A 282,977-nucleotide genomic window follows, 5' to 3' on the forward strand; every position below is an offset into this window, starting at 1 on the left:
GGCACATGCCAGGGCTGTGGTGGGCTTGGTCTGCAGGAGGGGGTGTGCTAGAGGCAGCTGATCAATGTTGCTTTCACATCAATGTTTCCCTCTCCTTCTCTCCTCCTCTCTCTCTAAACATCAATTTAAAAATCTTTTTTTAAAAAGTGGCTTGGCATGGTTAAAATGGAAATTTCTTAAAAGCAAGATAAAAGAGACTAGACTAACCAGCAATTGTGACGGTCTTGAACGCCTTCCTAAGAAGTCCGTCCTGGGGAGATATTATCTTTGTGTTTAAAAAAAAACAACATATTGGCAAAAGAATGAAAGATGGACGGAATCAAAAAAGGGCCAGAGATAGGGAGACTAGTGGAGTGGAAAGATAGTAAATTTTAAAAAAAAATAAACGAACAACCTCAAAGACAAAGAGCACTTCTTGGGCCTTAAATAAGGCAGTGATCTTTAGAAGGTAGAATGAGAAATAATGGGATGTGGGGGTGAAGGGAAGCAGGGTGGGCAAACTACTGTCCACGGGCCATTGCCAGCCTGCCATCAACTTTGTGTTCAGCCGAAGGCGAAGAATGGGTTTCATATTTTTAAATGGCTGAAAAAGAACAAGAATATTTTGTGATACATAAAAATTATCTGAAATTCAAATGTCAGCGTCCATAACTAAAGTTTTGTTGGAATGCAACCACGCTATGGTCCATGGCAACGAGGGCAGAGCTGAGTAGAGGACAGAGGGCCGGCAAGGCCTTAAATACCTACTCATTATCTGCCCTTTAAGAAACAGCCGCTGAGCTCTGAAATAGAGGATGCCCACAACACTGCAACCTTGGGCGGCTGGTGGGGAGGAGGAGGAGAAGCAGACTTGGGCCAGTGGGGCAAACAGTTCCACTGAGGGCGTGCTGAGTTTGAGGACCCTCCGACACACCCAGGAGACGGTGGAAAGATGCAGCCGGACTACAGGTGAAGATCTGGATTTCAGAATCCTCAGTGGGTCGATGGAGAGCAGATGAGATAATCCACAGGAGACCAAGACACAGCAAAACGGGTGAAGTCAGAACCCCAGAAAGTGCTGCTGAGGGGCGAACAGAGAAGAAAAGCCTGAGAACAAGTCTGAGCAAGAGGCACGGAGACACAGGGACCCAATGCAGGTGGATACGGTCAAGGGACACGATCATTGACAAAGTTGAAAAACGTCAAATGCCACCAAGAACGCAAGTGGAATCATGTTGAAAAGAGACTGACTTTGGAGACCTCGGCCAGAGCCACCTAAGGAGAGGGAACAGAACGGACTCTCCAGCTGCCTCCAGGACCCGCACTCTCCTTTTTCCGCATCTCACACTGGCCACTCCTTTGCAATCTCTCTTGCTGGTTCTGTCTCGTCTCCCAACTTATAAAAGTTGGAGAACTGTTGGGCTCAGTCCTTGGACCTCTAGGTTCCCCTCCTGGAGGGTCCCATTCAGTCTCAGGCTTTAAATGCACCCACACCCCGATGTGTCTCCGGCCCAGACCTCTCCCCTGAACTAGACTCCGAGAACCAAATGCGAACTCAGCATCAACACTGGGAAGTGCAGAGGCACCTCTGACTCAACAGCGGCCCAAACTGAGCTGCTCCTCTTGCTCCCCAAGCCTGCTCCTCTGCAGAATTCTCCACCGCAGTTCAGGTCAGTTCCATCTTGCCAGCTGTTCAAACCCAAACCCTGGAGTCCTCTTGATTCTACTCTCCTCTTCCATCCAATCTTTCAGTCAGTCCTATCCGCTATGTCTTCAAACTCTATCCAGAACCCTATGCTCACCCGCCTACTGCTACCACAGCTCTAGGCCACCACTGTCCCTCACCTGGATCATTTCAGCAGCCTCCCAACTCTCCTCCCTGCTTCCACCCCGCCCCCTCCATCACTTAGCACCAGTGATCCTGTTAAAATAGAAGGGCGCTCATGTCATTCCTGGGAAAACCCTTCCCAAACCTCCCCATCTCACTCTGACTAAAGGCCCCTGTCTTACAATGGCCTCCAGGATCCTACATATCCTGCTCCACCCTCACTAATTACCCCTGAAACCACACCTACTTCCAAAGTTGTGTTCACTTTCTCCTCTGGCTACAGTGACTTCCGTGTTGGCTCTCAACACGCCAGGTACACCCCAGCCCCAGGGCCTTTGAATTTGCCAATTGCTCAACCTGCAATGCTCTTCTCCAAGATACACCTATGGCTCTCTCATCACTTCCTTCAGGTCTTGACTCAAATATACCCTTCTCAATGAGGCCTTCTCTAGCCATCCTATTTAAAGTTACCAACCACCTCCTCATCCCATACCACTCCATTTTCCCTTTTCCTGCCTTATTTCACTCTACAGCACTTATCATCACTCATACAAAATACACATATTTTATGATTCTCTCTATTATCTGTCTCCTCTACTAGGATATAAGCTTCGTGATGGCAGGGATCTTTGTCTGTTTCCTGCTCCCCCCGCCATATCCTAGCACCCAGCACAGTGCCTGGCACATGTTTGTCTCTCAAATAACTACTGAAAGACTGGGAATAGTGAATGGGGAAGTGACTAGGAACTAAGAAAAAGAAAGCCAGTACATACAATGCTTTCAAGACCTCTGGGGAGTAGCTGAAGAGGAAACCAGTATCAGGATATTTTCTTCAAATGGGAAAGACTCGGGCATATTTACAGAATGTGAGGAGAACAGGGCAGCATGAAAAGGACTGAGGCTATGAGAAAAGGGTGTCTAGCTATGCCAAGTCTGGGAGAAAGGGGAAGGAGACAGCCATGGCAGGGATAGGGCAGGAAGGGAGCGTGAAAGGAGAGGTACAGACAAGGGGGGGGGGTGGGCGGGGGGTGCTGAAGGAAAATTGAATAAGCTCACACCTGGTACTCGGTTTTCTATCTCAAAGTCTGGGGAAGGCTTGTGTGGTGAGGGTACGAGGAGGCACTTCAGAAAATGAGAACGCAAGCTGATTCGGAGAGAAGGATGGCTCAGCCCTGCCGAGGGTCCTGCTCACTCCAGAAACCATAAATCTGTGGCAGAGTTTGGGAACTTCCCCAGTCTTACTGGACAGCCAACAAGAACCAGAGTGGTAAGTCCTAGGATTGTTAGAAAAATTATTTAATTAAAGCCCTTATAAACACTTCAGACTCTAGACAAAATGAAAACTCTGAGAAATAATAACTGGGCAAATGATAGGAATAACCATAACTGCTGACCCAATGTAGGGCACCTTCAGCTGGCAAATACATTCAAGATGGTGTTCATGGGAAGAGCAAGTCTTGGGGACAGAGCTGGAAGAAGCAAGGTGAAAAGTAGCCCCTTGGCAAGTGGACTCTGAAAGGCTAGTCTAAGAACCTCCACACGAGGGCATGTCTGGCATCAACGGGGACTGGGAACCCCAAAGAGAAGATCCACAGGGAAAACCAAAAGCCTCTGTTCCCTTAAACCAGCAGTCGCCAACCTTTCGGACCTCACAGACCACCAGTGGCTCGAGGACCACCGGTTGGCGACAGCTGCTCTAGTGAGCTACAACTCACTGGAAGTGCTGAAATGTGACATTTTGGAAATAGAAGGATCTGACTTGCAAGAAAAGATCCCTAATTTCCAAAGGAACCCAAACAATTCTTACGTGGGCTTCACACAGTCATGGGCTACCAGGCTATTTGCAGAACCTATGAAATCGTCTACAGTCCATAATGAAAAGACTATTTCAACATGTAAAGACTGTAAAATTGAGCTGTAAATTTTAATAGCTATTACTTGTGCCATGTTATGCATAGTTATCTCATTTAACCTCACAACCTCCTTGTAAGGAAGGAATTTTCATTCTCATTTTATAGATGAGGAAACAAAGGCTCTGAGGGAGTAAGACACTTGTCCTACGTTATAGCAATAAATAAGGAGTAAGAGCAGAAATCAAACCCAAAATTGTCTAATCCCAGAGGCCATGCTTTTAACTTCTATTATCTCTTGCCTCTCGAATGCTATTTTTTTTCCTTATGAAAACACTGGAGTGATGACTAGTTTCAATGTATTCTTATGAGACTTATAATCATTCTATGATTATGCTAGAAAGTACTTTTAGGAAGGCACATCTATATATATGAAAGGCTAATATGCCAAGTGTCCCTCCTACCATCTGGCTATGACACACACTGACCACCAGGGGGCAGACGCTCAACGCAGGAGCTGCCAAGCTGCAGTGACTTGGCAGCAGCGGTTCTTGGTTCTCCGGTGATGCATCCCAAAACCAGCGAGTAGGGAGCCCAATTCCTCATGTGGCCTCGTGATTCCACCTTCAGCTGTGGGTTATGCTGTTGCCGGAGCACTGTCGCCCTGAATCTGGTTTACTACACACTTGCTTTTGCGATCCACACCCTGTACAACAGCAACTTCCCAGAGTGCCCTCTCACACTCTGGGACCCCTCAGGAGATATCAGAGAGCCGGTTTTGGCCTGATCCCCGCAGGCCAGGCTGAGGGACCCCCCCCCCCGCCTGCTGGAGGGACCCCACTTACTCCGCAGACACCCGGGGAGGGACCGTGGGAGGTTGGCTCCAGGGTGTGTCTGGCCCATCTCAGCCAGTCCCGCCCCACCAGCCACCTTCTAATTAATTTCCTTTCAATGTGCAGGAATCGGCGCACTGGGTCACTAGTTTTTATATAAAACTATTGACTTTAATTGCTAACTAACATGTATTATGTCCTTCCAGCCTTTGTGTACTACAGTGGGGCACAACAGATATCGAATGAATGATAGTCCTTGGGCCAGGAAAATTCTATGCCAAAGCATTGAAATAATTTGTGGCTAGACCGACATCATGATCTTGAGGAATAGTCAAGGAAGGGAGGCTTTAGAACACTAGAGGTTAAGTGGAAGAAGGCAGTTTCTGCACAGCGCAGAGCTGTGAGATTAGGCATGATCCAGAGCAGGATCTGACTGTGCTGTTACGGGAGAGAAGGCTATGGGCGCCTAGCAAGGTCAAGCACTGATCACCGAGACCAGCACACCCTCACCAAGTGCAGGTCATTTCAAACCCACCCCACTGCCTTCTTTGGCTGGGCTCCTGGGCTCGTGGTGGCGTGCAACAGCAAGCAGCTGGAGCTGGTGCGGGCTGGCCCTTTTAGGAAAAGCATGCGCTCTTCAACGTACCCATTTACACCGCCTGGATTAGCTAACAGGCTGGATGACAGAATCGGGACTTAACAGTTACGTGTAACAAGGATTAAAAGGACCTCGCACTTGGTTTAACAAAACCCAATGGAGTAAACCTGAGATGGGGAAAGGAATGACTTAGGAGCAACAAACATAAAAATGTCTTTCAGCTGATAATCTCCGTGAGCGATTAACAGTGTGATGTAGGTGGCCAAGTGAATAACAGCAGCCTTGGCTGCCTTCATAGAACGCGATGTCCACACTAGAACCAAGGAGGTGACAGCCACGGCAGGCTGCACCGGTCTACATACTGTACTACGTTGACTTCTGGGCAGCTCACTTTGAGAGGGTCTGTTATTCTCCATTCCCCCCCCCCCCCCATGATCTGTTGTCCACACTGCTCTGACCCCTACATCACCCAGAATCCCTTGTGCCGGTGACTTCCCACTGGGCCCAGCCAATCCAAAGGACCAGCGAGAGATTCAGGGCGAGAAAAGAAAGAACGTGCAGAGCTCGCTTGTGCCCGTCTCCCTGCTCCATCCCCTCCACGTTTCTGACAGGGGCTGTGTCCCTCTGCAGCTGCAGTTCCTGGCAGGCAGCCCCCCTTCCAGAGCTCCAGCTCTCCGTGGGTTCTGGTGTGCTCCCCTCAGCCCTTCGGGGCTGGGGGTGGTCACAGTCCCCCGTCCCCATCTGCTGCTAGTCCCTGGTTTCCTCATCATCCCTCTGGGTTCCCTTAACCCTGCCCACACCTCTGTAAATGGTCCCTCTCTACATTATTTTCGAAGTCTCAACTAAGTTGACCTTCTGTTTCCTGCGGGGACCCTGAGTGAAATAAAAGAGGTAGGATGGCAGCAAGCCATAAAATCTTGTTGGGAGGATCACCTATAGCAGTGGTCGGCAAACTGCGGCTCACGAGCCACATGCGGCTCTTTGGCCCCTTGAGTGTGGCTCTTCCTAAGGCTTAGGAGTACCCAAATTAAGTTAATAACAATGTACCTACCTATATAGTTTAAGTTTAAAACATTTGGCTCTCAAAAGAAATTTCAGTCGTTGTACTGTTGATATTTGGCTCTGTTGACTAATGAGTTTGCCGACCACTGACCTATAGGAACAGAAATGTTTGGCTTAGTGAGGGGAAATAGGTTAGTCCACCTGATAAAGGGAAGGGCCACCATCAGACTCATTCTCCTGGCTCCATGAATACAGAGACCAAGTTGTTACTTTTACTGCGAAGTAAACTCTTCTGAAGAGTTGGTTGGCAGCCGAAACCGGTTTGGCTCAGTGGATAGAGCGTCGGCTTGCGGACTGAAAGGTCCCAGGTTCGATTCCGGTCAAGGGCATGTGCCTGGGTTGCGGGCATGTCCCCAGTAGGAGATGTGCAGGAGGCAGCTGATCGATGTTTCTCTCTCATCGATGTTTCTAACTCTCTCTCTCCCTTCCTCTCTGTAAAAAATCAATAAAATATATTTAAAAAAAAAAAAAAAAGAGTTGGTTGGCAGAGGTGGGGCGAGCCCTCCTGGGAGGACATGAGCTCTAGAAATTCTGACTTGCCCAGTCTTAAGCTAGAGTCCCTATCAGGAATACTGCAGGAAAAAGAAGGGAAGTCTAGAAAAAGACTTACCAAGTCAGGAATTCATGATTTGCTACCAAGTGCACACTATACTCAATGGTTTACCAAAATAACCAAATAGGGGAGAACATTTGGGGGGATGTTTTGCAGTTTCTCACTTCAAGGTAAAGAATGGAAGTCCAGCCCTCAGTGTCAACTTAGATAATTCTCAACAGTGAAGTTCTTTTTTACGCTTTATTTTTTAAAAAAAATATTTTTATTGATTTCAGAGAGGAAGGGAGAGGGAGAGAGAGATAGAAACATCAATGATGAGAATCATTGATTGGCTGCCTCCTGCTCGTCCCCTACTGGGGATCCAGCCCACAACCCAGGCATGTGCCCTTGGTCAAATTCGAACCTGGGACCTTTCAGTCCGCAGGCTGACGCTCTATTCACTGAGCCAAACCGGCCAGGGCTCTTTTTTACGCTTTAAAGTAACTTAGGATCATGAAACTTACTTTACATCTTAGTAGGACAGCCTTCAAAGGGGTTATTCCCACACCACTGAGCAGCCTATGAAAAAAAAAAAAACTTAACCAAGGAACTTCTACCTGCACATCTATCACTAGCTTCTTCAGAACTGTCACTTCATCTTTCAAATCAAAAGCGAGGATGCGAGTTCTGCCCATGAGACAAAATATTTTACAGGCAAAGGCAAATTGTCCCGGAAAAAAAAATAAGCGCTTCAGTTCACCCGGGTGGGAAAAGGAAATGGTTTTTGCAAGAGCTCTCAACTCCTAAGGTCACAGAAGGGTCATGGCCATGATGCTAAGTGTGTGCGCCTCCCCCTGGGGGACCGCCTGGAACGCCAGCGCTTCACTCATTCATTCAACAAACATTTGATCTTGACCCCCTCATTAACAGAGCCCCACCGGGCCCTTGGGGATGGGCAAGATCCAGAGAGACCACCGCTGCATCTGGACTTCAACAAACAACCCGATTTCAAAGACCAACGAAAGGCAAAAAGTGAGAGCAAACGCGCCCAGAAAAGTTTCAGCAGAAACTTGAGAAATGCCAGCATTCGGGCGCCTAGAAGGCGGGGACCTGGGGCCTACATGTAGGCGGACACCGCCTCCTGGCTGGCGGGCCGGCCATCCTGGGCCCTCCGGCCACGCGGCCCCGGCCCTGGCCCTGGCCCAGAGCCGGCGTTGCCTGGGCTCAGGCCCGGCTGCTCCACCCGGCGCCTCCGGGGCCTGGAGCGCAGCGCCCGGGCGACCACCCGCAGGACGACGGCGCAGACCGCGGGGCGCGCCCGGCCCGCCACCACGAGCCCGGGAAGCGCGCGCACGCGTCGCCGCGCCCCTCTCTCCGCCGGGCACACGCGGCGCGCCCCCGCCCGGCCGGAGCCCCAACCCCGCGGACCCCAGCCCCCGCCGCTCCTGCGGCCGCGCCCCACTCACCCTCTTTGGCTTTCTTCCTCCGGGCCAGAGTCCCGCCGAGTTTCCCCAAGAAGGAGTCATCTTTCTTCCGGGATGGGGGCGACTTGGGAGTGGGGGACTTGGGGACCGAGGGCGACTTTTGCGGGGAGGAGGCCATGGCGGTGGAGCGGACAGCCGCGGGCCGGTCGGGACGCGGAGCTGGCGCTGGGCGGGCGCGGCGGGACTGAGGCTGCGGCTTTCCAAACGGAAGCGGAATTATTCCAAGCATTTAAGGCAGCTCACGCTCGCCTTTCCCTTCCCTCTCTCCCTCCCTCGCGCCGCCCTCCGCCCTGCGAGGAGCTGTGCGCTCGGGCCCTCGCTCCAGGCAGGCCTGCTCTCTGCGCCCTTTGGCTGCCCAAAGCTGGGAGGATGCCCCAAATCTGCTCCTTGGAGGATGTGCAGCCTTATCTATGGATGTGTTAGTGACCCTCCGGCCTGGGAGCGCTGGAGCCTGAAAGCCTCATTTCCCCTGGCTCTGCACCCAGCACAGATCCTTGCACAAATGCACGGTTCACTGATTGCTGAACTGAACCCACCTGTTACTCTGTCTCCCCGGGTCTTGACTCAGCTGCTTGGTGAGGTGCTTGCTTTACCCCAGCATTTCTACCTCTGCAGTTAATAGGCCCATGTCTTGTGCCCAAAAGGGGGTGTGGAAAGAAATAGAGCGAACCAAAATGTGTTTAGGCCCCACCAACTGGGCACATCTGACTGTTCCTGCACTTAGCCACAGCTGTGCCATAAGTGGGCACATCCTACCTCCTCTCCACTCCACATCCCAAACAGAGAGGTTTGACGTTCATAAGCACAGGGCCCAGACTTCTTATTCTTAGAGACATCCCTGCTTCTAGCAGTTGAATGGCTTGTGCAAAGGAGGATCCCAAATGTTGGTGTAAACATGAATGGGAAGGTACAATCATGGCATCATGTGAGACAACAAGCCCCCCCCCCCAAAGCCCCCAACTTATCCCACCTAAGTAAAATCAACAGAATGACAACCAGGCTCATTTGGGATAACAGGGTGTCCTTGACAGAATGTTTCAAGGACTCATGCGGGAAATGATTAAAAGGCACATTTTATTGAGCTTGCCGCTTTAAGTTCTCACTTGGGCTCTTCTGTCTCTTTCACACACACACTCACACTCACACTCACAGCCCCTTAGCAACTATATTTCCTCCAAATAGCTACAGCTGAGTGACCTGACCCAAAGAGCTGCTAATGCTTGACTGGAAAGCAGCCAATAAGATGGTCTCAATCAAGAATCTGAATTAATTCAGACGTGTCAGAAGTTGAGAAGTTAGTGATGATCCTGCAGACTTAAGATTGGGTGTCCATTTTTAGCCACATGCTGATGAGCAGAAACCAAAAGAATGGAGCAAAGTAGTGGTCTCAAGAAGACAAGTGGTCTGAATAAAGAAAGACCGGGGGGAGAAGCTGCCTGGAGCTTGAACCCCTTCCCCGTGCCCACTTGCCCTCAGCCGGCCAGCGGTGTGTCCCTCTGAGGACATGTTCTTAAACTTTTTTACTAGCTCAGCTGCCTTTAACCTGAGCTAATGAGATAACTAATAAGCAGCAATTTCTGAGAACAAAAATGTAACAAACAAGATGATCAATAGATTAAGCAAAATATGTGTTCATTTGATCTTTGCTGAAAAGTCCAATTTTTTGAAAATTATACTTTAGCTTGTGCCTCTTACCTAACAGGAAACAGAGAAGTCATGAGGACTGCTAGAACTTTCACGCAGGAGCAGGGGAAGATTACGCACCCTCCCACCCCCCACCCATCACCCTGAAATATTGCAAAAAGATGTTGAGAAGCAACATAGAATTGTTTTGATTACATCATTATCCTACTTGTTCAGGATATTAGATGCATGAGGACATCTCCAAAATCTGGTCTCCAGCCCTGGGAACTTTGTCAAGGAATCATGAGAAGCACAGCTCAATAGCTATGTGATCTTGGGCACGTTTACTCCCTTCCTGAGTCTCTATTTCTTCATCTACAAAATGGAAGAAAAGAGAGGCTCTCCGACCTGATTGTGCATCACAGTCCCTTAGGGAGTTTGTTGCAAACATTCTCAGGCCCCATCTCTAGAAATTCTGGTTGAGTACATCTGAGATAAAACCAAGAGATGGGCATTTTTTGACAGGAATTACACCAGGTGATTTGGATCCACGTGCTCATGTTTGGGCACCTAAAACCACTTTTAGCTCTAACATTCCCTGGTGCTCTATTCTCTACCGATTGCTGATATCTTGTGCAGGGCTTAGGTCCTAAATATGGCAGTCAGAATTACACATGTAGATCTCTCAAATTGCACACGCGTGCTTTGGCGTACACAGCCCTCTTTGGCAATTTTTATGCACATTAAAGTTTGGAAGTCACTGGGCAAGACTAAAAGGCAGAACAAACAAAGGAAAGTCCTGATTGTTGAATGCTGGCTCCCAGAAAATACCAGCAAAACAAGCTGTGGAGAAGGCAAACCTGAGTTTATTGTACACGACGGTAAGGAGGGCCTGCCTTCGCAGCTTAGTAACATCTTGGACTGAGAAGAGCGGGGCAAAGTAGGGATCATCGCAAGGTTTTGGAATCTGGTTTAAGGCAGGTCTTTCCTGAGGTGGTGCTTAGTTCATTTTCACTAAGGATCGTGATAAAATAGTTCAGGATTAGTGGTCACAAGCCAGGACTTTCAAAGAGTCTTCGAGATTAAATAGTATTTTCAATGCTATCTATTGAAAAGTTTAAGGGTTTTCTGTTTGTTTCCATGAGATTTGAAGGTAAGTTCTTGAAAATAACAATATGGTTATGTAGTTATGTGTAACTTTTATCTTTTATGTATTCTGTGGAATAAAGTCATGTTGGTAAAGACGGGATGGTGAAGTCTCATTAATGTAGACAGGGGATGGTTTCCAGGGCCCAGTGTTATGCAGGTGCCTTGTTATTCAAACCTTTCTGCCTCTGAGTAAGGTAATTATTAATCCCTCTTGAGAGGCCCAGGTGGAATGGGTGGTAAATTATGAATCAGTGCTACTCAAAGTGTAGTCTGAAAACCAGTATTTTTCTGCAAACTGTGTTATTGGTCCTCAATGGTATAAATGTAGAAACCGAGAGTGTTTAGAAACTTTTAGCCTGGCCAGTGTGGCTCAGTGGTTGAACATCGACCTATGAACCAGAAGGTCAAGGTTCAATTCCTGGTCAGGGCACATGCCCAGGTTGTGGGCTCAATTCCCAGTGTGGGGCGTGCAGGAGGCAGCCCATCAATGATTCTCTCTCATCATTGATGTTTTTACCTCTCCCTTTTCCTTCCTCTCTGAAACTAATAAAATTATATTTTTTAAAATAAAAACTTTCATAATTTAACAATATAATTTTATATTAGCTTAATTTAATAATAAAAATTGGAAGCTTATATTTTGCATGTCTTATTTTGCTTTTCTTATAATTCATTTTTTATTATATTTTACAAAAATAGTGGTCTATGATGGATTGGTCCTTAACCATAGATTATTTGAAAAGCAATGTTCTAAACTGCTCCAGTTTGCTTACAGTTTAGATACTCTCTTTTGATAGTATGCTTTTTAGAGTCCTTATGGATGTGAGGCGATCTGTTTTTTTATTCAGGAGATTAAGTGAGATAGTATATGGGAGAAGTGCTTGCGCAGGGCCTGGCCCTGAAGTAGGCTAAGTTGAAACCTACAGTGGGGTCTTGACTGATGAGTTTAATTCGTTCTGAGACTGAGCTCATTAAGGAGCTCATTAAGGAGCTCGTTAACTCAAATTACTCTATCAACTCAATGCAAAAAATCGGCTGAGAGACAGCTGGTATCTCAAAAAACTCGTTAGTCAGGACACTCGTAAGTCAAGGCCCCACTGTATTTTAATCAGGGACACACATCGCACACTGTTCTTCGGTAAGATGTAGAGGAGCCCGCACCAGCTTTCTCCCGTGTGAATTGGTATGTACAGTGATGGCACCAATGATCAGCTGCCTTTCTCGTGCTCATCTTAGTCTCATCTTACCCAAGGCTTAGCTCAGGGGTCCTCAAACTTTTTAAACACGGGGCCAGTTCACTGTCCCTCAGACCATTGGAGGGCCAGACTATAGTTTAAAAAAAAACTATGAACAAATTCCTATGCACACTGCACATATCTTATTTTAAAGTAAAAAACAAAATGGAAACAAATACAATATTTGTATTTGCATGTGGCCCGCGGGCCGTCGTTTGAGGACCACTGGTAAGCTGATAAGGACAACTCCTAAGTTAATGTGCGTTGTGTGAGGCTCTGCTGAGTCTCTAGGTTACTCTGTTTTTGAAATCTAGGCCCAGGCGTATATCAGGAGATACTAATCCCAGGTTCCAGTCCTGGCTCGGGACAAATCTCTGCCCTTTCTGTACTTTCATTTTCATCATCAGTGAAGGGAACACAGGCAGTTCCATATGATCAACAATTACAATCCAGGTTACACTCAACAAAAACGAGTACATTTGTGCACCCAGATACACATTCTAGAAAGTTCACAGCACCACTATTAACAGTTAAATGATAAATAAATTGTGATAGTCACACAATGGAGTATTACAGTGACGAGAACAAACAATTGGCAACTACAAGCAACAATAGGAATGTATCTCACAAGATAATGTTGAGTGGGAAAAAAGCAGACACAAAGGACATATACTCTATCATTCTCTTTGTAGAAAGTTCACAAAGACAGGCTAGTAAGAAGTCAGGATAATGATCAGCCCTGGGACGGTAGTGATGAGAATGGGTGGAGGGGTGGGAGGCATGAGGGAGGTTACAGGAGCTGCTCATGTTCTGTATCTTGATGGACAGGTACTGGTTCCATGGGAAGATCCACTTTGAAAATTCATTGAGTGTGCATGTAATAATTAGAGCAATTTTCTGTATGTATATTGTACTTCAATAAAAATTTATAAATGTATCACAAAACAGATGTTTAAGCCTGGCCAGTGTTGCTCAGTGGTTGAGTGTTGACCCATGAACCAAGAGGTCACTGGTTCGATTCCTGGGGGCATCTGCCACTTTCAGAAGAGGAAGGTTAAAATAGCGGGTTAGGTCATACTGGCGTAGGATGGGCACCGAATCCAGTAAGACCAGTGTCCTTAGAAGAAGAAAGTTGGGACCCAGCCAAGCATAGAGAAAGATGGTGGCCACTGAAGTGACAGGAATGCCCGGGGCTACCAGAAGCTGGAGGATGCAAGCGACTATCCTCCCCTAGAGGCTGGGGAAGAAGCAGTGCCCAGCAGACACCTTCGTTTTGGACTTCTAGCCTCCAGAACTGTGAGATAATAAATGTCTGTTGTTTTCAGCCACCTAGTTTGTGTACTTTGTGACAGCCACCCTGGAAATGAATACACCATCTAAGGAAGAAAACAGGAGCCCCTGCAGATCATGAAGGGGGTTTTACAAAGGGTCTGGATCCCAATCAATAATTGGAGGTTGTTTAACCACATCAAAGCAGCGGGGGTTGGCCAGGGGGTGGAGAGAAGCCAGCCAGAGCCTCTTGGGCACCCCTTTGATCACTGAAAGCAAGGTGTGCTCCTCGGGATGAAAAGGATGCACGAGAGATAAGATGGCTCTGAAGTGAGAGTCTTAAGTAAGAATTCTTTTTGCACATCCCCCGCCACCCCACCTTGGGAACTCTGGGATATTAGCAGTGGCCTTTGAAAGCCAGGCTACCAGTCAGCGTGTCCTTCAGAAGTCCTGCTTGCCTGGACTAAGGCACCCAGAAGGCAGCGGGAAGGGGGCAAGGGCTTCTCTTGGTGGGCAGAGAAGGCAGGGGGCAGGGGAAGTTGAACCACCTCAGCCTATGACATAGTGGCCTGAAGGTGGGGTTGTTTTTGAAGATCACACAGGATGATGCCATTCAAATGGCCTCTGAATCAGCCCTGGGGGCACATGTCTCAAGTTCTTTGAGATGGGGTGACCTGCTTACCTATCCTCAGACGTCCTGTAATGAACTGTAGACGTTAGTAGGAGGTTTTCCTGAACTGGGCGTGAGAGTTGAGTGCGTAAAGCAAGGAGGTGAAACTCTGAGATCAGGGGTTCCTACTGGAGTGGTCTAGCAGAGGAATGAAGATGCTCCGGAGGCAGAGCGGCAGGACAAAGCTTTTCAGGATAGAAAGGAGTTGTCAGCCGCTTCAGATGCAGCCAGGCAGGAGTGCCTGGGGTCCCCGATGCTGTTGGTGTGAGGCCCATGTCATAGGCCACTGAGATTACTTCCAAGGTCTCCCTTTTCCCTCCCCAGACCAGTGTGAAAGGTCTTTGTTGTCACGGTTGTAACCCACCTTCCATCCACACCCACCTCCAGATTTGTGCGGCCTGGAGGGGCAAGAGTCTTGCTCCATCTTGGCTGGGGAGACATCAAGCGGATTTCTCCCTCCTGTGTGTTCTCTTAGGGAGGAAGGCCAGAAGTAGTACATCTAACAAGAAGCAACCAGATCACCAGGGCCAGATGGTGTCTTCAGGGTGAATCTGAGAACCACTGGCCAAAGGTGTCTGCAAGACACTGGGCATTGGGTTCACAGAAGCCGGTTCAGAGAGAGAGAGAGAGAGAGAGAGAGAGAGAGAGAGAGCGAGAGCGAGCCCAAAAGGGAGGTGACACTGCCCTGGGAAGCCGTATTTCCTGGCCCAGTGTCCTGCTTCTATCTCCTCATGTAGAAGCTGCCCATTCTTACTCATTCTGCTGAGATTTGAAGTTTTTTTGTTTGTTTCTGCTGTTGGAATTGGAATAGTTTGAGGTTCACCATGGTCATTTCAATCACAAAGTTATGTTCTAGTCATTCCCGTTCTAAAATCGGAACCTGTGTACAGCAGAGTGACTCTTTCGAGGAACCTGGGAGGGAGGGGGTAGGAGGACCAGCCCCACTTCACAGACGAAGACCCTGGGGCACAACTGAGCTGCTCAGATCATCCAGTGAGCGGTGGAGCTGGAGTTAAAGCCCTGAACTAGTGACTCTTAGAATGATTAACTAGTTGATTTTTTTTTTCTTAAGCTATTGATTAGTTCCAAATCACATACTTACATGTTGGGGACTACTCTATGCACATACTCACTTCCCCCAAATTCTTATGGAAACACCTTCCATTATACTGGGAAGGGAGGGAACTGAATTCCTGTGCCCCAGTGCATTTGGAGCTGCGGCCCCAGGACCAGATTCACAGGGGACCGTGAATGCTGTTTCCTAGTTATTACCATCCTGCTCCCCACCCTCGCTGCTCACCCCTCCCTCCACCTCTAAGGGCCTGCAGAAGCTACCTCACTGTCAGCTGGTCCCCAACACACTCTCTCAGTCCTTTCTCTCCCATCCCCTCGGTCCTGTGCTCTTGGTTCCCTACCCTTGGGTCTGGGGACTTGGCTATATGTTGCCATGCTTCTAATTTGAGGCAAAAAAAAGTGTCCTGAGGGGGTGCATGGCAGTGTGTCAGGGGTACCTGGTCATCTGGATGCATAGGGTGCACCTTCCTGGAGTGTCATGTTTCTGGAAAGGTTTTTGTGAGGGGTTCCGGAGGGTAGGTAATTTACCTGTTCCAAACAATCTTTTCCACGTGAGAGTGTATAAGAGGCAGTACAGAAGGTAACATAAAATGCTGCAAAGCTGCAGCTTTGGCTTCTATTCCCAGGTTTCCTCTGAGCAGGGCTTTGCACTGGGGTGTTGGGGAGGGTGGCAGTGGGAACCGATCTAGGACAGGAAGAGAGGAACAGGTCAGCAGAAGGCCCAAGTCCAGGCAGGGACACAGAGGGAGCCATACAGCCTGGTGGCCTGGAGGCCACCACCTGGGCCCAGACTCAGTTTCACTTCTCAAAGTGGGGGAATGTTGATCTGAAGGATTTTCCTTTCAGGATTAAAGGGAATAATCCATGCAGCGGGCAGCACTTGGCCGGGAGGTGAGCTGCATTCCCAGGCCCCGTTACCAGCATCAGGGGCAGAGGGCTCCCCAAGGAGCCAGGGCAGCATCGGTTTTCCTTTTTGTATTTCCAGAAACTCCAGAAAGGAGCTGCGAGAGGGAGTGAGCATGAAATACCAAGTGTGCCCTGAGGGCTGAGGGATGGTGAGTTGCAGCTAAGGGTCAGCGAAAGGCCAAGAGCTTGTAGCTGGTGAGCAGGAGGAGGGCACATGCGCCCCAGCAGGGGCCCAAGGAAAACTCACAAAGCGCCATCAGAGGTGGCTGGCCCTTCCTTGGCGCTTTCCCTGGGCATGTTAGCACTTGCAGAACAAGAGCTCTCATCTCAGTTATGTTTACTTTTGGTGGATATTCAATAGGAAAAAAAATGAATCATTTCACATATTCTATCAGCAGACAAAAGCTTTCAAACAACGGGGAACATAGAGTGAAATGATGGGACTGACCACTTCCTTAAGCTGATGTGGCCATCCTGGTGTATTACACACTCACATTTCCTGACTTTGCATGCACTGGGATTAAAAACAAAAACAAAAACAAAACACAGCCCGACCAGCATGGCTCAGTGGTTGAGTGTGGACCTATGAACCAGAGATCACAGTTCAATTCCCAGTCAGGGCACAGGATTCCGGGGCTGTGGGCTCGATCCCCAGTGTGGGGCATGCAGGAGGCAGCCAACCAGTGATTTTCTCTCATCATTGATGTTTCTCTCTCTCTCTTCCTCTCCTTCCCAGTCTGAAATCAATAAAGAAATACATTTTTTTAAAAAAAAGAACAAAATAACAACACAACAGAATCTCAGTCCTAAAAGAGTGAGTTGAAGGCCAGTGCTGTGCAGGAGGGAGCGTTCCTGTTGAGTGAATGCAATGCAAAACCAGGCTCCCCAGGTAAGGAGGGAGGAGCAGCAGGAGGTGGAGCTAGTCTAGGTGCCCTTCCCCCACCTCCTGGGCTCTGAGAATAGCTCTCTTTGTTGAGCGAATACACCTGAGATGAGCCTTCTCTCCCTCCATTCCACTCCAATTTGCTGGCCAGGTAAGTCTTCCCAGGTGCCCCAGTGGGAATCAAACATCCAGCGTTAACTCACCGACCCCCACACGAAATCAGAGCTTAGCCCGGGTCCTTTCACTGAGAAGAAAGAAGGGAAATGGACACTGCCCTCTGAGGTGCCAGACCGAGCCCGCATGGAAATGTTTCTATGCCTCAGACACAAAACCATTTATTTTTGGTCCGTTTCAGTATTTACAGCAGTCAGTGCATATGTAATACATTTCAATCCACACGAATAGTTCCCAATTGTGGGAGCAAATTAATCTTTTACAAGCACCTCAGCAGCGAGGCTAGAAGATAAACAGTAGGTGAAACAGCACGCGCTCCCCTGTGCGTGAGCCTTCCTATTACAATAAACTCCCACACTGCAGCTCCCCACATCCAGTCGCCGCCGCTCTCTCTGCTCATGAGGCAGCCCAAGCTGCCCCCTGCCACCGCTGCCCTGCTGGGGGAGTTCTCTGATCAGCCACCCGGGTGGGGACATGCTGCCATTTTCAGTTTGCAAGGAAGAGCCTGCAGATCTGCTTCCTGGAAGACAGACATTGCTGATTGTCGTAGGCCGCCAGAACGCAGGAAACATCCATTTCAGCGCCGCACCTCAGCGGTGGAAACACCTGCCACTTCCTTTCTCAGCTGCAATTAACATGCTGCATCTCAGCATTGATGGACTCTGAGCCGCCTAACACAGCCAAATCAAGGTTTAATCGAGAGAGTATAACCTGATCTTATTGTTCACAGTTTTAGAAACACGAACTTATTTGTGTTTTTATTGCCAAAGCAGCACTACCAGAGATGGGGCTGCAAGTCTTTATGCTTAAGATGAATGTAAGTAGAATAGGTTGACGCTTATAATAAAAATACTAGTTCTGCATCTTTGTATTTATTTGGGAATGGTACTTGTTTATGTTTGTATTATTTTGTGTGTGGGCAGAGTGGAGGAAAAATATTCTTTCTGTATCCCAGCACCTGGCACAAGGCAGCAGAACCCCGATGGGTATTTGGAGAATGTTTCTTAAATAGATAAATAAACAAGTGGTTTGGGAGAGCAAGCTTAAGAACCGTCCTCTTGGTCCAACTTATGAAAAATTCTGAACTTAAGACTATCATGAGTTCAGCCAGTATGGCTCAGTTCAGCATAGACCTATGAACCAGGAGGTCATGGTTCGATTCCCAGTCGGGGTACATGCCTGGTTTGCAGGCTCAATGTCCGGTAGGAAGCAGCTGATCAATGATTCTCTCATCATTGATGTTTCTATCTCTCCCTTCCTCTCTGAAATCAATAAAAAATATACATATATTTTTGAAAAAAAGACTATCATGAGCCTTTGGTTTAGCTTAGAAGCTGTGTGAGACTATGAAATTGGACCTGAGACTGGCTGGGGCTTTACGTCTCACTCAGAGTCCTACATTGCTTAGCTTTGATCACAAGTGATCTTTCAGGGGACAGTGAGGGCCGTGTCTGTTTTCATCATAACCTTACTCATACCGCATACAAAGAAACTGTCTTCAAAATGTACAATATTATACATTTTGAGGGTCTAAGAACGGTCTCTATTGTGAATAAGAAATGGAATCACTTAAAATACTTTAACAGCCACAATGTTTGCGTCCTTTTGGGAATGATCACTGAAATAGTTTCTCTGTACTGGTGAAATGGAAGGCCAGTGCAAGGATGAGATTTATGTTTTAACTTGGCCAGATAAGACAAAGTCTTAAACCACAGAGTACAGTCTTTGGAAGAAAAAGTGAACAAATTGCTTCTCTCATCTATTAACAGAATACGAGAGCCAAGAACTACCTTCTTTCTTGGCCTTCTTAGGAGAATCTTTCTTTTAGATGGAAATAGATCAAATTTAAATAAGTGGCAGTTAATTCTTTTGTACAATGACAACCCAGACACTACACATTTGAGCATCATCTGTCAAATGTATGCAAGTATCCAAAGTGCACTTGTATATAACTGACAGAAAAGTCTGGGCTTGAATAGGTCTACACATTCTAGAATGAAAACTGAAGTTATATATCTCCTTCTTAAAATAGTTAATATTCCTGCACATCCATAGTCTTACCTCCAAATGCCTGGTGGCTGGAAATATTAGTTTGACTAGCTCCATAAATCTTTAATACTACATAACTCTCTGCCCCAAACATCTGAGTTATTTGTACTAGTATATTAAATAGCTTATGTACCAACATCTTAGTGAAAATAGGTCTTCTCCAAATTATAACATAGGAAAACCAGAATTATGAGGAAATCATATTAGCAATTTCCACCAAATAAATAAAATAGATAAATAGCCATAAGAGACACAGTTTTCATAGATAACTAGATAGGTAGATAGATGCCTATACATGTTTCCTAATATTAGAATTCAGGCACTAAAAGACTTGATTCTGAAAGAAAGGAGAAGGGGGAAAAAACCCTACAACGTTAGGAGCTTCATATACATGGAAACGATGTGTTTTAATATGACCCAAAACATTGGCTGACTCGGGAAATCCAGTTATACTTCCTATTTCTGGCTTGTCGGTTGGCCAGGTCCATGTATATAGACAGCATCTCAAACAGAAGTGGTTCATGGCTCAACTCAAATTGAGGGAAGTTAGGTCTCCAGTCAGAGCTGACTGTTGCAAAGCACCTTTTGTCCAATGACACATTTAAACACTTGCAGAAACGAGAAAGGCCAAACATACAGCAACAAAGGGTTCTCCAGTCCACCTCTTGTCAATGACAGAGCGAATCTTCAAAGAATCCCATCGAGGGAGAACAATCAAATACTTTATGACAACAGATCACCATTTGAAATCTTTTCTTTGGTTTCACATGAACCATCAAAACATCCCAGGAATTCTACATCAGTGCACAAACTCCATCTCTCAGCTTTCCTTGTACAGTACATTGAAAATGTCATTACGGAATCCATGACCCAGCTTGGGATTCGGTAAATGGGGTCACCTCACTCAGCTGCACCTTGAAGTCAGAAGTGGTTCTGTCCTTGTCCCGTGGGTTCCTGGGCAACCCCGGCGGCGTCTCAGAGCCACTTCTCTGTTTCGGACCCAAGAAGACCACCACTGTGACAGGTTCCTTGCCTTGGATCACCAGCGTGTGCATTTTTATGGCAGCACCAATCTCAGCCATAATTTTATCAACAAATGAAGGCGTTTCCCTTTGCTATTCCCAACAGTTTTTTTTAAAAAATATCCATTTTCTAAAAATGCTTTCCAGTATGTCCCAGGGACCATAAGGACAGCGCTCTGAGAATAAAAAGCCTGTCTAAGCCAATAGCACTTGGTGAAAACTAGTGATCCTGTTAGTACAAAGTTAAAGTTTTATTTCCTCTCTTTTTAAATAAAAGTAAGGTTCAAATGTTCTATTAAACTCTCATTGCTTATGTGTATTATATTAAGGCTTATAAATACACCTGGTAAATTAAATCCACCCTGGATTGAATCAACACCTGCTATGTGAGTTATTTGCTTTATGTAATCAGTAATCTCAAGGTTTCTCCTCTGTCGCTGGAAACAAAATTTAAATATTAACCTAATCTTTAAACTACTGCTGCTTCCTTCTGACATTTGGGAACCAGTCATCCATGCAAAAAAAAAAAAAAAAAGGCAAATATGGATATATTCATGAAAAGGCAGCTTCTTAAAAAATCTTAAGATGTGCAACTCAATGCACTGGGCAGATACATGGTAAGAAGCAGAAGGAAAGTCCATCTGTGTCACCTTCTAGGGTAAACAATGCTGGTCACCTGCCAAGGTCACCTCCAGTCAGAGAGATCTGCTGAGGTTGACTGCCCATTTCAAAAGCGTCTTTGTATTTTCTTCACTATAATCTCTGGAAGGATCTGGGGCAGCTGTAGCACGTGAGAGAATTTCAATTTTTGAAAACATATTGCCGTATGGTATAACTCCAGTCGCAGGTCTGACAAATGCTGCCACAGGAAGTAGGAGTGTGTGAGGTGTGCGGGGCAGGATCCGGTCCTTGGCTGGCTCCGAGGGGGAGGGCCCTGCTCACGTCCTGCTCAGCTGACAGCCCCTGGAGAATATGAAGCTTTCAAAGCGCTGGTCTTCAGCCTTTTCTCTGATGCGCTGTTCCTCTAAGGAATCCACAAGTCGGTCCCTCTGCTCAATCACTTGCATCATCTCAGCGAATATTTCTCGCTCCTCATTTAGATCGTTCTCATCTTTCTGGCTCTCTAAAGAAAGAGAAAAGACAAACAAACATCGGACTCAGGTAAGATTTGGCCACAGGAGAGCTTCTGGCCTCTGCGTTCTTGATTGTCCCGGACTTGTGCTGCCCTTTAATTTCCATGGAGAAAACAAGGAAAAGAATTGAACACCAGGGAACTGCCCTCGAAGCCACAGATTAGAATGGTGGGTGCTTTGTGCTGCGGGCAGCTCACTTTCCAACTGGAGACTATATATAAAGTGATGGGGAGTACCCCTTTGTGAGAAAAAGAAGGTAATACCAGCCAAGCCCTACCAAGGCCTCCCCCTCCCCTCCTCTGCACAAAAAAATATCCACAAACAACAAAATGTCTGTTCTCCCTAAACACGTCTGAGCTGCAGCAAGCAGAGTTTCTAAGCAGACTGTCTGCACCCGTGGCCAGTGCTTCAATTATGGGAATCCTTTTTCAATTTGTAGCTAATGACGAACCGTAGCCCTTTGGGTAGAGACCAGGCGGAAGCACAGTGAGGCACAGCTGGCCAATAGGAGGATGTGACTGCTCTTCCCCTTAGCCTTTCGGAGCATGTGACCCGCTTCCTACATAGCCTGAAATAGCCACTTGCCTGGGGGAGATAATATTGTTACAGGGAAAGGGTAAGAGACAGGTACTGCAGTCATGCCTTTCTGATATTCAAAGCAGGACTTTAAAGCCAAATTTAAGTCTTGTCAGCCAGATCATTGCCTAGGGAGACTTCATACATTCCTGTAGCCCCTTCCGTTTAATACATCAGGAGCCAGGTGAGCCCCATCCCAGAGTGGAGAAGGGCCGCCTTCCCTCACATCAGGCTTGGTTCTGGGTGGGGCCAGGATGAAGGTATAGATGACAACAGGGAGATAAAGAAGCAGCAGTCCCTTCTCAGTCCATGTTTTATGGGCCGGTGAGAACTCTGCCTGTGTTCCAGTCTCTCCATTCTGCACCTCAGAACCCCCAAGGGGGCAGGAAATGTATCATTTGATGGGAACACTGGAGGCCCAAGGACTTTGCCTCATGTCTTGTTTGGAACGCTGGGAAGAAGCCGGCCAGAGAGCACCCTATGTATACACAGGCAGTGCTTTGTGGTTGGGCAGAGAAATAGGGAATGAGTGTGACTCCCCCAATCTTGATCTCATGTGTGTGGCATGTGTGGAGCCTAGAAGTGCTCACTTGTCCCAGAGCTGCCAAAGGGAGCTGGCCCCTGGGGCTCCCCCAGGATGAGGAGTGAAGTGGCCCCACAGTGGAGACCGGTGGTGAACCTTGGCCAAGCTGAATGGAGGCTGCTCTGAGGGTCGGGTGAGCCAGGGAACACCCTGAGGCTCCAAGCTCACCCAGACCAGGGCAGGCTGTGGATTAGCCAGCCACACACCTTAGCTGCAAATGCCGGCAGAGAGAGTGGCAGCCCGATGACAGCGGGCAGCTGTGAGGGGACTCCGTGACTCCGCGCAACCCACCCAGGTTCCTAACGCCCCAAACTCACTCAAACCTGCCTCTCCCATTACCTGGCAGTCACCTTGGGGAGAAAAGCAGAAGGAAGGGGTGGCCATCTGCAAGATCGACCATTTTCATCCCAAAGAGACTGAGCATTTCCTACAGGAACTGTTTAAAATATTGCATCAGACTAAGTTTACCAGAGAAGGGGATATAAAGTTCTTTTTTCTTCTTCTTGCTAGTTAGTGGGATGAAGCTTCAGTGGGAGATGAGCTCAGGTACAGACAAAATGAAGAAGCTGCATTTTTTTTTTTTTTTTGAATACCCGAGACGGGTGAGAAAATGTATGACCATCAGTCCTCAGTAAGAATTGTTTTAAAAAAGAATTGAAGGTTGGCTAATGGAGTCTTTGGTGGTATTTATTTGACCACCCCTGAAACAGAGTGAATTAAAATCGGTATCAGATGTGTGAATCAGACCTCAGTTTTACACGATGGTTTGTTAATTAAGTATATTCCAGTTCAGTGCTCCTTATCAGATAACCAACTCAGTAAAAACTTTAAATTTCTCTCAATTTTGGCTTGTCATTTAAGCCCTTTCTGACAATCCAAGGTGATGCATACCACTTTCATCTGTCCCACAGAGTGCAGCTCTGTAAAGATATTGTTAGAAATAGAACTCTTGCTATAAAGAAACAGTCTATAAGTCAATACCAACAGGAGACCCCGAGTCTGTCGTGATCTGTTCTTTAATTTCAGCCCTATCATTTATCTTGAGCATGCTTGTTAAGTTCTCAGACTCAGTTTTCTAATCTGTAAAATGGGGGTGAAATGCTGAAATAAAAATATTCATGATGATGATGTCTAATAGTTACTAAGTGTTTGCCCTGTACCCACAGGTAGGCGCAATGTTCTGTCCATGAGGTATAAAGGAATTATTTGACTTGTTCTTAAGACCTATGGTAAGAAAGCCATGCATGGGTCTGGCCCCACAAGCACACAGTGCAAAAGAGAGTGAACGTGCCCAGCTGCCTGGAGCCAATGAATGTATAAATCAGTATATCGTGTCACTTGCGTTTACTTCAATTCTCTGTCCTTCATGGTGAAAATAATTTCCTCACATACAATGCTCTGGACCAGCCATGCTGGGAAGGATGTTTCCTTTACTGCCCCCTAAGTGGTCCCCAAACCCCTGTGTCGTGGCGCTCATCTCACTGTACCATAATTCCTGGACGGGGTGTTGGTCTCCACAGAGAGACCACAGGTCACAGTGGATCTCCTCCATATGCCAGTCACACACTGGATCCTCCATAAATATTTGCTAAAGGAATGAATGGATAAGGGAACATATGTGTGAATAAATGACTTTGTTCCTATTCACACTTGGGATGGAGCAAAGTGCTGCTCTCCCAGCCAGAGTGAATGAAGCCGGATGGGGACTGCAGTGCTGTGGGCAGTGGGCAGAGGGAAGGCTGGCTTTGTGCTCCCCTCTGGCTCCCTGGCAGGAGACCCTCCCCTCTGAGATTTGCAGCATGCTCTGCTCAGGTGTCTTTCGGAGGGGAATTGTCTTTAACAAAGACCCAAAACACATCACCATACTCACCCTCCTTGAGCATTTTCTCTCTTAATTTCTGCTCCAGTCTGCTTTGATGATCTTCTAATTCTAGCTCTTGGGCCCTGCGGATGAGAAAGCATTCAAACCTTACAAATACTAGAGATTTGTGTAGACGCACTGACAAATAAGCCCACTGACAGTAGCTACTGCATTCTTCTTCCCTCTTAAAGCTGGAATATCTCTAAACTGGATGTTTTGCTGCTGCCGGTCACTGAAGGTGCCGAGAGGGTTGCTGAGATGTGCTGGGCTCAGGAGATGGTGAGAGGAACTGAAGGGTGAATGTGACCTCAGTAGGCTTTAGGAAGGCCATGCAGGCCACCCTTTACTGAAGGGTCATGAGGAAAGGACTAGAATAGTCCAGGGGGAAGCAAGGACAATCTGAACCTCTTCTCTCTTTTGAGGGTAACATGACTTCAAGTATCACCTATAACCAATCCCAACTCTGATTGTGGTGGACAGGAAAAGGAGAAAGCAGAAACAGGAGACATTTTGTCCAGGTGGAGGCAACAAAACTCAGCCATCTGGTTGTAGGAGCTGGGGAAAGAAGAGTCAGTGGGCCCTGGCCAGGTAGCTCAGTTGGTTAGAGCGTTGTCCGGATACACCAAGGTTGTGGGTTCAACCCCCAGTCAGGGCACATACATGAATCAACCAATGAATGCACAGATAAGTGGAACAACAAATTGATGTTTCCCTCTCACCCTCATCGATGTTTCTATTTCTCTATCCCATTCCCTTCCTCTCTCTCTCTCAAACCAATAAAATAAAAAGTATACATTAAAAAAAAAGAGGTGGGTCCATCATATTTTTGTGACTATATAGATAAGCATGTCTAATTCTGGAGTTTGGTTCATGTCATGGGTTGAATAATGACCCCAAAAAGATATGTCCACATCCTAATCCCTGGAACTAGTGAATGTGACCTTATTTGAAAAATGTTTTGGCAGATGTAATATATGTAGTTAAGTTAAGGACCTTGAGATGAGAACATTCTGGATTATCCCAGTTGACCCTAAGTCCACTGACAAGTATCCTTACAAATGAAGAGGACGACACAGACACCCAGAGAAGGCCATGTGAAGACGGAGGCAGAGAGTGGAGTGATGCAGCCACAAGCCAAGGGATGCCTGAAGCCACCAGGGGCTAGACAGGCAGAGGGAGCATGGCCCTGCTAACATCTTGAGTCAGACTTTCCTCTTCCAGAGCAGTGAGGGAATACATTGCTGTTGTCATAAGGCACACAGTTTGTGGTAGTTAATTATTCTGGCCCTAGGACAGTAATACAGACAGCAAGCTCACCTGGGCTCTCATATTTGGCCAAGCCATTATCGGTAATAAAGGTGATCTTTTGATGTTTCATCTAGTGGCTTGGTAGTCTTATTTCTCACCTGGTCCAGAACCCAGCCAAGGGAGAGGAACAGAATGTATTAGGAATCTTAAAAGATAGCTCCCCACTCCCCCAATTACCTCTCAGGATTGGGGTTAAGATAAAAGGAGACAGCATAAGTGAAAGCACCCAGTACAACATGTGGCACTTAATTGCTTTACATTAATGTTACTTTCTCTCCAGAATGGTGACAGGTATAGACCTTCAACTTTGTCAGAGTGTGTTGATATCCATCTCTACTTTCTTTTTTTAAAAAGCTGTTTAAGAATATTTTTTATTGATTTCTGGGAGGAAGGAAGGGAGAGAGAGAGAGAGAGAGAGAGAGAGAGAGAGAGAGAGAGAGAGAGAAACATCAATAATGATAGAGAATCATTGATTGGCTGCCTCCTTCATGCTCTACACTGGGGGTGGAGCCTGCAACCTGGGCACGTGACCTGACTGGGACTCAAACTGGTACCTCCTGGTTCATAGATCAACGCTCAACCCCTGAGCCAGGGGTCCTCAAACTACGGCCCCGCAGGCCACATGCGGCCCGCCGAAAACATTTATCCGGCCCGCCGGTGTTTTTGCCGCCGCTGCCTGTTGCTTAGCAGCCGACTAGTTTTTCTTTTAAACTATAGTCCGGCCCTCCAACGGTCTGAGGGACAGTGAACTGGCCCCGTTTAAAAAGTTTGAGGACCCTGCGAGCCATACTGGCCTGGCCCATCTCTATTTTCTGATCCTCAAACCAGGCTGCTGCCTCTTATTTAGAGAAGACAGCCAGACATCTCAGTCCTTCAACGCGCTAAAGCCATAGGAAGCTCCCAGGCTGCTCCCACCAAGCCTCTCCTGCGGTTCACGCTCAGAGGCCAGAGACATGCTTCCCTGTTGCAGGTGTGTGTTTGCAGGTGGGTCCCTTTGGCCTGGGCCACAGAGATGGGTTGAAAATACTTTTTCCAAATGTCCCCCAGCTCCAGCCCCATTACCTGAAATCTATTTTAGCTACAGGACTTCACAGACAGAATAGATAACTGAAGATTCTCTGCACTAATGCCAGCATGATATGCAAGGCATCAAGTATCAATTTGCCTCAATCACAATTCTGTATGCACAAGAAGAAAAAAACCCCGGGATGGCCACCTAGGAGGGTGAGCCACCCCACTCCCGCCCCGCATTGCGTTTAGGCCTCACTGCTATCCGTGTGGCCTTACTTACATGATCAGCAGCTCCGACTCATATCGCATTAATTTATTCTTCTCCAGAACTAGCTTAAACCATTCCTGCAAAAGCTGGGCTTCATCCTGTGTGCCTGAATCTGCTTAAGAAATCAACGACAAATGGGTTAGATTGGCGCTTCTCTCCACCTGATCAAACTGTTTTGGAGCTACTTTAGTGGACCATGTTTGTAGCAAAAAGAGCTCAGCAGGCAGCAGTCCCCCGATGGCCTGTTGATGCCTCCAGGTCAGGGACATGAAAAATAAAACCCACCTGTGAATGCTCTAGGTGCGGTCCCCTTTCACATTTAGGACATGAATACTTCAGTTCCAAGGTCATATACCCTTGATAATGTCCTGTCACAAATGACCCTTCTGCCTACTTATATGTTCTCAGTACAACTTCTATAGTTTGTGCATCACATCCTTCTCCGTTGAAAACCCAAATAACCCTGCTGGTTGGTGGGGCGCGACTACAGCGTTTTGGACAGGTTCAAGCCTTGGACTGAGAGGGCACAGTCCTCTCATTGCCACATGCAAGTCCCAGCTTGGAGGGCAGAGCCCACCCAGCACAATTATAGCCAAGAGCTATAGTTGTAAGCTTGAATCTATGGTCCGAACACGTGGCCCCATGTGCCTGAGTGATGTGGGCTTGATAAAGTTCAGGTGCATTTAATTAAGTAGGATTGAAACCCACGAGAATGGCCGTAACCGGTTTGGCTCAGTGAATAGAGTGTCGGCCTGCGGACTGAAAGTTCCCAGTTTTGATTCCGGTCAAGGGCGTGTACCTTGGTTGTGGGCACATCCCCAGTAGGAGGTGTGCAGGAGGCAGCTGATGGATGTTTCTCTCTCGTCGATGTTTCTAACTCTCTATCCCTCTCCCTTCCTCTCTGTAAAAAATCAATAAAATATATTAAAAAAAAAGAAACCCACGAGAATGTTGTAAACATCTTGATCACGCCCTTACTTTGCCTCGTGGCATCTGCTATAAAATAAAGACACGGCTTGTGGGCGCAGGCGCTGTCCATCAGAGGGGCAGTGTCCCATCGAGACCCAGCTTTCATTCTCTTGTCTGTCTTTTCTAAGCCTTTCACCACCCCCACTCACTGAACCAGGCTGAGCTGGCATGGCACATAAGGCACCCTAGGATTGAGTATGCCATGGCTGTGCCAGCTCGCCACACTGGTTACTATCTCCTTCTCCTCCAATATCAAATGCCCACTGAGTGCCCAGGTGGGCTGTGGCTTCCTTCATGGGGCAGAGAAGCTCATACCACATTTGGTCATAAAGGAGTAGTGATTGGCATTTAGATTTTTGGCAAAAAGAAAAGGCAAATGAATAATGTTATTAGCTTTGAGATTCATAGAGAAAAGTTATATCCATATAATCTTATAACTTAGATTACAATCTTTATAGCCATATATTCTTATAACTTAGATTATGGTTAAGCATCTCTGAACCAGGAGGTCACAGTTTGATTCCTGGTCAGGGTGCATGCCTGGGTTGCAGGTTCCATCCCCAGTGTGGGGTGTTCAGGAGGCAGCTGATCAATTATTCTCTCTCATAATTGATGTTTCTGTCTCTCTCTCTCCCTCTCCCTCTCTGAAATCAATAAAAACATATTTTTAAAGATGAATTCCCTTATCTCCCTGTCTCCTTTTGTTAATAAGGAAAATGGGGTCCAGAGAGATGTATATGCAATGCTCTAAACTATATATTTAGTTAATGTGCAAACTGGTGCTACAATGCAGCTCTTAACTTCTGCTGAATTCATTCATTCATTCATTCATTCATTCATTCATTCATTCATGAAATAGGTGTTGGGTAGTGCCTTACGTACTTGGGATACAGTGATAGGTAACCCATCTAGGGACCGTTCTCAACCTTCTATAGACCCTTAATGCATCCAATTGGTATCATCCAGCCCACATTTCTATGTCTTGTCTGATAGGAAACTTTGGTAACAAAGTCATTTCCTGAAATCAAGCTTTCCAATGTGGGCCATGTCCATCGGCACCTTGCAACTCCACTCAGAAAAGGACATGACATTTGTTTTTCATGGCTTCTTAGTAAACACCAGTGGTTCCTTAGTAATCTCTAAATGTCTTTCTAAATAGTCACAATTTTAAAAATAATCCTACCTAGAATTTTGACAGGGATCAGAATTCATGTTTCTTTCCCAGGTGGAAAGTAGAAAATGTGCTCGTCTCTAGGTCTTTGGGCTCTGCAAAGCTTCCTGAGTTTTCAAAGACTGAGGTTACATCTGCAAGTGTTTTCAACACCAGAGGGTTAATACGGTTCATTCAATAAATTCTGATTGAATAATGCCACATCCAAGCCTCTATGTATATATCATCTTACACCAGGACTTAGAAATCTGAGTTCATTGTTCTCCCTTTTTTTCTCACCTTTCCAGGTTCAATTTCCTCTTCTAGATGGTTGTTTAACATTTCTAGATTGAGGACCATTTGCCTCGATAAAGAAAACAGAAAAGCTGAGAGTTGAGAATCCTGCTTTTCCCCATCGTGTGACATGATACCATCTGCCTCAGCACAGGGTCTGTTCTCTCCTTGTTTCCAATCCAAAAGAAACAGCACTATTTTGCCGTCTTCAGAGTATTTTTTGTTGTTGTTTTTCAGATTCAGCCTCTTTGCTGCATTATACCCTCAGGCTCCAGCCAGACTTTTATCCTGGATTTCATGTCCCTTTTCCAATCTTCCTTATGTGTCCTTCTAAAATCTGGCCCACTAGAGAGTCCCCTGTGCAGTCCCATTAACTTTTCTTTGGTTTTATATATATATATATATATAATATATTTGTTAATCCTCACCCGAGGGTATTTTTCAATTGATTTTTAGAGAGAGTGGAAGGAAGAGGGAGAGACAGAGAGAAACATCGATGTGAGAGAGACACATTGATTGGTTGCCTCCTGCACGCACCGTGACCAGGTTCGGGGGAACCTGCAATCAAGGTACATGCCCTTGACCAGAATTGAACCCAGGACTCTTCAGTCCACAGGCAGATGCTCTATCCACTGAGCCAAACCGGCTAGGGTCCCACTGATTTCCATTGTTGCTGTTCTCCACAAACACAGGTTGAACTGAATCGATTTAATTTTTTTTCCATTGGAGTACTTTGTAATTTTATAGCCTCCAGTTCACTTTTTTTTAGAGGCTTCCTTTCCTCAGTAGTCAAAAATCCCTTTAAGAGATCTTCTAATGTGGACTCATGTGCAGATTCCCAGGAAATCTGCCTTTCCAAAGACTTGGATCCAGGGGATTGTGCCTTCCCCATACTGGCCTTGCTCTCAACTCTAAGGATGCACCGAGACTTTAGTCCATGATCTCCAAGACTCACTGCCTCCCATCAGAAAACGTCCTACGGGTCCTAGTGAAGCCTGGACCAGCGTTGCCCTCACTGCAGAAGTGGCCGAGCGCCTGGGCTTGGAGATCCAGCGCACCTGGCTCAGCCACTTACCCAATGTGTGACCTTGGGCAAGCAGCCTCACATCTCTCCACCGCCGTGTCTTCCGGTGAAAAACAGGGATGATCGTAGTACCTGCCTCCTAATTAGTTATGGGGATTAGGTGAGATGATGCATGTAAAGTGCTTATCACGGGGGTTGGCACATAGTAAACAGCCAATAAACTGCCCCTTTGCTGTTAGTACCTGCTGTTTCTTCCAGCGTCGACTTCTATATAGTTTCCTGTGGGTTATTTTTGGTTCACCTTTAAAAGTCAGCTAGAGTGCAATCCCTGACTTGGTTATACATGCCTAAATTTTGCCTTGTGACTTCACTTGAGGTTAATAAAAACTCTTAACAAATTATTATTATTTTTGGCCCCATGTAAATGAGGTCAGAAGGCTGCTGGCTCATCAGCACCTGCTCGGGAGGACGCCAGTGCTCTGCCTGCAGGGATCATTGGCTCAGGCACGTCTCCATCTGTGGCTGCTGTGGGACTGGAGGCCTCTCTAAGGCAGGGGTGCGAGGCCTGTGTCTGGGAACCAGGGCGCAGCTAGAATGGTGCTGCTGGAGGGCGCGCAGCCCTGGCTCTGTCTAGATAGCTCGGCCACCTACCCCTGACTGCCTCCTCTGCCAGTGTTGCCACCGGCTGGTCTTCATTCGCTCACGTGTACTGTACTCATAGCATGCCTTTTCCTAGACAGACTGCAAGGTTTCCACTTGCTCGGTGGAGCAAAGTAATCAAAACTCAACACAACTTTTTTTAATGGAGTTATATTTTGTGCTTTCAAAATATATTTTTATTGATTTCAGAGAGGAAGGGAGAGGGAGAGAGAGATAGGAACATCAATGATGAGAGAGAATCACTGATCAGCTGCCTCCTGCACACCCCACAATGGGGATCAAGCCCGCAACCCAGACATGTGCTTTTGACAATCGAACCTGAGGCCCTTCAGTCCATAGGCCAACGCTCTATCCACTGAGCCAAACCAGCTAGATCTGGAGTTATTTAAATTGACCCAATTTTCCCCAAGTGAGCTCTAAAAACTACAAAGCAAGTTTGGTTACTCCCTACTGAAGTTGTCCGATTACCCTCCACATTCAAGTTCAAGTCACCTAGCTGGACAACACTTCGTCCCTGCTTCCAGTAGAGGGACTGGCACTTATGGTCAGTAACTTTTTCCCCAGCGAATAATAACAATACACGAACAATCTACTCTTTAAAGTCATGGGTTTTTAACCATTTTCTTTTGTTGGTAATGCTGAATACTTCTCTGACTGTGTGCTGGTGTGTGATTTTTTCCAGGTTGGGTCTTGTTTAAACACTGTCTGATTTTCAACTCTCTGATTCTTCAGACATGATTTCCTGCCTCCATAGAATCTGTGAGAATCCTCGTCTGGTGTTTGCTGCACTTCTGTGTCGTCTACATCCTCACGATGACCTGGGCATGAAGGGCAGTAGAGTAATTGCAGCCAGAACCCTCTGTCACTGTGCAGGCGTCTACCCCGGAACGGCGGGGGTGCAGCCTCTGCCTCTCCTTGCTGGCCTCTGGTCGGCTCTTAGCTCCTGTGCTCATCCCCAGCCTATTTCATTTAAATCTCTAGCCAGGCCTTCTGTACCCAGCGCTCCGGGTACCCTGACCTCCCACAGGCGCCTTACACATATTGGTGACGATCCAGAACACCCCACTGTGGGTGTGGCCTGGTTCAGTCTTGACCAAGCCAGGATGCTGGAAGGAAGCCCTCAATTCCATTCCGGGAGCCAGAAGCTGTAGTTGAAAAACAGAAGATCTAGTGTCCTTCCTTTTTAAACACTTTTTTTTGTTTGTTTTGTTTTGCTTTTGGCTACATATCTATTCATTATAAAGTTTTTCTTGCTTTAGAATTTTATTGGAATATTATACTCGTATATGTAGTCTTTTAAAAAGTGCTTGTTTTAAAATTCCATATTATGTTTCTAAAATGCATCCATGTTGCCATTCATTTTCCCTGTTGTGTATACAGCCTTCAGTTGTATATGCCACGGTTGGCTATGCCACAATTGGCCCATTTCCCTATTAATGGATGTCAAGGTCATTCTTACTGTTTTGCTGTTGTAAATGATGCTGCAGTGAAGGTTCTTGTTCGAGTTTTCTGGCTCATGTAGGCAAGTGTGTCTCTGAAATACACACTCAGGAATGAAATTCTTAGTAAGGTATGCAAATGTTCAGCTCCACAGCACGAGGCCAAATTGTTTTCCAAAGAGTTGTGACTCTTCATTTCCACCAACATTGAATAAAAGGTCCTTTTGTTCCGTCCTTACCAAATACTTAGTATTGTCACATTTTTACACGTGTTGATAATTCAATAGTTTAAAAGTTTCTCATTGTAGTCTTAATTTGCATATTCCTAATTATTCATGAATATTTTACTGTGAAATGTATATTTATATAATTTGCTTATCTTTACATTGAGTTGTTCGCCTATTTCTTACTGATTTATAAAAGTTCTTTACATATTCTAGAATATTGATTTTTTTTGGTTATATTTGTTGCCAATATATTTTCCAAATTAGTGGATTGTCTTTTCCTTTATAATGTTATATTCCAACTTGATTCTTATTAACTTTTCAGTTTAATTATTCATAGTAAAGTCTTTAACTTGTATGAAACGTTTGCTTGTATGATGTAAGGTAAGACTCAATTTCATTTTTCCTGTACGTGGAGCCAGTGGTCCCCGATTCACCTCTTTCCTGTGACCTGCAATGCTACCGCAGGCTCACGTTGGGTTTTCACGGATGTTCAGGCCTCCGGGTGGCTTTCAGAAAAGTACTAACATTGGCTTCATAAAGGTGGTGCACATTTTTTGTTGGATTGAATCCTAGGTATTTTTTTTGGCTAATATTAGTGATATCTTCTTTGCTATTGCATTTTCTAACTGCTTGATGCTGAGATATAGAAATGCAATTCCTTTTTACATTTTGATCTTATATTTAATCACCATCATATAGAATCTTATTTTTAATAATTTATTTGTACATTCTTTTGGGTTTTCCATGTGAGTGCTTTTATCATCTGAAAAATAAAAACAGAAAAAAATGTTTCTTCCTTTCCAAGCCATGTGACATTTCCACTTGTCTTCCTGTGCTGGCTAGGGTCTCCTGTACAATGTGGAATAGAAGAGATGATGGTGGGCACCCTTCTCTTATTGCCGATTTTTAAAGAAGTATTTCTAATATTTTACCATTCAACAATGATGCTTGCTTTATGGTTTTGGATGGTATCTTTCAAATTAAGAATGTTCTATCTTGTTGTATGCCTTTTTGCTAAAAGTTTTTATCCCAAATGAGTATTAGTTTTTGTCAAATGATATTTTCTTCTTCTATTAAAAAGACCATGTGGTTTTCCTCTTTAATTGTTAATATGGTGATTGTTGAATCACCCTTAGATTGCAAATTTTGAAATTAGATTACATGTTCATTTGTTCATTCTATTCTTTTATCTTTTTAAATCTTTACTATACTGGGGTTAAGTCTGCCCTTTTCATTCCTAATTTATTTATTTCTGTCTTCTTATTTTGTAAATCAATTTAAGAGATTGCCTGTAGTCTTTTTAAAGAACCAATATTTGGCTTGCTTGATCCTCTAGATTTTATCTTTATTCTCTATATCATTTACTTTTGCTCATATATATATAATTTTCTTTCTTTAGGTTTATTTTGTTTTCCTTTTTCTAAATTAAGTTGAACACTTGGCTCATTACTTCTCAGCCTTTCTTCTTTTTTAATAAAAGTATTTAAGGCTGTACTTCTAAGAACCACATTCACTGATCTATTGCTTTCTTTTTCTTATTTAGTATATTTAAATTTCCAAGTATTTTTTAAATATCCATTTTTTATTTGATTGATGAGAAATGTATATTTTTGCTTTCTAAATGTGTGGTTTAAAAAATATCTTTTGGCTATTGATTTCCAAGTTAATTACATTGTAGTACAGAACAGAGTCTGTATAATATAGATTCCCTGAGACTAACTTTGTGAACTAATGGTCAATATTTGTAAATCATCATGTGAAATTGCAAAGAATATACATTCTGTAATTTGGAAGTGCAGGGTTTTATAAGTGACCATTAAACCAAGGTTATTATTGCATTATTCAAATTTATACTAATGTTTTGTCTGCTTGACTATCATTACTTGAGAGATGTACTAAATTCTCCTGCCATGAGAGTAGAACACTTTCCCTGTGGTTTCGTCATTGTTTGGCTTTATATATTTTGAGCCTATTACAGTCAAGTCAATATACACAGTCAAGTCAATACATAGAGCAGTGGTTAGAGCATCGGCTTGTGGAATGAAGAGTTGTGGGTTCGATTCTAGTCAAGGGCATGTACCTTGGTTGCAGGCTCGATCTTTGGCCCCGGCCACAGCATATGGGAGGAAAGCTCTATCAATGTGTGTGTCTCTCTCTCTCTTTCTCTCCTCTTCCCTCCCACTCTCTCTAAAAATCAATGAAAAATATCCTCAGGTGGAGATTAACAACAACAAAAAAACCACAACAAAACACACACACACACACACACACACACACACACACCCCAAAAACAAAAAACATAACTGTCATATCTTCTTGGGGAGTTGATTATTTTTAAATTATGTGGTGATTCTGTTTATTCCTAATCATGGTTTTGGCACTAAAGGCTGTTTTACTGCTTCTAATATAATTACTCCAGCTTTATTAAGTTAGTATATATTTTGCCATCCTTTTGCTTTAAAACTTTGTGCTTTATACGTGTCTGCTAAACAGAATATAATTGGGTGTTGTTTTGTTCATTATTGTCATTAATATGACTATTTGGGCTTGTTTCTTCCATCTTCCTTGATGCTATCTTGTCATCTTTTTTTCTATGCTTTTTTATTGCTATTTAGAACTGAATTAGAATTTTTGTTTGATTACTTTTTTTCTCCTCTGTTTCCCCCAACTGATTTGGAAGTTACTCCATTTTATTTCTCTTCTTTCAGTGATTATACTTAAAATTTAAATAGGCATTTCTAATACCTTAGCAAAGTCTAAATTTAACACCTTAACCTCCTTTTAAACAATATAAGGAGCCTGGAACACTTTACTTCTAGTCACTCAACTCCCAACTTAGAGCTATTTTAGCAACAAGATATATCTTTCTTATATATCATAGCAGGAATGTTAAGTTTGATTATGGTTATGGCTGGTGAAGGTTAAGGTGGTGTTGCCTGTTTACTTTTACAGTGTTTTTCTGCTTGCTCATTTTTGAATGCAATTTACTAATTCTTTAAATATTTTACACATAGAGATAGTATAGCCCATGTTTAATAATTAATGTAGTGAAGTTCTTGGCCATTGAAATTGTATTGTTTTTGCTGACTCTCATTCTCAGTGACTCACTTCTTTGTGTTTTGGGTGATTCTAAGAATTATTATTATTATAAGCTCATAGTTTATTGAACTTAATCGGTCAGATGGGATCCTGAGAGCCTAAACTGAGGCATGGTTTCTTTAGAGGATCTATACTTGGTCTGGCAGAGCTAGAGACTTGGCTTAGTGTGGGAACCTCAAGGTCAGCTCCTTACCTTCTTGTTAGTTCCAAGGCTTAGACTCTAAGCCAGGGATATTTCCCCCCAAGACCACCCCGGGTTTCTGTTTTTGTGCTTGCTTCTTTCCTGGCACATGTAAGCTTCAGCAATACCTTCTTCTTTCTTCTTCTTGGCCCTGAGAGATTTATCTCACTTACTCGAGAGCATTGCAATGTTTTTAAAAGGATGCTTGTAGTGAATGGGCTTTTTTAGGATCTCGTCCACCATTCTGCTGCTTTATGGCTCTTAGGAACTCCCTTCTGTATCTGCGGCTCAGGCAGCCATCTGGTTATTGGCTTTAAAATATTTTTCCAGGTAAAATCATTATGACGGTGCTTTTCAAACCTGAGGGTTGCAAAATTCATTCTATGGATCATAGCAGCAGAGCTGTGGCAACCCACCCAGACGCCTTGCTTGCTTCCCCATCAGCTTTGGAGTCTTGTTATTCCTGGCCATTCTCGATGCGGTTGGAGTTCTTTCCTGACCACACTCCACTGCATTATGTGATGTTACCTGAGCCTCAGGCAACCCCGTCCACCCTGTCTCCATACAGACCCCTCCAGGATCACAGAAGGATCTTGGCCCCCACGCCCCCTGCTGTGCTGGCCTTGGAGAGCACAGCAGCCAGGCACCGGCGATGGCAGGCAGGCCTTGGACTCACTGCCTTTCCGTACAGGTCGGGAACGAGTCGCTGTGGAAGGTTACCTGAAGGATGTCCATCCCCTGAAATCGATCCCCAAACTATGGCACGCGGCCGGAGAGGCGCGCCTTCGAACCTCGGCGTTTGCTTCTCTTGGCTGAGCTGCGTTTACTGAATTGGTCTTCTGGGGGTAATAGCATGAGTCTACATTGAGATCCTATATGGACCAGGCATGGGAAAGTCATGTATTATATATTTTTAAAGAAACTAGTTTAAATGTCTTCTAGGGAGTGTAGTTTTAAAGGAATGTGAACAATTGAACAAATAACTAAATACAATATGAGAAATTGTTGACCATCCAGCTATGTTTTATAATGATATGAATATGAAAGGAAAGCGGAGGTATGTTCATTGCAGTGATATTTGGAAGCAGCCCCTGTGCCCATCAGTAGATGAGTGGGTAAAAAAGCTGTGGTACCTTTGCCCAAGGGAGTACCACTCAGCCATGGAAAAGAAGGAGCCTTACCTTTTGCGACAGCATGGCTGGACCTGGAGAGTATTACGCTAAGTGAAATACGCCAGCCAGAGAAAGACAAGTACCATAGGATTTCACTCATATGTGGACCCTAATGAACAAAATAAACTAACAAACAAAATAGAAAACAGACTTGCAGGTACGGAGCATAGACTGAGAGCGGTCAGAGGGAGAGGGGTTAGATGAAAGAGGTGAAGGTGTGAAGGGGAAAAAAGAGAAAGGAAAGAAAGAAAAGAAAAAGTAGGACTTAGCTTTTTTGAATACCTATTATCTACCAGGCAGTTCTTTTAGGTGCTTTACTAACATGATTTCATTTAGTCTTTTCTGCATACCAACCCTACAAGGTTGGTATCATTAGTCCATTTTACAGATAAGAAAGTCTCGCAAACAGGTAATTGTCATATGATGATCACTTTGGGATCCAAACTCAGGAGTGCCCTACTTTAACTGAATCATAGAGTTGTGGCAAACCAACCCAAATTCCTTTCTTCTTTAGCCATCTACTTTGGAGTCCTATTATTCCTTGCCACTCTCTATGAATGGCATCAGGATTCAAACACAGCGGCAACTGACTCTAGTATTTCTGTTCTTTTCAGGACACCTCACCCTTACATTATCCAAGAAATTATTATTCTTTCTGTTCCTCAGCCACAGTCAAGAAAAAAAACCACAGAGTATACGCCAAACTACTTCCCTCTTCCTGGCTAGGTTTTCATGCCATTTTCTCATCATAATGTGTGTGCCTACTGCCACCTGCTGGCAGCCTGGCAATCCTGATGTTCCTTTGCAAACCCCTCTATATCATGGAAAAGCCATCTGACAAAAATAAATAAATAAATAAAAAATAAAAAAAGCAAGAAGCTTCATGCAGACAACCAGCTGCTAGACCTTCCCAGAAGCTGGTAAGCTTAACAGGGAGGACTAATTCCCATCCACCTCTCTTGGGGATACATCCTTTCTTCTTCCAAGTCACTTGCGGTTTTCACCAGATTTCACCTGTCCCTAGGCACCGAAAGAAAGAACAAATTCTGTCATCCAGACCATCTAAATGTGAATGATGGTCTCTTGCTAAATTGGGGTAGTCCACGACCCCAGCACATAACACTGACCACTGTGCTGACAACCAACATGCCCGTAGGTAGCAGGGCCTTGATCAAGAAGAACCTGAGGGGCTGGCAAAGCTGAGGTTGGCCTCAGAAGGTGGGGCCCAGGGCAGTCAGGACACGAGTATCCTGGTTCTTTACTCTGGGCAGCCAGGACCACCAGGGGAATCCATCCCCTTTGTCAAGGACACCCATCTATAACACACACACACACACACACACACACACACACACATTCTACAGAACATAATGACTTGTGTTCTGGGTGGATTCTTAGATTTTTGTTTCTCGTTGTTTTCCCCTCCTTGACAAAGTGGGGAAAACCCCTTCCCGGGGGTGGGGAAGCGTATTTCTGACTGTTGGGAAAAAGAGAAAGCAGGAATTGTTGTCACGACAATTAGGAGCTCATCAAAGCCTCATTTTGCTCTTCAGCCATCATTGCCCTCCGTCCTGCACCCCCGCATGTTCCTCTAATTCAATGCCTGCCTAATGAATAACTCCTAGGAACAAAAGACCCTTTCAGGCGGGAGCACATAATCATTAGAGGAGACTTGCGTAACTGTCGCAGACTACTCATGTTTTCAAGCCTGTCTCTAAATTTGGTTATTCACAACCTTTATAGCTCAATATTATTGCCTAACTGTGATCATTTTCTAATTATCCTAATAATACCTATTAAATAATTCCCATTACATTACTTAAACCAGACCAACACAGGCCAGCTCAAATACAACTTAACCTAATAAGCATCGGCCATTCATTAAGCACCAGGGCAATCTCTTAAAGGGGCTGAATAGAATATTAAACTGTAAAGAAACATTATTATTGCACAAATGTTATTACAAGTTAAGGGTGTATTAATTTTGATGCCTGGTCTGCAAATCTCCCATATGGCATCCTGTGGGGCTGCGCTCCCTGCCTTAACTCTTTTAGTCTTTAGCTCCTGGTTGGTTTGCATCTGTCACCCACACAAAGACAATCAAGGCGGAAAAGGCCCATAAACTTAACATGGGGATTAAATTACCAAAGATATCAAGAGAAGGAATGGAATCCATCTTCTGGCCAGGTTAGCATAGCTTGGACAACACCACAAGCATCAGGGCTTCTTTAGCTGATAACTCGAAACGGGGAGATGTTCAGAAGTGTGAAAATACTGGTTTCTAGATTATAAATCTCAAGCAGTGACAAATAGAGACTGAGTTCTTTAAAAGTGTATGCACGTGGCCCTAACAGGTTTGGCTCAGTGGATAGAGCGTCGGCCTGCGGACTCAAGGGTCCCAGGTTCGATTCCAGTCAAGGGCATGTACCTGGGTTGCGGGCACATCCCCAGTGGGGCGTGTGCAGGAGGCGGCTGGTTGATGTTTCTCCCTCGTCGATGTTTCTAACTCTCTATCCCTCTCCCTTCCCCTCTGTAAAAAATCAATAAAATATATATTTTAAAAAGTGTATGTATGTGGATACCAATATTTTGTAAAGTAATGTCAAGTAGCATGTGTTGCCCACACTCTGGGAGACACTTTGCCCACCAAGGCCCTTAATTCTCAAAACGACCTGGTACTGTGGAGACTATTAGCTCCGTTTTTCAGATAAGCCGTATGGGACCAGAGGGGTTAAGTGATTTTCCTAGGACTACACAGCCTAAATGCAATGGAACAGAATTTGAACCGTGTGCTCTCTGATGCCTATAATTCTCCCTGCCCCGCCATGCCACAGTGCCTCCCCAGCAAACGGAAGCATGCCCTAGCTTTGCTGGCTTGTCTTGTTTATTTCTAAGGCTCTCACTGAAATCAGTGGATTCCTAAAGAAAAGCACCGGACAGGCAGTGACTCTCACTCCAAGCAGCAGGAAATGGGTATCATTTGGGTAATGAAACTTACTTCTGATGAGTGGATTCGGGTTTTCTTTACAAGGACATGCATAGTGTATTTTAGTAAGAACAGGGACAAATATTTATTAATCAATTATGCCATCCATCCCATAGTCAGGCCCTGTGCTAGGGCTTCCACATTAATTGTTTTAGCCGATCCTCACCACAAATCCAAGAAACAGATAAAAGTATCACTCTTACTTTACAAACAAGGAAACTGAGGCACAGAGGGGTTAAACTCTGACTCCAGCGTTTCCCTGTTAACCAAAGACATGTGAACCATACAGCTAATACTAAAGCTGGAACCCAGGGCCCCTCACTTGGATGGGGGAGCAGCCCTCACAATTTTGCAGGTATGACTTTGTATGAGCTTTAGGCATCACAAAATCTGGGTCTGCCCTTGCTAGTATCATCACTCTCAAATAACTGAAGTTTTAAGAGAATTGAAACCCTAACCTTTCACTATGTTGTTTAACCAGTAACACATTTTCATGGTTACACACAGAGAGATGTGCTTCCAACGTTTGGTTTTCACACTTTATATCCAAAATATAAAAGGCTAAAGACATCATGTCACAAAGCTAGAGAGACAATACTTCCCACAAACCCTAAAGCACCCCCCCCCCCCCACCCAATTCACTACCCACACAGATGCTGGGTGGTTTTGAAAAACAAGTGGATTTCTTTAAGTCATCCCTCACCCCAGAACCCTTCCCGGCCCCTCTTTCATTAAGGCATTTCACGTTTTTGCACATCTGGCCTTTGCAGGTGCTGCTCCCTCTGCCAGAACAATCTCCTCGCCTCACTGGTTAACTCCTTCCTCCTCTGGCTCTCATCTTGACAGTCCACCCCTCCCGGGAAGCCTAGCCTGACCGTCCCTCTCCCAGGACCAGTTAGGAACCTCCTGCTCCTGTGCCCACGCACCCTGATGCTTGTCCCTGACACAGCACTGGTCCTCCTGTATTGTGGTTTATTTCTCTACAGGTCTGTGTTCCTCAGTGGACTGTGAAGCTCTCAAAGGCAGAAACTGTGTCATAGTCATCATTATAGACCCACGGTCCTCATGTCCAGCAATAACAGGGCTTCACCAGATGAATTCTGTTCGGATCTGAGAGAGTGAAGCTATTGGGAGAATAGTTACCATTTAGTGCTTTACCTGTGCCAGGCAGTGTGCTAATTTTTATATATACATACATACATACACATTTACATATATATGTAAATGTGTATGTATGTATGTATATGTGTGTATAAATGTAAATGTATGTGTCTATACATATATAAATGTATATATGTGTGTGTATAAATGTAAACGTATGTGTCTATACATATATAAATGTATATATACACATATATACAGAGAGATATTTATACATATCCATATACATGAATATATGTAAAATTCCTTCTTTAATGCTTACATCAGCTCTATCAGGTTGGAAACCACTATTATCTCCATTTTAGAGGTGAGATTTAAATTGTAAAGATTTAAAATGTGGCTGGTCTAAGGTCATATAGTGAGTAAAGGAAGAAACCAGGATTTTTACTAAAGTCCAGGCTTTGAATCACTACCAATATTGCTTGAATGCCCAAACAGTTCTCCTGAATCTATGCTAACCCCTGAATTGCAAAGAACATTCACAGTAGCAGATAACTGGGTAGAGCAGAAACCCAGGGACAAGGCCCACAGGCCTACCAGTGCCCCTAGGAATTTCCAACGGTCAGGTTGACGATGAAAGTGTGAAGCCGCTGTAGATTTCGCATTGTGTCAATATTGGCAGATCCAGAGGATGACAAGTCTCCCTGTCTTCCCCAGACGGTGAGACCAGCACTGTTCTCAGACCACAGCCACGATGGGGCTGCTGCTGTGGATCTGATGGGATGCCTACCTGCTTCTCCTCTCAGTGCCTTCTCCAGCCGCACGCCCTGGATCTCGGAGGCCCTCTGCCGCTCCTCCACCTCCTCCAGCTGCCTCTGGATGGCCTGCAATGCCAGGGGTTTACGTCACAGGCGGCCCTCGCACAGAGTCACAAGAGGGGCCCATCCTGCCACTGCCTTTCCAAGAGGAAGAAGCCCTTCCCTATGCGATGTCACCTCCTTGATGAACTGGGAATTCCCAAACAACTAGAACTTGGCATTTCCCTTCTGTAGCATGAAGACATAAAGCGAGGAGTCTGTGTGTCAGCTCACTTTGCCCCCAAGCAGATGCTAAAATAGTCCCCCTTGACCAGCTAATCACACAAACGAGTGCTCAGGCAGAGGCTGCTGGGCCAGGTGGGCGGTCCTCCCGGCTCCTGGACTCCTTGGAGCCTCAGCCTCTGACTATGGCCACTAAGAACCACGACTCTGAGTAGGACAGGGGCTCTGGGGGCAATCACAGAGCACGCTCACATTCCATTGTCCCGAGAAGAACCGGCAGGTCCCTCCAAGAAATTGATCTGGAGCGGGAGACCTGGGCCAGCTCCCTGGACTGGGTGTTCCTTCCTCCGTGCACCTGGCGCCAGTCCTCAGCTACAGACTGTGCCTACTCCTTCACTGCCCCGCGGGGCCGGGCCTATGCCCAGCGCCTTTACTGTGGGAGTGTATGGTAGCTTTGTTACCGGCAGGTTATGGAGACACCAGATGTTTATCCTGCTAAGGCAGTGGTTGGCAAACTGTGGCTCGCGAGCCACATGCGGCTCTTTGGCCCCTTGAGTGTGGCTCTTCCACAAAATACCGACTTCTGTGCATGGGCCACGAAGTTTTAATCGCACTGTACATGTGCGCCCGCACGTGGAATTTTGTGGAAGAGCCACACTCAAGGGGCCAAAGAGCCGCATGTGGCTTGCGAGCCGCAGTTTGCTGACCACTCTTAAGGGACATTGGCTTAGCCTCAGCATTGGCACCTTGTAAGGTTTGGGGTCATAGTAGGTTTGCATTTTCATGTTTACTTTCCCTACTAGGTCTTTCTCTCCTGTGTACTATTAGGAAGGAAAATGAGGGGAGAGCCTGCCCTATGTCCATTTTGCTCACCCCTTCGTTTTCTCTGTTTTCAGATACCATGCTGCCAAAGGCACAGCTCCTGGTAGAACAGATTTGGCACCTGGCAGACCAGGTATGTTTAAGGACCCAGCAGCTGTTGGGGCAGGTAGTATGTGTGTGTTCTTTCTCCTGTATCTCACTCCAACATTGTCTCATCCCCTTTCCTCCTTAACTTCGAGTCTTTCTAAGTCTCCCCTAGATTTAGGGGTACAATTTCCAAAGCACCTCCAATCCCCTGAAGAGGCCTGAGCAGCCACCTGGCTCCTCTTGTGCCAACGAAGAGTGTTTAAGCCCCAAACTTAAAATCTGAAATAGATGGGAATTATATCTTAAACAACTTGTAATTTCATGCCCCCTTCCTCTCTGTCTCTCTTTTAAAGATAATTACATCTTTATAAATCAGTCTCTTGCTGGCATGGTGGAGAATTGCAAAAGGAAAGAAAACATTTAAATAACTTTATTACTGATTACTTTGTGATTATGGCTATGTGGTTATTATGGAGTAAGTGGAGGCCCCCTAACCCCCCATTCATATGTCGAAGTTCTAACTCCCAAAGTGACTATATTTGGAGACAGGGCCTTAAAGGAGACAAATGAGATTAAATGAGGTCAAGAAGGTGGGGCCCTAATCTGATGGATCTGGCATCCTTATCAGAAGAAGAGATACCAGAGATTGATCTCTTTCTCTACATGTGCACAGAAAATAAAGACCATGTGAGGCTACAGCAAGGCAGCTGTCTACAAGCCAGGAAGAGAGTCCTCACCAGAAAGCCACCCTGAAGGCACCTTGAGCTTGGACTTCCAGCCTTGAGAACTGTGTGAGATGAATTTCTGTTGTTTAAGCCACCCACTCTGGCTAATATAGTGGTCATTCTTTAGACACTAAGGATGAAAATCTCAAAGATTAAAAAGGAAAGCAAATTAAGACTCTAAGGGCCATTGTAATTCTTCTCCTATCGCCACCTATTGCCTGGAGTGAAAATATAAGAAGGGGAAACTGCTGAGCTTGCCAGTCCATATCATAAAGATGTATCTTGTTCTCAAGAGGGAAAGTTGGTATGTTTCAAAGAAACCTGTTTTAGAAGCTGAGAGTGGACAGAAGAAGCTGATGGGAATTTTCCCTGTCCACCGGGTGACAGGGGCAGCTCTCAAGTCAGTGACCGTGAAGGGTAAAAGAGGTTGGACTAAATGATCTCCTTGTAAGACACAACTTCCAGGACTACATGGCCAGATAAAGGGAATAATTGGAGAGAGGAATGTAAGGGTACAGTGGATTAATATGAGAGGCCATTCGAAGTTCTTTTGTCCTAAAACCTAACTGTTCTTGAAGGCTGGCTTTGAGGGCCTCAGGGAGAGGGAGGATGCCCTGCCGGTCTGCTTCATTTTGCTGCTCTGTGACAGAGGTGGGCAGATCACTTTGGGAAGAAATGTTTGCAGTGGGCCGGGAAGCCTATATCAGAATGCTGGGTGCTTATGTTGTTCAACTGATTTTGCAACAGAGACAGCTCCTAATAGCTGTCAGTTCAGCAGAGACACTGGCAGCAAATTGAGGGAAGGTGTGTCTGCACAGACTGCTATGTGGCAGTCAAGGCCGGGGATGGGCCCCCAGCCATGTGTTGGCTGTCATTTCAGGCTCCCTTTGCTGGAAATGTGTCTGCAGATGGAAAGGCTGCTGGGGGTGGGCCAGGTTAACACCAGGGCTCTCCAGGCCCCAGAGTCCCACCAGGGTTTGAGCCAGCGCCTTTAGAAGGGCCAGGAACCTGGTCGCTCTGAGAAGAGGAACGGACCTTTATCCAGCCCACCTCCCCACTGCAATCCCGACTTCCGAGGGTTTTCCGGTTCCCAGGGCCCCAGGCCCACTCACTCATATCAAGTTTTCCTGACCTGAGCTTTATGAAGTCTTTTTAATTCTTCCTGCTTAACCAGTTGTTTTGTTGCTTTCTCCAACTTCCTTCTTCTTCTAAGTGTCTTCCTCTCCTATAAAAACCAACAGAGAAGAAAAAATATATGTCCGAGAAAATGGGTTGAAACTGACAAAACACTGCAACCAAACCACCGATTAGCTTCTGGAACAATGATGTCCAAGAACCTCTGCAATGATGGGAATGCCCTGTACCTGTGCTGCCTAAATGTGGAAGCCACCAGCCACATGTGGCTTTTGGATGCTTGAAATGAGGCTGGTGGGATTAAGAAACTGAATTTTGAATTTTATTTCATTTTAATGAGTTTGGATGTAAATATAAATAGCCACATGTGGCTAGTAGGTGCTGGGTTGGGAAATGTGTGTGTGTGTGTGTGTGTGTGTGTCTTTGCTTGTGTGTTTGTGTGTGTGTATTTGTGTGTGTGTGTATTTGGAAGTGGCTTTATAGAGCACTGACTTGGTTCAGTTGAAGGAAGAAATCATACAAGAATTACACTCTTTTTTAAAAATATGTTTTGTTGATTTTTTACAGAGAGGAAGGGAGAGGGATAGAGAGTTAGAAACATTGATGAGAGAGAAACATCGATCAGCTGCCTCCTGCACACTCCCTACTGGGGATGTGTCCGCAACCTTGACCAGAATCGAACCTGGGACCCTTCAGTCCGCAGGCCGGCGCTCTATCCACTGAGCCAAACCGGTTAGGGCAAGAATTACACTCTTTATAGGCGCTACCCTAAGGCACAGGGATGATGAATCTGGGACACACACACACACACACACACACTCACTCACACACAAAGTATACTACCTGAAAACCAGTTAACAATTTCAAATAGTCCTGAGGTCGGGTCTACATTGCCCAATTAAACACGGGAATAGAGGAGCATATCTAAATGAAATGAAAAGTTTTCGTGGCTGGAGAGAGGCATAAGATTGCTTCTCTTCCCTGCTTCATTTAGCGACACAAATGTATCATGAATGTCACTGGGTTCTTTGTGTGCCTGGGCTTGAAAAATACAGAACATTCAAAACTGATGCATTTTAATTAGATGTCTGGCTCATGACGGTGCTATTTCCAGGTTTCAGACAGCAGAGGAAGGGGAAGTAGTGGTGTGGCCAGTTCCACACATGGAAAGTTCAGGAGACATTCTGGTTGGAGAAACAGCAGAGTATGATGGGGGGCCTCGGGCTGGGGAGCCTGCAGAGCTGGCATCAGTTCCTGACGAGCTGTGTGAGTGTAGCATGTCATACACTCTGCACGTCAGCATCCTCTTCAGTGATAAGAACAATTTAATACCTACCTTGTAGGGCTGTAATAAGGAATAAGTGAGATAAGGCAGGTCAAGCCCTTTGCAGAATACTTGAAAAGATATAGGATAGAAATTCAGTACCTACTATGATTTGTTTTATTATTAGCATATTATTATATTATACATTAGCATGATTAAAACATTTTACTAAAATATGATTTTTCAGCTATTATATGTGTATATGCATGTTGGAAGGAAACTTTGGCTCTGAGAACTCAAACTTATTCCATATCATATAATCTCTATTTCTAGGGGGGAACTTCCTGATGGACTGTCAATCTCTCTGAACAGAGGTTCTGGGACATTGGGGTGGGGGAACCGCTCTTTTAGGCAGCCAGGACCTTACTGGAAAGGCTGGGGAGGAGATCACTGGTAATTGTTATCCAGAGACTTTCCCACTCATTCTATGCAGAGTTGGTGCATTTACTCAACAAACATCTCTTGAGCTTACAACCTACTAACCTACATAACAAATCCCACCATTGATTGACTGTTATGTGCCAGACACTGTATTAATTACTTCACATGTATCATCTTAATTATCCCTCAAATTAGACTTATTTTATAGATTAAAAAAATCAAAACTCACAGACATTAAATAACTTGCCCAAGATGACACACAATTAGTAATTGGTAGAGCCAGGAGGCAAGCCCGGGTCACCTGAGTCCAGTATCCATATTTTCATATAGTCTGTTCTGCCTTTCCTGTGCCAAATACTGTGTAGGCACATCAAGGACTCCTGCTTTATAGAAATGGCAAAGTCTTCCCCTGAATTAAGACCATTTCATACAATTTCAAGGGAAGAAGCTTCGGCAGCATCACACCGTCTTAGCCCTTCCCAGCAGCAGAGCTGCCAAACCCCAGGGCTTTACCAAGAATCTGCAAAGTATAACCTAGAAGAGGAAAGGAGGTCCTTTATTGATATTTATGGAAAGATATTGACATAGAAATGAGGATGATTCGTTAACAGCCAGGGAGTCTCACGATAAGCCAGGCACAGTTCTTACAGCCTCGGTGATGGTGATGAGGATGCGGAGAGGAAAAGGAAGAGACTAAGAGCTAAAGAAGATAAAGGACAGAGAAAGGAGAGCTCTGGCAGGACGAGGACAGCTGCCGGTCCCAGTCTCTGGGACCCAGGCATTGGTTTCAGGGCAGAGCAAAGGGAAGAGGTGGAGTGTGCATAGCCTGCCTCCAGTTTCCTATGCAAAGCTTCATTTGAGCTGATAGACTCTGTGCCACATATCCGGGGACACACCTGTATGGGACAGAAGACATAAAACACCAGGGGGGAGTGCCTGGCCAGTGTGGCTCAATGACTGAGTGTCGACCTATGCACCAGGAGGTCACAGTTCAATTCCTGGTCGGGGTACATGCCTGGGCTGTGGGCTCAATCCCCAGGAGGAGGTGTGCAAGAGGCAGCCGATCAATGATTCTCATCATTGATGTTTCTATCTCTCTCTCCCTCTCCCTTCTACTCTGAAATCAATAAAAATATATTGGGGGGGAACAGAGGGGGAGGAATTCTCTTGTTCCCTCACTGTGAGCCCTTGGGGAGTCCTTGGCCAGCTTTCCTTCCTGTAAGAGCAGCCACATCAGAAGCAGGTGAAGCAGGCAGGTGAGGACTGGCGCTGTTCTGGAGCAGCAGGAGGACCAGGAGCTACCTGCAAGGCTTGCCCTACATATCATGGTCTCGCTGTTTTGATGTGTTGGGGCCACTCCATTCTTTTCCCCTACGCAAGCGTGTCAGGATGGCTGACGCTGGGGCCTCTGCCTCATTTGAATACAGAAGTACACTCCGGATCACTCAAAAAGAGGAAAAGGAAACCCCAGAAATCAAAACACACATAGAATTCATTTGTGTTGAGTGACAAACTAATCAGAGATGCCCCAAGTTACAAAATTAAGAGTCTATACATATTCGCTCATATTCGCTCATATTCTCTCTCTCTCTCTCTCTTTCTCTCTCTCTCTCTCTCTCTCTCTCTCTCTCTCTCTCTCTCTCTCTCTCTCTCATCTCTCACACTATGCCATGTCCCAGCCCCCTCCTGACTTGCTCCAGCCGGGGCCTTGTGGAGCTGGATCCTCTGAGTGACTTGAGATGATGCCAAAGTGCCTAGTGCCAGATATGGAAAAGTTGAGTTAAATAAATAAATCTGGTTCTCTCCCTTTCTCCTCAGATCCTCTCTCTCCCAAAAGTAAACATGAACAGAGCACTGCACTGCGCCTCTGTCTGCCTGGGAAGCATTTTAGGTCCACCCGTTCAGCACCCCAACCCTGTGAAACTGCTCTGGCCCCGTGGATAGCAAACAACAGCGAGCCGTGGTCATGGGTGCGTGTGTCTGTGCGGTGACATACGGGGACATTTGGGGAGATAGGACAGTGTTTGTACTTTTTAAATCTGTGGGGATGGGAGTTGTTTAAAAGTATTCTCTAGGAATATTAACGTTCATTAAGCAAGGAGGACTGCCATCTCCCCAGCCGGCCAGCGACGGGTCCCTTCCACAGCGGGGGCCCTCAGAGCATCCATACTTCCCTGCAACCATGTGGTTCCTTTCTTTCCACATGTCTAATTAGAATAAACATAACATTTCCTACGCAGTCTGCCTTGGGTGCTGCTTAAATGAAGCTGTGCTCCCCCCGGGGAAATACGCATCCTCTTGCTGTAATTTTTCCAATAGTTAGTTTCTTGGACCACAAATTAAACCCACTTTTAAGAGCTGTAGTCACCAAATGGTTTCAAGGAAATACGCCTGTTTTCTTTCCCTCCCCAGTTTTACATCTCTGAGAAAGGCAAGCCTATAAAAGTTAACAACAGAAAATAGAGATGATTCTTGGGGTACCCCAGGTAGAAAGAGCCGTGTGCTGTCAGATGCAAGGAAATGTGATCCTTCTAATGAGCCCGCTGCAGCTGGAGCCCACATTGGGCCTGACGTCTGCAGGGTAAGCAGCCCCTCCAGCCAAGGCCCCCTTCGGTTTGCCAAGTGTGGTTACCTTTGACCGCAAGGAAAGCTGGGGATCAAATTCTTCATCTGCCGAGGAGGAGGTGGTAGAAGAGGCAGCCCCTGTCACCTGCGCCCTGATGGGGACGGGCCTGGGACCTGAAAGGGGAACACAAGAACTCACTGAGCTCCCAGCGTCTCCTCTTACTTCGTGACCCAAAGCTGCCTCTCCCCCCTCCCCTCTGCCCCGCTTCCCTCCCTCCCTGCCCTCCCCTCACGGCACCTGCCATGAGCAGGCGGAGGCAGTACCTAAGGGCAACTGAAAAGTTGGCCCTCCACGTTAATTACACTTCTGGGTCCCTGCCAAGAGCTTTGCAGCTCTTTCTTCGCGTCGAAAATAAAGGTATTATGCAGAAATCAATTAATTCCTTAAGCACCATTTATACCGTGGGTTGCCTGAATGCGTTCAGAGATGAAATCTATTATTAAAATACTTGCCCGAAGTTAGCTGAGTTACCTAAATGCTTGTGTGTAAGGTTTGTTCTGCGGAGTAATTGCATGCAACGAAAGTCAGAGCCAGCCCTTAAACAAATCGCCTTTCTGCGGCTCACAGCATCTGGTACCCATTTTTACTACATGACATCTGCTCAGTGTAAAAGAGCTGGCGTCAGAATGTCTGGTCACAGAAAAAAAAAATCCCAAATGTAATCAGAAGCAAAAGGACTCTAAGCCGAAGGTTTTATCACATAGTCTCATGCAACATAAATATTTCATTAATTATGGCTAAACAAATGCCACTTCTATTTTCCTAACGTGCAGATATTATCACATCACCGAAGTGATGATTCAAATGCCAGGAAAGGCCTTGTAAGATAGGGAGGGCTCAGCAGCACAAGGCCCATGGGAGAGCCAAAGTCGGGGTGAGGGGGGGTATGGCCAACTCTGAGCCAGAGGTAGATGGTTAGAGGCAGCCAGTGCCTGTGTCCACCAGAGTCTCTTTGGGATCTGGCTGGGAACCTGTGCGATCAAGTCTTCCAGGTGCCACGGGAGGCATTTATTCTTCTCAGCAAGAACATCTGCCCCTCCTCATCCACCTGAGGCAGAGTTCATGATTAATATCTGGATGGACGCACTCTGGACACTGAATAGCAGGGCCCGCTAGGACTCCGTGATAGGAAATGTACTAATTTTTACTCTGCCATGGCAGCTTCCATCTGAATGGAAATACGGGCTGGGCAGAATGGAAGGTGGAGAGGCAATCCCAAGCCGACTAAACATTCCCTCCAAACTGCCTTTTCCTCTCCATAATGTTCAACTATTTCCCCGGGTGGGAGTGGCCAAGTTTTAAAAAATAAAAATAAGTTTAACGTCCAGGAGCACATTTACATATGCTGTTATGCAAAGCAAAATAGTGCAGAACATGTATATAATAACAGCCTCTCTGGGGAGGGCGTTAACTGCGTTCACTTTCATTGGCCAGCTGGGAAAGCTCAGGTGAAGATGACTCGGGAGCAGTGTACCAATGGGAGGAGGCAGTGGCAGTGGTGAGCTGAGACCGGTCCCCAGCCGCAGCCATAAATCACCCCTGGGTAATTCGGTCTGAGCGCGTGCGCCTGAGGAATTCTCCTTTACCTCCCTGCCTGCTGGGGGATCGGGATTTTCTAACTTGCAGATTTGAATTACAAGGTTAGAAATGATCAACGTGAAGAGTCTAACACAGTGCCTGGTTCACTGGAGGCACTTCAGTAAATGTTATTGGCATCGGCAATAGCTGCTGCTTCACCATTCATTGATCAAAATGAACAATACTGCAATATTAGTAAAACTGCCCAATTCGCCTTCACTTAGTGGAAAACGTATAGTAACCTAAGGATGCAACGTTTTCTAACTCTCGAAAACAAATTTAATATTCCCATTGAATTGCATTTTGAAATCGAGGAGGAAATGTTCCCAAATAGAATGCATTTCTTAAACTTCTGGCAAAGTTACATAAAGTTATACAGGTGCCTCTGCATCTCTTCCCCTTTATGCTCTTCCATCATAGAACCATCATTCTAGGCATTCACTTGTCATTTGCAGAGTTTTACTCTGGCTATAACGGGACAACTCATTCCGGGATTGATCCCCCACCCTGAAGCCCTAGAAGTCAAAGTATATGAAGCAGCTGTTTCCAGATGCTGGACAGTGGGATGTGCAGAACTGTGATAAAGGTGAGAACAGAAGCAAATGAGTTAAGCTCTAGATCACAAATGCTTCCTCTGCCCTGGGGCACTTTTTTCCAGATCACAGCGAAGGTAGGAAAAACCTTAGCTGAGCACAGGTGATTCATTGGTTTGAAAAGACAGAGATGAGCTTTTGAGAGGGCTGGGCAGCTGGAATGTGTGAGGGAGAGTCCTGGAGAGGCGGGAACTGTGCAGAAAAAGAGCTTCAGAGATAAGCACAGGGGGCCCTTTAGTATATTGCTTAATATGTAGATGCACAGAGAGAGATTGCATGAGGCTGGGCAAAAAGCCGCTGGGGAGTTATAGGCTAAATAATATCAAAAGCTTTTGCAGGACTGGGAAATGTTCACACCCCCCCACCCCCAGCCAGGGGCATTAGTAAAGATTATTACAGACTCACCTGAAGACTCTTAAAAACAAGACTTGGGAGAAATAAATTGATATGCAAGTACTTTACTGCCTTTCCATACATTCTTTACTGCCTACTTAATATTCTTCAAATGAAGAAACAAAACCTAGACTCTCTGTGCACTGTAATAGTCACAAAATATAGCAGCCTAATCCTAACCCTCACCCTCACCCTCGCCCATCCTCATGCTTACAGGACGTGGCACCCAATTTCACAGGGATCTTTCCAGACTGCACCCTCTGTAATTCTTCATCGGGCTGTTCATTGGTAACCTTTACTATATAATTTATAATAAACTGGTAAGGGTAAGTGTTGTTTTTTTTAAAAATATACTTTTATTGATTTCAGAGAGGAAGGGAGAGGGAGAGATGAGATAGAAACATCAATGATGAGAGAGAATCATTGATTGCTACCTCTTGCAAGCCCCCTATTAAGGATTGAACCTGCAAGCCGGACATGTGCCCTTGACCAGAATCAAACCTGGGACCCTTCAGTCCGCAGGTTGATGCCCTATCCACTGGGCCAAACCAGCCAGGGCAAGTATTAGTGTTTCTGAGTTCTGTGCCATTCCAGCAAATTATTTTACCAAAGGAGGAGTGTGTGGTGAACCCCTGTTTATAACCAGTTGGTTAGAAATATAGTTGACAACCTGTAAGGATACAGAAGATTTGAGCAAACACTACTAATACATTTGTAGAACAACAACCCCCCAAGAACTGGAGAATACAGATTTTTCTTTTCTAGAGCCCATGGAACATTTACTAAGTTGGTGCTATGCCAAGCCATAAAGTAAGAATCAACAAAATTCAAAGGCCTGAAATCATACATAGTATGTATTCTGACAGCAGTGAGATTAAGCTAGGAATCAGTAATAGAAAATAACACCAGGAATTTTCAAAATGAGATCGCCAGGCGGGAAAGCTCAGGTGAAGCAATGCTTTTCTAGCAACCTATAGATCAAAGAAGAACTAAAAGTAAATTTAAACTGATGATTAAAAATGGCATAACAAAAGAACTAGATGCAGCTAACACAGTGATTAGAATTAATCACTTGAGAATTAATGCTCTAAGTTCTATTTCAAGAAGCTAGAAACAGAACTACCAATTGAGCCTAAAGAAACTAAAAGGAAAAAAATCAAGAAGAGATTATGAAAGACAATATAGACAAAGCAGAAATAAAATGGAAAAATTGTTTCTTTAAAAAGACAAATAAAATTGATAACCACCTAAGAAGAATGGCTAAGAAAAAAGTGAAAGAAAACACAAGTGACCAATATTTGAAATTAAAAAAATCCTACAGTAACTATTTTATGACAATAAATTTCAAAATTTAGATAAAATGGACAAATTTATTGAAAAACATGATTTACCAAAACTGACATAAGAAGGAAGACAATCTGAGTAATTATACCTATTAGAGAAACCGAATCCGTACTGAGAAACCACCCTCCAAAAAATTCTAGGCTAGATGACTTCATTTATGTCCAAATGTTTAAAGAAGAAATAATACCAGTGTTAAAAAAGAAAAACTCTTTGAGAGAATAGAGAAAAACAGAACACTTCGAAACTTGTGTTATGAAGCTAGCCTAAGTTTGATTAAAGAACTTGACAAGAAGCCTTAGCTGGTTTGGCTCAGTGGATAAAGAACTTGACAAAATATTGCAAGAAGGAAAAAATTCAGACCAATATCTCTCATGAGCATATGTGTAAAACTACAAAAAACAATTAGCAAATCTGACACAGTGATACATAAAGGATTATAAATGATGACCAAGTTGGGTTTACCCCAACAACTCAGTAATGATTTAACATTTCCAAATCTATATAAAAATGTAATCAATATAATTCAACACATTATTGACTAAAGTAAAATAATATGATTATCTCAATAGAGGTAGAAAAAGCATTTGATCAAATTTATCATTACTATATATATAAAAAGCCAGGGTCATGACAGGAATGACAAGAGACCAGAACACCGCGAGGGGCTGGCCTCACCCCCCAGTGGGGACCCCCACCGGCTGGCCTGCAAACTGCCTGGGGCCCTTTGCCCAGGCTGGCCCCTCCCCCAGTGGGGATCCCCACCCCAACAGGGGATGTGGCTGGCCTGCAAAACACACCCGCTCCCAGCTGACCTCTCAGTTCCTCCCCCTCTGTCAGGCACCGACATCTGATGGTGAAAAGGGAACCGGGGGTGGGTGGCGGCAGGGGGCAGGGCTGGCTGTGGGCAGCCGGGGAAGATGGCCCTGATCACAGGCCAGGCCTAGGGATCGTATCCGCGCATGAATTTCATGCGCTGGGCCTCTAGTTCATAATAAAAGCTCATAGTAAGCTAGGTTAAAGTGAAACATAATTCTATCAAAAGGAAAAGTTGCGTTTAATACATTTAGTAGAAAACATTTTATACTGCTTCAGTTTTTAAATTTAAATTCATTAGCCCTGGGTGGGTGGCTCTGTTGGTTGGAGCATTGTCCCATACACCAAAAAAGATTGTGGGTTTGATTCCTGGTTGGGCACATACCTAGGTTACGGGTTTGATTCCTGGTCAGGATGCGAATGAGAGGCAACCATTTGATATTTCTCACATCAAAGCTTTTTTCCTCTCTCTCTCAAATCAGTAAACATATTCTCAGGTGAGGATAAAAACAAGCAAAAGAGAGCACACAAAATACACAGAGTTCTGGTTTCCTGCTGGAGGGGATATACATAGGTACAGTCACTGGAAAACGATCTGAGAGTGTCTTCTACAGCAAACCACACATGCCTACTCCATGACCTACTCATTCCTCTCCCAGGTAGATACAGGGCAGGCAAAGTAGGTTTGCAGTTGTGAGTATGCAAAACACAGAGTTGATTCTTGTATTATTATTTTCCATGAGAACAACAGTAACCCTACTTTTGCCCATCCCTGTACTAACAAAGCATCTGTCTTTGAACAAACTTTAGGCAAGCTCCTCTGAGTGCCTTTCTTGACTCAACCTTCACCTTGGCTTATAAAAACTACAGACCCTCAATATAAATTATTTGGCCCACTCACTCCTTCCTACATTAAAAGACTTAAACACTGACATAGTTTCTGACAGCTCAAGGCTGCATCCCTAGGATGAGCCCAGCCCTGCTGAAAGTACTTGAGAAAACTCAAGGCTGACAAAAGAATTTACTGTTCTAGCCAACACCTCTGGACAGGCCCCTGGCGACCCACACTTTCTTAGCGTTTACTAAAAAGGGCTTATGCTTGAAAATCCTCGCTCTGTCCCTTTGAGATAATATATGTCTCCTACCACTCAGGAGTGTCTTTCTCAAGAACCTGAAAGCCATTCCTTTAAAATGCAATCACCAGGAAGCATAGGGCCTCTGTCTCCCAGTCTCTGTGGGAGGACAGAATCCCAACTTCAGTAATAAGCTGCTAACAGACACAGCCAGCACAGTCAGCATTTATACTGACCCACCCTTTGTAACTTTTTTAACTTCCCTGACTCTGCTGAGTCCCTGCTTGGCCTCTCTCCCTATTCCCTCATTCTCCCTATAAAAAACCATGCCTTCTCTGTGAAAATCAAAGCTGAGCCCGGGCAGTGTGGCTCAGTGGCTGAGCATCGACCCATGAACCATGAGATCACCAGTTCATTTTTCTGGTCAGGGCACATGCTTGGGGGTTGCAGCTTGATCCCTGGTGGGGGGCATGCAGGAGGCAGCCAATCCATGTTTCTCTCTCATTGATGCTTCATTCTCTCTCTTCCTCTCTTTTTCTCTCTTTGAAATCAATAAAAACATATATTTAAAAATAATAATGAAATAAAATCCTCCTTTAAAAAAAATCAAAGCTGAGTTCAGTTCATGCTAGATTCTCTTCCCATTGCAATAGTATATTACTAATTAACATCTACTTCTACTACTTTAACTAGTATCTGGCTTTGTTTGTCTTTGGCAATAGCTCACAGAAAGGATATGTATGAGGGCTCAAAGCTGTATTACTCGAAATAAAAAGAAGTGAAAAGAGCCTAATTAAGTACCCACCAACAGAATGCACAAATAAATTGTGGCATATTCATACAAGAAAATAAAAACGTAGCAATGGAAAAGAATGAACCACTGCTTTATATAACTATATGGATAAATCACTCACACACACACACACACACACACACACACACACACACACGCACACACACACACACATGACGCACACATAATGTTTAATGAAAGAAGTCATGTACAAAAGAGTGGATACTTGTCTTAGTTTTCTAGTGTTGCAGAAGCAATAAACACACTGTTAGCAGCTTACAACAGCACGCATTCATTATCGCACAGTTGTGCAGGTCACAAGCGCAGGCACAGCTCAACGGGGTCATCTGTCAGCCTCTCACAGCGCTGCCATCAGGTGTCTGCTGGGCTGGCTTCTCCTCTGCAGCTCAGGGTTCTCTTCCAGCTCCTTCCAGCTGTTACAGAATTCAGCTCCTCCTGGAGCAGCACACAGACCCTGCTTTCTTGCTGGCTGTCAGCTGGGGTCGGGCTGAGCTCCTGGAGGCCTCCCGTTCACAACATGACAGTTTACTTCTGTGAAGCCAGCAGGATCATGTCTTCCTCACGCTTCGAACATCTGACTTCAGGAATGGTTCAGTCCTTGTTAACAGCTCACCAGATTAGGTTAGGCCTACCCACAGTAATCTCCCTTTTGATTAGCTCAAATTCAATTGGTTTGGAACTCCTATTACATTTGCAAAATCCCATAACCTAATCAGGGGAGTGAAATCTATCAGATTTACATTCCCATCATACTCAAGAGGACAAGGTTATACTGGGCAAGTCCACCAGGGTGGGAAGAATTTTGCCTACCCCGACACTGACTGATTCGATTTTTATCAAGTCAAAAAACTACGGAAGTGATCTGCGATCATATAAGTCAGATGGTAAGTGCTTTTGTTTGGTGGCATCTGTATTTGGGAAGAAGCATGAGTAAGGCTTCTGAGTGCTGGCAATATTCTGTATCTTGATCTCTGAGGTGATTAGGCAAATGTACACTTTGTAAAAATTCATCATTTGTGTATGTAATGTTTGTGTACTTTATTGTATGTATGTTATACTGCATTAAAAAAGTTTATGCAAAAATAAAAAAGGGCCGGAACCGGTTTGGCTCAGTGGATAGAGCGTCGGCCTGCGGACTGAAAGGTCCCGGGTTCGATTCCGGTCAAGGGCATGTACCTGGGTTGCGGGCACATCCCCAGTAGGAGATGTGCAGGAGGCAGCTGATCGATGTTTCTCTCTCATCGATGTTTCTAACTCTCTATCTCTCTCCCTTCCTCTCTGTAAAAAATCAATAAAATATATTTAAAAAAAAAAAAAAAAAAAAAAAAAAAAAAAAAAAACAAAAATAAAAAAGGGAGTTTCTCAGCATGCCTACTTTTAATTATACACAAGAATAATAATTAGCATTAAAATTGTTTGTATAAAATAGGCACTGGTAAGTACTTGAAATCAGTTTATATCCTTAAATCATTTAAATACTCTGAGTTTATGTATAACTAGAGGCCCGGTGCACGAAATTTGTGCATTCGGTGGGCTCCCTCAGCCAGGCCTGCACCATCTTGCTGTCCAGGAGCCCTAGGGGATGTCCCACAGGGAGTGGGCCTAAGCCAGGGGTGGGCAAACTTTTTGACTCGAGGGCCACAATGGGTTCTTAAACAGGACTGGAGGGCCGGAACAAAAGCATGGATGGAGTGTTTGTGTGAACTAATATAAATTCAAAGTAAACATCCTATCTAATAAAAGAGAAACATGGTAATTGGCGTACGACTGCTACCCTTCCCATTGGCTAATCAGCGAGATATGCAAATTAACTGTCAGCCAAGATGGCGGCCGGCAGCCAGGCAGCTTGAAACTAACATGAGGCTTGCTTGCTTCAGTGACGGAGGACTCCAACATTCCCCACCTGCTGCTGCAGGCCTCTGAGCTGGCAGTTTGAAACATAGTTACAAAAATAGAAGCTAAACAAAACCCCAGAAACCAGCTTTCAGCTAGTCGGGATCTCAGACCTGGAGTTGATACAGTGTTTCGAGATTATAGAACCTAAACAAACCAGATACCCACTTTCAGGAGCAGAGGCCTAAGAGCTGGAGTCTCAGAGCTAAAGCTGGCCCAGAAAAAAAAAAAAAAGAAAAACCCGCCAGCCTGAAAACAGCCCTCAGCCCCTCACCCAGACTGGCCAGGCACCCCAGTGGGGACCCCCACCCTGAAGGGTGTGTGACCAGCTGCAAACAGCCATCATCCCCTCACCCAGGCTGGCGAGGCACCCCAGTGGGGACCCCCACCCTGATCCAGGACACCCTTCAGGGCAAACCAGCCAGCCCCCACCCATACACCAGGCCTCTGTCCTATATAGTAAAAGGGTAATATACCTCCCAGCACCGGGACCAGCTTGACAGGGGGCAGCGCCCAAACCCCCTGATCGCCCTGCGGCTCTGTGTATGACAGGGGGCGGGGCCACAACCTCCCTATCCGCCCTGCTCTGTTCGTGACAGGGGAAGGTGCCCCAACCCCCTGATTAGCCCTGCTCTGTGCCTGATAGGGGGGAGCTCCCCAACCCCCTGATCGCCCTGCGGCTCTGTGTGTGACAGGGTGCGGCGCCCCAACCCCTTGATCAGCCCTGCTCTTTGTGTGACAGGGTGCGGTGCCCCAACCCCCCCCCTCCCACCCTCCTGCCACAGGCCCTGCTCTGTGTGTGACAGGGTAGAGCCATAACCTCCCCATCGGCCCTGCCCTGATTGTGACAGTGGCGGCGCCCCAACCCCCTGATCGGCCCTGCTCTGTGGGTGATAGAGGGTGGCGCCCCAACCCCCTGATCTGCCTTGCTGTGTGTGTGACAGGGGGCAGTGCCCCAACTCCCCTATCGGCCCTACTCTGTGAGTGACAGGGGGGAGCTCCTCAACCCCCTGATGGGCCCTGCTCTGTGTGTGACAGGGGGCAACGCCCCAACCCGCTGATGGGCCCTGCTCTGTGCGTGACAGGGGATGGCGCTGCAACCTCCCGATCCGCCCTGCTCTGTGCATGACAGGGGGCAGCGCCCCAACTCCCCAATCGGCCCTGCTTTGAGCCCAACCAGGGGCTGCACCTAGGGATTGGGCCTGCCCTCTGCCACCTGGGAGCAGGCCTAAGCCAGCAGGTCATTATCTCCCGAGGGGTCCCAGACTGCGAGAGGGCACAGGCCAGGCTGAGAGACGCCCCCCCCCCCCCCCCCCCCACCGAGTGCACAAATTTATGTGCACTGGGCCTCTAGTCATTACATAAAAGGGTATGGTCTTTTTTTTTTTTTTTTTTTTTTTTTAGTTTTATTCATTTCAAATGGGCCGGATCCGGCCCACGGGCCATAGTTTGCCCATGGCTGCCCTAAGCCATCAGTTGGACATCCTTAGCGCTGCTGTGGAGGCGGGAGAGGCCGTGAGCCCAGCTTCTGGCTGAGCAGTGCTCCCCTTATGGGAGCACATTGACCACCAGGGGGCAGCTCTTGAATCGAGCGTCTGACTCCTGGTGGTCAGTGTGCGTCATAGTAACGGGTCATTCCGCCGTTTGGTCGAATTGCATATTAGCCTTCTATTATATAGGATATTAATAGAAAGTTGTGTTGTAAAAATACAAAAAAAATAAATTTCAGCTGGCTCTTAGTCAAGGGATCATAATTCAAGGTACTTCAATTTGAATGACTTTTAATAGTTTCTCACTTTCTATTTGAGTACTATTTTTTCTCTCCATTGCATGGAAGTATACAAGTTTAATGTGGAGAGAGCCAAGTCTGTGTGTGTGTGTTGGTTAGGGGTGGAGAAAAAGAAGAAAACTAATGAGTTTAATCTAATAGGGTAGATAAAATCTTAATATTATTATGATACTGACCTAAAATCATCTGAGAGAAACACAAAGATTTCTTATAAGATGGGCCCAGGCACCATTTCTAGAGCTGGTCAGCCTTAGGTTAATTCCATTCTCTATATTCCCATTCTGTTCCAAGCCAAAAAAGTGACACGATTTCCTGGTGAATATAAACAAATGTGGCTGTCCATAAATAAATCAGGAAAACACATTTACCCCAACTTATTATAATCAGCATATACAGAAATTATAGAGCAGTGGTTCTCTACCTATAGGTCGCCTAAGACCATTGGAAAACACATATATAATTATATATTGTTTTTGTGATTAATCACTATGCTTTAATTATGTTCAATTTGTAACAATGAAAATACATCCTGCATATCAGATATTTACATTATGATTCATAACAGTAGCAAAATTACAGTTATGAAGAAGCAATGAAAATAATTTTATGGTTGGGGGTCACCACAACATGAGGAACTGTATTAAAGGGTCTCAGCATTAGGAAGGTTGAGAACCACTGTTATAGAGGTATGAACTAAAGGCTAATCTTACCTATGAATTTGATGCAAAATCTTAAATATTAGGAAACAGAACAAAAAATATATTAAAATAATAAAACATCATGACTAAGTGGTATTTATTTCAGCAATTTAATGTATTATATAATTCATAGTAATCCAACTAAAAAGAACAAATTTACACAATCATTTCAAAAGGTACTAAAATAATATTTGCTAAAATTCAACATCCATTTGAGATGAAAACTAGAGTTGACCCTGTTAGAGGCACCCACCACCTACCTATGCTGTGGAAATTTGGCACATAACTTAAGTAGGTCCTCCAAATTTTTGAATTCCCATTCACCAGTTGACTCTTGAACAACACAGGTTTGAACTGCTTGGGTCAATTAACAAAAAATCTGCATATAAGTGAACCTATGCAGTTCAAACATTATTCAAGGGTCAACCATACTTTTAATAAAATATGATTAGTTGATTATTTCCTTGAAATGATTAAATATATCTGGGTCAATCCAGGAGCCAGCATAATGCTTAAATGGGAAAACATTATTTCCATTAATGAGATGCCTTCTCATTAAAGTTAGGAATGTAATAAGGAAACCATTATCACTTTTTAAAAAAATATGTTTTTATTCATTTCAGAGAAAGGGAGAGGGAGATAGAAACATCAATGGTGAGAGAGAATCATCAATTGGCTGCCTCCTATATGCCCCTTAGTGGGGGTAGAGCCCACAACCCGGGCATGTGTCCTGACTGGGAATTGAACTGTGACCTCCTGGTTCATGGGACGACGCTCAACCACTGAGCAACACTGGCTGGGCCATTATCACAATTTTTATTTAATATTGTTTCTGGAGATTCTGGGAACCAAAGAAACTAAGGAAACAATAAATTAGAGGCACAGAACTTCTAAAACAAGCAGTAAAATTATCATTATTTGCACAGGCTATGATTCTATATTTTGGGGAGGGCCCAGAACTCACTGTAAGATTTCTACAAGCAAAGATAATTCAGTAAAATGGATAGGTACAAAATAACTATACAGAAATCAACAACTTTCATATACACAACCAAGAGTAGCAAGATAAAATGGAAATATCCTATTTACAATAGCAACAAAAACTAAACATCTAATATCTAAATATGTAATAATAAACTTAACAATAAATATCCAAAAGCTATTCGACATAAAGTTCAGAATGTCCCTGAGAATCACAATAAAAGATATGAACAAATAAAAAAATGACAGTTCATATCATAAGGTTGTAAATTCTTTCAAGTTAGTTTGTAAACTTAACTCAATCCATACAAATACTTGTAGGATTTTTTTGGTGGAAAACATAGACAAACTGATGCTAAATTCATATAGAATACAGAACAAGCAAGAAGAACCAGACAATGTTTAAAAGAGAAGATCAATAATGGAATACTCTTTCTACCTGATAGTATAATACACAGATATATATATATATATATATATATATATATATATATATATATATATACATTAAATTAATTAAAACAGTGTGGTACTGACACATAACAGACAACTCAATAAAATATAATAAATAGCGTGGAAATCAGTCCAAGTACAGGGATTTGATATATGATAAAGATGTCATCTCACAGAAGAGAGGAAAAAGATGAATTATTCACTAAATTATTTTAAGATAACCAGGGAGACATATAAAAAAATAAGGTTGGATCTTTTGTCTCATATTTTACGGGTATACTAGGAAGAAAATGTAAATATTTAAATGTAAAAAAATTTAAAAACAGGAGACTAAAAGAAACGGTAAGAAAATTCCTCTGTAAACTTGGATGAAGCTTTTTCTGAACTATTATATATAGCCCAGAAGCCAGAAAGTGAGAAATTGCTTACAACTACTAGATAAAAATAAAAATTTTATATGACAAAACCACCATAAACCAAGTTAAACACTAACAAGAAACTGGGAAAAGTATTTATAATTCAAAAGGCTAAATTTTCTATCTACCAGAGTCCCTACATATCCTTAAGAAAAATACCAACAACCCAACAGAAAACTAGATAAAGAACAGAAACAATAGTTCACAGAAAAGGAAATATAAATGACTATGAAAAGATGCTCAATCAGATTGGTAAAGATTAAAAAAAAAAAGGGCGGGGGATTGGGTAATAACCCGTTTAGTGTCAGTATAGAAACAGCACTCTCACACTCCAGCACCCCTTTGATGGAGGACAATTTGGCAAGATCAAAATTCTCAATTCACATGTCCTTGTTCCAACATTCCCATTTCTAGGAATTTATCCTGCAGATAAACTCACGCATGTGCCAAATGACCTAAGTTCTTAATTATTGTGCACTGTTTGCAATAGCAAAAGTCTTGAAATGACTTAAACTTTCCATCATGGGGGACTGGCTCCATCAATTATGGTGCATGTGCACAATGGAATACCGTGTTGCTATAAAACAAAGCTCTTTATGTACTAATATGGAATGGCCTCCACAATAAAACCAAAAGTATAAAAAAAGTGTGTCCAATATGCCAGTATGCTACCATTTGTGGGGGGAAAGAATATAATATGCACATTTGCTTGTGTGTTTATCAATTCTACCTGAAAGGAAGCCCAAGAGCCTGACAATAACATCTGTCACCAGTGGTAGGATCTCATGGCCCCAGGACAGGGAAGGGAGAAAGGACATCTTGTGCCTGCTATTTCGAGCCATGTGGATTTTGTGTATTATCTACACAGAAATGCACAACACATTAAAGTTTATGATGGGATAAAAGGGTGCAGTTATATTTCAGTCTGTCCATGCTTACATCTGAGCTTGGCTGAAAATGCACTCTCTTGTTAATCTACAGGGCGTCTCAAAAAATGTGCACACACTTTAATAGCTGCTAGCTCAATTTTGAAAATGAAATGCCTTTATGATTATTCAAAGTGCATTGGGGGGGGCACTCTATGTATAGCTTTTTGACTAAGGCATCACACAGAGAAATAATTTTTTGCTTGAAAACCTAAGTTCCCAAATAAGAGTTAAATAAGAAAATAAAACATAAAAAAAGAAAAGAAAAACAAAGTTGCTCAACAATAGGAATAGTAGAATCAGTTTGGTTTAACCCAGGGGTCCTCAAACTTTTTAAACAGGGGGCCAGTTCACTGTCCCTCAGACCGCTGGAGGGCCGGACTATAGTTTAAAAAAAAAACTATGAACAAATTCCTATGCACACAGCGGCGGCAAAAACACCCGGCGGGCCGGATAAATGTTTGCGGCGGGCCGCATGTGGCCCGCGGGCCATAGTTTGAGGACCCCTGGTTTAAAGCAATCAAACAAGTATCAACAACAAAAACAGAAACCATGTGAATGTTTAAACTGTCTCAAAGACATATACCAAAACTTCGTTGAGGAGGAGGGGATGAGAGAATACATTACTGTTTTTGTTTTTAAGATATTTCTATATTGTTGAATTACTCAGATTATTTAATGTATTAATTTTATAATTTGAAAAATTATAGATTTAAATCTAAAAAGCCTAAGGTTCAGTTGGTAACCAAATATAAATAAACATGTTTAAGCTAGTAATAAGAAGAAATACAAGTTTAAAAGGCACCATTAAGAAAAAACTTTTTTCAGTTAGAGTTTACATCCAATAGTATTTTGAAGCACCATTTTTGGACCAGTAAAATAGCAATATTTAAAATATGTAATACTCGATGCAGAGTGTGGTGAAAAGGTACTTTCATACATTAATGGGGGAATATAAATTGGTACCTTTCCCATGTTTTAATTGAAATTTACAACCCACAGTTGTAAGAAATAACACAGAGAGATCCCATGCATCCTTGACCCATAGGTCCTCTTTTAAAGAGCAATTTGTCAGAGTAAGTGGAGAATCTTAAAAGTATTCACATTTTCATTCCACTTCTTGGAACCTACCCTAAAAAAATAATTCAAAGGAAAGAAAAAGCTATATGCATAAAAATGTCCACCCAAGACCATATAAAAATATAAATATGTTCATATATATAATTTATACATACATATATATCTATAAGTTAAACCATAAAGAATCAGTTCATTAAATAACATAACCACTAGATAGAATATTTTATAGCCATTAAATCACATTTATGTAGACGATGAGGCAATTGGCTTAATACCTATGATATAATGTTTAATTTAAAAAGGCACAAAATTTTATGCCCAACTTAGTAAAAAATATGCATAGATGGACAATAAGGGGAACGCGGTGAATTTCTGGTTAACTCTCTCTTTCAAAACTTCCTATCACATAATTTCAAATCTAATTGTTTCATATTTTTTCAAATTTTTCAAATTCCAGTTTCCTACTTTTGTCAGACTTTAATTTGAGGAGCAAGACGAGGTGAAAGATGCTGTGTATGAACCCAATAATGTTAACTAACTGCCGGGCATGGGCTGTGGACCTGTGTCACTTACTTGCATCTGGCTCTGGAGGAGGCGGGGCCCTCTGCCCCAGCCGCGCGCTGTCCACAGGCTGCACCTTCCCCTTGGGGATGCTAAAGAGGTCACGGAAGTCCTTTCTTTGCCTGGATTCTTGGAGGGAACCCTCAGAAGATTTGTCTCTGAGTCTGAGGGAGGAAAAGAGTGCGATTTTCCTCTTTGGAGTCCTAGGAGCATCCGGAAAGGTCTCTTGCAAACTCACTTTCTCCAGGAGTTTGGGGACATCTTCCATCTTGCTGCAGGGTGGGGACGCCAATCCAGGAAACATCTTGGAGGGCCGGTTGGGCAGACTGTGGGTGCGGAGGGCAGGGTCGGGAAGGCCAGGGGTGGAGGGCTGGGCAGCCCTGACAGGCGGGGGGCCCAGGGAGAAGAAGGCTGAGGCTCTGCTGGCCATGTCTCTCCCGGGGGACTGCTGGTCCCAGTCTTTATTGCCGCTGGGCTTCCGAAGGCCGAAGGAGCGTGCGCAAGCTTGCGGCGGGCTGGTGGGCAAAGCCCTGGATTCTGGCTTGGCCCAGGCCTTCCTCCCGCCTTCGGAGTTGGAGAGGAGGGGCTCCAGGAGGGCCCTTCGGAGGGCATTGGTAATGAGTCTCAGCGGGGACCTGGGTGGAGCCACGCTTCGCTCCTCTGGAGTCCTTCCAGCGGGGGTCCCCCTCTTCTCCGGAGCCTCTGCCTGAGCTGGCAGGGTCTCCCTCTCCGCCCGAGGGAGCACCAAGGGGCAGACTGGCTTCAGCACTCGGCCTCCTCTACCATTCTCGGCACTTTTCTGGGAGAGTTGTGGCCCGGGTTCCAGGCGCGAGCTCTGGGGGTTGAAGTCACTCCAATCCAGCAACTTGCTCTTCTGCTCCTGGGTGAGGGCCAGCTTCTTCAAGCCCAGCTTCTTCCCCTCTGCCAGCTCGGACCCACCCTCCTCTCCCATCTGGGTCTGGGAGCCCATATGCCCTTCTCCGGAGCCCCCAGCAACCCTAGGAGATAGCTCTTGGTCTGGCGAGCACCCGCCCTTCCCTCCAATGGGGTGTGGGCCTCTGTGGGTGCCGCTGGTGTCCTGACAGCCATTGGGAGCCATCGCTGCAGGGCTGGGGGTCCCGGGGCTGGCGAGGCCCTCTCCACCCGGCCTCACCAGGCAGAACTCTGTCCGCTCCAGCACCTGGCCGTGCGGCAGGTAGAGAGGGATTTCGCTGGGTGCTCCGTGGGCCCTGGCTCGCCTCAGGAAGATTGGGGTGGAAGGAGTGAAATGACCTCTTGAGACCTGCAGGGCAAAACATAGCCATGATTTCAAAATTGCCAGCGTGTATCTAGATGGGGAAGGCACACCTCAGTCTATAGCCCCCTCCCTCCCTGTCTCCAGTCGAAAAGAATTCTGCCTGGAATGACTGATTTCTGAGGGCAGCTCTTCCCTCAGATGGCTACCCTGGGGCCTGCTGGGGTCTGCCTGGAGCCCCCGTGTCAGCATGGGCCGAAGGCTTTTCTGGGTCTTGGGTCAGGTGGGCAGGAAGCCAAAAGTGAGGCACAGGCATTGGCCAGCTCCTGGGCCCGTGACGGTAGGGCGGTCAGGCACAGAGGGGCAGGGTGCCCCAGGGCTTGCTCAGTCATGTCCCTACTAATGGGCACCTCCATCCACAGGTGTGTTCCTCTAACTACCCGAAACCAAGGCTTCTTCCTCCGCATGGCGCCTCCTGAAGGAAAGGGAGAGCTACCCTTCGGGGGGTGGGGGTCGGGGGGAGGCCTGTGGGGCAGGATGGCCATGAGGACTGTCCAGTGCTTTTTCTAAGCCTGACTCCTGCCTGCGCAGCTGCTAAAGGGCTGTTGCCAGCAGGCAGGGCAGGGCCCGTGGCAAAGGGAGCCCACGGGGGTCCCAGGAGGGCAGGGCCCAGAGAGCAGCTCCGCAAGCGCATGGGCCTGGCTGTCCCGTGCTCTCTGGTCCCCCGGGCCTGGAGCAGGGTCTGCAGGTCAAGAGGCCTGACACACGGACTCCTGGTGAAGGAATGAGTCCAAACCTGTGTTTTCGGTGACGTCATGTTCGAGTCCAGGGAAATGTTGCCTCCAAGGTTCTCAGCTCCTCCCCAAGGCACCCCAGGGTCTGCGCCTGCTCCTCGGCCCCTGGGGGGACCTCCAGGGCCCAGCATGTGTCCTAGCATCTCTGCGCCCCACAGCCCAGCCCAGGAGCCACACCCCGTAAAGTCTGCTGAGTGAGCAAGCCAGTGGCTGTGTGTGTGTGTGTGGGGGGGGGGATGGCTGAGAAGTAGCAGGTGAGCTTCTACGGAAGGGACTCGGGAGGGGCCGGGTGGGCTCTTGGCAGAGCGTCTCTGGGCCCTGGCTCTGCGCGGGGTGCCTGGTGGTGCTGAGTGTGGAAGTGGGAGGAGTAGAGGCAGCTCACTCTCCCACTGGGGGGGCGCTGAGGGGTGCTTACCTGAGGTGGGGGGGAACCCCCCAGAGCACTGCCTGGGACACTGCCTGAGGAGGACGCGGGGGAGGATGAGGCAGAAGACAGGGAGGAAGGGGACACGGAAGGGGACGCTTCCCTGGGCGGCGACACAGTTCTCGCGCTGTTCACCGGCATGGAACCTGCCAGGGAAAGATGCGCTCTGCATTACAGAGGGGCCACGGCCTCACGTCCTCAGGGACAGAGGAGGCTGTCAGTGACGCCCCGACCCTGTAAATGCAGAGGGAGGAAGACCTCAGAGGTGGATTTGGGCCCGATGCCACGGACGGGGGAGGAGGGACGGTGTAGACGAGGCAGCGCCTGTGGGGGAAGGGGTCCCAGGGAGGGGAGCCTGAGAACCATGTGCTTCCCACCCACGTGAGGATGCTCCCCGTGGTGAGACAGGAAGCCCGGTGTTTCTTAGAAACGGACACAGCCGCCCAGGTTCCCCTAAAGCCACGTGGCTGGAGGCTGGGGCTCAGTCAACAACCTGCCCGAGGCCTCTGCCCACGCGCTGCGGACCGTCAGCCGGCACAGACGGGGCAGGCGCCACGGCTAACGCAGCCGCTCTTCCGCTCCCTGTGCGCCAGCGGCCCGCGGAGGCCACGGTCGGCCCGAGGTTTTAAGAGAACACGGGGAGGGAGGTTATCGTGAGCATCAGCTCATTGGAAGCACATGGAGTGAGGCTCGTGCCAAGCTCCTGCTGGTCAGGGACGATCCTTGCAGGGGACGCGCTCCGAGCAACATGAGGAAGGTGCGGCCGAGGCCCAGCCCCACTCTGACTGTGGGAGCTGAAGTCAATTAGGACAGTGACAGCAGAATCTTGACAGTTGTGGTCTGTGAGGTCAATCCCGTTCTCTCTCGCCATCTCTCATGAGTGCACACATGCTCACACGCACACACACACACACACCCACATACTCACACACACACCCTCACACACACGTGCACACACACTCACACTCACACATACGCACACGCACTCACACACGCATGCACTCACCCACACACGCACATACACTCACACCCACACTCACACGCACTCACACGCACACAATCACACACACACGCACACACCCAAACTCACACGCGCGCACACACACACACACACACGCCCTAGGAACCTGAAATCTAAAACGACGAGCATTTTGTTTCCATATTGAGCCATCTCAGTAATATGCCCTCAAAGGGGCTCAGGAAATCCGTTCTGTTTCTGACTTGCCCACTTAGCGTCTGACCTGTGGGCCGGGCCAGCTCCCCCTCAGACCCTCCGAGGACCGCTGTCTCACTCCCCACTCCTGCCGGCTCCTGCTGACCCTCCGGTGTCCAGCCTTAGATTTCAGCTCACTTCCTAACTCACACAATCCTCCGGCCTCGGCTTCTCCAAAGTTTTGGGGAAGAGGCTCCTCCTTTGGGACCCACCCAGACCCGGCCGAACCCAAGCCCTGAGCGAGGCAGCATTCCTTTGAGACCGTTTCCACAGCGGCCCACACGGGGTCCAGCGTTCCCTCCTGCTCTCCCCACACGCAACTGCAAGTCCGTCAGCCGCATCCCAGGCCGGGTGAGGAGAAGGTAGCCCGCACACACGCATGGGCAGCGAGTTCCCAGAGGGAAGCCTCCAGAACGCGTCAGGGGGAAGGTAACCCAGGGGAACAGAGCGGAGGTGGCGGGAAGGAGCTGCCAGGAGCTGCCGCGGGGAGGCCGCTGGCCTCTTACCCAACCCCCATCTCAGCCCGCGGACCTCCATCCCAGCCCACAGTTAGATGGTTCGAGCCTAAAAAGGCAAAAGTTGTGAGTCAGTTGTTGCCTTGTTTCCTGGGCCCAGCTTGCCAAATTCCTGCCAAATTCCTTCTCCTCCTCTTCCTCGCCCCCTCATTCTCCTCTCTCTGCCACCTTCTGACTCAAAGTCCCCTGGGCTAACACACTGCCTTTGTGTGCCCCCGGGGAGCTCTCCTGGGACCTTCTGACACAGAGCCAGCGGCACCTGGGCTTGGTGGCCAGGAAGGCCTTGGGGTTCACAAGGTCATGACCTGGGAGCTGCTTCCTCTCTTTTTCCTTCCTCTAATCCCCACCCTCATCCCCGCTAGTGGGGACTCTCGCTGCACACACGTCCCTCACGCTCTGTCTGCAGGAGAACGTGGGGAGGGCTGGACGAGGTGGGGTGAACAGAGCACCCGCCATTCCAGCTGCTGCTTGGGGGGTGGGGGTTGCTGTGCGGGAGAGGAAGGTGAGGCCAGAGCAGAGCTGAAGGTGACAGGGAATACACCGCCCCAGGTGGCTGATGTCTTTGGGTTCCCTCAGACAATGGTAAAGGGGAGCCTGGAACCCCACCTCCTTTACATCCACACCAGCTGCTGGACATTGAGCAAGTCTCTTAACCCCCAGTTTCCTCAAGAAATCTACTGCTGCGTCAGGGGAGGCTGAAGGAATAAAACGAGATAAAAAGAGATGCCTAGTGCAGGATGCAAAAATCACACAGAACTAGGAATTCCATCCCTCTCCCCATGCACATGGGTGGTGTCCAATAAAAACACCACCGAACGCTAACCCTTCCCAGAGGGGGCTGCACACCCTCATGGACCCCACAACTCCTCCTCCTCAACTCATTAACACCTGGCATGGCCCAGGCCGGGCTGCCCTGCCCTGTGCAGGCCCCTTGCAAAGGGGGTCGATGAGCCTGTGTTACAGCCCCACATCCCATCTGGACCAGGGCCTCTCCTCTGGGCCCTCTGGCATTGGTGACCTTTCCCCTTGATCCCAGTGGTCATTCTTGTGAGCATGGCCAGCAGGGGGTGGGGGGCGGTGCTGAGGGCAATCACACAGAACCAGCCTTTTCGGGGCAGTGAGTGGACAGAGGAGGTGGTGCCCCATATTCTGCTCCTACTATAGCACCAGCCTTGCCCATTGGTGTTTCCTCTTGGGCAAAATGAAAATGACCAAAAAGATAGCTCGAGTGGCTTTTAGCTCTGGGGATTTTTAAAAAGACTGGGACCGCAGGGGGCAGCTTCCCAGAATGTTGAACTCAGGCGTGGCTCAAATCCTCCCAAAGCCTTGGAGCGCCCTCTAGGCGTGGCAGCCTGAACAGGCCTAAACCATGTGCTTCATCTGTTCCTGCCCTGGGCCCAGCCTGCTTGTTCCCTGGTTTGGTCATTCATTTGTTCACTCTTCATTCATAAGTTTGTCCAGAAGTTGGTTGGTTGGTTCGTTCGTTCATTCATTCAGCAAGGAAGGACTTGGTGCCTTCTTTGGGCCAGGTTCATGATAGGCACCCATAGAAATGGTTTGAACTCCAGGCCTGCTCTCAAATCAGCTACCTATACCTGTTATTTCTGGGATCACTAAAGACAGGACTGGGGTCTCCAGGCTGTGTCTCCTCCAGCAGCCTGGCCCTGCTGGGAGGGCCCCCACCAGACTCCCAGCTCTCAGGCCAGACTGGGAACTTCTTGAGGGCAAGGATAATCCCCTTCACTGGAGGCACTCAGTACAGCTGATGGGATGACTGGGATGGAATCTTCACCCAAAGGGACCCGGCCATGGAAGCAGAAGTCCCACGACAGAGACGGGTTGTGGTGGGGGAGTAAATGCCATGACTTGTGGGAAAGGCCTGGCCCAGGTCTTCCGTAAACATTAACTGGCTCCTTCCCCTTGTTCTCACTGCCTGGGGCTGTGGGTTGATTCAAGAGTTATTTTGGGTTGTCCCAGGTGAAGTGCCCTGCCCAGGTGTGCAGCCCTGACCCAGCTCCAGTGGCACCCATGTCCCAGCCTGACCCGAGGGAGAGGCTGCAGGGCCGGGGGCTGCCGGGAGAATGACTCACTGGCCAGGAGTCGCCACTGACTCAAAAGGAAGGAGTCAACAAAACGAGCACTGTGTTCCAACTACAATGACGTTTCTTTTTTTTTTTTGAAAATCTTGTCTTGCCGAAACCGGTTTGACTCAGTGGATAGAGCGTTGGCCTGCGGACTGAAGGGTCCCAGGTTCGATTCCGGTCAAGGGCATGTACCTGGGTTGCGGGCACATCCCCAGTGGGAGATGTGCAGGAGGCAGCTGATCGATGTTTCTCTCTCATCGATGTTTCTAACTTTCTATCTCTCTCCCTTCCTCTCTGTGAAAAATCAATAAAATATATTTAAAAAAGAAAAAAAAGAAAACCTTGTCTTACCCAAGGCTTTCCAGGGTCCATCTCTCCTAGAGCAAGACCCAGAGAGGGTGTGTCGGGGCAGGAAGAGGTGGAAAGCGGCGATGAACTTGGAATCAGAAGAGTTCCTGCCCCTCTCTCAGTCTAGGAGAGGGAATCCCAGTTCTGTAATAGCTGCAGCCCTGGGATGCCCTGCAATTGTGTGTGGTCCCTGCGCCCCCTAGTGGGAGCCCGCTGCCTTGGCATCCACCACAGGCCCTGGTCCTCACCCACCCTGCTCTTCCCTGGGATGTGAGGCCCACAGGCTGCTCAGAAAAAGGACAGGGCATGTGTGCACGCCTGGCTTCCCTCACTGCGTTGCCCCTGACTGCAAGAACTTCAGCTGATGCCCCCAGCCCAACTCCAGGGCCCCAGTATCCTCGTCGCTGTTTCAAAAAGTTTGGAGCTGAGGCGATAAGGCCCCTTCCACGTGTCACTGAGTCCTCAGGCTCGATGACTCTGGACTGGGGAGCCAAGGGGAAAGGGGGTCCCAAATCCCTCAGGGAATGCTTCCTCGGGTCAGCAGTGGAAATAGGGTCAACCTTCTATTTCTTTCCTTGCCGCTCACATCCAGGAGGCCAGGTCAGAGGTTGTGCAAGGAATGAGGACAGCTGCCCCTGAGAATTAGTCAGAGAATTCTCGCCCCCACCCCACCCCCACCCAGCCCCAGAGAGCCTGTGACTCACTTGGCTGGCACTTTCTTCTCCAGCTCTGGTATCTGCTGAGAGTTGGGGACTGGAGGCTGTTGGCCCGCTGCAGAGCTGTAATGGAACAAAGAAAGGCAGGGAAGGTGGGAAGGGAGGAAGAGTCTGTTAAACATGTTCATAAAGGGGGGGGGTTCTCCTATGGTCCATTTACCGAAAGTGAATTGGCTGATGACCATAACTGACTGAGCCCCTTCCTTCCCTCTGACTGCGCCCTCCTGTCCCAGCACACGCCTCCGGTTTCTCATTCATTCATTCACCAGATACTTATGGAGACTCTGCCATGGGACAGGTCCTGCCGCCTTTTAGAAAATGCCTCCGATTGTGAGCCATCATTCCAAATGGCCCTCGTTAATGAGCATACCTATGTGTACATGTTTACATGCCTACATGTATGCACAGATACATGCATGCCCGTATACACACACACGTGCGCATTTGTTTTTAGCAGAGCAGCTCGTCAGAGCCGAAGTCTCACATCAGTGGCCCGCGCGCGCGCTGCGATGCAGCCTGGAAGCTGCAGGAGCTCTGTCCGCTCCCCTGCCCCGCAGAGCCCTGCGGACCCTCTGGGAGCCAGTTCTAACTGATCCTCTGGCAACCCACCGCCCTGAACACCCTCTTGGCCTGGGTTCCAACGGAAACGCTTCGGGAGGCTGTGGACTGTGCCCTGAGGACCCTCTGCCCAGTGGGCCTTGAGGATTAGCTGAGCTCAGTGAACGTCACCTGCGGAAGAGAAATCGCACATGGGCCACAGATGTGGCCTCCAGTCCCTGAGGCGGTTCCATCACAGCCTTGACAGAAAGAATGGGGTGATGCCTGCCGAATGCACACACAGCTGGGACCAGGAGGCATGGAAGAAGGGCCGTGGGAGTGATGGGGGTATGTGAGGAGTGTGACTGAGCGTGAGGAAGGCTTGAATGCGGGCCTCCCTGAGCCCAAGGCCCGGCGGGCACGGCCCTCTCTGTGTAGGAAGTCCTGGGTTCCACCCTCACTTCCTGCCAGTGCTGAGCTGGGTGTGGACGCGCACCAGCCGGGCTGCACAGGTGTCAGCCGCTGCCTGGGGGCTTCCTTCCCTCGGAACAGCCCTCCGATCCTGGGCACCCTCCCGCCCTCACTCCACGTGGAGACCCTGTGAGCCTGCTCCCCTGAATGGCGGGCCCCCATCCCACAGGCCTGTTTTCACACCCTGCCCGTGGGTTTGAGGGGGGCTGTGTGGACAGGCGCGGGGTGCAGTCTCCCCACCTCCCGGTTGTAGGATGAGCAGCCTGCCTGCAGCCTGGGCCCACTTCCTCGCACCAAGTGCAGGTCAGCGTTTCCCAGGCTGGGAGTCTCGCACAAGGAGCGAGCAGGCCTCTGGCACAGCCACGTCCTGCTGGCCACCGTCAACCTCAGTCAGCTCACGGAGAAACCGCTCAAGAAACAGAGGCGTCGGGCCGGCTGGCTCAGTGGCTCTGTGTCGGGCTCGGCCCTCCCGCGCGGGAGCATCTGGGGCGCTGACATAAAACGCAGACACTGGGCCCCACTCTAGACCCACTGAACCTCAGCCTCTGGAGGTGGGAGGCCAGAAAGGTGCCTTTGAAACCAGGTTTGTGAGAACGACGACGCCCGGTGCATGAGGGGAAGGGCACTGAGCGTTTTCCGCAGCCTCAGTAACGCGGGGCTCAAGCTCCCTTTCAAACCGTCCTCTGGCGCGTGCACCAGGCCAGAGCCCCGAGGAGGCAGCAGGTTCCCAGGGGAGCTGAGGGCGTCCAGATGTGAGGTAAAGCGTCTACCACATAAAACAACCATGTTTGCCACTTTTCATCCTTCATATTTTAATACTTTTCCTCTTTTAAATACTGATCTTAATTTTGTGACAGTAACATGGAACATCCAACTTTATCTTTTTAAAAAATCATCAGGATCATCAAGCTATTACAGAATAGTTACCCTCCATACCCTGCCAAGGTACTTTAAAAGGATTATGTTTTGCGTTTGTAGATGAACAATGACAATCATCTGGATACACTGTCTGCCGTTTTTGTCATTTTTAAGGGTAGAGTTCAGTGGCATTAGGGACATGCATACTGTTGTGCCGCCGTCCCCACCATCCACCTCCAGAACTTGTTCCTCGTCCCAAACTGCAGCCTTTTAGCATTAAAAACAACAGTTCCCCCCCAGCCGCTTCCCGGCCCCTGGCAGGCACCATTCTCCTTTCTGTCTATGAATTTGGCTTGTCTTGGCACCTGATAGAAGTATAACTCGTGCAATGCTTGTCTTTCTGTGTCTGGCTTATTTCACTGAGTGTAATGACTTCAATATTCCTTCATGTTGTCGCATGGTACTCAGGCTGAGTGACATTTCATGGTGTGGCTATAGCACACTTGGTTTCTCCATTCACCTGCGGATGGGCAGTGGGCCCGCGTCTCCCTTTTGGCGGCTGTGAATAATGCCGCCATGAGCAGTGTGGCATATACCCCGGGGTTCTTTTTAAAGCTCCGCCTGGTCTTGTCCAGCGTTTCCCTGGCTCACCTCCGAACCATATGTCCAGGTGAGAGTGGGATTAATAAAGCTCCTTCAACACCCACCACACGATGTCAACGCTGCAATATCTGGAAACGCGATGGGCTCACCACAACCAGCAACACAAATCACATGCCAATGTGGTTTGCCCAGCGACGATCAAAACCAGGATGGATGAAGACGAAATCGACAGAAGATTGCTCGCAAGTCATGCAGTCTGGCCACGTCTCTGTCTGTTCTACACTTTCTCCTGGAATTAAACTGGACTGTCAGAAACAAAATGCTTCGGCCACACTACCTTGTTCTCAACGACTCCCCTGGGAGAACCGCCCCTGCGAGCCCTGCCCTCGCCTGCCAGCCAGGGAGGCGGAGGGAAACAGCCTCGGGAAAACTGGCTGCATGTTTTGCAGAGCCATTGCTCCAGGCGTGACCTGATGCATCTCCCGGTAGCATCTATTTGACATGAGCTGGACAATGTCTGAAGGGTGAAGCATTAGAGAAAGCGGGACCTGCTCCGAGACCCGCTGCTGCTGCAAACCAATATATTTTTTCCCCTCATGAACAATGAGAACAAAAATTATCTATTTCCTTCTTAACTCAGGCAGCCAGGAAATTCAGAATCAAATTTATGATTCCACGAGAGCAACTGTTTAGGACCATGACCTTCCTCTCTGGGGTCTTGACCCCCTCATCTGGTTCTGTTAACCCTGATCTTGCGGCTTTATCTCGCGTGTATATAAACAGACAATCTTGTGTCACATCTTTCCGGTAAGTTGCCTAAAATCCCCTGGTAACTGAGGAGAGAGAGAACTGGAGGGAAAGAGGGAGAAGCAAGCAGGCTTCATTTTTTTTTTTTTTTTTAAGGAAGAGGGAAATTCTTGTAGTTCCCATGTCCATGTAAATTTTTTCTTAATATATATTTTTTAGTTGATTTCAGAGAGGAAGGGAGAGGGAGAGAGAGATAGAAACATCAGTGATGAGAGGTCATCATGGATCGACTGCCTCCTGCACGCTCCCTACTGGGGATTGAGCCCGCAACCCGGGCATGTACCCTTGGCAGGAATCGAACCTGGGACCTTTCAGTCTGCAGGCCGATGCTCTACCCACTGAGCAAAACCAGCTAGGGCAGGCTTTGTATTTATTGATGAGGAGGCTGGAGCCCAGGGAGACCAGGGGCCGACCTAGGCCAGGCAGTACCCAGACAGAGGCAGGCTGCACCCAGCTGGGCAGAGCGCAGCACTCGTTGCTCAGCAGGGGCTAAGCCTTTCTGGACAGCACCACAACTGGTTCTTAGCACATGTGTCTTTTTTAGAAACAGGCTCACATGGGAGGGAAACCTCAGAGCTTCCGGGATTGTGGCCTCGGCCTGGGTCTTTCTGATCCATCACTTTCATGGTGGTTCCCGGGAAACCATCCCCTAGGAGAGTATTTCTAGGTTCCGGTGCAATTCCGCTCGCAGCCACCAGAGAGCAGGGCAAGGCAAATGGAGCTCCTGCTCTCCCAGGGCCGCCAAGGCCATTGGTCCCGGGTAGCAAGTTTCTATTCGCCTGTTCTTTCCACCCAGAGGATTCCCTTTGCTGTTGGCGGAATCAAACCACTCATTCCAGGCCACCTTTACTGCAACAAGCTGGGCGTCTAAGGACACCTTCTTCTTAGGGTGTAGAGGCGCCCAACGTTGGGCTGCACCGCTCACTAGCTGAAGTCCAGGAGGCAGTCAGGCCCTCTACTCACCTGTTCACTGGGCTTCATATCACCTCCAGGGCCATCTGAGGATGAGTGGGGCTGTGTATGGGGAACCCCTGCCTTCCAGGCACTCGGGGGAAGTGCCTCTATTCTTATGTAGGCTGTTTTGCTACATGCCACAAGCCCCAGCATGGCCCTGGCCCTGTGCTGCCAAGTAGCCGAGGGAGGCCGTGCTACCTGGGACTGCATGGGGTCCAACAGCAGCGGGGCCACCCCTCTTCCTCGGCGGAGCCCCCTGAGGAGAGGCACAGGAGGCAGAAGGAGACTACTGCAGGCAGGAGGGCCCGGGGCCTCCCATCTCTGCCTGCCTGTGACACACAAAGACAGCTGGGCCCCTGCCCCTTCCTATTGAGATTCCCACGACGAAGGAGGTGGGCCTGGGTCACCTGCACGTGCACCCAGCCCCCCTCAAGTCCCAGCCCCACTGCCTCTGAGCCTGCGGGTCGCATCTCCTGTCACAGGGTCCTCCGCAGGTGAAACTGGCATGGGGCTCTCTGCTCCTTCCCCCTGTCCCAGGACCCAGCAAACCTGTCCCGGGCAGGCAGGCTCTCTGCTCACCGTGCAGAGCTCTGGGCTCCTCGGGGTCCTGTGCAGAGGCCGCCCTGCTCAGGCGCTCCCTCAGGGAGCTGTGGTGGCTGAGGGGCTCCCGCAGGGGTGCGCGGTCCGGCTGCTGGGGTCTCTCCTCACAGGGCTCCGTGCTGGAGGCCTCGCTGCTGCGGCTGCTGCAGTTCAACTCCGCATCAGAGCTGGGGGAGAGGAGAGAGAGCGGGTGATCGGGGAGCCTGCCAGTCACCCCCAAACCCACACTGCATCCTGCCCACCACTGCCTCCAGCCTCAGACTTTGTTATGGGCTAAACTGTGCTCCCCAAAATTCATATTACGTCCTAACCCCTAGCACCTCAGAACGTGACTGCATTCAGAGGAAGGGTCTTTAAACAGGTAATTAAGTTAAAATGAGGCCATTAGGCTGGGTCTTAATTCAATGGGACTGGTGTCCTTTACAAGAGGAGGACATTAGGACCCAGACAGGCACAGTAGGAAAATGTCCCCAGAGCAGGATCATCATCCGCATATAAACTAAGGAGAGGAGCCTGGATCCTTCCCACACCCTCAGAAGGAGCAACCCTGCCAACACCTGGACCTCAGACCCCCAGCCTCTGGGACGGAGAGAGTAAATCTCGGTCATTTGAGCTACCCAGGCTGTGCTGCTCCATGGCAGCCTTAGCAGTGAACACAGGCACAGGTGTGGGTCCCAGCAAGAGAATTAGCCCAGCCAACGTGCAATGACGTACTGGCTTGGAAGCTGGTCCCCTCACCCTCACCCATCCTGGGCATGGCTGCTAAGCTCTCTGGGCAAAATGAGTTTATCCTAAACCTTCAGACTTGAACTGCTTGCTCCCCTGGGAATGGTTGGGTGATGAGAAAGACTGCCTGGGGTGGGGAGTGGCAGTATTGAACCTGGTTCTCACAGGACCAGCAGGAAGTCACATGGCAGAGGAGGGGAACCAGGTGTCCTCAGATGGAGGATAGCCCAGGCAGGTCTCAGGGTGAGAAAGTGCAACCCCTTGGGCAGGGACATGTTAGTAAATATATGCATTTACTGTCTATAGAGACACCCAGTGGCTTCTTCTCATTGGGGCACTGCCCCTCGTCCATCTGCGGGCTTTGGTAGACTGTCTACCCGCCAGGCTGCACAAGCCCACCGGTCATGGCCTCCCAGTCCTGTTCACCAGTTAGCCCAGAGGTGGGCATGTGATGTGGGTGGTGCCCCCTGGAGGCCTGCCTAGCCAGGAGGCCCACCCGGGGAGATGGCCTCTCTGTGGATGCTGTAATCCAATGTACAGAGCAGCTCTTGGAGTCCCTGGCTCCAACCGTGCCTGCTCCAGCAGATGAACCAACGTAGTTGCCTTTGTCACTTAAGCTAGCTTGAGCTGTTCTACGTAATTTACCTATTAATTCTTTGATCTGACAACTCCCTATGAGACAGGTGCTATGATTGTCCCCATTTTACAGATGAAAACATGCAGGCACAGAGAGGTCAAACTGCATGTAAACAGAGAGGAGACCAGCTTCTGAATACGTTCCAACTCCCGACCCATCCTGCCCTCATCCTGCAGCCGCCTGAGCATACCTGCTGTCGTCGTCGCTGGTGACCAGGACACGCACAGCCAGCACGTCCTGCCCAGCCACGCCCTCCCCGGGGCTGATCCTCACGGAGGTCCACTCGGAGGGCAGGGCACAGGTGGCTTCGCCTTCCACATCAGCAGGCTCCGGCTCCGGGACACTCTTGGGCTTCTTGGGGGAGGTTGGCTCATCTGCGGAGAGAAGAGGGTCTAGAGAGACAGAGGCACGGACAGCCCTGCAGGCACCTGCTCCCCCTGCAGAGGCTGGGCAGGCCGCTGGCAGGGCTGATGTGTGCCTGGTTCTCCCCTCCCTCCCTGCAACAGAGCTGTGCTTTGTCCTGTGACCTTGCAGTGTGTCTCACTAGAGTAGGTGGGTGGGCCTCCCTGCCCGGTTGACCAGGAGGCTTGCTTTGACCAGTGGAAGTTAGGCGATGCAATGTGACTGGTGGCTTTAAACAGCCTTGTGTTTTAAATACTGCCTGCTTACACCTCACTCCTGCTCATCTGCCATAAGAAGAGCTTGTTCCAGGTAACCACTGGCCCGGACACCTTGGTCTCCAATTGCAGGCACACGACACAGACCTGGAGCCAACCTGTGGCCTGGAGCCTGGCCAATTCCAGGCCACCCCTAGACCTGCAGCCTGAAGCAGAGCCACGCAGCCAGCCCCCGCCCCCCCCCCGCCCCCCCCCCCCACCCCCACCCAGCCCCCAGGCCCACGGGCAAGAGAAAGAGATGCTACAGGCACTGGGAGTGTGGAAGCTTGTGACGCAGAATTACTGCAGCAGAGACCCGACGCTGTGCCTGGCTTACATCCGCGTGCAGGCACGTGTGCCTGTGAGCTGCAGGTACAGATACTTCTAGAGCCAGGCCCACGGTGGAGAGCTGGAGATAAAGCAGCCATGGCCTCTGCCTTCCAGGCTCTCTTCCTGTTTCACGGGGGAGAGAGGCATGTTCGCAACGCTCTGTGCTCACATTGTCAGTAGACCGCCTAAGCGTGGAGCCGAGACAAGGCGGGAGGGCAGGGAGACCTGGCTTCCATGCAGGGGAGCCTGTGTGGGAGGCACCCTTTCCTCAAGGCTGGGGGCTGGAAGGGCTCGGCACATACAGGGGGAGAGAGGGGCGCTGCAGGGGCGGGCTTCTGTGAGCAAAGCTACTACCTGGGAAGCACTGCCTTCCCAGGGGACAGACCGTGAGTCCATGCGGCTGGAGGGCAGGCTGCCAGAGAAGCCAGTGGGAAACAATGGCACTGCCATCAACCAAAGCAGGCCTTGAATGGCAGGGCGAGGAGCCTGTGACTCTAAGGGCAGCCACTGCAGACCCGGAGGATGGGACTGACCGGGTCAGGTTTGCATCATAGAAAGATGCGAAGTTGGGCTGCAGACCCCTGAGGAGGAGAGAGACCAGCAAGGGGTCCTCCAGGCTGAGAATGTGCAGCTGGAGAGGAGGAGAGTGAGGGGTGGAGAACAGCCTGGCGGGGTGGGCGGCGGCAGGCAGAGGCACCCTGGCCAGGCTGCAGAGGCACCAGACCCATGGCCCCAGCCAACCCTGAGCGGAGCAGCCCACGCATCTGCTTCTCTCCTTCCTGCTCCAGGGTGCTTTGACTTTGCCAGCAGGGCTGAAGGTCCAACAGAGTGAGGACTCACAGTGGCTTCCTGGGCTGCTGGACGGATGGGGACATGGACAGCCTCTCTCACAGCAGAGCCCGGACGCCAGTGGAGGGTTGGGGGTGGGCGCTGGGAGGCGGAGACTGTGGACAAGAAGCTGGTGCCTCCTCTAAGCACCACCTTGCCCAGGCAAAAGGCCCCAAAGGGGGACACACCCTTCCCCTCCTTCTGCCCCTCCCCCAGCCTGGTCCCCAGCGGGTCTCTGGGGTTCAGTGCCGCTCCTCAAGCATTACTTCCAGACCCCTCTTTTCACTCCTGGGGCCCTGTCCACACGCACACAGCAGGAGTGCAGGTTCCGGGGCACTGGTGCTGGGACAGAGGTCACCTAACGGCAATGACACAGCAACGCGAGTCATCACCCGGAGCCCATGTGCCTGTCAACGCTCTACGCCCATCACCCCCACATCCTGGCAACCTGAAAGAACAGGACTGTCACCTTCATCCCGTGAGTGGAAGAACGCCCAGTCCAGAGAGTAACTCAGCCAGGACCACTGCTGGGACACGGAGTAGCCCCAGGTGAGGGATGGGGGACTGGAGTCTGCTCCCCTGTGCCGCCTGCCCCAGGCCTGGCTGCTCTTTGTCACAGTCACAGGGAGAATCCAGGGCTACTGTAGGGCGGGGGGCTGCCAGGGAAGGAGGCAGGTGGGGTGGAGGCTGAGAACAACCCAGCAGCTCCCGGGCCTCCCCGAGGAAGCAGGCCTGCTCAGAGCCGAGCACCTCCGTCTCCGCTCAGTGCTCTGGCCGGACGCCTGCTCCTGGTGAAAGAGAGACTGCAGAGGCAGAGCCGGGCGGTGTCCCGGGGAACATCTGTCTGCGCACATCACTCCCAGCTGGGTCCCGGGGCCCAGCTGCAGAGTCAGGGTGAGGGCCCTTGTCCCAGTTCTGCTGGTGAAATTGTTCCTGTTTCTACCCAACTACAGGACCCTGCCACTCTCCCTGAGCCCAGGAAGGCATGTTCTCCTGTGTATCGCTATTTCCCCATTTTACAGATTAGGAAACAAGCTCATGCCCCTTAGAAGGCGAAATAGAAGCAAAATCAAAGCCCCCTTCTCCCAATCAATCAAAGACACTCCCCAGAGGTGGCAGACAGGCAATGTCACGATTATCTCCAGGCCCTTCCTCCCGAGCTGTGAACCAGCGCCAACAAGACCTCCCGCTGCAGGTGCCCAGTCTGAGGTCCAGGCCAGGAGGCAGGCCTGCCATTCCTTTATTAACCCTACAAATATCCATCGGGGGCCCCTATGTGCCAAGCACTGTGCCACCTGTCGGGGTTATGAGTGGCTCAAAGAAACAAAAATCCCAGCCCTTACGGAGCTTACGTTCTAGCAAGGGGGAAAAATAAACAAACAATACACACAATCAATAAGTGAATTACATAATGGGTCGGAGGTGATAGAGCTATGGAAAAGCTGCCTCATCAGGAAAGGCGGGCCAGGAGCCCAGGGTGCGGGGAGCCGTGTTAAAGGCAGCTTTCACTGGGAGGGAGATATGGGAACAAAGATTTGACTAATGGGCAGGACCCGCCATATGGATGCTGGGAAGGGCGTTCCTGGCAGAGGGAACAGACAGTACAGAGGCTCTAAGACAGAGAGGAGTCCAGTGGGACTACACGTGTGAGAGAGCAGGAGGAGAGCTGGTCCGAGGTACAGGGGCCAGACCATATCGAGCTGAGGCCATCGCAAAACTAAAACTCCTGCTGGCAGCTGGCGGGAGGGATGGGGCTCCGGAGCTGAGGCTGGGTGTCTGAAGGGAGGTTGGGAGACCAGAAAACTAGAGAAAAGCGGATGCTGTCTCCAGTGTGTGTTGGGACCTCTATTTAGTCCCCCCACCCGATGCCCCGTCGGGTGCTTCCAGCCCCTGCTGATTACAACACCTGCAGAAAGCCTCCCTCAGGACATTGCCTGCTGCACAAAACCAGGGAAATGCGATCTGGAACTCAGCACGAGGAGTTGTGCTGCCCTGCACGCCCCATCAGGCTGCTCACCGCTGCTGCCTTCACAAAACCCCATGTCACTGAGTCAGCACAAGGGCTGAAGTCAAAGTCCAGGCTGTTCCCGTGAGCCAGGCTGCCCTGGAGCAGCACCTGGCTCCTGGCTCCTGGCCGGGGCCCCCGGGACGCTCTGTTCCCTTACAGTTGAAGATCCTGCTCTAGTTCACCTCCCTGGCATCAGCGAACTTCGTGAATATTAGCACCAGCCTGGAGGTTGCCAGGAGGAGGGAGCGTTTACGAGATGCTGCACATGAAGTGCTTGGCCCCGTGCCTGGCAGCGAGGGAACGCTGTCAATCACAGCTGGCCCGGGGCGGGAAGAGAAGCAGCTGCTTCCTTTACTAATGTCAGGGATTAAAGGAAAAGTGGGAAACGCAAATGAGTTCACAGAAACCAAGGAGAACAGCCCACCCACTCTGCTTGGCCCACTTGCGCTACTTACTATGCTGGTTGCATGGAAGTCTGTTTCTTCGGCTGGGTTATTCCTTTAGGACCAGTCCCCTGGGGTAGGTTCCTGGGCCGAGAGGTCAGGGCCCTTTTATGGATCTTAATAATTGTTGCCATGTTGCTTTCCAGAAAAGACTGCCCCATGGATTTGTACTCAATGCTAGTTACTAAGTCCATACATTTTTTTCTTTTACAATCTATTTTACTTTTTTTTTTACCAATTCTGTGAGTACAGCATAATTTGTTCACATTCTTTTAAATGCCCTTTTCTTTCTAGCATTAGCTTTTTAACCTGCTTGTGTGTGAGTGGTCTCTGCATGGCCATTGCCCATTTATCATGGGGTTTTTAATCAGCAAATATTAACTGATCAGTGACAACTGTGCCGGGTGCCTGGTTTGCATGAACTTTGTTAAGTGCCGTAGCAATGTGCTTCTTTGTCATCACATCTAACTCAGAATGCTTTCTCCTTCTGACTGCCTATTAAAGATTTTCATTTTTATTGTTATACTAGAGGCTCGGTGCACGAAAATTCGTGCACTTGGGGGGGGGGTCCCTCAGCCTCTAGCACTCCAGGACCCCTCAGGGGATGTCCACCTGTCAGCTTAGGCCTGTGCCCCAGGGGATTGGGCCTAAGCTGGCAGTCAGACATCCCTCTGGCAGCCCTGGAGCTCTCGGGGGATGTCTGATTAATGGCTTAGGCCTGCTCCCCATTAGTGTGACATCCTTAGCGCTGCTGTGGAGGCGGGAGAGGTTCCCACCACCTCCGCTGTGCTGGCCAGGCATGGGCCGGCTTCTGGCTGAGTGGTGCTCCCCCTGTGGAAGCTCACTGACTGCCAGGGGGCCACTCCTGCATTGAGCGTCTGCCCCCTGGTGGTCAGTGCGTGTCATAGTGACCTGTCATTCATGGTCAGTCCACTGTTAGGGTCAATTTGCATATTACCCTTTTATTATATAGGATGTTGAGTTTTAAAAGTGGATATCGCCAGATTTGTGTCATGTTTTTCCTATGTAATTTTTTCTGTCTATGGTTTTAAAGCTTAGAGAGTCACCGCCCCAAGATCTAATCAATACTCAAGTCTATTTAATTCTCTTATTTTACTTATTTTGATGTCAAGTCTTTAATCTAATGTCTCAGGAAGAACGAATACTCTACTAAACACTTATGTAAAGTGTAATATGCAAAACAAAAACGCCCCCAAACGAAAACACTCCTTAAGTAGGCATGGGAGAGCCCACCTGAACGAAGTGAAGTGAACTTCTTCACCAGAGAGCTCCTCAGAGGCCTGAACGTGCTAATAAACCTGTGGATCTCTAAGGTGAGGGAGGACTGGCACGACCAGTATAAAACATTTTTCAAACTTGGTGCCTGTGGAGCCCTTTATTCACAAAGCACCTCTTGGAGCTAGTATTCCATTGCCACCTTTTGGAAAACGTTGCTTTAACCCAACATCAAATAATAATAAAAAATTAAAAAAAATCAAAGGCAAACTCTCTGCTCCACGAGAGTGAGGCCCTCTGTCTGTGTCATGCCCTGCTGTGTTCCCAGCACGGCAAAGATGCTCGGTGTCAGTGGAGTAAACATGCGCGTGCAGGTACAAATGAACCAAACAAATCAAGTCCAGTACACAATCCAGGGAGAGGCAGGGGCTTTGTGTGGCTCACTGCCACGGTGCTAGGACCTCGCCTATGCCGAGACAAACACTCGAACAGACACATGACTAAAGGAATGAGGTACTTCCCGACCCAGCTCCTGACTTCAGTCCCTAACATCTTTCTTTCCAGAGAAGGGCAGAGGATCTCACCTGGGTAAGAGGATCTCACCTCGGTCACGACCCCAGGCCGCTCTGAAGGCAGCTTCAGGCATCTGCCGCTGGGCTAGACGCCCAGGGCCCCAGAAATGCCCCTTGGGAGGTACGCAGGCCATGGATTCACAGATGAGTTTCACGCCAGTGTCAGAAGCTCAGCTCCCTGCAGCCTGGCAATGGCAGGCCTCCCACCCTGAGGAGGCTGGGGACCAGGCGTATGAGGGCAGGTGGGACTCGAAGCCCTTCCTTTAAGGACAGCCTAGAGTCGGACCAGCGCCTGTCGTGGTGCTGTCCTCAGAGTGGCCCTGTGAGCAGAGCTTGCAGCCTGAGTCACTGAGTCACTGAGCCTCGGGGGCAGGACAGGTGTCTTAGGATCACAGGTGGCGCTTCACCTGGATGAGCACACCTGCCATGCTCACCGCCATCCTTAAACCAGCGTCTGCTCCTTCCTTCTGACCTTTCACCCATTGCTGAGCTGACTCAGCGTAAAACTGCCGAGAGCAGCCTCTGTTCTATAGGAACCTACGTGGGCACACGGGCCCTGAGTAAAGCGCTCCGTCAGGTCTGAGGCTCAGATGTGTGGGGAAGTGGGTGCCCACAGCTGCTAAGCCAGTCTGCTCCCAACAGCTGAGGTGACACGGACCCTTACCAGCTACGTCTGGCATCTAGAGCAGAAAAGTGCTATGAGTTTTCAAGAAGGAGATCCCAAAGCCGGGCCCAGGAGCATGGGTGACTTTTTCCAAATATTACCCACGGGTAATATTTACGTTCAGAGTGCCCAGCACAGCCCCAGAGAGTCCCACGTCACCACACGAGCAAGTCCCACCAGCAGTTTAGGGAAGACCGGCCCCCTAAATTAATGCCTGTGTTCCAGGTTTGAGCAGCTTCCATGGCAAAGAAGAGAGGAAACAAGGAGCTTTATAAAGAACCATATTTATTTTCATTTACAGCATCATATACCATAAATAAAGCTAAACATTGTTCGCTGTGTGCAAAATACAGGGTTCGGTGTGGCACTGGAAATGACCACGGAGGGTCACAAACATGCGCTGGGGGGAGGGGGGAGGCTAGCTGACGAGGGGGCTGGGAGGGGAGGGGAGGGCAGTCTTTGGTTGACATTCTATAAAGGGAGGGAGACTCTGCAAGAGAAGATAAGAAAGAGCAATGACTTCGCACTGGCTGGGATCTGCACAGGTGCAGTGAGGAATGCAGCATGCAGGGCAGGGCAGCCAGGCCCGGGGTTAGCGTGTCTGGGCCGCGTGCAGAACAGACGCCGCATGCAGCCTGAGACCTGAGGCCTGGCCTACGGTTCCTGGCACTTTGCCTGCTGCTCCAGGTAATGAGTCAGCAGAGAGAGCAGCTTTGAGCAGGCCTGGGGGGCACTGAACCTGGCTGCTGCAGGCCTGGGGCTGGACTGAGTCCTTTCTCAAGGCCATCCCTGGCCTGGGACATGATGGCTCTCGGGGCAGCTTCCGCCTCCTCTGCGGCTTTGTGAGCCACGGGAGGTAAGGAGAGCCACGGCAAAACTTAACATCTGTGGGGTAGGCTACGGCCGGGAAGGGGCGTGCTAGGAAAACGGTGATGTGTGGTCCCAGTGCAGAGCCTGGATGGAGGTGGTGAGGAAGCTGGGAGTACTGCTCTAATCCCTCCAGAAAGAGTCGCCTCTGGTTTTGATCAATGGCATCCATGATCTTCATATTAGAACCAGTTTCTGTACAAGCTTTTTCAGAGGCTCCTAGACAGAGGTGTTCTTTTCACAGGTGACAGAGCCCCCCTACAGCACTGTCTCCCAGTCAGAGCTAACCCTCCCAGGAAGGTAAGCGGCCTGGCTTTGTCAGTGCAACCGGCAAAGCATGCGCGCAAGCCACAGAGGGATGGCGGCAGGCGGGCATGCACCTGGCGGGGCCGGGCGGCCGGGTCCCCGGTCAGTGGAATGGGAACCAGCTTTGGCGCTGAACACCACCCCACGCCGTTGGCCCGCCATGCCACCCGAGGCGTCGTTAGTACGCAAGACACTTGCAGTGAGCACTACCAGGACCGCAGCGGGAGGACGGGTGCGGAAAGCGGCGTAGGGGTTAGTCAGTCCCACTCTCGGAAAATCCGCAAGGAAACCAGTCACCTCAGAGCAGAAGTGGGTCAGCCAAGAAGTGGGTGCAGCACTGGAAGGCTGAAAGGAACTGACGGCCACAGTGCAAGGTGGGAAAGAGAGAGACAGAAACGAGAATTTAGTTTTGGGGGGGAAATGAAAACAACCGACAACAAGAGGAGACGTGGGAATTGAAAACAAGGCCATCATTTAAAACGGGACACATCCCCACACGCGTCGCGGCTCGCTCCGGACAGGGGAACCTTCCTGGTGGTGAGCTGCCCCTTTGCGGCCGCCGTGGGCACGTGTGGTTTGCATCTGCATCCCCGGCCCCGATGTCCTCTGGGCCCTGGTTTTACTCCAGTGTCTCAAAGTCGCTCTTGAACCCATTGTGGAGGTTTAGAGCCCCCCCCCCCGCCCCCTCCCCGCACCCGCCTGGGATCCACTGTGTGTTTGGTGCTGCCCACCAGGAAGGTTCAAAGTCGCAGAGCATACAAACATTTCAGGCTTCTGACAGGCACACCCTGTCTCACCAGAGGAATTCAAACCCATCCCTTTAGGGCCATTCGTGACCTTCTCAGAGATGCTAACTGGCTCTTGGAGCCTGCACAGAGCTCCTCAGCCTGCCCTGTGCTGACGGGGACAGTGACACAGCTGAGCCTGTGTTCACACCAGGACCTGGACAGCCTACTTTCTGGAATCAAACATACAATGGCTCGAGGGCTCCTCCCGCCATGCTGAACAGTACAATCCCAGCACAATTTGGGGAAAACACAATGCAAGTCATTGGACTGAGAACAGGCCCAACAAGGACTGAGGTGTCGATCCCCACGGGCGTGGCCACTGCCATCCCCTGTTTAACCCAAGGACTTCAGGGAAGTGTTTGTAGGAATGCCTTCCCCCTCCTCACCCTGCAGAAACGTGCCATCTCCAAGTGCTCAGGAGCTCCGGCTCCAAACCCTCACCAGGCTCCAAACCCATGTGGCCTAGAGGAGATCTCTAGGGTGACAAGTGCGTGGAGATGTGTCCAGCTCAGCAACTCTAGCTACACTGAGCAGGGCCGAGGCCTCTTTCTGTCAGCCTCTCCATTGTTCCACCAGACCCAGCAGCTGTGCATGTCCAGGCAGAGTGGGGTGGGGGCAGCTTAGGCCTCCTCCGGATGCCCAGAGGGAAGAATGCAGGTAGCCCAGTGCTTGGTTTTGCCCCTAATAGGACATATTTCTTTGCATCAGTCAATGAACAGCTTCCACTCCCAGCCTTCCCTGCCAGTCAAGACACAGGGACCTTTCCTCTGGAGGTCTTATGCGTTCCTTTCCTAGGACAGTGTGAAGAATAAATGGTTTCGGATTGCTTTGACCAAATATGCACATGGCTGGGCTGCCAGCTCAGGTGGTTAAGCTGCCAGCATGGCTGCGAGCAGTGCTCACTGGGTAGGCCACGCTGCCCAGAAATATTGCCCTCAGGTGCTAACAGATGCCCTCAGTCCCAAAGGACGTGACAGGAGAGGGCAGATTCTCTCTCAGCCTGACCACGAAGGACCCTGAGAGGCCTTGGCTCAGATGGCAGCCTGGGCTGGGGACCTGATAGGGAGCCCCGGGGGTCGGGGGCGGGGGGCCCCCGGTCCAGGCCCTTCAGCAGCGGCGTTGGCTGGCTCGTGGGGCTCTGCGGGGTCAGGTGCCAATGGGCTTCGCTGCAGTGCTCGGCAGTGGGAGGGGAAAATGCTTGTTTGTAGCAATCTGCGCTAAACCCCACGGTTCTCTCTCACTTGGCTGTAGTTTGGGATGGGAGGTGGGGGAAACTTTAAGCTACCATTTTACATCAAAACAAGGGAGCAACACAGTCTCAGAGGGAGGACATCTAACAGCCAGCTACACACTGCCATGCGCTTTGTACGCGTAATTCTACTCTGTTCTCCTACTCTTTCCTTCTAAAATGAGTATGCTTCCACATTGCAAAAAATTGCCCTCCCCCTTCTTCCCCCTTGACAAGTGGCACCCGGGTACATAAATCGAGAGGCCCTGGTCAGGAGATGGCACACTCACTTTTGTTGACATAAAAGTCCAGATCTTTCACGTGGCAGGCAGTGACTCTGACTACAACTGACGGTGTGGAAGGGGTTTGTCATACCAGTTATAAACTTCAAACCCGTGTTTCGAAATCTCAACACACATTGTAAAAAAAAAAAAAAAAAGCTTGTTCTTGGATTATTAAAAGGTAAATATTGAAATGTAAACCTAGAAATACAGCTCGCTTTGGTATAAAAGAAATGCAGATCTATAAAAAACATCCTTCATGTCGCGCTGGCCCCAGCACCCTGACAAGGCCGGCGCAGGCGGCCAGCTCTTTGGCTTTTGCAAACACGTGGCCATCTACCCTGGAAACGGGGAGGCCCTTGGGGCAGCGCCGTCAGGAGAGCTTGCCAGGGAAGTGCCCGAGCACCCAGTCGCGGATGCTCTCCAGGGACTCCTCGGACTCCCGGTACATGGAAGCCAGGACCTCGGAGAACACCCACAGGAGGGGCAGCCCGAGGCTCAGGAGCTCATAGGTGAAGCAGTAGTTGTAAGCATTGTCCCTGAAATGCTGGCCGAGGGCGCGCAGGAGTCCCCGAATCCAGTTAAGCAGGCTCCAGGGCAGCCTGAGAGGCCAGCTTAGTGCCTTCCTAAAGGAGGAAGTGGTGATACCTGGGGGGCTGCCTGTTGGGGAGCCCAGGGCAGCGGCTGCACAAGAGCTTTCCGTGGGAGGTTCTTGCCGAGGGGCTTCGTGCTCCGGCCACATTCCCTCCTCCTGAGAAAGATCAAAGGGAGGCAGTGAGTTCATGATGCTCACAGAGGACCCCTCTGGCAAAGCAGACCAAGAGACCAATAAAAATAGAACTTGAGCTTCGACCTATGAACCAGGAGGTCATAGCAGACCAAGAGAGCCAATAAAAACAGAACTTGAGCTTCGACCTATGAAGTAGGAGGTCACGGTTGGATTCCGGCCAAGGGCACATGCCTGGGTAGCGGGCTCCATCTTTGGTGTGGGACGTGCAGGAGGCAGCTGATCAATGATCTCTTATCTATCTCTCTCCCTCTCCTTTCCTCTCTGAAATCAATAAAAATATATTTTAAAAAATTTGAGTTTACTATAGCAACCAAGTCTAACCGATTCCGGTGCTCTCTTCTTTACGAGACAAACAGTTTTATAGACTTAGACAGTGTAATATATCTATATCTTATAGTAGAACTTGGCAGAACCAGCCTCAAATCTCATTGTCCATGCACTACCCAGGGGGGCTGAACATGGGCACATCTTTCCTGGGGGACAATTGATCACGGGGCTCACGATCCTTTACAACACACATTTCTCCAATCACATTTCTAATGATCTGCCCTAAGTGAATAATTTGAAATATGGATAAGTATGCACGTACGAAGATGCTCACTATAAAAATATTTATAAGGTAAAGATATTAAACAACATGAACATTCAACAATATGGGAGTCATTAAATAAATTATTGACCATGTTTTATAGGCACCCAATTTTATGCTCTTAAAGGAGTTGTAATGTCATGGGAAACTGTTCTTGATACAGTGTTAGCGAGAAAAGAAAGATAAAACTGTTGAGGTAGGATTCTGACCAGTTACCATCCATTCACAGAGGAAGAAGTCTGGGAGGAAATGCTTGTCACAAAATCAGGGTTTTCTCAGGATAGAGTGGCAATGGGCGCTTTAACCTTCCTTCTTTATGTGTCTAATCTATTTGTCCATGTTTTCTATATTGAGCCTAGATTAACATGTAATCAGAAAACAGCTGTCAATGGTGGCTCTGGGCTGGCGGTGGTATGACTCAAGCCATGGAGGTATTTGCTAAGAGCTGCCAGAGGGAGCACTAGAACAAGCTCATCACCTTGCTGAAATCCCAGGGCCAAGGGAAAGGACTTGGAAACCTAGCAAAGACTGGCCCCCTACTAGGCACCCCTACAAACCGCACCCTGTGGTCCTGTGGGGGAGGGGGGGGGAGAAGACAGGGCCCGCGACCATGGGGAGACAACGGGAAAGTTTTGCATGGCTGAGCAGATAGCCCCATCCCTGGCACACGGGAAAGCTCTCTGGGCTTCTCCCGAGAGGCCAGCACAGCCGCGCACCTGGGAGTTGGCACGGGGTGTGTGTGTGGGGGGGGGGGGGCGGGGGGGGGGGTAGGAGGACGGGGGGATACACCTCAGAGGTCTTCTGAACAGACTGAGGCAAAGGGACCTTCACAGCAGGGCGCAGAGCGCTCTTCCTCATCTATGAGTCTCAGTCCTTCTAGGGCCAGAGATGTTGGCCTAACGCGGCAGAACCCCTGAAACCCCCTCCTATCCAGAGCCCTTCCCTGTTTCAGGGCAAAACGTACCTCTCTTTGTTGCTTCAGATCTGCCCGTCTCTTCCGCTGCTGACTATTGGCTTTACAGTGAATGAAATGAGGCTTGCAGAAAAACTTGCCTGTAGAAAGAAACGCACACACACAGGTTTTTGTGTGCTTTCCCCTGTAAGCCAGAGCCACAGTGGACCTGAGCCAAGTGCACACCACTGTCCAGATCAGACAACGCCAGTCATGGGAACAAACCCAGGGCAGCTCCCTCTCGGGAAGGGGTTTCTGTGTCCGGTCTTAAAATGGCACTGATTCGAGGCCCAGGAAGAGGGATGAGGCTGAACCCCTCAGCTAATCCCCAAACCAAACGAAGGCCAAGTCTCTTTCCAGGACCGGTGGTGAGGCAGCAAAATGGACAGCAACGCTCCTTCTAGCTCCTCCTCCTTTCTGGGACCCCAGGGTGGGAAAGGCTGGGAACAGATGGCAGCGGAGATGAGGACGAAAAGCCCGGGTGAGACACACACTGGGCCCCCGGCCGCTGCCTAGGACCTGGGGCGCTTTCCAGAAAAGCCGTCTTTGCTCACTGTTACATCAGTGACAACAGTGACGGGAATAATGATAACGACAGGGAAAATTTTGGTAGGACTCACAGTATAGCAGGCACTATTCTCAATGCTCCCCGAGGATTAATTCACTAACCCTTACAACAACCTCATGTGCTAGGTACTATTATTATCCTGATTTTACAGAGGAGGAAACTGAGGGACCAGGAGGTCAGGGAACGGGCCCAAGGTTACAGGGCTAGTACGTGCCACAGTCTAGACTTGAACCTGGCGCTTGAGTTTGAGGGTCTAAAGTCACAGCATTGGTGCTACGCTGCCTCTCATCCTACCTGACAGCGCAAATACCCCAGGCTGAAAATTAGAAAATGACCCCTCGTCCCAATGAGTGCAATTCCTTCCTCCGTGACCTCTGACCAGCTCCTCATCAGAACGGATGTTACTATTGTGATTATTTTCCTAATGCATACTTTACAAATACTACTCCCACCCATGTGCCGTCATCTCTTGAACCCTTACATGGGCGGTGTGCTGCTGAGCACCTGTCTCCCCCACACAGGGGAGATGGAAGGTGGTGAGACCCAACGAGAAAACGCCACAGAGCTGGCGGCACTCGGCAGGTGCCCTCAGGGCCAGTGCCCACCAGGTGTGGGCGCTGCCTCTCCCCCAGGAGCCCCTGCCCCCTGCCGGTGGCCTCTCTGTCCAGAGGACCCCCAGGCTCCCTGAACAGCTTTCCCGATGACACTGAGCCCCCTGGAGTTGCTGGGTGTCCCAGAGCCTCCGGAGGGACAGGAGCCCGCAGTGCTGTCCCTGGGGGAAGGCGGTCGGTTACCTTCGTCGCCGTCGAAGGCGTAGGCGGCCAGGCGCAGGGTGGTGGCGCAGACGCTGCAGCGGAAACACTCTCTGTGGAAGAAGTGGCCCTCGGCGCTCAGCCGCTCCATCACGTACACGCGCTTCTTGCAGAAGTAACAGGTGTCGCTGCCGCCCAGGTTCAGGGGAAAGGCCTTTCGTGTCGTTTCCTGGGGGGCACAGGGCATCAGAGAGAAGAGCAGGGTGTTAGGAGCTGTGGAATGCGAGGCCCCGGCTGTTAGAAACTCCAGCATGATCGTGGGGACGTCGTGGCTCCTATCTGCTGCTCACGTCACTGCAGATGCTGCAGCAAAGAGTGAGTGGGAAGAAACGCTCCCCACACAGCCCCCAAAACTGCAGGGGCTGCTGTCCATTGTATACCAGGCTGGCCGGCCACAGGCAGGCCTGGGGATGGGGTGGCCTGTCCCCCAGCCCGGCGGCCCGGGTTTCGGGAGGGGGTGATGTCTCCTGGTCTAGGTGTGGGCATCTTCCACAGATATGCCTGCCCAGTGACACCCTCTCCAGGAGCCTGCCCCAGGGTTAAGCACTGTCGGGTGTAGAGTGTGGTCACTGAAGGAACGTTTTCTACATCTTTTGTCCCCTGCAGCGACTTAAGTCAGGCAGGGAAAGTTGTGGCATCAAAACTGTTCAAGAAAAAAACACACAAACTGTTCAAGAGAACTGCAGAAAAGGGAGAGGCTGTGCCCCACAGCCAGCAGGCTCCAGCAGGACTCCTAAATGCAAGGGGGTGGGGGAGGGGAGCGCAGGGGTGCCCCTGGGCGATTCTAGGGAATGTGCCGAAAGGAAGCAAAAGGGACTGTCAACTCAAATCTCTGGTGATGGTGTGAGTGGCCATCCTTTGGAGAAAGGGAGAATTAAAAGGGATGTTTTTCCACCACTGAATTCTCAACCTAACGCAAAAGGGCTACTTGGACACTAAACATTGACAGAAAGGGATGTCCGACCATGTGGAGGCCTCGCCGGGCCTTCTGCTGAGCTCCCCGGCAGCAGGGAAGGTGCTCGGCCTTGGGAAACGACCCCCAAGGTGGTTTGTCTTCAAGGATACGCAGCCTCCCTCTACCTCTGCTCTGATCCGGCCATTCCCGGCCCCTCTGTCCACAAGAAGGGGCCCCTTGGAGAGGGCTGCCCTCCTCTCTGGGTCCTGGGTGCCCTCCCCGGGAGGCCAGGGCCGGAGTCTGTGGGGGAAGCTGGGGAGGGTGTGAGTTCTTACCAGGTCTGGAGAGGTGGCCTGGGCCTTAGGTCTGTGATCATTCATGTACAGATTGACCAGGACTTCGGCTGCAGCCCCTATTCCGCTGGACACTTTCCCTACCGTCAGCTACCCGCGAGCAGAGGTAGAGGAGACAGAGACAAGGCAAGGCCGGTTAGCACCGAGAAGGAAACAGGAACAGGCTGGAAGTGGGAAAGGGCGCCACATGCAAACAGCACCCGGTGTCCTGCGACAGGCAGGCCGGGCCGGGGCGGGCCGCAGGCACGCTGCAGATGGAGCAAAGGACAGAAACGGAACCCTGTGACCCCCGGGGAGCCTGGCGACTCGTAGAACTACACCCACTGGGGGTGCAGGGCCTTCAGGAGTTACTACTCAGTGCACAGATGGGGTGAACAAGTCCAGAGAGAGGAGGGATCTATCCAAGGTCACTTAGCAAATAAACGGAAGATCCAGGACGCTGCTCCCGTCGCCTGACTCCCACCCCCACCCAGGTTCCTCTCCACGCCTGTCTCCTCAGCGGCTGGGACGACTCGGGCTGCTTGGCCTGCTTTCCACCCAAAGGCATGTTTGCACCTGTGTCACCGGAGCCTCCAAAAGCCTGCGAGGCACAGAAGCTGAGCAAGGGAGACCAAGAGCTCCGGAACTGAGACCTCACAGACAGACAGCTGAGCCGCAGCAGCCCTCCTACGTACGGAAACCCTGCCCCTTGGAGGGCTGTCCGCTGTTGCTCAGTGAGCACGGAGCCCCCGCCTGGAGGAAGGGTAGGGCCCCGCGTCACCACTGCTGAGCTCAGGTTTCAAGTTGAATGAAATGGGGAGGATCGTGCCTGCCTTGGATCTGCGGTAAGAACCGAGAGACATGGGGCAAAGTGCCTGGTGCTTAGCCGGGGCTGGGCCAATAGGAGCCTGACTCCTCCCTCCCGCCTTCCTCTGACTCCGGAGGCTGGCGGCAGCCAGCCCTGCAGCTCCATGTCCCCAGGGAGCGATGGCTGTGCCTGACCAGAGCCCCTCCAGGCCAGGACCACAGTCCACCCTGACAGTCAAAGCAGGGGCTGGCCTGGGAGTGGAGCCGGCTCCTGGGGCAGGTGGAGGGCTCAGGATGAGGACCTTCACTGTGGGCTCCAGGCAGCATGCCCAGAGGCCCCAGGGCCAGGGCCGGGCAAGACCAGCCCAGAGTAGGGGAGGCAGCCGTTCCATGTGGGCCCCAGGGATCACTGCCTGAAGGGTGGTGAGTGCCTGGGCTCCTGTGGGCATGATGGCCCATGGCTGCCTGCGAGCGCCTGGACCACCCCAGTGTGTGGAGGAGCCAGGAAGGGTGGGAGTTGGCAGCACAAGCACACAGGGCACACTCATCCACACACCCAGGACACGCAGCTGGTCCCCTCTCCCCACCAGCTCAGAAAGGCCGCCCAGGAACGCTGCAGTCTCCTCTGCAGGGCGGCGAATGTGCGCAGTCTGAGATTCCTGACCCCGTGACCCTGCAGGGAGGGGGCTCAGACCCTCACCATCCTCCGAATCCAGCTTTCTGGCAGATGTGGCCAGAGAGAGCTGTGATTTAGGCTGAAGGCCTTCGGGCACAGGCTGATGGCCATTGGGGGAGCACATAGCAGGGACCTGTGTGTGGGTGATGGATGCCCTCAATCTATATCCAGACTGCTCTGGGCAACAGCAAAGCACAGGGCGGCAGGCTCCCCCGGCTCCCCACCTTCTGGCAGCGATGCCCATGCTCAGAACCTGAGACCTACTCCTCGGGTTCCAGCCAAAGCACAGGCGTTGCAAGGGAATGAGCGGGAGGGGCTGCCGAACCAGCTGGAGGAGTGACACTCACCCTCCTTCTCACCAAGGGAACCCCAACCTAACAGCAACGTTGGACCCATTGCCCCAGACCATGTTTGTGGTTGTGGGGGATTGTGGGGAATGTGGCTGCGGGCGACTGGTCCCTCGACTTGACAAAGCCTGCCCCTCTCAGGAGCAGCAGCTGCCAGGCCGGTCTGCCCATTCCCCGCTGGCCCAGCCTGGGAGAGATTAGTCAGGATTCTGCTTTCTAGCGCATGCTCTGCAGTTGTCACGAATGCCAAGACCCTTGGCTCCTGCTTTCAAGAAACGCTCAGGTGCACTGGCTGAGGACAACATGCTACTGTTTGCCTGAGGCTCCATCCCCTGACAGGTCCCCAACACGGGCCCCTCAGCTAGGGACTGCAGAATATGAAGAACTTTCTGGTTTTGTATCAAAATAAAGAGGAAAGGCCAGATTTACCTCCCTGTCCATCCACACTGCCCTGGCGTGGCCATGTCCACTGGCCCAGCGTGGGGACTGGCTCCGTGTGCTTCTCCAGAACGGCACCATGGTGATGCCGGGATACCCACGTGCAGTCACTGACTCCCCTGAGTTAGCAGAGACCGAGGCTGTACTTTCTGGGGCTTTAGCTACACGTCCCTAATGAGGCCTCATTAACCACTTAGCTAATAAGCACTTGGTATCGCTGAGCTTCCGTGTAATCCTGACTTAGGGAGCAATTAAGGAAGCACGCAGAGGGCTGTGCGGTTGCTGGGGGTGTCGCCCAAACACATCTGTGCAGCGTGAGCCTGCTCAGTGGTTCTACCAGCATAGGGCACCGTCCAGTCCCCTGGCCAGGGGCTGTCAGGGTGAATGAGGGCCGACCTGACCAGAGGCCCCTTCCTCCCAGTTGCATCCACTTCCCACTCGGTGACAGTGGCTGTGCCTCGTGTGGCACTGGGCTCCCAAGAGCACTTGGCATCTGCCAAGTTAGTGAGTCTAAAGCACCACCATTGGTGCAGCTTCACATGTCTGCGCTCTGGGACGTTTCTCCTCCTTGGACAGCCTGCACAGGGCTCTGCACGAGTGAGAACAAAGGGGCTCACCAAGGATGAGCGGCTGGCTTTTCTCAGCACAGATTCTAACGGTGATGTAATTACTGCCGCAGGCACCATCGCCCGAGGCTGCAGACGATGGCTAGATCTCCACAAGGAGACATTCCTAAAGCAGTCCCATCACTCCCAGCTCGGAATAGGGTGGTCGCTGCTGGCTGTTGGAGCCTTTCTCACCTGCTCCCAGCCGGCCTATCTCCCCTCTGGTTTGCATTCCCTGACGTCATGGCCCCATCTTATTCACCTCTACACCCCTGGCACGGAGCGGAAGCGCTGAACGAAGGAGGAAGCAGGCTCCTGGGCCCTTTTGTCTCCAAACAATGGTAATGTCCCCCCCACCACCACCACCTTGGACCTGGAACTCAGCCACGAATACCAGGTGTCCAGGCTGTGCTCCTCCGCAGAGCTGGGCCACCTGTGGCCACCGGGCCTGCGGTGAGCCTCAGAGAGCCCACACGGGTCAGGCTGGGTGAGAGGGACGCTCCCAGGGCCTCGGAGCGGGGGGCCCACGAGAGGAGAGGTTTCCGCAGGCAGGGCCCGAGGACCTCTCCTGGGCCTGCTGGGCAAGGACGTTCCTCACTGAGGAGTTCCTGCCTGGAAGCAGCAGGGAACAGGCTGGAGGACCCGAGTCCTCAGCCACATGCCAGGGGAAGGGAAGGGGAAGGGAGGGCAAGGTGAGACCCCCTTGCCTGAAGGGGTCTGGATATCACATGCTCAGAGCTGAGACACAGGCAGGCCTTTGGGGCTATGACAGTGCCCCCCCCCCCCTCCAACCACCACCACCTACTCCCCTAGTGGGAGCCAATATCTGCGCCTTTGACTCTGGTACCCGGCACCATGCTCTTCATCACATGCATTTAACACTCATGGCCTGCGAGGTGGGTCTTACAGTCATGGGCAGCTGGGGCTCTGGGAGTTCCAACTCCCTACGGCCGCACTGCTCCCAAGTGGCTAGGATGGAAACGGAAACCCGAAGGTGACTTCTTTGCCTTCAGAGAGGACTCAGCATGCATTTTAGGTAAGTGAGCTTTCTTCTAGAATTCTCCTCCACTCGGGAAAGAGCACATTTACTGCTTCAGGCATTTTTACCGCAGGCAAGTTCACTGCATTATTCCAGTCACCCTGAGGAGCAGCCGCTGTCATCTCCGCTCTACAGGTTAGGGAACTGAGGCGCTGAGCGGTCCGCTGGCTTGTCCCAGGCCACGCAGGAATCGGTGCTCTGACTCCAAGCCCATATCCTTCTCCCTACAGCATCCTGCCTCCCTGCCACCAGCACGCCACACAGTAAAACCGCCCCGGCTGGGTTATACGTAGGACACATCCAACAAGCTGCCTAGTGTGTCCCTGGGACAGAGAGAAGGACAGTGAGGTTGGAGGCAGCCTTGAGATCTACCCTGTGTCAGATGAGACCAAGGCAGGTTGCTTCCCACGACTGCCCCGTTTCCCTCGAACATGCAAAGCTCTAGAGTAAACCCTGCAAATCCAGTTTTAAAGCAAACACCCAGGAGGGGAGAGAAAGCTACCTTTGCAATGCACACTGCTCTCAGACCCAGGAGGACTAACCACAGTCTCCAGCCCCGAGAGGCCGTCCCTCTTGCTCAGCTGAGCAAACACTCAGCTGCTACCTTGTTCGTAACAATAGCTCAGCAGAGGGCACATGGCTAGCAGCCGGGGCAGAAGCCTGATGGGCGGTGGCCGCCCTTCTGAAATGAAGAAGTTAACTAATGGATGAGGGGGGCTGACCCGCTGCAGGTGGGCTGGTTTGATGGGATGGATGAGTCTGGTGGTGCTGAGGGCGTAAGACTGGATGTGATTCCATAGTCTAGGTCTAGAACAGCGGTTCTCAACCTGTGGGTCACGACCCCTTTGGCGGTTGAATGACCCTTTCACAGGGGTCGCCTAAGACCATCCTGCATATCAGATATTTATATTACGATTCATAACAGTAGCAGCATTACAGTTATGAAGTAGCAACGGAAATAATTTTATGGTTGGGTCACAACATGAGGAACTGTATTTAAAGGGCCAGAAGGTTGAGAAACACTGGTCTAGAAAGACAAGATTCTGGGGTAAGAATCTGGGCCCTAAATGAGAAGCCCTCAAGATTCTCTGAAACTCTTCAGGCCAAAACTAAACAAATAAAAAAAAAAAACCCCAGCAGTATTACTCTGAAATTTAAGGCAGAACATTAGTCTGAGAGGGTGGGTTTGTGTAGTCTGAAGGCAGTCGGTGGCCCAGGTTTCTGTCCCCGTGAGTAACATGTGCTCCTCATGGCAAGTCCAGCTAAGTCTGCTCCCATGAGGAGGTGATATTCCCGGATCCACAGAGTTGCAGTGTGGGGCCTTGGGTAGGAGCAGGGACAGGCGGCCGGCCAGGAGTGGCCAAGGACTAGCGTCCGTTCCCACGTGCACTTCCCTTACCCCAGCTCCCCTGAATGGAGACAGACTTGGGTCACTGGGCCGCGAGAGAAGCCCGCAATCTGTTGGAAAAAGATACAAGGCCCCCGGCTCTCAGGAGGGAGGTTCCCTGAGCCCCACCAACTGAATGACGTTGTTTGTCCCCGAATTGTCACTTACTGTAAGGGGCAGGCATTTCTTCTACGAGGAGACCTCACTCTGCTGGATTTTGCATGTGCACAGCCCATTGCCAAGTCAATGGTGGGGCGTGGTAAGAGAGGGAGGGAAGTTGAGGGGGGAAGTTGGCCATACAGCTGGCAACATTCTCTCCTACGTGCCTACAATGGCTTTACGGTGGGAGCTGGAGGGCTCTGTGGGTGTCAGGTGCAAACTTGGGTGCTTTTTGCAAATGGAGAAACTAAAGCACAGAGAGGGCAAGTGACTTGCCAGGGGTCCCAGGGTGGCCCTTCCTGAGAGCTCCCCAATCATTCCCAGCCACACTTCTGTGAAAGGCACATAAGATGAATGCTATTAAAATAGCCCAGTTATACCATCGTTTGATGGCCAAGGCTGGCTTAGGAGATGGGGTAAGAAAAAAGAAAAACCAGGGAGAAACATGGAACAAAGGAACAAAGAACGAAAACTCTAGAGGTGGTAGCCAGGGGACTGGGGGTTGGCCATCCCAAAGTCCACCCCGTTTGCAGCCCTCCCTCCATTCGCACTGGGCCTGCATGGCGCAGAGGAGAGAACCTCCGGCTGAGGCCAGGACCCCAGGCACTCGTCTCCTCCCCGTTTTCTGTTCCGTGGCTTCTGCTCGGTTCCCACTTTCTCAGGAAGAACCTCCTGCTACCCCATTGAAATTGCTACCCTCCCCTTCCACGCCAAGTCCCTGCTATCTGCTAATTTTCCATAGGAAGTATCATCTTATCTTCTGACATATGGCATAACTTACTTCTGTATCATATTGTTGTTGGTTACTCCCCCTACTAGGCGGCAAGTCCCATCAGGGCAGGGACATAACTCCTGCTCGCTGATGCGCATCCCAAGAGCCTGAGATGCTCACACCAGGCTGTCACTCAACAAATACTTGTCTAATGAGTGAACGCTTCCTCACTGACTCGCTGAGTGCCATCGGTGTGACGCTGTTTAAAGAGCCATTGGGGAAGCGGCGGCCGGGCCTCCTGCGATGCTGTGAGGATGCTGAGACAGGAGACAGCGTCTGTCGCACCCAGACGCCCCACATGCACCCAGGCAGCTGCCTTTTGCCGCCACCTAGAGAACTAATACCTACGGGAAACCACGCCAGGGAAAGCTGGGAAGTGTGGTGGCTCTGCCCTCAGCCCTGACAGGGCAGTGAGCAAGCCAGGCCATCCTGAGGTCAAAAGAAAAGCAGGGGCAACAGAGGGCCTTGACCAGGACCAGCCAGAGAGGGGCTGGGCCAGAGACAAGCAAGGCGTGGGCCGACCGCCCAGCCCCGAGCATGAGCCACTGCCTGTCTATGCACAAGTGCCCGTCTATGCACAAGTGCCCTCACCTTTATCCTCCTGTCAAGGGTGACGGTGACCTTTTTCCACAGCAGGAAGCACTGCCCAGGGAAGGGCAAAAAGGCTGCTCTGAAGCCTTTTGGTGAGGCTGGTGACAAAAATGCCAGTCTCCACCCATGCAGCTCACCATCATGTGAGCCAGGAATCATGCTCTTGCTGATGAGAGGATGGAGGCCCAGACAGGTGAGGAGACTTAAGGTCAAACAGCTGATCAAAGGCTGACCTGGGACAAAGGTGGGCATCTCAGCCTTGGCTATTTTCTTCTTCTTCTTTTTTAAAATATATTTGTATTGATTTCAGGGAGGAAAGGAGAGGGAGAGAGAGAGACAGAAACATCAATGATAAGAGAGAATCATTGATCGGCTGCCTCCTGCACACCCCACACTGGGGATCGAGCCCGCAACCCCGGCATGAACCCTGACTGGGAATTGAACTGTGACCTCTGGTTCATAGGTTGACGCTCAACCACTGAGCCACACTGGCCGGGCAGCCTTGGCTGTTTTCAGTGGACTTGAAGACAGAAAGTGTGTTTCTCCATTCCAGGGATGTGTCACACCATGATGGGGACCTTGGGGCGGGGAGGTGAGGGGGGGGCTGATAAAATTCCTTGCTCGTTCCTTTCTTAGAGAGGGTATCAACACCCTTCTTCCCACAGTGGTGGAGGGAAAGGAGACCTAGTTCCATCTACACTATGAGGCAATTCCTAATTTCCCACTAATGCAGCAGCAGGGGGATGGTTTGTGCATCACCTAACAGCTAGAGGCAAATGAGTAGTAACTCTGATGGGGACAGTTAGCCCCGCCGGCCAAGCTCAGCCCAGGCGACTGCTAGACACACTGGATGTGTTCAGAGGAGCAGAGACTGTGGGGAAGAGACTCCAAAGCCACTGCCACACGCTATGGCTAAAGGAGTGGCCTCATGCCCGTTTCCAGGCTCATCCATTCCACGGCCACGCTTCTCCGGAGGCTGCCCTCTCCCTCCCAGCCTGGGCGTGTTCTCGGCGTATTAGGTATCAGGAGGACAAAGGGAAACACGAAAAGTGCCCAGAGCCCACATTTAACAGTTGCTCACGGTGCTTTTCATGATCAATTTAAACGGAGGTAGCTCCCCACCTCCTTCTCCCTCCCTCCAAGCCAACCTCTGCATGCTACCTTCTAGATTCTAGAACATGGAGAAGAGCCTTCCGTGGCTCTCTGGAAGAGGACCCAATGCAATTCCTTAACGCGAGAAGAATGGGCTCGCTTTCATACTCACTCTCCGCACCCCTAAGAATACTTTTATCCCCAAGTCCAAGTCTCACCAGAATCCTGACCCTCCATCCATGAAGCCCTGTCTGCCTGCCGTGGCACATGTCCGGCCCTTCCTCAAACACCCTCCCCTCGCTTCTCTCAGCAAATCCTCCTTATAGCCCTCAACACTCAGCCCCAAGCTCCCGCCTGCGAGTCCTGCCAGGCCTCTCCCCTCTGAGCTCCTGCAACCTTGCCCTTTCTGCCTCTCACAGAATTAATGGTTAGTATTATATTAGGTTCACCACATAAAACTGCCATTTTGTTAGGTCAAAAACAGCCAAATAAGAGCGATTTCATATGGCAAAGAGTTACTTATTTCTAGGCTGATGTGCTGTTTTGCCATCTACTGTAGTAAGAGAAACCTCCTGTTCATTTCCTCAGCACCTGACCCAGTGGCTGGCATACGGTGTGCGTCCGGCTAAAGCTCGCTGGACGAATACGCGGTGCTAGACGAGCTTTTGAGGGCTGCCTGTTTCTGCTCTGTTGCTGGGTCCAACACAAAACCAGAACCAAACCCGGGACCGTTGGAAAGTACCTTGCAGGTTTCCACCTCAGCCAGGCCGAGCTCAGCTGGCTGCGCGGGCCGAGCAGAGCAGGCACCTTGGAACATGCAGGGAGTGGGGGAGCTAATTGTTCGGGGCAACTACCTTTCTGGCAGGAGAAACAGAGTCAACAGCCGGTGGAGAGGAAGCGGCAGCTGGGTCAGGAGACGGAGGGCAGGAGGGAGGAGACGGAGGCTGAGTGGGAGACAGGCCTTTCGAGAGTAGTTTGTTCTGCACAGAACAGAAACAGAGGAAAGTGATTATCCCCGGAGAAGGCCCAGTATGCGCGCCTGGGTGCAGCCCCTGCCTGCGCATGCGAGGAGGGGAAGGGACACGCAGGCCCGCCTCTCGGGACCCAGCGGAGGCCTCTGTCTTTGGAGCCCGCAGGGCTGTCTGGCTCCTGGCTACATTTCTGCTCCAACTGCTCCAACTCCCTTGTCACACTGGAACAGCTGGAGCAGGTCCATCCTGCTCCTGCCTGTGTCTGCCACAGACACCAGCGAAGTCCTGAGGCCCTCATTTCAGAGCTTGGTATAAAGTGGCAGGTGCAAGCTTAGGAAAGGAGAATCCTGGGCTACTTCGGGGCAGATGGCCTCTGCAGCTGCAGACACCTGTGCCACCTAAACATGAGCTAAATCAGCGGTCCTCAACCTGTGGGTCGCGACCCCTTTGGTGGTCGAACGACCCTTTCACAGGGGTCGCCTAAGACCATCCTGCAGATCAGCTATTTACATGACGATTCATAATAGTAGCAACATTACAGTTATGAAGTAGCAACGAAAATAATTTTATGGTTGGGCCACAACATGAGGAACTGCATTTAAAGGGCCAGAAGGTTGAGAACCACTGAGCTAAATAAATGCAAAGCCTCCTTCCCAGGCCAGTGACTCTGCCGAATAGCAGAGGACTCAGGTCTGGAGGAGACTGAGTGAGAGCAGCAGACAGGAATGTTCTAGAGACCAGGTTTGCTGCAAGAGAGCGCCTCACACATACAGGCGCTGTGGGACCTCATATCAATTCTTTCATCTCCTTGCCTGCACACGCTCTTCTTTTCTGCAAGTTTCTAAATAAGTTCCTGGCTCGCGGGGGCTGTGCTTTGTATTCTAAGGCAAAGCCATTCTCCTTGGCTCCGCGCTGCCTTTTGGGGGAGCAGAGTACAGGTTACGGCAGGGGTGGGCAAACTTTTTGACTCGAGGGCCACAATGGGTTCTTAAACTGGACCGGAGGGCCGGAACAAAAGCATGGATGGAGTGTTTGTGTGAACTAATATAAATTCAAAGTAAACATCATTACATAAAAAGGGTACGGTCTTTTTTTTTTTTAGTTTTATTCATTTCAAACGGGCCGGATCCGGCCCGCGGGCCATAGTTTGCCCACGGCTGGGTTACGGCATGGGGCTGACCCCTTCCTCAGTGTTTCCCCGATCAAGGCCACGGGGAGATTCTCATCAGGCCCCCAAACATCATGAGCAACTGGGCTGCTTTCACCTTAAAGGCGCTGTCATATAATTCTTGCAACTGAGCAGCTTTTCCTCTTTGTGTCTAACAGCCCGTGTTTCTGTTCAGTAACGTTTGCCTTTGATCTGAGCTCACTTTCCTCTCTCGGTTTCCCCTTTGTTCTGACTTATCTACCTATGTTGAGTGTTCTTATTTGCATCTGTTTTAGACAGCACCTTGAACTCCTTAGTGGCGTGACAGATGAATCGTGCCTCCTGCTATAAAAGCAGCGGGACGGAGGGCACGGCGCTCCAGAGGCTGAGTCGCGGCCGCCTCACGGGCTCCTGGGGCTCTGAACCCCGTTTACCTGCGGGAAGTCCCCATGGCCAAACATGGAGGCCAGGTGAGCCGCCTTCTCCTTAATGTTCTTTTGGTGAAATTCCCTGTTGGCCAAGTTCTGAGCCCTCTTCTGCAGCCAAGGCGAGAAAGGAGAAAGAAAAAGAGAGAGTGACAGAGCCTGGGATTGTGGGGTGTGGGGGGCAGTCAGGCAGGCTTGTCTCACTCCCCACACACAGGACGGGGGACAGGGCACGAACAGGCAGAGAAGGAACCCACCCTGGGCAGGCGGAGGAAGAAGGGGAACAGAGGGCACCCCGGACTCGGGAAGAGGCAGGGCCCAGGGCGAGGCTTTCACCTGGAGAATCTTCTCCTCCACTAGCTGCAGCCGCCGCAGCACCCCCGACAGGGCCAGCGCCCCCTGGCAGGCAGGGTTTTCTTCGCGCCCCCCCAGCTGCAGGTCAGACTGGGCTCGGGTTCTGCGGGGCCGGCTCGGGCACTCGCCACCGGGGGACACTTGGTTTATCTCTCGGAGCACATGCCCCGTCACAACCACGGAGGGGAGCTGGAGAGAAGACAAATCAAGCTTCCTTCCCTACTAGGGCCCTTGCATCGCCCCCAACATGAGGACCCCCAACATGAGGACCCCCAGGAGGACCAGGGGCCCAGGGCGCACCAGGTGTCACCTTGAGTAAGATTCCAAACTAACCTCAGGTGCTGATGGTCTACCATCTGCATCAGAATCACCTGATCTCTCCTTTTCTTTCTTTATTGTTATTTTTTTACATTTCCTTTTTAACTTAACTTATTGAGGTAACATTGGTTAATAACATTATATAAATCTGACATCCTCCTTAACATGATTATTGGGCCTCCTTCCAGACCCACTGAATCAAAACCTGTACAACCCGTGTTCTCAATCCTAGACGCACACCACAGCCACCGGGGCCCTTTAACAAACTAGCCAAGGCTGGGCCTGACTTCCGGAGGTTCTAATTTAATTGGTCTTGGGATGGGCACCAGATATTGCTATTTTTTTAAATACCCATTTTTTTAATTGAAAAAATGGTTCTTTAGGTAATTCTTATACACTAAGACGACATCTCTGCTTCATACCCCCACTGACCTCATTCAGCCTCCACTGCCCAGAAGCAACACACATGTCTCATGCTGACCAGCCATCTCTGAATGCTGTGGTCAAAACAGTGAGTCTGTGCAAATTCCAAACCCAGAGATGCTGGCCGGGGAAAGCCACAGTGCCGGGCTGCCGCTGCGCCTGCACACCACACGGGGCCTTGTCTCCTTGGGCGCCAGGAGGCCTGAGCCACACCCCAGCCTTCCCCCTTCAAGGCGTGCAGCCAAGCGGCCACCTACGCCCATTCCACCATCACTGCCACTTTCTCATCCCTTTACACGTCAGCCTATGTACGTGGTCTGCAGCTAACGCTGTGTTCCGGGGCATCCGACAAAACAGACAGCAGACCAGGTGGTGCGGTCTGTGTCCCCAATCAGAGCACCAGGAGCACCGTGGTTGGTCAGCCGATACCCCCGACTGGCTGAAGGACCGCATGTTGTGCCTGCCTTCCCAGAGAACCTATGATCAGCCCTACTTGGGCACGCAGAGGCCGACTGAGCCCACCCCTCTGCACCAGGGGCCCCTCTGGCTTCACCAAGACCCCATCCACTGGAAGGAGCCCTACCTGCCTTTTCAGAGGAGGCGGTGGGCTGGCCGTGAGCTCTTCCGGCTGGAGACAGCAAGAGTGAGCAGGAGGGTCAGAGGACGAGCGAAGGACAGGCTTACCTACCCCCGAGACATGGCGTTCCTGGGAGGAGGACGGGGAGTCCAAGATAGCAGCCGCAGGAAACACGAAAGAAAAGGCCGAGTCAGACTGAGAGGACAGGAAGGGAGGAAGGGAGGAAGGGAGGAAGGGAGCGAGAGTTTTCAGGTACAGAGAGAGCGAGTGTGCCCTGGGCTGAGGTCCGGCGAGTCCCCCCCCCCCCCCCTCCAGGAAACCAGAGCCCTGGCTCTCTGCGCAGGTGGACAGCAAGTCCCAGAGTCCCCTCCTCAGGGACAAGGTGGGAATTCAGGGAGGCCTTGCTGTTGGCTCAGACCCGGACACTGGACAGGCCCTGCCAGAGCCCATGCCAGGCTGGGGTGGCCGGCCCCGGAGTCTCCTGGAAATGGAAGAGCTTCCCGCCTACCAGGGGACGGGAGCTGATGGGAGAAGCTCCAGCAACACTGGGGGCTGCAAGGGACCCAGCCTGCAGAGGGGCAACTGAGACAAAACGTTAGAGTAGGAAGTCTCAGGACATGACCCCCTTCTATGAAAGCCTGGCTTCCTGGGAAGGTCTGTTTGTCTGGAGGAGCAGGGTCCACCTCAAAGCCAGGGGGACCTCTATGATCACCTAAAAGCTGAATTAACCTAGCGTCTGCCCTCCTCCTGAGAGGAGCCTCATCTGTCATGGGACAGGTATTCTCCAAAGAAAGACCAACCCCCAAGCTTTGGTAATGTGGCAGTGGCCTCCCAGAGGCCTTTGGGGGAGCGAACTAAGCCATGCAGCGCAGACCCCAAGCCAGAGTCCCTGGTCAGACACTCAGCCTTGCCAACCTGACCCGAGGGAGTAGGGAGAGGCACCACAACACTTGGGAAGTCAGTCCCCATTGCTGCAGGCCCACAGGGAGCTAAGACCCGTGACTCAGTTTCCCCTTGGTTGTGTGGGTCTTCTCACCAAGGACTTGGTGCTCTCCCAGGCAGCCAACACTCTAAAGCAGTGGTTCTCAACCTTCCTAATGCCGCGACCCTTTAATACAGTTCTTCATGTTGTGGTGACCCCCAACCATAAAATTATTTTCGTTGCTACTTCATAACTGTAATTTTGCTACTGTTATGAATCGTAATGTAAATATCTGATATGCAGGATGTATTTTCATTGTTACAAATTGAACATAATTAAAGCATAGTGATTCATCACAAAAACAATATGTAATTATATATGTGTTTTCCGATGGTCTTAGGCGACCTCTGTGAAAGGGTCGTTCGACCCCCAAAGGGGTTGCGACCCACAGGTTGAGAACTGCTGCTCTAAAGCTTCCTCCTACTGTACATCTCATCAATGGCTGCAAACCAAGTCATGGTTGCAAAGTGTAAAACCAAACTAGGGAAAGGATTCTTCTCTCATGCACAACAGGCATGGCAAACTGCGGGCCTCTGGCCAAATCGGGCCTGCAGCCTGTTTTGTAAATAAAGTTTTATTGGAACACATGCATGCACATTTGTTGAGGTATTGTCTACGGCTGCTTCCATGCGACAATGGCAGAGTTGAGTAGCTGCAGAGAGATCAGATGGCCCCTGAAGCCTAAAGTACTGGCTACCTGGCCCCTTTTAGAAAATTCTGCTGACTCCTGGTCTAGAAGAAGGCTCGCTTGAGCCAGGCGTGGCTGGCACACCTGAAACCCATCCCTAGCCAGAACATTTCTGCCGGCTTCTCAGTTCTGGTCACCGAGAAGGCCGGTCCAGTGAGCATGTGATGGGGCTCACCTGCTTCAGGAGCGAAGGGTTCCGAGAGCTCTCCTCGAACTTGGCCAGCAGCTGACTTGCCATGGACTTGACTTTGTTTTGATTTCCACCTTCTTTACTGACGCTGCCCTCGTGACTGGAGCCCAAACTCCGGCTGGAAAAGGCTGGCCGCTGCAAAGTCCAAATCAGCGCATTGGTGGTGGGGTCCCAGAACCCAGATATCAGGGAGGGGGCCTGGGGGCTGAGGACAGGGGACTAATTTCCGGAAGAAGGAGACCCTCCGTGGGCTCAGGAAGTGAGGCACAAGCAGCAGGCGATGCCCAGGGACGGGCACAGCCAGGCTTGGGAGCCCGAGAGTTAGGGTTTGCATCCTGACTCTTCCACTTCCCAGCCCAGTGACCTTGGCAATGAACTTCCCTAAAGTTTCTGCATCTGTAAAATGGGAGCATTACCCATTTCACATGGTTGTCACACACACACACACACACAAATCAAATATAATAATGAAGCGGCGAGCAAAATCATTTTCAAAATACATCCTGTGGCTCCCAAGAGGTGAACAGCAGGTGTGTGTGTGTGTGTGTGTGTGTGTGTGTGTGTGTGTGTGTGAAGGGAGCAAGAAGGGTGTCTGTCAGGCACAGGCTCTGGGCATCTTCCTCCTTCCTCCTCAGCACCCATTCCCAACTCCAACCTGCCCTGCTCTCTTGGTGCTACCATTTAAAAACAACGTTTAATTGTGAAATAATTTTGGATTTATGGAAAAATGACAAAGATATAGCACAGACGGTTCCTGCAGAGCCTTCACCCAGCTGCTCATAGTGGCAGCATCGGGAGCAATCCCGATACTGTCACCGGAACGAAGGAATCCACCCCAGCGTGCTGCCATGAACTGCAGACTCGATTTGGACGACGCCAGTTTTTCCACACGCTTCCTTGTTTGGTTCCAGGATACAACCCAGGACCCTACATTGAAGTAAGCCATGATTTCGCCTTAGTTCTCTCCCCTCTGTACAGTTTCTCCATCTGTCTTTGTCTTTTACGACTTTGGCAGTTTCAAAGGGGATGGGTCAGCTCTGTGTGCAAAGTCCCTTAATCCGGGTGCTCTGATCTTCCTCGTGGTTAGGCCGGGTTATGGATTTTGGAGAAGGATGCCGGAGGTGAAGGGCTCCTCTCGGTGCTTTATGCCAGGGTACATGATACCAACGTGACTAATGACGGGTGAGACGTGGGCTGTGACCTTTTGATTACGCTATTTTATGAAATGGAGTTCCAGCCCAATAGGCGTGGCTCAGTGGTTGAGCATCAACCTATGAACCAGGAGGTCATGGTTTGATTCCTGGTCAGGGCACATGCCCGGGTTTCAGGCTCGGTCCCCAGTGGGGGGCTTGCAGGAGGCAGCCGATCAGTGATCCTCTCTCATCATTGATGTTTCTCTTTCTCTCCCTCTCCCTTCCTCTCTGAAATCAATAAAAATACACATATTTTTAAAATGGAGTTCCATGTAAGGCTTCTTTAGCTCATCTGCTACAAATGAAACTTGGAAAATTACCAGTGTTCACGGAATGTCCGCCTCCCCTTCCCATAGGCTCTGCTCCCACAGGCCTTGGGGTGAAAATGGCACTGGTGTGTCCAGTGGGCAGTCTGCTTCCCCAGGAGACAACAAATCTCTGGGGCAGACATTCTCAGGACAATAAAGAGATTCCGGGGAAGCAGCAAGCCACAGTCCGTTGTTTTTCTAACAGACCCCTAAGAGCCGCAGCCCCGTGGGAAACCTTGTCTGTGTAGCCACCCTGAAGTGCTGGACAAACACCAACCGGAGTCACTGCCCACTTCAAAGTGGGAAGTGTGGCTGCACAGCCACCCAGCCTGGAGTGCAGAGCGGGCGAGTTCACTGGGGAGGTCACTGTTTGTACAAGGCCAACGTCACCGGGACAGTGGGTCCTGCCGACAGCACTCCCCAGACGTGAATCACCAGGGGCTCCTTCAAAAGCAGGTTTGGGCTCAGTTGGTCCGGGGTGGGCCCTGAGACTCTGCATTTGTAACCAGTTGCCAGCTGATGCTGACGCTGCCGGTTCTGGGCCCACGCTTAGTGAGAACTGAGAAAGAATTATGGTTTGGGTAAATTTGACTTGGAAGCAAAAAAAGTTGGCTCAGAAAACAGCCCAGAGCCATCTCAGAAGGGACAGGTGCAACCGATTTCTTTCCACTCTCCCCTCCTGTGCTGCCACCAACAGAGAGAGCACAAACGGCCCCTCAAATAAGGCCTGCGTGGGAGGCAGGAGCAGACTCCCACCCGAGACAGAGTGCGTGCAAGGGACGCTCCTTAGGTGGAGGCCAGAGCAAACCCAGGCACACAGGCGAGAGCCAGCACCGTGACCGGGGAAACGGACATCTCTCCTCCAGTCACTCAGCCTCTGCTTCCTCCTCTCCATCATCTCCCGGTTCGCTGGCTCTGGCTCACAGCAGCACCGAGAGACGAGGAAGCCGTTCTTGAAGGGATTCCCCCAAAGAAATCCTATAAGGGTTCGGACAAGGGTGATTTCGAACTCAGTGGATAATACGCGTTTGAGCACATTTTAAGACATGAATGGAACTGCAGGCCTTATCAGCGCTTCCCTTCGAGCGTCCCAGAAAACGGGCTGAGCCATAGGCAGCGCCCTCTTCCCCATGGCGGGCCTGGTGGCTCTATTCGTTACAAAGTTCAGCTGTGAGGACCAGGGTGCTGATCCCGGTCAAGGCTTCCCCATGAAGCAAGTCACAGACATGAACACAATGTCGTAAAAATACACATTTCAGATGGAAGTCTTTTCTAAGCCCTATAACCCGGGTATAATGTGTTATACAAACGACCCCACGTGCCTCTGTGTCATAATCATGGCATCAGCCGTCAGGCTAGCTAGCGCTGGCCTCCCACAGTTCACTGACAGCACCTGGGCTTGCTTTCGGGGACTGGAACGGCCTTTTCAAGTGAAGGCATATCTCAGGTCTCTTTAAAGAGCTGCCTGGGGAAGCGGAACTGATACCCTCTTTCTCTGCTGATCAATTTTTCAGTAGCAGGAGAGCGACTGGCGCCTGGTTTTGACAAAGTAGCCTGTAATGTTCTCCTGTCACCAGAAGGTGGCACTTGCGGGCACTGGGACAGTGGCCTTTAAGACTCAAAGTGCAGAAAACACAAAACACAAAAGGTACAAACAATGACGGGGAGAAAAGCCGGACAGCTGGTGCCTCTTCACTGCTCACTATTGATAGTGATTACATATTGATCAGCCTAGGTGCCATAGATCAGGCCCCGCATGTTGCATAACATCTTATATCATCTTTAAAAATCCTGCCAGGTTTCATACATTTCAAATGTATCATTTGTATTTTACAGACGTGAGCCCCACCCTGGCTGGCTCTGTTTCTCAAGGTCACATTGCTAGTAAGCAGTGGAGCGAGGACCAGAACCCGACTGTTTTTCCACCAAGTCAAGCCTGGGACTGAGCAGCTCCAGAGAGAGGAGAGCAAGGAGGGCCAGGGCGGCCGGGCCTGTGGCCATGGGCTGTCAGGCCACGGGCCTCTGTTAAAACGGATGCTGTGCACACGAACCTCGTGCAGGCTGTTGAAGCCTCTCCGCCTCCGTTTGTTCATGTCGTTATTCTCTTCCGTTTGGTTGTCCACCTGCAAAGGCCAAGAGACCACCATGAGCTCAGGACCACCAAGGACCTCGAATCCACTGACAGCCCTGAGCCAGCACTGGGCCCGCCGCCCTGCCTGCCCAGGAGACAGATGGACATATCCCACCCTGCACCCAGAGCTCTGTTCGGGCGCAGGGGACAGGGTCTTCCTCCATCTGGGGAGCCAGTTTCTGACAGAAGGGGTGGGAATCACATCCCCAAATCCAGCTGAAACATCCCAAAACACAGACTCCCTGTGACAGGGCAGGGATCGTCCCCACGGTGAATGTGACCTCGGTCTCAGGCAGTGGCCTCCAGGCCTGCTGAAAACCTCCAGTGCTGCCTATGAGACACTGGCTCACCTCAAGGGCAGGATTCTCGGGCTCAGAGCAGCTGCCCAGGGATGTGACGGCCACTCGGACACCACCCCAGCTACCAGTGCAAGATAGTTTAACTTCAAAGGAGCACCAGACTTTGAACCCTACGGTGAGTGTACAGCCAGTGTGCCCAGGACCATGCGATTCATCGCTTTTTGTCCCTGGCATCATTATAATGCCTCCTTTCACCCTCAAAAGCATCCTGGTTTAGACAATAAATTACGTGGCTTCCCTACCAATAGTCTTTTACAGCCTACTTTCTGCTGCCTGAATCTGGACATTTACACCCAGAGACACCCAGAGAAATGTGCACTACCCGAGCCCATCACATCACCTCCGCGAGGACCACCCATGGGCACCCGCTGTCAGGCTGGAGCCTCAAAGGAATGAGTGGAACTGGACAGGTTGTGCTGCTGCGATGGGCTGGGCTGGGCTGGGTGTGAGGGCTGACTTAGTTCTTCCCCTGCACACTGCAGGATGAGTCCATTCTTGACAATGAAGTTAAGCCTACCTCTCTACCACAGTCTCTAGCTGGGGCCTTCTCCAAATGGCCAGCCCCCTGAGGACCATGGAATCACCCCACAAGTATGTCTCCCTCCTACGGGGAGCCTCCTCGGCCTCAGAGGGCCCTCCACAGCAGGCCCCAATCAAATCCTGGCTTTGGTCCCACTTGGGATGCAGCAGCCAGGGCGGCTGGCCACTCTCTCCGCTCCAACCCAGGGGTACCACCCCATCAGCCCTACACACCCTAAACTGGCCCAATCACAAGAGGATTCTTTTGCCTCCCAGTTGTTCTCGAACAACACTAATACTTTCGGTTGTTATTACAATAGATGCTAATATACCACACAATAGCAACAGCACTAATCCTACCACTGGAGTCCCTAGCACGGTCTGCTGTGTGCTCACTGGCTTCCAACAGAAAGCACCTGCTTCCCGAGTTCTTACACTCCCCCGACCCCTGACCCCTCCCCGTATTTACCAGGACCTTTAATATTTTCAAAGACGAGATCAACCAGAGCTTAGTCATTAATATTTGTTTAAAAATTTGACCCAGGCATCAAAAAAACAAAAACAGAAAACAAAAACCCCGACAGATCAAAGGGCCCGGCCGTCCCTCCCACATTCTCCTCAGCTCCCAGTAACTCATTATTCTGTGACTGGAAATTATTTCAGGCCCAACGCTTGGGCAAACACCAAGAGAAACAGATGACCTATTTGCAACAGCGTTGGGTCTTAGCGGCACAGGCTGTCTGGCCCGAGCTCCGCAGTCCGTGAAGGCCTCGCTGGCCTCGGACTGCAGCCTGTGGAAGCACAAGATGTCCTGCCCACCCGGCAGGAACACGCGGTGCAGCATCTTCGGGTTTTCCATTGTTTCTTGTTTGTTTGTTTGTTTCCACCTTAAATGAAGACTTGGCTTTTCCCTCAAGAACAACACATGTTATTCTCTCTTTTGCATTCAACAGCCGTGGGTGTGACTGTTCCAACAACCAGAGCCTGTCTAGGTCCAAGGCCAGGCTTAGCCGCAGGCCCACAGAAAGCACCTCTAGGGGAAGTGTGTGCAGCAGCAGCCACAGCTCCTCTGCTTCAGCCTGAGCCACGGGACAGTAAACCGTGGTCTGTGTGGAGAGGTGAGCAGTGAAGAGCTAGGTTAAAACTAAATGGTGGAGAAAACGCAAACCTAGACGTTTATGTATTTTTTTTTCTTAACTGTATATCTCTATTTGGGAACTAAAGTTGCCCCAGCACCCCCATCTCCTTGGGCTCTATTTTATTCTACAAAGAATTGGGTTGCAAGGAGAAAGAACATACTTATTGTGCCAGTCAGACAGAATGTGAGAATAAACCAGTAACTCACTTTCTTTTTCTATTAATATTTTCCATCCCTTTCACCTGAACTTTTTTTTTTTAAGTCATGATGTCCTAGTGACTTGTAAGATTCTGCACACCAAAAATCATTTATTAAACTAATTGGTATCTCCACTAAAAAAAAAAAAAAATTAGGCATATATCTCCCAATCTGATCATTTATTTGATCAGCACAAAATCACACTGTTCCCATATTGCCTGACTTAATATGAATTTAGCCCAAAGTAAACAAGCTTTGTATTTAGTTAGCCAGTATAACCTAATTGTGGAGAAATTAAGATCTGGGCCACAGGAAGAGAGACTGGCCAGCGTAGGCAGATGACCTGGTTGAGAAGGGTGGTTGCCATGAGATTTAGAAAGATGGCCAGTGACACTGCCAAGAGAGTCTGTTCTTCTTCAACGGCAGCGTAGAAAGGAAACATGGGTTCGAGTTCTGACATGAATTACTTCCTGGCTGTGTGACCTTAGAGGAATCACCTAACCTCTCTGATTTCAGTTTCCTCACTATAGGATATTACACTGTCATAACTGGTGTAAGGATCAATAAAGTCATTTATGTAAAACATTTCTTATAACATGAAGTGCTGTGTGTTAGACGCTGTCACTGAGGTTAATGCTAGTTAGCAGACATTAGAATTCTAGTTCTGACTTTGACATCCACCACCTACATGGCTTTGCAATTTAACCTCCCTACATCCAAGTTTCCGCATCTCGCTGGGATGAGGACACATTCCCCGCCTCCCTTAGAAGGGACGCGAGGGGCGAATGCGATACACAGGAAACTGTTCCCGATGCTCTAAGTGCTACATCGCCCATGGTTGCAGTACCGAACCCACAATTCAATCCAACTAGTGTCACTCATCTGTTCAGAAGACGAGCATCTTTACTTAATCAGTACTTGCAAAGGGCATGGCCTGTCACTTACGGAGCCCCTTCCATGTGCCAAAGACTGTGTCAGACCTGCAGCGCGCATTTGTTGACAGTGTCTTCACAGCAATGCAATGCTCGTTATTATGACCATCTTGCGGACAAGCCCAGGAACTTCCTGAGAGGTTTAAGCACATGAATCCCCAGCAGACCTAAAGCCGTGTCTGCCTGGCCTCAACGTGCACTGCCATGCTGCAAACCAGCTCAGAATCTCTGGCTGTGGGTGCACAGAGGGCAGGAGAGATCAGCCTGCAAACCACAGGTGCTGGAGGAGGTGGTGGTGGGGGCGGGCAGCATCGGGACCTGGTCCTCTGGACTCTCCCGAACCTTCTTCAATCTCTCAACTGAGAACTACTAGGCAGCTCGCCGGGAGCTTTGGCTGCTGGGCGGGAGGTTCTGGGAGAGGAGTTGGAGCAGGAGAGTGAGAGGAACTGCAGAAGCCCCTCTAGAAGGCGAGCTCCCCTGGTCAGGGTCCCGCTTGTGTTGTTCACTGCTCTACCCCAGCTCCACAGGGAGAACTCAACATAAACTAGGCATCAGTAAAGTGTGTTGAATAGATGGAAGGAGGAAGCACATTTAAAAAAATATATTTGTTAATCCTCACCAGAGGATATTTTTTCCATTGATTCTTTAGAGAGAGTGGAAGGAAGGGGGGTGGGGGGGGAGACAGAGAGAAACGTTGATGTGAGACAGACACATCAATTGGTTGCCTCCCACATTTACCCCAACCAGGGCCAGGGATTGAGCCTGCAACTGAGGTACGTGCCCTTGACTGGAATCGAACCTGCGGCTCTTCAGTCTTCGGGCCAACGCTCTAACCACTGAGTAAACCGGCCAGGGCAGGAAGCACTTTCTTCCCTAGCAACCCCTGGCTCTTTGCAGAGTATTTGTGCAGAAGACTCATGGAGAGGAGCGCTGGGAGGCTGACTCAGGCCCCCCGCAGGTCATGTGCACGCCACTCTACCGGGGCCAGTGCTGGAGGAGGACCTGGGTCCGAATCAGCCAGCTGAGCAGGATCTGCATCCCGGGGCCACTAATCCGGCTTCTGGGATGGGCTTTTCATGGACAAGTGACAGCCTCTGTGCTGTGCTGTCCTCCAAAGAGTGGGCTCAGAATGGGGAAAAGATCAGGCCCCCTGCATGCATATGTCACATGTGACGCATGTAATGGCTGAAGTGGCCGTCAATGCAGGCATTACCCACATGTGGCAGGCCTAGGAGAGCACTGACTGAGACCACATATGTTCAGATGTCATCTGCGGTGTGTGGTGACAAGAGCCCTGGAGTCCCCCGGAACTGTCGCTTGCCCTGAGGCTTTCGATGCTTACGGGATGAGAGGCAGATCTGCAGAAGCAGACCCCGGGGGTAGTAAAAGGAAAAGAGAATCTCAGGCTCTTCTTCCCACAGGCCTGGACCCGCCGGTCCTCAAAGCTCATCGAGCAGCCCCATAGCTCCCACTCACCGAGGGACCACCTCGTGGCGGGTAGATGGAAAGTTACAAGGTCCTCGGGGAGGAAAAGTCTTATTTTGCCTAATGTTGGTCTGTCTTGCTGGGATTGTGACATTAGCAGATTTGGGGATGAGAAAAAAAATGTAACACCAACAGTGAAAACCGGAGGGAGAGAGGCTTTTAAGACTGGCTCAACAGAGAAACAATGAACTCTCTTCAGATTAAGATGCCACGTTGTGAATGCCCGTGAGCTGCTGCAGCCCATATCTCAGTGCTCCTCTGGCAGCTGGCGAGGGGTGGGGAGGGGCCTTACTAACTTGCCCTCCCATGGGCAGCCCACGGCACATGCTGGAGGAGCCCAGCCATGGTTCACACCTGCTCCCCTGCATTTCCTAGCAGAGCCAGCAGAACATGGAGCGAGGGCCCAGCAGCCGTCAGGGGCCTGGCGGGCCTTGCTGGACTGCTGACTTTTGACCATTCCCACCTCCTGGCCAGGCCCTTTCCATTCAGTCACTCTGTCAACAGAGGTGTGGTGAGTGAAGGTTTAAACTCCACTCCAGCCCCTTCTGCTGTTTCAGTTGTGGGCTATGTGGTGGGAGAAACCGGTGAACGGAGAAAGGGGGTGAACGCTTGGCCCAGAGGGCTTGTGGAAAGGCTGCGTGGGCTGCCTGGATGGGGCAGCCCAGAGTGGGGTCCTTGGGCTTCAGAGGACACATGACTGGCCTGGCGGGAGCACGCCTATGGCTGGTATCCAGAGGACAGCTTTCACTCTCGGGACATGTGGTGGCGATGCAGCCCTCACACTGAGCTTCTGAATGGGGCGCCCTGGGGTGCAGAGCAGACAGAGCTCTGCTGAAAACCCTGGCAGACCTGCGCACCTTCCTCCCCAGCCCTCACTCGGCTCACCCACCCTCCCAGCAGACAGGGCGTGCGGGAGCGCCGAGTATCCTATGCAGCTAGCCCAACAACTGCTTGCGACATTCCAGGGAGCGCGGGTCTCAGTGGAAAAAGTGACCGCTGTTCCAGCAGCTGAGAGAAAGGAGGGAGGCCACACCCTGGGTGGAGGGGAGGCAGGACATGGCATGACTGTCAGCAACTGCGAGAGGCTGAGACAGGCAGAGGCCTGCACCCTCTGCCAAGCGAGGGAGGCTCCCCGTGCGCTCAGAGCCAGGGCGAGCCCTGGGCCAGGACTTGCCACCTAACACCTCTGGGCCCCCTTTTTAAAATCTGTACAATGAGCACGATAAGCAAGACGACTTGTATTATCCCTTTCCCAGAGATGCCATCACTCAGATACAATTATTTCTCATTAGGCCCATCATTCCCAAACCAGGTACCAAGGCACCCTGTGGCACCACAGTCAACTCGTAGAGGAGCTGCAGGGTATTTAGATTTCCTAGGGAAGCATGGTGAAGTCTGTCGTAGACCTTGCAAAATGCCCTTATAAGATATTTGAACTTAACTACTGAATAAATGGAACTTCTTTAGATCGAGGGGCACCGTGAAAAAAGTACTGAGACAGGCAGGGTGCCGTAGGTCAGGGAAGCTCGGGAACCTCTTTGTTGGGCGCTGAGCTCTTCAAAGGCAAGGAGCCTATCGTAGTCATTTCTGTCCATGTCCTCCCCTCGTCAAAAACTAACCAAAGTTCAGCCCTAATGTGGGCATACTGTAGGGCCCAACGGACATTTGTTGAATGAATAAAAAAAAAAGAATAGAACAGGATGTGTAACTGTAGCCTCACCGCCCTGCCTCTCAATGGCCCCTGTGCTCCTGATCGAAATAAACTGCTCAACAAAGCGAGAAGCTGCCTCTCCTCCCCACCGAGGAGGCCACGCTGATCCACCCGGGACTTCCTGTAACCCAGTGGTTCTCAACCTTCTGGCCCTTTAAATACAGTTGCTCATGTTGTGACCCAACCATAAAATTATTTTCGTTGCTACTTCATAACTGTAATGTTGCTACTGTTATGAATCGTCATGTAAATATCTGATATGCAGGATGGTCTTAGGCGACCCCTGTGAAAGGGTCGTTTGACCGCCAAAGGGGTCGCGACCCACAGGTTGAGAACCACTACTGTAACTGCTTCTAAGTCAGCGAAGTGCCGGGGGAACTTCCAAAACACTCAGTTACTAAACTGAGTTTTACTCATGTCTCCTGTGTGATTTATCAGCAGACACAGACCAAGAGCAGGACATTCTCCAACCCCCCAGCCCCATCCATGCGCAAAAAGCAGTTAAAGGAAAGCCAAGCCTCGACTTACTCGTGGAGTCCTCTTCCTGGGAAACGTGAGGTTGAGATAGTTGTGAGGAAGGGATGATTTGGCCACGCCCAAGTCATCATTTTCTCCGTAGTTTTTGCCCCAAGAGTCTGTTAGGAAGTAAAAGTATGGCTGAGATTTGGGTCCTGCCACAGCTACCCAAGGGTTTAAGGGTGTCACTGCTATAAGGTCCCTCCAAAATAATTTTCTCTCCCCAACTAAAGATGTGAATGGCCTGGGCAGGGGGCTGTGCAGCCCCACCAGAGACCACCAACGCCAGGGGCAGACCAGAACCCTGGCGTCATGCATCACCTACACACAGACCCACTTACACACACGGGTCTGTGGGACCCATCCCTGTTTGGCCTTAAGGGAAGGCATGGGTCAGCCCAGAACAGAAGACACCAGGGTGAAGAGCAGCCGGAGATGGCCCAAGGCAGAGCTGGCTCAAGGGCAGAGCAAAGCGTGGTCCAAAGCAGGTGCTTACCCACAGGCCTCAGCGGGGTGCCCCGGAAGAGCTCGTAGAACTTGGACAGGTACATGACCATGCTGAGCTTGTCGGGCTCCTGCGCTGACGCCATCTCTTTGCCCGTGGTCACTGGGGGGATGCCAAACTCTCGCTCGGCCACGTCAAACGCCAGCTGGTTGTTCTCCACGGCGTCATCTTCGTTCAGAGAGTCAAAGTTGCTGGAGAATCAAAACGAGGTGAAACTCAGGGAGAGGAAGCAGAGGTGGGGGGAGTGCAGGAGCGGTGACCCCAGCCCCGGGTCCCGAATCACACCCCGACCCCGCTCCCTAGGAAGCTCAGTCACAAGAAGCTAACACTGTCCAGATCTGGGCCACGAGAATGTCACGGCTGTCAGTGACGTTCGCCACTTTGGGAAATGCATGAGCTACTTTGCCTTTAGATAGTTCCCTTATGTTTGTTTTCTTTTCGCTACGAAACTAACATGGGCTTCTTGTCAAAAAAGAATCAAGTGATGTATAACCTGTAAAGTGCTAAGTGAGAGCCACCCCCTTCTCAAGGCAACCTCACGTCCTAAAGGTACCAATTGATAACACCTTGGCAGGTTTCCTTTCAGCCCTTTGGATGCCTTTGCTCGTGGGCGTGAGGTTACACCGCACACAGTGGTTTAAACACAACCTCAGTCGATGCATTGTGCTTTCAACATCACGAGGCGCTCACATAATTCAACCTCCCTAATGAACCTGACATGTTTCCCAACTTATAAATGAAGAAACAAACTCAGAGAAGGCACGTGCCTTGCCCAATGGTACACAGCTAGTCAATTCGGGTCTCAGCTCTAATTATTTGGGCTGTAAACCGTCACATTTCCCCCCAGAATTAGGTCTTGCCCATCATTCCTGCCTAAGGGTAGAGCTCCATGGTGGGAATGCTCAACTTTCCCACGTGTGGAAATGGAGGGGCGGGAGACGGGAAACCACTGAGCCTGAGTCACATATTAGGGACACAGATCAAAGGAGCTGTGGGCAGATTCATCAGTGCAAAGGGGAAACAAAACAAGCTTAAGGAAACTCAAATCAAAAATATGCAAAGAGAAATTTTGAACCAAGTTCTGAAGATTCTGCCTCTAGCAGAACAGTCCCGGTTCCCCTCGTCTCCAGGGTCCCCGTGGGCAGTGAGGAGCTTGGCAGGCCCAGCCGGGCCCCAGACTCACATCAGCTCAGGCCGGAAGCGGTGGATGATGGCACACAGGGCCAGGCCACTCCGCCAGGACGTGGTCAGGTCGGTGACGTTGACGTGCTGGTAGCCCTCGGTCTGCTGCTGGCACCAGGTTAAGAGCTTGCTGGGCCGGATGTCTGACTCTGCAGTAACGGGAGACAGACAGTGAGGTGGTCTGGGGAAATCTCAGGGACCCCTGGGGACCGCTCTCTGACTGCCACCATGTCTGGGAACATGGGGAATGGCACGAAGGCAAGGGGCCCTGTGGAGAGCATGGCGGGAGGGCAGGCTGCTGGGGCAGGAAGCATGCTCTCCTACAGCAGGTCCCCAAGACCCTCTGGAACACAGTGGCGGGACAATGCGGACTCGGCCAGCATCTCGTCCAGTGGGGAAGACAGACACGGATGCGGGTGACAATGACACGGTGCTGTAATGATGGAGAAGCAGGGTGCCGGGGAGCATGTGAGCGGGGTTGCCCGGCGTCTGCCAGGCCGGGACTCGCCACAGAGAGGCACAAAGAGGGTACATGTGAGCTGCTTCTTAAAAAGTGTCTAGCAATTCATCAGACAGAAGAAGGAGCTGCAGGAAGGCAGAAAGGACTGCGCCGTGGAAAGACCAGGAAAACCCGTCCCCATGTCTAACATGGCTGATGACGGGCGGCAGCAGCGGGGCACGTGGTGCTGGAGGGAAGGGGCTGGCTGGTAAGGCTGAGTGAGCCCAAAAGCTGGGAGGACACAAGGTCTGGGCGGGTGACCGGAGGCCAGAGGGGCCTTTAAGCAGGACTGTGACCTGAGCAAAGCCTGATGGGTACTGGGAGTTATTCCTGTATCATCCCTGGCCCCCAGCACTGTGCCAGGCCCTAGACGACCAAGACAAGAATGGAGCACATGGACCCTGCTGTCCAGCTGGGGAGGCAGACCCCAGGCTGGAAATGAAGGGAGAAGAAGAGCAGGTCCCAGGGAAGTGATTCCACAGTTCACTGTGCCAAGCGTGCAGCCTTGATGGTGGTTATAACGTAGGGCGTCACTGTCCCGGTGTCACAGAAGGGGAAATTGAAGAGCAGAGGAGAGGAGCCTGGCCAAGGTCACCCAGGTCCTCTGTGCCCCCGGGCAGCCTCCTCCCTGCAAAGCCCCTCCCAGGGGACCCGGGAGGGCGGCTTACCCCGCCTGGAGAGGCCCACGGATCTCCTCATGGAGCCCAGCCTCTTGAGGGGGGAGTGGTGCAGCTCCTTAGTGATGTACAAATGCTTCACCTACAAGCAAGAGAGAACACGCAGCTGCCCACCAGTCTTCCCCCACATTCCAGTCTCAGGGCCTGGGCACCTGACCTTCTCGACTCAGTATCTATCGGCCACTCCTTTCCTCTCCCGCTGGACCCTCAGCGAGGGGACGCAGGCCACCTGAGATACAGAGCGACGGGCCGCAATCATCCACCCAGATGTGGAAGCACTCAGTGTAAATATAGGTCACGGCTAACTTTTAAAATGCACGCCACTCCTGGAGCTATTGACTGAGAGGCTCTGAGTCAATGGGAGAGAATAAGAGGACTCTAGGATGATGCTGAAAAGGACTCAAATTCACCAAGTAGATTGAGGGATTATGCTTAGCAACATGGTGTGCATGGTGACAAACGGGTGTAAATATATGTACAAATGTGGACGTCCACTTACAAATGTTCTACTTCTCTCCTGTGGGCCAGAGGTGCTGACTCCGCGTTACTCTTGTGACTCCCCGAGAGTCACCGTAGGGCCCAGGGGCTTGGTGGCCTTGGTCCCGGGGATGTGCCGAGATGTCAGGTGACCCCTCCTTCCCACCGCTCAGTGCAGGGGGCTCAGACAAGATCCCCGGGAAGGACTCACCTGATGGGGCCGCACACAGTGGGAGTTGAGGTTTGGGTACCGCGTGCCCGGGTCCAGCGTGTACTGCTCAAAGTTCTTGTTGATGTTCTCTGGGGTCGTTTGAGGTAACAGCCGGTAAAGACTTTCTCTGGAGGGAGGCAGGGCATGGGGTCGGGATTGCTCTTGAAGCCTGAGGCTTTGGTCGCCACCCCCACCCTCTCCGGCTCTCAAGGGCTTCTTAGACGTGTTTGTATAACCCTTCCCTGCAAAGCCTGACCCTCGTGGTTCTTGAGACCTGCAAAGTGGGGGAGGTCCAAGGGGTGCAGAGGAGGCAGGAAGGAGCCCGGGAGGTGGGAAAGCTGGCACCTCCCCCAGGCAGAGCTGGCAGCACAGGGACCTGTGGTTTTGCTATAACCGCCACTCAGCCACACGGCCTCTGGGGCCTATCCCCCATGACCACAGGCTGCCACACCCAAGACCAGCCAAGGCCGGTCCCCACCCACCAGTCCTTACTGCTCCCAGGCCACCAGCTGTCACAGCCACGTGGCCAACAGCAGGGGTCTGGGAGGAAGCCCAGGCTCTCCTGGGGGATCAGAGAACCAGCCCCCAACAGGGTCGGGCACTCAGCACTTCCATGGCAACTTCCCCCAAACCTCTTCCGGGTCCCGGGCAACTGAGCAGTGCTGGAACCTCAACTTCAGGGCTACCCCGGATGAAAATTTCTCTTGGGCATCGAGGACCTATGGTCCTGGCCCCCAGAGAAAGTCACTGAAGGAGGTAGATTGTGATGGAGAACATTTCCTTGGGGCCCCCGATGATCAAGCTACACGTGGGAAGGCAGATGGGAGGAGACCAAGGCTTCATCCAGGTGCCACCTAGCAGCCAGCTGTGCTCCCTTCCTGCCCCAGCTGGGAGCCCGGCCCACACACTCACCTCTCAGCCAGCAGCTCCAGCGGAGGAGCGCCCTGGTCCCAGCTCTTCACCATCCAGGCCGTGTCAAAGGCCGCCAGGAAGCCTCGGGCACAGCCTGTGCCCATGGGCCAAAAGGGCTGCAAAGAAAAAAATGGAAATTTAGGGTGATTCTAACAACTCTCAGCCTGCTCTCCAGTTCCATCCAGCACTCTCCTATTGCCAGGCCCAGGTGAGGCTCTGGGGGTGCAGGGTGTAGAGAGTGTGTGTGTGTGTGTGTGTGTGTGGGGGGTGTGAGGTGACTGGACAGCCGCTAAGATTCACCAAAAATACAAATATCTGCAACCCAAGCCCTAGGTAAAGGGGCCTAGGACACAGGAACAGCAAAACCGCTTTGGGGCTCAAAAAAGGCAGAGGCAAACTCCCACGCTGGGGGAGGGAAATGTTTCATAGAAGATGCCTTTATGCTGACTGAAAAGATGCATAGGATTCAGATTTAATCCATTCAGGAGCAGCGGGGATGGGGGGAGATAGCGAGCAAAGTCTCGGTGGCTGGAAATGGCAGAGCCTGACGGGCGAAGGGTCCGTGTGGTGTGGGTTCAGCGGTGATTATGGAGCAGAGTAATCACTGAGAAGTGGGTGTGGGGTGAGGTGCTGAGTGCGTAACCAAGGAGCTTAGGTTGTAGTCCACACACCATGGTGAGCAAGGGGTGAGTCATCAAACTCCCTTCTAACCGGACTGTCCCGCGCACACCCACAGCACAGTTGGGAATTTGATGCTCACCTTGGGTTAAATACATAAACACATTTTGGGTAGTGGTTCCCTTACAGATGGAAACAGAGCCTTTCTGAAAGCATTTATGTAACCTGAGGATCCTAGCATTTGCAGATTTTCTGGGAAGCCTTCTGAGCAGGGAGGTCATGGACAGAACCGGGGCTTTGGGCCCACATGCCTCTCTTGCATCCTACATGACCTCAATGTTGCAAGGCCACCAAGGCCCACCCACATGAGGAAGGGATCTTGGCCCAGCTGAGGGGCCACATGCTCTGAGAAGGACGCCCTGAAGTCCGGACCAGGCCCCCTGAGTTTGTACTTCAGCAAAGAGGCCAGCCCAGAAACACTCCGAGAAGGAGAAGAAAGCTCTCTGGCCGATACAGACACATGGGCTCCCCTGGATTTAGTGGAAGGGCTGGCTCTGAGGCCACACTGGGCTTGGTGGAGTCCTGCCGACGGGCCGAGGGCCTGCCCTCCCCGGCTGTGTGACAGCAGAGGCTGCCGGGCAAACATAAACGGGGGATCTCTCTTCAGGCAGGAGTGAGGGGGCCCCCCATGCCGGCAGTACCTCAAGCAAGCTGTCGCCCACCAGGGCCACGAGCAGCTGGTGGGACTGCCGCTCGCGCACCAGGGCCGCGTTCTCCGAGGCGTACATGCAGGTGAAGTCGAACATCGCCACATCGGGCTGCTCATAGTGGTTCATGGCGAAGTCTAAGGACGGCAGCTGGTAGTTGGTGGCGAAGTCCGCAGCCTCGCGGGCGTAGGAGAGCAGGTGGTCCTGGTTCACGTTCTCGGCGCACAGCAGCATCTCCGTGTCGATGTAGTCCTGCGGGGAGAGCGGGAGCACAGTGCGGCCGCCTGCGCCTCCAAGGGCCAGGCCTGGCACCCCCTCCCTCGCAGAAGGACTTGGAAGGGGTCTGCACAGGGAGACTAGTCCAAGCAGACAAAGAAAATCAGGGCCAAGGGAAGAAAGAGGAACCAAATCGGCCAGCTGTGAGGGTTAACAGAGTTGTGATTACGCATCCAACGCAAAAGGGAAATGAGATATATCACAGTTCTCCCCTTATCAGAAAGAAAACAGCACTGAAATTCCTCGGGGAGGTAATTTTTTCCTGGCACTAAGTTCCAAAAGAACAGTCTCACGTAGGGGTTCCAACAGAGAACACGGTGTCGTAATGGACACTGTACATACTAATGGTCTTGCAGCAAACACAGCAGCATCTTTCATATGGCTGGCTCTCCTGATTACTTCAGTGAAATTAAAAGAGAGAAGAGTGAGAAAGAGTGAGTGTACAATGAACTAAGCTAAGCTGATGTGGTCCAGATGTGTCTAGGGGTCAAACGAGACCAGAAAAGAAATGGGTGTTTGCCATCACTCAGAGTTGCTCTCCAAAATTCGTTTCCCCTTTTCTGGACAGGCTGAAGGCTGCTCAGGGCCCTGCTCTCACAGTATTAACTGCTATGCTTCCTGCCAGCGGGTGGAGAATCTGAGCCTAGAGGACCAGGATACCCATTCTGGAGGGACTTGCAGGACAGCCGTCTCCCAAGTCTAATCTGCTCATCCTGTGGCTAAAGAAACTAAAAGACCATCTTTCCCAAAAGGTGACACAGAAGGTGCACATCCCTGGGGAAGGCGGGGCAGGGACTAGGGTGTATAAGACCGACACAGGCCTTGGGTTATTGAAAGCAACAGGTTAAGTCCCACCTCTGCTGTGTACCGACGGAGTAAATGTGGGTAAGTTAGTAAACTCTTCTGACTTTCCATTTTCTTACTTATAAAATGGGGATAACAAACTCAGCTCACAGAGCCGTGTGAGGACTGAATGAGACCGTGTAGAACCCCCAGCCTGATGCAGGCGTGTGGGAAGGGCTCAATGAGTGGGAATTCCTTTCCTTAGTAACCATGACACAGAATGCAGCCTGTAGGGAGTACAGCCTGGACCCACCCAAGGCACCAGCAAGAGCATTTACAAAGAAGGCACAGTCTCATCTACAAACAGAGTGACCTACAGGGCTCATTCTCCCCAAAGCCACGCCTTCAAATATCTTGTCCCGGGAATTCTACTATTTTCACAGTCACACCACGTCCCCCCAGCTGGCCTTGGCCCAAGAGCGCTTTGTTAGGTCACGGTGTCCAGGCTGGAGCTCCAGCTATTTGATTTCCCTTCTCAGACCTGTTCCTACACTTACATGGTCACTTCCTTCCCTTGCAGGAGTGGAGAGGAGACAGGGAAACATCAACAAACAGGTCTTAGAAAGCCCCCTCTTCAAGGCATGCTGCAAGCACCTGGGGGTGGACCGGGCAACGGGTGGGTGTGACAACATGCAATGTCTGGGCCAATGCCTCAAGCAGGAGGACCTGGCAAAGGATGGGCCCCCAGGAGGCACTGGGATGACAGACCCCCTGGCCCGGGGCTGCTGGGAGGAGCCAGGGGCCTTGCAGGGCAGGAGGTCGCAGGTGAGTGAGTGGGTGGCAGAAGGAGAACTTTAGGGAGTGGGTAGAAACAAGGACAAGAAAGAAAAAAGTGGGACTGAGTTCTCTGGGTAAAGTGGGCAGGCACAGGGAAGTAGTTCTAAATTCCGATAAAAGCAGGGGGATGAAATTGGGCCCCGTTTTCCACAGGCCTAGGGAACTGAAGCGAGGCTGAATGCTAGATAGATAGGTGGGGCAGCAGAGGGAAGCAGCAAAAACGAGCAAAGGTGGGTAATACAAATGGAAGAATGGTCACCCTAAATGGTGAGCTAGAAAGAGGCTGGAGGCCAGAAGAGAAGGCCGAGCAAGGCCTGTCCAGTGCTTCAAATGAGGGTGGACTCAGGCTCGGGAGACCAGCTGTGATGGGCATCCACCTCGCACACCTGGCCACCACGCTCCCGTCATGGTGAGACCAAGCCCGCTGCATCCCGGAATCCTCGCCTGCGTGTGGGAGGGCCAGCAGAGGCAGGGTCCGGGGGCAGGGGGGGGGGCCTCCCTGTGTGGGAGAGCCAGGTGGGCACAGCTGGGAGCCAGGAGGCATGGTTTCTCGAGGAGAAACGTTCCTCTCCCTTCAGTAGCTGTAGAAAGCAGCCCAGAGATGAGCAGGAAGAGAGGGGGACGCAGGTCAATCAGTCATTCAGTGAGCCTGTTCTCGGCACCTCCTGTGAGCCTGTAGGAGAATGCTGACCCACATGGGGAGAGGGACGCAGGGAGGACTTGCCATTCCTTCAGGAGCAAGAGATGAATGTTAATTCAAGTGGCTCAGGACACAAGGCTTGGCTCCCAGCTTATGCAAATACTGTAGAGCTTAGCTAAACCCTGGAGACTGGGGCCAGCGCTCCTGAACCGAATGGGTGCCCAGTTCTCCCATGTCCAGACAATTTCTAGGTAAGAGTCCGTGGCTTATACCTACAGGCCCTTAAGATGCTCCCAGAGTCTCTGCGGGGGAGGAAAGGCCTGGGTGAGCACAAGCACGGGCTTGGGTCTGCTCCCAGCTCCTCCATAGTTACGATATGTGGGACCAGAGTGAGCCACGATGGAGAACCTGAGATGGGAGGTGGAGGGGCTCAGATGCCAAGGAATCGAGTCGCCATGAACAACATGCTGTGGCCTGGAACAGTGCCCTGGGGTGACCTGAGCGAAGCTCAGCGTCCAGAGGCTGGAGTGCTCAGCCAGGGACCCAGGAAACGCAAGTCACACTTTGCCTAATGCCCCAGGGATGGACTGACACAGGCACCCCTCCCTCCCTCCCAAAGGTACCCATTGCACCTGCACCCCTGGCCCAAATAGTCCTTCACTATCTGATACAGGCATCCCGACAGAGGTGGCAACTTTGGGAGCAGAGGAAAGAAGGGGAGACCGCCTTGCCTCCCCCCAGGGCAGCAGGGGACACCCCATGTTGAGCCATTGCTCCCACCAGAGGTGCTCAGCTGATTTCATTCAACCTCGCCCTCATTCACACCTCCTTTCCGGCAACTTAGGTTCTCATCCAACCACTGAGCAATGTGACCTCCTGCCCTGCAAGGCCCCTGGCTCCTCCCAGCAGCTGGGCCAGGCAGACTGTCATCCCAGTGCCTCCTGGGGGTCGTCCCTTTGCCAGGTCCCCACCCTCCTGCTCGGGGCATTGGCCCCAGGGGAGGGCTGGGTTATGAGTGCCATCTGGCCGCTGCCAGCTCAGGCTGGCGAGAAGATAGGGACATTCTTCCCTGACAAGCAGCAGTGAATGGTCACCATGCTGCTCAGCTGCAGGCCGGCGCGGAAAGCAGGCTGACCCTGGACTGAGATCCTTATCTCCAGGCTGTGGCAGGAGCGGCAGGATCAGGGGCTCAGGAGAGATTGAACACCTGACCAAAGCCGCGTCCAGCCCAGGGCCTGTCGCTCTATGCTCCTTCCTCCCAGCCCTGCCCTCTGTTTAGGCAGGAAAACATGGAGGTGGGAAGCAGACGCCAGGAAGCCAGCAGGACAAAAAAGCAGGTGCCAAAGCAGGGGGAGAAGGTGTGGAGGGAACCTGCAATCCACTGCGTGCTATGCACGGTGCCTGGTGCTCTGCATACATCTTTAAAGGTGCTCTTCCAAACCACCCTTTCAGACAGAAACTATTACTCCTCCTCTGCACACGAGGAGACTGAGGTCCAGAAAGGTTAGGCAGCCTAGTCGCTGCCCTGAGTTAACAGGTGGCAGAGCCAAGACTCAACTCAATGTTTTAATCCTTATCTGCAGAGTGAGGATATTTTTCCCATTGATTTTAGAGAGAGTGGAAGGGAGGAGGGAGAGAGAGAAACATCAATGTGAGAGAGACACATCGACTGGTTGCCTTCCGCATGAGGGCGGGGATTGAACCTGCAGTCAGCTATGTGCCCTTAACCGGGAATCGAACTGGTGACCCTCCATATGCAGGCTGACACTCTAACCACTTAACCACACCAGGCAGGGCTCAACTTTTTTACTACAAGAGCTTTTCCCCTTCATGACAAGGAGGCTACAGCATGAAATTCACAGTGAAAGTATCTCTGTGTCGCACTTGGACAAGAAGCCCCCATCTGCCTCCAATGACAGTGCCCTCCCAGAAAAGAGGGCAGGGCTGAAGGAGATGTGGGGGAGAAGACGACTCAGGTGATCTCTTGGGGGCAAAGACCCACACTAACACCTGGGTTAAGGACTCAGCCCCCCTGCCAACCTCCCCCCGCCCCCACCCCAGTTCTCTGCAGAAACGCCTCTGCATGCATTGGTGTGGGCTGTTCACGCAACACCAAGGAGAAGGAAAGTGGTGGTGGGGGTCCCTCCCCCTTCCCCCTTGTTCAGTTCCTGGCAGGACCATGGCTGCTCCTACACTGGCCGATGCTGCCAGCCCGGGCGCAAAGGGAAAGGCAGGACATAACAGCCCAGAGAGACGTACATTGATGATGACCCCTTTGTCGAGCAGGCTCTGCTTCTTGGCGGTCATGACAAAATAGTGGGTGCAGTCCTTGTAGTAAACAATGTTCTCCAGATCGATCCCTGAAAAGAGAAGCGAGTGTGGGCTCAGTTCCGCGTGCTCGGTGTCCAGCGCGCCAGGAGCTCCGTGTTGCCTGCGTATTTACCTGCCGCCTGTTCACACTAGATACATCTTAAAGACATGGCAAGTGCCAGAATTTACCCAAGCGAACACAGCTAAGTGAGGCTTCCACCATTTCCTGGCTCTGTGTGAAAACCAGGTGCCTGGTAGGAGCAACTCAGGTGAGAGGGCCGGGTTGTATCTTTTTTTCACTTTCCACCATTGCATAGACGCTTTATAGCAGTGGTTCTCAACCTTCTGGCCCTTTAAATACAGTTGCTCATGTTGTGACCCAACCATAAAATTATTTTCGTTGCTACTTCATAACTGTAATGTTGCTACTGTTATGAATCCTAATGTAAATATCTGATATGCAGGATGGTCTTAGGCGACCCCTGTGAAAGGGTCATTTGACTGTCAAAGGGGTCGCGACCCACAGGTTGAGAACCGCTGCTTTATAGACTAGGTTTCTGCGTTTAAGGCAAATGAGGGGATAGCTTAGCTCAGTGCTTCTCAAAGTGGGGACCCCAGTCAGGAGCCTCCAAGAACGTATTAGAAACGCCAATGACCAGGGCACCGCCGGGCCTGCAGAATCAGAAGCCCTGGGGGCGGCTGGATTCACCTTTGAGAAGCACTGGTGTGGCTTCCTCCAAGGGACAGAGGGGAGCAGACGCATGGCAATTATCCGCAGTTGACACAGAGGCGTGCTGGGTAACCATAGGAACCCCGTTATTACTGCTAAATAGGAAACAGCCGTGAAGGCAGAGGGCCCCCGGAGAATCAGAGGAAGCTCAGCGCTATCAGTGTGCGAGGGGCAGAGATGTGAAACAATGGCCAAAGGTGACGACCACAGCAGAGTTTAAAGGAAGCTCGTTCAGACCTGAGGAAAAACACACCCCATGTCCTGTCAGAATTCATAGTTGGTGGTTTATTTAAGTATTTATTTTCCTGGGTTTTGAGGGGAAGGGAGGGTTGGAGAATTCTTAAATCATTCAAAGGGACATAATCTGCGGGAAGGAAATCCTTTTTTTTTTTTTTTTTTAAATAAAATAATGCAACCGTGCTAAACTTCAGAGGGTCATGCAGTAGGCACACATCACGGGGTCAGGGGAGGTTGAGTCTGGCTCAGTAACAAACCCCGTTCCTAGAAAACTAGCTTAACAAAACAATCCCGCAGAAGCAGTTGTAGCTGCGACAGTGAGTCACTGAAAGGTCTAACTCAGAAGTCAGCAGGCTTTTTCTGTGAAAAGCCAGAGAGTAAACACTTTGGACCTTGTGGGCCCTCCGGTCTGTGCCCAGCCCCTCCTGGTGGAGCAGCATGGCAACGAGGTAACCACATGGGGTGGGGGGCTGGGTCCCATAGACCTTTATTTTTAGACATTGAAACTTGAATTTCATATAACTTTCAATTTTTCTCAAAAATAGTTTTCCTTTGATTTTTCTTCAGCCATTGAAAGATATTTAAATGATGCCTTGCTCAAAGGCAAGACAGAAACATGTGGCCGGCCAGCTTGCCACCCCATGGAGTAAACAATTAAGCAGTGACAATACATCCACTGAATGAGCTATTCTGCCAAAGCTGCCATCAGGACGACTAGGCGGCCACAGGGACAGTATTTATCGTGTGAGGCTGAATGAGAAAAGCAGAATAACAAAGAGTATTGGCACTATCAGGGGAGCTAGGTCCATGGAAAAGGTAGGGATGCAGGTGAAAAGTCACTGAGAAGCATTGAAAATGAGCATCCCGGGCCAGGGGTGCTGGGTGTGGATGATTTACTAGTATTTTTAGTGTAAAGATTTACCATTGTTGTCACACTCCCTTTTCAAGGAGAGAGAGATCTTTAAATTAGGTTAATAAGGAAAAAAAAATCTGGAAATGTCTTAATTGGGGGCGGGCGTTTTGTGCCTCACTTCCCCCCCCCCATACAGACCACCTGCGGCGTCATTTGTTTACTGAGTCTCCCGCGATGCTCCAGGAGTGGGTTTGGTTTGGCCCACTTCTCTGTCTCACACCCTTGAACACCGTCTGGCACCTCGTGGGCATTCAATGCATATTTGTCAAGTAAATAAACGAATACGTTCCTCAAGGACCTGGTTGAGTGTCCAGCTCCCTAAGCATCCCTGGACCCCTGGGAGGAAGGGCAGCTGGCACACTGCACAAAAGCACCTGGGCTTCTGCAGGGACCACCCCCAGGTGACTGGCTCCCCACTCAGAGCGCTCCCTGAATCTCACGCTGATCTCCACACAGCCCGACCGGGCTGCATTAGGAGGGGTAACGCGGGGTCCCTCCCTGGACAGGAGCTGCGTCCGGTGGGGACTGTGTCAGCCTTGGCTTTATATCCCACAATATTCAATCCCAGGACATAATGGGCATTCCGTAAATGTTTCCTGAGTAAATAAGTAGGTATCTATAGTCACATACAACATCTAGAACTTTCCCTCAAGAATCCCTCTTGTCCTGGAAGGAATCCTGCCCGTTATTAAGGAGAAATCCCTGCTTCCACTCAATCGGAGTGAGTATCCCAGTCCCCAGAGCTGAGGAAGGCAGCAGCTCCTCGGGGAAGTGACGGTGGCCTGGTCTGGAGAAAGGTGACAGTCTCACCTGTTTCTTCCTTAAGGTCCTGGAAGAACTTCTGATTGAAGATGAAGGCCACGCCACTGATCTCCTCCACCTTGGCCTCGGCGGTGCTGTTTCTGTTTATGAAGTTGGCGGTGATTGCGATAGCCAACTTCCCACGGAACTCTTTCCTCCTGAAGCCTGCGGAGGGAACGGGAAGGAGTGGGTCTTTCTTCTGGACTTGGTGTGAAAGCTGGAGAAGATGACTGAGAAAGCTGCTCTCCGACGTCCATCGGTCAGCGAAACTCACGGTCCCAGCAGACTCACTGGACAGGACCTTTGTCTCCAGCCAGCTGTGGGAACGCCCCCACATCCCCTCACCATATCATCAAGCCTCATGCTGATTCCCAAACTTCTCTGTCAAAAATCCCTTTGACTAAAACTCTTGGGTTTCTACTGTATACCCACTCCTTTGAGTCATTCTTCATTAGAACTTTGTCAAAAATGGTCAGAAATGGCCATGTTTCTCTAGTCTAATATTTCTTAATGGGGGGTGATTTTGTGTCCCCGCCAGAAGGCATTTGGCAAAGTGTTGAGACATTTCTGGTTGCCACAACTGGGGGTACCACTTGGTGTCAAGTGGGTAGAGGCCAGGGATGTCCCCATGATGAAGAATTATCTGCCCAAAATGTTAATAGTGCTGATTCAGAGACTCTGCACTGGCCTACCTTCTTGGTCCCAAGTTGCTCAAATGGCTCGTCCTCCCCAGCCCACCAGTCATGTTCACGAAATACCAAACTACACACAAGCTGAGCATGGATCCCGAATTTTCAAATATTCAAACTGAGTTTCCTCACACCATCATAAACTCCAACAGCACAATATCCAGGTTGGCAGCTTAAAAATTCTTTGTCAGATATTGGTTACTGATTGCAGGGGAACAGGTGTGAGGTGGAGAGAGAGGGACCGCACTGTTCCCACAGCAGGTGGGAAGGGCCTCGGCGGGCCAACCTCACATCCTGAATTCTCTCGGATGAGCCCTATGTCGGGGAGTGTGTTCCATCCTCAGAGAAGGTGCCTCCGCAGTCAGACGTCTCTGTCTGCAGCCCTTGAGCCGGGCAAGCTCGAAAAGCAGACCTGTGCTCATCAAAGAGATGCCACATGGGAAGATTCACCCACAACCCCTGGTCTCAGACTAGTACAGTTAGTGCCAGTGAGTACAACCTGCGCACCAATTAGTCTTGGGGCCGGGGTGGAGGTGCCTGAAGGCATTCCCTGGCAATGCGACTCCTCTCTCACCCTAACCAGGTCCTAACCCAAGAAAACATGTGCTCCCCAGTTTACAACTCAGAGAAGCAGTTTTGCACCCTGACAGTTTGGGCAAAACTCATCTTCCTGCCCAGCACTGAATGTGCTTAAAAGTCATGAGAATAGCAGGGCTCCTCCTCTAGAGCATTATCCTCCGCAGCAAACAGATGCCATTAATGATATACAAATGCTTTTCTGAGATGAAGTAAGTAGGAAAGTGCTTAGCACCACGGCTTGAACGTTGGCAGGTGCTCAATAAAGGGGGGTTGATTTTTTTCTTTTAATTTTCATGGCATTTAACCTTCACAAAGCATTTGTATATAGGAGTCCTTCCCCAGCCCTTATAACGATGCTCTAACGGGGTTTGGTTTTCCACATTTTACAGTTGGAAAAACCAAGGTTCAGAGAGAATTAAATGGCTGCTATCTAGACACTCACCTCAGGCAAGACAGGGTGGCCTGCCCTTCCATCAAGACCCTCTCCAGCTTTGGCACCTGTCACCTCACCCCCTCTTCTCCACCCTCTTCTGGATACACCCCCTCCCACTTGTCTCCCCATCCTTGGTGCCAAAAAGAAGAGTCTTCACCTTCCAGTGTGTTCCTGCGCCCATCGGCACCGATGATGACATCGAACTCGAACTCCGACAGGGAGTGGTCAGCAGGGAGAAATTCTGCCCGCCAGCCAATTTCTACCAGGACAGAAAAAGGAGATGAGTTGGCACAGAGAGTGGTGGGAAGAGAGAGTGATTATACCCCCTCTGTGTTGGCCATGAGAAAGGGACAATGCCACCTGGTGTAGGCGCCCCAGACAGAGCCTCCAGAGGAAAGACCCAGCGCTGTCCAGATTCACACTGGAATCTGGAGTCCTTCTGGCTTTAGTGTCAGTTCAGTCCAAGATGAAGTTAACCAGCAGCGCCAACTCCATGCCTGGTTTTACTGGTTTCTATAGGTAAAGGCTGGGAGTCTATCCTCAATGATTCTCAAACCAGTCTCACTTAGACCTTATATTTTTCAACAGATTCTCCCATGTTCTCTTCATAGTCCCCAGGTTCCTCAGGGCCCTTCCATTGCAAAAGAGACCCAAAAGGATGTGCAGGGTGTAATGAAACCAGTTTGACTTCCTACTTCATTATGCTCAAAATGTTCCATTGTGCAGCACACAGTCTTTTATGAAACCATATTCAAGTGAAACATTGATGGCTACCCATAATCAGAATTTAATATCCATGGGAGGTCTGGGGAAGATGAACAGCACATGGGTCTCAGAGTTTAATGGATGCCCAGCGACAAAAGCCAAATAACACCTCCCCTAAGTTCTCAATATTCTGGCTAAGACAGGAGAAGTCAGAGTTGTAGCCGTGTGTGAAACTGTGAGGTCTCTGACACGATCTGGCTCAAAACTGAAAGCCCTGCCCAGGCAGGAGAAGATTTTGATAATAAGGACGATGCAAAGGCGTCATGAACAAACTCTCTGATCTAGTGTACATACAGCATCAGAATTTACATACAAATCCTAAAAAAGGAGGGGTTGCTAAACAAGACATAACTACAATGGGTGAATTTTATGATTTGTAAATTATACTTCAATAAAGCTTAAAAATATTATATACCAAATAATATTTTGAACATGTATTTCATACTTGCTCTAGAAACTTCACATTCTTTACTGGACTTTAATACTACCATGCAGGGACATCAAGTGTATCCTCATATCTGTGTGTACACAAACAGCTTGAAGAGCATGTGAATGAACTTGATCAGACAACCAAATCTATCTTCTAGCCTACTCCTGATTGGACTTCCTTTGTCAAAGTGGCACCTCCTAGTGGCAGGATAATCAAATTACAGGTTTTGTGGCTTAATACTATATCCCCTGTGAGCTGAAGAGCAAACCTAAAGTGATAGCAATGGTCAAAAAGGTAAAATAGCCACTGATGAAATTATGTCAAACAGCTCCAAATAAGAATAACTGTCAAATTATCAAGAGCGGCAAATGTAATTTCCACTTGCAATGCCTCATTTCCAGGCAGAAGAGGAAAGTTATACTGTACTGTGGTTTTCTTGATCTTCAGGAGGCTCCAGAACCTTCACAAACTCCACATTCACATGGATTTCAACTCCCAAGATCAGGGCCACCTTGAATAGGATGAGCTGTAACTGACGAATACCTGTTAGAAAGGAAGGGAAAGAGAGACCAGCTGTCAGAAGCAATGCCTGGATGCCTCTTGTATATAGAACATTATATAATCACTGCTCAGTGATCTCTGAGTATAGCAATATATCAATAATGATCATTACTGGGCACTAATTATGTGTCAAGTACTCTGTGTCTTCTGATCTAACCCTTACAGTGCCCCTTTGGGATAATTACTCTCATCTTATCAATGAGAAATTGAGGGTTAACGAGGCTAAGTGACTTGCTCACTCAGGGTCACATGGAAGCCAAACTAGAATGTGGACCCAGCTCTGTCGGATTCTAAGACTGTGCTCTAGCTGTCAGATCATGCTGTAATGATGGAGGCTCTCTTTCCTGCCTCCGTCCTCAGCTGGGCTCTGGGTTTAGTAAGATAAAGATGAAAAAACAGTAGAGAGAGAGAGGGAGAGAGAGAGAGGGAATAAAAGGCCAGAAGTAAAATCAGTCATCAACTGGCTCATTCTTTGGGAACCTAAACCTAAGCTCCTAGCCATCCAGGGTAAGGAGTGAGGTGGGGAATTCTCTCCACAAAGCTGGGCTCATACCCTGGCCAGTGTGCTCAGTGGTTAGATTATCGGCCTGTGCATCAAAGGGTCACAAGTTCGATTCCTGGTCAAGGGCATGTTCGTGGATTGCAGGTTTAATCCCTAGCTCCAGTCAGGGTGTGTGCAAGAGGCAACCAATCAATGTGTCTCTCTCACCAACGATGTTTCTCTCTTGCTCGCTCTCTCTCCCCCTCCTCTCTTCCACTCTCTCTGAAAAATCAATGGGAAAAATATCCTAGGGAGCGAATTAACAAACAAACAAACAAACAAAGCTGGACCTATGTTCTCGACTTCTTACCTGAAACCCCCAATATGTGGCACCCTGTTTCTCTACTTTGTCCCCTACTATTCAGCACAAACATGGTTGCTTCCAATATGTTTCTGTAGAGTGCAGTTTTAAACTCTCTGTGGGTCCCTCTCTATTTCGTGGGCTTTGCTCATTTAGCATTTACTGAGCATCTACAAGGAGCCAGGTGCCATGCTAGGCCCAGGAGATAGGACACACCCGCTCTAATGGGGGAAACACAGGTACACAGAATGGGGCAGGGCATGGTGGTTGGGGGCAGAGCTGCAGTCCTGAAAGCCTAGAGAGGGGGAGGGACCGAGAATACCACATCCCACGGAGAGATGAAGGAATACTGAGACTATGGGAGGCCAGGGCACTTGGGAGATAGGAAGCTTCTGGAGACCTTGGTGAAAATCTCATGAGCTCAGTGGTTGGGAAGAAATCAGACTAGAATGCAAGGAGGCATGAATGGAAAGTATAGACAAAGTCTACATCTCTTTCTAGAATAAATACTTGGAAGTAAAGAAAAGTAACGGGCAGTAACAAAGGACCGAGGAGGGGCAGTGTGAGGTGAGAAGCGGGAAGACTAAGTGATGGGGCAGGTGAAAAGGGGAGAAGGAATCAAGAGGGACCAGTGTGGAGAGGAGGTGGTCAGCTCTGCCTCTGACATTGGGTTGAAAAGAAGGAGTAGGTACACGGGTAGAGGAGGAAGGAGAGGGAGCTGGAATGGGAAGTGCCTGCTGGTGGCTTCTCTTCCCCAAAGCATGGGAGGGAGGCCAGCTGCTAAGAACGAGGAGGCTGCGGTGGAGGTTTGGAACAGCCACTGTGGGAACTGGAGGAAGATGCTGACACAGGACAAGTTGAGAACAGCTGTGCAGAACACAGCTGGGGCTGGAGATCATGGTCCGTCTGCAAGGAAGCCGATCGGCTGGGCCTGGAAACAGGCCTGGCCTCTCCTTATGGTAGGCTATATGTTTCCAGCACACAGTAGGTGCTCAATAAATTATACCTGCCTCTCTTCTCACAGGCACTGGGGCTGCCCTTGACAATGATCACGCTGAGTCTCAGTTCCACGGTCCTGCCAGTGCTCCTGCACACTGGGATATTCCCAGGGCCTAGGAGTTAACTGGGAGCAGAGGGGGGCCGCTGGCCCAGAAGGCAGCCCAACAGCCCGGGGCCCTCCCAGGCCTGCCGGTGGCCAGGTCTGCCTCTCGGGAAGGTCTGATGAGAAAGCGGTGCTCAATGCTGTTGTTGTAAAGTGGAAACCAACATACATTCTTTCAGTGGGTGGTAGGGAATACCCTGAAAGCTGACACTGCAACTTTCTGGGCAAATCCAAATTACTTTCCAATGGACTCATGGAACTTTCTCATCTCAGAGTGGGAATAAACTCCGGGGCCGCGTCTGGTAAGTTCTCCTGCATCTGACTAAATTATACCCCATGTAGCTGATAATTCTCTCCAGGCATTCCCGCTTGAATCCCATAGCCATTTCCCATCAGTTCTTGTCCTCATAAAAACATAGATTTCAGGATTCTCCTCCCACCCATGTTTTGAATTCTGAATTTTGAAACGTGGGGACCCTGGCTGCTTCTTGCTCCCTGTACATCCTTAGATGTTAAGCATTTCCTGAATACCTACTATGCACCAGGTACAATGATAAGCACATTACAAACTTGACCTTATTTAGTCCTCAGCAATCCTGGTAGGCAGGCACTAATCACATTTATGGGAGACAAAACTGGGGCTTGAAGAAGGTAAGGAATTTGACCCAAGTCACACAGGAAAACTGGGCAAGGCAGATTTTGGAGCCAAATCTGTTCAAACCTTGAACTCTCCCCATAGTATGAATCCCCTAACGTTTATGAGTGACTAGATATAAAATGGCCAAAGACTTCCTTCCTTTATGGGAGGAGCGAGGCTGCTCTCCCAACGTGCGTCTGCACAGATCTTGCCCCACGAGACCCAGGCATGAGTAACATCTGGGCAGAAGGGCCTCAGCTCCCATCTCGCCCTACCTAAGCATTCAGGGATGGCCCAGGCCCCGAAACCCATGCCCTCTCTTCCCCCTCCTTTTCTGAATGAACATCATCATGATGTCCTCTCGTTAAAGTGCAATAAAACTTGGTATGAGGAGTGGTGACATTCCTTTCTTCTAAAAGCTGCCAGGGTTCCCCAGAACCGGCAATGCTTCTTGCCCAAAAGGCCCTCGACAACCTGGCCCATTTAATGGCTTTGTGTGGCTCCCTCTTCCGAACTCCTCTAGCAAGTCTGACTCCTCTATTAAAGCACATTTCATTACTGACAAAACCTCGGTGAGCTCTCTTGGTGCAGAGTATGCTAAGTACCTCTGCCTCGGTTTTCCATATTCCATTCATTCACTCAGCAGACGTTTACTGAGCACCTACTATGTGCAAGCACTCTTTTATGCTCTGGAGATACTCTGGTGAACAAGACATGCCATAGTCCTTGACCTCATGGTGCTCAGAGCCTAGGTGGCCAAGCATAGGGCCTGGCCCACGGCACAGAGCAGGTCCTTCACTAAATATCTGCCTGTTGGATGTGTGGAGCTCCCAGGGACTTGCACGATGGAACATTCTGGGGACTCCTCAATGCGCAGAGATGTGTCCCCAGGTCAGCCCCCTCTCCTCCTGGGGTGCCACCACTGGCGCCACTCACTGATGTGGTCGATGGAGCCAGCACAGAACTTCCCATAGAACTTCTTGGCTCCCAGGCCCCGCAGGTCATGGATGGTGAAAGGCCAGAGGTGCAGTACGTTGTTCCGGGAGAAGGTGTCCCTCTTCTCCACCACGACCACTTTGGCCCCCAGGTAGGCAAGTTCAATGGCCGTGCGCAAACCACATGGTCCTCCCCCAACGATGAGACACTGCAGAGGTGAGAGCGGAGAGAGACACTCAGTGACTCTAGCATCGTAGACACAAACCGACGGTCAGCAGCAAACCCCATCCACCCAACTCGACCAGCAAGCGCAGACAAAACAAGCGCCTGTCAGGACCTGCCATTCATCCATCCAGTGTTCACCACCCGTGGGCCTGCTGTGCACCAGGCACTGTGCCAAGCCCAGTGAGGGACACAGAGGTAAAGGGACTTGCGGGGAGGCACGGTTAGATATACGTGAGGTTCAGAGTCAGACTGAACTGGGCTTTCGTCCCAGCTCTGGCATTTGACCTCTTAGTTTCTTCTTCGGTGACATGGGTCTGCTACCCTCTCCTTGTAGGGTTGTTAAAACTAAGATTGCTTTTTAAAAGCTGACGGCACATCTTTGTGACCTTGCTTAGGCAATGGTTTCTTAGATGTGATACCAGGAGCATAAACAACAATGGAAGAAAGACATAAATTGAACTTCATCAAAATTAAAAACGTCTGTGCTTTAAAGGCTACTATGAAGAAAGTGAAAAGATGACCCACAGGTGGGAAAAAGTATCTGCAAATCATATATCTGATAAGGAATTATTATCATAAAGAATTTTACAGCTCAACAATAAAAAGACCAATAACCCAGTTAACCAACGGGAAGACAATCTGAATAGACATTTCTTTAAGAAGATATACGAATGGCCGGTAAGCACAGGAAAAGATGCTCCACATCATTAGCCATCAAGGAAATGCAAGTGAAAGCCACTCTGAGATGTCCCTTTAGACCCGCTGGGATGGCTGTAACCAAGAAGTCAGACAACAACAAGTGTTGGCAAGGAGCTGGGGGGACGGGAGCCCTCGCACTGCTGGCGGGAACGTACAAAGGTGCGGGTGCTTTGGAACAGTTAGGCCTTTGCTCACAGAGTTAGACACAGAGTTACCACATGAGCCGACCACTCTGCTTCTAGGTTCGTACTGAAGAGAATGAAAACATATGCCCACACAAAGACTTGTACATGAATGTTCATAGCAGCATTAGTCATAACAGCCCAAATAACCCAAGTGTCCATTTGCTGATGCATAACAAAATGTGGGATAGCCTCACCATAGAGTACTATTCAGCTATGAAAAAGAATGAAGTGCTGATATATGAATGAGCCTTGAAAACATGATATTAAGTGGGGGGAGAAACAGACACAAAAGGACACATCCTGTAGGAGTCCATTTGGAAAGGGGGGAGATTGGGAAGTGGCTGCTGAAGGGTATAGGATTTCTTTTTATGGGGATTAGATCGCAATGATGGTCGAACATATTTGTGAATATACTAAAACCATTGGCCTGTATGCTTTGAATTATACATGTTATGGCAAGTGAATTATATCTTAGCAAAATAATTATATGAGAAAAAAAGCATATGGTGTCAAGTGTGACACACACTGGTAGAAATCAATAACTAGTTCTATCTGGAGCCCAGAAGGGGAAAAGCTAATCCTACCTGGTGAGCTGGAAAAGACTTCACAGAGAAGGTCTTTGAAATCACACCACCCCCACTATCATCTCCTCCTCTTTATCCTCCTCTTCCTTCATCTTCATCATCATCATCATCATCATCATCATCATCATCATCATCATCATCATCCCACCACCACCACAGCCTATGTTTGTCGAGCACTTGCTATGTGCAGGTGCTGGTTTCAGTGCTTTATGTGTTTTTGCTCTCAATCCTCACAACACATCTAAGAGGAACTATTGTCATCCCCATTTCACAGCTGGAAGAACTGAGGCACAAAGCAGCTAAGTCTTTGGCCCACGGTATCATAGACGGAAAGGGGCAGAGCCAGGATTCAAACCCAGGTGGTCTCACTCCAGAGCACGCCATGCTGTTCTGATTCTGGTTTGCCAGGAATAAAAAGAAGATTCAAAGGGAAAGAAAGAGAAGTTCTAGATGGATGGAGAGAAGGATACGTTGGGGAAGGGAGGAGAAGGAGAAGTTTGTCTGGAGCCAGATGCTGAAGGTCTTAAATAACAGGAGTAGGGGTATGGCTTTGGTGCTGTAGGCCTGGTCACGGTGGACAGAGGCGACAAAGAGGATTCTGTGCAAGTCCCATGCTAGGTCTTAATGGACACAGTGATGTTGAATAAGACTTCCCCAAGGAAGCTGCAGCCATTTTGGAGAGAAGGGTAGACACAGTGACCTTGCTAGTTATGTGGGACACAAGCCCTTTGTTCAAACAAAATCTTATCAGGAGCACCAATACTGTTAAAAACAAAAGAAAACAAAAACAAAAACAAAACAAAAACAGCAAAAAAGGGCAGTATTCTGACAGAGAGGATCAGAGACACCCCTACACAGCACCCTGCCCTACTCCCAGGCAGCCCTGGGGCAACTTCCCGAGGTAAGAGTTCACCTGGGGGTGGGGGGGGGGGCGGTGTTAAATAACTCAGGATACCACAGCACAGTGACAGGGAAGGAGAGCTGCACCCACTCCTCGCAGCTGGACATTGCAGAGGCATTCAGAAACTTCCCTTCTGCCGGGAATCCAACCTTATCTTACAAAAACGCATTCCCCTTCCCCTGGCAAATACTCCATCATCCAGTTATCACTCATCGGGGCCGGCAGCGTCCCGAAGGGAAAGCACAAACAGGCCTATCAAAGCTCCCACACCACGATCCGATCCGTGGGGCTTAGGGTCTGTGGAAGCCCCACCGGGGGGAATGAAGTCACTGCTGAGATAGGACTCCCTCCAGCGCGCCTGCAGCTCCCTGGGCTTCCTTTCTGGTGGGAGCTGGCTGGCGAGGGCCAACTCCTCTGAGGCCAGCTCCGCGGCTTATCTCATGCCCCCAGCGCCTCGGGCTCCGCTCGGACATAGCCAGACCATGACAGGCTTCCGAAAGCCAGACTCCAAACCTCAGCGCTTGTGAGGTTGGCTTTGGGGTTAGGTTTGAATTCACTGCATTTCTTTGCAGTTAGTGCATCTTTTCCTGTTTGCCGAGTTCTGTCACTCCAGGGCCAGAGATGGAGAGGGGGCGGGAGGATGTGGGGTGAGGAAGGGCAGGAGGAGAAGGAGGGGAGCCCGCCTATCCAGGATGCCTGACCCAATACTGCTCCCAGGACAAGGCAGGACAGCCCCTCCCGCAAGTTGGGGAGCTGCTGTGCATTTTTCGTGCACACAGTCGCTGGTGGACTGCTTCTGGCCCCGCCCTCCCCCGCTAGACCTGGATCCCATGCGTGAAAGCTCCGTTTTCCCAACACCCTGGGCCCCGGCATATACTTCAGGCCTGAAATTGCAGAGACATCACTCATACCACAATCTAAAGTCAAAATAAATACCAATGGGCCTACTCATCTGCAGGGGGGAAATTTGGTGCAGATGTACCAAGGCAGGAGCGAGGGCTGGCTGCAGGGGCCAGGCCAGTTCCTCTTGGAACACGCTTGTTATGATTAACACGGGAACTCAGAATTCTGACGAGAGGCCAAATGCCCCCGCTGGTACACACCTGGGCAGAGGAGCAGGAGAGAAGAGGGCATCCCCGGGGTGCCCACAGTGGGTGCTCTGGATGTTGGGCTGGTCCAAACACCATGGATGCAAAGGTTCTGATACTTTCAACCCCCAAGGAGCTCACCCCCTTTCCCGGGCCCAGCCGGGCTATCCCTGCTGAGGACGACTGCCAGGAAAGAAAACATTTCATTAAAACTCAACCCCGCAGCCCCAAATTAGGCTGTGCGTTCCTCGCACCGGCTCTGTCCTTAGAGCTACCCCAGAAGGAAGCTGCCCGTGGTATAATTATCTGCATCTGATTCCCAGGTCAGCGTGAGTGTCCTCTGTCTGCTCAGAGCCCAGCACAGGGGTGGGCACACAGGAGCCTCAATAAACAGTTGATGGATGAATGGCCTTCCCACATCCTCACCACCCAGCCAGTTCTGGCTCTCCAGGCCTAACCGGGACGCTCAGTACACGTCAGCCAGGGTTTATGCCTGCAGATTCCCACCCAGGCTGGGGGAGCTGGGGTCTGCCAAGGCCACCAGCATCACAGACGTCAGCAGATATGTGCGCTCGGGCGACATAAATTTATTACCCAACGGGGACCAGGGCCGATCCAACACCAGCAGGAAATCCATTGTACCGATAAGCTTGGCGGTGCTTAGGCCTCCACATTCGCAGGGAGAGACAAACACCACATGGAAAAGTCGGCCTCCTATTATCAAGGGGTGGGAAGAGGGCACGAGGGGACTGGCCCACAGTCAAGGCCCAGGGCCGGGGTGGCCCCAGCGCACACAGATGCCTGTGCCATCCCAGAGGAACCCTGCAAACACTACCCACTTCCTGGTGACACGTGCATCTCCCAACCCACCAGTGGGTGGGTGTGCTGGGACTGCACCAGGAATGCTAACAGGATCCAGTCCCCAGAAGGAGTCACAGGGGAGCCAGGGGCGAAGCCAGGGGTTAGCTATCCAGCTGCCTGGAGACTTGGTTTCCGGTTCTGAATTCTGCCTCTGATTTCCTGGGGAGCTCTGTGTGCGGACCCTCCGAGGAGGGGGTGCAGAAAGCCAGCATGTGGAGGCAGCAGGCAGATGCGGGCTGCGTTCACCAGCTGGCTTCCCCAGGCTCTGCACCTCACGGAAAAGGAAGCTTATCGTGTCTAAACGTACTGCGCCCGCCCAGCACTTTCCACTGCCCCGGCACCGTCCTGACCCCTTTATGCATTTCATCTTTCCAACTGCCTCTGCCCTGTCGCAATCACCTCCACTTTGCAAATGAGGACACTGAGGCACGGGGACGTTAAGCAACTGGCTCCAGGTCCCCACTTCACCCCCATTTTTGAGTTAAACAAAGAGACAAAAGAGTGTCAGAAACTTCTCCACGATCACAGAACCAGTGAGTGGTCCAGTTTGGATGCCGACCCAGGCAGTGTGGGTCCAAGGCGTGTGCTCAAACCGCTCAGTAAGCCTGACCTCGGGCGTGTGGTCAGTGACGTGAGGCCTTTTCCAGTCCTTCCCTGCCCCCAGTGCAGAGCGGCCTCCACTCCACACGAAGCTCTAAGCGCGCGTCCGCATCGGGGCTGAGCCTGCTCTGCATCCCCGGGTGGCAGCTTACAGGCGGATGGAGCTAGAGCCCATCTAGGTCCTGGGAAGCCGCTCGGGCAGGTGCCACAGCAGTCGTGGATTTGGGCATGGTCAGTGCAAGCCTTTTCCAGTGCCCAGGCTGCAAGATGAGCCAAGAGACACAGGGTCAGGCATGTGCTGTATCCCTGGTAGCAGTGGCCCTCCCAGCCTGCTGACCCACAGGCCACCTCCCGGCATCGCTCTGGTTCCAGGGACGTGCCACCACGCTTCCTGGTGTGGTTTCCAGCCTCGCTGGCTTTCAGGGCATGCTGCTTATCTAACTCAGGCAGGGGGGCCCTGACTGCTACTGGGTTACCACGAGTCAAAACAGCCCAGTGCAGAATCACAGGACTGAGCTTTCATATCCAAGGGGCCAGCCACATGAGGGGCTTGCCCTGGGGCCTGGCCTCACAGCCCTACTCTGCAGGATGCTGCTAATGGGGGGCAAAGGGGGGGCGGGCAGGGGCGGAGGAGAGGATCTCAGAGAGGGGATCAGGAGAGACGCAGTCACCTTAGGTTTAGCCATCTAGCCATGGAGGAGTCTCTGCCAGGGGGTGGCCAGGCAGGGCCTCTTTGTGGTACTTCAAGGGCTGTTCCAATCCGATTTGACATGTCTGCCCCCGTGTGACTCCCTGCATCTCAGTCACGCCCAGTTATTCCTGAGTAACATTACACACCCCTCACTAACCTCAGACAGTTACAGGAAGGAAATGGGAAAAGGTATCCTGCTTTCTCTGCCTGCTCTCCAGTAACACTCCTCAGAGGCGCTTCTCCTCAGTGGAGAATTAAAGCTGGGATTTGGAGAGACAGAGGAAACGGCACACTGAGGTCCAGGCTGAGAAGGAGGGGGTGGTTTGGAGGGAATGGGGAGATTGGTGAGTTGAGGTGAGTGTGGTGCTGAGCAATGGTGGGAGGACAAAACCTCTCTGGGAGGGAGCCAGATGATGGAGGGCCGGAATGTCAGACAGGGTCTGAACTCCCCCCCTCCCTTTGGCTACTATGGATTTGGAGTAGAATGAAACTAGTTTAGGAGAGCTGCTTCCAGAGCAATAACAAAGGTGGTAAGAAGAGAGAAGAGACACAGAGGTGAAGACACCAGCTCCCCAGCACTGGAAACAGGCGATCCACTCTCTTGGATCTCCTCCCTCTGCCTTGACCAGAGATGCTCAGGTGCCTTTGCTGGTCCCCCCTCTTCCTGACCTCTGTACTAGGGAAAGCCTGGGCTCAATCTCCGTCCTCTTCTCTTCTTGACCTGTACTTTACATCACTTACTTCCATGGCTTGAAGGTCATCTGCAGGCAGGTTATCCCCAGCCCCCAAACTCCCAGACTCATAACCAACAGCTCACTGTCATTCCTTGCAGCTCCAACAAGAGATCCACAAACTTTGATCACCCCACCCTCACTGCACCCCCCAAAACCCTGCTCCCCTCCTCAGAGGCGCTTGCCAGTCATTGCTATCTCAGTCAATGCACATCCACTTTCTGGAATCAACCTCGAGTCCTTTCCCCTCACCTCACAACGGATTCACCAAAAAATCCTGTTGACTCTACTTTCAGAAGGGATCCAAAATCCAATCAGTGTTACTTCCTCCGCGCTGCCACCCTAATTCAAGACATGTCATCCCTCTCCTGTCCTGATTTGAGGGCTCCTACCTGGTCTCTCTGCTTCCACCCTTGTGCCCTCACAGTCCACCCCCACAGCAACCAGAGCGGTCCTTCTAAATTCAGATCTGGTCACCCCCTTGTCACATGGGACTCAAAATCAGTCCTTATCACGGCCTTGAGGCCCTACGTGACCTTGCCCTCCAATTTCCCTATGTCTTCAGCTCCCCTCCCTCTCCCCTCCCTTTCTGCACACCAGCCTAATGCCCTCACTAAGCTCTCGCAGGGCCTTTCACTTGCTTGGTCCTCTGCCTAAAACATTCTTTCCCTAAATATACATATTCAGATACAAGAAAGAAATCTACTGTAAAAAATTCTACAGGCTTCGTTTTATATTTCTTCCTATTAACATCCAGCTACAACAACATTTTGAATGTTTATAAATATTTCTAGCAGCTACTTGCATATTTTTTTCACCGTGGGCTTTTTATTTCATTTTCAATCTAGTAGCCTCACAATATTTCCCCCAATATTTTATTTATTTTTAATTATTTTTTAAATATTGAATCTTTTTAAAAATATATATTTTATTGATTTTTTACAGAGGAAGGGAGAGGAAGAGGGATAGAGAGTTAGAAACATCGATCAGAGAAACATTGATCAGCTGCCTCCTGCACACTCCCTACTGGGGATGTGCCCACAACCAAGGTACATTCCCTTGACCAGAATCAAACCTAGGACCCTTCAGTCTGCAGGCTGATGCTCTATCCACTGAGCCAAACCGGTTAGGGCCCCCCAATATTTTATTATAAAACTTTTCAAATACTATACTGAAAAGCTGAAAGAATTTTAGTGACCACCCAAATACCGGCCACCTAGATTCTATAACTAGATTTTACTCTTCTTGCTTTATCACATACCTATCTGTTCATCCACCCATCCCTCTACCCATTCATCAATTTATCTAAATTTTTGGTACATTTCAACTAAATTGAAGAATTAGTACATTTCTTCTCAAATACTTTAGGATGCCTATCATTAACTAGAGTTCAATACTTGTTCAAGTTATTTTTTAAGGTAAAATGTACATACAATGAATGCACATATCTTAAACAAATTATTTGATGTGAAATTTACATATATTTTGCTTCTTAAAGCGTTAGTTTTCCTCCCTAGCAGTGCTCTTTCTTCCAGTCGACCCTGTGAGCTCCTGCTCTCTGGGCTCTGGTGCGGGCATCTCGGTGCACTCTTATCGGTAAGACGCTTCTAGTCCAGAGTGCTGTAGCGGGGCTCTGCCGACCAGCCAGCTGCCTTCCCTTCCTTCCCTCCCTTTGGGAGAGCAGAAGTCACATGTCCTCCCAAGACCCCAAAAAGGGCATGAAGGAACCTCACATTCCTTTAGGAGGAACAAGAGAAAGAGACCCCAAAATGCACTGAATCCAGATATATTCAAAGCTAAAAACCCTGGGGCTATGATCCATATGTGGGGGGAAAAGTAGCACTAAGATACACAAACAATCCAGCATCCAGAAACAGATACACTAGTTCATTTTTATCACTTTCTCTTTTTCTTTTTAGTCACTTAGCAAGCGTTGGCTTTTATAAGCTGAGAGTTCAGTCGGGGAGGGGTCCCCACATAGCCAGCACTCACAGTCCTTTATCCACAACAACCCATTCCCACTGTGCCATTTTCACAGCTCTAACTATTAAGAGATGGAGCTGGATTCAAACCCAGGTGCCTGGCTCCAGAGACCATGCTTTTAACCACTGTGCCATAGAGGCCACGGCAGGTAATTATGGAGAGGGAGATTGTAGACTGGGAACCCACACAGCCCTCCATTGATCCATATACCAGTGAATTTAAATTATTTTTCAAGTCTGTCTCTCTGACTTGCTATGACCTCCTCAAAAGTAACGGCTTATCTGGCTTGCCTTTGCATCCCAAACAACTCACCTGGCACAGGCAAGTACTCAGGGGTAATTAGAAAAAAGAGGCAGGAGTACTTGGCAGGCCCTGGGTGGGCCAGCACCTTTGGGGACCAAACTGGTGTGGTGGCTGGGAGAGCAGCAGGTATGACAGGACCTAGTAGGAAAACCACAGCCATGCCAAGATGCCCTTCCTGGCCAGGACTCAGTGACTTTTGGAAAGGGTCACATCATGGGCAACTTAATCCAAAGATAAAGGCAGCATCCACGCACCTACACTTTCCCAAACAGAGAACCCAGCCAGGGCTGCCACCAGCAGCCATCAACCTACCCGATGACAAACATTTCCACTCAACAGGTGCCACGACTGAGGCCAGGAGAAGCATCGCTGAGTATCTTACAAATGCCAGCCCTGCAGCAGAGGCTTAAAGGACACTCACTCATGTCCACTGCGAAAGCGGCCTGGCCTTTCCCAGTCACAGTGGAGACACTGAGACTCAGGGCTGGCAGGACTTGGCAGAGCTGGCAGTTACTGAGCTCTTCCTCTGGGTCAAGCACCGATCGATGTGTTTCACAGGCATCGATTCATTCAAACCTCACAGCATCCCACAGTTAGGAAACAAGGCACGGAAGGGTTAAGGAGAGACCCAAGCTAATGTCACAGTTAGGAAGAAGGAAATGGCATTTGGACGCAGACATCTACCGCCAAAGCACAAACTCGGATCTGCCGGGTTACACTTGCCTAAGACCACACAGCTAATCAAGGGCAGAGGAGGAGTCGCTCCCCGTCCTTGTGACTCTGGCATACGGCTCTTTCTTCTACGTTGCCCTCTGTGCCACCCTCCTCCCAACTGTTAGGGCCTTTCTGGCCCCTATCCTCTCCCTCATGGGTACTGTGACTCCTCTCCTGGTGCCAACTCACCCCATAGCCACTCATGGCCACAGGCAAGGCTGACCTCGTCCTGGGCTGGCCTTTACAGAAAGGCCACGATGGGCCTAGGAACAGATCTGGGGAAAGGCCAGCATTCCTTCCACGTTCACCTACTCCTATTGCTCTGAGGTCAGCAAAGGAGAGACTATTTACCTGAGCCCAGCAGCTGTTTCTGCAGCCAGCCCAGGGCTGGGCGGAGGGCCCACGGAGCACAAGGACACAGCTGCCGCTCCACAGCCATATCTGGTCCACCCTGCCAAGAGCCCCGGAATATTCCCTACGGAGGAGGTGGTGGGTAAGAATGCATGCTAAGAATTCACTGTAAGAATACGCAGGCCTCTTTCATCTTCTACTTCTAGTGGGTCTCTAGCCCCATATGGGAGGTGCTGAATAAATATGGCTTAGGGGTCTAAACTGCTTAATCCAGGCATGCAAACAGGTAAAGACACACCAGCCCTCAGAACACCACTGAGGAACCGCACAGATGCTGGTGAAGTGACGGGCGGGGTTCTGAGGTCCGAAGGCCATTTGCCAGCTGTGTGCCTTTGAGCACAGCAGCCTAGTACACTCAAGTTAGAGACCTCACGTTCCCCTAGGGTTGCTATGGAGATGGCATCAATAAACTGCAGAATTGTTCATAAAAGAGCCTGTGGGGGGCATTCGGTAAATGGTAGCAATGATCGGTGCCTCTTCTCCTCCTTCCCTTCTTCCTGAGAAGGAGTCCCAGGAGTGGAATCAGCACTTTGACCTCAAATAGCTCGTGGTCCAGTCCATCCAGGGATGTGGATGGTGTGATCCCACCAGTTCAAAGGCTGTGGTTGGCATTCCTTGGGGAAGATACACTCCTTTTATGAGGATATCCTTAATCATGGTGGAGGAGCCCAACTGGAGCCTGGGCCCCAGGAGATGGCCAGGCTGCTGTGCCCTGCACCAGCTCTGTGCCGGAGCTCATGGGTACACACGCTGACCGACCTGGAAGGGACTTTAGATCAGGGGTTGGCATGCATTTTCTGTGAAGGGTCGGACAGTAAATATTTTAGACTTTTCCCCAACTATTGGCTTGGATCATCCTGCCTGACCCTTGTAACCTCTGTCCTTAAGGGGTCCAGGAAGGTATTCATGGGAGCCCAGAGGCCATTTTCAATGTCTCCCAAAGTCTGATGGTTGCCTTGCTGTTCCTGCTGCCTGAGACGTACTTCCCCCAGATCTTTGCACTCAACTCCTTCTCACCATTCAGTTCTCGGCTCGAACATCACGTTACTCAGAGATACTTTCCCAGCTCCACCCTGTTTATTCTATCATAACCCCCTGTTCATTTTGTGCACAGCCTTTGTTGCGACCCTAAATCTGTTTCATTTGTTAACTAGTTCACGTGGGTCTTTTCCTCCAGAATGTGAGTTCCACCAGGAGGGGCCTTGCCTCCCTTATTCATGCTGTACCCCAGGAACCAGAACAGTCCCTGACCACAGGAGTGGGCTGCCAAATGAATACATGAATTCAATCAACTCCTACTTTACCCCAGATCAGGATGCACTCAGAGGTTCTGCAATATCACAGCCACTATTTAAAAGATGCACTGTCTTGTGGTCTTACACATATCACCTTATTAAATGAGGCAGAAACTAACTTACAAGATAGTGACTTTTATCTCCCTATTTCTGATGAAGACACTGAAGTTAAGGTCTCACTGTCCAAAGACTGGCATCTGGTAAGAGGCAGAGCTAAGTTTCACACCCAGATCTGTCCAACTCTGGGCCCCAAGCTATTAACCACCACTCTTACTTCATTTTACCTGGCATTGTGTCAATTTAGTGTGAATACAGGTTGTCTGGGTCTGCTTAGCAATGCTGATGGGCAGTGAAGTAACTAAAGACTTGTGAAAAGTAGAGGGAAGATATTATCTAATATACAGGGATGGGCAAAAGTAGGTTAAATTACCAGCCATCATTACCTGAAAGATAACTCATAAGTAAGGATACTAAATAATAACAATAACAAGAAGACAAACAATATAAATAAATAATGCAATAACTAATAAATAATACAAAAATAAACTCTGTCTTGTGTACTCACACCTGTAGGGCCACTTTTGCCCACCCCTATATGCAAGCTTGTTTGTTAAACAATTTGCTTTGAAGCACAGGTTTTGAGGGAGAAGGAAGGGAATCCAAGTTGCATAAAGGCGGGGGTTTTCTCATCTTTCACCAATGAAACAGCTGGGCTCAGGTTGAGGAAACAACCTCAGATGTCACAAAGCCAGGGGAAACTCCATTTCATCATAGCGCCTCAATGCGGGATACACATCTGGTACCCAACCCATAGAAGACAGCTGTACAGGAGAGCCTCAAATCCAGGTGTGGACCACCCGCTCCAGAAGACTGACCCCAGTGCATTTACATATGGACGGTCTGTAGCAGAGGAGCTTGAAGGCCTCACAGGTAACAGGAGAAAAGGGAGTCCCTTCTAGCATCTCACACATGCCTTCCAGGCCAGGGAGCCCGTTCTCATCAGTGCATTCATTACAGTTCTGACTCCATTTGCAGCTGCTGCAAAAGAAGTGAGCACTCTTGCCGATAAGCCCTTGGTAACTTCCAAGTGGGTCACCTTACACTATGAAGTGGCTTGTAATTAAAATATGTCAAAGCTGTGCCTAGATCACAGTTGTCTAGACATTGGGAGACTCAGTCCTACGCCATCCTGCCCAACCGTGATTACAACCTGCCAAAGAACATGTCTGTTTTCCTTATCAGAGCATCTTCAAGGGCAAGTTTCTGGAAAGCCTCCCCTCGCGGCTGCTGGGAGCTGCATGGGAATTCTTTCTGCCGCTGAGAGGAAGACATGCCTGGGCGTCTCGGGGCCTGCTCTCGGGGGGCAGGCCTGGGCCTGCGGAACGCGGCTGCGCATCACCCCTTGGGCCCATACATGGACGGTGGGACTTCCGGGATCCAGGTGTGTTGCATCATGGCTGTAATCCTCCAGGCAGGGCAAACAAACTGCTTGCCCAGCTCAAACACGGGGTGGTAGTGGCAGTAAGGGGCATGGGGGAAGAGGTAGGTGAGGACATGGTTTAAGCTCTGCTGAACTATTAAAGGGAAAATAAAGCATTTGGAAACCACTATCCCAGCTCCCTGTAGTACCTGATCCTATCCATGAGCCAAGGAGAAAAGGCTATCGATCATTCATTTGTTCATTCATTCATTCATAAAGCACTCACCAGGCATCATGTTGGGTGCTAGGGAAATAGAGTACATGTCACGTTTCCTGCCTACAGGTGCTCCCACTTTAGCTAAAAGAGAGAGGGAGAGAGGGAGAAGATTCCTGAGCAAGCTCAGCTCACCCACCAGACACATAGAGGGATCAGGAAAGAAAAGAGGGAGGCGGGACCTGGAAGGAGGCCGCTCTCAGGTTGGATGAAGAGGTCCCACTCCCTGGGAACGGAAAGGAGGGTTGGAGGGAGGAAACACACAAGGAATTACAAATTTGAGTGAGCGGGGTAAAAGCAGGAAGTGAAACTGACTCTGATTCTTGAGTGGAAGGGTGTTGCCACTGTGTACTAAGACTGAAAGTCAGAAAAAAGAATAAATTTAGGGAGTGGGAGGGGAGAGGAAGAATGAAATTATAAATTTAGTTTACAATACATTGAGTGTTGGATTATCAGAGAAAATCTGGAAATATGTGTAGAAATCCTAAGAGTTGATCCAGAGAGCCAACAGAATAAAAGGCAGAGGGTTGTTTTTTTTTTTCACAATAATAGTAATTTCTATTTAGTAGAGGTATCTGTGTATCACATCTATATGTCAATCTCATTTAATCCTAACTAGAAATCTATAGAGTAGGGATTATTGTGCCCATTTTACAGATGAGGAAACAGAGATTCTGACATGTGAAATAACCTGCATCTGGGCATTTATGCCATGCCCTAGGGCAGTGATGGTGAACTTTTGAGCTTGGCGTGTCAGCATTTTGAAAAACCCTAACTTAACTCTGGTGCCGTGTCACATATAGAAATTTTTTGATATTTGCAACCATAGTAAAACAAAGACTTATATTTTTGATATTTATTTTATATATTTAAATGCCATTTAACAAAGAAAAATCAACCAAAAAAATGAGTTCGCGTGTCACCTCTGACACGCGTGTCATAGGTTCGCCATCACTGCCCTAGGGCAAGCATGTTAAACTCACTGCCGGCGGGCCGCATGCCTCCTTTATTTGAACCATGTTAGCCTTTGAGTTTGACATGCTTGCCCTAGGGCCTCCAATTTTGGAGTCATTGCCTATAAGAGAGAACAGAGTCCAAAGTGAGAGTGTAAAATAGAACCTGGGTTCTCAGCGTTGGCACTGTGGACATTTTGGGCAGGGCCACTTTTGTTGTCCTGTGAATTACAGGATGTTTAGCAGCATCCCTGGCCTCCCCTAAGTAGATATTAATAGTACTCCTTTCTCCCCTGAGCATAACAATAAAAAAAAACCCTCTCTATATATTGCCAAAGGTCCCAGAGAGGGAGGGAGGCAAAACTGCCCCCGGTTAAGAACCACCACAATAGCTCTGGCCGGTGTGACTCAGTTGGTTGAGCATCTTCCGTCCCAGGCGCCAAAAGGTTGCCAGTTCAGTTCCTGGTCAGGGGACATGGCGGGGTTGTGGGCTCAAACCCTAGTAGGGGATGTGCAGGAGACAGCAAATCGATGTTTCTCTGTCTCTCTCTGCCTCTCCCTTCCTTTCTCTCTAAAATCAATAAAAATATATTTTTAAAAAGAACCACTATAACAGAATAATAATGTGAGCCACACATACAATTTTAAATTTTCTGGTAGCCACATTTTTTTTTAAAGTGAAAGAACAACAACAACAAAAGTAAAATTAACTTTAATAACATATGTTATTTAATTCAGTCTATCCAAAATACTATCCTTTCAACATGTAATCATTATAAAAAGTATGAATGAGTAGGTATGCTATTATTTTCTCATACTGAATCTCCAAAACCAGGCATGTAATTTACACTTACAGGTCATCTCGGTGTGGCTAGTGGCTCCCATACTGGACAGCACAGATGTCCAGGATGGAGCAAGGGCTCACCCACATTTATGAACCGTGAAGACGGAGGAGCAAAAGGCAACACTGAACCGTGGTCAGAAGGTGTCAGACAACTTCTGGGGCTGCTGGCAGTTGAAGCTTTTCCTTTCCCCTCTGAAAACTGCCCCTCCCTACCGGTAAAGAAAGGCATCTGGTAAGGAGGGTGGAGGGGAAACCAGAGAGAGCAAGCAGGGCAGGGGCCCTGGGCAGCCCACCCACGCAGGCAGTGGGGAGTTACAGGGCTTTCAGGAAAGCAGCCGCCGGGCTCCAGCAAGGGAGGCGCAGAGGGGAGAGCCCCACAGATACAGACAACGCATCCACAATGAGGAAACACTCAGTCACTCCGACCAGCAGCTGCTGACGCAGGGCTGATCCCAGGCCCGGTAACCGCTGAAACAAAGCCCTCGGAACCACAGCGTCTGAGTCAATCTCGAGTCATTTCCAGAAAAATCAAGGCCCCTGCCTGGGACCACTCAGCAGCAATCTACACATCTCTGGATAGTTGAAATGGAAGCGCTGGGGTCTAGTCGCTGCCTGGACTTCATTTATTCACTCATCTGGCCCTGCGAGGAGCATTACTGTCCACAGATGGAGACACAGGACCACATCGCTAGGCAGGGTTAGGGCCAGGATGCATTACTCCTCTAAAAAAAACTTAACTGAGGCACTTACTGCAAAAATCAACTGTAGAGATGGTGCCCCCTTTAATATGAAATCAGTTAACTAATCAATGTTTATGTAAGAAACAAAGAACAGAAAACCCTTTACAATTAAAAAGCAAACAGCTCTACGGGATTAAGAGGAAGAAGATACAGGGGAATGCAACGGGGCCGGAAGAGGAGGCAATGGAGACAGAGGAGCAGGGCTCTCGCGGAAGGCAGGGAAGTGCTGCCCACCTCTGCTCTCCGAGCCTGGCTCAGTGCTCTCGCAGATCCTCAGAGATGAAACGCTGCTCGCCACTCACAGGTCCACGTGGTCAACCAGGGGCCCGCCATATGGCCTGGAGGACCAGGCTTAGAGGGCAGCCTGGGGGCACAGCTCACCTGCCCATGGCCTTGGGGCCTCATCTCTCCTGCCAGGTCCAGGAAGAGGCAAGTCCCGCCCTCTGAGCCGAGCCAGCAGCTCCGGGAGGGAACCTCCTTAAGCCAATGCTAAGGGTTCCCATCACCTGTGCTGGGCCCCCCTGAACTGCCCACTGCTCAGAGGCAGTCAGCTCCCACTCACCACACTCCCACTGGGCACCTGAGCGGGAGAGAGGTGCATGCCCTGGCAGCATTTCCCCTGAAAGGAGCTGTCAACCTCCAGTGGGTAAACTGAGGCCCAGAGACTGAAAGCCAACCTGTGTTCTTCCCTAGAGAGGAAGGAACAGGTGAAGCAAGAGGGGAGTGTGTGTGCGGTGTGTGTAATATAATAACCCTAAAGGGGAAGGTTCCCCACAGTATTTATACACACACACACACACACACACACACACACAATGCGGGTGGCAGGGGCTTTCTAAATCATAGAGCCTTTTTACAAATGATAGTTGCCATTATTAGATTTACTCTCACTGCAGAGAGTATACTGTCCTCCAGACAAGCTTATGGACCTATTTTCAAAGGGACTAAGGCTCACTTACCAAGTTCCTGTAGTTTGTTAATCAACTAAGTCCCTCCTCCACCCCCCAAAAGCCATGAGAAACCTCTGCTTCATCCCTGCCAGGCAAGGTCTTGTTTTTCAAAACCACCTTAAGGCTGGAGAGCTCTCTGCCTCTCTGCACAGTTTCCAGTTAACCTGCCCCACGCACTCCCATGAAGAAAGCCTCCTCCGCAGCTTCCACTTCCCACACAAGTGGGGACCGGGAGCCCCAGCTCAGCCAGCGCCAGGAACTGGGCCCCTGTCAGGGCAACTGGACCCACTCCCAGCTCCAGTACTCCTCTGCTAAGCACCTACTATGTGCCTGGGAGGTGTTCCCTATATGCTGAAGAAGGTATAGGATTTCAAAGGCCCCGGCAGGATTTTGGAAATATGATTGCAGACAGTGGGTGGGGTTCAATTTGAGGCAGTTTAGAGGAAGCATGGCAGGGTAGAGGGGTGTCACCCGGTCTCCTCCCAGCCTCGGAGACCTTAGAGCTTCTCCTTTTTCACACCCTATACATGGGCCTGGCCATCCTTCCTGCCTGCCCTGGGAGAGCTGAGCAGTGCAGTCAGGCCTAGCCTCCCCCAGCCTCAGTTTGCTCATCTGTGGAATGTACATGGATGAGCAGTAATATCTACACACATCAGATTGCTGCCAGGAGGCTCTGACCCCAGCCCCCAGCAACATAGCAGGAACCAGTCAGAGCTGTCCTCTGGAAGGAACAGGGGCAGCTTAGAACAGAGGGGGAGGATGCGGGCAAGGCAGGTCTTCTGGGTGGGGAAGTGCTTGGAACTGGTAAAGTGTGAACAGTTCTTCACTATTCCCTCCGGCACTAACAACAGCCATGGGTTTTATTCTAGCAGCCACCCATTACTGAGTGCTCGCTGCTTTATCGCCAGCATCTGGAACACTAGGACACGGCCATCATGACTGTGCGCGAGTGCATGCATGTGTGTGTATGTGGGTGCATGTGTGTGTGCGCGTGTGTGCATTTGATGAAAGTGAGTCAGTGCTCTAAGCCAGGGGTGGGCAAACTTTTTGACTCGAGGGCCACAATGTGTTCTTAAACTGGACTGGAGGGCCGGAACAAAAGCATGGATGGAGTGTTTCTGTGAACTAATACATGTTAACACTGCTGCTGGTGAAGGAGCGGAGGGGAGAGCAAGAGAACCCTCCGCTCTTTCGGCTCTGCGGGCCGGATAGAACAGCCGAATGGGCCGGATCTGGCCCGCGGGCCGTAGTTTGCCCACGGCTGCTCTAAGCCCTTTATCAAGAACACGGCATACAAGCAGGAGGACTCTTGAGGGAGGCAGGTGAGGAGCACTCCTTTGGCCTTCAGCCTTCAGATAACTCTCTGGGCCACAGGACGCCTGCCTTCCTCTCCTCCAGCCATGTGAAGGCCTATGGCAGAGAGATTGGGGGGCCCACCTACCTGGGAGGCTGAGAGATGGGAATAACTGCACCAACCCCTGAAAAGACCCCGGGGCCCAGTGTGGGCAAGCTACCAATGTTATCAACGCCCAAGTTAAACTCCACCCAGTGCCCCTCCCCCAGCACATGGAAGTGGGGGGTTCCTAAATTCATTCCCCCACCAAGCTCATTCTTGTGTCAAGACAAATACGGAAGGCCCAGGAGTGGGCTTGGTTTAATACAATGTCTGGAATGTATTTGTGAAACTTCTCAGAGAGCCCAGACATTTCATCACAAAATCCAAATGTCAGACATTCTCTGGGACAGACGACAGGGCAGGACACCAGGAGCTAGGTATCCCGAAGACAGACGGAGACCAGCCCTTACCCCAGGCAACCTCTCCCGGCTGGAATCTGAGAGAAGCAGCCGAGCACCAAGGCTGCAGCCTCCGTGGGCAGGTATGCCCAGTGGCTCGGGCCTGCCGGGAGCCCTCCCCTGGGACGCAGATCCCATACTTAATCGCTAGAGGGGAAGACTAGCAAGGAGCAGCTCATGGGGCAGGAGACAGGCAAGGGATAAAGAGCCATACTGTTCAGATTCCTTTTCCCCTGACAAATAGTAATAATGATCCACATGTGTCAGGCACCGTTCTAAGTGCTTTAGAATATTAATTTATTCAGGTCTCACACTCACCTAATTAGTTGGGCATCATTATCTTCCCCATTTTACAACTGAGGGAATTGAGGCACAAGAAGGTTAAGTAACATTCCAAAGGTCATACAGCATTAAGTGAGATGCAAACCCAGGGTGGTCTGACTTCAAAGACTATGCTCTCAGGCACTGCCCCACACCCATACCATCACCCACTTCTTGGCATGAAAAAGTGAGAGCCTTAAGGGCAGTCTATCTTAGTGGAACCCGTGGAACATCTAACTCTCCTTTATTTTGGGGCAAGAGGGTCCCTCTCACCTCAACTGCTCCCTGCCAGCATCCTACCAGTGGTATTGAAAACACAAGACATGCCATCAAACCCTCTTGGCTCATCTCAGTCTGAGAAACATTTGCTTCCTCCCACTCCATTCCTGCGCAGGCCTGTGCAGAGCAGAGGGGAGGTCTGTGCTGGGCTCGGAGCTGGAGTGGAGGATCTATGTCAGGACTGCGACAGGGAGGAGGACATGGTGAGTATGAACAACGGTCCTCCCCTGCTATCCTCCAAACGGATGCCCACGGGGTGAGCCTCTAGCTCTCATTTTAACAAATAGTGTAGCCATCAGTTGAACATACCATATGTGTTCACCTACTCTGAGAATTGAGTTGGGATAGAATATGGTTCCAAGGACAGTCAAACAATGAAAAACAAAACTACAATATATGTCATCTGAACCCAGTGACCACAAAGCCCTTTTGATTCACAGCTTAATTAAGAAAAACAATAAAGGAGCAGGATATGGTTTCATGATGGCATCCAGCCACGTCCCCCCTACTCCTCACTTCCTGTACAAGAAGCCTGCCGTCACTTTAGCACCTTCCCACCAAGACAATAGGCTCCATGTTTCCATCCATGAAACAACAGATGGAGAAGCAGCGAGAGTGGGTGCCGGCCTGCAGGGCCACTGAGGACGTGATGAATGGGTTTCCCAGGTCTGCTATCAGCTGCTCCAGACGCCAAGGGTAGGGACTGTTCTTAGAACATGTTCCACCACAGACCCTCTCACCGGCACTCCGGGGAGCGGGAGATGGGCCTACGCATTCCTAACCCGTGAGCTCAGCCTGGAGGTGAGCCAGGGAAAGCCACGGTGGACAGTGAAGGCCAGAGGGTCTGAGCCCCTGGTTCTCACTGCTGCTCCAGGGAGGGGCCCTGGCAGTCCCAGGGGCATTAAACACCAGCTCGGACTGGAACAATGGACTGTCTGATTTGGCCTTAATTAAATGAGAGACACAGATACAACACAGACGACAGACCTCAGAGAGGCCATCGACTAAAACCTCTCATGTCACACCAGAGCAGGGAGGAAGGGAGAGCGGAATTCACGCTTTTGAGGACTTCCTATGAGATAGGAATGATTCTTTGGGTGTTAAAGCTGAAAGGTACGCTGTAATTTTGCTGTGTTACCACTGAGGAAATGGGACTTGAGCCACTGAAGTGATTGGCCTGGAGTTACAAACTAGGATGTGCAGGAGCAGAGATTTGACCCAAGTCCTTCTCAGGCTCTTCCCAGCATGCCCCACGGCCACACACAGGCAGATCTCTGATGGCTCCCGACCCTTAGCTCCCAATCATTTCGTCAGACCAAGGATCCTTGACCCTTTCTATGTCATGGTCACTTTGAAAACCAGGTGAAGCCTATGGATGCCTTCTCAGAATAATATATTTAAATGCATAAAACAAAATGGTAAAACATTTACCGTATCTAAGAATATATTAGATAATAGGTCTAACTGCAGGTTTAATACCTTATATAATTTCCAAATAGTAATGAGTGTATACCAGAGCTATATCTCTAACAACTGTCCGGATAAATGAAAATATCGTTGACTCCCATTGGTGACAAACCACAGGCACTCCTCATGTCGGTTTGTTGCTTACGTTCATGATTGGGGGAAATCCTACATGTCAGTTAGAGTCTAGTGAGAGTAAAGATTCCCTGCTCCCCCACCTGAGTTCACAGACTCCTGAAAATTAATAAAAACAAACACCAAAACCAAACAAAAAACCCTGTAACAATGAGATACAGCTACAGAATGGCCAACATCCAGATCACTGACAACACCAAACGCTGGCCCGATGTGGAGCAACAGGACGGCTCACTCACGGCTGGAAGCAAACTGGTAGAGCCCCTTCGGAAGACAATTTGGTGGTTTCTTACAAAACTAAACATACTCTTACCACACATTCTAGCAATCAGGCTCTTGGGCATTTGCCCCCCAAAGTTGAAATCTTATGTCCACACAAAAACCCACGTGAGCAGCTTTTTTCATAATTGCCAAAACTTGGAAGCAACCAAATGTCCTTCAGTAGGTGAGTGGATAAATAAATTGTGGTACATTCAGGCAATGGAATATCATTCCGCCATCAGCAGAAATGAACTACCACGCCATGAAAAGGCATGGAGGAATCTTAAATGCATATTACTAAGTGAAAGAAGTAAGTCTGAAAAGGCTATTTACTATATGACTTCAACTATATGACATTCTAGAAAATAATGTAAAAAGACTATGGAGAGAATAAGAAAAGATCAGTGGTTTGGGGAAGGGAGGAGAGGGATGACTAGGCAGAGCACAGAGGATCTTTAGGGCAGTGAACATACTCTGTATGGCATTATGATGATGGATGCATGTCATTATACATGTGTCCAAACCCACAGAATGTTCACCACCAAGAGCGAATCCTAAGGTAAACTACAGATTTGGGGGATTCTGATGTCCATGTAGGTTCATCAGTTGTAATTGATGTACTTCTCTGGTGTGGGATGTTGAGAATGGGGGAGGCTATGCATGTGTGGGGTCAGTAGCATATGGGAAATCTCTGTACCTTCCCCTCAATTTTGCTGTGAATCTAAAACTGCTCTAAAAAAATATGCAATCACCAAAAAACCCCCCAAAAAACAAAAAACCCTCAAAACATACCAGACCAACATTGCCCTGAATTCCCAACAAGGAGAATTTACTTAAACCTTTAGGAAAGTGGGTGCCCTCAATTTGCAGATCTGAACATTTTGGTTTCAAAGTTGAATCTTAAAGCAAGTTAGACACATCTACCAAGCACATATTTGAGTTTCTGGATTATTGTAATTGGAGAGATGGCAAAACAAGCTGTGAACTATTTTATTTGAAACTCCCTATTTTAAATCTGTGTAAACAAAACAAAATAAATGAGATGCTGACACTGATATAAGGCTGAAAATGCCAGGCTTCACCCCAAATTTCAAACTGCCACATCCATTCATGGCACCAGGACATTAACTGAGAATCTCTCACTGGCAAATACTGAAATATGAAGTTCTAAAATCATAAATACGAAGTAATGTTGTTGTCCACCTTAAATATTTCAGGCATCGTTTCTTTTGAAAATAAAGGTAAGAATAATGTCTGAGCCTCCCTGTATCCTTAACACCCAATACTAAGTATTGAAAACATCGTGTGGTTGGAGGTACAATGGATTTCAAATCTTTCTGAGAGCCGCTGTCTACACCGAAGTCCTCAAACAAAAGTCAAACACCTGGGCACTAAAACCTCAGACCCCTGGTTTTAAACATTCTTGCATTCTTCCCTTTATGTCGTGGAATTCCTGAGTTTATTGCCCGACGTTCCAGGCAAGTCCTGATATTTATTGAAACTTCTGAAATTATTGCCTTGAAATTCCAGGCAAGTCCTTTATCCCAGTTAAGCCTGTTTCCTCATCCGTGAAGTGGGAATGATAATGCCAGCCCTTTCACCTCACAGTTATGGTGAGAAGCAAATGAGATGCTGAATGCAAAACTGCTTTGTGAGCAGAGAAGCTTTCTGCCATTGTGATGCAGACTCCAGTGAACCATAAAGCCATCCAGAGTGATCTGGAGCTCCAGAGTAAATCTGAAGGGAAAAATACCAGAGGCTCCTGCAGCACGAGGAGGGATCATAAATCCACGCCACCCACACCTGTCGCTCAGCTCAGCAGCATCAGCAGAGAGGCCATGACCTGCTCTTCACGGAAAACCTTCCTGCCAAGAAAATGTGAAAACATTTCCACGTTTCACTGGGAGAGGTCAGACCTGTGAAGCCTCAGGTTTACAATTCCTTGCAAAGGAGCATAACCCACATGCTCCCCTCCTGCAAGGACCAGGGCTCATGCCGACCCCCAGGAGCCTCTCTAGGGAGAATGATTTCAAGGAGATGGTGACTCTCCATGTCCAGCGTCTGAAAACGAGCACATGGACGAGGATGCAAAGGTAGACATGGGCTGGGTTCACGCCACGGCCCCAGAGACCCCCAAGAAAGCATTTCTGCTGGCGCTGTGAGAATGTAGCCAGGTTACAGTGGTTGGGAACAAGAGGAGAGGAAGCCATGGGAGCAAGAAGGATAGAGATGATCATCCCCGAGAATTTGGTAGAGAAGGAAAAGAAGAAACAGTGGTGATGATATTGGTTTTCGTGAGAAGTAGGGTGGCTCCTTAAAGGAACAGGCTGAAGGGCAGAGAAGCAGACAAAGGATGGCAACAACTTAAGACAGAAAACAGGCTGGGCTTTCTAAAGAGGCTGTTCTGGTAGCACTAAGAGGCGCAGACGGCTTTTAAAAATGGGTCAAAAACCTTATGTCACAAATCTAAGAGGATTGTTTCAAGAAGGAGAAAGGGGTCATTAACAGCTGCCAGGACTTTAAGTGCTTTATGGGCATTTCACATATAACCTTCATCCCAGCCCTATGAGATAATAACTGTTAGTATTAGTATTATTCCCATGTCATAGATGAATAAACAGAGGCTCCAAGCGGCCAGGTCACACTACTTAGTAAACAGTGATGCTGCTAATCAAGGAGAGTTCTTAAAATAAAGCCTAATCTTGTTACAGCGAACGCCATGAAAGGCCCATCGATGCTCTGCCTCCTGTCCCGCCACCACCCCCACCTCCTCCTGGACCGCTTCCCCCTTTGCTCACTTCACTCCAGCTCCCTCTGGGCTGCCTGACTGCTTCTTCCAACTAACTGAGAGCTTTCCCACCCCAGGCCCTTTGCACCTGCTGTCCTCTCTGAACAACCAGCTGTTTGCTGTCTGGCTGCTTCTCATCTGTAGATCTCAGTGTAAATGTCAGCTCCTTGGCACCCTGTCTGGAGCCAACGCCCCTCCTCCAGGTCCCGGTATCACCACATCTACAACACAATGTCTCTCTTGGGATATCATAAAAAAATTATCTCTGTGTGTTTTTGTTCTGTCCCAACTAGAGAGGAAGAAAGCTCCATGATTATAGGTGTCTTCCCTGCTGCCTTCATCCTTCTCTCTCGTGCCCAGCGAACTGGCACTTAGCAGTCACTAAATGAGTGGGTGAATGAGTAAACTAGTAAACAATACTCCTTGTAGTGTTAAGGGCTACGGACATTCTGGAGGATTTTTCCTTCCAGATCAGAATGCCCAGGTCTGCCCTAACCTGGGCAGCAGGGCTGGTCTCTGGGGAAAGAGTGGGCAGCTCGTCTAAGCCGTGACAAGCACAGGATGCAATAAATTCCTTTGGCCTGAGAAGGCTGTTATTCACAGACGGGAGAGACTCCGGTCTACCTTGACTTTTTTCACCTCTGAGGTTGCACAATTCTTTCCATGAGGAAGTCCTATCATGAGCCTCTCCACTCAAAAGCCGCCTGGGACTTGACATCTCATTCAGAGTAACCGTCCTTCCAGGGCTCTCAAGGCCCACAGACCTGCCCCTCCCCACCACTCCCTTCCTAGACCCTTCTCTTCCCACCACACCTGGCTCCTGCCAGTCCCATTGAACGCCTTGCTGTTTCGAGAACACGCTGAGCACACTTGCTTGTCAGCATCTCCGAGCCTGTGTTGTTGCCTTTGTTTAGGCCAGGGGTGGGCAAACTTTTTGACTCGAGGGCCACAATGGGTTCTTAAACTGGACCGGAACAAAAGCATGGATGGAGTGTTTGTGTGAACTAATATAAATTCAAAGTAAACATCATTACATAAAAGGGTACGGTCTTTTTTTTCAATAGTTTTATTCATTTCAAACGGGCCGGATCCAGCCCGCGGGCTGTAGTTTGCCCACGGCTGGTTTAGGCTCTTCTTCCCTCAGAGCCACACGCTCACATCCTCACTTCCTTTAGGCCTCTGCTCACATGTCACCGCCTTCCCAGCACGTGCAACATAAAACAGCAACCACCTCTGCTCAGGGCACCCACGTCTCCCGCACCTTGCCTTATCTTCTCCCTAGCACTTTCCACTACACACACACACACACACACACACACACACACACACACACACACACCTGTGCGCACCTGCATGCTCACACATACTCAATGCCACACATCTTTGTTTACGCTGTCTCTCACTGAGAGAAACATGAACTCCAAGAAGGCAGAATTTTTGTCCGTTTTTTTATTTTCTTTTTATTGCTATATCCCTAGTGCCCGGCATGTAGTAGATAATCAATGATTTAGAGATAGCAATTTAAAAGAGTGAGTGGACCCATCGATTCCACTTCTGGAAATATACCCAAAGAAACCTGAAACACTAATTTGTAAGAATATTATGTACCCTTATGTTCATTGCAGCGTTATTTACAATAGCCAAGATTTGGAGGCAGCCCAAGGGCCCATTGGTAGATGAGTGGACAAAAAGCTATGGTACATTTACATGATGGAATACTACTTGGCCATAATAAGGAAAGAAATCTTACTTTTTGTGACAGCATGGATGGACCTGGAGAGTATTATGCTAAATGAAATAAGCCAGTCGGAGAAAGACAAATACCATATAATTTCACTTATATGTGGAATCTAACAAACAAAATAAACTAACAAACATAATAGAAATGGACTCACAGATACAGAACAGACTGACAGCTGTCAGAGGGAGTGGGGTTTGGGGGCTGGATGAAAAAGGTGAAGGGATTAAGTAAAAAAGCAAACAAACTCATAGACACATACAACAGTATGGTGATTACCAGAGGGAAAGGGGGCTGGGGGAGGAAGACTAGGGTAAAGGAATAAATGGTGATGGAAGGAGACTTGACTTGGGGTGGTGAACACACAATACAACATACAGATGATGTATTATAGAATTGTATACCTGAAACCTATATAATTTTATTAATCAATGCCACCACAATAAATTCAATAAAATAAAAAATAAGAGTAAGTGGAAACAGCACGGTGGTTCCTCAAAAAGTTACACACAGAATTACCATATGGCTCAGCAATTCTACTCCTAGGTATATACCCAAAATAACTGAAAACAGGAACCCAAACTGATATATATTCGACAGTGGTCACTGGAGCATTACTCAAAATAGTCAAGAGATGGAAACAACCCATATCCAACAAATGAATGGATAAACAAAATGTGAAACATACATAATTATTATTCAGCCTTAAAGAGGAAGGGAATACTGACACATGCTACAACGTGGATGAACTTTGAAGACATTATGCTAAGTGATAAGCTAATCACAAAAGGAGAAATACATCTGATTCCACTTAGATAAGCCACATACACTTGTCAAATTCCAGACGCAGAAAGTAGAACAGTGATTGCCAGGCACTGGGGAGAAAGGAGAGTGGGGAATTATTGTTTAATGGATACAGTTTGGGATGATGACAACTGTTTGAGAGATGGATGGGGTAAAAGTTGCACAACAATGTGGATGTATTTGATGCCACTGAACTATGCACTTAAAAATCATTAAAATAATAAATTTTATGGTATGTATATTTCACCATAATTTAAAAAACCTATATTCAATTGGTCATTGGAAAACTTTTAAGTATGATTGGAACAACTTGGATATGTGAATCTACTTTTTCAACTGTAAATTTTATGAAATATAAATGCACAGTAAGTATTTTTGATTAAAATTTAGCATCCAAATTAAGATGTGCTAATAGAGTAAAATACACACCACAGTTCAAAGGCCTAGTACAAATATGTAAAATATCCTATTGATAATTTTAGTGATTACATGTTGAAATGATGATATTTTTATGTATTTTTAAATAATCAAAAATATAATTAAAACTTTTTTAAAGAAAGGAATGAGGTTCTGATACATGCTGCCACAAGGGTGAATCTTGACAACATCTTACTAAGTGATTCCGCTTATATGAAATATCTGCAATAGGAAAATTTATAAAAACAGAAAGTAGATTAGAGGTCACAGGTGCTGGGGAGAGGAAAGAATGGAAAAGTATTGCTTATAGGTACAGAGGTTTGGTTTGAGGGAATGAAATATTTTAGAAATAGAAAATGGTGATGGTTGCACAACACTGTGAATGTAATTAATGTCCCTGAATTATACAATAAAAATGGAAAATTTTTGACTTGGGGAGGTAAACACACAATGTAATATAGAGATGATGTATTATAGAATTGTACACTTGAAAACTATATGACTATAAACTGGTGTCACCCCAATAAATTTAATTAAAAAATAATTTTTAAATGGCAAAGTTTATGTTATATAAAAAACCTATTATTTAGGAATGCAAATATATATATATACCCACATTCTTAAAGCCAGAGAAAGCAATAACCTACTATAGTAAACATTGGTGTGCCAGCTCCCTGGGTACTTTCTCCATGAAACTTTCCTGACTTGTTCTTCAGATTTGAACACAAAGGAATTATCCCAGGTGTGTTCCTCAGATGTAGACAGCTCTCCCTGGCAAAGTACCTGAGAGTAAAAACCTTCCCACTGTGAATTCCCATGTACAAACCCTTGGTGATAGCCTGCTACCCTGTATTTGTATCTCTTCTGTCTCTCATAATACATGAGAGGAGGTATGGGGTATGCCAGGTGGCCATAGAACATGTCACATACAGGGGAAGTTTGGAGTAGGCTCTGAAATTAGAACATACTTGGTTTGTCTTTCCAAGAAGCTGCAAAGAAGCCGAAGGTGAAAAGCTTTTTATGTAATATAATTTCCTATGTGATGCATCAGAGAATACACATAAATACTATATTTACAACTTCCCTTAAGCATACACTTCTATAACTACATATGTTGTAGAGTACAATATATGTATTGGTGTATATGCTAAATACACCAATTCTGTGGAGAGCTCAGAGAGGACCATCCTATGTTACCTGAAGTTTGTGAGGCCTCCCACCCTTGTCTCTTAAAAAAATGTATTGCTGAAAGGCCAAGGAGCAAAACACCCAATTACATGAACCGCAGGCATTGGCTCTCTCTGTATACAGCCTGACTTCTGTCCAGTCCTGCTTCTCCCCCGCCCCATTCCTTTCACGGCTATTGATTGCTGGTGAACATCTTCCACTACAAACACTTTCTAAGCAACTGCTTTGGAAGAACTCAACCTGCAGACAACTACCTACTCTGCATCAGACATTCTCCCAGGTGCTGGGGAATCAGCAAAGAATATACAGACAAAAAGCCCTGCCCCCATGGAGGTCCTGCTTCAGGGGGGTTCCTGGGAATGCAGCGAGGGCAGCCCCTCCCATCGTCTTCCTGCCTCTCAGGCAGGTGTGATGGCTGCTTCAAAAGCAGGAAGAAGGATGTCCTGTGATGACAAAGTGATAAGCAAGAGGGAAAGCCTAGAGCTGCACTTTGCAATTCGAAAGCCACTAGTCAGGGTGGCTTTTTGAGCATTTGAAATGTGGCTGGTCTGAAGTGGATGAGCTGTTAAAACACAGAATTTCAGAGACTTGATAATAATAATTTTAAAAAAAAGAACGGAAAATATCTCAACCATTTTTATATTAACTACATGTTGAAATTATAGAATTGTGGATATATTAGGTTAAATAAAATATATTATCCTCCTTGCTCATAGGTTGACACTTAACCACTGAGCCATGCTGGCCAAGCTACTATTAAAATAAATTCCACCATTTCTTTGTACTTACTTTTTTAATGTAACTGCTAAAAATTTTAAAATTATACATGTGGCTTGCATTCTATTTCTATTGGACAGCACCGGCCTAGAGAATTACAAATAACATAGCCACGGAACCTCCAGCCACCATCTCTGGCCAGATGTCTGGTTAAAAAAATAAGCCCCCATTAACTGAAGTCTCTGCAGTCAGCTATCAGCTACTTACAGCGGAGTTACCTCCGTTACTTCCCTCAGAGAGGAGAGCGAACCAAGGACTGGGCCCAGTGACCAGCCCTGGACCTGCCCTGGGGTGGGGGCTGAACTTAGCCTGGTGCCCCATCCACCTGAGCAGGAGGGAGGCAGATATATGAACCCTAAGTGGAAAAATTCCCGGCCATGGAATACACTGATCATCAAGATAATTTTTATTATAAAAAAAAAAAAAAAAAAAAAGCAAAGCAGAGCCAGAATCTCTGATGACCAGGAAAGAGGGCAGCCAGGGGATTCCTCCCAGTCTGGGAACCAGAGCACAACGCCTTCATGGTTTCCTTTTGCCCTGCCTCATGGTGCACATTTATTTGGATAATTTTAGCCAGAGATTCCCAAAGGCCCTGTGCAACCCTGGGTGGGCCAGGAACTACAAGAGGTTTTTCTTTTTTTCTCCAAGAAAAAGAAGGCCCAGCCCTTCAGCCCCCCAGGCCTACTGGCTGGTTTCCCCGTCCCCCTTGTAAATACCACAGTAGCCAGATGCAAGTCAAGACCCAGACAAGGCTGTGGTCATCATCCCACCACAGGAAAAGGATGCTCAGATGCAAATTTGGAGAGAGGCTTAAATACAGAAACAAAGGGATTGGCCGGTACTGGCTCACCCAGTACAGCTCCAGAATGAACTACAGATGTTATATAGCACACACTTCGTACAGCTCTTGAGCTGCAGAGGTCATTCACCCAGTCCCTGAACAGCTTCCTTGTGCCAATCCCTGTGCTGGGTGCTGAAGACCAAGGGATGAGCCAGACATGGTCCCTGTCTTCAGGTTGCTTACAGTGAATGTAAAATAGACCCCCCCCCCCAAAAAAAAAAAAAAAGCAATCAATGAAGGACACTGATCAATGACATCTGGTAGGACCAGACTCTGGGAACCCAGACTAGGAATGGCATAAAGAAGGGGGAAGTAGAGAGGAGGCCAGGAAGGGCTTCTTGGAGGAGGTGGTGATGTTTACTAAACTCACTCATAAAGAGAACAAGTTAGCTAAGCCAGAAACAATACAGATTCCCCCTGGGCCAGGGCTCTAAGCTCCCATTCTTTGATAAAATTTTGAAGAGCAAAGTATACACTTGTATTTGTTCCTCTTTTAAAGAACATTCATCTTCACCGATAAAGTAAACTTCTTTTTCTGTTGTTGTTCCTCACCCAAGGGTATTTTTCCACCGATTCCTTTTAGAGCTAGTGGAAGGGAGGGAGAAACATCAATGTGAGACACATCAAATGGTTGCCTCCCTCTTGTGCCTCAACCAGGGCCAGGGTTCGAACCCATAACCCAGGTACATGCCCTTGATGCAGAATCACACCCAGGACCCTTCGGTCCATGGGCCAACACTCTAACCACTGAGCTACCGGCCAAGTTTACATTAAGTAAACTTCTTAATGAAACCATGTGTATGCAACTATTTTTCCAACTACAAAGCACTATGCAAATGTTGGGTGGTAACACTAATGAAATTGCTGTGACTGTGATCATAGGCAGGCAGATCCCTACCATATTCCTGCTGGACCGCTCTTCACGCAGTGGCTCTGTTCAAGGCCACCAGCCAGACTCCAGGACTCAGAGGGTGTCCATCCCAATGCCTCCTTGGCAAGGCCAAGGAAATTCAAGTAGCCAACACTGGCAGCTCCCTTTTACAGAAGGACTCTTTGTAGCCTTCTCCGGCACTACTGGTGGGCGTGTCCACAGGAAGAGCCTCTGGGGACAGATCTTGACCATGCCTAGAATACTGTCAGTATCATACTGTCAAAGGTATGACATATCTAAGCTATCTCATAGCCATGGTTTCATGTTCATACAGAGCATGTATGAGGAAGTATACCGCAGCTCTGTTTAAAGTGGCAATAGACTGGAAGCAAGCTAAGCAGTTAAATAAATTCTGATATAGCCATAAAATGGGAAGCCTTAAAAATAATAAACGGATTCCCTAACCGGTTTGGCTCAGTGGATAGAGCGTTGGCCTGTAGACTGAAAGGTTCCAGCTTTGATTCTGGTCAAGGGCATGTACCTTGGTTGCGGGCACATCCCCAGTAGGAGGTGTGCAGGAGGCAGCTGATCAATGTTTCTCTCTCATCGATGTTTCTAACTCTCTATCCCTCTCCCTTCCTCTCTGTAAAAAATCAATAAAATATATATCTTTTTAAAAAATAATAAAAGGATTGATTAGTGGCCCATGAACCTGATACAAAACAATCTCTAACATATAATTTTGAGTGACAAAAAGCAAGATACACAACAAATATGTGTGAAATATCCATTAAAAATAAGGCACATACACACACACACACACACACACACGCCCATGTAGAGGCTCCCAGGAAAGGCACAGGAAATGGGACCCTGGCTGCCTCCCGGGAGGGGACCTGGGGAAGACATTTCTTTCCACAGTACATTTTCTTGTCCTGCTTGAATTATTTTCCTATCATTAGCATCATTTCTTTTTTTAATTATAGGAAACTAATTTTTTTTCTTAAAAGGACAAAGAAGTCTTTATTTATAAATGTATTAATAAAAAGAACTACAGTGAACCCAGATTAACCACTTCCTATGAAGACAGTAAAAAAAAAAAAAAAAAAAGTTTTTTCAATTCAGTTTAATATTGTTGAGAATTGAATTTACTCAAGTTCAAATATAATATCCAATGCACACGTTCATGCACATCCACATACTCCATGTGGAGCTGTGGTGACTGGTGTAATCATTAGCACAGCCTGACTGGTAATCTAGGCTTGCCCGTGTCTAAGGTAGCAGTGCCAGGAGTCCATTGTCAGGTAAGTGGACAAAGGCAGAGTTCATCTAAGATTCTTGTTCAACTGGAACAGAATTTCACACCCTGGAGACCATCCTCTGCTCTATTCGCAAGTGTCCATATTAGGTAAAGCCGTACTTGATATGGCCCAGCCGGTGCATGGAGCTTTGGGGGCTGTGGTGGGTGATTTCAGAGGCCTGGAATGTCAGATAGGCTTATCTAGGCCAGAAGATAGCAGACTTCCTCTCCAACTTCACCCTCCCAACCTCCCACCCAGCTCCCTACCTCCCTCTGTAGCTCAGGAACCACATAATGAGTTGGGCTGCATGCATGACCCAGTCTGGACTACCCCCCACTGAGGAGCCACTGCAGAGGCAAAAATGGGCAAGGGTCACGTTCAGGAGCAAAAGGTGTGGGGTGACCCTACTGGATGCTCACAAAATGCAGACATTTCCTTTTTACGAATGAATGAAAGAGTCTCCATGATACAGGTTGGCTCCATTTCTGCTGGTGACAAAAGAGTCCATGACTCATTTCCTGCACGCATGTTGTTATGGCGATGATATACAAATGGCTTCTCCCCTGAATCGGTTACCTATAGTTAATGAGCCATCCCAGGGAGACTTGTGGAAAGAACCCAGGACTGGGACTCGGGGCTCATCCCCGATGGTCGCCCAGGTCCTCTGTGTGATTGCAGGACCCTGTCTTCACCACATGGCCCCAGGAGGCCTTTCTCTCTGGTCTCCTCCTGCCACCCACCCATTCTGCTCTCTCTAGCTCCCCCCTCTCACCTCTCCCCACAGGTATCTTCATTCCCTTTTCATGAGCAACACTCTACCTCGTCCTAGATTGCACCTCTGCCTTGTGTTCCCTCTAGCTCTTCCCCAGCAATGCCAAACTCCTATTTACCTGTCAAGCCTCAAATCATACCACCTCTGCCGGGAAGCATTCTAGACTACCCCAATCACACAGATTCCTGTAGAACTGTGTATACACCTCTCTAACAGCACTTAGGAAATTAATGATAATAATGGCTAAACATGTACTGATCATTTACTAGTACGTATGTACTAAGCAGCACTTCTAAAACACTTTACAAAACTAACCTTCTTTAATTTTCACAGTCACTCCATGAAGAAAGTTCTTCATTCTACAGAGAATGCTACTGAGGTTCAGAGATTTAAGTAAGTTCTCAGGGCCACAGAGATATTAAGTGGCTGATGGGTGCCTAGACAAGTGCCTGGCACACAATAGCTGCTCAATAATTATTCACCTCATAAATGATTAAGTGAACAAATACAAAAATAATGGCATTTCTGTCTCCTGTATAGAAGGTTCAAGTAAGAACTTCTTATTAGTCTTTCACACCATCTCCCCTGTTGAACACCTACTAATGTACAGGGCAAGGGAAATATGTAACAAATAAATGAACTAACTAACTAACTAAATAAATAAATAAGCCAGCCAATAAATGGAGCCCAAGTCCTGTCAATGCCACCCACTAGCTTCAGACAAACAGCTTTAGCTTGCTGGGCCCAGTTTGTCACTTGTCAAATAGAGTGACTGTACACAGCATTCTCTCAAGTTCCTTCCCTCAAGGTACACTGCCCCGCCAGTGTGGCTCAGGGGTTGAGCATCAACCTATGAACCAGGATGTCACAGTTTGATTCCTGGTCAGGGCACATGCCCAAGTTTCAGGCTCCAACTTCAGTAGGGGGCATGCAGGAGGAAGCTGATCAATGTTTCTCTGTCATCATTGATTTTTCTCTCTCTCCCTCTACCTTCCTCTCTTTGAAATAAAAAAACATATATTTTTTTAAAAGGTACATATAAAATAAATGACCAGACTCCATGATTTTGTGGTTATGATAACTCTCATACTAAATTACATATCGCATTTTCTTCTGGGCATTTTCCCTGGGAACATTACACAATTGGATGTGGCATTGGATCCAGGTACTGCCCTAATACAGAGCCAATAGCAGACCTTAAAGAGTACATTTGGCCTGATCCTTGGTTCATTCCAAGGTTCATATCCAAACAGATCACACCCAGGGAAAGAATTATTAAGTGACTGGCAAAATCCTCGTAAATAATAGTTAATAACAAACAATGATCCTAAGTTAGAATATGCAACCAGCATCTAAGCCACTTTAGTGACCTTGCAGGTCCTTCTTCCTGTCCCTGGCACCTGAGGCCTTCTTCTCTAAACAGATCCTGGTCACCGATCTCCCTCCACGATCACCGCCAGCACACACCCCCACACGCATGCACACTCACACACACTGCTGGCATGAAAGGAGCAGCACAGTGCTTAGCACATGGTAGGGACTGATAAATGCTTATGAAATGCTAAAGCCCAGATCCACTCCAGATGGGGCTGAAATGTGTCCACTTCAGCGCAAGGTCAGTGTCCTGGCTGAATTTCGTTCATTCCCACTCTACCTGTGGCTAATCAGGAGCTTGGCTGTTTGCCTGGGACCTGACACACCTGTGTCCCATGACGAGCCACATGCATGCTAATGCCAAGCATTTCTTGTTTGGCTAATTAACGCTCAGCCAAAGGGTCCCTGAAGGAGGCGTGTGAGCAAGACCGTGTTCTCATCGGAAGAGCAGGAGGACCGTGTTCTGTGTTTTGCTTGACTCAGAGCGCAGAGTATAAGTGCCAGGCTCTTAGAGCTGAGCACACCATCCATGTGAATCCATGATGGAAAGGGCCCCTACGGCAACCGGATTGCAAGTAAACAGGCACTGCAAAAGACACCTGTTGTTTATCTGTCTCTCCCCTCTTGTCCTTGAGGACCTGCTCCTCCCACCTGTCAATCAAGTGATGCTTGAAAGGGCTGCCAAAGACAGTAGTCAGGTCCCCTGGCTTTGGCCACAGTAACTGGCTCAGAGGTGAGCCTACAGGGATCCTTCCCTGGGACTTTTTTCAATATTGAGCAGGAAGAGAAAGATTCTAGCCTTTTGTGTCACAGTGCTATAAAAATATGAACCAGAGCAGTGGTTCTCAACCTGTGGGTCTCGACCCCTTTGGCGGTCGAATGACCCTTTCACAGGGGTCGCCTAAGACCACCCTGCATATCAGATATTTACATTACGATTCATAACAGTAGCAACATTACAGTTATGAAGTAGCAACGAAAATAATTTTATGGTTGGGTCACAACATGAGGAACTGTATTTAAAGAGCCAGAAGGTTGAGAACCACTGAACTAGAGGCTACCAATATGGAAAAAATCTGTTTGCAGGATGGAGGAATGGAGCCAAAGCAAAACAAAACATCCAAAGATAGATGGAAGGAGAGGGGGTGGGATAGACTTGGAGTGTCTGGACCTTCCTGTTTATACGAATTACGGCTTTCCCTGTGTTCTTTAGGGTAGTTTGAGGTGGGTTTCTGAAATGTGCAGCTAAAGTGGCCTCACACAGTCACACTGTACTTAGAATTCATTTTCAAATGTATTTTCTACTCTTCAGGTAGTTTTTATGAGATGGGCTATCCCACATTTGTAATGTCTTTGTTCCTCCTCCTAAGAAAGGTGTAAAAATTCCTGGGCCAGAATCACTCGTACTCAGCCTCACTCGCTGAAGATGTTAGTTCTTCCTCTTTGTATCGCAGGCAGCAGTGGTGACCTGCCAACCACTGGATGTGAGGACTCTTCTGTTTCAAGCCACCAAAGCTTGTAAAAGAGGGGCTGGCCAGACAGGCGAGGCAACCGGCTAGTCATTTTTAAAAGAGGGACATTTACATGGTGGTCAGCCCTCCATTCCATCCCTCTGCTGGCTGACGCCCTGTGAAGGTCTGTCTTCAGATCTCCTCAGAGTTCCCCCAGAGCTAGAAGGGGCAAGGCATTTCCTGATAAAATAAGGTCTCTGAAAATGTTCCCAGAGAGCACTGCAATCCAACCACCTGACTTCTATGGCACCTTTCTTTTTTTCCTCATCGGAGGATGATTTTTATTTATAATTTAGAGAGAAGAAGAGAAAGAGAGAAGTAACATCAATCGGTTGCCTCCTGTACGCTCCCTGACTGAGGATCAAACATGTAACCTAGATACGTGCCCTGACCAGGAATCGAACCCACAACCTTTGGTGTATGGGACAATGCTCCAACCAATCGAGCCACCTGTTTAACAGAAAGCCACCATGTGCAAGTAGTGAGAACGGCAATGCTTTTGAAGCTAAAAGCTTCCCCTGCCTCTATGTCTGAGGAACTTGTCCAGTGAACTATGAACACGAAGTTACAACAACTAGGAAGGGAGGGGCTGGGCGGGGCTGGCACCAAGGATACAGGCCCCACTCCTTTCTCCCCTCCCTTTCTTTAACGCTTCCATCTCCTCTGTATGAGGCTAAAGCTTGGCAGGTTATGGGCAGGGTGGCTAGGGTGCTCTGGGCTGAAGCGCTTGGTCTGATGCAATGCTCTTCCCATGCCCCATACAGCTGCGCGTCCCAGCCTCAGAGGAGCTTGGCAGCTGTCTCCCCAGGGGCAAGGGAAAGCAGCCGTATCCCACGGTGGACTCAAAGGCTCCTCATCACCAAAACAAACACACAACAGTCCCGATCGCCATGGAGAGTTCAATCCTCTTGTCTGAGATTGGCACCGACTAGAATTCCAAGAGCTCTGGCTGCGCTATCTCCTGTGAGGTCTAAATACAGCATGCTCACTTTTAACCTAAACATCCAGTCTGGACCAGTGCCCAGGGCAGACAGACCCCAAGGCCTGGCCAGGAAGTCTTGATTCCTGGCTGTCCATGAATCGACGGGCACTGCAGCGCTACCTGAGATGGGATGTGCTGGTCAGTCCCATTCACAGATGCTGTTATGGCCCAACAGTGGGGGAAGCAATCAGCTTGTGGAGGGTTAACCACAATCATGACCCAGAGCAGAGAAATGCATGCTGTGGGAGAGGTGGAGAGGTAGGGAGGTTGGGGAAGAAGAGAAAGAGGGAGGGAGGAAAAGGCAGTAAGGACCAAAGACCTATTTCTTAGCCAGTTAAAGTCAGGGCATCTTTCTAAAATGTTTGCTCCCGGGGGAACACAACTATCTCATTATGTGTCTCCATGGAATTTAGGGCTTAAGCTCTAGAATCAGATCATGGTTGCCTTCTAATTATGTGACCTTGGGCAAGATAATTGACTTTTCAGTGTCTATATCTCAAAATGACCCAATGGACTACTGTGGGTGTTCAATGAAACTGTGTACATTAAGTGCCTAGCACACAGGTGTTGCTCAACAAATAGCAGCTACTAGCAGTAGTCATAGAAGTAGAATAATAGCAAGCATGCCTTTATTTTCTCTTCCTTGGAGAGGGCACAAGAAGAGTTGTTAAGCCACCATGATAAGATGGAAACTCCCAATCCGAATACATTCGGGCAAAGAAAACCTGCAACTGAGAAGGCAATAAAACACACCCACACCCACCCCTGTTGAAAACCTTAGACTGTCCAAATGGCAACAGCTTCCTACCCTCTCAGCAAGTTAGCCCACACGCCCCACAAGGGTAAGAAACGCCCGCACGCCGGTCCCCTTACCTTGGTGTTCATGCACGACTTCCCTCGCTTATACTCCTTGTGGGATCCACGCTTGTCCAGTTTGTGCCACAGCGCTTTGGCCTTCCAGGAGGTCACTTTGGACTTGAGCTTGGAATAAAAGTTCCTGTGGTCCAGGGGGTCTAGGTCCAGGTGTCGTGTGAGGATGTTGAAGGCCTGGAGGGTGCCTTTGCATGTGGAAGCCTGGACAAAGTTCTCAAAAATCTGCCCGGCCTGGCTCTGCTTCTCGTCCTCGTTTTCCCCCATGTTTCAGGAGCCGCGTGGCGCAGTGGTGAGGAGAAGATGGAGGAGGACACCATGAAGGACCCGGAGGAACGTCACACCTGCAAAGATAGGCGGAGGCAGAGGTGAGCTCCAAGGGTGGGCAGGCATGGGTGCTGGGGGAGCAAATAAAATTCCTTTAAGGTGCTAACCAGAATACTTCATGCGAAACATAAAAAAAATCCATAGATAATGTACAACCATACTGTCTACCCTGGCAATGCTGCCTGCTGGCACCCTCTCCCCATTCCTCTCACTGGCTGACAAGAACCAGATAGCTCCGAGCTATAGCTGGCTGGTGTCAACATTACCTGGTCAATTTTGCTGTGAGCCAGATGGTTCTAGAAATAGTAACTAGTCAAAGGAAAAAACAACAACAACAACAAAAAGAAAAGCACTCTAGATTTATCACCATTAAAATTCTATAATTCCTGCTGCAAATTGGTTGCCTGATACAATGTCACCTGGCCACACATTAGTACACAGCCCCCCCAAAACCCAAGCACATGCCTCCCGAGGTCCCATGACCACGTGACCTGTTGTTAGACATCAATCTTTAAGTCTCTTTCGTTGGTTACCAGAGGACAGGTCTTTCCCCCATACAGACAACAGCAACTTCTCTCTGTTCCTGGTGTCTGCTGGGCTCACAGCATCGACTCCCTCGGAGAAGGACAGGGAGGCACGTGGGTCCCCTCCTGTGCAGAGAGGCGCCTGTGCTTTGTAAGCCTGAGCCGTGAGCTCTTTGGAACAAGTGCTCGGGCTGACGGGAGGAAAAATGCGATGGGTGTTCATTCGCGTCACAAAAATAGCTTGCCTGGGTTTTGGCCACCGTCCTTTCTCTCTGTACCACTCTAACCTCAGGCATTTCTTGGGAAAGTCATTTAAGTTTCAAAGGAACAAAAATAAGTTAGAGCTGATTTTCCAAAGCACCAGCTATTTTTCTAGAATCCAAAGCTAGTGCATGGAGACGAGCAGGGAGGAGCTGGGGCCTGCGCCGCTGTCAGGAGGGCTGGAGGGGGCTGTACATGAGAGGATACGGCACACCGAGCTCCCCCAGACGGAGACCTGGCAGGGGGAGGTCAGCAAACACAGCGACAAGGCCCTCAGGCTGGGCGGCTTCCCACTCTCCAGATGGGAACACTATTATGGGTGCATTCGGATTGCAGGCTGGCTTTATAATACTAAAAGCAGAGAGAGACCGGTGTTTATCCTCTCCCTTAGTCCTTTACTCACTCACTCAGCAACAATTACTAGTGTCTTAGCAAGAGCCACGCATCACCCTAGGACAGGGGTGGGGAACATCCAGCCTGTGGGTTGTATAAAGCCATCAAAATCATTTGGCCCGGCCCTGCCAAGGCGTTAGGGGTGAGTTAATTAAATGTTTGACCCAATATAGCCGGCTAATTTTTAAATTGGTAATCTTGTATGGCCCGAGAATGATGTCATAAATAGCCACATGGCCCTTGGCAGATAAAAGGTTCCCCACCCCTGCCCTATGTGCTGGGAATACAGAGTGAGGGAGACAGGCACCTAAAGAGTTGATTACAAGATGATGGGCAAGCCCTTGTAGAATATGAACACAGTGCGCCCAAGCCCAGAGCAGGAGGTGGCCAGCAGAGCCAGAGGAGCCCTGAGAGGGAAATGCCAAAATGCTTTCTAGTTTTCATTAGAAAACTGGGGGATGTACATTTAGGTCCATGCAAACACCGCACAAAGGTGTGCCTTTGGAAAGAGCCAGGACAGCTGCAAGAATGACTGCAAGTTCAACTGGCAAGGAGTTCAGGATGCGTGACAAGGGGTAGTGGGGATGCCCAGGGCAGATCATGGAGTAACCCCCGGGGGTACAGGACATGAGCAGTGGCTGAGAGAAGTTTTTGGGAAGATGAGCGGCCAGGGAGTGGACTGGAGAAGGAGGCAGCTAAGTGGCTGCCCAGGTGACAGTGAGGAAGGCAGGGGAGAGCAAGGAGACAGCTCACCCGTGAATCCTGTGTGGCAGCCTGGCTGAGCTCCACCTGCAGGGAGCAGCTTGCTGGGGACAGACACGCTCTCCAGACACCAGACTCCCAGATACTCACAGGGGAGGGGGCACCGTCAATAGAATAAGAGCCCGCCCTCTTTCCCCAAGAGCTCCTGCACCATGCTTGCACCTTGCTTGGCTGAAGGGAGAACAGCATGTTCCCTGACCCAGGCCTCGCCAAGTTCCACTCCTCAGCCGGCCCTCCATCCTCCCTGAGAACGTACCTGGCTGCTCTGGTCCCTGCAACTCAGCAAATTCAGCAGACTTGGAAAGCTGGCTCTGAGCATGCCTGGCATTGGTACGGCGTTTTGTTCCTCACAGATGCCCTCCCAGCTTCTTTATTGTCCGAGATGCTCACTTTGGCATCACTCACATAAACGCCGCCTCCTACTGTGTTTCAACTTTCCCCCGGTCCAACACTTGCCACCCAGAGAGCATAAACAGAGAGCAAGGCCCGTTTGCTTTACAGAGAGTATTAATATCCTCAGTCTTTATCTCTGGAACCACTTCTCTGCCCAGCACTGAACAAAAAATGCAGTCGCTGACTGGCAAATAGAAAAGGACTTGGAGCCTGCAGTCCTTTCCGAGGATGGGCGGGTGGTGCAGAGAAAGCCCCAGGCCCGAGTCCAAAGCTCAGCCTGGCCCCTCACTGCCCACATGGCCTCGCACAAGCCACAGAAGTCCTGAGCCTCGGTGGCTTCTTTTGTAAGAGACAGGTGACAGCTGCACCTTGCAGGGCTGCTGGGAAGGGCGGGATACACGAGTGACAGCAGAGCCTGGCTCCGGGAGGCACTCGGTAGGTGTGGAAATGTGTGCTGTGCCCATGACATGGGGCGGGTTTGCATCAGGGAACTCACCAGTTTGAAAAATCGTTCTGTAAATCAGTTCTGCACGTAGCCAACTCCGCCTCGTCTAAAATGGTGAAGTGTTTAGAGGTATCAAGCCAGGCCTGACTGCCAGAGAATCATTTACAAACTGGAAGAACCTGTCTCCTCCCAACCCCCGGCTGCCTCTTCTCCTCCCCACAAAAGAATAATGCACAGCTTAATCTTAGGCCTCCAGTAGACAGAGCCAAAGGTGGTGCTGAGGGCGCTGGGTGGGCGTGGGAGCTCGAGGAACCAGCTCTTATCTGGAGTGAGATAAGGGAGGTGGAGGGAGACGGCCAGACAGCAGAAGATAAGCGCTGCCTTGGACCGTACCCCACAGCCCGTACCAGGCTCAGACCTGCCTCCCTGATCTCAAGGGTCCAGCCTCAGCCTTTAAAACCAGTTAAGTCCAAGACCCTGACAATGACTAATACCCCTGTGGGTAGGTTTCTCACAGAAGAACAGCAGAATATTTAGAGTCTGGCAAACTCGGGTGTGGATCTGGTCATATGTTCTTGCTAGCCATGTGACCAGGGGCGTGTTATCTAACCTATCTCAGCCTGCGTTCTTGTGTGTAACGCAGGGATAACACTCACTCACTCACAGGGCTGTAAGGGTTACTTTAGACCATGCAGGTGAAGTATTCAGCACCTGCTGGCTACATGATAACCAACACTCATTACTGAATAGAAGAATTTCTTACAGGCCCTAACCTTATCAAACCAAAAGAAAGAGAAAAAGGAACACAATTGATAACCACTAGGACTAGCTTCCCAGACTGAGGAATTGTATACTTTAAAACTTTAGCCCTAGCTGGTTTGGCTCAGTGGATAGAGGGTTGGCCTGCAGACTAAAGAGTCCCAGGTTTGATTCCAGTCAAAGGCACATGCTGGGGTTGTGGGCTCCGTCCCCAGTAGGGGGCGTGTCAGAGGCAGCTGATCAGTGATTCTCTCTCATCATTGATGTTTCTCTTTCTCTCTCCCTCTCCCTTCCTCTCTGAAACAAATTCCTCTCTGAATTTATGTCTGTATAAATTCAGGCTGTGGGCTTTCAATTCAGTTCAAATCTACTTCCTATCTGTGTCTCCTTGGACACCTAACTTAACTTCTGGGTTTTAAGTTCCCCGTATATACAGTGGGGAATCACAGATGAGGATGTCTGGGTAATGACCTGAAAACATACCTGGTGTGAGGTGGTTTTATTAATGAAATAGAAAGGCTGACTTAGAAGGGCTCTGGGAGTCTGTGTCCAAGCTTCAAGCTTTTTCTTCCAGAAACTGGAGTGTCATATTTTTGGAGGTTACCCCTTTCCTTCCCCAAAAGGAGAAGGTCAAGGATGAATTAAACCAGAGGATCCTGGGAAATAGCTCTTGTTTAAAGTCTTTCTTGTCAACCACCCCCCAGCTGTTGCCTTTTGGGAGTCTGATATGCAATATAAATAAAACCAGCTACCCCCCAAAATATGAAAGGTTTTTGCATTTTTCTGGGAAGAAAACAAGATGTGATGCTTTAGTTTCCAAGAATAGCCTTGAAGCAATTTGGTTTTTGCCAACTGAAGTCCCTTATTTGTGGTTCTGCCTATGTGACTTCATGAGTCACAGAGCAACTCCCTTTCCCTGCCTCTGGCTGCTACAAACTAAAACTCCATGACACACTAGTGATGGGCTTGGCTCATGGCATCTGGGAGACAAGTGCAGGTTTATGCAGAGTCCCTGAGCACCCTCAAGTCAGAGAAAGAGCCTCCTGGCGGAAGAGTTGCCAGTGCGCTCACATTTGGGACCGTCATGCCTTCTCCTTGCCTGGGCCTCAGCACCTGCCAAATGACAGCAAATGGTGTGACCAGGTAGGTGGTGGGTAAACAGCGGAGCCCTATAAAAACTGAAGGAGGGCTGGAGGGACCCTGGGCAGAACCTTCCCACAAAGCAGCAATTCGGCTCAGGAGAAAAGCTCAACCCTCAACCCCACCCTCAAGGATTACAGATAAGATACGTTTCCAGGTCAATGCAATCTAAAAACTATCCCCTCTTGCTACTGACACTAACAAACTCCCCATTCCAACGTATCGCCTCCCAGGTGTACCTCATCAAGAGGCCGCTGGGCAGGGTCGGTTTCCTTAGCAATGAAAGGAGGGTGCTGCCCCCCGTGTGCTCACACAGTGGCTGGAAGGACTAGGAGCACTGGTTCTGTGCCTTGAACATGGAAGACCTTCAGTCATGGCTCCCTGGATCAACACCTGAGATAAGGCAGGCACTCATCAGAGCTCCGGCGGCGGGAAACAATGCCCACACACACTGCTTGTCTGCAGGGCTCAGCACAGGCAGGGCACCTGGTTACAGGTGGCACCGGAAGACTCATCTCAGCTGGCCCAGGGAGGCCTGGCTTTCCTTCTATGAGGGCATGTGGCAACCGGCGTGAACCGAAAGGGGTAACTCCCAGGGCTGGGAAGGGACTGAAAGGGCCCCCTTGTTTTCCTTGTAATCTCCTTCCAGCCAGGGGTCCCTGCCTTTCCTTGGTCACCAACCCCAATGGAGAGCACGCTGCCTCCGGGGAGGCTGCTCCACCCTTGCCGCCCTGACTAGAGGACAGCCTCGGCGAGGTCACTCTGCCTCTCCAACGGCTCCTCTCTGACCACCCCAGGCAGTCAGAGCCCTTCCATGCGCACTGAACACAGACCTGAACACAGAATCTCCCTGCACATGCTGCTGGGGCCCCACTAGGAAGGCTGATGAAACGTCCAAGAGGTGAACTGTGACAGCCCACACAGGTTCCCAGCCTGCAGCAAGGGCCTCTGCACTGCCCTCTGTCTACACTGCCCTCTGTCTACACTGCCCCAGGGTAGGGAACTCCGGAAAGAGGCTCTGGTTCTGCTGCAGACCTGGGCCTCTATGCCATTTCTCCACTGAGAGCCCACGGTCATGTGGCCCTTGCCCTTCCAGCCTCAGCCCTCTCCTCCCTCTTTCTCAATAGTGAGTTAACCCCATTGGGCTGGCTTAAAGCGACCTCATACATTCTCCTCCCTCAACTCCACCCATTCCTCATGGAATCACTCACAGTAATGGATCCCAAGATCACCTTCAGCCCCCGCAGAGAGGCAGAGACCTGCATGCTGACCAGTCACAGTGCCAGGAGGGAAGCCAACACCATCAGAGGCCCACAACAAGCCAGGCTCTTTCACCTGCATATCCTAGGGAGTCCTCGCAACAAATCAGTGGAATGGGGTAGGGAGTCTCTCTCTCTCTCTCTCTCTCTTCGCCCACTTCTTCATTTTTGGTCTGTAAGAAAGGCATTGGGGATAAAAGTCATCCCAGAACTTGTCCATCTTGCCTTTCTTTAATGCAAGTATAAGTTTGTCATATATATATATATGCATGTGTATATATGCATGCGTGTATATTTGTATTTGTGTATATACATGTGTATATTTGTATGTGTGTCTGCAGTGTGTACAGGCACACATGTGTGCATATATGTATATAGTTATGTGTGGGTGTATAAACGTGTGTATATGTACATACATGTGTGCATGTGTATATGCATGTGTATGTGTGTCCACACATATTTTAAACATTTTCCATAAGGATATCTAGCCAGTGCTCCACATTTCCACTTGTACCTCTAGGCCTCCCTTCAAAGAAACTTCTCAGAGAGCCAAAGCCTCTGAGGTGGCAGAAGTCTGGTCTGGGCGTAAGGAGACAGCTTGTCTCTCTGACCGCCCTCATGAGGACACTGACAGCCGCCCTGCTGGGCCGCACCCTGTCCCAGACCCTTTACATCCATGAGCTCCTTTAAGCACCCGTGTCTGACAGAAGAAAAGACAGGTTTACTGAGGTTAGTAACCTCCCCAATACTCCACAGGTAGCGAGGGGGGATGCTGTGAAATGAACCCGGTTCCATCTCACCCTTAGTCACGGGTCAACGTGAATCATGTGGATGGAAACGGCGCGGCCTGCCTGCTCTGCAGTACTGGATAAATTCAATGGACTCAGGCCTGTAGTCTCTGTGGTTCTTTCAGGCTCCCAGAGTCCAAAACTGTCAACGACAGGGCGTAGTTTCATGAGTTATGGTGCACCCAAACAATCCAGTACTAGGCACTCCTTTAGCAATAATATTTATAAAGACATCTGACCCAGGGAAAACGCTCATGCCCCGATGCAGAGGAAAAGCAGGATACCATTCCAGGCTCTCGATATGACCCAGCTCCATAAAGCAATATCCGCGGGAGAACGGAACGAGCTGACCGTGAGCAGCGGTTATGTGTGTGAAATGGTATTTCAGATGATTTCTATTTTTAGCTTTATGCCTTTCTGTAGTTCCCAAATTTCCTACCAGAAGCATGCAAAACTTTTATGGTCCTCTCCCCGATACACATTCCCAGGCCAGAGGTCTTCTCTCCCTGACTAAAGGGAGGGTCTCGGCACAGGAGGTGGGCTTCTCTCTTTTCCTTGGCCCTGGGAGGGGCTCGGCCCGCGTGGCCCCACCACACCAGCAGTGCTACTCTTCTCCCGAACAGAAAGGGCCACCCTGCAAGAAGCCCCGACGTGTGCTAACTCCATGGACTGGCCTGCATTCTTGCAGGTCAGGGATGGGCCCCCGAGGCTGCTCTGCTCTCCGGACCACAGGCCCCCCCCAGTCTAGTGAGGCTTTCCAGGGAGCCGTGCCGGTGAACGGGAAGATGACCCCTTTGACCCATCTCAGCTGTAGGCCGATACCCTTCGCCAGTGAACCCACAAGAAAGAAACCTGCATACCAGGTAATGGGCCAGGAGGTGACAAAATAACACATCTCAACACACACACTGAGCCCATCCTACCCACAAAACTTAGTGTATTCTCCAAGTGCCCCAAATCATCTTGATCACACAGTGGGTGCCTAGGGAAACTGTGAACTTGAAATTTACAGCTCCAGGAGGCCAGCCTATCTCAAAATGAATGGTGGGAGGTACCCAGAATAAGCAAATTCATAGGTACAGGTAGCATCCTGTACTTACCTCTACTACAAGTTCTGTGTTGAAATTACATTTTACTTCCCTCCTCCCAGTTCCTAGCACAAGGCCCTCTGTATGTAGTGTGTGCTAAATGAATGAATGGCTGTTCCGTCCCAGGGAACATAATCATCACTGACATTTAATGAGCATCTATGAAGTCTCAAGCAATGTTTAAAAGCTTTATACGTATTAAGTGAATCCTTGTAACACGCCAAGGCATTGCTATATACTATTATCCCCCTTTTTCAAAGAATTAGAAAAATTAGCAACTCGCCCCAGGTCACATGGCCAGAAGTGGTGAACCTGTTACTTGAAGCCCCAGAGCCAGAGTTCAGAGGCCACACCCTAAACCACCATACCCATCCTGCTCCCTCGCACACCACATCAAGGACTTGGTCTCTGCTCTAGACCCTTTAATTCATGAGACTCGCCTACCTTTCTTTCATTAAACTCAAAATTTTAGGATGTGGAGTAATGAGATTGCGATGCAGTATCAGATGAGGACGGTGGCAACTAAATACACCAATAACGCTCAGCTGAGAGGTGACTTTCAAGCCTTGGTGGGTGTGGCAGAGACAGGCTAACACACTGGGCTCTTCTCTGCAGCTGTGTGATCCCACACGACCAGGTTCTAGGTAATGGAATGTGAGCAGAAACGACCTTATAACACTTCTAGGGCCAAACCATGAGACCCTCCCCTGGTCTCCTCTCTGCCCCTCCCACTCTGCCAGGGCATAGCAGCCTTGAAACCACAAGCTGAAGATGGCAAAGCCCTGAGAATTGAGGGTGCATCTGTGAGGCAGGGAGCACCACATTAAGTGACACAGTCGGTGAACTGAGGGCATGTCAATGTGGCCTACGTCAGAAAGCTCCCTCCAAGAAGAAGGTTGACCACACAGGGATTAACATCCCAAACCACCAGTTCTGTCTTATTCTCTCTTCCCTTCGCTTAGGATCTCGATATCCCGGAAAAGTAGTTGACCCTCGGAAATAAACTTGCCCACTCCTGACCTTAAGCACCACACACACACATCCCAAGCTGGGAAAGCACATCCCTTCCCTATCTGAAAATGGAATAAGACAGGAGAATAGGACGAAGAGGCTAGGGCACTTCCTGGGGTTCAGTAACTCTCTGCGTCCTCCACTGAGTCCCTGGAAGCCTGTGTGCTGTGATGGAAGGAACGTGGACTTCTGAGTCACTGAGCACTCCCTGAGCAAGTCATAAACAACAGCGAGTCCTGGGAGGATTAAATAGAGGCGCCTCTCAGGTCAGGCTCACAGATGTGCCACTAAGTGCTCTGGGGACAAGTCCCACTGCCCCGAGACAGCACCAGCTCAGCCATGGCAGAAATTGATGCATTTTCACATGGATGGCGAGGGTGGCTCATTCTCTCCTTGGGCTACCTTATGCTGACACGAGACGGCTAAGAGCTTACTGGTATTTCCACCAAGTCTTTGCGCAGCACAAACTTAAAGGCACTCCCCAGGTGAACCTTTGTATCGGGATCATGCTACAGCTCCCAACTTGCTGAAATTAGGCCTCAGGGATTCGAACTCTAGTAATTAGTCAGGAGGGTAGAGAGGGATGCTGGGGAGGAGGTATAGAAGTCATGGCAAAGTGAATTGGAAAAGGATTTCTCAACGCCGCCACCTGCTCGCTCTGCACACAGCACCACACCCAGGAGCCGGCAGGGCTGCAGAGCAGTGGACCTGGGAACTCACAGCCCAGCTGTGTCTCATGGACTCTGTCTTCCAAAAGCACCCCCATTTTGAAGAATTGTGCCAAGTGACCACATTTCTCAAATTTAAGAAATGGGGGTCCTGGCCGGGTGACACAGTTGGTTGGTGACGCAAAAGGTTGAGGGTTCGATTCCTGGGCAGGGCACATACCTAGGTTGTGATTTGATCCCTGATTTGACACTCCCCTCTCTCTCCTTTCCTCTAGCTCTAAAATCAACAAACATATCCTTGGGTGAAGATTAAATAAAAAGAGGTGTGGGGAGGGGGGTTCATTGCCTGATAAGGGTGTAGTTTCTTCCTGATTTGTGAATTTACCAAGTGAAATCATTCTTAAAAATGTGCACAAATTCAACCACAGTCAGAGCCACATTCACTTTGCCTGGAGAAAACAAAACGGCGCTCTCCCGCCTTCTCTTCACAGCCTGGCTTCCCAACAGAGGAGTCTAGTCTGCCAACGTCCATTTTCTCACCTCCACTGACCCTTCAATCCACCACAATCTCATTTCCACTCACACACATAGCCCACCCCAGGCATCGTGCCCAAGGTCACCACCAACCCTCTCTGTTGCTAAATCCAGTCATCACTTATAGGACTTTATCTTGCTCTGGTCTCTGCCTATTGTCAGCTTTTGCAAACTTGTCTCTCTCCACCTGCCCCTGAACTTTTGCTGTGTCCGAAGGTTCTGATCTTCACCCTCCTCTGGCTCTCAAGGACCTAAACACACCTGTAGTTCAACCAGCATCTATGTCCGGATGACCCCCAAGCTATCCCTTGACATATATTTCCCTGCTGCATTCCAGGCCCTTATGTCAACTGCCAGGGACATATATCCTTGACTCTCCTGTAGAACTCACACACAGTCCATTTACCTTCTCCCCGCCCCCCGCCCTGTTCCTTAAAAATGTGCACAAATTCAACCACACCCCCACCTCAGGGAACAGCACCATCTGCATCCCGATTCTTGAGCCAAACCCGTGGAATCACTTTCTCTGGCCCCTTTCCCTCATCTCACAGAGCCAGCCAGTCACCAGTGCTGCCTCCTCAGTAGCCCCATCCCTTACCTCCTTCTTGCTCTCACCTGGAACTCTCAAAATCTCATACATGCCTTTCCTGCTTCCAGGTCACCTCCCTCCAAACCACCAGCCTACTCCTTGAGCTGCTGCCAGAGAGATCTTCATATCAAAAATGCACACTTGGTCAGGTTCCATTCCGGTTTCAAATCCTTCAACAGCTCCCTGACAATCTCCAGGGTGGAGTCCAAACATCTCAGTAAAGCAAACAAGACACACCATGATCCCCCCTCCCCTGCTTTCCCACCTGCCCTCTGCCGTCTCCCCACTGAGCCGACGCCTCCCACTCTAGACTTACCGAGCCAGCCACAGTTCCCTGATAAACCCAACTCCTTCATGCCTCCCGCCCTGTGCCCTCTGTCTAGAATGCCCAGCCAAACTCTGTTCACTTGGTGAAATCCTAGTTGACCTTAGAGTTGAAACATCAAAGGCTTGGAGTGTCAGGGGTTCTGGTGTGGCCTCTGGAGTCAGACAGACTGGCTGCAAACCTGACCCACCACTTACCGGGTATGTGAGCCTGGACGAGTTACCTAACCTCTTTGAACCTCAGTTTCTTCACCCATAAAATGGGGATAATAATAGTTCTGACCCTGTTGGGCTATGTGAGGATGAAGTACATTGACGCCTGGCTAGGCAGTATTCTTGGCTGCACTGTTCTTTGAAGCCCCACCTTGGCCTCCCCTCACCCCCTTTTCCCACACTGTACTCTGTGGAGCTACTAACGATGGCTTCATACATAGTATTGCATTGATCAACTTTGTGGGTCTGCCTGACTTACCAGTGAGCTTTCTGATGCTAGAGGATGCATGTCCCAGGGCCTGGCACCTGTGCCTCTCTGGCAACGGTGGATGCTCATGACTGTGCTTGTGTGTAAAATCTAACCAAGACCAGCATGAAATTCAGGCTTTGTGGTGGCTTGAACTGTGACTGCCCTTTGTCTCTAACCAGCACCAGAATTGCTGCAGGAGCCCTGGCTGGTGGTGCTCAGTTGGTTGGAGAGTCATCCCGTGCACCAAAGGGTTGCAGGTTCAATATTCACATCTCTCTCTCTCTCTCTCTCTCTCTCTCTCTCTCTCTCTCTCTCTCTCTCTCATCAATGAAATAATTAAAAGCATATCCTTGGGTGAGAATGAAAAACATAAATAAAGATAATTATTTTAAAAAAGAAAAGAATTGCCGCAGGAGCCTTCTAACTAGTCTCCACTTCCCATGTCTCAGGCACCGCCTCCACCCTGCTCACAAAGCCTTGGGGCTCCCTCCATCCCACAGCAGAAGTCTGGACTTCCTTATTGGGCTCATCGGTGCCTCCCATGCAGCCCCCATTTCCTTGATAGGTTCAATTCTCCAAGGTATTCGGGATCCCCTGGGGCTGCCATTCAGTGCTCCACATCCAGTCTCTGCCTTCCCCCTTCCTCCCCATTCAAATTTTACCCATCCTCTCAAGCAAAACTAGGCCCCATAGTAAATTGAAGACCTACAATGTGCTGGCTCCCATATGAGCATCACAGTCTACTCAAGGAATCAAATTCAAACTAACAATTTTTGGTAAGAACTGCAGTAGGGTACCAAGACGTGTGGGCACAGAGATGGGAGGTGGGGTGACTTACAGCCTGGAGAGCAGCTCATACAAGAAGTGGCACCTGAGCTGGATCTTAAGGAATGAGCTGGAGTTCTCAGGCACAAACCTTCCCCATCCCTCCTGACCTTTTCTCTCCATACATTCATCTACCTCCTGGAATCTATGACAGAGGTCACCAAATCTGGGTCTACAGCAGATGCACCGGGAAGTGTCCAAAATGACAACTTCCTGGGCCCACTCCCAAACCAGATTTCTGCAGCCTGAGGACCAAGAGGAAAATGTTTTTGTTTTAACTCCCCAGGGAATTCTGTGGCCCAGCCAGGTTTGGAAGTTACTAACCACATTCAATTCCATCCATTGCTTTTACTGAGGACCTATATTGGACCCAGGATGCTGCACAGCATAGCAGGTAGGTACTAGGTGTACAAACTCTGTCTCCGCAGCTTCCAAGAAATTACCATCTGGTAGGGAGGCAGAGTTATAACAGGGGGGTCAAACAGGACGTGGATCAGACTATTTGGCACTTCATTAGCCTTGAACCCAACTCATTTTTTATGCATCAGTCTTATCTGGACAACTAATATGTAAACTTAAGGAAAAGTCCGGTATCTTGTCTTTCCTATTTCCTGAATACTCAGCTCAGTTCTGGGGGAGCAGTTGGAGCTCAATCAATATTTCAGATACAAATAATTCAGCTTCTTGTACTACGTCCCTGTTTTGGCCAATTCACCCATTAACAAGTTGTCTACTGATTTTTACCTTTCTAAGTTCAGTGCTGGTGTAGTGTGTGCTCCTAGGAGGTAGTTAGTATTGGTTGGCTGAATGAATGAGTTTACTGGTAAAAATCAGTTTCAGGAGGAATGGAACAGCGTATATTGCACCACCTCTAGAGTTCACGTAGGAGACCTACAAATGCATCCTTTGAATTATAGACCTTTAATTTCAGGATTAATTTCCTGATGTGAAATTATACAGGCTTTGCTGTTTATAGTGTCATTAATGTGATTAGCAATGGAAATAATACCCCTGAATCTCCACAGTCCATGGGCCTCTGCGTGGGGGTTGCCACTGGCAGAAGCGGAGATGCTTATCCATTCCTCCCATTAAGCCGTCCACCCACCCAGCCAGCAGTCCAGCCGGCCACGCCCCTTACCCCAGCCTCTACACAAGGGCCTGTAAACTGCATCCGGCCTTTATGAGCGGGTATGTGCACCTGCATGGGCAGGTGAGTCCTGCTTGGGTGAGAAAAGCCTCATGTTCAAAGCCTATCCAAGTGTCGGCCTACTTAGGAAGCCAGGACCTCTGACCTCAATGTAAAATCTCCTATTCTGCAGAGAAGCAGCACGGCAAAGCAAGAACACCCACCAGGAGGTTCCCAAGAGACATGGCCAAGGGTGGGACATTCAGCCAAGACAGGGTGAGCAGGGCAAGCCAGGATAGCTGGCAGAATGGACTCCACCCTGCTTTCACTGGGGTCAAATTCCCAGAGGTTTGCAGATGTTACTGTGTGTGTGTGTGTGTGTGTGTGTGTGTGTGTGTGTGTTTCTTTTAAGCTCCCAAAACAAGACTCAGTCTTGAGGAGGAGACTTTCTGGATGTGCATCAAAGATCACCTGGCCCTCCCTTCGGGCCCCCACCTAGGAGATGGGAGATCTGCAACTCCCTCTGCACCAAGGGCCCTGCAGTCTTTCCTGGGGTGCATGTGGATCCTGGACAGCACGCGTGGCAGCTCAGCGTGGCACCTGTTCGCTTCGTTTTGCTTCTGCTAGGAAATAGGAGGATAGCCTTGCTGGCTATTTGTTTGCTCACTTACTCGGCCCCCAGATTCTGATCTCCATGTGTCAGGCAAGGTGCTCAGTGAACACAGCTCAACGGTTCTCAGCTCTGACTTGGGAATGAGCAGGCCAGAGACCGCCAGGTGAGGTGGGTCTGAGAAAGCTGCCTTCACTTCACCAGGACCCACCCTGGGGAATCTCTGCCTGAGTCAGGTATGTTGCTATCTGGAGGCAGTGCAGAGGGCTGAGCAGAAGAGAGAGACGGCCGTTTGAGCCACTTCCTTATTGCCCAGAGGAACTAAAGTCTCCTGGAACTGTTTTCCCAAAAGCTCTATGAAGCCAATTAAGATTCCAGACAGTAAATACAGAAAGGCCTTGCTGATAAGACACCGGAGAACCAGTCCCCAAAATATTCCCCTCTGCTGAACTCAGTTCTGGAGAGATTGCTGGCTTGACAGGTTGCACTTCACATTCCAGGACTAGGCGTGCGAGCCTGGGGCTGGGCTGTCCTGGACATTAGCCTGTGGGTAGTGGCTGCGAGGCTGGCACTGAGGGCCGGTGGACCTGTGTGGGAGGCAGCAGAGGTCTGAGGAGAAGCATGCCCTGCTCTTCAGGCCTCACTCAAAGGCCATGCTCCATGAGCTTAGAGATGCTTGGACAAGCACTGCACACCCGGTCACTGACTTGGCCGTTGCCCCATTCAGGGACTCAAAACCCCCGTCACTGACCCAAACCTCCAAAAAAAGTAGCCACAGGGTAGATGGCCACCCAAGGTGTGAGCGAGCTGGTGAATTCCCTGTAAGGTTAGGGAGACGTCTCCACTATCCATCCCTCTGCAAAACATTGTGCTGGCAAATGAAGATGCTGTCTCTCTCCCCTCCTGGAGCTTGGGCTTACATTCTGAAAAAAATGCACTCACTACAATAAGCAGCAGCTGTCCCAGGAGGATTTTCTCTTTCCTCGAAAAGGAATGAACCCCAGGGGCTGGAAGAGGTGGACTGTGATGGAAGACCTAGAAGGCTCCGGCTCTAAGTCACTGTCCGGCTCTTTGTCCCCTCCTTCCCATGAAGGACAGGCCCAACTCAGAGGGCAGTTTCCAAAACTGATTCCCTGGGAGAGACCTCAGCAAGGAGTTCATTCAAGGAGAGGGAGAGAGGGAGAGAGGGAGAGAGGGAGGGAGAGAGGGAGAGAGAGAGAGAGAGAGAGAGAGAGAGAGAGAGAGAGAGAGAGCGCCCAGATGGTGTAGTTCAGTGGTTGAGCATTGAGCCAGGAACCAAGAGGCCTCTGGTTCGATGCCTGGCATATGCCCGGGTTGTGGGCTTGATCCCCTGTTGGAGACAGCCAATTGATGATGTTTCTCTCTCATCATTGATGTATCTATCTCTCCCTTCCTCTCTCTCTCTCTAAATAAAGTATCAATAAAATATATTTTAGAAGAGAGAGAGAGAGAGAGAGAGAGAGAGAGAGAGAGAGAGAGAGAGAGAGAAGAGTGTTTGGAGGGCTCCTCTCTTCACCATTATTACTCCTCCCACTATAAACAGTTGATCTTTTTAAAGATTCTGGCTCACCCTTATGGCACATAATTCACTTCCCGGATACTTTTGCCTTGTAAATATTATCCTTAAAAACAGTTATATCTTTTCATTGGTCTTTATTTTTAAGTAGCCTTCTCACCCCACACGCCCAACTCCCACAGAATTATAGCTGACCCTGTCTGGAACGCAAGCCCCTCCCTGGAGAGACAGTCTGCGCATGAACTCACAAGGGTGTCTGCTATCAGCTTATTTGGCAAGAGGAATCCGAGACATTTTAACCATGACCTGGCAGCATGGTCTGTCCCACTCCGATGCCTTAGCCTCATCAATAAACACTCCCACTGGTACGGGAGGCACGCAAGAGGAGCACAAACCCTCTGAAAATGAGCCCCACCCACATTTCTCTCAGGAAAGGGACGTGAGGTGCCTGGAGAATTCTACCTGGAGAATCTGTGCTGGTCTCAACTGATGTTTCGTTCAAGGTCTGGCACATGATCAGCATTTTAAAAGGACTCTGACTGTCAGGTTCCCACCTCCTCCTCCTACCCCAGCTTGTCTCTCAACTGAACGTTCCACTCCTTCTACCCTCGCTGAGAGGAAAGCATGCACATAACTCCTCCTGACTCCCAAATACCGAATCCAGCCTCTTCCTACCACCATACCTTCCGCTCGGAAGACCCTCTGTCTCCTTCTTGGCTTAGCAACCTCCTATTCATCCTTCAATACCCAAGTCCCACAGCACCTGCTCAGTGCCATGTTCCCTTGTGACACACTCTTCTCAGTGCTTCCCGAACACCTGGTGTGTCTCTCTATGGGGACTAGATCTTGTTCACCTTTGAAGCCCACAACCAAGCCCAGGGCCTGGCACCTGAAAGTCCATTGGTTCCCGACTCAATCAATGCCTGGCCCACTCGCCCGAGCCCTCCCTTCTCTGTGCAACGAGAAAAGGCTTTAGAGCAGTGGTTCTCAACCTTCTGGCCCTTTAAATACAGTTCCTCATGTTGTGACCCAACCATAAAATTATTTTCGTTGCTACTTCATAACTGTAATGTTGCTACTGTTATGAATCATAATATAAATATTTGATATGCAGGATGGTCTCAGGCGACCCCTGTGAAAGGGTTGTTCGACTGCCAAAGGGGTCGCGACCCACAGGTTGAGAACCGCTGCTTTAGAGTCAGACACCCTGTATGTTGTGGGACACGGGCAAGTTTTTTAACCTGTATCTGCCTCAGTTTTCTCCTCTTTACAATAAGTAGCCATGCCCAACTCTCAGAGGGCTCCTGTGACGAACAAACAAGGTAAAACATGTAAACCTAGTGCTTCCCCTTTGGAAAGAGCTCACGATACCTCCCCTTGAGTTCAGTGGGAAATGCTGAGCCAAATGGAGTCCTGTTGGAAAAAGTGTGTGACTTCTGTCTGGTGCACATGCCATCGACACAGAGAAGGGACGGCCGGCCTCTAACCCGAGAGCCCTCTCTCAGAGCAAGGGACAGTGCGGGCGGCACACAATGCAGGCCCTCCGCATGACAGTCTCAGCACGAGGCTTGCTTAGCAACAGAGGAGATTTTTACCTTAATGGCAAACCCACAAGAGGCCACTACTGCCGAGGCTGGGCCTTCACAGCCCTCACCTTTCTGCCTTGAATTAATCCTTCACCACAAGACAGGACATAAAACAGAATACTGCCGACTCAACAGTGTTGAGTCACTAAGCACAAGCCAAACAGCCTGCCCATGAGAAGGCTGCCCTCTCTGTGATGCTCCACCCAAGTTTTATTAGGCCGCAGTGAACAACGAGGTGGGAGCAGTCGGGGCCCTGCTCACACCTAAGACGATCAAGCTCAGGGTCAAAGAGAGGAGTGGAAAGTGTGGTGGCTGAACCCACGTGAGGAGGCAACTTGTCGCCACTTCATGGGATGTTTACAGCTCGCCTGGTTGGGAATCGGGAGGTTGAGTACCACCTCAGGGCCACCCCCAGCCTGCTTTATGGTTTGGTTAAGTCACATCTGTGGGCCTCAGTTTCCTCACCCATAAAATAGGAGAGTTAGATTAGATGAGTTCCTTCCAGCTTTAAGCATAAGTCTTGGAGACGGATCTACCTTCCCCAACTCCTTGCCTTTCTGTGTTAGTTGTGGGATACCTTTTAGCTCTCACTGAGCAGCCTCTACCAACACTGTGGCCTTCATTGCTCCAGTGTCTGGTCATCCTTGAGCACAAAGCCTGGCCAGGGAAGAAGAGGATAAACTTGGGAGGATATTCTGAAGAACTTAACTAGTACCCTCTGGTCAAGCGACTCGGAGTCCAGGGACCTTGGGGCATCAAGAGCTTGGATAGATACACCAATGTGGACCAAAAAAAAAGGTTCTACAGAAATTAACCTCACAGGGGTGACCTGATTATAAATCCTAATAGGGCATATAACTTCTTTAGTAAAAGGCTTCTCTCTGCCTTCAGCAAGCCCTGTCCACTGTTTCTGTGCATCCAAGTCAACACACCTTTGAAATGCCCCTTCTCAGACCCCTCCTTCTAAAGCATAACCACCCGCAAGAGAGCGCATCATCTTTCTTAACCCTCCTGTAATCCCACCCCCTCCCCCACCCGCCTTGCTTTCTCCCACCTTTGTGTAATATGGCTTCTGTTCCCTCCATGATTCCAAAAGCATAAAAGAAGCTGCAATCTGTCATTTCCTGGAAGCATTTATCTCAATCTGTTGAGATCTTGCTTCCAGGCGTATCCTCTGTTTGGCTCAAATAAATTTTTATGATAATTCTCTACAGGTTTGGACATTCACACATCAATACCAACAACCCCTAATCACCTGGCTGGCTTCTTTCCACCCAATGATTTTTCCCACTCCCCTCCTATTCTAATCAATACACCATAGGCCCCCAACACTATCCAAATCTATCCAAACATTAGACCTTCCCCCATGCTGCTGGGCGCAGACCAGGGCAGCAAAGGCAGTTCTTATCTGCACACTGGCTGATCTGAGGGGTGGGGCAGAAGTGGCAAAGCTACAAAGACCAGGAGAAAAGTGCTTATGGAAGCAAGCTCGGGCCACGTGAGGAGGAGGAGACAGGGAGGAGGAGACAGGAAGGAGGAGATGGGGAGGAGGAGACTGCGCTAATCAAAAGGACAGACAGAGTGAGCTCAGACAACCACAGAAGTCTAAGAGGCTCCTTTAAAATGCCACAACCCTCAATGCCCCCCTTATTTCCTTAATAAGAAATCTGAGGGCAGGTAAAATTCAGTGACTGGCCCAAGGTCATGCTGCTAAACTGTGAACAACCAACACTAGAACATGGCTCTCTGGTTTCAGCCGACTCTTTTTTTCCACTCCACTCCGTTGACCTCAAGAATCTATTTAGGTTGGATCCCCTGCAGATTCTGCGCAACATGACCCAAGCCTCACTTAGGGAAAGAGCAGGCCCAGCTGATATTTTGATAACGGCCTCCCCTACCCCATGCGTTCCTTCCCAACGTGGCATGGTCCACTTGTTCTTTCTCCAGCCCTCGCCAAAAAATCTTGGGGAGTTCAGAGGTCAGTGAGAAGGGAGAGATAGGTCTTCCTGTCCCTACAAAACCCTAAATATCTGAGATAACCCACAGGATCCTCTTCCTCCAGCTGGAGGAGGCTGGTGGGGAAGACAGGCAGGAGGGGATCAAATGAACCCACTGGATGTCTGACCTGATTAGGCCAAGAGTATCCATTGTGGGCAGTTGGATGGGTCATCTGAAGGTTTATGACAACAAGCAATAGGATCTGCCTTTCAAAGATCCCTGTTGGAGGATCATCTCAGCATCAGGAGCAGAAAGCTCTAAGTAAAAGATTCAAGGCATTAATTATTTAGTGTGCATGACCCAGTTCTGGGAGGTGAGGCTGGGTGAGAAGAGAACTCACCAGTTCCTTATCGTGGCAAGAAATTCAAATACTTCACAGAGTAGTGTTCCCTTACTGCCAAAGAGGATCCATTTATGGTTAAGTGTGGCAAAAAAAAAAAAAAGAGGAAAGAAAGAAAAGCCAAAGTTCACTCATTCAACAAATATTTACTGAGCTCCTCTATGTACGTAGCTATGGTTGGAGCATAGTAGAGTAGAAAGAGCACTGAGTTCATAAACAGGAGGCCTGGACAGTGTCCCATCTCAGCCCTTATTCTGGGCAGGTTACAGCCTAAGTCAAATTTCTCACCTGTGAAATGGGAGTAAATCTACCTGCCTTATTATGAGTTGAAATAATTTTAATAAATGTAAACTGCAATGTAAACCTAAGGTATAAACAATGATGACATAACACCACACACTTTCCCTGCCCTAGAAGTTTAGATGTTTACAACCTGATCATGTTTAGGAAAATAATCCAAGGTACCTATTAGGGAAACATCACATTCTCTGTAATTTGGGCAAATTGTATGTTTCAACCTGCCTGTGGGGATGGAACCTGCAGTCAGTCCCGGCTCCTTGGTCTGTATGCCCAAGAAGGGGCAGAATAAACATGGAAAGGGTAGCCAGCACCTACCTGGTCCAGTAGCATACCTGGACTGAGCAAATGACCAGGAGAGCCCCAAGATTCAAGGGGTTGCGGGGGGGGGGGGGGCGGGATGGAAGACCAACTGGAAGTGTAGTCAATCAGAAACAACAAAACAAACATTCACTTAGGCACACAGGGATAAGCCAGCCAGAAACTTACGCACTTCCCTCCCCATCCACATTTCAGACCATGACAGGATTCACTGTCTGTTGCCCCACCCTTCTCTGTGGACATACTCGACATTCTGTGTTTCTCCAGGAGACAGGAGGGATGCTCAGGTCCCTGAACAGGACCTCTTTGCTCAGATACTAAGAATCAGAATTACTAGAACAGCTTTCCCGTTGGTCCAGTCAACCCCTCTCATTCTGCTGACCAGGATTCTCACCAGGGACTCCTCACCCCCATGGATCCTCAGCGCCCACCAGGCTATCCTCTTGAGTGGGGCCCTGAGGATTTCCCCTCGGCCCCTCCTCTCCTTCCTCTACATTCCCTCTAACTCAGGGCACTCATTAAGTTCTTCACCCTCCTGTCAATGCAGAATGATAGTCCCCAGATGGTCTCTGGTGGCTGTATACAAGGGAGGGAGGGAGACGTGGAGAGAAGGCTGGACTAGAAGTCCAGAGCCTGCCTTCCAAGTCGCCATGTGGCCCTGGTTGGTTATGTAATCTTGAGAAAGTATCTTCAGGCCAGGCCTCAGTTTCCCTACCCAGTAATGAGGGGTTTGCTCTAAATGATCTCTTGGGTGCTCTCTAATTATAAAATTTGGCATTACAGAAACTGCCCTCGCCTGGACCACAGGAGAGTGGGTCCTGGTCCATATTAGGCCACCGCCTGGGGCAAGTTAGCTGACTGCGCACACCTCAGTCTCCGTGTCTATAAAATAAATGAGAATGATGTGACTACCCTTCCCAGGGGGCAAGGCTCTCATGAGACACCGAGGTAGAACTTTGTTAGCCATAAGCCCTGAAGAAATCTCAGGTTTTGAACTCCTTGAGCCAACTAACAGCTGTGCCCAGCCTTGTGCCCGGTACTGTACCACTGGGATGGGGCTGCCCAGCTCAGACAGGAAGGCTGCAGGACAGGTGTTTGCCCTCAAGGCTCTCACAGCTGGTGGGTGAGACGGACAAGTGAACGAACCTTACCTCAGCCAGTGATGTGCCTGAGGTCTGAACAAAGCACTATGGGAGTGTAGAGGAGGAAGAGGCGCTGATTTTGCCCTGGGGAGGGAGGGAAGCTTCTCAGAGGGAACAGTGAGTCCCAGAAGCGGGGATCTATTCCAGGAGCAGGTGGACTGGAGCCAAGGCAAAGAGGGGAGGCAGAAAACAAGGCTGGACTATGAGGCTGAGGTCTGACTGGACGAGGCCTTGAAGGCCAACAGCAGAATGTTGGTCAGACAAGTCTTCAAGGAAGGAGCCCGCGAGCACAGCGGGAAGGCTCTTACAATAACAGTGCATGAGGGTGACTGTGAAAAACATGCCATTACTGATTTCTGCCTATACCTTAGCCTCCTAGACCCTAAGCCTCCATGGACCTGCAGAAAACACACGGAGATGTAAACAGGTTGGTTCTCCTCAGAATGAGACCCAAGCGGAGGAAGATGCTGCAATCACACTTTCAAATCTTGGACAAATGGTCTCCGGTGCCCTGAAGGCACTCCCGACAGAAGCTGCCCAGTCAGATTCTTGCCTTGGCACCGATCGGGGCCAGAAAGAGACTGAAGCATCGACAGAGCTGGGGCCGGAGTCAGGACAGCTGGGCTGCTGGTCTTCCTCAGGGAAAGAGGGGGCAGAGACCCCCACTCACCCAAAGACCCCTGAGTTAGACCGGTCCGTCAGGCCCTCAGACACACCTCAGTCTCTACTCTGCCTCCCTCTCTCCTCTGACCACATGGGGGGGCTATACACAGGTTGCAGGCAAAGATGAGAGCTTTCACTAGCCATTGTTTCTTCAAACGGACTCACATTCACTTGGGCCAGTAGAAAGAGTGCAAGCGCCCCTACACCTTCCAAAGAGCCATTGAAGCCCAGAGCTCCTCAGTGATGCAGTGAAGGAGACCCACCACTGTGGCTTACCCACCTGATCCTTAGGCATCGCAGTGACTCAAGCGGCTCCCTTCCAGGACGAGCCCCGCACAGATGGCCATGTCCCTTTAAAAACAAAAGCCCAACAGTGAACGTTACTTTATCATACGTTACAACCTCCTATCTTCTCCCGCCAAGAGGGCCTCCCCCGCCCCGCATGCTTGTGCACTTTGCCCCTTAGTAACACATTACCCAACAGGAGGAAATGGACAGAGAGTTCCTCTCTGTGCTCCCAATCTTGCATGTGAAGAAAGGAATTGTGAGATGCTCACACAAATGCTATTGTCTGCCACTGTCTGGGCACCCCAGGGGCTTATCACATCTCCACACAAAGGCTTGCAGAGAAAGGGAGGTGCGTCTGGGGAAAAAACGCTTCATCAGGCACTTCCATAAAAACAAAAAATGCCAGGATTCCTAAGCTTAGGACATGACAAAAGTAAATCAAGCTGATATAAACACCTCGTCACAAGTCACCAAAGTGAAATGTGTTACATTTCCTAAGATGGAAAGGACCAAAATGCTAAATACACTAGGGAGTTAGAAAAGTGGGCCCCCTGACCGTGGCTGGGCTTCCTAACCAAATTATTACTTTGGCTTCCGATGGCCACCCAAATGATTTGATTACATCTACTGCCTCTGCAGAACATGCCTCTGCACCTGTCTGGAAAACGGAGCCCAGAGTCGCAGGCATTTCTGAAGATGTACTTTCACAATTCTAAATTGTGCACAAGAGGCAGCCTCTCGCAGACAGAAGTGAATGCCGGTGTGCATGCTGAGATCTCCAAGAGCCAATCCCCATCCTCGCTGGACGCACACACGTGTTCAGCAGGGCAGTAGGCCTACGTGTCCACATAAACACACAGGTGTTCTCTCTAATACACACAGGTCTGCACTGAGAGGCGGGGGTTGGGACTCACTGTTCAGAATTCTCAGACTACTCATGGGAGAGAAGCTACTACTGACTGAGCACCGGCCCAGCATGGGACGAGCACTGTTAGGGACTAGACCTACTTTGTCTCGGTGGCTCCTCACAGACAGGGACAGGGGCTCGGAGTGTAGAAGGCCCTGGCATGGCCGCACTGGGACCACGTGCTCGTGGTGACCCCGCCACCAGGTGAGAGGTGTCCTAGTGCAGTTTTGTGCTGGTAGCTTCGAGAGCAGCCACTTGGGCATCATCTCTGTCAACATCATCATCATCATTATTTTATTTTTATTTTTTTTATTTTTTTATATTTTATTGATTTTTTACAGAGAAGAAGGGAGAGAGATAGAGAGTCAGAAACATCGATGGGAGAGAAACACCAATCAGCTGCCTCCTGCACATCTCCCACCAGGGATGTGCCCGCAACCCAGGTACATGCCCCTGACCGGAACCGAACCCGGGACCCTTCAGTCCGCAGGCCGACGCTCCATCCACTGAGCCAAACCGGCTTCGGCATCATCATCATTATTAAGCCACACCTCCCCTGCCTGTGGCAGCTGACAAACAGGCTCGCCCGCCTTGGCCACATTCTATCAGCATGAGCTGTGGGCTCTGTGGAGTCATCTGGAGCCAGAAGTGAGAGAGGCTGGAGTCTCCATTTATCTGCTTCTCAAGGGAAGCTTCTGGGCACAGTGGGTGGGGAAGCTGGACATCCTGGCAGAGATTTCTACCATTGGTCTTCCCAGGTTTGAAACTTCCCATGCTCCCCAGATCTCAGGAACAGAAGGCCCTGCCCACCCAGGGACGATGCTGAGACCAGAAGCAGGGAAGCGGGGTTGTCTGAGGTTCTGCTTGGGTTGTCTGCAAGGCGGGTGCAGGCGGGCACTTCCGGACAGCCTACAAAGGCTGACCACCAGTCAGATTCCCACACAGGCCTGGGCACACTGTGATCTAGCCACTCCAATACCAACTCGTACCCTCTCTCTGACCATCAGCCAAACATGCTTTGAGCTGCCTTTATTTCCACTAAGTCAGAAGGCCTGGAGCCCAGCATCATTCCTCCCTTACATGAGCCTCAGCTCCCTGGTCTGTAAAATGAGAAGGTTGACCTAATGGGTGATTTCCTCACCAAGGATGCCTTCTAGCTGACTCCTCCATGGGCCCTGACTTTTAGAGACATCTGTAAAAATTAGTTAGTCCTTTAAAGGAAGAAGAGAGATTCATCCATGGCTAGTTATCATTTGCTATCTCAGACAATTGTCCCAGCAACCCAATGAGTCAGGTAGTAAAGTCATGTCATAGAGGGGGAAACGGAAGCAAGGTACAGCCAAGTGACGCCTTACCTGGAGACTCACTCAGCACTGCCCACAGCAGTCTGGGACTCACAGGTGAGCTGGCCTGGCTCCAAGCCCACACTCACTCCCTGACACAAAGTTTTTAATCAGAATGAAGAAACAAGTCTCCTCTTGGACCTGCCATCACGCCAGTCCCAAGCAAAGGAGCATGAGGTCTCCAGGCCCACGTGGGCCTGACTTGGGTGGTGCAGGAAAGGTCTCCTGTGAGCTTGAGTGGCCTCATGGATCTCAAGGAGCCTAAGAACAATTCAGGAACCTTCCCCTCTGCTGTTCTCCAAGCCTACCTCCATGGCAGCCAGGTCTTCACTGAGGGACCCCAAGCACTTGGAACAGGGCCTCCACACTGGGCACTCCATCAATATTTGATGAATGGAGGAATGAAGAAATCCAGAGCTTAGATGCACTGAAGACTTACTTAGGACCCTCTGGTATGAGTTAGTGTGAAGCACACCCAGCTTGGAGCCACAAAGCCTCAGCAACGTGCACCGAGCGGAGGTCTCCACACTCCAAGCTCCCAGACAGAGAATGGAGGTGCAGATGCTGAGCCAGGTCTGCTCTTCATCCCAGTCACCAGGGGAGCTTCTGACAGAGCAAGGGAAGTGTCTGACATAAAGGCTACCCACTCAAGTGGTCCTGAGCTCAGGCTCTGGATTCAGGCAAACCAGGCTTCCTATCTGAGCTCTGTCATATTGCATGAGTCAGGTGACCCCTGGGCAAGCCACATAATCTACGTGAGCCTCAAGTCCTTATCTGAAAGCAGGGATAATGTTAGTGCCTACTCCATGGGGCTGTTCTGAAGATGGAATGAGAGAATGCTGTAAAGCAGTGGTTCTCAACCTTCTGGCCCTTTAAATGCAGTTCCTCATGTTGTGACCCAACCATAAAATTCTTTTCGTTGCTACTTCATAACTGTAATGTTGCTACTGTTATGAATCGTAATGTAAGTATCTGATATGCAGGATGGTCTTAGGCGACCCCTGTGAAAGGGCCGTTCGACCGCCAAAGGGGTCGCGACCCACAGGTCGAGAACCTCTGCTGTAAAGGACATAGTCCAGTGTGTCACTCAGAGTAAGTGCCTGCAGCTGACAGCTGTTGTTATTGTCTGCATCAGAGTGGGTGGTTACAAGCACATCTGGAGTCCTTTGCATGGGTTCAATTCCAGCTCTCCTATGAGCTATGTGGCCCTGGGAAAATTGCTTAACCTCTCTGTGCCTCATCTTCCTGGTATGTAAAATGGTGTTGATTTGAAGATTAATGAGTTACATAGGTAAAGAGAAAGAGCTTAGAATGTCTGGCACAAAATAAGCACTCAATAAAAGTTAGTATTATTCTAGCCCTAACCGGCTTGGCTCAGTGGATAGAGCGTCGGCCTGCGGACCCAAGGGTCCCAGGTTCAATTCCGATCAAGGGCATGTACCTTGGCTGCGGTCACATCCCCAGTAGAGGGCGTGCAGGAGGCAGCTGATAGACGTTTCTCGCTCATCAATGTTTCTAACTGAACCCCTCTCCCTTCCTCTCTGTAAAAAATCAATAAAATATTTTTTTAAATAGTATTATTCTTATTTATTAGTAGTACTAGTATCCTTCTCCCTTTGTTCTGACAACAGATTTCACCCCATCTTCTACTCCCAGACAAAAAGGTGGTCACGGGACTCAAGATAGGTTCATCAGAGTTTCTTTCCTCCTCGGCCATATTTGTGGGTACAAAGGGTGAGCCCGTGCTCCAAGCTGGGAAAATATCCAATCTGAAAAATCATAGTGGAGGCCTAGTCCTCTTGGGGAGGGTGGAGGGATATGTGGGGTCAGCTGGGAGCTGTCTGCAGCCACAGGCCACTAAGCAGGGAAGGTACTGTTTTGGGGATGTTGAGGTCACCTGTTCTCTGCCCCCTCATCTACAATGAGCCCTCCACCCCACCTAGAGACAGCCTTCAGGAAAGGAACTGCCTTAAGGCCCTGACAGGACTGGCAGCCGGTGGATACCCACAGCGCCTCTGTGGGCATGTTTCCTTCTCTGGACATTGGCTATTTTAAGCTCCAAGAGCATCAGTGCAATGCTAATGAGATGGCATTTACCCATGGGTTTTAACTGGATATGCCTGTCAGAATCCCATGAAGAGATTTTTTTGGGGGGGAGGGGGGCTTTTGTTTGTTTTTATTTCTCCACAGCTTTACTAAAAGATTCTGACTTAACAAGTACAACTACAATGGCTGACACATAGCTAAACTGTTATCTTTGCTTTGTCTCATTTTCTCCCCACCTCTGGGCCACCACCCAAAGATGGTCATTCCCATACCTCCAGGTCTTCTAACAGCCCCTTGCCATTCCCTCTAGGAAAAGGAGCCCTACCTCAGATGTGTTTTAAAGGGTTTTAGAGAAACAGAAACAAAAACAAACCCCTGGCTGGTAACAAAAACAAAGAACCAAACCTCCCCATCTCCTGCAGCATTAGCCATAGGTGAACGGGAGAATGAGCCCACGGCATTATTCCACTCATCCCCGGAGGGGGGGGGGGGGCCTGCACCCAGGTCAGCACAGGCCTAAACTCAACAACCCACGTGGCGAGGACCCTGCAGATGCAAACCTCAGCTTGTACAAAGAGACTCAGCCTGAGAAGAAAGTGGCAGCTTCCAACATTTGCTGGAGAAAAATTGGAAACAGTGACCTGAAACGCTGTGAAAACCATCCTGACCACAGTAATATCAAGAGCAGCCACCCTTGGCAGGGTGTGGACTGTACCTGTGGGGGTGGAGGTGGGGGCGGGGGCGCGCAGGAAGCCATTCCAAAGAGGCCTCACCCACCAACCCCGCAGGACACACGCAGAGCCACACACTGTCCCGAGCCCGCGGGCCAGCTAGTGGCTTTTCTCTTTGTCTCCCAGCAACGGGGTTCAGGCCAAGGCTGCCCAGTCGTGGGGGATTGTCCAGACAGGTATTTCCCTTGCTTCTCTTTGTCTTTGTATAACTGTATGCTCTGCTACTTAACAATACATAAAGACATGAAAAGGAACTGGCTGGCTTCCCCTGGGGGAAGGATTTGGGACCACACTCCCTGGCTGGGGCGCAGCTGGTGCCACGCTGCCCAGCACTGCCTGGTGTGGCAGTGGTGTGCACCGCACTGGCAGGGATCCGTGGACAAGCTGATCGGTCTAAAATCTGAAAGGGATGGAATGCTCAGGGGTCCCATATCCTTCCCCACCAACATTGGTTCTCCGTAAACCAGGAAAGACCACTCACTAAGCATTTGCCATGTGTCCTGACCGGGACTGTGAAGAATTCCTGGGGAGCAGGAGCCTGGACTTGGGGCGCAGAGGCAGTGGAGAGAAGAGTGCTGAGACCTTGGACAGGTCGAGGCTCCGAGGTGCCCCTGCTCCCCTTTGGGGGACGCTGTCTCCCTTATAAAACCAGGGTGTGGATTCGACAGATGGTACATGTCCAAGCACAGTCACGGCTGGCGTGTTAGTGTTGCTATGAGCTGGGAACTGCGTGCTAAGTGCACTGCGTGGAGTATTTCACCAGATCCTCACACCTCCCTGTGAGGGAGGGAAGGGCAGGGGTCCTCCAGTTCAAATGAGGCGCTGAGAGTCAGAGAAATCAAAGCACCTCCCCAAAGTCACACAGCTCGTGTGAATCAGAGCTAGAAAGTACCCCCAGGCCCGACGACTCCACACTTCTAGTCTCTGCTCAACTGCCTGTCTGGTAGGTGCTCAAAACACGTTACATGACATGTAAATGCGGAACCCATATCCCTCCACCCTCCCCAAGGGGACTAGGCCTCCACTATGATTTTTCAGATTGGGTATTTTCCCAGCTTGGAGCACGGGCTCACCCTTTGTACCCACATGCCTCCCAGGAGGCATATGGAGAAGGGGGGACCTTTGGCTGAGAGAGTTTAGGAAGCCTTTCTGAAGCAGGAAGGGCTGGTTCTCGGTCTTGCGGGGTAAGGATGGATAAAGGCAAAAGAGAAGGAAAGCACTGCATGCTGGGAAAAACAAAAAAAGAACTGGAGGCAGGGGTGACCAGGCAGGTGGGCAGAGAACAGCAGTGGAGACTGGCCAGGCTGGTGGGAGGAAGAAGAGAGACTGGCTTGAGTGAGGAATGGGCCCCCTGAGCCATTACCATGGGGGCCATTCCACCTGGGGTCTCTCCCACCCGCACCCCGGAGACACTACTGTGTCTGCTCCTTTGGTCACAGAACAGCCGCGGAGGGAACTGAGACCCATGACTGGAAAGGCCCGATTCCCCCTCTCTCCCCACAGCAGGCTTAGAACCCAACTCAGTGAGCAGGGCGTGGCCAGCTCCCAGCCCGCAGATTCTAGCCCAAGCTCCAGGACGCCAGGAAGCTGCCTGCTGCCCTATGCACGCAGTATCACCACCATTACCCTGGCATGCAAGGTTTCCAGGAGAGGGGAAAATAAAAGTAAAAACTGAGGCTTTAGGACATGAGCTCCTCATAGCCAGGTCCCTATCTCACCTGAGGTCACTCTTGTTGAGCTGAACTACACAGAAGATTCTTCCGCTTAAGGAACTAGTCTGATAAGCCCTGGAGCCTGTGGTTTAGTCCCACCTTAGCTGGAAGGATCATTTGCCTGCTTGCCTCCTGGAGAGAAAGTGCTCCACCACCCCACCCCACCCTACCCCACCTCTCCACACCCCACAGCCTCTGCTTCGCCACCCACCCCCTAGCAACTCCGTGCACCCTAGACATGGTTCTGGGCTCCTCCTGGGTGAAGGCGTGGATGCCAGCCTCCTCCACCTCCGACTGCAGATTCCCCAGGGCACCGCTGGGGTCAGGCACTGCTCCAAATGCTAGAGCTCCCCTGCCTCAGCTCCCCACCAAGCCCCGAGTGCAGAGTCCCAGGCCAGGCCTCGGGCCCACGGAGAAGGGAAAACTGAGTGGTGATGATTTAGGCAACTAGGATCACTGGCTCAGTTCAAGCCCGCCGTTGAGTGCTATCTTGGAAGTAACAGGACCTGGAGGAGGGAGGAGGATAGAAGCAGAACTGGTGGTGACACGGGCTCCTCCCAACCCTTGGCCGGAGCGGGACAAGGGGAAAGGATGAAAAGGCTTTGGAAACGGCCAACCTGAGCCTCCGGACCGCTGCTTCCTGGGATGGACGAGGGGGTTACCTGTTTCCTTACCTTCCAGCTGTGAGTCTGTGGGCAAATTACTTAATTCTACAGGGCCTCAGCCTCCTGAGCTATTGAATGGGGATAATAACCAATGCCCACACCGACGATTGTGAAGACAGAGCGAAAGAGGGATGTGGACGTGCTTTGCAAGCTGTGAAGCTCCCTTAGAAACAGCAGGCATTGTCCATAATCCTAGCGGGGGGGGACACAGCTCAGAAAATGTGGCTTGAAGGGAAAAGGAGAACTAGGCATCCATTCCATGCCTCCAACTTCTTTCTGCACCTTCTAGGACAAGGCACAAGTCTCCAGGGACTTAAAAAGCACCGATGGAGACCTACTTATTCCCTGGTCTCAAACACTTGGGCTGGTAAGGGGAGAGCTCCACCCACATCTCCATAATAAGGCAAAACCACATGTGTTACCGGAGGAATTGTGCAGAGAGGATAAGACAGTTTCTTCTGGTCTCCCAGGTCAGGGGAGGCTTTTATAATAATATTATGCCGTAATGACGGTTAGCATAATAATAACTGAGTGCTTGCTATGAGCTAGGCAGTTCTAAGTATTTACATGGTGCATCTCATTTAATTCTCATGAAGCCCTATGAATGGGTTCACAGATGACAAAACTGAAGCACCAAGAAATTCACTCCTGAGTTGGCCTTACACACCTGGGAAGTGGTAGAGCTGGGATTTGAACCTATCAGGCTCTGCTTCTCCAGCACTTCAGGGGCTGGGTCAACCAAGATAGGTCTCTGACCGACTCTGTCTGGCTGAAAGGCTCTGATAAGGCCTGCAGATGAGTCACTGAGGGAAGGCACTGACTCACCCAGGGCCTCTTCCTCCCATGGGCTGCTGACTCCGGGCCCTGCCACTCTCTGACACTGCCCCTGGTCCGTCCTGAAGGTTGGCCATGCCTCTAACTCCCAAGGCTCCATGTGGGCACCAATACCCAGGGAGACTGACGTAAGAACCTAAACGTGGATGTACATTTACATAACAGAACATCCATGGAATAATTGTTCTTACTATAAAAGGTAGTTCAGTGTTAAAGGGGAAAAAAACCCTCAAATCCCTGCTCTGCTATTCATGGGCTCTGTGACCTTGGACAAATCTTAGCCTCTCTGAGCCTCAGCTTCCTCATCTGTGAGATGTGGTTAACGGCTTATCTCAGGCAATTATTGCAAAGATGAAAGGAAATAACATGTGCAGCACCTGGCACACCATCGGCTTGATAAATAATGATGGAATCCGATGGCCTTACAAAGCATTTCCACTCTTCAATCATTTTCTTCATGAGAATATCTGGTGGTAATAGTAGTACTTTTAACTAGTATTCATCTGCCACTAAGCCAAATCCATTACCTCATTTCATCCTTAAAAGCATCATTCTCTTCCTTTGACTTAGTTCAGGACAACAGAAAGGATATGTCCAACACATTAATTTTATTCACACACACACACACATATATATGGAGAGAGAGCAGACGGTCAAACAAGCTAATACTTAACAGGCACTTACCACATTCAGTATTCTACATTCAGCAACCTATCTCACCCTCTCAAATACATGCCTGTAAGGTAAGTATTATTCTACCACCCATTTTACAGATGCAGAGCTTGAGGCACAGAGGTTCAGTAACTTGCCCAAGGTCACTTAGTCAGGATTCAAACCCAGAGCCCACATTCTTAAGCACTACACTACACTAAACTAATGAGAGAAAACTCACGGCAACTATGTTTAAACGACCCCCAAGCGCCAAATTCCAAGAACTCCAGCGTGCTGTCACCCGTCCAGCCTAAGCCCTGCCTTCATTCCCTTTCTGCCCCTGCCTGCTCTCACCCTCACCCTGCCGCACTGCTTTTGCTCCCTCGCCCTGCCCCACCATGCCCAGGCAGGAAGTGCCAAGCCAGTGGACTTTTCAAAGCCCTGGTCATCTCCTCCTGGGACCTTCGCCTCATCCCCTATGGTCTATCCTCCACAGAGTTACTAGGGACATCTTCCCAGACATGGTGCTCCTCTGCTCAAGAACACTCAAAGGCTCCCTGCTTCCTCGAGCTGAGACCCAGTGGGTCGAAGAGGATCCCCTGGGGACTCGAGGTCCCTGCACTGCCTGGCCTGGCCCCCTTTCTTATGGCCCCAGACTTGCTGGCTCACTAGTCCCAGCAACAGGGTGAGTCAGGGAGGCTGTTCCTGACAGCCTATTGAAAATGACAGCCCTCCCCGCAACTGCCACCCTCCGCCCCACCCAGCACAGCCTGTCTTCTTCCCCGCAGCAGTGCTCTTCACCCACCTCTTATCGCCTGGCCTCATACGCTTCACTTACCCGTTTACTGTCTCCCCTCCACGTGGCAAGGGATTTTACCCTGGTGTTTTCTTTTTCCCTGCTGTAACCCCAGCTACACAGAACAGGTTCTGACACCCAGTAAGAATCATAAACACCTGCAGAATGAATGAGTGAGTAGGCATTTAAAATGCCCAAGAAGAAAATGTCCAAACAGTACAATGATGGGGGAAGGGCTAGCATGCCTCTGGCCTCCCTCTCTGCTCCTGAGGACATCTCGGGAGGACAAGCTGAGATGCCTAGGTTAAAATGTTTGGAGGCCAAACCCCTTCTTGCCCACCCTCCCTAGGATTTACAAGAGTTCCCTATGAGACCCTGGGCCCTTATCCTTTCACCTCTGTTCTGAACTTACACACACACACACACATACACACACACACACACACAATCTCCGGCTCTCTGTCATATTGAAAGCTGTCTGCATCAGTCCTAAATTCATCTGCCCAACCTCAGCTCCCTCCACCCACCTTCAAACCAGGCCATTTCCCATTCCTCCTGACCTTGATGCCCACTAGAATGCTCTCTTCTTCCTCCGACTTATACATCGGCCCTTCATCTTCCTTCGAGATCCAGATCAAATGTGCCCTCCTTCCCCTCCTTCTCCTTCCCCTCTTCCTCCTCCTCCTCCTCTAGGGAGCTTTCCAGGCCCTCTTCAGCCCCTAGAAAACACCCCCCACACCCGATGCTGTCTCCACCAGTCATATGGAAATTAGTCATGAACTACCATGTGACTTGCCTTCTATGAACTGAACTATTACCAAAATCTCCTGTTACTTTTTTAAAACACGTGTGTCTTGTTTTCCCGAGTATATTGTGAACACTTAGGGAGGAAAGGCTGAGCCTTCGCCACATTGTCCTTCCCACAGCACAGGGCCCAGGACGCACAGTAGGTGCTCAATATGCCTGTGCTTCTCAATGAACTGCCCAAGGTAAACAAGTCACCTTCCTAAGCAGGTCACTTCCTCAATTACAGATACCTGAACTGGCTCTCCCAATTCCCTGAATTTTTCCTTCAGGGCCTGCTCTGACCTCGGGTATCTGCAAACCTAGTCATGGGCTTGTGTTTTCAAAGGATGTTAGGCCCATTCTAAGGGTACGCCCTGTGCTGAGAAGGTGAGTATGATTGGGAGAGAAATGACCTGTCAAGTCCCACAGGTCTGGAAAAGAAAAGTACACAGTTCCAGGCAAACCCAGACGTTCAGAGTGCTTCAATTTCCTTAAATACTGGAGTTCAACAAAGGGGAAAAAAACCATGGTGTAAGTTTTAGGTGCACCAGCTCTCAGTAAATTGAGATTACCACCAAAGGTAGCAAAACCTCAAGTTACTGCTGAGCTTCAGAGAGCTGAACCAGTGAGGAGGGAGGAGGCCTGTTCACTGCAGACCCTCTCTGGGAGCGGCCATGCAGCCACCAGAGGAGGGTCTCCTGTGTCCGCACTGCAAGGTAAGCAGGCTGCGCCTAGACCTGTGCACGCCTGGGAACTGAGGTCCAGTTGGCAGCAGGAGGCAGAGCGATGACTCAGCCAGGTGAGTCCTACTCCTTCACAGTTCAACAGTCCGGACTCCCAGATTATCTATGCTTTTTAAAATTCGGAATAGGAAAACGAATTCACATGGTTCAAAAATCAAAAAGCACTGGAGTACATAGGAAATTTGTTCCCCTATCTTGGCCCCGTCTCCCTAGTCAGTCCCAACTCTGAAACAGGCAACACTAGTATCAGTTGCTGTGTTTTGTCCCTGATGATGTTTATGTTTACATGCAAATACAAACACGGATTCTTTTCTTTACATATACACATTCCTCGGTGACCCGCTTTTATCCTCTAATAAAATGGACTTGGGTCCTACCTGTTGTGGCTTGGCAGTTAGAGCATTGCCTGGCACCAAAGGGCTATGGGTTCAATTCCTGGTCAAGGGCACATACCTGGCTGCAGGTTCGATCCCCAGCCCTGACTGAGTGCATGCAGGAAGCAACCAATCAATGTGTCTCTGTCACTTCAAAGTTCCTCTCTCTTTCCATTCTCACTCCTTTCACTCTCTAAAAATCAATAGAAAAAATATCCTCGGGTGAGGATTAACAACAACAAAAAAAGCTTAAAAAAAAAAATGGACATGAGCCCTGGCCGGTGTGGTTCAGCTGGCTGAGTGTCATCCCATGCACCAAAAGGTCACTGGTTCGATTCCTGGTCAGAGCATAAGCCCAGGTTGCGGGTTCAGTCCCCAGTCAGAGTGCATACAGTAGGCAACCGATTGATGTTTCTCTCTCACATAGACGTTTCTTTCTCCCTTTCCCTTCGTCTGTCTCTAAAATCAATAAAAATATTTTTTAAAAATTAAAAAATAAAGAATTGGACTTGGAATAGAGAGGGAGATGGAGTGTCTACACAACAAAAAAGATGTGTGTCTGTGTGGCAAGCCCATGAAACAAAGACAAGGGAATAATTCTGGAGAACACGTGTGTGAAGACAGACTGAGGTGCAAAGGTCAAGCCACCATGGACACCACTGGCCTGCTGCTGACCCAGATGCCAGGCCAACCAGAGAAGAGCTCTGGTGGTTGGGGGCGGGGGCTGGGGGTCACCCACGCTGACAGCGGTGGAAGCCCCGCGGGCTGAAAGCTCCGACTGGCCTCACTGAGCATTTCATCTCCCAGAAGACAGAGGACGCATCCCTAGAAGCGGAACAACCAACCTAATTCCCATGGCTATGGGTTATGGCCGATGGGTAGTGACCAGGAGACACAGGGACTGTGGAGGACAAGCAATCATTTCCTCTGAAGTTTGTGAGATCAAAGAAGGGGAAGTGGGTGCCTGAGGCTCTAAGAAAACAGACTCAGATGGCTGGGGGAATAGAAGGGCTCTGGGACCTGAGACTGAGAAAATAAATGATTCAGACTCTGAAACGCAATTCTAGTTATACACTTGGGAGGGGGAGGGGGGTGAGGAGCAGGGGGATGGGGTGGGGAGGCAGGAAGAGGAGGAAGAGGAAAAGGGGACAGAGAGGGAAGTTCAGGAAGTGGGCAACTGACCAAATGATTCAAAGTTGGACTCAGGGGCAAACTGTCTAGATTCTAATTCACCCTTTTCCCGTTCCCAGCTATGAAATTTTGAGCAAGTCAATTAAACCCTCTGAGCCTTAATTCCCTCACTGGTAAGTGGGAATAATGACAATATCTACCTCATGGGGTTGGCCCAAGGATTGAATGAGTTCATGTTTACAAAGCCCTTACCCCAGTCCTGGCTCACGTAACTGCTCTGTAGGTGGCACAGAATAGGAGCCACGTGGTTGCACAGGAAAGCCTTGTTAGAGAGCAGTCTCATCCCCAGGAGAAGGATGCATAGCCAAGGAAGCCCGAGACAGTGATGCAGGGCCCGCCCCAGAGTGTCCACCGGAGGAGGCAAGCCCTGGGTGCTGAGGCTGCACCCCAGGCCCCAGGGGGAAGGAAGGTTTGGGGTGGGGGGTTGTCTTGATCCAAGTGGTCTAGAGACATAAGGGGTCCTGAGAAGTTGGGCCTCCGCTCCCACTCTGGGTGCATCGTGGCCTTTGCCAAAAAGAGCTACATTTTTTTAAAAATGTTAAATTTATTGGGGTGACATTGGTTAAAAAAAAAGAGGTATTCTTAGACTGACAAGTAAAGATCCAACATGGAGAGGAGACCGGAAGCTGAGGTGGGGGAGGGGCTTGGTTTTTTAAAAAGGAGATTTAGATATTTTCAGTGGCCAGGTGTCCTGGTCCAGGGCGTGGAAACCTGCAGGTGTGACTGAAGTGCCTATCGAATCCCTGCGGGGCAGCAGGGGCGCCTAAAAGCAGCTGCAGAGCCCCTGGGAACAGAGCACGTGGGGTCACGGACATCGCCTCGTTCTGTGATAGGACGCTTGGTGGTCCATGGCAACTGGCACACCTGGATATAAGAAGGCGTCCGGGCGCAGGTCGGAAAAGCAAAAGAGCCGAGACTTAGGCAAGGGGACTTCCTTTCCCAAAGTAAGCCAGTCAAAGATCATGTCACCTGAGGGGAGGACGCGAGCAGCGTGCCAGAGGCCTCCCTCCCGATAAGCCTTCTATCAGTGACGTGGGTGATGCTATGGAAGGCACAGGAATAGGATCCTGAAGGAGCTCGGCAGAACCGGGCTGCCCTGAAGTGAACAACTTGACATTAACAGGCATGGCTGTTCTGAGCCAGGTGTGAACAAAGCAGAGGCTCTGCCTCTACATTCTAAAGCCACGCACCTTCTAGGCCAGGGGAGAAGCAGCTCCCCAACAACACCACGTGTTAAATAGACCTGGTCAGCAATAATGTCAGCAAAAATGGGGTGGTGTGGCTGCCAGAAAAGCTGATGCAATCTTGGGCTGCATTAAGAGGAGTAGAATGACCTAAACTAGGGAGGTGACAGCTCCCTTCCTCTGCTGTGGTCACACCACAAATACCATGTATGGTCTGGGTATTGCCCTCGCTGTATTAGAACATGAACAAACTGGATTTTGTTCAGAGGAGAACCAAGGGAAGGTCAAAAGACCCAAGTGAGCCTACATCATAGGTTGTTAATCTGAAAGAAGACTCAAGAGAGAACAAAAGGATTGTCTCTAAATATTATATTTCACTAATTAGAAGATGCAACTTTTTTCAGTGATAAAATGTCTGAAAGCAGACTGTATCGCACAATCCCCCCGACCTCTAACAATCCCTCGGGGCCCGGATGCAGCTGTGGCGCAGTTGTCATTGCCTCATTTCCATTGTCGTGTGGAAATTTGACTGTTGACAAATCTAGACAACTGCCGCCTTCTACACTTCAGGAGGCCAAGCATTTAAGGACCATGTCAGGAAGGAATGTGCGTCCCGGCTGCTGACTATAAAACCCTCCTTGGATACTTTCTGATAAAAGTAAAGAAAGCAACACCATTGACACTTCAGAATGAGCACCAGAAGTCAGAAAAAAATCTAGAGACAATAGAGATTAAGAAAGACACCACTACTTCACCAGAACATAAGAAGGTACAAAACACACATGGGTGACTCTGGGTCAAAAGGTGATTTGGAAGACTTGGGTTCTAAAAGTGAAAAAGTTTTAAGAAATGCCGTAACCAATGTATTTCCCTTTTTATGTACGTGCAAGAGTGATATGGAATGAAGACGTAGGTCAGTGGTTCTCAACCTTCTGGCCCTTTAAATACAGTTGCTCATGTTGACCCAACCATAAAATTATTTTCGTTGCTACTGCATAACTGCAATGTTGCTACTGTTATGAATCGTAATGTAAATATCTGATATGCAGGATGGTCTTAGGCGACCCCTTTGTGAAAGGGTCGTTCGACCGCCAAAGGGGTCGCGACCCACAGGTTGAGAACCACTGGCGTAGGTCTAAGCTCTAAAAGAACGCTTTCAGTAAATACAAAATAAACATGTTAAGTGATAACAAGGCATGGCTGCACAGCTGAATTGGAAGCACCTTTTCTTTCTTACAAATAAAATAATGGTACAGCTTCTAACTGATGGTATCAGAGACTGGATTTTTAAAAACAGTGTCCAAAGAGCTATTGGGTGGAGGAGAAATTAGACTCCGTCTCGGTGGCTTCAAGGAGGAAACACTGGAACCAAATGCCAGAAGCCATGGGGAGCCATCGGGGAGGTGACAGGAGGAGCCGTCCAAAGATAGAAGGGTCACCCCCCAGGTGCAAGCCCAGGCTGGCACAGCCCTGCAGCTCCAAGGTCTGGCTGAGAGGACCTCTCACGAAGAGAAAGGCATCGTGTTTTCTTGGCTGCACACACAGGTGCTTTGAGACATTCTCTTAAAAGTCACTAGTTAAGGGTAAAAGCCATTTAGGGAACAGTGCCCAACGGGAGCCTGCCCACATCTGTGCTCTGAGCCTCCTGTGGGCCAACGGGAAAGGGCCAGAGGGGAAGAGGCCACCTCTGTGCCAGGCCCCGCGTCAGGGGTGCTATGTGCATTGCCCCATTCAATCCTCACTGACATCCTGCGAGATAAACTAGAGGCCACAGAACAGAAACTCGAGGCTTAGAGAAAAGAAGCGGCTTGCCCAAGCTTTCCTAGTGACTCTGAGCTATAATGGGCTTCAAATACAAGAAACGCCAGAAGTCCTGACTGGCAGAATGAATGGAGTGCTCACTTGACCAATTACTCAGTGAACTAACTTGGTCTCATTTTGGTAGAACTGATGCTAGGAGAACAAAGACGAAAGCTGTTGCAGTAAACCCGCCCCCCCCCCCCAACACACACACACACACACACACACACACACACACACACACAGCTCCCACAGGCACTATACTCATGACATTTGCTGCTTGCAGGAGCAATTTATTCCATCACAGAAAGCAAGGGTGTTTCTGAGGCTTCTATGGCAGAGAACAGGTGCCAGCAGCCCTGCTCAAATGTCAGAGCCGCAAGCGTACCAGGTTGCCATGCCTCCCACCTGCCAGGTTCACGCTGGTGCAAGCGGAAGCTGAGCTCAGCTTTTGTCCCCTCCCCGGGGCCAGGGTGTCCACAGGGCTGGGGAAAACACTGGGAGACAGACACGCTCAACCCCCCGCAATGTGTTCCAGCTGCCTGGTGACATCAAGTCCAGCCCGGGTCCACCGGTAAGCTCAAGTCTCCTCCTAGGGGAAGTGAACTCCAAGTGTGCACCAGAGGCTCAGGGCAGGACCCCCTGCAGGAGATACTCAGGTACTTATGAGACCATAGACGGGAGAATCCGTCATTTCAGATCATGGCCCACAATGCTTGGAGCACCTGGTGCCTGCAGAACCGATTCTGACAAAGGAAGGGGGAGGCCCCTGGATTCCTGTCCCGTCCTAGCTTTGGTGGGTGTCTCATCCACATGCAGGCAGGTAACTCCTGCTCTTGATCCATGGGTACCCACCCCCACTGCGGCTCAGCACCCGACTCCCTGTTCCAGTGATGGCGAACCTATGATACGCGTGTCAGAGGTGACACACAAACTCATTTTTTTGGTTGATTTTTCTTTGTTGAATGGCATTTAAATATATAAAATAAATATCAAAAATATAAATCTTTGTTTTACTATGGTTGCAAAGATCAAAAAATTTCTATATGTGTCACGGCACCAGAGTTAAGTTAGGGTTTTTCAAAATGCTGACACGCCGAGCTCAAAAGGTTCGCCATCACTGCCCTATTCATTCCCCTCAAACTGACCTTGAGGAAGGAGAACGATCATCGAGGAAGGCTCAGCCTGCAGAAAGATGATGAAAGGCGGGGCAGTAACCATTTTCTACAGAGGACAGAGTTGCCAGAGCTCAGAGCAGGCACCCTTGGTGGCACAGAAAGGGACAGATGTCCCATCTTCTAAGACCCTAACTGAGGAGTTCCAAGTGGTCTGTCCGCCTTCTAAACTGAAATACAGGACTGCCCATTCTGACCCTCCTCACACAGAGGGCTGCAGGCAAAACCAGCACACCGATGAGGCCTTACTGGGACCCAGCCTTACCTGACCCCCATGCCCCAGCCCCCAGCCCCCACTCCCTCCTTGGTCCTGATCAACAGCTACTGTCTAATCGATGTGCACATCCAAAGCATGGAGGGCAGTGCGGACCTCCTGACAGATCCCTCACCCTGACTCCCCCACAAGCTGATCTGCCTGAAGGACAGCTCTGACCATCCATCTCCAATGACTTCCTACTGCCTGCTGGGTTAGGGCCATGTCCCCACCCAGCACCCAGGGCTGGCCCGATTCCAGCCTCAGCTCCCACAGGTTCCCTAGGCAGACCCATGTTTTCACCATGTGGCACCCTGAACCTACCTCACTTTCCCACATCTCTTTGTGCTGTACCTCTACCCATCTCTGCCTATGGAAGTCCTTCCATCCTCTAGGCCCATTTCAATGACCAAGTGCCACCTCCTCCAGGAAGTCTCCCCTGATTCCCCACACTATGCAACTCTCCAAAGCACACTGCATACTCTGCCTTGATGTGCAGGCATCAGTGAGCTCGTCTAATGCACCTCCCTCTGTGCATTAGATTAACTCTGTTCCTGCCATTCATCACAGGCCCCCAGCATGGACATTGTGCATTGTGAGCTAAGGAACCTTGGCCATGGTACTCCATGCCTGCCCTGACAGCACCCTATTTACAAGTTTTTCTCATGCCCTCCTCCACCTATTCCCAGAGAACTCATCCCCCATTCTCTCAAGGTTCAGCTCTCAGCTGACAGACAATCAGAGATACACTATTATCTGTTGTCCTTCCTAGTTAAAGTATATATATTTTAAAAGGCCCTCTGGAAACAATGGCTAAAAACAAAGATAGGATTTTCAGACCCCAAGGCTCTGGGGACAGTATTTTTGATAAGGAAAGACCTTGAAATTGTTGTACAAACCAAGTGCTACAAGTGTATGCACCCTAAATTCAAAGAATGGGAGAGCAGTTAGGAAGGGGTTTAGGGGGTGGGCTCTGTCCTTCAGAACTGCAGGCAGAGCAGCTGGAGACGGATCGCAGGGTCCTGGCAGGGCAGAAGACCTGACTGAGACCTGGCTGGGTGACCTTGAACAAGGAACTGTACCTCCCAGGCCTCTGCTCAGTATCAAGAGCACCCCGAGCCTCAGTTGTACCCCTAGGTACAACAAGGTGCAGGAGTGAGCTCTGGAGGACCCCAGAGGGCCCTTCCAATCTGACATCAAGATTCTATGGCTCACGGCCTCACCACTTCCTCACTCCCCGGAGGTCAGCACGTTTGAAACCACCCTTGTTCCACTCCCTCCTTACCTTGAGCCTCCCTGAGTCCAAAGGGAGAGGAACCACTAAAGATTTCCCAGCCAATCAGCAGGCAGCATGCAGGGTGGAAGGAAGGGGCAGATGTGGGGGAAGGTGTTGGTTTCTATGGACACAGAAATGCTACTCCCATTCACACCATCTGTCCCAGCCCAGAAAAAGACAAGTCAGCTGGTTGCGTTTGCTTCTCTGACCTACCTTTTTAAGAGATTACAACTGCCTGCCAAATTTAAGTGCTGCCCTAAAATCAGGACATATAAGGTCTCTCTGCCGGATCTGCAGGGCTTCAGAATGGGTAGAGAGCAAGAGTGATGACGAATGAAACTCGGGGAGGCAGTCTAGGCTGTACTGTGTGGCCATGCCAAAGAAAGGTTTTGAGAAACAGCTCCTCTCCTCTTTCATGCTGAAGATAAAGATGAAGTTGCAGCAATAAACAGACATCTGCTAGGAGCTTCCGAAGAGATTACAACATAAACACCCCAGAGATGGCTATAAACAGCCCAGAGTCCTCCCCAAGTGACCACAGCATCCTGCTCACCAATGCGGCTGGGGGAGGGGAGGACAGAGGGATAGAGAAGGAGGTGGTATTGAGAGGCTGGGGAGGATGGAGGCTGGGCTCCCCACAAGCAGGAGGAGGTGGTGGGGAAGAGTTAAACTTGGTAGAAAATGGAGGATTGGCTGCCTTCCGCAAGGGAATAAAGCTCAGGGGACCCCCTGAGAGGACTTCCGGGAAGTCATCCGGAGGATTCCATGCCAATGTCATTCATTCTGAAAATGGGTCACACTTGAGACGTAGGGAAAGACAAAACAAAAAACACTGATGTTTTGGAGTGCCTACGTAAACCGGGCACTTCACAGATATTTTAATTTCATCTCTGCACTTGCGATCGATCGGTATAAATGCCTCCTTTTTACAGACTAAAATACCAGGGTTCACTGACTTGCCCAAGGCAACTCGGCTTGGATGTGAAGCCAGGTCTCTCTCAGCACATTGGTTTGTTTGCTTCTGCCTCTGTCACATGCATCCAGAACATTCCTCTGAGGTTTTCATCAGACCCAGACTCTCTATCCCCACAAATCTAATGCAAGGATATTCCTAAAGGGGAGCTGTGACAAAGCAGGGTGATGACTGAGCTTTGGCTAATTCAAGCAAATGCTGAGTCTCAGCAGCCCCATGGGCCCTATTGTTTCACATCCTGATTGCTCCCCAGGAGGCCTGAAGAGGCACAAAGGGGAACACAGGTGTAAAGATATGTCTCGACTCATTCTGGAAGCATCCACAGGAGAATGGGACACCAGATGCCATTTGAGGAAGAGGACTGAGGGCTGGGGGACATGGGAAGAAAGAACACTTACTTTTCATTGAATTCCCTTTGTATTTAGTGGCTTTTTTACATGCATCAGTGTATTGTGTGTGTGGGTGAGTAATATGCATCTATGCAGGTGTGTGGAGTGAGTGCCATGCATCTAGACAGGTATGTGGGGTGAGTATCATGCATCTATGCAGCTGTCTGTGGGTGAGTACCATGCATCTCTACAGGTATGTGGGGTGAGTAATATGCATCTATGCAGGTGTGTGGGGGTGAGTACCATGCATCTATGCAGATGTGTGGGGTGAGTAATATGCATCTATGCAGCTGTGCATGGGTGAGTACCATGCATCTGTGCAGGTGTGTGGGGTGAGTACCATGCATCTATGCAGCTGTGTATGGTTGAGTAATATGCATTTATGCAGGTATGTGTGAGTGAGTACCATGCATCCATGTATTGTGTGTGGGTGAGTACCATGCATCTATGCAGCTGTGTGGGGGTAAGGTGCATGCATCTATGCTGGTGTGTGAGGTGAGTACCATGCATCTGTGTGTGGAGGTAGGTGAGTCATTTTTTAAGAGAGTCCAAATGTCAGATATAAGTAAACAGACCCACCCAAGCTGGAGGTGAAAACCTGGACCAAGCAGGAACGTTTGGGTCTCCTGGCTGCAGCAAGCCTGGAATCGAGAGGAAGTCTGAGACTGCATCCAGAGTCTCTTCCTTCCTTCACAACAGGAATGTGCTGCAACTCAGGCAGATGGCTGAGCTCTCCCAGCATGGACCCCACAGTCCCCGAGGCCCCATCTGGTTATAGGAGCCCACCAGGACATTTTCTGAGGAAAGAGAATGACTCCTCTCCCTGAGGGTCTGGAAAGAGGCCCTCCAGACCCCCTGCTTATTCCTCTATTCTGTTTTCCCTTTCATCCGGCTGTCAGATTCCTCCCTCCTCCAAGCAGGGAGCTCCTGACTCTTATCACCTTCACATCAAGTTGTGCAAAAGCCCAGCTGTCCTGATAGTGGGTGTCAGCACCCCGACTTCATAGTAACCATGAACCCTACATAACATACCTCAGCCCCTCATTCTGCTTCTCTGGGGACAACAGCTGTCCAGCAGAGTGCCCCCGGCAGACCCTGTGCCTACTCTGCTCCAGGGAGCAACTCTCCTTAGTGACCAAAAGTCCCAACTACATTTTTTCCAGGCACTTCTTCATCTGCCAGTACACCTCATCTTCCTGGCCCCAAGCACAGGCTAAACCCTGAAATCCTGCAAATCTTTATCAGATACAATCAGAACTCAAACAAGTAGCCAAGGCCAGACATTCAGAGTCATGAGAGCAAAACAGTCGTTGCCATATCTTAACACATTGACACCACATGGCAAGGTCAGAACGGGATGTCCCTGGACTCCCACTCCTGTCTCCTGGGCCTCTGGACTGGGTGTGTCAGGAGCTCAGGCCTGCAAACGTTCCTGAGGCCTGCTGTTCTGGCAGCTCAGGGACCAGGAGCCGTTGTCCAGCTCCTGGCCACGCTCCTCCTGCAGCCAGCAGAACGGGCATCTGCACTGGGCATCCCTGGCTGCCCAGGAAGGAGCAAAACCTAAGTCCCAAACCAGCAGGAAACAAGGCCCTGTGCTTGGGCCTGCCTTTACCTCTGGATTCCCCAGAGAGAAATTTGACCAAGCCTTGGAAGAAATGCAAATGCTACACAGCCCTTGGGAGGAAGGGGTTAGGGTGGGGAATTACCCCGACTCTTAGAGAAGAGAAACACAAGTGCCAATAAAGAACACGCTAAAAGCCCTGGCCAGGAAGCCGAGTTGGCTAGAGCTCGTCCCGATATGTCAAGGTTGCAGGTTCCATCCCTGGTCAGGGCACATACAAGAATAAACCAATGAATGCATAAATAAGTGGTACAACAAATCAATCAATCAATCAATCTCTCTCTCTCTCTCTCTCTCTCTCTCTCTCAAATCAATAAATAAATAATTTTTTAAAGGAACACACTAAAAATTCCAACCCTAAGAACATCAGCAGCATCTACCCACACCACTCCCTGTCAGCTGCCATGGAGATGGGCAGGTTTTTCTGAGATGAACTGTAGTAATATTTAGATGCATGGATGGGTGCAGAGCAGCTGCAATTAAGAAATGATACCACACCTAATATCTACGAAAGGCTCTTCATTTGGGACACAGCGATAGACACTTGCTCAGTAGCTGACAGAGAAAGGAAACTTCTCAAACGCCAGACCCCATGGTGATGCAATGAGGTTTGGTTGTGACCGGAGGGCCCACATCCCCTATCACCCGCGCCAGCTCTGAGTTCCCGAGACCAGATGGTCCGTGCTTTAGAAAGGAGGAGCCTTATCAGCCCAGCACAGCCATGTTTTCTACCTCTGGGGAGGACGCAGGGAAGAAAACAAAACATGGTGGAGGGGGTGGGGGGATCAGAGCCCCCCAAAGTGAGGTGACCAAGAGGGTTGGCTCTCAGGCACTTGCCCAAAGGGAGAGGGTGGGCCCTCAGAGCCGGAAGCTTGGTCCTGCCAGCCTTGTCTTAACACAGCATGTCAAACTGTCTTCCTCTGAATCTCAGCCTCCTTGAATAAAAAAGAAATCAGAATCAGGAGCCTAACATGAGAGCAATTTCATGTTGGGGAAATAACATGAAATTCTCGGGAAGAAAAGGGAGGAAGTCGAACGGGAGAGAGGGTGAGGCCACATGGGTATCATAGCTTCCCATCTCCTATGCCGCAGCTTTGTTTACTTCCTAATGTTTAGGAAGGCTAGTGACGTTCTTTAAAATAATATCACACGCCCTGACCGGTTTGGCTCAGTGGATAGAGTCGGCCTGCGGACTCAAGGGTCCCAGGTTCGATTCCGGTCAAGGGCATGTGCATTGGTTGCAGGCACATACCCAGTGGGGAGTGTGCAGGAGGCAGCTGGTCGATGTTTCTCTCTCATCGATGTTTCTAACTCCTATCCCTCTCCCTTCCTCTCTGTAAAAACTCAATAAAATATATTTTTTAAAAAAATAAAAATAATATCACACAATAAAGTAAGTAAATATCAAAATTCCAATGGCTCTTTGACCTCATCCACACTCTAAGTTGTGCCAAATGCATGTATAATTTTGTCTACCATCCAAATCAGTTGAAGGAAGGTCTATTTTTTAAAAGAGAAAAACACATAAGTATTTGGGTTTTCCATTAGAAAAATAAAATATTTTTATTATAAAAATTTTGGAAAAGTACTGGAGAAGTAAAAGATAAAGGGGCGGGGGGTGGGGGGGGCATCAACTCTAGCCTTGCCATCTGGAGAGAAAGACAAAACATTTTGTTCTACTCTGCCTAGTGGGAAAGATTGTCTACTGTTGAGAAAAAATGATGAAGAGGAGGAGAAGGAGGAGGAGGAGGAGGAGGGGGGCGGGGAGAGAAAAGAACCTCCTCATTTGAGGGCTGTCTGCAGAGACAGGTCCTGGTGGGTGGGTCAGAAGTGGTCCATCTGGGTGCCCAGCACCTTGAGGGCTGGAACCCAGGGAATGAGGTGTGAAGCTCATTTCGAGGGGAGGAAGCACACCTTTCCCTCCCCTCTTGAGCCTCTGGTCCCCTTCATTAGGACTCCCACAAGGGTGCCAGCGGTGGTACTATCTCTTCGCCTCAAATTCTGACGACACACTGAAAGGTCAAGCGTTCATTTTCTGTCATGACCTGCCGGTTGCAGGTGCGGAATGATTTGAGAAAGGCCGCACAACTCTCCCAGGTGTGAGGCAGGTTAGAGAAGGCTCCTGAAGGCACCAGGCAAGGAGTGCGGTCCAGAGAGAGGACAAAGAGAGAAGTGGACAGCCTTCTCCCCGCAGCCCAAATGCCGAGGGCCTGGGTCAGACCGCGGTAATCCCTGTGGCTGAGTAAGTCAGGATTCACAGCTCTGGCGGAAATGACCTCATTGCTGATCAGGGCACAAATGTGGCTGCCTGGGCTCCCCACCACAAACCAGAAGGGCTCGGGTGAGCACAGCAAATCATTTTATTGTTTCAGGATGTTTACAGACTGATGTATGCTGAGGAAAGTCCACACGCAAGCAACTCATCTTTTTTTTTTTTTTAAACCGCTTATCTAAACACAGGCAGCCACACAAAACCATGACGGGGTTCATTCACTCGAAACACACTTCCTGAGTGGCTCGGACACAACTGGGCAGATAGATGCTCAGGCGGCCTCTGCCCCATTCAGACAGGGTGCTGGGGATCCACGTGGCAGAGAAGCCAACTCCACTCGCAAGAGGTTCACTGTCCAGTGGGGGAGATGGCCACTTAGAACAAAGACGGGGGGGGGGGGTGCTGCCCCAGGTTAAAACAGGCATAAAGGGACTAACAACCAAATGCAGCACAGACTTTGTCTGGATCCTGATTCAAACAAACAAGGAAATCTGAGTACGGACAGGTGAGACCAAAGAATTACCGCTAATTCTGTTACATGCAATAACGGCAATGTGATCTGAAAGAGGTTGTTCTTTCTAAAATAGATATACACTAGAGCAGTGGTCGGCAAACTCATTAGTCACCAGAGCCAAATATCAACAGAACGACGACTGAAATTTCTTTTGAGAGCCACATTTTTTAAACTTAAACTATATAGGTAGGTACATTGTTATTAACTTAATTAGGGTACCCCTAAGGCTTAGGAAGAGCCACACTCAAGGGGCCAAATTGCCGCATGTGGCTCGTGAGCCGCAGTTTGCCGACCACGGCACTAGATTATTTAGGGGCAAAAATGACATGATATCAAAGATTTGTTGTAAAATACCTCAGGAAGAAGAACAGGGGAAGAAAAAAAAAGAAGAGGAAAGGAAAGGAGAGAAAGGAAGAGGAGATGGGATGGAGGGGGTGTGGGAGGGGGCCCCAGCTTGGCATAATCTTGAAATCTTGACGACTGTTGAAGCTGGGTAATGTTCATATGGGGCTCATTGTACTATTCTCTCCATTTTTATGTTTGAAAGTATTCATAACATCTTTAAATAGAGGACTGCAATACCTTATGGTGGATATCCTAATAAAGACACGCATAAACACTGAAGTAATACAGAGCAAAGAGGATTAGTGAGAACCAGAAAATAAACCTGCCAAGTTTATGAGTATCTTTAATGACACATTCACAAATAATTGCAGCAGGGCCTTGAATAATGTTGTTTCATTAAAAGTTGGCTCATTATAACGTTGATGGGATGACGGAGAAACTTAACTGTTGCTTATGTCAATTAGCCTATGGTAAGTTGGTTTCATTATATATCATTTCACGTAAAGTCGCAGAACTCATCAACCATGTAAAGTGAGGACTGACAATATAAGGTGGGAAACAGTAAGCACAGCAGGGGAGCTGCACTCACCAAACCTCCAAGTTCAGAGGATGGGCCCAGAGGATGGATCCAGAGGATAGACCCAGAGGATGGCCCCAGAGGATGCCACAAAGTGTTCCTGCTTCCCTTAGTGTTTAATTCACCGCACAGGCCTCTCTCAAACAGACCAGGCCAGAATCCTAGCTTGGTTGCTCACTAGCTTGTGTGATAGGAACAAGTTTTAACCTTTCTGAGTCTCAGTTTCCTCATCTGCAAAATGGGAATAACCCTACTTACTTCTTCCAAGGGCTAATGTGAGGATCTAATGATATAAAGAATAAAAAGTCCCAGCACAATGAACAGTATTCAATTTCTTGACTCTCTAAACACCAGTGACCCTTAGCTTGGGGAGGACTTCAAAGATTAGCAATGTTCAGTCCAAACCTTCTTGCACCCATATCCCACCCCTCTCTCCAGGGACAAGTCTCTCCACCAAGATGGCAGAACCTCTACCCTTCAGTGGGAGGGGGTAAAAGGGCCAGGCCCATGACTGGGAGGCACACCCAGATTGGGGTGTAGGCATGGTGGAGAGAATAGAGACACAAGCCAATCCTAGGCAGAGAGGGATTGCCTGGACCTGTTCCTCTGCTCCTTACTGCTGCAGGGAATGGGCTTCCAATGACCACAGCTACAACCAGCTTTAGTCCCTAAGCTGATGTATGCTAAAGTGTAACTGTTTGGGTTATTAAAATAGCCACGTTATTTCAAAAGTACAGCAAAGGGAATATAGTCAATAATATTGCAATAACTATGTATGGTGTCAGGTAGGTACTAGACCAGTGATGGCGAACCTATGGCACACGTGTCAGAGGTGACACGCGGACTCATTTTTTTGGTTGATTTTTCTTTGTTAAATGGCATTTAAATATATAAAATAAATATCAAAAATATAAGTCTTGCCCTGACCTGTTTGGCTCAGGGGATAGAGCATCGGCCTGTGGACTCAAGGGTCCCGGGTTCGATTCCGGTCAAGGGCATGTACCTTGGTTGTGGGCACATCCCCAGTGGGAAGTGTGCAGGAGGCGGCTGATCGATGTTTCTCTCTCATCGATGTTTCTAACTCTCTATCCCTCTCCCTTCCTCTCTGTAAAAAATCAATAAAATATATTTTAAAAAAATATATAAGTCTTTGTTTTACTATGGTTGCAAGTATCAAAAAATTTCTATATGTGACATGGCACCAGAGTTAAGTTAAGGTTTTTCAAAATGCTGACATGCCGAGCTCAAAAGGTTCGCCATCACTGGACTAGACTCATTGGGGTGATCACTCTATAAGGTATATTAATGTCTAATCACTATGTTGTACACCTGAAACTAATATAATATTGTATGTCAACTGTAATTAAAATTTTAAAAAAGCCTTTCATGCTCTAGCCAGTTTGGCTCAGTGGATAGAGCGTTGGCCTGCAGACTGAAGGGTCCCAGGTTTGATTCCGGCCAAGGTCACATGCTTGGGTTGTGGGCTCAATCCCCAGTAGGGGTGTGCAGGAGGCAGTCAATCAATGATTCTCTCTCATCATTGACGTTTCTATCTCTCTCTCTCCCTCTCCCTCTCCCTCTCCCTCTCCCTCTCCCTCTCTAAAAACAATAAAAATATATTTTAAAAAATAAAAAGCCTTTCACAAAGTCGCCACCCCTAACACATACACACACACACACACACACACACACACTCTTAGTTTCAGGCCCCTCCCTGGAGATATAAATAAAATAAATAAATAAATAAATAAATAAATAAATAAATAAATTGTAACTGGTTGGTAGTAAGCTAATCATGACTTTCTTTTAGAAGAGAGATAAGCAGCAAGCCAGAGCCCTAGCCCTAAAGAAGGAAGGAGATAGAAATAAAAAGTGATGTCATTTTTTATGAAGGTATGTTCAGATTGTAACTCTCAATCACCTTATAATCATAACTGGTATACTCCAACACCTTCCCTCCCCCCAAAAAAACACACAAAAAACAAACAAAAACAAAACCAGAATCAATCCTAAGGTAGAGGTTATTTTAGCTAACACAATTCTCTTAGACCATCCCAGAAGCCAACTCTCAGAGGTGAGACCCGTCCATGGCATAGGCAAGCTTTGCCCCCAGATAGCTCTGAACACCAGTCAATCTCTTCCCATCACAGCATGACAAACACCAGCCCTCACCCTTGACTGGAGGACAGGGTGGTCAAAGGCATCTGCAGGCTGAACCATCTGGGCTAACCTGAGTCAGTTCAAGTGCTTCACCAAAGAAGCATCCCCTGAATCGCTGGCAGAACCTTTTCAGAGGCCAGGAGCCTCCAGTCAGCACACAGTAGGGCCATGCAGCAGGGTACCCACCTTCCACAGACACAGGGCAACAACAAGAGCACTAGTCTTCGCTCTGGCAAAGCTAAGCTGGGTTTGGGGCTCGGCCACTTTCTGTGTGACCATGAGCACTCACCCTACCTGAGACTGTTTTCCCATCTCTAAGATGAGGAGGGTAAAACTCTTGAGTTTTTGGAGAGTAATCATGAAATTGACTGCACCAAGCACCACAGGGCAGGACCTCTCTCCCAGCCAGGACTTAATAAATCTTTCTTCTCTCTGCCTAAAGGTCCATTTTTGCTGCAATTCGTCTCCGGAGCATCAGGTGAGCTGCCGTGGAGGATTGAGGTCCACTTGTTGGGCTCACTTCCCCGGGGAAGGGGATGGGAGCAGAGCTGGTGCAGGTGCCAGGGCGCGCCCCCTCCCATGCAAACATTCGAGGGCCAACCCGCCCCTGGCTTCGTTCCCGAGGGACCTCCCCAGAAGGGGGCCGATTAGTGACTTCGCCCTTCACCGGAACCACTGAGGACTGCAGTGGGCGGGCAAGACTGACAGACAGCAAGAGGGGCCGCGTGCAGCCGAAGGGCCCCCGCCAGGCCGAACGCACCTCCGCATGAAAGCTTTTTGGCTTTCAGAACCCAGGCTTCAGAATCAACAATGTGGAGGGAGGCACACGTTTACTCTGGTTTCAACACGCCTCTTCCCCGTCCAGCAAAAGCCCTTCCCAGCTTGGCCATGGCCATGAAGCAAGCCCAGGATAAAGTTAACCCCGCGGACTCCAGCCTGGAAACCAGGTCAGCGGCGCTGAGGCTGCGGGCAAGACCCTGCACCTCCCCAAGGGCAGGCCAGGCGGGCGCCGCGGACGCGCGGCGGGGGTCCTCCTGGGCCTGGGGTGAGCGCCGGCTGCTGGGGACCACAGCGCCGCGGCCCCTTGGGCCACGCCATGGCCCCAGACCCGGTCCTAGCCCGCAGGCGGCGGGGCCACTGACATTTGGCCCAACTTAACTTCCTGTTGTTAAGGAGGGAGGGGAACCTTGGGGGAGACAGTGAAAAGCCAGGAGAGAGCGTGAAAGGCGCGGAGCCCAAATCGTGGGAAGCTGAGTTTGCGGATAATCTCCCACCCGCCCGGGTGGCAGTCGGCACCGCCGGCGCATTGCGCCCACTCCGTGTTGACGGCTGGGGTTTTGCTAGGCTTAGAATGGCCGGGTTTGGGTGTTGGCGAGCAGAGTAAGAGGTAGTTCCGGGCACGATGGGAGGCTTTTATTTCGTTCTAAGCCGTTCAGAGAGGGGTCGGTGCAGCCCCGGCCTCCTGGGCAGCGCCACCTGCTCGCCGGCTGCCCAGTGGGTCTGAGGCAGGAGATGCTGCGGCCGCACCTGACCCTCCCGGGCGCCGGCGAGGACTCGGAGTCCAGGCTCGGCTGGCACGGTCCCCCGCGCCGTGCCTGTCCGCCCGCCCACCTCGGAGCCGTGCGCCGTCCGCCTTACCGACAGCCTTGCTGGCCACGGAGCCAAGGGCCAGCTCCTGCCTTCACCTCGGCCTCCGGCGCAGCGGTCAGGACTCGCAGGCCGCCTGCGGAGCTGGGAGCGAGAAGACGCCCCGCGCAGGCTTAGCCGGGCGAGCGCCCGCAGTTCAGCGCCTCGCGGCCGACAGGGCTGGGAGCCGCCCCATCGGTGCTGCGGCCTATGACAAGGCAGCCGGGGGCGCGGCCCCGCCCGCAGCCCGAGGGCTGCGACCAATAGCAGCGCGGCGCGGAGCCCAGTCCCTCCCCCCCACTCCCCACCCCGCTCCCGGCCGTCTCCGCCCCTGTGGGGCCAGCTGTCACCGCGGCAGCTGTGGGCGCACGTGGGCTGCCGCTGGGCCGGTGCTCAGGAAGCGGCCGGCCGGCGCTCCCACCCGGACCTGCACAGGTTTGAGACCAGTGGAGAGGCCGGTGTGGGCGGGGTGTAGAGATGCTGCGAAATGAAAGCACAGGTGCTGGTGTTCTACTGTCAAGGGAGAGGCAAGGGCTGGCCTCATGCTCCTTAGCCCAGGCAGCTGGGAAGCAAGCAACATCGTCCCCTTTTGGACTTGGGAATGGCTGTGGGCCTCCTCCTTCCTTTCCTTCTTGACCACTGCGGGCTTCAGCGAACGCCCTGCTTGCTAGCTGATAGGCTCTTCCCCTCACTTGACTGCCTTTGCTTAGAATAACGCTGGTGGGAAGGGGCGGGGGCGGGGGGGGGGTGCGATGCTACTTAAGAACCCTCTTCTCTTGGCCGCCAAGTGGCTACCTTAATCTCCGCTCTTCCCCTTCCGGGATTGCCCATACTCCCACAGCTCCAGGAGCATCATTCACAGGAAGGACAGTGGAGATGGTGTGGGGCCTATGAGGGGTGTAAAGCAGCTTTGCACACTGTAAATACAGCAAACACCTTGCAGTGATTCATGAAACAAGTATCCCATGGGCAGAAGTCATGTCTTACTCACCTCTGGGAGTAGGGCTCATCACAGGCTTGGCCCAGTGTAGGCATCAGTAAATGTTCTTGGAACTGAGCTGATGCTGTGGGAAGAAGAACAGGCAGACTTTGGGCAGGAGAAGGTACTGTGACTCCAGGCGGCTGGAATTTTCATAGCATCAGACCACCCTGTGGAAAGACTATGTGCCCTTGCAGGGCAAGTACACACAGAGCAGTTCGCCTTTACCAAACCTGGGGCGGATATTTTCTTCTATTTCTTACCAAGTGATTCTACTCCAGGCCTTTTGGGCTCACTTAATCCTGACAATGGGTTTGTAAGGCATGCATGCTTACCATCCCCTTTTACCGATGTGGAAACTGAGACGGGGTAAAGTACAGTAAGTTGTCAAGGGCACAAGTTAATAAGTATCAGGGTCTGGATTTGAGCCAGGACCTATCTGACGCCACCATTTGTATGTCTCACCATGGTGCCATTGGGGCCTCTACAGCCCTGCCCATACCTCTAGACTGCTGGACAGGCCAGGTCTATTTCTGAAGGAAACACTCTGGGGCCTGAGCTGCCCAAACAACTATTGAGCTCAGGGCTGGGCACTGTCGGAGACGGGAGTTGTGACGGGCATGGCCCTGCCTTATTTACAGAGTGATAGAGGAAAGCTGAGACAGAGAGGAGCTTTAGGAAACAGTGTTACCTCTGCCCCCAGCACAAGGCCTCACTGGAGACAAAGCCTCTTGCTTCTGGCCTGGGCCTGAGATAAGCATGTTGGCGATGGAAACGCAGACAGGTTATTCATTCATTGCATAAAAGCTACTGTGAGCTGGATGTGGTTCCTGTGTTCCTATAACCTATAATGCAGCTGATAAATAATCAGAAGTACATGGTGCTATGGAGCTAGCTGTATTTTTTTTTTATTACTTTTAGTTTTTATAACCCCCACCACCTTGTCTATAGCACAATGTTCTCCAAATTAAACGAATTTAAGACTACTCTAGGAACACTGTGACCCAACCAAGTTTTGTAGAGATAGCATTGCTCAGCACAGAAGTTCTAAGAGCTCAAAATCTCATATGTATCAGTGGGTGCCTAGGACCTCTGCCTCTTCCCGTCATTCCACTCCCAATATTTTTAACTCAGGGGGCTCAGGTCAGAAAGACCCTAGCTAGGTGGGTCTCGGGGCTGAGAGGTGAGCTTTTCTTTAGATGTAGGGCAAGCTGGGAGGTGATGGGGGAATAACTGCATAGAGGGAGATACGCCTTGGGACCTTGGAGCCAGTGGTCAGAGCCTGTCGCCACCACACACAAGCCACCTTCCTGGCCATTTCCCTGTGGGTTGGGGAGGCCTGGAGACAGAAGGTCCCAAAGGCTCCTCCTCTGGACAAAGCAGTAACCCTGGGATAGCTTGCTGGTCTCTGACTGTGGGAGTTTATACAACTGAGATCATGCAATTCAGATCTTAGAGAAAATACCTAGGCCCCTCACTTAATAGATTAAAGAAATAACAATAAATGGAGCCCCAGAAACGGGAAGGCACTTGCAAGGACCACAGAGTACGGGAAAGGGCTCCAGGTTCCCAGCGCCTCTGCCCCACTCTTAGCATGCCAGGCAAACTCCGCGTCCTTATGCCACGACTCGGGAGTCTATATTTAATAACAACCTCTTCCCCAGCCCACTCTTCTAGGATGGTGAATGTGTGCCTGTGAAGGTTGTCTGGGAGGTGCAGATGGCCGCATTCGCATCAGAGGGAGGGAGGGAGAGAAGGAAGGCACAGATTCATCCCTAAAAATATCTTCATCTCAGGCTGGAAGCAACAGGCTTCGACGCCACTCTGCGCTCCTCCCCAGGAAAAGAACTCCAGGGGCGGGCGGGGGGGGGGGGGGGGGGGTGCGGGGGGGATTATCATCGCTGGTTACCCACCTCACAGTGTTCCCGGAGGGACACATGGGGTGTTGGGCTTGGCTTCGTTTTATCTGCAGCCCAGCACTTTGCTTAAAGGGAGGTAAACGTTGAACTAAGTGGATGCTTGATGCGAAGATGTTCTGTAGAGAAGCCAGGGTGCTTCTCACAGTGTTTGGTTGGCAGGGAAAAGAGTTGCCACCTGTGCCTCATTCCCTCCAAGTGAAAAGGGCCCATGCCCTGGGACCTCTTCCTCACGCGCAGACGTTCCGCCAGGAAGGGGAAAAACAGTGAGCGGTTCTCACCAGCTTCCTCCTCAAGCTGCTGTCAAAGGGCTCTGGCTCTCAGAAAGAAGAGAGAGGCTGGTATCCACGGAGTCCAGTGACCTCGCTGACTGGCCCCAGGCCACCTTGGGAATTATCTTCGGAGAAGGACTTTCTAAGCCAGGAAGGAGGAACAGTGGTACCTCCCCAAAACACTCGGGAATGTGTGAGAAGCGAGATCCCCGGGGCCTCGTTCCAGTCTGATATCCGGATAGGCCCAGGATGCACTATGTTTTGTGAATAAGACAGAAAAGGTCTCTAGGAGCTTTCCAGGCCTATCACACTTACAGTGGGCTTTCCAGGGGCAGTTTGGGGAAGAAAGGGCACCTGTGGAAATCAGTAATACCCTCAGAGGCACCACAGCACTTTGGGGAATGTGGGCGTGTTGGCAGCAGTGATGGGAAAGTCAGTGCTGGAGAGCTGAGGTTACAGGCAGGAGGTGATGTGCCAACCAGAGCAAAGAGAGAGACGCAGAGAGTGGGTGTGCAGAAGCAGAGAGGAGGAGACACAGGGCCATGAAGGAACTCTAGCCCCCGCTTCAAATAGCCTGGTGAGATGCACGCACGCGCACACACCCACGCGCGCACACGCGCACACACACACACGTATACACACACGCGCGCACACTCAAAGCTAACTGTCAAATCCAAGGGCATAATTCTAGATACAAAAGACTAAACGATGCCACAAAAAACACGGCACCCTCACGGCATACTGGGCCACACCTGCAACCTAGGCAGACTCTTGCTTATGCAAACCTGAAGCCCATTCCAGAACCCATTGCGGTAACTGAATGGAGCTAGGGAACCAGCTCCTGAACCCTCCTCAGAGCAGCTGTCTAGGGGCAAGGACAGGGGTACTCTTCTCTGTGATAGCCTGTGGAGGGGACTCACTCAAGCTCACCTGCCTGTCTATCCATCCTGTATCCACCCCACAAATATGTACAGTGCAGTTATTCTAAGAGACATCGTGGCCGAGTAATTAGTAGCACAGATTCTGAAGTCAAGATGCCTGAGTTTGAATCCCAGCTCTGCCATTTACTGGGTCGCCTTGGGCAAGTGACTTAACCTCTCTGTGCAGAAAGTTCCTCACCTGTGATATCAGCATAGTAAGAGGGAGATATGTGCATAGAACAGTGACTGGGACATAGTAAATGATATAGAAGAGTTTTTGAATTAAAAAAAATGGGGGGGGGGGCTGAGCAACTGTCTGGTGTTGTTCAATGGTTAGAGTGTCGGCCCATACATCAAAGGGTCACAGGTTCAATTCCCAGTCAAGGGCAAGTACTTGGGTTGAAGGTTCTATTCCCAGTCCTGGAAGAGGTGCATGCAGGAGGCAACCAATCTCTCTCTCTCTCTTTCTCTCTCTCTCTCTCTCTCTCTCTCTTTCTCTCTCTCTCTCTTTCATTCCCTCCCTTCCTTCCACTCTCTCTAAAAATCAATGGGGAAAAATATCCTTGGTTGAGGATTTAAGAAAAAAAAATAAAAACAAACTAGAGTTCATAAGAGGCATCATTTGATCAACTCCAGGTTAGGCACGTGGCCACTTCCACTACTAACCTTGTGTGTATATCTCTCAACCACACTTTGAGGTGCATACTATCACCACTCACACCTTAATGATGAGAAAATGGAGTCTTGGAGAAGTGAAGTCACTGGCCCAAAGTCTCCCAGGAGCCAGCATATGGGGGGCGGGGGGGGGGGGGTGAATCTAACTGGCTGACTCCAAATGTGATCTTTACACCCTCCTCACTTATGACTGGGTATCGCTCCAGGGCCGGCCAACCAACCATATCACCCCAGTGGTGATGGGTCCAACAGACATGCATATGGTCCAAGCAGATTCCTTCTTCGGGATCAGCATGTAGATACACCTGTGAGAGAAGCTCTCTCTTTCCACAGGAGTCGGGGCTTCCAGGCAACATGCTCCATGCACAATGGAGGAGACCAGACTGTAACAGAAGAGAAAGAGTCTAGAAGTAGAAGCCCCAGTTGTCTTTCTCTGCGATGCCCTTGGCTCCGCCCTCCTCTGTGTTGGCTTTGTCTTCGGGCTGGTTTCCCTCGCTGTAGCCACTGCTAAGAGCTCTTGCTGCCACGAGCTACCTGACCCAAAAGAGAACGTATCTGATCAAGCATTTCAAGCAGGAGTCTCAAGATCCACTCTGAATGGGTTGGCTCAATGCCTGCCTGAACCCCTGCCACAGCCAGAGGACCGGAATGTGCTGATTGGCCATGCCTGTCGGGGCCCTGGCCCGGACCGGGGGTGGGCTCAGCTTCTTCTGAGACTCACAGGCCGCAGGGCAGAGAGGTGCACACCTGAATGAAAGTTGAGAGCGGTTTGGACGGGAGGAGAAGGGAGAGATGACTATATGTTGGGGAGGAATAGCAGATGCCCTGGTGTCCACACGTGCCCCTGGCTCTCTATTGCTGGCACCTGTGACTCTCTACCTGCAGGTTTTCTCTAGCTCCAGCAGCTCAGGCGATGCACAGGGCCGGCCAGAGTATCGGAGATATTGGAGCAACCTTCAAACAAGGGTGGGCAAGAGTTGGTGGATTCATGCCCCCAATGTCTCGCCACGCAGGAGGGTATCTTGGAGGTGTGTGCCATCTCTCTGTCTGTCCCATAGATCCCCAGCAGGCTTGAGCCCCGGGTGCCCCCAGCAGTAACCTGCTCATTAACCTACCCTCTATTGCAGTGATGGTGAACCTTTTGAGGTCGGTGTGTCAGCATTTTGAAAAACCCTAACTTAACTCTGGTGCCGTGTCACATATAGAAATTTTTTGATCTTTGCAACCATAGTAAAACAAAGACTTATATTTTTGATACTTATTTTATATACTTAAATGCCATTTAACAAAGAAAAATCACCCAAGAAAATGAGTTCGCGTGTCACCTCTGACACGCGTGTCATAGGTTCGCCATCACTGCTCTATTGGGTCCCTCGGGCACTTCTCTGTCACACGTCCCCAGTCCCAGGCTGCGCTTCGTGAGATTTCTTCCCAAATAAACTGCTTGCACCCAAATTCTTATCTCAGAGTCTACTTCTGGGAGGACCCATCCTAAGACAGTAGGGTCAGCTCCCGGAGCCCCTGACCTTCATCACCTTAACGTGAGCAACAGCGTGGCATTCAGTGGGCATTGCTTACACAGTCCCCAGCACATAGGAGGTGTCAGTAGATGTTTGTTGGAGGAAAAAGAGAGGAACCTGCTTAAAAACAAACAATCTGCTAAGCAAGGTGTCTGTGCCGCTGTCAGGGTAAGAAACGTTCAACCCTGTAGAGAAATTTCATGCGTTTAAGCCAAACTGACGACAAATTGCTGGGAAGCAAAACCTCAATGGATAAAACGCTCCAGAAAATGGCAGCTTTGCATCTTGTTTTATACATTACAATCAAAAGAGGAAGCATAATTGGGTTACACGAAATTCATTGGTGATAGATTAAGGAAACAGGAGAAAGCAAAGTGGGGAAACCTTTGAGGTTAGATAAAAAGTAAAATGATAGACATATACTTCTTTTACTTAGGTGGGTGCAGGATAGTTAACAGTCAACTGTTCACTCAATAACAATGAGAGGATTTGTGGTTTCAGCTCTGGGCCTGATTTTGTTTTGAGGGGTGGGGGGAGGGGGGAACCTTTGCTAATGCAAAGGCATGTTTATCAGGTATGCTATCCTAGATGCAAACAGAAGGGCTCAGTTAAGGTGAAGACTGAGCTTTGTTAGGGAAAAACACTGCCCTAGGCAATGCCTCCCCACCAGGAACTGCTTTTAGTTAAGAAGTTTTCATTTTTTTTTTTAATATATTTTGTTGATTTTCCACAGAGAGGAAGGGAAAGAGATAGAGAGAAACATCGATGAGAGAGAAACATCGATCAGCTGCCTCCTGCACATCCCCCACTGGGGACATGCCCGCAACCCAGGTACATGCCCTTGACTGGAATCGAACCTGGGACCTTTCAGTCCGAAGGCAGACGCTCTATCCACGGAGCCAAACCGGTTTCGGCAAGAAGTTTTCATTTTAGATCATACTATGCGGTGACTCTAGGTCTCTGAGTTTGTAAGGCTGCCATGCAGCCCTCCTCCCCCGCTCCCCCCCCCCGCCCCCCATGAGCTTGTCAGGTTTAGTAAGTGGCCCCTTCACGTCCACACACACCCCTCCCCCCACTCACTGTTCTCCAAGGAGCCTGGACCAGAGCTGCAGATGAGGGCCCATGGGAACTCAAAGAAGGAATGTATGCTTTTCCCCTCTCAGAAAGTTATCCTGACCTCCTCTTCTATTGTCGACTTCCCACTCCCCCTCCCCCCACCCCATTAAGCTTTTCTCTAAGTGCCATGCATTTTGTAGCAGATAAATACATTTTAATTAAAATTAAATTCCTGTCCAACTGCTTTTCTATTCAAATCTTTCCCCTAGAGGCAGCTTAGATGTCAAGAGACCACCCAGTGCCCAGCCTCTAATCCAATGGTTCTCAAACTTCCTAATGCTGCCACCCTTTAATACAGTTCCTCATGTTGTGGTGACCCCCAACCATAAAATTATTTTCGTTGCTACTTCATAACTGTAATTTTGCTACTGTTATGAATCAAAATGTAAATATCTGATATGTAGGATGTATTTTCATTGTTAACAATTGAACATAATTAAAGCATAGTGATTAATCACAAGAACAATATGTAATTATATATGTGTTTTCCGATGGTCTTAGGCGACCCCTGTGAAAGGGTCGTTCGACTCCCAAAGAGGTCTCGACCCACAAGTTGAGAACCGCTGCTCTAATCCATTCAGAGGGGCCATTCTCCCCCAGTCAGGTGAGTGGGGTCTGCAGGAGCATGGGACTATTCTGGGAATGGAGCTGGAGGCCCTGCAGAGGAGCCCACATCGCCTTCACGGGTCAAGTTCCTGTACAACCTGGGTTTCAGCCTCTGCTCTCCCTAACGGGGTGATTTTGAGCAAGCCAGGCGAGGGAGATAATAACCTTACTTTGTGCGAAGAGAGCATAAGATCAGAGGAGGGAACATACGAGAAGGCATATTATTGGCCCCGATTACGCGTTAGTTGCTTTGCCCCCTACCTGTGAGTGCAGTGGTTCTGTATTGTAGCAACTTACTGAACTAGAACTGGGGTTCCCAGAACTCCCTTTTCTGGCTGCTGCCATGTTAGCGCTGGCCACAAGGGACATTTGCGTGGGATTAGAAAGGTGGCAGTGACCGCGGGCTGTGCACTTGGAAGGTCAGTGCAGGGCTCTGGCACCGCTGTTGTGCACTCATGTTGCTGGTGTGAGACAAGTGCCAGGCACCTAGACCCAGCCTCCCCCAGCTCACACAGGTGCTCCTCCTTCCACTCCTGTGAGCCCCAGGCCCAGGGAAGACCAATGTTCCCTGAAGCAGGCAGGCGGAGAGAGTGAATTCTCTCTTCTTCTGCCTTTTTGACCTATTTAACCACTCAAAGGATTGGGTGACTTCCAACTGCCTGGGGTGGGCCATCTGCTTGACTTGGTCTACAGATTCAAACACTAATCTCATCCACAAACACCATCACAGACACACCCAGAAATCATGTTTGACCAAATACCTGGGCATCCTGTGGCCTGGTCAAGTTGACATAAGATTAACCACTACACTTGCAGAAACCAAAGATCTGGGAGGTTAAATACCACGTCTTAGTAACTGGCAGAACTAAAACTCAGAGCCTGCTGTGTCTCCCTCTCGTGCCTAAGCTCTTGTCACTTAGTCGGTCTGAAACCTATCAGAGACACATATCTCATCAACTATAAAAGTACTGAATGTGTAGTAAATACTTATTAGGAATAGGAAAGACTCTGAGACACATCGGTTTAAAATGTTTAAGATGCCAGGGACGTGGCAAAAAAAGAGTTGGACATATCTCAAAAGATGTAAAAACACTGTCAAGAGGGAATAAATTGTCATCGGGCAAGTCACCCATGAGGCAAACTGGCTTAGGCCACGTCTCCACTGAATGGGACTGATCCCTCTCTGTGCAGGCATATCTGAAAAGAAATCTGACTTCTGGCAGAAAGAAATGCAATAGTTGTATCTGCACAGTTCAGCAGTCAGCACCCTCCCACTGGCCAACACTCCCTGACAGTCCAACTGGGAGAAAAATCAAAGAAGCGATTGAGTGAGGGCTGCTCTGGGTTGGTGCCCGAGAGTCACAGGATCCCAGGACAAAGCGGAAGGCATGGCCGCAGTGGCCTTCTAAGAATGCCTGAGAGGCCAGCCCTCGAGGTTTTCTATTTCCCTAAGGACCGAGGGATGTGTCTTAGAACAAGGCTGTGGCTGCCCTCTGGACAGCATGCACCAAAGCAAATTTATGTTGTGTGGTTCACTCAGGGCAGAGGAGGAGGAGAGGATCCTGGGAGAGGGGCACAGGGAGACCCAGGGAAGAGGGGCCTTGAAGCATCATCCCACTGCATCCAGCTTGTCTCTCCCATTTCCTCCCCCATCTCTCCTGGCTCCAGGGCATCATGCCTGCTGTTCCCCTCCAAACACCCTCCCTCTTCTTTTCCATGCAATGAGGACTGGCACTCCCTTTCAGACTGTGTTCTAAGTCACCACCTTAAGGAGTCTTCCTCCTGCCTTGGTCCATGCTCCTTCCACCCTCTGCACTCACCTGTGAAGGTTCGCATCCTCTCTGGTGGTTTCTCACACACCTATAACATCTCCTCCAGAGAGGGCCATACCTCTCAAACGCTTTCCTTCTGTATATTGAAAATAGGCTTTACCCTATTTTAATCAAAGCTATGCCCAAATCAAAAAGAAGAATATAAAAATATATAGATAATTTCACCACCCTGAAATTTGTAGCACCCATAGCTTGGTGGATATGGATCTTCTCACATTATCAATACACGCACCTATGAAACCACTAAGGCAATATGACAGAAGAGTTAAGAGCGTGCATGAGCTTTGTAGTTAAATCAGCCTGGAATCTCAGATCTAGCTGTGTGAGCTTAGATAAATTAATTAGTCTCTCTGAACTTAAAATACACATAAAAAGTTCATTGTTTCAACCATTTCAAGGTGTAAAATGCAGTAGCATTAAATCAATTCACACTATCATGCAACTATCAATATACCTAGTTCCAGAATATATATATTTTCAGAGGGGAAGGGAGAGAGGGAGAGAGATAGAAACATCAATGAAGAGAGCGAATCATTGATCGGCTGCCTCCTACACACCCCACACTGGGGATCGGGCGCATAACCCAGGCATGTGCCCTTGACTGGAATTGAACCTGGGACCCTTCAGTCCGCAGGGTGATGCTCTATCCACTGAGCCAAACCAGCTAGGGCCAGAATATTTTTATCAGCTCAAAAGGAAATCCCACACCCATTAGGTTGTCACTCTCCATTCCCTTGTCCAGCTCCTGGCAACCACTAATCTGCTTTTAATCTCTGTGGAAAATCACTTTCTCTTTAGCCTTCCTCTCTTAGTTTTTCCCTGACAGCTTGGTCAACTGTCTCTCATCAAACAAACCAAGTCAAATTTTAAAAAGGAAACAAATCAAAAACAAAAAAAACCTACAAAACAAATGTATGTAAAAATGATTTGACACATGTGACTGAGGTCCCAGAAAACCTCAGTGTATTGTTGGTGGATTCCAAAGAAATAACCTGGAGGACTGGGTGTGAACGACATGGGTTTATTAGGACTTACATGGCCCCCAGAGTGCACCCTGCACCAGCGGCCACGAAGTCCCCTTTGGCCTGAGGACAGTCTACACCGGGCAGTGCTATTGTTTTACCTCCACCCAGACTTTGCCAACACAAGGTGCTATAGAGAACAGAAAACAGAGAGAAACAGGGCATGCCGGGGGAGGCGGGCGTGCCGTGCACAAGCTGTGTAAGATCCGTACACTAGCTATTTACAGTCACATCTAGAAACAGTTTCTCTTTGGCCTTTCTGAGATGGGGTTGTGGCCAGGTTCCCAAGATCCCACAGTCTGCTGACAGGTGGCCTTCACTATATTCCCACAGGTCCGGAGCGGGAGTCGGAGGGTGGGAAGGTGCCCGTGTTCCCATTCACCATACCGCACATCGCCTTGAGCCACTGCCCTAACCGTCTCATTAGCAAACTTGTTGAAGAGCGATGGGTCCATGCTTGGTCTATTTGCATCCCCCGGCTCACTGCCCACAAACACTATAGCTTGGCTTTTTAGGGTAACAGGGAACTCCCTGTTGTCAAATCCATGTTCTATTTCCAGCTTTCATCCTCCTTAATGATTTTGTACCACGTGAGGCTGTGGACACTCCCCCTTCTTGAAACCCTCTTTCCTTGGATTCCAAAGCCATCTGTCCTCTCTCTGGACGCCCCACCTCAGTCTCTAGTCCTGGTAAGCACTCCTCAATGCTCTTCTCCCTCCATATCCCTCCTGTGGGATCCCAACTATCCCCCCTGCTTCAGCAACCACAGGAACACGGTGACTTCCAGCTCCCTCCTGAATTCCAGATTCAAATGTTCACCTGCCCCTTGGACTCCTAGATGTCCTCAAGACACGGCAAATTCAACATGGCCAAGCCAAATTGTCCCCGACCCATTTAATGATCTCTATTCCTAATCTCGCGAGTGGCATACCAACAACCAAACTTCCCAAACTAGAAATTTCCCCGTCGTCCATGGTTCCTCTCTTTTTCTAAATTTTTATTTCCAACCGGATAACAAACCTTATCAATGTAATTCAGAAACATCTCAAGTCCTCTGCCTCCTGTCCACCTTATGGGCCCTCTCTTAGTTCAGGTCCCAACATCTCTTCTCTCAACAGTTGCAATAATCATTTCTTTTTAGTCATATATGACCTTTCCATAACTGCTGGAGTTATGTTCTTAAAACACAAAGGTGGCCATGTTGTTCTCCTATTTAAATATCTCCATCTCCTAGGAAACAGACTCCTCACCACCCCAACTGGCCCTGACTGCCCCTCACCCTTGGCCCCCAGACATACCAGGACCCGTCATAAACCCTTCTCTGTCCTCCTCCACAGGCTTTCGCCTCCAATTACTGGCCCCAGAAGTGGGACACATGACTCAGCTGAGCCAATCAGATGAGCCAGTCTCCATCCCTCTGGCCTCAGTAATTGGTTCAGGCCCGAGTCAGAGCCAGTGAAACACAATTCTGGGCTTTTATCTGAGCTTTGCACTGGACATGAAGAAAACCTCACCCTGATGACATCTTTTGAGACCTGGGTCAAACCCTACCCCAAAATGCATTCCTTCCCATACACTTTTTCCCCCCTTAAGACAGTTTGAGTTGGGTTTGTGTTACTTGCAAACTAAACTCCTTACTCATGATGATTTAAGCCAGTGTTCCCCAAATTAAGCCAAACATTAGAATCACCGGAGGAGCTTTGAAAACTCCCAGTGCCAATTAAGTCATAACATCTGGGGGTGGGAGGTAGGCATCAGCAGTATCTAAGATCTCAGGTGATTCCAATGCAGAGTGAAGACTGGGAACCACTGCTGTAAGCAAACCAAGCAGCTTTTTCTGGGCTGCCCAGCTCCCCGCCCACCAACTTCCCAGACCTCTTTTCACACCGTATTATTGCCCTGCCTCCCTCTTGAGATTCTGAGCATTTTAATGGAAGATTCATGTCTTTATCCCTCTGCCCTGACATGATAAGCCACCAGTAGGCATTAAAGAATGAATGAATGAATGAATGAATGAATGAATGAGACAGGCCATGCCATCTTCTTGTACATTTTTTCCTTCTAGGCACCTTGTGCAAAGCATGAGAATGCTCAGGCTTTAGAGCAGTGGTTCTCAACCTTGGCTGCACATTAGAATCACCTGGGAATCTTTTTAAAATCCTGATTTCTGGGCCTCATCCTCCGGAAATTCTGTTTCTTTGTTATGGAGTGGGGCCACAACATTAGTAACAAAGAAACAGAATTTCCGGAGGATGAGGCCCAGAAATCAGGATTTTAAAAAGATTCCCAGGTGATTCTAATGTGCAGCCAAGGTTGAGAACCAATGCTCTAGTCTAGAGACTGCCTCTGCCCAAATCCTGGTTCAGTGTGACTCAGGCAGCACTCAGCTGTTCAGTGCCTCCTTTCCTCACCTGTAACATGCAAATAACAAGCACTTACATCACACTGATGTCTGGATTTCATAAGTTAACACGTGTACAATCCTTAAAACATTTCTTGGTACATAATAAGCACAAAAAACATTAGCCTTTCTTTCCTTCCCTTCCTTCCTTCCTTCCTTCCTTCCTTCCTTCCTTCCTTCCTTCCTTCCTTCCTTCCTTCCTTCCCAGATGAATATGAAGCATAGAACCCCCGGGTTGGCTAAGAGATGAATGGGAGGTGAGGCGGGGCAGACAATGAATACAGACCACTCCTTGCAAAATCTCATGTGACTGGAAGAGGACACACAGAGGGAAGAGGCAGGCTGGACGGTGGTCTCTGGTGTTGTCATCTTCAGGCTGAAAGCCTTGTTTACCTGCTGACAGAAGAGCCAGGTAAGAGGGAGCCACCGAAGTGTCAAGTGGGGCAGATTCAACACCTGCTAGAGATGGAGGCAGGAGAGGGAGCCATGGACCAGAGGGGACGGTCTCTCTGGGACAGGGAATCCCAGAGAGGATGGGTACAGAGCTTGTTTTGCTTTACGTGCGTGCGGTCTGCTGATTTAGGTGAATTTTGTCCAGGTGGCTGGAAGTTTACTATGTAGGGGTGGAGAGCCCATTACTGCATGGTGGCAGAACAAAAGTCCTCAGGCTGGGCTGGCCCTGCCCACAGTGCCAACAGCACACAAGAGCCACCTGAATAGGGCCTGTTACTTGGACTGAGGCCCAGTGAAGGGCTATTGTTTTGTATTATTCATCTCAGAGAATTTGGTTGTTTTAAAGGAACTCTTTCCGCCTAAGGGGAAGAGAAAGCACTTCCTTGTGAAGAATGCAGCTTTATAATGGGATTCGCTGTAACGGACCTTCACCTGGTCAGGCTTTGTCTTTAAAAACCTATGTGGTCTACGGCCATACCACCCTGAACGCGCCCGATCTCGTCTGATCTCGGAAAAACCTATGTGCTTATCCATTTGTAAGCAGAGGGTTTGCAGGACTCTTTGCTGTTTGAGAGACAGTAAGCATCCAGCTAAGGACTTTCTTAAAAGTACCACTGCCCCGTTCCAGCTCTCAGTTCTTATCTGTAAAAGGAGGGAGTGGACCTGGGGCCTGGCTGCTCCCTCCTCCCTCCCTCCCATCACCATACGTGCCTGGAGCTCCCAGTCGTGCAGGGAACACCTGAGGCTCTGTGGGCACACAGAGATCAACGAAACCTGATTAAACCATTTCCCTACACTCAGTTAATTTGCAGTTTTGCAGGGAAACTACAACCCAAATCACTGTGCTGTAGTTCAGGTTTCATCACCTCTCGTTGAAACACTTTCAATGGCTTCCCAACCAGTTCCCCTGCCTTTGTTCATTTTTTTCTACCCCTTCCGGGGATGTTTCTGAAGCGTGGATCCAAACAGGGTGCTGCTCTTCAGCCCCTTCACACAATAGGCGCGCTCTCGCCCTGTTTTCTTTAGCTATGCTATACTCTCCTCATCCTCAGTGTCTTCCAAACTCCTAGGCAACCTTCCTGGCCCACCGCCTTGCTTTTTCTGTACCCACCCCCTTGGCAGGATGAATGGCTCCCTCCCACGGTGCTAGCCCACACATTTTTAGTTTTAGCGTTTATCAGAGTATGTATCTCTCTGTCTCCTCTAATAGCCTACTCCACCATATCGGGGAGGGACAGACCCTAATTGTTTGGTTTCCTCAGTGCATGGCACTTAGCTGGTGCTGAAGCAATGCTTGTGAAGTCATTGAATGTCGTCGGTGAGATGCGTGTTAAGAGAGGCACAATATCCAGAAAAAAATGCTGGATATAAATATAAGGGCAAAAACATTCTGCCCTTTGCTTTCCCAAGCCATAGCCATGCATTTGGAGGAATCCCAGTGACCAGGCACATTTGTTTTTGTTTGTTTTTAAATTTCAAACATAAGGAAACAAAGTATTCAACATCAAACACTCATGTACCCACCGTACAGTTTAACGCATCTTGTCACTTTGCCATACTTGCTTGAGACATTTTTCTTTTTTAAAGATATGTTACAGTTAATGCATGCTCCGTACCCCAAAGGGATCCATTCTCTTTCCTTATGAATTTGATATTTTTCAGACGGATGTGCGTTTTTGCACTTTGACTACATAGGCATAGGTTTCGAAACAATGTTTTGTACTTTTTTCATATTTTGAAACATTAACTTGATAGAGATTCATACTATGTGTATGAATCACAATTTGTTTTCCCCCTTAATGTGTTCTTGAGATTTACCCATGTGGGTATTTGAGATTTAATCATGAGAGTATGCTAATTTGTTTTGACTGTTGTTTTTTTAATTTTTTAATTAATTTTTTTTTAATTTCAGAGAGGAAGGGAGAGGGAGAGAGAAATAGAAACATCAGTGCTGAAAAAGAATCATTGATCAGCTGCCTCCTGCACGCCCCACGCTGGGGATGGAGCCTGCAACCCAGGCATATGCCCTAACCAGGATCAAACTCATGACCTCCTGGTTTCTAAGGTCGACCTCAACCACTGAGCCACGCCGGCCGGGCTGTTTTGACTGTTGAATAGCATTCTATTAGGTGGATATTCCACATTTTATTTGCTTATTCCCCTGTTGATAGACATTTAAACATCCATGTGTATGCTTCCTTGTATGCAGGTAGGAGAGTTTATCCTATAGATTTAGAATTGGTATTTCTGGGTCTTAGGGAATCTTCATGTTCAGGTTCACTAGCTAGTAAAACACATTGTCTACAAAGTGATGGTACCCATTTCCTCTCGTCAGCGCTGCTAATCCAGCATGCAGCACTGCCTTTCACAGTCGGTACTGTCAGACTTTAAGAGTCTTGCCAATCTGATGGAGATAAAACGATGTTCCATTGTGATTTCAATTTGCATTTCCCCAATGACTGTGGAGGTGAAGTTTTTTGGGCTTACTGGACGTTTGAGTGTCATTTATTTGAGAATTTCCGATTCATACCCTTTGTTCTATATTTTCCTGGGTGGCCTTTTCCTTGTTGATTATAGGAGTTCCTTTTATAATCTGGGTGGTATCCATGACTAGTCTTCTTTATTGGTTTATTGTGTCTTGTTTTGAACAAAAGTTTTCATCTCAACATAGGCAAGTTTTTGTTTCCTTGGTGTCCTGTAGGTTTGCTATTGTTGTTATTTCCTTTTAAAAATATATTTTCCTAACCCAATTTCATAAATATAGTCTCTTACACTTACATTCTCTTCCAAAAAGTCTTAACGTTCTCCTTTCATGCGTGTTCCACCTTGAATTTTAACTTTTCCACATGGACAATGAATACACAACACTGTTTACTGAATGGTCTCTCCTTTCCTTATTAATGTCACCTCTGTCCTTTATCAGGAATTCAGATACATGTTGGTCTACTTCTGGGCCCTCTGTTGTATTCCACTGGTCTATCTGCCTGTTCCTACACTAATCCCTTCCTATCGATGGCTCCACAATAGGCCTCAATGGCTGCAAGGGTTACTCTCCCCTCCTTGTTCTTCAAAGTCATTTAAGCCATTCTTGGGCCTTCTCTTTTCAATGTAAATTTTAGAATCTGATCATAAAGGTCTAGAAAAATTCTTATTGAGATTTTGATAGGCATTTTATTAAATTATATATTAATTTAAGCTGAATTCTCATATTTATGGTACTGAGTCTTCCAATCCATGAACCAGTTAAAGCCCTTCGTCTGTCTATTCTGTTTTCCTTTTGTGTAGGACATGACAATGAACCCCATAGCATCATTCCAAAGGAATCAATCCCTGATCAGAGAGTAAAGAGCATCTGAGAAAGCTATCAGTAGGTGTGAGCAGAGCCAAGCCAGCAGGAAATGAAGGCAGGCTGTTTAAACTGATTGCTAAAGTTCGGCTAATCGGAGGATGGCAAACAAGCTCCCACTTCCTAATCCCACCGAGGCAGGCACTGCTAGTCCCCAAAACAGGTCCTCCAAGCCTGGGCTCTCAGCTTCCTTCCCAACCTGTGGTGTGCACAGTGAAACCAAACCAAACCTCTCCAGGCAGACAGGCATTTGCTGGGACACCATGACAGCCCAACATTGGTGGCTCCGAGGGACTTCACAGGCCTGAATGGGGCTCTGACCTTGCTGTCTTCCATAAATGGAAGTGCAGGCTCATCAGGCATGTAACCTCCTGCCATTTTAGAGATCGCTTCCCCCTGGAGAAAGGGTCAGATCATAGGCAAACCAATTAGCTGAGTAGACTGAATGGAGACATACTATGCTGCAGGATCTGGTTTGGGCTTTTCATTCCAGCCACCAAGCTTCTCTGTTTCTAAGTGTACAGAAGCCCTTGAAATCCTGGTCCCTGAATGTCTGGCAGTGGAAGCTCTCTGGTTCCCTATATCTTTTGTGGAAACAAATCATTATAATATAAAAAGATTACAAGAGAGGCGTAAGGGTCTCTGCCTTGCTCCCTTCTGGACCTTTGCACCCGCACATGGTAGGTGCTTACCTAATGCAGATTAAAGTCAGTTAACATCCATGAAGTATCATGTGTTAGGCACTGATAGAAAAATTCTTATTGAGATTTTGTCCTCACTGCAGTGACATTACCATTTGCATTTTGAGATGAGAAACCAAGGTTCAGGGAGCTAGTGACTCATCCAACCAAGGTCACACAGACAGGCAATGATCAAATGAGCAGAGGTCTATCTACCTGTGGCTGTGGAATTCAGGTCCAGTGCCAATACCCACACTGCCTGTTATGGAAGGGAGGAGGCTGGGAGGAAGGAAGGAAAGGGAGAGAGGAGAAAGAGGGGCAGGGAGAAGCAATGGAAGAAAAAAGCGGAATGAGGAAGGTGAGAGTGAGGAGAGAAGGCTGGTGGAGTCAAAGGCTCCAGAACTTCTCTTCCCTTTCCCAGTGTCACATCTTGGGGTCCTGTGAGTCTAGAAATCCCATGACAACAGTCTTGCCAGAATGCTGCTGTTTGTCCCTTGGAGGAAGGGGAGAGGGAGGTCAGACTTTCACAGATGAGGATCCTCTGAAGGGGGAGGCACAGTTCTTTGAAGTCTGGCGGGTGTAGGGGAGAATCCTGAGATAGCCCTGCCCTTTATGATGGGGACAGGAAAGCCATAGCAACCTCATGACCTCTGTAGCCTGGGAGAGGGACTCAGCTAAAGACCACAGGGTGCACCAGAGATGGTCAGATGAGCAGAATTTGGTTAACATTCAAACAAATCTCCAGAATATAAAAATTATTTCTCTCTAGGGGTGGAACTGTGGAAATTTTTTTTCTGTTCAAATAGTCTATTATATGCATGTATTACAGTGGAAATAATTTCCTTTTGCTGGATTTGCAGGATGTTCAGAGATCATCGCCACCTCTGGATGGATGGATGGGATGGGTGTGCATGTACAGAGGGCTTAGCTGTGGGTCTGGGGAGGCCAGTGCAGGGAGGGGCTGGCACTCCTGTGAGCACAGATGCTCAGGTGAGCTACCCATTACATGTCACATTGCTAGGGCATTACCCCAGCCAGGAAAGAACCACTCGGACTGGGGACTTCACTTTCACCTCCCTCTTTCCGACTGCCAGCTCCCCAGAACTCCTCCCGTTTCTGATGGCGGCTGAAGGAGTTTCTGAGGCCATCGCTCCCTCCAGGCTCCCTGGGGTATGGGCTGAATTACAAACCAGTCCAGTTTCCCCCCAATAGGAAACAGGGCAGACAGGATGCTGATGCCAAAGCAAGCCAAAACCCAAGTCAGCGTGGGAGGCATCCACCAGCTTCCTGTCCTGACCCGCCTAGGCTCTGCTGCAAGGCCTGCTGGGACAGGAGTAGCTAGGGCCAGGTTCTCCGGGGATTTGGCTGGCTTTGGACCTGGTAGGGGCTCCTGGGTATGTGGGTGGGGCTCTGAGAGGAAGAGTCTCTGGCATTTGCCAAGATTACTTGTCCTCAGGTGGGCAGCAGCATCTTGCTGCTGGAGGGACCTTCTGTTTGAAACTTCCTGTTTGAAACAGGAAGTCATTTTAGATTCAGGAACAGGATCTGGCTTACAAGAGGAAAGATGGGGGAGTTAGCAATACCTTAGAATCCCAGCCAAATGGGGCCCAGGAGACTCCCTGTTCCTGGGGGAGCTGTGAGAACTGGAACAGAAGCTCACCACTCAGATTGGGCTGGGGAAAGGCGGGAGCTGAAAAGATAGGCAGAAGCCCAAGGAGATCTAAATCCTCCCTCTCCCACTGCACGGATGGGGTTCCCACTATGGTCAGGCCTGGCTTCCCACTGCTGGGTCATGGGCCTGGGCAGAGCTACGCAGGATGATTAAAGACCTGACCTGCAGGTAGGCCTGCTGGGGTGAGCAGAGGCTGACACCGGCACCGTCACTGTATGCATAATGAAGTGGTAAACTCAACTTGAACCTGTTATTCATCTGACTTTACCCTCCACGGCAGCTGGTATTGACAAAGCACTTGACTGGAGTTGACTCTATCTGTTTACTTCTGAAATTAGACAATTTCATTTCCTCATTCCCATACTGAAGAACCCTTAGAAAAATGAGAAAGAGGAATCTGAGTACCAGCTAATCCATACCAGGTGGGCCACTTCCTCCCCTGCTGGCCCTTGGCAGGCAATGATCACACTTGGGTCACTGCAGTCTTTCCCACTGAGCCCAGAGGAGCTGACAGGCCCAGCAGGGCCCTGCAGGGCCTCCTCTCCAATTGCTTGGCTTTTGCCAATCCCTGTGTGATAACAAGAGGAGCCAGAGAGGAAAGACCAAAAGCAGGGCTGCAGGGAAGGAGGGGTCATGGGAACCAAAAGTGTGTGTCTCTGTTATCCTTTGTCACAATGATGTGTGCTGCTGTGGTAGAGTTTATTTCCCAAAGATGGTCCCAGCAATATCTCCCGTCCTACATTCTCTTTTGAAACATGATCTTGCCATTTCTCCACCAAGAGATGGTATCTATTTCTTTACCCTCTTGAATCTGGGAGGATATTGTGACTATTTTGACCAATAAAATGTGGAGACAGTGATGCCATACTAGAGCTAGCATAGCCCTTCATTAGCCCTGTAGCTTCCTCTTCCTGCCTCTTGGAACCCAGAAGCTGTGTTGTGAGAAGCCATGACACACACAGAAAAGTCAGCAGCCCCAGCTGAGCCTCAAGATGGCAGTCAGCAACAAGCACCAGCCATCTGCACGAGCCATATCAGACGCCTAGATTGGTTGGACCTTCATGTGTTTGCAGCCCCAGTTGACCTCTGACTGGACTCATATGAAAGACTCCAAATGGGAATTGCCCAGCTGAGCCCAATCAATGCACAGAACCATGGGAGATCACAATATATTAGGATATAATAAATTGTTATAAGCCACTAATTTGGGGGTGGTTGTTACTCAGCAATAGCTACCTGGAACAGAAATAGACTACCCTAGCTAGCTATTGCTGGTAACAACCACCATATGTTATTTCTCATGAGTCTAGTTGCTCATGTGTTTTCAATCAGTTGGCAGGTTAGTGATGGTCTGGCTGGTCTGGGGTGGCCTCAGCTGGGACAGCTCAGATCTCTCTATATGACCTCTCATTCCCCAGCAGGCTGCCCCTGGCTGTTCTCATGGCAATAGCAGGGATTTGACAGAGTAGAAGACACGGGCTCCTGAAGACCTAAGTCTGGAAATGGCACACCATCACTTCCGCTAAGTATCATCCAAAGCAAATTCCAAGGCCAGCATGTATTCAAAGGGCAGGGAAATGGATTCTATCTCTTGCTCGAAGAGGTACAAAGTCACATTACAGAGGGTGTGGATGCTGGGAGGGGTGGAGAAGTGTGGCCGTTTGTGCAATCAGTCCATCCCAATAACTAATGAGGATATTGGGAAATCTTCTGGGACTTGGGAGACTTAAATCCCTCTTCCTGTTCTGACTGACATCTTTAGTTAAATCTCCATCGCTCAATGTAACTTTTCATTATTTCCACTTTCTAGCCAGTAAGGAGAAAAGGGACCACAAGGAGGAGCTTTGGAATGACCAGCCCGCTGGAGTCTAGTGGTTTTAAATGGTGCTCTGTGAAGCCCTGCCCTGTGTGGTGGCTTCTCCATGGCTCCCAGGAGGGAAGTGGTGTGTATAAGTGCGAGATCCCCACCCTCCCTAGGGCAGCTCTGCTCTCTCTTATGACTTCCTTTGGAGAAATGTTATGCAGCTTGAAAAAAATAAAAGAAAAAGAGTTAAACTCCGTTGAACTAGACCAACCTCTCCATTGTGGAGAAAAGCAGTCTTTAGTGAAGTTGCGTGTCTACTCCAAGTTACTCAGCAAAGGAGCTCTTGGCTAGTATTAGAACATTGGTCTGCTGACCCGTCATTCAATCCAAGGCTAGTTCTCCTACTTTACTTTCCCTTCCTTTCACTGTGTTCAACACAGGAGAGGATTGCTGTAGCCTGGGGGGGGGGGGGGTGGCGGGGGGGGGGGAGTGGCGGACTGAGGAAAGTAGCGGGATATTCTAACACTTTTTCAATTCTCTACTTCCCCCAACAAGGAGACCACTCATAGTCCTTGAGCCTTGAGTCTCAATGATCCCCAGACACACACACACATACCCTCCTCACATGAACCTTACAAGACTTGATCCCCAGAACCACAGACAATTCAAGGCATGATGTTAGCTGAGCTGGCTGGTCAGCGCTAGGGTGGAGCCGGGTACACATGGTAGAGTTGACTCCTACAAGGGCAGATGGCTCTCCATCAGGAAGGAACGCTCGTTTCCAAGGAGAAGTGGCTGGTCTTCTTGCTTAGAGCCTGTGATCTTCTTGTTCTCCTCCCAGTGTGTTAATTCCATTTCTTTCCAAGTTCGTTTTTTTTGGGACATGGGCTATTTATAGCTCCTCCTAAGCCCTTTTCAGTCTGTTTCCTGTTCAAGTACTGCATTAGTCACCAGAAAGTGTCCCAGCAATCTCTGAGTCCCGGCCTGATCTCGGCAACAGGGAACAGGGATGCTGCTCAGACTCAGGGTGGGTCCCGGTGGGGAGGGGACAAGCAGGAGGCAGGAGGCTGGGCAGCGAGGCAGAGGGAGCATTTCATGTCCTCTGTCCTCTGGCATGAAGCCCTGAGACCTGATGGCTTCCTGGAGTTTACTTAGCCCTTGGAGACAGGCACCTCCATTTACTGCATATTTTTGCCATTACTTGGTGACCTATTTGCATGCAGCTCCTTGCAGAGAACTTCCTCCCAAGCCATATACGGTGATTTCATTGCACCACAAAGAGGCTTCTATTTGAAGTCAGTGATAGATGCTCCTTCTGACTTTTCCTCCTGCCTGTCCCTACATCCCTCCCTTTTACCGCAGGCCACCGAGGCTGCTCAGGTCCCACCGAGAGTATTTGGTCCCAGGAATTCACCAGCTTCATCTGAAGGGAAGGCCCCTGATCTGGGCTGAGCTTCTGTATCCACAGGCCCAGGGAGCAATGACCTCTGAGGCCAAGGGGAGGAAAAGGAGACCTCAGGCAAGTGAGTAGGTGAGGGGGTCATTACCAAGACCTCTATTCCCTGCACCTTTCTGTGCCTTTGTTCATGGAGTTCCCTTGCCTGAAACGCACGCGTTGGACTGGGGTGAATGTTCATGGACAGGGTGAATGTATCCATTGCTGGAAATCTCCAGCAGTCCATCAACATCTCAGGGTGGGTCCCTGTGGGGAGGGGGCAAGTAGGAGGCAGGCTGCTGGGCCCCTGGCCACCTTAACTGCTTTGAACAGTGTCTACGAATCCCTGGTGAAGGAGTTGAGAGCCAGGTTTCCACCTTGCTGGGGACAAAGGAGGGAAAGGTGGAGGGAAGTGTGAGCTTCTGTTTGCACAGCACGTCATCAGGTGGCCAGCATCCCGGGACTAAGATCTTTCCCACCGTAGCCTCATCAGTCCCCAAGTCTCAGACCCAGGGATTCGTGTGCCTCCAACAAAGCTCCCGAGGGCTTCAGAGACAGCTCACTCTAGGATCATGGCCTTCTCAGTCCCGTGTCAGGCAAAGGACCACCTAATACCAGCCGGTCCCTGTGCACCTGCTTTATGCCAGGCTGCCTGCCAAGTGCTGTGGAGACAAACATCCCAAACACTCAGAAACGGTCTTGGTGCGAGGATGCCTGATCTGAACACAACCCTCCTATCTAGCTCAGAGAGCTGGCATGCACACCAGTGTCCTGAGCAGAGGAGGGGGGAGAGGAGGAGGGAGCGGGCCGTGAGTCATGCATGCCGGCACCAGCCTGGGCCCACGCATATCAGAGCAAACCCTGAGCTGTGATGCACACCGGCAACCTGGCACACTATCTTGATTTCCATTCTGCTTCCGTCCTAGGAAATTTATTAGACTGTCTCCCCACGGAACATGCTCAATTACATCCTTGGGAGCACAAGAGCCCAGGAGATGCAATCAGGGAAGGTTGAGTCAGGCTTAGTCAAGGATAAGGTTGCTTCTGCCAGTGCTTAAGGCCTTGGGACTGACTTACAAGGGATGGGTGATCCAGGAGCCGGGCAGGGACCTGAGGACCAAGCATGGACATCTCTCCTCTGGGACCATAGGGTGGACTTCGAAGCAGAGAGCACCAGAGGGTGAGAGCCTCATCCAAGCTCCTGTTAAAATGAGGGCCCCTCCTTCTTCCATATGTTTAAATGATGAAAATTCACACACATGCAGAAAAGTACATAGAACATTATACCTTCTAAGAACTGACTATAAAGCAAACATCCATGTACTCAGCACTTATATCAAGAAATGAAATATTGTTCATACTCTGAATCCCCTGCATGTCCCTACCTCACCATACTCTCCCTCTCCTTTAGGCTTTTATAGTATCTACTTCCTTTTCTTTTAGTTTCACCACCCAAGTTTGCTTCCCTCAAGAAAATAGTTTTACTTTGTCTATTTGAGTTTTATCTGAACAAAGTGTTTTGAGGGTTTTGTGTGTCTGGCTTCTTCGGTTCAGTTATGTTTATGAGATTCATCCATGTTGCCATGTGTAGCTGTAGTGTTCTTTTTTTATAGCCATACAGCATTCCACTGCATAGATATGCCATGTTTATGAGTGCATGCTTCTCTTGATAAACATCTGGATTGGTTCCAGGTTTTGACTATTATGAGCAGCACTGCAATGAGCGTTCTCGGTATGTATGTATGCATGTGTCTCTCCAGGGTTTATTCTCGGAAGTGGAATTGCTGGGTCATAGGATATACATGTCTTCACCTTTACGAAATAATAGCCGATGGCTTCCACGTGGTTGCACTGCCCCTTGCCCTCGCTCTCCCTGGGGCACAATGGAGGAAAGGAGACCACAGGTTCAGAACTGCCGGCCCCACAGAGGGAGCCCAGGAGAAGAACTTCTGCTGAGAAATCATCCATGTGCACCTTTGCTTTTCCCCCTGTCTCACTGCCTCACTGCCCATGGTGAGCCCAGGACTCCCCAACTCAGGCTCACTTCTCTGTGGCTCCCAGACTAATCAAGTCAGGGACATGGTGGGCAATTGTCCTCTGAAGGTTAGTTGACATCTGAAGGGTAGTGGGACCCCGCCCATTAGACAAGGAGTCAGAGGAGATTATACTGGGCAGGGGCTTGTGCAGGGTTGGTGGCAGGATGGAACTGTCTTGTCTGGGACCCAAGGCATGATGGTTCCTTCTGGAATCCTGGAACCAGCAGGGAGGAGGCGATCTCAAGGTCCCCACTAAGCCCAGAGACTTGGGCAGACCCAGGACTGCCTTCAGCACAGCCTATTGCTTAGGAAACTACAGATACAGCAAAAACAACTTGACTACTCTTAAACAAAAAGTGGAATTTATTGGCTCGTAACAAAATAAAAGGATAGGTCTGCCTTCAGGAGAAGCTTGATCCAGAAGCTCTAATGGACTATCAATGGACTAGCTTGCCTCTGCTTTAGGAGAGTCAGTCGTTGCTGAAAAGTGGTAAGATGGTGGAGGGGACCGGATGAAAGAAAGTGAAGAGAGTAGCCAAAGAACATATATGCATAACCCGTGGACACAGATAACAGTGTGGTGATGGCCAGAGAGAAGGGGGCTGGGACTGGTTGGAGGTGGACAAAGGTGTGTGTTGGGGGGGGGGGGGGGGAGATGGCGACATCTGTAATAGTGTCAGCAATAAAAATAAAGATATATATAAATTGTTTTTTAAGAAGTAGTAAGACAAAGGGCCATAGAATTCTGGAACAGGAATGGAAATCAGTGGCCCTGGCAGAGGCCTGGCCTCAGCAGGATCTATAACTAAGGACAACGCAGGAAGTGACCCCTGTGTCTGGATGCAGTGGGTACCCCAGAGTGTCCCTAGCGCCTAGTAAACCACTTTCCTACGTGTGTGGATTGGCAGGATTGCACATTACTATAGAGGCATGTTTGCATCCTCAGATTCCTGAAAAAAACAACACCAATGTATTACTATTCTGAGCATCTGGGAGGGTGCTCTCAGAGAGGAAAGGAAAAAGATAATGTTCTTATTAGACATGAACATTTTGAATATATTTTCTTTACTAGAAACTGGGAACGGGGGTCTGAATTGAGATTGGGTGCTATGTCCAGGTAGATCAGGAAATTTAGGTTCCCCATACAGTCAGAATTTCTGGGACATTTGCATGGTGAATGAGAGCAAAGGGACAGAGTATCTGGGAAATCTTAGCGGTACGGTAGCTACATTGCTTTTTAACATTTATTTATTTAATAAAGAAAAGAAAAGTAAAAACCAATTGGCTTAAAATTCCACTGATGAGATCACTTCTTTGGCATTTTTCAAAAAATAACACCCCCGTATGTTGTTCATTGCAGAAAGGTATAAAGCGGAAAAAAGCTAAATCCCCTTCCTTAGCACCCCACACACGCCTCCCGTCTTCCCACAGGGACCCACTAGTCAGACTTTCTTAGGCACATCCCACAAACGTACTTCCTCAGCAGCCAGATCCAGGGTAAAGGAGGATTAGAGAACGCTGTCAGCTGCCCACCTAAATGAGGGGGGCCCAAAGCATTCCAGGCCCTCTGGCCTCCTCCCTCGCTGCCCTGGCTCCAGAGGAGATACCTCAGCTACCTGGTGCCAGGGAGCCTCCCCAACAGGCTGGCTACACTGAGCCTCACTGCCCCCATCCCCACCCTCACCATTGCCCAGGCGCTGAGGAGACTCACAGCAGGGAATACTTACTGAGGGAGAATGCCCTAAAGGGAAAGAGTTTCCTACGGATCCCACGTCTGTGTCCTAGAACATCTTTCTCTTTTTTCCGTGGTGATTCATCCAGGGATCATCAGAGACATGCTGCTGGGGACGATGCCCTCACTCTTCCCAAGCTTTGGTGAGGGTTATACAACCCTGTGCTGATTTGTGCTTCAAAGCCTCCTCACTGTCCCCTGGCCACCTCTCCCCAAAACACTGGGAAGAAGACTGCGTTGTGCCTGGGGTTTGCATTACTATGAAATCCTTCTCCTTGAGCATTAAGTCACGTGCATCCACACACATGCCTTTCAGAACATTGGATCTGGAAGAAAGGTGCAAGGTTCTCAAGAATCTTTTGATTCATTCACTATATAATCACTGAGAGTTTATCCTATCCTAGGCACTGGGGTAGACCTCTGGTACCTTTGTCTTAGGCCTTAGAAGAGAGCCACATTTCCCTGAGGCTGAGAAAGAGGCGACTGGAGCATAAGGAACAGTGGACTCTAAGGGTAAATGACTTCTTCTAATTTGATTCTAGAGTAAGTGAAGGCAAGAATCAGTCTGGAAAGGTACATGTGGCTAAATAATGAAGGACCTTCAATCCCGAGATCATCAATTTGGACTGTATTTTAAAGGCTGTGGGAACCCTTGAGGGTTTTGAGTAGGAGAACTGAATCATCCAGGGACCCAGGAGGAAGAGAAGGCACACTCGATGAGGATAATTTGAGGGGTGTTAAAGGAAGGAGCTACTCACTAAGGCTTGAGAGGTGGGTAGTAAAATTATAAAGTATAATGTTACACCCCTGGGGCTGTTCAGCAGGAGAGGTGAGGGAAAGGAGCAGTGGCTGTGAGCCACACAAAGGTAACCTTGCAAAGAGCGGTGGCCTTTGGTTGGGATGACTCCACAGTGAGAGCGAGGGAGCCAGGGAGTGAAGATCCCACCTCACTGTTCTCTTTTGACCTCCTGCCAGTGTTCCCCATTAGCTAAAACCAACCAGAGACCAGAATCCAAGGGAGGCCATTGTCATGGTCCACACAGGTCAGCCCCCAGGGCCAAGAGCGGGACAGAAGTAGAAGTAGATTTGCAGGGGCAAACAGAAGATGTCCTCAGCGATAACCTTGTTGAGTTACCATTTCAGCCAAGCTGGAGTGTGCCAGTCCTTGCATGTTCTGTTATGTGAGATGATACATTTCCCCCTGGTTTAAGGCAGCAGGTCCTCCATGTGTGGATCGACTGTCACTTCTGCTCAGCACTTTCCCCGCCCACCTCCCTTGTGGTACTTAGGCCTTCAGCCTCCTCCCAACATCTTTTCTGCATCTCAGTTCTGACTGTACTAGACTGTTTGCAAAGATGGCTGCAATAATGCCCCCCAGCCTGCACACTTTGCAATGTGACTATGCCACTCCTCCCATCAAGATGTGGAATTTATTTCTCCATCCTATGAATCCGGACTTGGCCGTGTCACCTGCATTGGCCAATGGGAACTAGCCAGAAGCTTCAGAAGCACTTGTGAGTTAGGGCTTGCACTTTGGGCTGCAGTTGGAACCCTGAGACCATGGTGGAGATGGGCCTGAGCCCGCTACAAAGCCACATGCAGGAGAACTGAGGCACTCCAGCTGACAGCCAGCACTAACGGACATGTATGAGTAAAGCCATCATGGATCATTCAACCTTAGTGAACTGCCCATAACTATAGCCACATGAATGATTCAGCAGAAGGTCCACTGAGCGGAGCCCAGCCTGAATTGTTGACCCACAGAACCACAAGCAAATAAAATGGCTATTGTTTTAAGCTTCTAAATTTTGGGAGTGGTTTGTTACACAGCCATAGCTACCTGATAAACTGATTGGAAATCCCTAATCTGGTACAATACTCTCGGGCTCATTCACATGCCAGGCCCTGTGGCAGGCACTGTGGAAGCAATCAGGACAAACAACTGACCTGGTCCCTGCTCTCTTAGGAGTACTTGTGACATTACCACATGCCAGGCACTGTGCCAAAGGCTCTTTTAGATGCATTTACCCACATGAGAATATTATAGTTATCACCACTACCTTCCTTGTAAAGAAACCAAATCTAGAAAGAAAGAAAGAAAGAAAGAAAGAAAGAAAGAAAGAAAGAAAGAAAGAAAGAAACCAAATCTCAGGGAAAGTAATGAAATCGCCAAATGCTGCAAATTGTATTTTTCAAAGATGGCTGCAACAGTATCTACTGTCTGGTAAATCTATTAGAACCTTACCACTCCCCACCAAGTGGTGGAATCTAATTCCCCTCTTGGATCTGGATGGGCTTATGATTGATTGCAAACTAATAGAATGCAGCAGAAGAAGCACTGCCTGACTTCTGAGCTGAGCCACAAAAGAAACCAGAGGCTCTACTTTATGATTGGAGGCACTTGCCATTGAAGCCCTCAGCTTCCACATAAGGTCGCCATGCTACCTGTGGGCGTTCAGGCTGACAACTCCACCTGAGGGCCAGCTGACAACCAGCCCACATCAAACTCAAGATGACTCTAGTCCCTAGCTGTTGAGTCATCCCAGCCTTCAGATATTCCATCTCAACCCAAAGCCCCAGAAATCACAGAGCAGAGATAAGTTGTCTTTCCTGCGTTCTGTCCAACCAACAAAATGCAGGAGCATAATGCAGTGGTTGTTCTACACCACTAAGGGTGGGGATGGTGACAGTAATACGACACCTAAGGTTACTGAACTGGATAATAGGAAGGGAAGTGAGGTCAGACTTTGAGCCCTAGCAGCCTGACTGCTGAGCTTGAACTCCTAACCGCTAACCCTTCTACCATCCCCTTGGCGAGCCTTTCACGCCTACACTCCTTAGCTTCGTCCCCAGAATGGAAGCTGGGCTGACACCACCACTCCATCCCCGCCTGCTGGAGTCAACGGGTGACGAGGAAAAGAACAGGCTTGCTTCTTTTTCTGCTGCTTCTAGGCCACCATCTCCTAAGGCTCCTTCTTTTTGGAAGTTCGGTCCCCTCCCTTACCTTGGCCCCATGACAATACTATCCCTGCCTTTAGGGAACAGCCCACCTTCCTTGATGATTTTAGTTCCTCTTTACAGGTTGGCTTGGCTCCCCCTCAAATCCCATGTGAAAATGCACCTATTATATGAACCTATTGTGGGTCAGGCACGTAGTAGGGATACAAAGTAGAACAAGCTTTGCATTCACTTCAGTAACAAATTGCCACAAACTTAGTGGCTTAAAGCAATACAAATTAATTATCTTACAGTCCTGGAGATTGGAAGCCTGAAATCTTTCACAGGGATAATATCTAGATGTCTGCAAGGCTGCATTCCTTCTGGAGGGTCTGGGAGAGAATATATTCCCTTGCCTTTCCTGGCTTCTAGAAGCTGCCTGCATTTCTTGTCTCATGGTCCCTTCCCCCATTATCAAAGCCACCAATGTAGCATCATCAAAACTCTCTGATTCTCCTGCCTCCTTCTTCTACTTATAAGGACTCTTGTGATTAGATTGGGCCCATCCAGATTATCCAGGAAAATTACCCCAAATCAAGGGTCTCAATCACATCCGAAAAGTCCTTTTTGCATGTAAGGTGGCATAATCACAGGTCCTGAGGATTAGGATGTATATCGCTGGGAGGCCGTCATTCTGCCTACCACAGGCTCTTTGAAAGAGCTCACATGTGGGTGAGGTTATTTTTTGTAGCAGAAACTACTGCTCCTTGCCCATATTCATCTTCTCTTCTTACTAGACACATGCTTATTGTCTTTGCATTCAGGTATGACAACCATGCAACTGAGTTCTGGCCAATGAGTGTAAGCAGAAGTGGTGGGCCCCACTTGCAGGCCTGTCCCATACAAATCGCTTAGGCCAGGAAGCTCAGTTGGTCAGAGCGTCGTCCTGATATGCCAAGGTTGCAAGTTCTGTTCTTCATCAGGATTGGGTGGAAGGTGAGTCCTGAGGAGCCCCCGTTCCCTCCGGCATCAAAAGAAGTAGACGGTTCTGAGAGCCCAGTCAACAAGCAGGCCAGGCAAGACTGAGAAGTGGCCCCGCTGTGGAGCCAGGGCTGAGTAGAAGGCAGCTTCTCCCAGGCTGGGCTGGGCAGCCCACACAGCAAGGCCCCGCTGGGGGAAGGACACCCTCATGACCACGCACACATCTGCACCAAGCTCTACGCTCTGCCCTTTACAGAGAGTTCAGGCACATTTCATCTACAGTTTAGAGATGGGGGTTGGGTCTTAGCAATATTGGAACGTGAGCCCCAGGAGCTCCCGGCCATGCCTTTCATGGCAGAGCTGGCATTCCAGTGTGGTGCTGCCAGAGCCACAGCCCATGAGCTCAGACACCTGCTGGGAGGGCTCCGCGGCACCGGCAGGCTGTTCACAACTGCCCGTCTGTTTCCTCGGGACTCGGCTCTGACAGAAATAGACCAGGGGAGGGAGGCTCTGTTGCCCCCAGTGGCACAGTTAGAGCTATAAATGTGACCAGGGGGTGAAAAGGAGCTACAAAGCCAGGGTACAGGGCGTGCGCTCACCGCAGGCATCAGGGCGGCGGGCACAAGGTGCTCCCATCTTCACCACCTTTGGGGCCTCAGATTTCACCGGCCCAGTGACACAGACCTTCCTGGAACAGCCCGGGCCCTCAGAACACCCTGAGTCACTCATCGTTCATGCCACAGTGGCTGCCATAAGCTGCCCAGGGTCATCACTGTGCAACTGCCCAGGGTGGACGTGGGGAGACTCAGACACTAGTGAGAGCTGACAAGCTTGTGGGCCTGTGGTAGTGAACAGCTGCCAAGTAAAAGTTTGCCTTTATTTCTGTGCGGGCCCTGCCAGTGATGGACCAGGTGAGCAGCGGGTGGATGGCAGTGAGATTCTGGGTGTCATGCGGGTGACTGGTGGTAGAGAGCGCTCTCATCCACTCCCCAAATCCAGTGGTTCACCTGCCAGAATAGGCCCCTCCCATGCTCACCTGGCCCCCTGCACAGAATGGGGCTCGTCTTCCCTGGGACGGCAGATGCTGGAGTACATGAGTCCCCCAGCCACCAGCCTGGTACGTGTTTGTTCGTTGTGTGTGTTTGTGACGCCGTGTGATTCTATGGCTCCTTTTATTTCTAAGTGACACTGATAGTTACTGGAGTCCCAGCAGCCCAACCAGGGTTCCACGAATGAAAAAAAAAACCAACAAAAATATTATGTTTTTTACTTTAATAAAGTTGTCACCCAAACCCCTTTCCCCTCACCTCTTCCCTGTAAAATATGTCAAGCCACGGCGATTCTGAGAATAATCCTGAAGTGCATGGGCTTCACTGAGACATGACGTGGGGGCACTTTATTGGACTGGAGATTGGTAGGAATGGGGACTTTTCGACAAAACACTAATTTTGAGACTTCATTATTTTTAAATTTTTGAAAATTAAATAGCATTTATACACAATGGCCTTTTCCGAGGCATTTATTTTTTTATTAGCGAATATTTTATTCAGAATTTCCACAAATTCCTTAGAGAAGAGGGAAGGATGGGGGAGGAACCAGCACAGGGCCTGGCTGCAGGGAACCCAGAAAACGTGTTACCTGAGCGAGTGAACGGATGAATAAAAGTATCATCCCTTCTTGTCACCTGCAAAATAGGATCCAGGCCCATCTTAGGGACTGGGGGCGACCGGGGCTCAGGCCGGAGCAGTGGCTGATGTGAGCCAGAGGCCCCAAGGCAGCCACCAGCCTTGCCCACCTGGGCCCTGCTGGTTCACCAAGCCCCTGCGTGTGGTTCCCCGGGGGCTCCTCAGAGCAGTCCACCAAGGAGGCAGGGCATAGGGTTCTACAAAAATAAATAAATCAAAAGGTTATGGGAGAGCACATGCCAGGGGTCTCCTCTGGATGCGTGGGAGGGGTGAATACCAAGCAGAAGCAGATGGCCTCTTAGCAAGAAAGGCGTGAAGGGAGCATCAGGTAGGGGCCTCTGAAATCCCTTCCACTCTGGGTCTACGATCTCACACGACACTCCTGGCCAATTTGTTCACTAACGACTGTCGGGTGACTCCTCCCCAGAGGGTGGGTATGGCTGAAGACACCTTGAACCAAGCCCCCATGGGTGCATGGCAGGGGCGGGGGTCCCAGGAACAGTGGGATGGTGGCTCCCCCTGCCTCCCACCTGCCACCTCTGTGCGTCCTGCCCGTCTCACAGGCCTGATTGTATAACTGCTGGCCCTGGGTTTAGAGCCCAGCGCAGCATGGAGCTTGTAAATCTCTTCTCACATCATGAAATGCCAGCAATTTCACAGCCAGGGATTCCTGTTCTCATAAAGTCCCCACACCAGCAGCCTTGCATCTAAAAGTGTCCTCTGACTGATGGATGGATGTCAGCGCTGCTGCTCTGGAGCCAAACCCGGGGCCAGCAGCCTCCACCACCTGCCTGGCTCCTCCAAAGCCCCCGGGACTGAAGGCAGTGACTGCCAGGCCCGGTGGCCGGGGCTCTGCCTGCAACGTGACTCTTGAACACGTCTCCCGTTGGAGTAGGGGGACAGACACAGCAGCCCCACACTGGGACCTGAGGGTGGATTTGTGTTCGAGACCGAGGGGAGAATACACTGCTAAGCAATAGGCACAGCTGTAACCATGTGAGGAAGTGTCCACTTACATTTCTATTTGCCAGTGACGCTCCACTCTGGCTCCCGTTAGAATGACCCGTGGAGTATTTAAAGGACTTACAGAGAGACGTCGTTCCCACCCACGGAGCTTCGGAGTCAGCGGCATCTAGGATCTAGAAAGGGGCCCTGCGTCTGTGTGTTCCACAGGTAAAGGCCCACTGCCTGGTTCAGAGGCCGAACGGAAAAGAAGCAAGGACATTGTGGCAACCTTCTGAGCTGGTGCCCAGTGAGCCCCACCCCTTGAGAGCGGCTGAGCCTCATGACTCGCCTCTATGACTAGAACAGGGCAGAGAAGATGGAATGGCACTTCCCCTAGGTTACAAAAAGGCTGTGGCTTCTGTTTGGGCACCCTCTCTCCTCCCGCTCTCAGGGAAGCTCGCTGCCATGTTACAAATTGCCCCATGGAGAGGCCCAGGTGACAAGAAATTGATGTCCCCAGTCGACAGCCAGCAAGGACCCGAGGCTGCCAGAGGCCACAGGGTGAGTCTGGAAAGGCGTTCTCTCCCCGTCCAGCCCTGAGGTGACTGCGGCCCCTCTGACACCTTGGTCACAGCCTGGTGGGTGATCTGAGACCAGGCACCCAGAAAAGTGCTCCCAGATTCCTGACCCACAGAAACTCTGAGATGATAAGTGTGTGTTGTTTAAGCCATTATGTTTTGGGGACAATTTGTTAGGCAGCAATAAATAATCAATACAGATGTAAGTAACAAAGCATTAACAGTGGCTTATCTCTGGGCAGTGGGATTATGAGTGACCTGTGTTTTCTTCCTTTTGCTCATCTGTATTTTCTAATCCTATATAATAAAAGGGTAATATGCAAATCGACCAAACGCAGAACAACTGGTCACTATGACGCGCACTGACCACCAGGGGGCAGATGCTCAATGCAGGAGCTGCCCCCTGGCGGTCAGTGCGCTCCCCCAGGGGGAGCGCCACTCAACCACAAGCCGGGCTCATGGCTGGTGAGCGCAGAGGTGGTAGCAGGAGCCTCTCCTGCTTCCGTGGCAGCGCTAAGGATGTCCAACTGCAGCTCATGGGGAGCAGGCCTAAGCCATCAGTCAGACATCTCCCGAGGGCTCCCGGACTGTTAAAGGGTTCAGGCTGGGCTGAGGGTACCTCCCTCTCGCCATCCCCCACACCCCAGAGGGCACGGATGTTGTGCACTGGGCCTCTAGTTGTTTTATATCACCATAGATTTTATTCAAAATGAAAAAACAAATAAATGTCATTTCCAAATTATTTCAAAACAACTTTTAGAGGAAAACAAAGGAGAAAATAATTATGACCTTATGTTAGGCAGAGCTTTCTTAAACAACTCACCAAAAAGAGTGATTCAAAAAAAGATAAATTAGACATTATCAAAATTCAAAATTTTTGCTCTTCAACAAACATTAAGTATTGGTGAGGATGTAAAAAAAAAGTGTAATCTTCATACATTGCTGGTGCAAATGTAAAATTGTGCAGCCACTTTGGAAAACAGTTTGGTGGTTTCTTACAAAATTAAATATAAATTTTCCATATGACCCACTCCTAGAGAAATGAAAACATGTCCACACAAAGATCTATAGGCAAATACTCATAGCAGTATTGTTCTTAATAGGCAAAAACTGAAAACAATCCAAATTTCCATGGACAGATGAATGGATAAACAAAATGTAGTATGTCCATACAATAAGATGTTACTCAGCCATAAAAAGGAACAAAGTCTGATTCATGCTACAACATCACTGAACCACAAAAACAGTACCATAGTTGAAAGAAGCCACAAAGAAAAGAGTACATCCTATATAATAAAACTCGAATATGCAAATCGACCGAACAGGGGAACAATCGGTCGTTATTACGCGCACTGACCAACAGGGGACAGCCGCTCAATGCAGGAGCTGCCCCCTCATGGTCAGTGTGTTCCCACAGCGGGAGCACTGCTCAGCCAGAAGCCCGCCTCACAAGCTCAGCAGCAGTGGCAGAGCCTTTCCCACCTCCAAGGCAGCGCTAAGACCTCTCGGGGGATGTCCACCTGCTGGCTTAGGCCTTCTCCCCGCAAGGGGTCCCAGACTGTGAGAGGGTGCAGACCCACCTGAGGGACCCCTGCCCAGTGCATGAATGTTGTGCACCAGGCCTATAGTAGTATATGATTCTGCTTATACCAAGTGTCTGGGAAAGGTAAATTTATGGAGACAGAAAGTAGGTCAGTAGTGTCTGGGGCTGGAGTGGGAATGCATTTGAAAACAAATAAACAAGAGGAAAAGTTTTGGGGTGACAAAGATGTTCTAAAACTGTGCACGGGGATGGTTGCATGACCATATAAACTTATTAAAAATCACTGAATTATATACTTATAATGGGCAAATTTTGTGTCATGTAAATTATACCTCAATAAAGCTATAAAAAGTTATATTCATAACCTTGGACCCAGTAATTTCATGCCAGGGGCATAATCAGAAATGTACACAGACTTACATCAAGTATGCTCATAATAGTGTTTTTTTTTTTAAGTTAATGAGTAAATAGAAAAAAACATGAATGCTTAGTAATAAATAACAAATGATTACTAAGTGGTGATCCACTTGATAGAATAGTATGCAGCCATTAAAAATGGCATTTACAAAGAAGTTTTAATAACCTGGGGAAATGCCTAGGATAGAGTATAAAGTTGCTCTTATGGCCAGATTTCCCCAAGAGTAAAAAGAGTCTATATATAAATATTCATTTTTAAAACTAGTTAAATTTGTTCTGTGAACATATGTGTCTATATATATATATATATATATATATATATATATAACATAACCAGGTACATATATGAATATAGGGTTGTTTTTCTAATGGACACCTATAAATAGTAAACTGCTGGTGGTTTTATAAGCAATTTCTGTTTTCTTCTTTGTCCTTCATTACCTTTTCTAATCCACCCCCTTACCTCCCCCCCCCCCCCAAAAAAAGCATGTATTCATTTTAAAATCTGGGGGGGAAATGTTTCCAGAAAGGAAAGCAATGGCAGGTCCCTCCTATCCCGGTCAGAGGAGAGGCTGTGGTTTCTTCAGTGAGGGGTACAGCCCTGGGACTCCCCCTCAGGGCTTTCTCTGGCCACTGGAGCCTGTTCTGGCTGTGCCTGCAGGACAGACAGGAAGTGCTGGGAAGCCACGCCCCCAGGGGCAGCCGCAGCCAATGAGGGTGGGAGGTGGTGGATAAACTCCCCAGCTCCCTGGCCCTCAGGAGAGCCCTGGTCTACACCATTTCACAGCGTCTCCGGTGAAGTTAGGCTCCAGTTGCCTACAATGGTAACTTGCTGGATCAATCACCCTTTTCAGCTTTCTCTCCTTCCCTTTCTCATTCCCCTCTTTCCCCATCAGCACTTCCTGGGATCACCTTGCAAATGAACTACATGCATTGAACTTTTTTGTCTCAGGTGTTAATTTGGGGGCAACGTGTTATTAAAGATTGTGTCTAAAAGGCTAGGCAGGTACACACACACCACAGGGGCACATTCATGGCCAGTAGCACATGCTCTGAGCTCCGCTCTCCCTCCTCCACCAGCGCCCCCTCCCCCCTTCTCTTCCCCGCCCCCCCCCGCCCCCCCCCCCCAGGTGAGTCAACTATGCCAGGTTCAAAGTCTCAGGTGCCTGGCAATCAGGCATTAAAGGACATCAGGAGGCAAGATCAAAAAGGGCAGGGGGAGTACGGACGGGACAGACGCAGGTGTGCGTGCAGAATCTATGCACAGGCCAGAGTGCCACTGTGAACTTAAGCTAAGATGACTCTCTGGGACTTACCTGGAGTCTCTGGGCCACCCAGCGTGCTCTCACACAAATTGGTGTCCATTTACCATGTTGTAGACGATGCCCCTTCGATGTGCCTTTGGGCAGTGCACAACCTGAATTCCTGAACATGAGCTGCAAGGCATCATTCATTCAGTCTACGAGCTGCATGCCCGGTGGGAGACCCCCACCTGGTGGTGGGCTTCGGCTCCTCAGACCTGGCCCTGCTCAGTCCAAGCCAGGGGATGGAGCAGAGACTTCCGTGACTTGAGTAGGGAGGGGCTGGGGAGGCAGAATGCAACCCGGCCTCAGCCACCAGGTAGTTCTCTGGGCTCAGACCTGCCAATTAAAGTCCTTGTAGATGAAAGAGGATGGCTTTGTAAGCAGCCGGGCAAGATGAAAGCCAAGCCCAAGTGGTGTTTTCTGGCCTCCTGATGGGAGGATTCTTGGTGCTCCTTATTATGCTCAATCAAGAGCTTGTAATTACAGAAACCCAGAGAGATTCTCCCAGAGGCAGCCACCTGGCTTTGGCTTTCCCTCCTGACTGTCTCTGACAGATCACATGTTCCCATCTCCTCCCGCCTCCCCGCCAGCAGGCATCTGGGGAACATGCACCTTGTCCCAGTCTTCTGGCAGCAGGCCCCACCCACTCCTGGACCAGATCCTGCGTCCCTGCCCCTCCCCAGCCCAGGGGCCAGGAGCCTCAGCTGGGAGCATTGGGACAGAGCAGCCAGGAGCATGAGAAGTGGGGGTGCCCATGGCTCAGGGGGCAAGCAGACCGACAACCTCCAGCCAGGCTGTCCTGCCCCCTGCTTCATGCTACTACCTCTGTGCTCAGCACCCCATGGGAAGGAGAGGACACACCCATCCCACACACCACTATTTTATTTATTTCCTTGTTTTCTATCCCCCGCCCCCCCCCCCCCATAAGAACATGAGCTCCATGAGGAAGAGCTACCATTAGTATTTTCTTGCAGCTACAACACATTCTCACAAACTTAGTGGCTTGAAACAACACATATGTATTATCCTACGGCTCTTAAGGTCAGAAGTTTCACTGGGCTAAAGTCAAGGGCAGGGCTGCATTCCTTCTGGAGGCTCCAGGGGAGATTTCGTTTCCTTGAGTTTTCCGGCTTCTACAGGCCGACCACATTCCTTGGCCGGCGGCTCCCTTCCATCTCCAAAGCCAGCACGCACATCACTCAGACCTCTGCTTCCCCATCACATGTCCTCTCTGACTGCTCTCCTGCCTCCCTCCTCTGCTGAGCGGGACCCTCCTGATTCCACTGAGCCACCAGGTCATCCAAGATAATCTCCCTGCCTTCTGGTCAGCTGATTAACAATCTTCATTCCTCCTTGCCACGTAACATAACATATTTACTGGTTCTGCAGATTAGGTCATGGACGTCTTTGGTAGTGGTAGGGGTCCATCATTCTACCTATTGTATCTTGTTCACTGCTGTATTCCCAGTGTCTGGCACATAGTAGGCCTTCAAGAAATACTTGTTGAATAAATAAGGTAATGAATACATGAATAAATCATTAAGGATAATATTTAATATTATAGTAAACAGTAATCGTGCTTATTAAGTGCCAGGCACTGTTCAAAGTGCTTTGCGTACATTATTAATTCATTTAATCCCCATCTGTTCTGTGAGTTTAATTTTGTAATTATCCACATGCTACCGCTGAAGAAATGAAGGCACAGAGGAGTTGCCTGCCCAGGCTACACAGTGAGTGGTGAAGCTGGGATCTGATCTCAAATCTATTGAGCACGAATTGTGTCTCCTGCCCTGGCCGGGTACGTTACATTTCTGATCTCATTTCATCCTCATGAGAGGCCGGGAGGAAGGTGGTCAGAATGCAAATGCTGATCTTAGGTACGGAATTAAGTGGTGCACTTAGCTGACGGATCCTGATGCATCCGGCGGCTTGGTGACTGGGGCAACCGCCTGCATATTGCTTCTTGAATTTCCTTCAATGCCGATCGAACCAGGACTCAGTGCCCTCCAGGAGACCATGAGTGCTCATGTTCCCACTATGAGGCAGGCTCGTGCCTCAGACCCTGCTCTCTGGTTCTGTTCCTTCTCTATACAACTAGTGCCCAGGCCCCCAGCAGGCCTGTAGCAGACCGTGACCTTCACCTACAGCTGGGCTGGGCAGCTCTGCCTTCTGAAAGCCCGTCCTCCTCCTGGGGACAAGAGCCTGCTTCAGACCTCGCCCAGAGCTGGAGTTGCAGTGCCCGTTTCCTCGATGACAACTCTGGGGACCGTTATAGCTGGGCCCCAGGCATGCCGTGCATGTGCTGGTTGTGCTTGCTCTCCGCATGCTGGTCCCTGTCACTGTTCCCATGACAGGCTGTCCTTCCACAGCCCCTCCCCAGCGGCCTGATTCCCCTGCCAGCCTGCTCTTCAAGGCGTACAGGCCTGCAGGCAGCTCCCACGCCTGGGCCTCGGCGTCCCTCCTGCTCTACAGGGAAAGTGCTGCTCGGGCAGGGAGATGGCACTGTCCCTTCTCGTTTGCATCTTAACCTTTGGGATCAGAGCCAAGAAGAGTGAAGCTTGCCTATGCCTGCCAGCACAGTGGGGCATCACACTGTCTGTTCCTGCCAGCACATTTTTCTAGGTCAATGTCAGGTCAGGGAAATCCAATACCACATGTCCCAACTTTTTATTTGAAAACAGGGATGTTGCTTTCCAAAATAAATAGTGTTTACAAGTAAAGCCTGGAGAAGCTTCCAGCAGAAACGCACTCAGGGGCCAGGCAGGACAGACGCCTCCTGGCTTGATTGCTGTAAACCCAACCCCTGCCCCAGCTCCAGCCCTAGAAGGATAGGCTGGGTTGGGGGAGAGCATGGGTAAATATGTGTACGTGTTAATGTGTGCATGCATGTGCACTTGCACAGATGTGCATATGCATGTTTCCTGAAGGGTCTCTGGGTATGATTAGTGTTTATATGTAAATTGGGAGGGTTACACATGTATACTGTGCGTATCTGTGTGTATACAGGCATGGGCCTTGGGGGAGGGGCGTTCTGCCTGATGGTTTTGCACACCCAGTCCTCTCTGTAGACACCTTCTTCCTCTCCTCACTGCTGCCTCCAGTGTCAGCCCTCGTCCTGAGTCAGGTGCTGGGGTTCAGATTTTGAGATGCTGTAAATGCATCTCCTCCATCCTGTTTCCTCTCGGTGCTCACCCACTGCCCAGTCCCATTAGACGTGGACTTGTTGTACAGACCAGCTGAGGATCACTTCTGGTTACCATGTTGGGGTCCAGCCACTTGAGCTCGTGTCTTGCTAAGGCTACCTTGACTTCAGGGTCAATGCTCAAGGCCCCCCATGCCCGGGAACCACCTGCTTCATCAAACTCAAGCCCCTCGGCCTGCCTTCTGGGAGCTGAGTGATTTTCTTAGCAAACCCTCCTGGTTTCTCCAGGACAACCTCAGCCGGGCTGCCCCTCACTGTGCATTAGCCAGGCCGCTCCCTCCCGCACCAGCCTCTGAGCCTGCCTTTGCTCCCGCTACTCCCCGGCACAGCACCATTCCCCACTGCCGCCTCCCTGCCATCCGCTCTGCCAGCCCACACCCTGTGCTGCCTTTCAGACCAGCTCTGTTCTCACTCCCCGCTCCACCATGAGGCCTTCTCAGATAAGCCTCCCACTCCACAAAAACGCCTTATCTGCCTCATCCGTTGGGCCCTGTATCGCTGGATGACACACTGCCCTGTGCATTACCTAAGAACTGCTTTCAGGTTGCTTCACGGCACTTATCTCGCCCTCCCACCTAGATTGCAATCTCCTTCTAGGCAAGAGTCAAGTCCTGGGCTCTCCTTGAATAAGCTGTGGAACTCAACACAGGTTGGACAGAGTACAAACAAGAGATAAGGGCCTGTGGGTGAGTGGATGCAAGAAGCCAAAGCCGGGGTGGGGGTGGTCAGGCCATAAATCGCATGCCAGGTGTGTGTGGTGACTCACCTGCCCTAACTCATTTAATCCTCGCAATAACTGTGGGAGCTGAGTGATATTATCCCCATTTCATAGATGAGAAAATGGAGGCAGAGAAAGGCTAAGGGACTTCTCCTGGGCCACAGAGCTAGTAAATGGCAAGGTCAGGGTTTAATCCTCGGTCTGTCAACTGTACTTCTTTTTTTAAAAAATATATTTTATTGATTTTTTACAGAGAAAAAGGGAGAGGGAATAGAGAGTTAGAAACATCGATGAGAGAGAAACATCGATGAGCCGCCTCCTGCACATCTCCTACTGGGGATGTGCCCGAAACCAAGGCACATGCCCTTGACTGGAATTGAACCTGGGACCCTTCAGTCTGCAGGCCGACGCTCTGTCCACTGAGCCAAACCGGTTAGGGCTCAACTGTACTTTTTTATGACCTTGCCGCAGCCATATCAGTGGAAGACGGTGTGCTAGAGTCAGAACTTTCTGAAATTCTAAAGCACAGCCTATCCAGCAGAAGTCCAAGTCAGCACTAGGTCAGAGCTGTCCCACAGAACTTCCTGCAATGATGGGAATGTTCATTCCTGTGCTGTCCAATATGATCACCACCAGCCACATGTGGCCAGGGGACACCATAGCCACCTGAAATGTGGCTAGTGGAACGAATGGCCTGGGTTTTCCATTTTATTCTCATTTATTTAAATTTAAATGGCCACCTCTGGCTAGTGGCTACCGTATTGGACAGTACAGCCCTAGATAACAGCTTCCCAACCATGTCCATGCTGAGCAAATACAGAAAACAATAATATACAATGAATGAGGCTGCTTGTTAGTCCGGGCACCTGGCTCAAGGAGTCCTGCCCTTCTGCCCCCACTCAGACTCCCCAGGGGTCAATCTATAATAACAAAAGCATAATATGCTAATTAGACCAGACATCCTTCTGGACAACCTTCTGGACGAAGCCGTGGCTGTGAGGGAAGCCCGGGTCCCGGGTGCCAGAGGGAAGCCAGTGCAGGCAGCCAGGGAAAGGAAGGCCTACTCTGGCACGAATTTCATGCATCAGGCCTCTAGCATTATAATAATAACTTGTAATCCATTCCAGGCACACCAGCACTTAGTGAGGGCCAAGTTCCCTGCCAGCTCTAGCCCCTAAGCCCAGGACACTGAAATCAGAGTGATTATGAAAAATCCCAGCATAAGAAGTCTGCGGGACCTTGTCAGTCCTTACGTGGCAGCCTGTCCCTCCGTTCCCCACACAGTCAGGGCTGGGTCCTGGACAGGTCTGGGAACGGGGTGACTCACTGAGCACAGGGCAGCAGTAATAAATGGAGCCTTCCTGGCCTTCACGGTCACGCAGCCTGCAGCGCCATACTTGGAAAGCAGGACCCTGATCACAGCAACGGAACCCAAGGCCCCCTGTGGCCCTGTGAGAGGGGAGCCCAGGTGCCCAGAGAGGAAGGGACCCAGGCTGCCGCAGGCCATTCTTTTTGGCAGCACTTTGGCGCCACCTCCTGGGCACCGTGCAGAGTGCCAGTGCATACAAACTTGCCTGAAGGAGGCCAGGCCGGGACAGTGCTGGCCATGGGAGCTCTCAGACCTCCCACGCCCCACGCCCCACCTCACGGGGCAGAAGGGGGATGCCTGGCTGGTTGCCGAGGCCCAACTGGGGCACAGCCGTTAGGTCAGCTCCATTCCTGCAGAACCCAGGATCTCACTCACACCTCCATCATGAAACTGCCAGGCCCTGGGTGTCCAGGCAGAAACTGATAGGGGGAGGGCATGTCATAGGAACAGGACCACAGTTGTGTAATGATTATTCATTCAACTTCGTAACTACAGCAAAGAGGTTTTATTACAGGCCCTGGGAAACTGGAGGATGTGTCACAGAAACAAAACAGGGCTGTAAAAAAACAAAATGCCTCAGAGCCCAGATGGGTCCATTACTCAGAAAACAAAATACAACTTGAGAACAGACCAAGGACAGGGCACGCTTTGACTTGGTTGCTGTGCCTGGACCCTGACCCCCTCTGGGAGTTTGCCTCGGGAACGCTGACCATTCTGCAGTCCCAGGAACGGGCTGAGCCGGGTTTTCACATCATAGGAAATTAACTACCTTGTTATCGGACTTCAAGATCCTGGAAAGAGACACACCGACCACGGACCCTGCGGCCCTTACTTATCCTGCCCCCCTTCCCCTTGCACACAGCCCTTCTTCCTTATCTCTATGTAATCAGCCAGCTAGGGGAAGGTGTTAGAGCAAAATTTACCAGATGGCCTGCAGTTCTCTCCATTCTGCCAGCATTATTGGAATAGATGCTCATATATGATTCAACCTTGTCTCTGCTTAATTTGGCTCAGGTAGTGACAGGTGGCCCAGACCCATTTTGTGTCCGGTTTCCCAATCTTGGTGGTGGCTGTCGTGGGGTGACTGGAGGAAGCAGGGCGATGTCTGGGCTGGTCTCTGAGGGTGAGAAGAGTTGGCCGCACATTGACAGGGGAAAGAGAGGAGTTTTCAGAGGAGGGGGCAGCTGGGAGACCACGTCCTGGAGATGAGAAAGAAGGTACCCACTGGGGAAGTGAAGTGGCTCAGGGCCCCAGAGAGTGAAGGATGCGTGTGGGGAAGGGCTGGAGCCGAAGCCACTGGGGTGAGGAGGGGGCAGCAAAGTCCAACTCACCCAGGGCCTTATTTTTTGTCATCCCCACCCCACCGAGCAGACCCCCAGGGTCAGACCCCTAGGGGCTTCTGAGTTTGAGGGGTTTGCCCATGGCTACCCATGACAGATCTGAGTGGCCAGCAGATGCAGTGGTTGGGCACAGAGCCTCTGGACGGCATGGTTTGGTTCTGAGGAGGGGTTGGAGGGGGGGCCCCAGAATGGAGGTGAGAGACTCCGCCACTGACCAGCTTCGTGTCCTGGCGACATTCCTCTCTGGGCCTCAGTTTCCCCATTGGTACACTGCAGGGGTTGACTGATGGTTTCCATCGACTCCCGCTTAATTGGTCTGGGTCCAAAAGTATAGGAAGGGAGTGAGGTACAGAGACGTTTTGCTCTGGGAAATGCCCCCTGCCCAGGAGGTGTGTGGGCCAGGGCTGTCCGGCCAGGCTCCAGTTACATGCGAAGGATGAATGGCCTTCTTAAGAGGAGTCTCCAGTTCTCTCAGTGGGAGATCTGAGGGTGTGAGGCCCACATGGAGGGTTAGATGCCGGCTGAACCAGGGGCCTATGGGGTCTGGGGCTCTTGTTCAGGCTTCAGCCTCACACAGCTTCTCCGCAGCACAGAGGGAGGCCTCTGCCGGGTGCTGGTGTGGAGGGGGAGCCTGGAGCTCTGTCTAGCTCCCAAGTCAGAGGGGCTCACCTCAGGCTTCTTCCCAGGGGCTTCCCAAGCCCTGGAAAGAGGGAAGAGACACCCCACCCTCAGTGAGTCGGGAAACTTTTCTGGGAGCTCCAAAATCAGCAGCATTATTAGTGCTGGAACCTTCTGGTGCACAAGTCAGGACGGCTCCTGGCAATGCTCAGGAAGCTGAGCTGATCCCATCGCCAGTCAACAAACAAGTCAAAAGCACCTCCTGGGTATCAGCGAGCTTTCAGCGGAGCCTCCTATCAACCGGGAGGGAGGGAGCCAGGGCAGGGAAGGGCAGGGCAGGGCAGGGTAGGGTTGGCACTCATTTTGTGGCCATAAAACTGCCCTCCAGGAAGAAACACCGGCAGTCAGCAGTCCAGCCCCAGGTTTCGTAGAAAAGGACAACGAGACCCACCTTAGGGAGTGGCGTGCCCTGAGCCGTGGGGAACATTGGTAACTTCGTGACAGGAGCATCTCCAGACCTCCTCGGGGGGCGGCGTGCTGCAAGAATGAAATACACAACATCAAGGACGTGGCACAGAAAAAAAGGCTGTAAGATATCTTATTACTGATTTTTATTTCATTTACATGTTGAAATGACAAGCTATTGGACATTAAAGACATTAAAAGTTATTTCACCTGTTTCCTTTTACTTTAGCGTGGCTACTAGAAAATTTGATATTAACTGAGTGGTTCGCAGCTGTGGCTCATGGTCTATTTGCATCGGACAGCGCTGCACCTGGCAGGGTCCAACGCTGGCTGGGCCAGAGCACTGTCACCCCGATGTCTAGTCCAGGGGTCCTCAAACTTTCTAAACACGGGGCCAGTTCACTGTCCCTCAGACCGTTGGAGGGCCAGACTATAGTTTAAAAAAAGAACTATGAACAAATTCCTATGCACACTGCACATATCTTATTTTGAAGTAAAAAACCAAAACGGGAACAAATACAATATTTGTATTTGCATTTGGCCCGCGGGCCGTAGTTTGAGGACCCCTGGTTTAGTCCACGGAGTGGGAGAGGGTTGGGACAGACAGGGAACCTCTGAGGACTTCCCCTGTGCCAGGCACGGGGCTAGTTCTCTTAGGCCTCGTTTTACCCTCCCAGCACCCCTGTGCGGAGGATGGGAGCACAGTGACGAGGTGCAGAGCAGGAGGCTTCATTCAAGGCCCTGATTGGGGTCAGGGTGAGGTCAAGGTGAGTGGGGGAGTTCTCGCATGCTTTGAGCTTCTGGGCAGGAAGATGCCTCCTCATCCTCTCTCTCTGCCTCCTGATCGACAGTGTTCCCACTTGACCTCAGCCATGTCCGTTGTGTAATTTGTCCCATGTCTTTTCAGGCTCTGAGCTCTTCTTCTGGATCCAGACACTGTCCCACCAGCGACAGCGAACTTCCCAACCACCACGCTCCGGCCCCGGTAGCCTTCACGGGCTTCAGCCGTGGGGCAGCTTTCAGGGAAGGCAGCTGGGCCTGCTGCCAGGCAGGGACCTGGCCTCGAACCCAAGCAGTGGTCCCAGAGAGCCCCTTTCCAGCAAAGTCAGAATCTGCAGTTCCAGGAGCGCAACCCTTGAGGGACCTACCCTTAGCTCTGGGACCACCCAGGCCTGGTCAGGAAAGTGACCATGGGAACCACAAGGTGGTGCTGTTTCCACCCGCCAGTGACCTCTCACACCTGCATCTCTAACTTTCCAGCATTTGGAAGTTTTCCCTGGACCAGCTGTTGAAATTCTTTCAACTTTCAGCTGCCAAAGGCTATTCAGGCTCAGGAATTCTGCTATGAAAACGGGTCATCTCTGAGTGCACATTTAAAATAAGTCAGGCAGGCTACAAACTCACAGTCCGTCCTCCTCTACAAAGGAATTCTGTGCCCAGAGGCCCTCCTGCACACCTAACGCCTACAAGAGGAATGCACACGAGTCAAGCAGATAGCTCGCAGGTCCACGTGTGTGTGAGCGTGGCTGTCAGAGCCAGCGAGATGTTACCAATTATTTAGCATGGGGTTTTATTTTTATTTTTTTGTTTTAGCTCCAGGAATTTTTATTCAAAAGAAAATCTGACATTGAAGCCAAGTATGTAAAATAAAGGGACTTTTAAGAAAATTATGTGGAAACAGCCCAAGTGCCCATCAGTAGATGAATGGATTAGAAAACTGTGGTACATCTACACGATGGAATACTACGCTGCTGTAAAAAAGAAGGAACTCTTACCATTTGCAACGGCATGGATGGAACTGGAGAGCATTATGCTAAGTGAAATAAGCCAGTCAATGAAGGAAAAATACCACATGATCTCACTCATTCATGGATAATAAAGACCATTATAAACTTATGAACAATAATAGATACAGAGGCAGAGCTGCCTCGAACAGACTGCCAAACTGCAGCGGGAAGGCCGGGGAGGGTTGGGGGGCAGGAGGGAGGGGGGTAAGAGATCAACGGAAGGACTTGTATGCATGCATATAAGCATAACCAGTGGACATAAGACACTGGCGGGTAGGGGAGGCCAGGGGATTGTCAAGGGCGGGGGGAAAAAAGAAAAGACACATATGTAATACCCTTTGTAATACTTTAAGCAATAAAACAATTAAAAAAATAAAAATAAAAAATTAAAAAAAAAGAAAATTATGGATGCTTCAGTTGCAGATGTGAGGGTAGAAGCATCTTCCAGTGAATAGTTTCTGGAGCAAACGTTGCAAACCATCAGCCTAGTCCCACTGTCTTACCAGCACTTCGTAGTAGGGGAAACTGAGGCTCAGAAAGGAGGAATGACCTATTCAAAATCACACAGGCACTTTCACATGCTTTTGTTTTCAAGCTAAGACCCAAAGGCAGGTGTTTTCACTGAAAAATAAATACAGTTCTGTTTTCTCTGACCTATATCCAGACTGTCTTCAGATAACGGCGCCCACCCGGGGCAGAATGAAGGGAATGCATGACACCCTTTCCGCCTCCATGTCCCTCACGATGCCCCCGAGGGACAGGAAAGGCAAGGATATGACCCAGGGATCAGAGGAGAAACCAAGGCACAGAGAACTGACCTGACTTGCTTTTGAGCACAGTGGATGAGCGTCAAAAAAATAGAGGAAATGATTAGCACCCAGGACTCTTGTGACAATTCTACACAATGGTCTGGAGTTGGATTTATTCTAGACTTGGTGGGGGGGGGGGGATTTTTTTTAAAGGAGGAGGATGTTAGGTATCGGTTCTCAAGCTGACTAAAATATAAAAGTGCTCCTTAAAAATAGAACCCTGCTGCCCTGACTGGTGTGGCTCCATGGTTACAGTGTTGGCTCATACACTGAAGGGTCTCAGGTTCGATTCCTGGTCAAGGGCTTATACCTGGGTTGCAGGTTTGATCCCTGGTCCTGGTCAGGGTGCATGCAGGAGGCAAACAAAGTGTCTCTCTCATGTCGATGTAGCTCTCACTCTCACCCTCGCTCTCACTCTCTAAAAGTCAATGGAAAAAACATCCTCCAGTAAGGATTAAAAATAAATACATTAAAAAAAAAAAAAAGAATAGGACCCTGCCTTCCTCATTTGTTTTTCTAATTTTCAGGGCCAGGCATATTAGCCAGTATATTGTAAGCCTCTAAATACCCATTGAATGATTGAATAGATGAGACATAGACACGTCAATAGATACATTTGGCTCATGAGACGAGAAATTAAGATTCTGCACATGTTAGTGCCATTTCCATAATCCACCAGACAGAAAGCCTTGGGAGATGTCTCGAGAGGAGGGGCGCTCACCGCACACAGGGCTGTGCTGATCCTTCTTCCTGTCTGAACAGTACCTTCTGGAAAAAGGCAGCTTCATACAGGGCAGGGCTCCTGCCACATTTTTAATGTTCAGATCATTCATTTAGCTAATATTTTCCACCCACCTGCCAAGGGTCACTGTGCCTTAGGCCCTGAGCGGACAGAACAGAGAAGCCAGAGAGCATATTTAATGATAGACTATTTCAGGACTTCGATTTAAAATGAGAACATTTAAAAGGAGCTGTGTGATCTTGAACAAGTACTGACTCATAGTGTAGGTGGGGACAGGAGAAGCAATCGTTAGCGATTCAGTCCAGCAGCGACTCCCCCTAACCTGTTCAAGGACAAGTGCTGGGTGAGTGGCGGGGCAGGATGAGTAAGCCGGGTCGCGGAGTTCGCCAGATGGATGGGACAAGACAAGCCCCTAAGTACAATATGACCTTTTACTCATGGTTACGTAATCCCGCACATCCTCTTCACACTCACCCCTACAAAAATGGAATCCTATTGTACATATTTTCCTACAGTCTTTCCATATTAACACATTATGAGCAGCTTCGTTCATTCTAAAGACTTTGCATTCATCCTTCAAATACTTCCTGGGTGCTTACCCTGTACCAGGCACCATGCTGCCTGTTGTATATATAATACAGAGCTAAACATGGTTCCTGCAATCAGGTACTTAAACCATATGAAGGTACCATAATTCCGTAAATCATTTCCCTGTTGCTAGAGGTTTCTATTGTCACATTTTTTTCTTTGTAGGGAAGGATAATGATCGCTAAGATTTACTGAGCACCTACTATGGGCCAGGAACTAGGAGAAGCACTTCATGTGGGTAATTCTATTTCATCTCGGTAAACAGCCCACTGGTGTAGGTTCTACTGTCGATGGGGAAAAGGGGGATAAGGGTTTAATAAGTTGTTCATGTAGCTATCATGTGGCAAAGCCAGGATTCGAACCCAGGCATTTTGACCTCCGAACCCAGACTGTTCCATCAGTTGGAACAAAGTGATAGTGAACGAGCTGATTCATACACTTTTTTTCTGAAGGCTAAGATATTAGAAACTGGAATTAGTGTGTCAAAGGGCACACAATATTTTTATGTCCCATAGAAGTGAGCTTTAAGACCTAAATGAAAAGATCGGCTATGAATTGCTGCACGATCATTTCTGTGGCCGATTATGACTGTTGTCCAACGGGGCAGCCACCAGCCTCCTGTGGCTGCTGAGCACTAGGAAGGTGGCTAGTTCAAACTGAGACGTGCTGAAAGTACCTCAGAATTTCAAGACTCAGTATGAAAACAAAGTATGTAAAATATCTCATTGGTGAGTTCTATACAGGGGTGGGCAAAAGTAGGCTTACAGTTGTGAGTACAAGAAACAGTTTATTCTTGCGTTATTATTTATTGGTTATTGTATTATTTTCCATACAAACAACTGCAAACCTACCTTTGCTTCCCCCTGTATTGGTTACATATTGCAACAATAGTATTTGGGCTGTATTAGGTTAAATAAACTATATTATTAAAATTTTTGGTACCTGTTTTTTTTATTTATTTAATATTTATTTATTTATTTATATTACTTTTGTTAATCCTTACTGGAAGATATTTTTCCCATTGATATTAGAGAAAGTGGAAGAGAGGGAGTGAAGGGGGGAGAGGAGAGAGAGAAACATCGATGTGAGAGAGCCACGTGCGCCCCAGAGGGACAGGGAATCTGCCGCTTAGGTTTGTGCCCTTGACCAGAATCAAATCTGAGACCCTTCAGTTCAAAGGCCGGCACTCTATCCATCTGGCAACACTGGCCGGGGCTGTTTCTTTTTATTTAAATTTTACTACTAGAAAATTTAAAGTCACACTTGCATTAAAGGGTGTTGGATTAAAGAATGGACCCAAGGATGGTGTGAGTGGAGGCTGGGAGGCCCTTTGAAAAGTTCATGTGCAGATAATGAGCACAGGCCTGGACTAGACACGGTGGGAGTGGGGTGGAGCTGAGGGGCCGTGCCAGCCAGGGACTGAGGTTTGAGCTGGTGTCCAGGAAAAGAGTGGATATCAGACTCCTGGTTTCCTGCCTCTGTAACACCTCCCGCTCTCCCCCTCTCCCCCTCTCCCCCTCTCCCCCTCTCCCCCTCTCCCCCTCTCCCCCTCTCCCAGGCCTGCTCTTCTAAGTGGAAGCCCCTGCCCTCACCCGCGAGGCTGAGCCAGTCTCCCAGTTTCCAAGGTTACTCCTGAACCACAGCAATGTACTCCAAAGCCTCCCAAGCCCCAACAGCTTGGTATCTAGTTGCCCTCCCCACCCCTACTTTTTAAACCAGTTCAGAGATAAGAATAAGTCAACATTCATTTTGCACCTCTGCCAAAAGCAAAAAACAACATGTATGAGGAGAGACTGTTCCACCATCATAATTATAATGTTTCTTACTCACTTAGTATAAACCAGCGGTTCTCAACCTGAGGGTCGCGACCCCTTTGGCGGTCGAACGACCCTTTCACAGGGGTCGCCTAAGACCATCCTGCATATCAGATATTTACATTATGATTCATAACAGTAGCAACATTACAGTTATGAAGTAGCAACGGAAATAATTTTATGGTTGGGTCACAACATGAGGAACTGTATTTAAAGGGCCAGAAGGTTGAGAACCACTGGATAAACAGTGGGGGAAACATCCAACCCTAAAGCAGATCTTTCTTCAACAAATTGTTGTGGCTTATCTCATTCTTTTATTTATTTATATGTATATAAAATCGATTTCAGAGAGAAAGGGAAAGGGAGAGAGAGAGAGAGAGAGAGAGAGAGAGAGAGAGAGAATCATTGTTTGGCTGCCTCCTGCGCGCCCCTACTGGGGATCAAGCCCACAACCTGGGCCTGTGCCCTGACTGGAATCGAACCATGACCTCCTGGTTCATAGGCTGAGACTCAGCCACTGAGCCACGCTGGCCGGGCTCTCACTCTAATACATAAATCTTATTCTTATTCTCAATGAGGGTTAAGTGATATCTGGCCTTTCTATGAGGATACAAGTCATGGACTGGAAGTACCTGTTTAAAGGTATTGCAAGGTTAAGCTTGTTTGTAAAAATGTGGCAAGGGACAATTGTTGGGAAACTTTTTCCACAAAGAAAAAAAAAAGTGAAAGTAACTATAACTCTAGGCCCAAGACTCTATTGCTGCAGAATTTCTTATGTGAGGACCAGAGATCGGTAGTTTAAAAGCTTCCCAGAAAATTTTAATGTGCTATCCAGTATTGAGAAATACTGGCCCAAATTAATAACTATGGCCACTACACATGACCTGAATTTTTAAAAATCCTCACTGGAGGATATGTTTTTGCTGATTTCTTTTTTTTTTTAAGAGAGAAAGGAAAGTGGGAAGAGAGGGAGAAACATTGACGCATGAGAGAAACCTTTCACACCTCCACCTCCACCGGGGATGGAACCTCAGCGACATCTCAGGGCACAGGAAGGCTCTCCAACCAACTGAGCCACACTGGACAGGGCTCACCTGAATTTTGAGTAAAATCTCCTCTTGATTGCGGGTTCCACATGCACAAGAAAAATTAGTTCCATATGGAAAAAAAGGTAACTGTTTCTGTGTTTCAGTTTAATGTACAGTGAAGATTGGCGAAACTAAATGCTTTCTCTTTTTTTCCCTACAAAAATAAAAACTATGCTTTTTCCCCCTCTGAAGCCAAAGGGTCCTTATGACTTTGATTACATTTAGTTTTAAATCCTAGCTCTAGAAATTCTCTCTCTCTCTCTCTCCCTCCCTCTTCCCCTGGAACCATCAGCTTCCCACTTTAGGATGTATCCAGCCATCAGCTCATTAAGGCAGGCTGCTCTCCAGCACCCATTTGCCCTGTTTAGATTTGGGTCTGCCCTGCTTGCCCTAACCTGTGTCAGGTGCCACATCCAAACCTGTTTCTAATCTGCTCACTTTTTATCATCTCCCTGTTTCTGACCTCACCTCACCTTGGATGTCACAGTCAGCCTGCTATTTTTTTTCCCCAGCTCTGCGGTGTGAATATCAGTGGTATTCTATAAACACCTTTCTTTGTCCACCTGGCTTCTGGGCCCCTCTTCATTCTCCATTTTCTTTTCTTTTTTTAAAAAAAATATATTTTATTGATTTTCTACACAGAAGAAGGGAGAGGGATAGAGAGTTAGAAACATCGATGAGAGAGAAACATCGACCAGCTGCCTCCTGCACACCCCCCACTGGGGATGTGCCCGCAACCCAGGTACATGCCCTTGACCGGAATCGAACCTGAGACCTTTGAGTCCGCAGGCTGACGCTCTAGCCACTGAGCCAAACCAGTTTGGCCATTCTCCATTTTCTTGCACAGATCTTTCACCAGTCTCTCCTCTCTTAAAAAAAAAAAATGTTTTTATTGATTTCAGACAGAAAGGGAGGAGAGCGAGATAGAAATATCAATGATGAGAGAGAATCATTGATTGGCTGCCTCCTGCATACCCCCCACTAGCCTGCAACCCGAGTGTGTGCTCTGACCGGGAATTGAACTTTGATCTCCTGGTTCATAGGTCTACGCTCAACCCCTGAGCCATGCTGGCTGGGCCAGTCTCTCCTCTCTTGATTCTATAATTTAAACCCAATCGAGAATGTTTGGTGATAGTTGCTGGCAGACAGTAGAATGTAAAATTTGGAAAGCACTTCAATTTTATTTGGTTTTTAACAGATAGCGTTGGCATCACCTAGGAAATTGTGTGTGTGTTTTCCCCTAGGAAATCGTTAGAGATGCAAAATCTAGGAGCCTGTGTTTAACACCCAACGCCCCCTGCCCCAGGTGACTCCAATGCTGGCTCATGTGTGAGAGCCACCAGCTGGAAAGGTGATGGGAGCTGGTTGTGCTGCCTGGCAGTGGGCAGCCCAGGGCCAGCAGGGTGAATTTTCAAAGCAGCATAGCAAGCTAGCAAGGGGTGATTGTCTTGCAGAGAATACTAAGCAAATAGACCCACTCCACGTGTCTGCTCCAGGTCGAGAAGGAAGAGCCAGAGGAATATAAATAAGACACAATGTTAGCAGTGTCTGTCCAAATTGGTCCTAAGTAGGAAGTCTTGTTAGAGGACCTTGGACACGCCTCTCCTTTGAATCTTGCAAACATTTGACCAGAGGGCTGGATGGACTTCACATTGCAGAAAGGAATGTGCAGACCCTGAGCGGGAAAAGAAAAGGAGCCTAGGATGTGAGAGCCTCCGCAAGGACCTGGGCTTGGATGGGAGCGTGTTTCTGATGTGAACTTCTTCTGACCTGGCCATCCTGGCGACACCGTGCGCCAAGACAGATAAAAGGTCTGCCTGCGTAAACAGAAAAGCGCTGCCTGCCTCAAGACGCCCCATAACCCTTCGTGGTCTAAGCGAAATTACTGTGGGCTCTCCCTCACTCTGCCTTCCTTCCCTGGCGCTACCGCTGAGCACACACAAAGGGAGCTCTGTTTCCTGCTCCCTTTTCAAGAACCTTGTTGCCCAGGCCTGGTAATGGTGCTGAGGATGATAGTATCTTAATAGCTAGCACTCACTGATGCTCACTGCAGGCCAAGCTCTTTGCTGAGGGCCTTAATGAACCATTTTTTTTTTTTTTTTTTTTTTGGTCAGACTTGCCATGGGTAGATGCCATTCCTGTCCTCCTTTAGAGATGAACAAAGTGGGGCTCAAAGTGGAGAGACTTTCCCAGTCACCTGGCCAGAGAGTCGCTCAGGGCGGGGGCTGCTCCAGGGCCCCTGCCCTTGACAATGACACTGCGGTTCCTCCCAAGGAGGACTTCTTTCGTAAGGTTGGCTTTTCGTGCTCTCTTTTAATAAAAAAGAAATTATTTAAAAAATGGGAAAACAATGGTTTAGAGAGATAAATGAGCTTATCCAAGAAATCTGGAAGGTAACAAAAGCAGGACTAAAAACCAGTTTTTCCCCACACCACGGTGTCCCCACCACTGCCTTCTTTGGCTGAAGTCCCTGGCCACAGACAGAGACCCACTTCCTTCCCCCGTGGAGCTGCCTGAGCTTGTGAGCGGCCAGATTGCAGAACAATTCAAAGTCTGGGTCCAGGAGTTCAAGACACCTGCTGGGATCCCTGGCTCTGACCTTGGGCAAGCTGCATTACCTCTTTTTTTTTTTTTTTTTTTACCCCATTGTCTTTGAATCTGGTTGTAATTTCCTTATATACATTAAATTCAGTACATAGTTCTGTGAGTTTTAATGAATGTATATCAACACCCTCTGCCTATCACCACAGCCAAGGCATAGAATCCCCCAAATGTTCCTGTATCCCTTCACAGTCAACCCCTCCCCAACCCCAGCCTCTGGCAACCAATGGTCTGTTTGCAGTCGCTAGTGTTTTGCTTTTTCTAGAACCGTGGTCGGCAAACCGCGGCTCACGAGCCACATGCGGCTCTTTGGCCCCTTGAGTGTGGCTCTTCCACAAAATGCCACGTGCGGGCGCGCATGTACAGTGCAATTGAAACTTTGTGGCCCATGCACAGAAGTCGGTATTTTGTGGAAGAGCCGGTATTTTGTAGAATCTAGAACATCATATATATATATATGGAATCAGTATACAGTCTTTTGAGTCTGGCTTCTTTCACTGAGAGTAATGCACTAGAGATGCATCTGCTTTGTCATTTGTGTAAGTAACTCATTCCTTCCTATTGCTGAACATCGGATCTTAGCATAGCAGAAGCCAACAGCAGCCACCCTGCATCACTGGATACACCCTGTCAGGCAGTTGGAAACACTACTTATTGCATCTTCGTTCATTCTCATCAGATCGGCACCACTGCCTTGGAGATCATGGTAGTGAAGGTGACTGGAAACCTCAGATTCACAAACATCCCTGCGGGACTTCCCAGGTTATCTTCCTAGCGATAGCAGGTGTGAGCTCGGGGCCCTGCGGCTCGGGCACTAACATGTCCGTTAGCTAGAGAACCCTGGGCTATTCAGGCCCTGGCCGTCAGGATCAGAGCCAGAACCTAAACCCAGGACTGTGGGGCTCCATTCAGCCTTCTTTCCACTCCTCCAGCTGCTTCCAACCACATCCTGGGAAAGAAGCTCTGCGGCCTGACCACACGGGTCCCCAGATGGGCGGGGAGCCTGTTGGGGTGGGAGGAGAACGTTTAGTTGAGACCTGATGAGAACAGAATCCGCAGCAAGGACCACTCCAAAGTGTAGCCTGTGGGGCCCCACCTCACACTGACTGAGTCAGCCTCTTCAAAGGACACCCAGGCGTCAGCAGTGCTTACTGAGCTTCACGGGAGATTCTCTGACGGACCCAGCGTGCTGTCCCCCCAGCCATGGAGAGAACTGGGTAGAAACACATTTCTGCACATTCTTCCTCCACAGTTGCCTAAAATGTCAATTTTGTGCTTTCCCTTTTTTGGCATTGGATCCACCAAGATTCTCTTGCTCCTTAGTCATCCTCCTCCACTGCAGACACACATGCAGGCATATGCAGTGCAGAGCATGAATCCACCTGCTGGATTAAAAAAAAAAAAAAGCAAGACAGCCAGGCTCAGGGCTCATCCCTCCTAAGCCGTGTTCCCAGGGTGATGGTCAGGAATACGGTCCTCTGGGTCGCTTTTGTTCACCCACCCACGGAAACTTGGCAAAGTCCGTGTGTGTTTTGGATATTCAGTGGCTGTTACTCATGGAAACCCTGAATCCACGTGAACACTCTTTCCAAAGCCAGATGGAGTTTCCATTCAGAAAAATCTTGGCACCAGTTTCATCAGAACAATCACCCGTTCCAGGCAGGACCTGGGAAGGCTCAGTGAAATCGGGGGCTGGCACTGGGGGGTCAGGGGCCCTCTGGCAGCGGGGAGTAGGCCCTTGGCTGGCATTTCCCTGTCCACAGGATCTGTGGCCCTCTGTTTCTAATCCATGGGACTCAGAGTGTGGCAGTCATCTTCTCTAAGGCAAACCTTCCTTGAAAAGGATTGCCTTGTTAAAATACAGGCGGCCCCACCCCAGACAGTTCGGTTGCCAGTAAGAGAAAGTTACTAAACCCAGCTCCAACAGAAAGGGAAGAATCCAAAAGCATCTCCCAGAGTCTAAGGGCAGATGGTGCAGCTGGGTCTCAGCTTCACAAAAGATTACAACCAAGAACCGGAATGACACCATGGAGTGAGTGAGGCAGCTGCTCTCCCCCCGTGACTGCCCCATCCCTCCCCCTCTCAGGCTCCCGGAATCTCACTTCTCTGAATGTCCCATCCCCCTCATTCCCTCTCTCTCTCTGACTTTCTCCATATTGACTTCTGTCCTCAAGCAACTGAATGGTGGCTCCAGTCTCAAAATCCAAGAAAGAATCTGATGAGTCAAGAAAGAAGCCAATCTCCAATCTAGTCCATGTAAACAGACTGAGCGGTAGGTCATCCATGTGGACACCACACAATGCCCCACTCCCCCCCAGGGCTCATGGCCCCAGGGATGGACAACCCCCAGGGATGCTCTGGAGTTAGCTTTTGTTACTTTCTTTTTATTTTATGTATGTATTTATTTTTAATTTATTTTCAACTACAATTGACATACAGTATTAT

General features: G+C 49.5%; 1 protein-coding gene across 2 annotated transcripts; it reads right to left on the reverse strand.

The window, feature by feature from the left end:
• Positions 1–21,158: 21,158 nt before the first annotated feature.
• MICAL2 (microtubule associated monooxygenase, calponin and LIM domain containing 2) lies at positions 21,159–226,746 on the reverse strand (the record flags this gene model as incomplete). 2 transcript variants are annotated; one of them, XM_081098896.1, is made up of 36 exons in its annotated part: positions 226,597–226,720; positions 197,633–197,703; positions 175,183–175,523; positions 138,240–138,447; positions 134,588–134,704; positions 133,124–133,225; positions 131,275–131,430; positions 128,534–128,634; positions 123,733–123,990; positions 122,414–122,529; positions 121,502–121,628; positions 120,805–120,895; positions 119,639–119,786; positions 118,447–118,646; positions 117,963–118,069; positions 111,013–111,084; positions 107,446–107,595; positions 105,607–105,729; positions 104,265–104,471; positions 103,938–104,039; positions 102,240–102,365; positions 93,476–93,583; positions 92,228–92,414; positions 90,878–90,966; positions 89,183–89,285; positions 78,518–78,701; positions 76,944–77,131; positions 72,123–72,197; positions 67,250–67,404; positions 64,819–66,088; positions 49,408–49,514; positions 45,069–45,161; positions 42,053–42,146; positions 26,973–27,072; positions 24,383–24,456; positions 21,159–21,343 (listed from the first exon to the last, which is right to left on the reverse strand). In XM_081098896.1, the coding sequence occupies exons 3-36, from the start codon at positions 175,444–175,446 to the stop codon at positions 21,159–21,161; spliced, it is 5,787 nt and encodes a 1,928-aa protein (XP_080955022.1). In that variant the 5' UTR covers positions 175,447–175,523; positions 197,633–197,703; positions 226,597–226,720. The 2 variants fall into 2 exon arrangements, with proteins under 2 accessions (XP_080955022.1, XP_080955021.1); XM_081098895.1 differs by lacking the exons at positions 21,159–21,343; positions 24,383–24,456; positions 26,973–27,072; ... (6 more) ...; positions 76,944–77,131; positions 78,518–78,701 and adding exons at positions 85,331–85,554; positions 86,535–86,592 and having other exon boundaries at positions 226,597–226,746.
• Positions 226,747–282,977: the final 56,231 nt, after the last annotated feature.

This window comes from Myotis nattereri (genome assembly GCF_964212035.1).
Source record: "Myotis nattereri genome assembly, chromosome: 9".
NCBI classification, from domain to species: domain Eukaryota; kingdom Metazoa; phylum Chordata; class Mammalia; order Chiroptera; family Vespertilionidae; genus Myotis; species Myotis nattereri.